Source organism: Nesoenas mayeri (genome assembly GCF_963082525.1).
Source record: "Nesoenas mayeri genome assembly, chromosome: 2".
NCBI classification, from domain to species: Eukaryota; Metazoa; Chordata; class Aves; order Columbiformes; family Columbidae; genus Nesoenas; species Nesoenas mayeri.
In genome coordinates, this window is record NC_137543.1 from 129,141,929 (window position 1) to 129,430,286 (window position 288,358).

Consider the following 288,358-nt stretch of genomic DNA (forward strand, 5'->3'; position numbering starts at 1 on the left):
TGTTTCTCCTTGATTATTCCCTACACTGTCAGGACTCTATTGGGAAATGTACTTAGCAAAGTTCACCAACTTATCTTTCTTGATAGTGCTCTCACAGCAGGGAGAAGTCCAGGATTTATGTTTAATGTTACCTTCCAGCCCACAACAGAGAAGCCTACCTACTCATGGAGGTGGTGTCCTCCTTCTTATTATACAAATTATCTTGAATGGTGTCCCAAAGGACAATAGTGCCATGAAAACTTAATACAGTGGAAATGTAGTGGATCCATGTGAAATGGTGTTCACAGAATCATGGAATGGTTTAGATTGGAAGAGATCTTCGAATGTCACCTAATCCAACCCCCTCTGCTGAGTGCGGGGACATATATGACTGGATGAGGTTACTCAAAGACCTGTCCAACCAGACCTTGAACATTCCAGTCATGGGACATCCACAATTTATTTTGCATGAAATGAAGTGAAAGGAAGAGTTTAACAGAGGGAGATTTCTGTGCCCTTCACAGCCAGCCAGCTGAGGCTCCATTATTTTTTATTTCACAAGCAAAGAACATTCCGATGCATCTAGGCTCCACCCTTACTTTTTTGAATCACATCTGACAAAATGAGGATGAACAACAATACCAGCCTCCAGAAGCCAACATGATGTGGCCCTCTCTTGTCACAAACCCTTTCTGATCTGCTAATACCACATATCTGGCTCCTCTGGAAAGGAAAATACAGGAAAGAAGACGCTTCTTGATGATTATTTCCCACATACAAAGAGTGGACTGTTATTCCCAGGGGTCCTTCCTGGGGACAGAAGCCTGACAGCAGCCATGATGCTCCAGAGGTGAGGGAGATGCTCTGAATTTGCAAATGTAGTAGGGAGTGTTTGCCTGTGCAGTCAAAGGTGAATCTCATAAAAATAACTCCTGCTGTACTGTGTCTGAAGCATACCAAACCCCAGCCTTGGCAGGCAGCGAGGGCTGGGAGCTCCAAAGGTTGATTTATTAAGTTTCTGGACTGGCTGCTTGTTAAGCTGTGGAGCTCTGAGCAATGCTGGCCATGGTGGTGGGCATGAGGGCAGCACTGCCACCCAGCCATCACCACCTCTGCACAGCCTTGCAGTCTTGTCAGGAATGAGAAGGAGCAAAGTTCTCGCTGTAAGCCCACGCCAAGGAACGTGGGGTTAACGCTTGGCTGGCTGCGCTTCGGAGGCATGTCCAGCAGTCGGCAAGTTTCCAGCCTTGGCTTGAGGAATTTATCAACATGAAAACAAACAACTGCCATGTCTTCTCTTTGTTTTGCATTTCTCAGGGCCAGTGCAGCTATTTCTCAACTACGGCAGCTCTGCAACACAGCTATATGTTTGGTGCGACTGGCCTTTTCCTTCTGTCTGTCCTGCCTCTCTTTTTTTTCTGCAGCCCAGAAGGGTCTGAGCAGGTGTAACACAAACCTCCTTGAGGACACCACCTTCCTGATGCACACAAGGCTTGGAGAAAGCCAGGCACAGGTTAGAGGCTGATTCCTTGGCCTGCTAACCTCAAAACCTATTTACGTGAATCTACACCATCACATAAAACTTTCTTTTTTTATCAGCATGAGATTTGGGTTTTTTTAAATTAAAGGTAAAACAAAAGGGGCTTTATCTGCCTTGGGCTGTGCTTTGAGTTTCCGGGTTGCTTCCTCAGCATCTACTGATAGTGTTAAGCCCTGAAATATGAAAACACATTACCAATGCAACGGCTAGCTCTGTGATGGCTACACAACACACACAGAATACTTACACTGCTTTTAAAGGCTTCTTTATGAGGCCAAAGCTTTGCTTTATATTGGAGTAAATCTGAAACAGCATCATTGCCTGCCCAGCACTGGTTGCCTGCCCATAGCTAAGAGCAGGCTTTGTTCCATACCCTGAAAAGATTTGGATTTCAAACTAACTGATGCCTTTATTAAAAAGAAAAAAAAAAAAAAGCTCACAAATATTCCAGGCCAAACTTTAGATGATTGTCCAATGAGACAATAAGCTGTAAGTGCTCTAACCTCACAGTATCACTAAATTATTACGTTCTTGAACAATGCTGTATTGTGGAAACAAAAACCACTAGCTGTAGCCTTCTGTTATCAATCAGCCAGCAGTGCAAGAATGAAGTTATTTAACTCTCAGAGGCACACAGATCGATATCACTGGGTATAGAAGAGAAATGGACACCCAGGCATTGATGTTTAATTAATTACAAATTACTATCTGTTTATAAACGACTGGACTTAAACGATGTAGAAGTGACAGCATATGATGATTGTGAGCATCTTGATTTCCCAAGAACTAAAAGACGCATCTTAGAAAGACCACAGCAAGGCAGGGAAAGCACACACAGCTGAACAATCGCAACTGCCTGGTATTTCTAAAGAAACGGTTCTTGATTTCTAGCTGACGTTGCCAGCTAAAATAAATAGGCTCTGTGCAATTATGGCACATAGTCTGTGTTCTTAAGGCTTGGACCTCAGCCTTTGAAATTAATTCCATTACATTTTAAAGCCTTACTGTATCAAGCCGGGATTGATGTTTAGATATGCATATTTAATTTGCACTTCCCTTTTTACTTTTGCACAAACACTATTTGGCCTCAAATCCTCTCCCCTTTCTGCTTTAGGGTCACCCAGAGAGGCTGGATGACACCAGCAGGCTTTTTTGCTTTTAATTCTGCCGTGGGGAAGGAGTTGGAACAACGTGTCCGCAGAGATACGTGTACGCAGGGGTATGTGCCTGCGCACGGCTACACCTATACACAGGTATGGTGTGGGCACACACAGCTATAGGCACACGCATCTGTGGGCGCACACACACATTTATTCCTAATTACAGACATTAGAAGGATGAACACCGTAGGTGCCGGCGGGCGGGGCCGGGCAGACGATCGCGACAGCGTGTGCGCCGTGCGCGGTCACGGAGCGCCCCCTGCTGCCCGCCCGCGGCCCCTGCGCATGTGTCCCGGACTCAGCCGCCGCCTGGCTGAGAGGAGAAAGCGGACCCCCCTCCACTTGGAGTTCCGCCGCTGTGACACGGCAGAAGGTCCCTGGAGAAGCTGTGACGCGCAGTCAGCACTTGTTGGCCACCCTTGGAGGAAGGAACCAGTCACCAGCTTTGGGATTTAGAGTCTGAATAATTTGGAAATTTTCCAAGGAACTCGAGAGCAGCCCAGTCACCGGAAGCAATGGGGGTTTTGGCGGTGACATATGTTCTGGGGAATCCCACTGGATGCCTGTGGACATCTTCAAATGCTGATTTCTGGGTCTTTATCATTGATGGTGAAGTCATTTTGCTCGATAGTGCCCCAGCGACTGAGGACATATGGGTGTAAGGACAGGTTTCACACCTGCCTTCATGGGGAGCAGCTCTCAAACACCCACCTGACTAGCTAGAAATCTTCCAATACCACACGTTGTTGCTTCAAATTTTGGCCAGCCCTGAACTGGCCAGGCGATTTGACTAGACAGTCACTGTACCTCACTTCCAACCAAACTCTTCTCCTCTCCTCTCCTCTCCTCTACTCTCCTCTCCTCTCCTCTCCTCTCCTCTCCTCTCCTCTCCTCTCCTCTCTCCTCTCCCTCTTCTCAATCTGTATTGCCTGAAATGTGCCCAAGGGAACCCACAGTACTTACAGGGGAAAACAGACAGGGGCACAGGGGGATCTCCCACCCAGAATGGGAAGTCCTGAGCCAAGGATCTCATGCCTAGGAAATCCCTCTGTGCTCCTGGCAGAAACATCTTCTAGTTAGGACTGAAACCTAAAGCCCAGTGTTCCCTGTGAACAACGATCATGCTTTGTGGCCACCCTTCTGCAGGCTGACCCGTGTGCCCCAGTTTCACCAGCAGAGTACATTCCCTTCTATAGCATTAAAGAAGTGCATGACACTGAATATGACACACAGTAAATAGCAGTGTTGTTTGCAATACATAATGATATGAAAGATGTTCACAGGTTTTCTTGTCACTTGCTCTGCTAAAGGGCTACAGCAAGTGAAATGAGTTTGTATGTGCATATTTTGAAAAGCTGAGGTGAAATAATGTCTGCAGCTGAAGTTATGCAGAGATAACTGAGTGAGTGGGGACCTAGTGTTCCCATCCTGAGAGTTCGGGCAGGAGCAATCAGGAGACAAGGCAAACAGGTTGTCTGTATGACCCAGATTAGAAAGGGATCAAGCCATTGTGCTCTCACCTGTTCTTACATGCACAATTTGCTGAACCTGCAGTCAGTGGGCAGGATGAAAAGCTTGTGCCATGATGTGCATTTGCATTAAATTTCCCTCAAACCTGCTCCCCACCTTGCCAAGTGGATGTGGCTTTTGACCCCAAGGGGATCTTTTGGCCACCTCCTGGGCAATACAAAATTCTCTGCTACATATGCAAGGCAAACTGTGACCTGAACCATTTCTAGGATTGCCAGATAGTCTGTATTATAAAGGATATCTCATATTATATTTGCATTAAAAGTCCTACATTAAAAGTTTATGGTAAATGGCCTTCCCTGGATTTTCATTGCATCTGCTGCTTGTCTGGCAACTTGGATCCTGCAAGCCCAGAGATGCAACTATTGCACACAGCAGATAAATAATGTATTTACTGTACAAATTACCTCTCATGCACAATGAGCTGCAAGTCACAGCACAAAAGCAACTCATCTGAGACTGTCCAAGATTTTGATAAGAAAAGTGTACCAGCCCTACCTAGTGTACAGCCCTGTCTCTGCAAAAGTATCTATCCCTCCATGGACTGTGGACTTATAAATCTTGCTTTTATTTCTCTGTTGCAGGAATGAACTGTAGATTTATAAAACATTTAAGACCCGGTGGTTAATGTTTCATCTGTTCATGAATATCCCAAGGGACCAAACTACTGTTTAATCTTCTACAGAAATAACCATGATTTATACAAAAGTTAGCTGAAACATTTTTCTTTTATTAGCAATACCATTGCATGTCAAAACCAAAACATAGATTTATCTTCCGTTCATGCACGCATATAATACATAATGCTTTGTACATTAAGTAAGGAACAAAGAAGTAAATATTGTTCCTGTTGAGTGAAGATCTGCAGATAGATGGCTTTATTTTTGAGGTGATTTGGATCTAGGTCAACATTCAGCAGCCATATGAGTTAATATAGCCCTGAGCATGCTAAAGCTCTGTAGCACTCACTGTCTTTAAAGTGGCTTTGCAAGTCAAAATGAAATGCCTTGGGGGGAAAAAAAGCAGTTTTAGTTACTCTCTCTGGCTGCCAGTGTGCTGCTTGGACTTCCTCATGACATTGGGGACCCTAAAATAGCCAGCTTTTGGAAACTTGGTGTAGAAAAGTATGATTTAAACTGGGAATCCTTATTGCCAATTTAGAGCCTGCTGCATTTGCAGAAGTTCTGAAAAAGTCTAAAAAATGAGACGACAAAGGGGCATGTGTATTATCAGCTCTCACAGACCCCATTTCCCAAGTGTTATGGGGGAAACCTCCTTTCTCCCCAACCTGTGGACTCTGAAAGCAACATGTCCTTCTGCATCATGCCCCATGCCTGGCCATTCACAGCCTGAACACAGACCTTGGGGTCACCCAGCACCTGGAGCCACCCCAGTCCTACCAGCAGAAGAGGCCCCAGGTCCCAGTCTGAGCTCACCCAGCTCCACACGGCCCACAGGAGCAAGCATCAACAAGAAAAGAATTTGGGTTCAACATCTACAGCTAGGACGATGCACACAGGCAGGGGAGGCAGTGATAAATATTTGTGTTGAGTTACTTCTCAAGGGGCATGTTAAAGAGAGAAGTGTGTTTATTACTCCCAGTCAGAAACAACAGTGGGATTCAGGAGTTGAGGTTGAAAGTGCATATCAATAATTCAGAGTAGAATATATTATAGGGATATGGTGTAATTATCAAAAGCAAAACAAAGAAACGAAGAAAAAGTCACTCCAGCTTTTGAATTATATCTGGTCAGAAAATGCTTATCTTTTTCTTTCTTTTTTAAAAAAATTTTATTTGAGAAACAGAAGTCTTTGCTTAGCACCTCAGCACTTTCTTTTTTCAAGCACATCTGAGAACCTCAGGCTTTTCTGCACAGAGACGGTGAGTGGTGAAAAAGAAATTATACTGAGCTAAGAACTGTTTTCTCTGAAGAACAGCAGCTCCGTTAAAAGTCAGGAAGTGTTTAGTTACATGTAGTTACATTTTAACAAGTGGTGAGATACAATAAATATGTTAAAACTTCAGAATGTTGCTAACCTGCTCAAGAAACCAGAACTTGCCTTATGGGGACAGTGTAATAAGCATGGGACTATGAACTGAGAATTTTAGTGTTTCTGAACACATTGCATGGAAAAATTTTCTCTGTTTTCTTTTACATGTTAGCACAGGAAATAAACAGTTGTGGTTCTGAGCAGAGCTTGTACCTGAATAAAATTTGTCTATTTGAGTCCTACCTGATTTAAATGCATATTATTTCACTCCCCTTTCAAGAGCAATGCTAATTCTCAGTATCAGCCAGTGCTGATTGCAAAATTCAAAATCACTGGGTGCAATTTTCACTGACATCAAGAAGATTAAAGATGCCCCTTTGGTTTCAAGCCTTCTTTCATCAATGCTACTGAGGCTGTGCCATCACGAGAGTGGCCTGAGGAAAGGAAGGATGAATCCATGAAGATAAGAGAAAGATGGAAAAGCAACTCTGCTGCCATCACATGACACAGCTTCCCTGGACCAGCTGGTATCAGCAGAGGAATGGGCTTTGCTTTGTCAATGATGCCTTTCTGGTTTTGTTGCTTTTCCTTGTCAGGAAAGAAAGTTGATACTGCCAAGCCATCAGCACATCAGACTTTCTGTGGTTTCACAATACTCCATGAATTCATCTGCTGTGACAGAGTCTCTGAAAACAAGAACCAAGGGCCAGCGTGGATCTCTAAATAAATGAACTTTTATTTTAATCCTGCCCTTGCTTTGCTCTTCTTGGCAGGATCTAAAGCAAGAATTGTTTTCCCTCTACCTTATCTTTTTTCTTCCCCCCCCCCCCCCAACTTTGAGACTATGTTTAGCTATTGATGTTGTACCCTTATTGCTGACAGAATTAATTATTTAGGCTTTATTTTACTGTAATGCTTGGCAATTGTCTGTACTGAAACTCCCAACTGCCATATGAGGTGAAAACAGGTATTAAAATGTTCATTCAGTATGTATTTTTAAAAAATTAATAATTCTAGCAATAAATCACTGTCTTAGTTACAGTTTCTTTTGCCATCTAAATGGCTCTTATAGCCAAACCACAAATCTTAACCACAGAAAGGTAGTGAGATACCTTCTATCTTCTCTCCACTTAAATTTGAGAAGAAACTTATTCTCAATGAGAGTATTAGAGCACTGGAACAGGCTGCCCAGGGGGGTTGTGGAGTCTCCTACTCTGGAGACATTCAAAACCTGCCTGGACACATTCCTGTGTAACCTCATCTAGGTGTTCCCGCTCCAGCAGGGGGATTGGACTAGATGATCTTTTGAGGTCCCTTCCAATCCCTAACATTCTGTGATTCTGTAATTTTAATGTAGTTATGTAGGATACCTGTACTATTAGAAATGTTGGAGTTATTCAGCAGAAGAACATCTCAAAATCCCAAGAACAAAAGCCACATAAAGATGGTCTTCTTCCCCAAAGGTGAGGGTAACCTTTCTTTATATAACCATAATATTAGGCATAAGGGATACAAACTGTAGAAGTCGAGTCTGGTATCACAAGTGTGGTTTTAATCAGGACAGATGAAAACAGACATATATGTGCTCATGAGGTGTAAAAAGGAAAAGACTGCCAAAAAATGAATGATAAATCACTCTTCTGTTGAAGTTTCCTCATATGATCCTCAGGGTCATTTACATAAAAAGCTGATTCTTCTTTTTTTTTTTTCCCTTCTGCCCCCCTCCCCATTCGTAAATTGTTGCAGATGTTGTGTCAAAGATTTGATGTTTCAGGCTCACACAGGACATCTCCTCAGAAAGGAGTGTAGTCCTAGATCCCCTCTTCCTCTAACTGGTGGTTTGGTAGGACCAGATTTCCAGCCCCATTCTCTAGAGTGCCAGGGCAGTGACCTCCCCGTCACAGCCCACTGTGCCAGGGAAGCACTGTGCAGCCTCCTACACACTCATTTGAAGAACAGCAATTAGCAGCAATTCAAAATGGCGTAAAAATGCTGTATCATAATTGAAAAGATACCAAGTTTTAGTTTAGTTAGCTAAAGAGCTATACTTAAAAAAATGAGGTGTTGTTCTACCCACATTTGACAGGCATGATTTGTAGCAGAAAGTGTAAAGTAAATAAAATACTAAGAACCAAATCTAGTCTCAGTTTCTATTTATCTATTTATTCCAACTGCCATAAAAGAGCTCTGATTTTGGCACTGAGAAAAGAGAAAATAAAAAAAAAAAAAAATAAAAATAAAAGGAGGGCGTTCATATTATGATATCCCTATAGATAATAGTAAAAAAAGAATCAGGACCTGAGTAAAAGGCACAGTGATGAGAAGAAATCTCATTCTGAGCAGAAATCTTTCTACTTGGTTACCATGCAATCTAATCCTGACAGTGCACCCAGCTTGAAAAATGACATCCCCATCTCCAAGAATTGAAAGGTGGCAGAAAAAGCAGGCACTCTGTGCTTTGGCCTAAAGCAATTATGAGCTCCTCACAAGCTTGAAGACAAGAATTGATTTTCATTTCTAGATTATCAAGAGTTGGGGGCGTGGAGGTCAGGAAATCTGACCCTATCTTGACCTTGTGGATTGGATTGTTCTCAGACCTGTTCAATATTGAAAAGGATTGTTTGGGATAGGGGGGGAGGGGGAGGGAGAGGAAGGAGAAGAGGAATCCTCTCACATATTTTGTACCCACTGGTATATAAGCGTATTTTTTTTTACCTCACTTTATGATCTTAACAATTTAACACATAGTCAAGTATTTTAAGGTGCCTATTTGAAAGGCATTTGCCCACAAATGACCAAATCTGATAAAGACAACAGAAGGTGTAGACACTGAATCAGGGGAACATAAAAACCATGTAGAAACAAGCACAATCTGGCTTCAGAGGAGATCCAGATTTCTTTAGATCACTCCCGTGCTGTGCTTATACCTATAAACTATCCAACTGACCTACATTTTTTGCTGTTATGGTAATTCAACATTTTTAGAACACTGTCCATTTCAAAAGACTCCACCATTACCTGGCTTCCACAGAAATTCAGGCTTTTAATGAGGTGAGAAATATACAGCTATGCTTTAAATTGCAATACAATGAAACCTTGCTAATTCAACTGAATAGAGACCGTAGTTACTGAAAACTCAAATTACTGTAACATAGGCAGTGTATTTGATTTATTTTCATTTCAATTTTAAACTATTGCTCTTTTTAAAAATAATAATTCTGTAGACACTTTAGATAAACTCATGTATGCCGTTTTTCCACTGGGAAAGACTATTTTGGCTACAGGAAATAATACACAAGTTAAACAATAACTTCAAGGAGTAGGTATCAAAAATATAAACCTTGTAGAGGAACTAGAAGCAGCAGGAGGTCAGGAGTAGCCCAAACACTTATGTAGCCATTCAGATTAATCAGTTCCGGAGTAGTGGAGTCCCGCTCTGTAAATTCTATAGTGTGTGTACAGTCAGCTGTCACTGAAATATTGCCATTTCTGGCAGAAACGCCACACCTGTTTACAAGCCCACATCGATATTAGGAAAAAAATTCTTAATGGAAAGAGTTGTCAGGCAATGGAACCGGCTACCTGGGGAAGTCGTGGAGTCACCTTCCCTGGAGGTGTTTAGAAGGAATTTAGATTAGGTTTTAGGGACATGGCTTAGTGCTACAGTTTAGGTTATGGTTGGACTCAATGATCCTGAGGGTCTCTTCCAACCAAAATGATTCTATGATACAAACCCTGAGAGAATGGGTAAAACCCATGACTTAACCTTTAGCCAATTGTAACTGCAGGACTGCTGCAGCAACATTGAGTTGGTCAGTGAGAACTGTGTTACTGCAACCACTTGGTTTCCCAAAACCTCAGGAAAAATGAGTGGTTTCTGAAAGGGTAATGGAAGGAGGCAAGCAAGGCCATGCATGCATTTCAGCTAGGTGTAGGCATTCAGGGTAGTGCGGCAGTGACAAACACACACAGAAATTATGCTTTTTGTAAGAATCTGGCTGGCCAACATATCACAGTGCCCAATATTTTCACTCCGGTTTTAAATTGATGTGGATCTTCAAAATAAATATCAACAGAAGGCCACTTTGCCTTTGTCCTGATGTATTACTGTCCTAAACCAAGTAAAGATTTGAAATGAAAAGGTCTAAAATGTGCCAAAGTATATTCCCGCTGCTACTAAACCTCTTCAGTCAGCCTTCCAATTTGAAAAGCTAGAGGGAAATTATCTGCAAGCAGACCACATTTAAAATAAAAAATGGATGTGTAAGTGTGATGCTGGTTTTGTAATTATAGTGTCTCGCTTACAGGAGTCTAAAGCAGGAATCTCAGACACAATGGCTGTGCATACATAATGCTATAAAATTAGTGCAGACAGCTGGCAAATCATCAATTAACAATAGTAATGGTTTCAAACTAGAGCTCTAGGGACTTCACAGGAAATAGGAAGTATACTGGTCCTGCTTTCAGTTGTGCCTCTGACCTGGTTTCTTGCCCATAAATAAGAAAGAAACAATCCATGTCTGAGCCACAATATCACACAGGCCCCCACCAGCAGTCCTTGAGATAACGTGCACTCTGGACAGAAAGCTTTCTTCAAGTATGCTCCAGCACCAGACAGCTGCAAGACTGACTCTGCAATGCTACGCATACAGTGCTAGATAATTAAAGCAATCACAAAGACCATTCCAAATAATTAAAAATTAAAAAAAAAAAAAAGAAGCTTTTTGCCCTTTCTGTTGTCGCCTATTTTTTACATATTAGATGATTCATATTGTTTCCTGGATTGTCCCCAGGAGTATCACACAAATACAAGTGCACATAAATGCTAAGCTAATATGTAAATGGGAAATAATCTCAAGATTTATCTATGAACTCCAGCTTCTTTTAGCAAATTAATTCATTGATAGCAGAAGGGTTACTGTCTCTCTGTGAAACATATGAGGAAAAATGTTGGTTCACAGCAGATTTATTTCCACAATAGACCTAACAGGTCCAATAATTATTATAGTTCACCATGTTATTCCTCAGTTTGTGCTGAAGATTGGATTCACTGTTACCACAAAATACATCTGCAGGGAAAAGACAAGGAGAGCAATTTAAAATGCATAATATTTTCTCCTGAGGATGAACTCTTCTATAGCAGCATCTCCATATTCACGAGATGGAAGTGATAATCTGGAAATTAGATACTAGTAAAGCTCTGGGAATCAGGCAAAGAATAGTTACATTATGGCAAAGGAGAGACCAGCTGGCCTCAAAAGTGCACTTCATGCCATCCTTTCTACAGGAAACCCCAGGTTTTTCTGGTTTGAGATGGCAACTCTAGGGGTCCTACCGTCTCAGAGCCAACCTGCGCCTTCCTGGCACCCCTGGCTCCAGGTGAGCTGGGAAGGTGGGGGTGCAAGGGCAGGGGTTTGGGTGGAGAAAAGCAGCAGACACACAGACTCACCCAGGGCTGTGAGGAGGCAACGTGTGGACACCACAAAACCACCCCGTCTCCCCAGAGCTTTGAGTTCTCCCACTCCCTGTGCAGTTGGCACAGCAGTCCCAGAGCACTGTGCTACTTGCTGCATGGGAGCAGGGAATGACATATGCATGGGGACAAACATTTAAGTGGCAAAACTTAATGGAGCCTTTTCTGCCTCTATAAGAGAGTACTTCAAGCATGACACCTGTTCCTGACTTTCTTCATCGGAAGTGTGTCAGTTCCCCTGTGCCTCTACAGTCACTGTGTGTGTTTAGGCTGGTGATGGGGAACAAGATATTCCACTTTGCTGTTGCTTCTTGTGTTGCTATTGAACAAGATATCTGTCGGTAAATTAAAAAAAAAAAAAAAGAAGACATATTTTGGTATTACTGATTGGAGTATTTTGGTGATTGGGTACTGATTGGGTATTTTGGATTACTGATTGGAGAAGGTGCTGAATTACTAAAATAGATAACTCAAAACTGTTTGGCTCTGGAAAAAAGACCGAAGCATTCAGATAGCTATGTATTTAAACTATAGACATGGCTAAGAAAAGTCACCTCGTGTTCAGAGCGAGCGCTAATCTGAGCTAATGCAGCTCATGTCTCTCATTCCTGTCACTCTCCCCTTTACTCTATTTCGCTTTTATTCGTCCTGGTTTGGTGACATGTGATTTAAGCGCAGGACTGAAGCAGCATTTCATTTCAGCCTTGCCGCGGTCCCTCACCCCCCCTGCGGCAGGTTAAAGAATTACTACATCTCGCTCTGAGAGGTGGGAGCCGCCAACCTGCCTCCATTCCTCAGCGCAGCCTCTGTGGGTCGGGCAGGACTCCAAGGGAGACGCTCCTGCTGTCAGATTAACCAGCCTGAGACCTTGTGCACTGATTTTTGAGCTTCTTAACCACTTTATCACACGACACTCCGGTCTTTTTATTCTGTGGCCCGGGAATGTCCAGGATGGCATTCACATTTGTGAGCACCTGGTGTTTGTAAAGCTATGTGCACGCATCGCGTTTGTAGTGTTTGGTTTTGGTTTTAGTTGGTTTTTTGCTTGCTTTTGTTTTCAAGAAGGCAAGGTAAGGTTTATAGAACAGGTTTTAATAACTCCAGGGATGTGACATGGGGTTCATAGTGAACAGTCGGGATACACGAGTGGGACAGACTTCACCACGAGTGAATAATTCAAACAGAATTAGGGACACAAGGAGGGAACTCATTATTGTAACAGTCTAAAGTGAGACAAATCCCTTGGGCTGGTTTGGGACGATTTGCACTTATACCATCAAATTGTAATGTAATTCCAGCTCAGCAGAAATGATGGAGAGGAAGATTTCTCTAACTGGGTTTCAGGAGCTCAGACATGGCTTGGAAAACAAAACAAAAAAAACCCAAACCAAATCCCCACAAAAAATCAACAACGAAAAAACCCACCACAGCCATTCCCCCAACTTAAAACCAAAACCAAACCAACCAACCAAACACAACAACAACAAACCCCACAAAAAACACAACACAAAACCCCTGAAACAACAACAACCAAACAAAACCAACAAAACCCCCCACAAAACAAAGAAGCAAACAAACCAACAACAACAAAACACACAAAACAAACCAACCAAAACAACAACAACACTGAGTTTCTAGTGTCCAAAAGCAGAAACTTTCATGGCACTAAAAATACTCAAAAAAAAAATCAACTGAGCAGTTACTACAGTTTGCTATGTATGAGCTATTTCCTTCCATGTCCAGAAAGCATACTTTTTCCACTTTACTTTGAAAACTTCAGTTTATTCTTGGTATAGGGAAAATTGATTTCCTGATGTATCCATGAATTATTCCTGATATATTTGATTTACATCCACAGGCTGAATATTTCTGGCATGCAGGAGCTCTACACTTTCTGCCTGTGTTTTTGTAACTGTTTCCACACAATACTTTGTATTTCTAGAAATCTTTCAACTCTTGGGGCACTACAAATAAGATCCTTGACCTGCCTCTGTGAAGCAAACTCTGACTTACCATCCACAGACTTGTAAACTGAGACAAGGTCACACACCTGGTCGGTCCCCAGGGTCTAAAGTAGAAACTGAGAGTTATGCTTTGCTATCCTGTCCTTGTCACTAGGCAGTACAGTCCCAGGTGTAAACCATTCTTGAATCTCTTCTGCGATAAGTAGCATTTAGGATCTCCCTATACAGTTAAAAGACCTACGTTTTTTTTTTTTTCTTCCCCTTCCCTTTTTCCTGTGAGTAGCTATCTATATAAAATATTGGCATGAAATAAATAAATGTGGAAGAACATATCTATTTCTCTAGCATACATAGAACAGACATCAGTTGCAAAATATGTTGTGTAGCAGTTGTGCAAGCCACAGTAACTGTAACACTGAGAAAACCAGATCTTATCAGATTCCATGCTCAGTCATTCTTTGGCATCGTATGAAATACAGTGCATAATTCCTTCAGGGCATAATCCAATGTCTGTCAGAGTCACTGACTACAAAGACTACCCTATATTTTAACGGGGAACAGAACTTGAACAAACCAGGGAATATGATGATTTATGATATTCAAAAAGGAATATATATATATAAGCTTCAAGCAAAAATAAAAGTGGTTTATAGATTTAAGTGTTCTGCTTCAGAAAGATGTCAGTCCCAGGTGACTCAAAATAAGGGACAACAAGTAACTTCACAACAGGCAATTATGAAAAACCTTCCACCAAGAATCATGATTTCCATAAATGTAAATCTAGTCCTTGATTTACAAGCTGATGTGTAAACATTTATATCCCTTATACATGTATGTATTACCAGTACTTTGCTTTTTATTACCCATACAACTACATAATCCTTTTAAAAGTACTACTAAGCTATTTCGATCTGTAGCATCTTGTGCCACTGAGTTCTAGACACGTTGATGATTTGTATCTTGAAAGCAGTTTAGAATGCTAAAGACACAATAAAAATAAGATGACACACCAATTGTTCAGCAAAAAACTATTTTTTTTCCCCACTGTGTGCCTGATCCTATATCTTTATCCATCAAAATTCCCTTTGCAATCTGAATAAATCAAATCCCAGAACCTCAGTAGCATAAAAAGCTGTCACTATCACAGATCCTCAACCAGTGGGAAATGTTTCTCCCTGTGCCTGTGTAGGTCAGGTAAAGAACCAAGGTGATGCTGTTGTGTTACCTCTGCCTACACAGGAGGAATCTGAAATACTCTTACATGCACTGCCAATGGGTAATTTGTGTATTTTAAAGTATCTCTAATAACAAGAAGCAGACACTGTTCAGAAAAACACACATTCAAGCTAGTCTTGTGGTGTGACTTTACTACAATCATTCAGATAGATTTATCTCTGGTTTCAGTGGTTCACCATGTCATTTTTGTCAGCAACAATACGACAAACATGCATAAATGCCATACAAAAGTATATAAGTAACTGAACACTGGAAAACAGTGTACAAAAATTTTAACAATGCAGGGGTGGAAAAAAATAGGATATTTCACCTATATTGAAGTAAAATAAATACACGTTTTAAATTTAAAAATAACTTCCCCGAAGGCATGCTGTCAAACACAGAAAGATACAAATTGTAGACTCACTCTTCCCTCTGTCAGGCACTGAGGTAACTTCATACACCAAATACTCTAAAGCAGTGAACTTCAGTGTGGCTGGATTTTCGATACCACATCCTACAACCACATAAGTCTACCTCTAATAATTTTCCACCCAGTCTGACGCTGAAAATGAGTCATACCCAACATGTCATATAGCTCCCTTGATTTTTCATTAGATGGATTTTTCGTTTTTTTGTGTGTTTGTTTGTTTTCATTTCCTCGGTCTTAAGCAGGGACTTTGTTCCTATTTTTTGCAAAAGTTAGGAATAATTTATCCTAGAAGTGGTCCTGACAGATAGCAAGCACTCACTCCTGTAGTGGTCACAGGATCGGAGCCTAAACTTGCCTCTCTGCCAGAAAACCCGGCTTTCAGGGCTTTAACAAAATAGACGGCAAGATTGGGAGAGTTCAGAACAAATATTGCGAAAAGCCTTCATGGCTAGAGAGCAGCACTTTACAAAACACTGTCACCTACAAACTGCAACGTGCTGTACAACAGTGCAGAGAGAAATGTTTGCCGCCGTTCCGAGAGATTTAGACGTAATTTATGCATTTGCTTGGCCAGATCTGTGCTAAGTACCGAAGGCACCGGAACTCTCTTAAATTAAGCTACATTTTTCTCCCGTAGTTTTAAAGTCAGAGATCAGTTGGGGCAAATAGTTCGTGAAATACAGTGAAGAACAAGAGAGGAGACTTTTGAAGTGTGGTATCAATGATAAGGAATAAACTGTAAAAAAAAATATCCTAAAGAGCAACTAACACATATATATACTTTCAGATGTTTTTTATTCTTATACTGTTAGCTAAAAGCACGCACTTTTTAGAAAGGTTCCTTCAAGTCTCCGTTGACCATCACGAGATTTTTGTTTTGAAAGTGACTTCAACGAAAACGCCGAGATAATCGCTTATGGCAAGACGATCACATAAATCACTCCAGATAACGATTTAAATTATGTCGAGGTGACGTTCGGGCATTTAAAAAACACAAAGCTGCCTAGAGCAAATAGTTCCAATACTATTTGCTTCATTTAAAGATCGCAGTGGGAAGGCTGGGGGTACGCTTAAATTGGTGCTTAAACATCCCTTCAAGCGTCTTGGGGACGTCATTTCATTAGTGGAATGTTTTCTATTAACGGTGTGGACACAATTTTCTCTGTGGCACATGAAGCGAGATGGACGCAGATACGGGTGACGCCCCGGGGCCCCGTCCCGGCGGTGCGCACACCCCCCATTTTAAAGCCAGCCCTTCCTGCCCTAACTAATCCCCCCCTTCTTTGCTCAGATCCCCCGCCCCGAACCGTCACTCGCTTCCTGGGAGTGCCGCTAATTGCCCTGCTGCTCATTAGCTGCAAACAAGCGGAGCTGGGACCCGCCTACTCCCAATTCGGGTTCTTTTTCCTTTTTACTTTTTGCACCCCTTTTTGAAGAGCGCGCTGCCCAGCACCGGCTGCCGGGAAACCCCAGAGCGGAACCGGCGGAACCGGCGGCCGCGGGGCGGGCGGCGCTTCACAGCGACCGCTGAAGGGCGGGGCTTGGCCTGTGAGCTCGAGGCTGAGTGGGGGGAAACACAAGCGGCTTCGGAGGGACGTCCTCCGGGGGGCCGGCGGATCAGGCCGCAGCCCGGGCGGGCGGGACGCGGGGGGCGGGACGCGGGGGGCGGGACGCGGGGGGCGGGACGCGGGGGGCGGGACGCGGGGGGCGGGACGCGGGGGGCGGGATGCGTGGGCCCGCCCGACGCGCGCTCCGCCCAGCCGAGGGGCCGGAACGCTTCGCGCTCCGTCATCCGCCCCGCCCCGCCGCGCGGCAGCCCCCTCCCCCCGCCGCCAGCCAATAGCGAGCCGCCCCCGCCCCGTTTGGCGGAGCCGCCCAGAGCCGGCTCCACGCCACCAATCCGCGGGGACGCGGCGCGCACCGCCCACGGTTCATTTGCATCCAGTGCTGCTATTGGCTGGCCAGCGCGGCCAGCGGGAGTGCCTTGGAGAGGCGGGGAGATCGGGGGGCGTGCGAAGGAGCAACCTGAGACCGCGCTCGCTCTCATTGGAGGATCGTCCCGGAGGCGTCACGCTCGGGGCGGGGTTATTGAAATGAGCGTCCGGCACCGCCTCCCGCCCCCCGCGAACCTCCCGAGGTGGAGCCAGGGCGGGGATTTGCATAGGGGCGCCGCTACTTGCATATGCATGAGGAGCGGGGCGGGGAGGCGGGCGGTGTTCGCCGCCGCGGCGGGAGCCACACGCCGTAAATGTCCCGCCGTGGTTTATGGCGGCCCGCGCCCCTCCGGCTCCCCGGGCCCTTCCGCCCCGCCGCGCTAATTGGTGTGATGTGTGGTCCCGGCTGCCCCCTCTCTTTGCTTTCACCCCGGCTCTGTAACCCAAGCCCGCTCCCCTCGCCGTTTTTAATAACGCCGAAAATCTGGGCCAGATGGGAACCATTAGCGACCCCATCCCCTCTTGCTGATCTTTATAATCTTATTAGTTTAATGGGTCACGCAGTGCAGGACCTATTTCCTACGGATCAAAGGGAAAACAAACAGGGTAATATCCCACCGGGCTTCCTCCGCTCTGCCCCCACGGGTGCTGCTGCCGGGCCGCTGCGGCTGCTTGAAACGTCGCCCCTTATTAGCCCGCACCGATTTTAAAAGGCTCCTGGGCTGCTCTCACCCCAAGCGGGGGCTCGTTCACCCAGCGGTGCCCCAGACACCGCACCGCACCGCAGCCTGTCCCGGCGCGGGGTTCCCGGTGGCCCCGGACCAGCACTTGGCACCGTCACCAGCCGGGCGACGGGGTTTTTCCCGCTTCTCCCTGTTTATTGGGGAACGATTTCCTGCCGAGGGACCCATCGGGAAACGATCCCCTTTATCAGATAGACGTGCTAGATATCGCCTGGCATATTACCGAGGGATCGTGTTGCAGTATCCGGTGGTTTGTTTTGTTGTTGTATTATTTTTCGTTAAAAAGCGTGAAAGAGGCATCATATGGAGTGGTTGATGGGGTCGAATCGGATACCCCGTGGCTTTGCCTGGCTGACCCAGGGGCGGTGTTTTCCGCCCAGTGGCAAAACGCTTATTTGTAGTCTGGAGACCCCCTCCCGTAGCCCCTGCAATAACTTTTAACACAATAAATTAGATGTACGCGCACTGTGGTCCATTACGGAGGAGTGTTGTGTGACGGCTGTTGTCAAAGGTTACCCGCCTTCTTGCGGCCGCATAAAGCATTTCTCTAGAGGGTAAATATTTGGACTTATTAGAGGGTCTGGAAGCTGTAGCATACAGCAGGGAATAAAGCTCGGGCCCCCGCCCATGCCGGGGCTGCCTGTTCCCCCAGCCCCTCTCACACACGCCGCCTCCATCGCGCCGCCGCTCCGCGCCCCTCTGCTCGCCGGTACGTGGTGGAAGGCACCGCCACCGACCCCTCAGACTGGCTTCGGGGGATTCGCCAAGGTCCTTCAGAGAAGAGGCTCAAACCAATTTATCAACGTTTCTTGCTATATAAAAATGCATAAATGTACATATGTATACATATATAAGGTACAGGCACACATGCAAAATATTGATCTACAAAATACATATAAAATAGATATGTACGTAAAACCTAGGGAAAACTACGCCTATGGATGGAAAGCTCCTAAATCGGGTTTTTTGACACTCACCGGTGTCCTCTCGCGGGACAAAGGACAGCAGGCGTATGCGTGCGTATACACGCGTGTGGGCAAACAGGGAACGAAATGATTTAATGCCCTTTCGAATCTCTGGGTCTTTATTTTCAAAAGCGATTTCAGGGAGAAAAAAAAAAAAAGAAGATGGAATTTTCTTTTATATCTCATAGAAAATCTATTCTTTCCAGTTGTGAAGTTTGGCTCACAAAATATTTAAGACAGAAGAACAAAACCACTTGTTGAAATACTAGAGGTGATACATAGTTTTCCCGGGTCAGAAACTAGATCTCAGTACGTGTACACGCAAAACCAGACATATACAGATTTATCCATATATATGCCCCCTTTCGTACTACCTGTACTGGTTATCTAGCAAATTGAAAACTGGACGGTAAGTGTAGCCATATGCACACAAGCCACACACATACACAGTAAGCTTTATTTTATTAGAGACTATTAATACACAAGCCCATAAAAATCTACCCCTATTTAAATTTTATGGTAGTGTGTGCTTTAAGTGCGCCTGCTTGCACATGCGAAGGGAATTGTGAACATATGATTGTATATACATATTAAGCCTTTTTCTTTTTTTTTGTATACGTGTATTACAAAATACATATAACACGGATTACTAGAAAACGACTTATTAAAATACCTATTGTAAACGCAAATATCAACTTAAGGGCTACTTAAGAGATAACAGACGGTGTTTTCCCCTGTCTGTACAGCCAGTGGCGACTGTGTGTGTTTTTTACCGTATTTTCTCCTGGAAACAGATGTGTCCTTTATTTCAGGCAAGTTTCTGCGCTCCCCCCACCCCCCTTTTTTTCCCCCCTAACCTGCTAATTCCCCGAATTTATTCGTGCCATAGACAATAAAGCCATAAAGCTGCCTGCAGAAATTTGTTTGCCGTAACGACGTGTTATTTGAGTCCCGGCTTTCGGAACTCTGACACTTGGCCAGATCAAAGAGCCCCCTTAAAAACACCGATTGATTCAGAGCCGGGTGTGCGTGTGGAGGGAACGGCAGGGCAGCCCTGGACGGAAACCGGCGAGGGGAGAGCCCGGAGGCGCCTCCGCGGCTCCCGGGCCCTCGGCTGGCCAGCTCCCCCATTTCCCCGGCGGGGCTCCCCGGGCCCCCGCGCCCCTTTGCCTCGCTGCCAGTACCAGCAACGGGATCGCTTCCCCTCTCCCCGAGGCTGGGGACAGCCGAATTTAGAGGACCTTTCCCCACTCTTCAGCCCCAGCTTGGCCACCTGGTTTTGGGTGGATACCTCTTCGTACCGCCTCTAGCTCGACGCGGTTCTAAAGCACCACGTCTAATTGCCCGGTATTAGTTTTACTACCAGATATCGACTCCTGAAAAGCAGATTTAAATTACGTGTTAGGGAAGTGATACTATAAAGCGGCAGAAAACAGAATCCCTCCTCAAACACGTTTATAGGCTAAAGCTGCAAAGATCACAGGCTTCAGGTTTTTTTGCCTTCGGTTTAAAGCCTGTCCCGGCACGGGAAGTCATTTGATAAACCTTTAAGCTGTATTTCATAATCTTTACTGCTTTATGGAGCTTTCCAAATCTTTAACACGCTGTAACCTTTTCAAGACAGATTGCCAGACAACATTTCGGTGTTAGGTTTACTTAATGTAGTTCTTGCGAGGAAGTGAATTTTCACGGTACCGTATTACCGCCGGGCACCCCTCCGCACCCCGCCCCCTCCCCCGGCCCCGTGGAGACGTCGTCTGCAAAGATTTATTAAACCTGTTGATTTATAATATCTCCCGCACGAATTTTGATCCATCAGATTACAGCCGACGCGGTCTCTGAGGCTGCCAGTGGTGAGGGGCGCTTTGGGTACATATTCCTCCGATTAGCGCTTTCATGGAGGGGAGGGAAATTATGATTTATTGCCGTGTTCATCCGTTTAGGAAGCGAAATTAACCCCAGAATGCCTCCATCCCTTTTGAAGTTCACGGTTTATTTTCCTTACTGTACAGAACGTGGATCAAAGGCTTGAAACGCCCTCTTGTGTTTACTTTATTTGCAAGAAAAAAAGAAGGGAAAAAAAAGGAAAAAGGAAAAAAATCAGAACTGTTTCGGGCAATTCAAGTACCAACTCGCCGTCGCAGTGGAAACGCAACACCCGTCACGAGCGACGGGAAGACCCTGTTTCCAGCCCTCTGTACCCCCCACCCGTGACGAAACGGTCCCTGCCTTGCGATGTCAATCAGCCCCTCTTGGGGGCTGTTCCAGTCTCTCATTTCTGTCGTAAACAAGGGCAGGACGCACTCTCTTTTTTTGTTTTTGGTAAAGACGCATAAAAAACCTCCTGCTAAGCTGGCTGCCTTGCACCCACCTCTGGGGTGGCAAGGCAGCCCGGCGGGTCCTCAGGGGCTGCCAAGGCCACTTTACCGCCCACCCCCCGGCAGAGCAGCCGCTGCCATTTCTGCTCGCCAAAACAGCGGGGCGCGTCTGCGCGGAGCGGGCGGAGCGCGGGGGCCCACGGGACCGTCCAGACCCGCCGTAGCGCTTTTGGTTCTTTCTCCCAGTCGCGTCCCGAAGCGCGTAAATCACCGGCTCCGCTCTGTTCCAGCCCGCCCGCTGATTGGTGCTCGCCACAGGTGACGTCAGAGGACGTGGATGACGGACGGCGCCCGGCCGTGACGCGTGGCGGCTGGCCAGCGCCGGGGCTGCGGGGAGCAGAGCCGGCGCGGTGGGCGGCTGGGTCTGGGGCACCGACGGCTGGTCCCCCCGGGAGGGTCAGCTCGGAGCCCTCTCGCCCAAACGCGCCGCGTCTCGTGTGTGCAACAAGTGAGCGGCTACCGAATGTTTTTACCCCCGCGTCATTTTTCCCGCTGGAGGACCCAAGCTCGGCGCTGCCGCGCACAGAGGAGTTCTCTTCGGCGGGGGGCTGTTAGGAGGCCTCCCCTCCTTGAGTTTCTCCTGCGGGGAGAGGCCGGCGCACGGCGGGGGATCTCCCGCGCCCCCGACTCACATCCCATGCGAAGACGGGGGGTTACGTGCAGTGCCAGCTGCGGCGACAGGGGCCCAGGGCTGTGCCTCTTCCTGCTGCCGGAGGAGCCGGTCACACGGCACCGACACCACACACGCACACGAGGGTGTATTTCAGCACTGGGTTATTCTGCTTCTGTACGAATTTTGCCCGTGGAACCCCTACACGCCTGCCTGGCAGCTGCAGTTACTTGTCACGCGTGGGAATAGAGAGCTGGCCCTCCGCAGAGCATCACACAAGGCTAGGGAGGCGTTAACGAGTGGCGCCGTTATTACGTGCAGTGACTCTGTGTGACCGGCAGACGCTGCTGTGTCTCCCACGGCGCACCCGCGCTGCCGCCCGCCCCTCCGCGGCGCGCCCGGCATGCAAATTCCATCTGATTGACACCCCTGCAGACAGCCAATGGCACGGCACCCGGAGAGTGATTGGCCGGCGAGCCTTTGACGCCAGAGCTGACGCAAGTGAAAACGTTAACCAATCGTGGCTGCATATGCAAATAGAGGGGGGGCACGGAGGGGGGAACTGTAGCGGCGGGGGAGGGCGCCGCCCCGTGGCCGCGCGGGGCGCTGCAGCGGCGCCGAGCGGCCGGGTCCGGTGGCGGCGGCCGCAATGCGGGGACGCGGCTCCGCAGCGGGGCTTTGCACCGGGCTTCTGAGCTCGGGGTTGCCCCACGGGCCGCTGCGGCCTGGCGGGCAGCGGGGGGACCCCGCGGGCAGCCGGGTGCGCCACTTGTCTTTTTAATTTTTTTGAGTTCTAGCACTTTTTCCACGTCTGCCCAGGAACGAAAACTTGTAATTAAGTAGGCAACGAAGCTCACGGGAACCCGGGGAGCTTCCCTATTCCCCTCCGCTCCGAATTTTATATACAGCGAATTTCCTTTCCTTGGACAAAGGAAGCGGCATTTTATTAAAAAGTTACTTAAACACAGAAAACCAGCGCCGCCGCGGGGTTTCTTTCCTTCCTGGAAGGGGCCGGAGCAAAGCGCTTCAGGGGGTTATTTCGGTGACAGCTCGGGAGCGGGCGTCCCCGGCCCGGGCTGAGCACGGTCGAACCGCAACCGCCCGGCGCGGCCGAAGCCACCACTACCGGAGCGGGCTTTGGGGCTGCCCGGGGCCGCCTCGGCTGGCGGCGAGCCCCAAGCCGGAGGCTGCAGTATTGGGGGCACCTCCTGGAGCACCATCACCCCCCGAACAGGCCAAAACCCACCCGTCAGGCAGGCCCGCATCGGGGCCACCCCCGTTAACTCCTGTGAGGGACAGAGAGTGGGGTTCGGCCCCGAGCTCCTTCCCCAGCCCTCTGCGGTAGGGAGCCCGAAGCGGCAGCCCGGTGTGTCTGCGACTTATCGAAGAGCTTCGGATGTGATCAAGGTCCCCATGTATGTGGCCAGGGTCTCCACGCTGGGAGTGCAAAATATACACGCATATACACATACACGGGTACGGGTTTGTATTTCATGCATGTAATTTTACGTGTAAAAAAAAAAAATAAAGTTATCCCCTAAAGAACGTCCCCGAGGCGACGGGCTCAGTTGAGCTGCGGCTTTTCTTCTCCTTCTTGCCCGCAAGCCCCGGGACTGTCACAGCAAGTCCCGTCTCCGCGGCCACGGCTGCTCCCGCCAGCACTTCCAGCCGGCGCTCCCCTCGGGTCCTGCCCCTCTTTTCATCCCACTTTCGCGAGGTTCGCGTTTTTTCCTCCTGGGGAGCTCACAGTCCTTTCGTTCAGCTGTTTAAATTTTGTTTTAGCAGATGAGGCACTCTGAGGCCCCTGCATATAGTTTGCAATTTAAACAACTTTTATCTGGGGTAAGAAAGATCACGCTACACCGCTGCGTGGCATGGCAATAATGCACAAGGGTGTAACGACACTCTGCGTCTGAGTGCACCTCTCAGAGTTGGACTGTGACGGATTACAAATGCTCGTATGTGGAAAAACGCTTGAGTTTAGTGCTCAGCATTTGGAAATAATCTCATGAAAAAAATAATGATAGTTGTATGTAGCAAGGAAAGGATTTTTTTTTTTGGGGGGGGGGGGGTATTCTGCTTTTGTGGCTAGGAAAAAACGAATAAAATCAATGCTGTTTGTTTGATGGTCCACGACAGTTTGTCCTGCAGTGACTCAACACATGAAAAAAGTTTCTTTTTCAAAGACAAGGGTGAAAAAACCACATTTGCAACCACTGACAGAGCAATTTTACCAATGTCTCCGTTTGTAGGGTGTGGCTGGAAAAGAGTGCAGGGCGCCGTGTGTGGAGTTTCCCCCTTCAAAATCCTAAACAGACATTCCAAGAAGGAGGAAACTATCCTGTTTTGTTTTCATTCGAGGTTGTAAAGCAAGACCTGAACAGAGTTAGAAACATAACCAACTGAAAGATCTCCCAGCTGTTTAGCTGCTGCTTCTAAACAAGCCTGATCTCTTTTACTCCTTCTCCCCTTCCAGATCTCACTGGTTCGTGGTTTCTCTCTAAGTAAGGAAGGTTCCCTAGAGAATAGCTCGCTGGAATTCACTCCCTCAAGAAATGACTGCATAATTTGGTGAGAAGTGAAAGGGGCCTTGATTCAGGGACGACTCAGGGAAATAGAGATGGCTTCACAGTCGAGGGGAGATATCTGTTATGGTAACAGGTAGAAACAAATGCCACACTTCAGCTCACAAGCTTCATTACCTAAAGGACTTGGAAAGAATTCCATTTCCATCCCCAAATAACTGGAAATAATTGACCTTGTGCAAAATTGGTCCCTGCTCCTCTCTTTTGCTGGTACATCCAGGGACTGCACCGGGAACCCAGTGGGCCCAGTGGTGATACCCATGTGGTCCCAGATGAACTCCTTAAGAACAATGCTGAACCCAGACCCCGGGCCTTTACACTCATTTTCTCCCCTTCTCTGCTTAATCCTCTGCCGTGGAGCCTCTCCTGGTCCATCTCCAGTATCCCACCTAATTTCTAGCCTGCTCTTGGACAATCATTTCTTTTCGTTTTAGTCAGACTGCTTTGTACCCTCAGAGTTTTGAATACTAAGACGGTGGTTTCCTTGTCTGTTTTGTTTTCATATAAAGTCCAACAATTATGACTTTAAACTGCTTTTACCACATTGTTTGTTTCTGTAGTGTGGGCTGTCTGCCTGAAATGGTGGAAACCTGAAATCTGCCCCCCCCTCCACCCTCGGCTTTCCCCTTGCCACGAAGTTAAGGGACTGCACAAGAATGCTGGCCAGAAAGCAGCCAGATCCATGCCGGAGGCGACAGAGAAGGACAAAGTACAACTCAGCATCTTTCCCACAGTGTCACGTCAACAAATTTGACAAGGGAAAGCTATTCCCCAGTGGGAGCTGTAAAACTAACAACAACAAAAGCAGCAACCAATCGACCAAAAATAAAAAAGGAAAATAAAAAAATAAGCTTTTTAAAAAAGTCCCCACATCTTGGGTTGCAGTCAGTACTGTGACTTGGATTGTTTCCTTCCACAGAGAAGATGTGATTGTTCGGCTTGGGGTGGTGTGTGTATCTGGTAGTAGGCGTTATCCTTTTTATCCTTGATTAGAGGGCATTACACAATGTCACTGAATGTCATCCCCAAATCTTATGAAGTATGTTCCCAGAGCTATGGAAAGCACAGGGGCACTTTGGGGTGTGTGGGAATTTATTGCTCGGAGACACACACAGTAGTTTATCGATACGTATACACATCCCTCTCTATCCGTGCGTGTATATTTATATGTACGTATATATGTGTGTGTATACATATAAATATAAAATGTGTGTGCGTGCGTATGTCCGCGGGTCCCGGGCGGTGCGTGTGTGCGGCCGCCAGGGGGCAGCAGACACCGCGGAGCGGAGCGGCTCCGCCGCGGCGGGGCTGGGTTCCGCCGTGCGCGGCCGGGGGAGCCGTGCGGCCCCTTCCACCCCCGCTCCCGCGGGAACCTGAACCCCGTTTCAACAGCTCTCGCTTTCAGCCGAGGTAAAACAATGAGTTTATTGAATACAACGGGAAAGCAGGTGAAAATTTGGGCTAGTAGAAGTTGAATTCCTGTAACAAAAAACTTGCAATGTTTCCACATTTATGCCCCAATTCTTTTAGCCTTAGCAAGGGAACTAATCATTTTGAGAATATTTCTGTGGCTTGAAAAATACCAGTAGCTGGATTGGGAAGATTTTCACATTAGTTCCTTCACAGAAAATGGGAAGATGATGCTGGAAAATCTGGCTTAGTGTCAGTTAGATGCAGAAGCAATTGTAGGGCTCTTATGAACTCCTAAGAAAATATCTACTTCTAATTCACAAGAAAGCTTTTAAACCAAAGCAGGCAATGGATACACAAACTGGTGCTGGATGCGTAGTACAGTATATTTTCTTTGCCTTTTCAGTTGAATTTTCTAATCAATCCACTTGGTCCAAGCTGGTGTTTCTTTGAGTTCTCTTTAACCTCACTCATGTGATGGAGTTTTGAGGATCCAAATGTCTGCAAAAGACAAATTTGCCCAGTTGCTTTCTGTTGGCACTTTTACCAGCAACCTGCTCATGTGCCTGCTCATAATCTCCCATCAGGGACCACCACCAGATGACTTACTCAACTAACTGCAAGGAAGTGACAAGCTCAAATAGTCAACCTGAGAATAACCAAAACCCACAGAAAAAAAAATTGATCTCAGTGATTTCAACAGAGTTGTATGCCAGAGCATGTTAAAGAGAACCGATTCATTTGTCAGTGATTTCACAGTGTTATTGCAAAACTGTAACTCACTGAACACTCACAAAATAAATTAGTGGAAATTTAAATTGTTTCTTCTAACACTGTAAAAAAACCTTCAATGTTTACATTTGTGTGTGCTGTATAATGTAAATGCTACACTGGAGAGGGTAGATGCATTCCCAACATTATGTTGAGGGGTCTGAGGGGTCCTGGAGCTCAGCACACTCTGTGAATATGTATTGAGTCCATAACCTGTGGCTGAAGGTCCTGATCCCTCCGACTCTGCAATAGCTGCTGGCGACATGGTAACCGCAGTTCCTGTCATGTCGGTGATCGGGAGATAAAAGGCCATTGATCGCAGGGATGCTTGAAGCTGAATAGGAGCACTGCAGCAGTTTCAGAGCCAGAGTCTCTATACATGACATTCAGGACAGATGCTTTCTTCTCTTTTTCAAAATAAAGAAACAAACGAAACAGGAAACACTCAGCAAAGAGGCTCAGATGCTTTCTCATCCTCCTCCTCTGGGCCTTGGTGCATTGCTCTTTGAATGCAGAGGGATCTTGACAAACCTCACTGTGATCATACAGCAAGTGGCTGATAACTCAGATGATGTGATGCACGGGCAAAGAAAGGCAGATGTGCTCTGGCCTTATTCCAAGTGCAGCTGATAAGCAGTTTTGATCGTTTTCCCTATTGGTGGTGATGTGATCTTTCCAAAGCTTTACATATTTTAGTTTGGACATTGCAAGCCTCATTCTCCATCAGCCAGATAAAATGACTACTCTGACATTTTGCCTGTGCTGTCAACTACATACATGAAGTATCAGAAGAGCAGTGTTTTGTTACCCAGAAAAATGAGCCACGCACCCTGCAAAGGTGTGCCCTGTGTGCCAGAGTAGGTACTTGCATGATTGTATCTCCACAAGGATTTTTTTTCTGACATACCCAATAATTACTCATACTCCAGGAAGCACCAAGATATGGCAGTGCTAGCAAAGATTCCTATTACAAGAAATGCTAATGGGAACTGCAGGCTCTAATTTCACTCCAGATCCTGGTGCCTGTAGCTTAGATATCTCAGGATAGGCTTGCACTACGTGAAGTCAGGGGAATGGTACTGACTTAGCCCATTTGAGAAATCTGTCCCACCATTTTCTTTATGTTTGCCAACATAAAGCCTCTCATGGAAGCTTATGCACAGTGTTTGGGTAGTTTTCGCATAAACTCTGGAAAAAAAATTCACGTATTTTTTTGATTATGGAACTGGTCCTGTTGCCATATTTTTACTAGATATGAAGTGGAAATCCAGAGGAAGAGGCAGATCCTTAATTTTGAAAGTTGGAAGCCCCTCTCATCATGATCAGCTGTGGGGTTATAAACAGAAGTTCATTTGGTGTGAAGATTATAGATTTCAGCTCTTGGACACTAAATGTGAATGAATGCTGTGGGTAATGCCAAGGTTTGGAGCTGCAGGAAGGTGCAACAGAGGGGAAAAAAAGTACACTTGAAGTTTTTGTTTTGGAAAACAACTGAAACCATGTGTTATGGGATAATGATTTCCTACAATCGTACCCAGAAAGTTTTCTTTCTCATGAGCCTGAACTTTAGAAATAGTTCTCCCTCAGCTTGCCAGAAGCATCTGTACAGACTACAGTAAGACTTAGATATTTTAGGGAAACACTAAGTATGGAAATCTTCTTGCAATTGTTGCTAATAATAGGATACTACAAACTAGCAAGTTTAGTCCCATGCACTGTGCCTTTATCTCGGCAAGGAATACTTGGTGGCCCAAAGCTGAGAATCCTGCAGGCCCAGTGGATGCATAAAGGAATATAATGCTTTGGATTTCTGCAGGTGGTCCACAAAAATGTGTCTTTCACGTCTTTATGACTGCTTAGATCCCACCAGTGATATCAGATGTCACAAGATTTCCTTCTACCCAGCTCCCACTTTGCACCTATAAGCAAGGAAGAATTAGGATCTGCTTATTGTTGTACCCATAAGGAGCAGCAGGAAACTTCAGAGAAGATTAACAACGATTGAGAGCACATAAAAATTGCTTTACATTAAGTGTAGGAAGCATAGTGTAGGGACTGTTAACATGGATGGGGCTAGGGCATATCACCTCTGTGGACAAGCTGGGGAGCTATGCTTTCCCTGTGGACCAAGAGTGGTGGAGAATGCATTCCCACCATATACCCAAAAGGAGGAAGGGTGAGGTGCTCTGAATGGAAGGGAGATTTCCAGAAGATTCAGAAAATAGAATTTCCATCCTGGAATCTGTCTTCATGGATGTCTAAAAATGCATGGGGGCCTGGGGCAGTACCTGTCTATGTATTAATACAACTCCAATCTTCTGGGTAAGTGATTGTGAAAGCTGTGGCACTTTTTTGCTTGTGTCCTTTTTTCTCCAGCTATTTGTCATCTTTCCTGTCTTCAGTGATATGAATTTTCAGGAATGCCAGCTATGCGTCTCCCACGGGAGGGGTGCAATTGCCCCCTTTGGGCACCTTGCCCAGCACAAGCTGCAAAGCCTCAGAAAGGAGGAGGGCTGAGGAAGGTGCAAAGGTGAAGAGCTGCAGAGAAGAAAGAGTGAATTAGAAAAGAGGCAATTTGGAGATTGCACTACCTCAGGAAGTTTAGCTGAGTGCAAATGTAGTTGACTGATGATTACCAGATAAACAATACTTTTTTTGTGGAATTTTGCACAGATATGTAAATCCTTCCAGTAGAGACCTGCCAGGGAGGGGAAGGAGGTGAGTCATAGGTTAAAGAGACCATTTGTTAATACTTTCAGACTCTGTCTGCAGCTCCCAAACTGCTGTGACAGGGAGGACGGCACAGATATGTGCAAAATTGGGCAACATTTTCCATGTAGCTCAGAACTGCCTTTCACTGGAAAGCAAGATTTTCTTTTCTTTTCTTTTCTTTTCTTTTCTTTTCTTTTCTTTTCTTTTCTTTTCTTTTCTTTTCTTTTCTTTTCTTTTCTTTTCTTTTCTTTTCTTTTCTTTTCTTTTCTTTTCTTTCCTTTCCTTTCCTTTCCTTTCCTTTCCTTTCCTTTCCTCTTTTCTTTTCTTTTCTTTTCTTTTCTTCTCTTCTCTTCTCTTCTCTTCTCTTCTCTTCTCTTCTCTTCTTTCTTTTTTCTTTTTTCTTTTTTCTTTTTTCTTTTCTTTTCTTTTTTCATTTTTTTTCTTTTTTTTCTTTTCTTTTTCTCCTCCTCTCCTCTCCTCTCCTCTCCTCTCCTCTCCTCTCCTCTCCTCTCCTCTCCTCTCCTCTCCTCTCCTCTCCTCTCCTCTCCTCTCCTCTCCTCTCCTCTCTCTCCCTCTTTTTCCTCCTTTTCTTCTTTTTTCCTTCCCTGCATCTGTGAAATTAGTTTCCTGCAAATTACCTTTCTTTCTCTGTCCTGCTTCCAAAGTTGTTGCTTCCAGAAAAGGAGTTGGAAGAGCCTGTCATGGTGCATGGACTGTACCGGCACCCCAGGGACAGGGTGGGCTACTCCATCCTGTGATGGGGTTTCTGCTACCCTCCACTCCGCCAGAAGCCGTCCTCCCTGTCACAGCAGTTTGGGAGCCGCAGACAGAGTCTGAAAGTATTAACAAATGGTCTCTTTAACCTGTGACTCACCTCCTTCCCCTCCCTGGCAGGTCTCTGCTGGAAGGATTTACTTTTTCCCTTGCTATTTTTTTTTTTCAGGCCAATCATCAAGTGCAGCAGTCCCTCAGAGAGTGTTTTATTTCCTAAGCAGGCAAACTTCAGCAATGGTAGGCCTTCAACATCCCTCTGACATAAACTTTCAGGCCTAATATAGGGATATATTCCCAGGCTTATGGGCAGTTCTTCAAATGGGGAAAGGGGAGAGTTTAAAAAACGGTAATAAAGAAAGATTTTTCCTTTAAAATAAGAACTGGCCGATCTGTGGTTTGGACACCCCCACCAGATATGGAACAGAGTGAATGGAAAAGGTTTGTTTGGATTGAGTTTGACTTTCCCTCCTCTTGGAGCTTTTGGCAGGGACTGGGGCCAGGCTGGTCCCCGGCTGGCCCCGCTGCCTCGCCCTCTCCAAGGTGTTGACAGACCGTTTTTCAGCTGCACCAGAGGCCGCAGATCTCACGTCAGGCTTCGAGATACACATCTTGATAAACATGTCTGCCTTCAGCGACTGGCAGCGTCTTTCTGGAAAGGAAAACAAAAAAAGTCTCTACACAAACAGGCGCAGCGGTGTGCGGGGTGTAGCACAACACAGCTCTGGAGGTGTGGCTGAGGTTCTGCCCCCTCTCTGCTGGGCTCTGGCTGATGGGGAACCAGCAGCTTGCTGACAGGGCTCCGGCAGGGGGCCATGGCTTGCCCAGCTGTGGTGGTGGTCCCGCTCCTCTGGCTGTCTTCTGCTAGGATGGAGGAGCTGGCCAGACCTCTGTGGCTGCCCTGCTCATTGCCATGGCTGCCCTGACAGTCAACATGTCTGCCTCATCAGTCAACGTGGCCATCTCATCGGTCAACATGACTGCCTTACCAGTCAACATGGCTGCCTCACTATCCACCATGGCTGCCTCAGCTGACCTATGGCTATTAATATGATTCCTATGGATCTGCTTCCATATAACTGGGCCCTTTAGCCACCATCAGTTTGAAACACCCTCCAGAGACGTCCATTTGCCCTGTCAAGATCACTGATGTCACCCACGGTCTATGGAAATGGACATATGAAGGTCTTGATGAGGCAGCTTGGCAGTTGGGATGGCAGAAACCATCCTTAGTCCCAGGGAAGTGCCCATGCCCGCTCCCTTTTGGTGTTATGTGATGGAGTACTCTGTGTCTGCAAGCTGGCTGGGAGAGGGATCATCTCTCACTGAACACAAGTGCTTTGTGCTGATATTAATACTGATATGAATCCCTGATCCCTTGTGCCCTGAACAAAAGCTGTGAGTCTTGACTGTGGTGATTTTCCTTTATCTCTGTCACAGTCAGCTCCCTGGGGAGTGATGGAGGGAGAATGAGTTTCTCTTAAACAGAAGTAACAGGATTTGGTCAGCCCTAGCCTGGACCCAGGAGGATGGTAAGTTCCCATGTGTGCCTCTTGTAAATGGGACCATTTTTAGCAGGTTAATACAGACCCCAACTAATGTTTTTAGACTGATGCTGTAGCAGGACAATGAGAGCTGCTAAATTCCCTTGCCTGTTTGCTATGAGAGCATAGAGTGGGGAGTGTTTGAAAACCAAGCCAGCTCCTCAGAGCACATGATCATCACCTCTTCTGCCATCTCCCACCTGATCGCTGTTGGAGACTGCTGTAGCAAAGAACTGTTTAAATCTCTGCTCAGTCACCTCTCAGGGCTGCTAAAGAAAGTTGTAGGATGCTTTGGGTGCAGTGGATTCTGGTATAAATCCAGTCTGTAAACACTGTGTCTTCCACTGCAGATGCTCCTGTCAAAGGCTTGATGGCATTCCTGTCTCACAGACAGTACCAGGTCCAACAGCTGCTTGTCTGGAAAATACGGACTGCTTAAGCTATAGGCACTGGATAAGAATCTTGAAAAAAAATCAGTGGAGTTGAGAAAATAAAAATTGAGAGCAGATGTTGAAAGTCCCTTTTTTTCATATTTTATCCCCCCTGAGGGGAGAAGGGGAGGAAAAAAACCTTCTGCACAAATGCAGCTTAGAGAAGGAAATGGCTTCCTGGCAGGGGTCTTCACATTTTGAAACTCCTATGGCTGTCTGCTGTTCCCTGGCTAGTTAGCAGGGTAGGCTGGGGCACAGAAACCGTTTTGCAAATGCATTCCCACCCCTCAGGGCTCAGGGTGTTGAGCAGAGGTGCTGGGGAATTTTCCCTTCCCAGCTGGGTACATGTGGCAAACTTCACTTTGGAAGTGCACATTTGTAAGGTTTCCTCCGGGGCTCATGATTTTCCTCTTTCTGAAGTGGCTGGGGAGCACTAAGCCTGAAGGGCAGGGTGTGTTTGGAATATACTGCTCCTTTTGTATATTCTCCCCTTTCTTAAATCAGAGCTCGATTTAAAATGCTGTGGCTTGAACAATTCAGCGCAAGGGAGAAAAATAACACAGTGGGGGGTAAGAACAGAGTGTGGTTTGATTCTCAGTCATACTAATCAGCTGCCTTTACAACAGACTGCAATATGTTCGAGGGAGTGATTTATCCCTCAGCAATGTAAGGTGACTTTAATAGGAGACTTCATCCTTCCATCCAGAAGCCCTCATCCCTCAAATGTCTTTTATTCCTGTCAAATGTCTTTTCTTCCTATAAATTTCCTTGCACAAACTATACTTTTGAAGCAATGGGATTGTGTGGCTGGAGTCTTGTAAACCATTCATAGCCTGGGCCATAGTTTGGAATAGGAGTATGTGAGGATCAAGGCAATCTGGATACACTGGAATATGAAGACTAATTCGCTCTCCCCATCTACATAATTAGGAAGGTCACTGTGCCTTGTAGGTTTACTTCTATAAGTGGAAAAACATTTCAGCTCTATAATTTTTTTTTTTTTTTTTTTTTTTTTTTTTTTTTTCCAGAGAGCTGGTGTGGCTGTCATGTGTTGTTATCTGTTAAAGAAACAGCACTGGCATCGAACAATAGTCTGGATGCAAATAAGAGAAAGGATGTGTGTCCTGGATTGGTAAATGGACCCTCTGTGTTTGCTGTGACCTCTTCTTCCTCAGCTGATTGTGGATCATAATGATCACTGCCATTTGGACAGTAATAATTAATGAGATAAGTGTAGGTTAGTGGCTTGTGAGCTGCCAAGGGCAAGGTTGCCTGTCCATTTCAACTCAGCCTAAACCATGGGGGCACTTCCTTCCTGAGTCAATAGTGATCCTGTAACACTAACAAAAGACCCCCATTGATCATTGCCCTTTGGTAATTGCTGCCAGTGTGAGCTTGCGTCTCACAACTTGTTGACATCTCTGGACAATTTAACTCAGCCCCTTTAAATGGTCTCTGCAAGAGAAGCAGGCTGAGGTCTATAATAGTGTAGGTCAGGAATGTAAGGACAAATGAGATTCTTCCCCAAAGACTCTAGGGTAAGGTACTAATGGATTTCCAAGCCAGTTCACTTCTATGGTGTTTCAAGAGGTCTCCACATCTAGTGTCAGAGCTGTTTTACTTCTGATTTACCTTACTGGGACACCTAGCTGAAAAAGTGACGTTTCTGTTTCATGGAGATTTGTATGTGTGTGTGCAGAATACCACCTTTGCCTTGAATCAGGCCCAGACCACCATTTTTGGGGGAAATTGTACCCTCCTCTAAGCTGTGAGTTTCCCATATTCAGCAATGTCTTTTTTTCAAAGGTATTCTCAGGATGTTCACTGCAAATTGATTGTCAGGTTATTGATACCTGCTGTGAGCCTAATACTTTGCCTTGGTATTCATGTTCTTGTGTGTACCCTGTCTGTAGACAGACTTTCTGGGCAGGTCTGGAGGAAATGCCTTGTATTCCAGGAACATCCTGAGGAACTGAGGCAGAAGACACCAGAACCTTGGCTTGGAAGAACATTATTGCAAACTGAGATGCTTTGCATGAAACATCCTGGGTACCAAGAAATCACCTGCCAGCTCTATTTTCTTGCTTCCTTGATGCCATAGAGACTTCTGCCCCAAACACAGTGTCCTTAAACAGAAGATAAAGCCTGTTTGTGGTTGGATATGTAAAAATTCTGGAAGACCTTTACATTTTTAAGGAAAAGCTGTCCAGTTAATAAGTATTGACACTGGAGCTGTTTGGTGCTATCACCCTCTGCCCTCTGATACATATCAGAGGTTCTTAGTTCTCTCTTGCTATCATTTCCACAGGGTCTTAATCTTTGTTCCATTCAGGGCCCAACTGGAGCCATTGTAGACTTTGTAGATGTCTGCAACTGAGGCATTTTTATTGTTTTCAGGCCACAGGCATGTCACGTCTGTCATAATTCCTCTCTTCTACTATTATTAATCAGCTAATTGAGGCAAAGGCTATGGTTTGCCCAGCTGATACATTCTTCATTAAAACTGAAAACCAGAGTATTATTTAAAGTGACATTCACCATGAATTGCTGAAAAAAAGATGGAAAATAAATCCAGTGAGAAGAACTCCAGTGACTCCTGCACAGAAGTAGAATGAGGAGGGCAGATTTACTACAACAGCTGCTTCATTCAATGGCTCTTGGGATGGAGAGGGGTGTTTCAGGGAACTACGGCCAAGAAAGAATTGGGCACCCATTCTACACTAGATGTTGTCATGAAGTAACCATAAGGCCATGACATCTTTCCAGCTTGGGGGCTGGAAGATTAGTCACAGAGGAAATTCATTTCTTGCTCAAAGGTTGGGAGCTGGATGTTTTGTGGAAATTTCACATGCTGCATTTTATTTTGGGTTAGCAGGTAATGCAATCCTTTTGTGACTGATGGTTGTCTTGCGTCTGATGTAGGTTCAAGTTTGATGTTCTAGTAACACCAGATGACATTTTACCCTTTACAATATTGTTGAATCGATAAATGCAGACCTTGTTTATTAAGTACAGCTGACATTGTCTTGCCAAGGACTCACGTAAAACAGATCTGGGTAATACTGTGATTCAGTAATGACAGCTTATATTAAAAGAGAAGCATAAGGCTGAAGCTTTACCACAGGATATTGGTTTTCTACAGATTCTAGTAGAGTAAGATCAGTGTCTCATCTTGCCAGAATGGATAACAGAGTAACATACTATGTTCTGCATGGAGATCTTTTGAAGGACACCGAAAAACCAAAGGCTTTTTTTCAGCTGTCAGATATCCTGTAGCAATTTTAGGAAGAGATGCCCCAGCACCTGTGACAAGTATCTGCCATTCCATTCGTCTCACAGGATTGCTCAGTGAACTGGTACGATCTATCTGCCAGATGGAACCCCTTCAAGTTGCATTTAGAGGAGGGCTTGTTGAAGTGTGAAATGTCCTGCCCTGTAATATCTTAGTTGGGGTGTTTCCCAGCTCCATCAAAATGACTGTGAGTTGAACCAGCCCCACGCTGGTTATTCCACTTTTCTGTCCTTTCTACCGAGATTTGGCCCCTCTGTTAAACTGTGCTATTCACCTGCCTTACCCACAGTCAGGATTAGTACTTGACTTCGGTCCCAGAGACCTTCTGGTAGAGACCAGGGTGGACGGAATAAACAGCTGGATCTCAGCCAGACCCTCAAAGCTCTGGCTGATCTGTGAGCATGTTACAGTGGTCCTCTGTAGTAACTTGCACCCCGACAGGGCTGTGGCACATCAGCACTCAGCCACAGCCTTCTGGATCAGCCCTCTGAAAGCTGCTCAACATATGGGAATCTTGAGGCAAATTCATTAGTGAAGATCCAGATACTTTTGCCCTGAAATGGCAGTCAAAAGCAAAATGAGTTCTGTCAGACCATCTTGGTCAAGCTTTCAAATAGCTGATTCCAGGAAAGCTGCTGCCGTGTCAGTCTAGCTCCTCACATCTCTCTGTTGTACTATTCAAAATGGTATAGCTGAGGGTCTGTAAACCATACATGGATTTTTCCCTGTTAAGTATGTAATCACAGAGAAAAACAACACCTCTACTTTCTGTGTCCCAAACAGTGGTTTCTAGTTTTTTTTTTTCTTTTCTTGTCTTGCCTATCTGAATCCTTTTTTCCCCCTCATCTCACTGCCTGCCTCAGTGGTGGCACCACAAGGGTTACTAACAAGATTGGTTTTTGGAAAGACATTTTAACTGGAGGAGAAAATACAGAAAGCAACAAGCACTAGAGTCATTCTCCTGGCTCCTAGTTTCCTTAATGCCTTCAACCTTGAGACAGTGCAAGGTATTATGAGGTGACTCACCGACCTCGTGCAAAACATCTTTCCAGAAAAGAAATCCCTCCTCAAACTCTTTCAGGAATTCTCACCTCCTCCCCAGACCTGTAAGTTATTGCAAGGATTGATTTACTGTACAGTGGAAAGTTTTGCAGATGTCCGGACGTTTCAAAGGGAGCTGAAGCCAAAGATAGAGCTCTGATATCGCCTGGTGTTTGCCAACTCTTTGTACTGTCTGTTCAAACACCCTGTGGTTCTCTTCCAGTCCTGCTTCAGCTCTGAGACCTTGGTCCTGGCAGGTACCGAAAATGTACCTTTTTGAACAGAATACTAGTCTCCACCCTCGGGACAGTGCTCCCTTACTCTAGAGGAGAGCAATCAAGTCCTTACACAAGGCTCTTGAGCAGGAATGGATGTTGGAGGAAAAGGGTGAGGAGAAATAGCATGTGGCTAATTTAAGTAGCAATGCAAATCCAGCAGCTTCTCCCCAGGGCCTTTGGCAATGTAATGCTGATACTGGCCTCAGTGTAGCAACCTTTAAAAAGTCTCCAAAGTGGTATGGACAATTACTGGCCCTTCTTTTATTGCTCCCCCTTTAGCAATGTGCCACTTTTTTAGTCTCTGCCCTTAACAGGCTTGCAGAGGGATTCAGCCCTCTCAGTCTCCCCAGGAAAAGCCCTCCTACACCTGACTCTGGGAGATGATGGGAAGGCAAAAAGCCCTTCTGTAGCCAGTCGCCTGAAAAGCAGAACCTCATCTGGTTGATCAGTTTCAGATTTTAATAATTTTTACTTTTGGCCATTGTTTTCAGTCAGTGGCTAATGCAAGTTTGCTACTCAGCTTGATCTGTTGAGTGTTATTTATTTTTGGGTCTTCTGTGTGGACAGCATTTCTGTCACCAAGTCTGCAGGGGCATTATAGGAGCATGCAACGAAGTCCAAGAATCTCTTGCCACTGTGCTGTCCCAGGACAGGATGGGGGACAAGCTGAGACTCGGTCACTTGGAGCAGAGGCTGCCATGCAGTGTAGAGATAACATGATGCAGAGATAACTGAGTTGTGCTACATGACAGAATATTTGATTCTCCTTGGTGAAATTCCAGACTATGGTCATATCCTGGATCAAAATTTCCTTATTCTAATGGAAGTTATAAATATATAGAGACACATAATCTTTTACTCATATTTTGCATTACTTCATTCACGGAGATTTTTTTCCGAACATTAAAAGAAAATATCACTTCTAAAATGGCACACCATCTGATGATGGCTATTTTAAAAGTAAGCTGGCTGGTTCTTATGGAAGACTGATTTTCTTGGTCTTACAATGAACCTCACTGGGGGGTTGGATGCTACAAGCAGACTATCATTTCCTTAGCAAGGAGGTAGGACATATCTTGGAGACACAGGGTGGGTACTTTTCATAACTAAAAAATTATATAATATTGAGCTTTTTCTATCACCAGAATACCACAAGAAGCATGCAAAAAGAATGGCAGTCCACTCACAAAATACACATTAGCCATCCTTGGAGACAAGAAAGACCTACAAAATGGCCTGTGAGGAGGAGGTTCAGGGTGATGTTTGAAGACCTTCTTAGAAAAATAAGCTTTTGGCCTTTAAGTCCTTCAGCCCATCTTGGTATGATTAGGGCAGCTTGAAATATCAAAGCTAAGGGAAAAAGGAGAAAGGCAGCAGAAGAATTTTGAGAATGGATTTTTGTGTGCCTTTGTATTTTGGTCAAGAGGAAGCATTCAGAAAAGATACAGAAATGCTTATCTGTATAGACTCCACCACAGAAAATGCAATAAATCAAGCAGTTCATGAACTGACTGGGAATTAATTTCTTCCTAATTTAGCCACCCAGCTTCTTTAGATTACCTCAAAAAGCCCAGCCTGTAATTTTGTCAGCTGCCACAGAATGGGCTCAGCTCTACCCTAGCTGGCCCCATGGCCCTCACTCCACTGTTCTCTGACCTTCTGTGCCATCAGTGATGGGTGGATTGTCATCCAAAACTCTGCTCAAGATCATGTTATTGTGAAAGGCCTCAGAATGCAGCCAGGTTCTCAGTGTTTATAAAGCATGGCACCCACTGAAAATACAGAAGGATGGTAGAAAAAAACAGGGATACTGTAGAGACAGTGTTGCATTATTAAATGTATTTATATACACTTGTCTTCAAACCACTGAAGTCTAAATCTCCAGAAATGAGTGACTGGCTTAAAAAGGTCTGTAATGTGAACATCATGCAATTGATTTTCATCAAAGACAATTATCTGGGTAACATTCTTTGGGGTATATGTTTGTTCATGGTGTTTGGTGTCCAGATGGAACTGGATGTCATTAAGCATCAGGGAGTATGAAAAGGAAAGAGTAGAATATGTATTACTCACAGCATGGTGGCTTTTAACCCCTTGATGAAGAGAGCCAGAATTTCCTGAGGCTTAGGAGGCAATTCTGGTGCCAGAGCTAAAGGAGACATGGAGTTCATTTTATTCTGAGTAGGTTTTATGAGTTGATTTCTGGCATTTCACACAGATGAATTCTACCACATTCTCACATGTATAATGGCTTTTTTTCTCCCCAAAAAAGGTAAAGCAGAGATGTGCAATGTGCTTGAAGTCTATAAGTATAGCAAACCAGGACACAAGACAACTGCATTCTTCCTTGAAAATATTTAGTGTATTTCAATATTTTTGTTTTGTTTCCATTTCTTTCCTAGGTGTAGTTCAAAATGTCAACACACAAAACCTTTCCCAGTTTCCAGTTTGGCTATATTAGAGCTTTCTGCATTTTTATGGTGAACTTTGAGACTACACAGGAAACTAGAATTGCCCATACCAACTCCCTGTTACCACCTTCATCCACATTCACTTTAAATGGATCACAGTTTCACAGAAAGCTTCACCTTGGCTCCTGAAGCATGCTGAATTGCAGCAAAATGAATTTGACTTTTTGGCTCTGCAATGAGACCCCAAAGCCCACGCATTTTCTCTTGGTTTCAGCTTTCACAGGGGCAGTTCCATGCAGCTCACGTCCTTTGAGAAGTGCCAGGCTCCAAATGAAAAGGAGCTGGAATTGGTAGTTGAGGTTTCATGAGCAGGCAGGGGGGAAAGAAAGAGTGAAATTCTGCATTACCCAGAGCTTGTGCTGACAGATGAATTAAAATGTAAATCTGGGCTAAGATTTCCAACACCAGGGCATAAAGTAAAACTCTTGGGTTTCTCTTTAGTCTCTTAAATAAATCCTAATTTTAAGAAGCCCTTGCTGCCCAAACATTCCCCTGTAGAAATTTAAACAGGATTTTAGGACCATCCAGTTATAAAAGCCTTGGTCCAGTTTTCCAAATATATGACACCATAAATCATAGCATGCTTCACAGTCTAAAAAGGGAAGGAAACTGCAACTTTAAAGTTGAATGGCATGTTGTTCTCATGTTCAAAGTGTTTGCCAAGTGTGAAGAAAATATTAAAATCTTCAGAAAACCAAAAGCAATACTCACGACAAAACTTTTCAACTGAAACTAGTGGGTGCTGACATGTTCAAGAGGGGAAAAATAAGAAAAAAAGAATGGTCACATTTTCTGGAGTATATCCCTATGCTGCGGATTTTGGGGAGCTCCTTTCTTTTGTGACACAAAAGTCAGGAAAAAAGTGTCCTACTAGGATTTTCGTGCTCTGCAATTGGGTGTGCTCCCTCTCCTGGCCTCCTCATTTTGGGAGTGGAAAGCATATAAATGTTTGAGGTTCATTTAGTGAATTAATGAAACCTGAGCTGAGTAGTCCTGCTGAAGAGTGTTACTTCTCATTCATTCTCTTTGTTTGGTTCAGAAATGCCTTTGGAGATGTGATCCTGGCTGGGTATTCCTAAGCCAGTTGTCTCTGGAGATTTCTGTCTCGCAATCTTCCAGGAAAATGTGAGGCGCACAACAAACAATGTAGGTGCATACTTTGAATGAAGCCAAAATATTTTATGGTCATATTGTTTCTGAAATGTGCTGAGGCAATTTGCTGAATTGAGACCCAAAAGCAGTTTGGGATGCTTTTTGGTTGGCTGGTGAGAAGCTGATTGAAATAAATGAAGGGTTTCTTTTCATATGTTGCCTGGATGGCAATGAGCCCTGCCAAGTGGCTGCTCTGTATCAGGCTTGGAATAATGTTTTCTCATCCCTCGTTCCCCCGGGGTGATTGATCCACCAAACTTTGTTTTGGCAGTGGCTTGCCTATCGTGGAACGTAGAAGAGCATGGGAGAACCTCCAGTGGCTAGGGGTGGGCTTGGTGTTTATTATGAGATATTTTGTAAAGTATTTGCAGTATCCTGAGAATCAGAAACTAAGATTCTTCTTTCTAAAAAAAAAAAAAAAAAAGGAAGGAAATAATGTCAGGAAAATGCATAAATAATTACTTAGATGTCATCTGTTATGAGGCCTTGTGGCAGCAGAAACATGAGATGACACTTTGCAAGAGGAGAGAACCTTGTTTTAACTCAATTAGGCCTATTTCAGCCTTGTCTATAGTTTCCCATGGATTATTTTAGCAAGGGCAACAGTAACCTTACCGGTGCAAGGAATACAGTGTTGCAAAAATGAGGCAGTAAAATAATCTTGCCTTTTTTAAAAGTCAAGAGTATTTTTTAAACCAGGCAGTAGTCACCCGTAATAGCAAAAAGTTTTGGAGAACAGCTCATGCTGAGTTCTGTAAAGTCAACAAATGCTTCTCGTTGAGAGGCTGGAAAGAACTGCAAGTATCTATGCCATGTAATACCCTGGGCTGCAATCTCAACCCTCACCTTTAATCTGAAACAGCCTTGTGATTGGTTGCGTGTGCCAACTGCTGTTGGGCTACCTTAGCCCATGGTGCGAGCCCACCTGTGCGTGAATGGGAGGGAAGAGCCCAGGGTCATGTCATGGGGACTCTGATGCTGGCTCAGTTGGGCAGATGAGTGGAAGAGCGGCTGAAAAGCTGCCTGTGGAAAAGGATCTGGGGATGCTGGTTAACAGCTGGCTGAACATGAGCCAGCAGTGTGCCCAGGTGGCCAAGAAGGCCAACAGCATCCTGACTTGTATCAGGAATAGTGTGGCCAGCAGGACCAGGGAAGCTATTGTTGCCCTGTACTCGGTGCTGGTGAGGCCCCACCTTGAATCCTGTGTTCAGTTTGGGGCCCCTCGCTACAACAAAGACACTGGGGTGCTGGAGAGAGTTCAGAGGAGGCGATGAACCTGGTGAGGGGCCTGGAGCACAAGTCTGATGAGAAGCAGCTGAGGGAACTTGGGCTGTTTAGCCTGGAGAAAAGGAGGCTGAGGGGAGACCTTATCGCTGTTTACAACTACCTGAAAGGAGGTTGTAGCATGGAGGGTGTTGGTCTCTCCTCCCAGGTAACAAGGGATAAGACAAGAGGAAATGGCCTGAAGTTGCACCAGGGAAGGTTTACATTGGATATTAGGAAAAATTTCTTCACCAAAAGGATCATCAAGAACTAGAACAGGCTGCCCAGGGAAGTGGTGGAGTCACCATCTCTGGAGGTGTTTAAAATACATGTAGATGAGGTTCTTAGGGACATGGCTTAGTGCCAGTGTTAGGTTAATGGTTGGACTCAATTATCTTGAGTGTCTCTTCCAATCAAAATGATTCTACGATTCTAGGATTCTATGATTCTGTGATTCTGTGCTTTGAGAGGTGGTAACCAGTAAAACAGAGGGTTTGACACAAGCTCTTCAGCAGTGTGTACAAAGCCAGCCTAGCCACATCCCTGCCAGGAGAGTTGGAGCCTGAGAAAAACCTTTGGAAGCTGAAGAGGAGCTGCTGCTGCCTGAGCCAGGAGGCTGCTCAGCTGCTGTGGGCTGGAAGCTGCTCACTATCCACACGCGGTGGTACCTTTATAATGATTGACTTTACAAGATGCAAAAGCTGACTCTGCTCATGGGTCATCACCTCATATTGGTTAATAAAATCCACGCTCTACCCACAGGCACTGTTGGTCAACGTGCCTCCTTGCTTATGGCTGCATAAAATGATACCATACCGTTTGGCACAGCTGTACATAGGGGAATTACATTTAAATTCGCCCATAAAAGAACCATTACTTTACAGCAATATTAAAAGAAACCATTTATGAGTGTTAAATATTTATTTAAATATAATCCTTACCATGTGTTGGGTAGGAAACAGCAGCAGCCTGTAGCGTAAAAAAGGTATAGTCAGTATGTGTGTCTTCAAAAGCACTTCCATTTCTAGATTTTTCTTGGGGGAGAGAGGTCTATTTTGATGGGGGGAAGTCCAGTCTCTGGCTGGCCAAACCATGCAAGACTCTGTCTCTTTATTTATTTAGTTATTTATTTGGTCATGAAGAGGTATAACATTAGCCATGTTTATGTGTCTGAGCTCTGGCATATGAAGGAACTGAAATGAAAGGACTACTATGTCCTCTCCTGAATATCACCTAATGCAGGGTATATACTGTGGTCAAACAATGTGGAAGTAGCTGTGTTCCCCCGCTTCTTCTGTATCTCCCCATTTTGTGGCCTCCTGGTCGGTATGTTCATACTGTAGTCACCATACCTGCCATGCTCTCTGATTTTTCTCTAGCACTCACATAAGATAGTTTTCTGTGGTGACAACTAGTAGTGCTCTTCTGCTAATACTTCATGATAGGTTGTTTTCAAAAGCCACCTTAAGCTTTCACAAACCTCTTGCCAAGGTTGCTAGACAAGACAAGGCAAGAGCTCACAGCCACTTCTCGAGAGTATGAGCAGGATTCCTCTCAGGCTGATGTCCCACCACTAGTGGGGGCACTGGGAGGGGTGGGGAGAGCACAGCTGGAGCACTTGATATACAGTCAGCACCTGATAAACAAATATATGTGTATATATATGATATGCAGCACCCAATATATATACACATGAACATGTACATGTACTTGTACCTATACTTATACATATACATACATGCAACAGCCCTGAGCAGTACAGCCTACCCTTGCTGTTTAGCCATACTGCTCTTGCAGAAAGATGCAAGCACCCACTGTCACTGGCTTCCTCTTGCTTTCTTCTCCAGTTTCTCTGCCTGCAACCTCGCTGACAATTGTAGCTGGCCAGTGCTTCCTCATTAAAACTGGTTTTCATCAGGAAATTGGTTGTGACCTCAAGGGAAGTTTGTCTGACAGCTTTCTTCTTCTGCTAAAGTGTCAACATTTTTTTCAAGAAAGAGAAGAAGAAATTGGGCAAGACAAAATGTTTGTGGGAGATGTGAGAAACAGTAACTTTTTATAGAAAGGGAGAAACTGATGGATTTTTTTTTTTTTTTAAGATAAAAACTAACCTATGCTCTTTCTTCTTTCTGTTTGTCAAGATTTTCCACAACAAAAATATTTGACCATCTCTTCTTATGGCTGTGAATGCTATTGGAGGCATCTACCCAGAGAGATAGAAGAGGGGAGAGCAAGAAAGATCCTTGCAACTTTTTCCTTTTTACAGCATTGTTTCATGAGAGTGCAGAGCTTTCTTCAGAAAAAACACTGCAAAATACAGCAGCAGCCATATTTATTTTTCAGATGTCCAGGACAACTGGGAAGATCTATTTCTATTGACCCAAATAAATCATATTCCACTAATTCAATTCATATTGAACTGTTTAGAAAACAGGTGCATACAACTCATCCTGTTATCTGTGTAAATATTCAACTAAAAATCTGTGTACAATAAAATGTCATTTTTACTTAGTGAGGCAAATCTTGACAACACACTAACCACATTTTTTTTCCTCAGCAACTTATGTCTGAAGACATTTTCATTCCTTACCAGAGAATAACAACACATGGTATGCAATATGAATAATAACTTATCCCAGATAAAACACAGGGTGAAATGCAAAGAAGAAAAGAAAAATAATTTGTGGTCTGGTGTTTATTCTGTAATGATGCATTTGTGCTGTACCATTTTTCCATACTTCTGTTGTAACATTGTTCTTTGTATTCATATCTTACAAATGTTTACAGGAAATGAAGGGAGCATAGCAGAAAGAGTGAATAGAATTTTCTTCTCTGTATATATAATTAGAATTCAAGCAGGACGTAAACATGCATTAAACAAGAAGGGAGAAAATATTAAATATTGTTAAACCTTATGCAAACTAATACAAAGCGTTTCATAATGCAGTATTGAGAAAAGCATTGGTATCTTTTTGTAGGCTAAATTCTTATGCTGGAATGACCAATTGTTACAAAGTCAGCATAAATCAGTGGCAATCTTTGAATTAGGCCCTAAATTCAGGGTGGCTATGCTGAAATCGGTGCTGGTACTTCAGATTAACACCACGATGACTGAGATCAGAATCTGATCCACAGTCTTAGGTCATATTATTCCTGGAGTAAATCTTCTTAAGTACGTGCCATTTTTTTTGCCTGATTTTGTGGGCTCCCACCAATATTCCAGCCACTCTTCCTTTCGTCTCTGGTTACATGGCAGTTATTCCCATCAACAGGACACAATGGATGTGCTGAAAAGTGGCAGAGTGGAGCAGCGGTTGAAATTGCTCTCACAAATACATCCAGTGCCTTCAGGAAGATTAATCTGAGTGAAGTACCTGAAAAGCTGGAAAAGCTTGTGCATACTTCTGAATGCACATATTCATTTGGAGCTGATTGCTGTTCCTCTGGTGCCCTGTAAATCCTTGAGGAATGCAGCTGAGGTCTGGGATCTTCCGCAAAGGGATTTAGAGAGGTTGTGGACAGAAAAATGGAGGATTTGTCTGACTTTTATAAATCTGACTGTTTTAATATATTTTATAGATAAATTTTTAGTCATACATATATTAATAAAACTATGCAGCTTGAAAGAATCTTCCATGAACCAACCAGTCCTACTAGTCATGGTTGTATTCAGTATTCATGAGCTTTCACTAGAAAATTTGGATCAATAATTTTCAGACTAGAGGTTTGTCCATGACCTTTTTACTACTTATTATTATTTGTGATTGGTTACATAGCCTGTCTTTGCCTCCTTAGTGGGTTGTTGGAACCTTGTAAGTGGGAAAAGAAGATGAGAGAACTGTAAGTGCAAATTATGAATAATGAATTTGTGTGCTCATGCAGACCCAGTGGCTACAAATCCCCATAAAATGGAGCAGCATCGAGAATGCAGCTCACATACAAGATGCACAAGTGGATTTTTTTCACTTTATGCCTCCTGGGTCCTACATAAAATTACCTTGTAGGCTTTTTGGCAGTGTGGGTTAATTTTATCCTTTTCAATCTATGTAGAGTAGTCAGTGTGATTTAAAGGTGAAGGAAATGCAAATGCTCAGCTTTTAGACCCTTATATATCTTTTAGGATCCCAATCTGCCTGAGCTCTCCATGTAGTCAGAAGCATCAGCTGACAAACACATTATAAATACCTTTAGGAAAAATTTTGTGAGTACTGCAACATTGTTGAATCAAATTGTTTCTCATTTTTTGGTATCAAACCAGTTGTTGATGCAGGTCTAAGGACATTTGCTCTGTGGACTGTAGGTTCCATGAATTTAACATAGATGTACAAATGACCATTTAGTTAAAACTTCCACTAGAGTTATATTTCTTGTACTGTGTACTTCTTAATATTTCTGAAGGGTCAGTCTTCCAGTAATGACAGTGAAACAAACCAGAAAGTGCTGCCTAATGAATCTCAGACAGAAGGAGTCTGGTATTTTTTTGGCAAAGTAGAGTGCATTTGGGCATGAACAATGATGATTTGCAAATGTGTTCCTGTTTTAGCAAAACTGTCACTGAGAGAGAGACTTCAGGTTCAGACCAGAAATTCTGGACAAAACATGAGAGAGAGAAGCCAGCACATCCAGTAGCCCAGAGGGCTTTCCTGGAACCTTGGAGAGGTGGGGTGTCCCATATTTCAAGCATTTGGGAAAGGGTGTTTTCTGGTGTCTCCCATGCAGGCAGTTCCACTTCATACAAATGACTGAGGATGTCCTAAAGCAGGAGGCTGAATCTGAGACATTATGATTCTGGGAGAGTACCTGAATCAGTAGGTCATCACTGCATTTCTTGTGAGCATGGGAGGAGGGAGAAGAGGAGAAGTTATCTTCTGCATCAAGTGGAGTGAGGACATTTTTGAATCATTTTACTTTCTCAGAGGATGAGAGAAACATTTTTTACGCATCACCAGTAGTGGAGAGTGACCACATAAGGCAGGCCACGACCTGAAATCTGACACAGATTTGGCTAATCTTATCAATAGCATACTGGTAGAAAGCAAAACATGTTTATGGGAGAAACAGTTCCTCTCCTTCCTGCATTGCAAGGTCCTTCATTGAGACAAAGAGCTGCTTCTGCTCTGTTTTGGACAGAATGGTGGCTTTTCTGCACTGTAATTCTGTGTATTTCTGTATTTCAGGCTACCTCTGATATTTCTTTTGGACAATATAGGTGCTTTGCTATGTTTCTGTAGAGGCTAACTGTAAAGACAGATCTAATTTCTGTGGCCCATTTGACTCTTGCCAAAGGAAAAAATAGTTGCTTTTCTTCTCCTAACTCAGATATAGCTTATAGTTTGGTTTAAAAATCTGACGAAGTGAGAGAAAACATGCTGGTAGAGTTTCTTTTTTTATTTAGAGCTCCGTAGAACTTGGGTTTTCACATAAAGATTTTTTTTTTTTTTTCTGAATTGAATATTTTAAAATTGAGTTTGACTAATGACCTTTCAGAAAAGTCAGGCCATTTGTCATCTTGGATGAGAGACTGTAGTTGGTTGTAGTCAATTTTATTTAGAGATTTTTTTTGTTCCCATGCTGCTTACAGAAACTAGGTCACTTGAATCTCATTCCCTTGAGAAGAAAAAAAATAAACATGCTTTTGATCACTTGCTAATATGACTACCTTCCCAAGATTTAGAGGCTGATCTGCTTGGTACTTATCTTTTCATGTGTACTTTCATGTGTCCTTTGACAGAATGGAAAATGCTCTCTGTACTGACTGCCTTCCAGGATGAGCCCAAAATATAGTGAAGATTTATTGCACAAAATCATTTGCGGAAATGCTTGCTTTCCACAGAGGTACCCAAGATATTTTTCTTCTTGTTCTTATTGTTGCAGATGATTTGCATAATTGTTGTTATCACATCTGATATATCCCACTGCACATCACTTTCTATGTGGTTTGTGCTATTGAAAGAGATGAAATGGTGGAAGCTGGAATTCTGTAGAATATTAAAGTTGTAGCACATGTATTATTTGACCTTGGATTACTGTGATTTTTTTTAGGAAAGGGCCAGCAAGGCTTGGTATGTAGTGGATAAAGCGCTAGCTTTTCTCTGAGTATTTTTATTAGAAATTTGGATCATGGTTCAAATCAAAACTAGAGACCTAAATGAAATGAATCTGTGTTTTTATCTGAGTCCCCCAATGGACAATAATCCAGATCATAAAATACACCACTTAAACTTTGGCAGTCTTCTGTTCTCAGGAAGCTTTATTGCTTTGTATTACCTTAACTCGAAGATAGTCCTTCCAGGACTCAGTTCAAGCTGAGGTTATTCGAAGAACAAAGTTTGTATTTCTAACTAAAGCTGCTCTGCGGATAACTGTAAGCTCTAATAGGGTTGCAAAGCAAACCCACATACTTTTCTGCTGTATCTTAATGAAATGTAGCTGTTTGGCAGGAAGGTGTGTCAGATCATTCCCTCTCTATATCCAACATGGAGCCAGAAGGAGGTGGGGTGACCTGTGGAAAATTATTCTTTGAATCCCTAGAGCCAGAAGCCTTCTGACATCATCACTGATGGATCAGATATTTTAAAGGAATTCAGCTCAATTTGGGATCGATGCCTGCAAAAGGTCACAGTTGACAGCCTGTATTTTTTGATCCTCACACCTCTCCTTCTTACCGGTGTGTCTACAGGTCACAGCGTGGCAGCCTGTCCTGTGCCTGAGGGATGACCTGTGGGGTTTGTGTGCTGCCTCCTGGCAGGGCGGCAGCCCCCGATCCACAGGACCTGCTCTGAGGCCAGCTGGATCGCAGGGATGGGAGCCTAAGTGGCTAGAGCTCTTCTGGATTTACGTGATGTAACTGGAGTCTCACTTTAGCCTTCAGCGTTGTGTGCTGGCTGCATTTGATGTCATGAAAGCAAGCTATTTTTCATGCTTTGATAATAAAAGCAGTGCCTGGATTCAAAGGAAATCTGGCTTGGAATGTTCTGTAGCATCTCAGAGACAAATGTGTTATCAATAGAGACACCTTTTCCTAATGATTGATCTAAGGCATAGTAGTCTTTCCAAAACAAAAGGCATGGATGCACTGTGAATTAAAATCTAACATCTTTCCATGCATACCAGAAATAAGGGAAAGAGGTTCATGTAAATGTCATGGATTATGAATGGATCCCATCCAGGTGAAATTCTTTCTGGTTATTTTAAATGTAACAACAACTGACATTAGTAGCATTTTTTTTACCCTGAAGGTGAAATGCTTTTCAGACTGTATCTTAAAATGAGCTCTCAGTTACACAAGTGTAAATCTGTGCCAAATAACTCCGGTGAGGCCAGTGGAGTTATTGGGGATTTACACGGGTGTAATTCTGAGCAGAGTTTGACCCTTTGTGGATATAGATATGCACTCAATTTATTACACTATTACACCACAAGCAGGTGTGCAGGGACATCCACTAGGGAAGGAAAAATATAAGTCCCAACTACAGGTCACTTCATATGCCTTTCCTCAGGCTTGCTGTATTTCCAAATCAAAACTCACAGGCAGAACAAATCAACTTGAACTACTGGGTAATAACCACTCAAGGACATTTCAGCTTCAGCCCTATGCAAGGCAGAAGGAGGTGTCTCTTCCTTTAGTATCCTCTTTTGCAGTTTCTCTCCTTCCTCAGCTGCAATCGTACCTTGATCAGGGCTGTGATGGCAGGAATTGGGTGGCTCTTTTTATGCCACACTGTCATGGCATCTTGCTATTTACATGTGTAAGTGACTGGCTATAACTGCAGATGCATACACAGGGGGGTGTTGAGCTTGTGATGGTACCTTTGATAATCATTTGTATGCGTGTAACTATCTTGGATGGGTCCTGACTGAGAGAGGTACACACAAAGTCAGAGCTGCAGAGCATGTTTATGGTTTATTATTTGATGTCCATTCTAGGTTGTGTGCTGCCTCAGTGGCTACATAACAGTGTTTCTAGAAGCAAGTGTGGAATGATGGGGTGAATTGTAGGAAAATAACATAAGGAGACCTAACTGTAGTTTGACCAGCATACCTGGGTTAAAATCCCTGGGGCCAAAATGTGTGTAGAAACAGACCAGCAGATCTTTAATGAGCCTAAGGGATCCAGATTCTGCTTTTATGCTTCCATTGAAATGATGGCATCTCCAGCATCTCACTTGAGGTTTAAATGAAAGCAAGATATTTTGTGTTCTAACTCACCATCATTCACATTTTTGGTCATGCTCATTCATGATATGTTTGACTCTTTGCAACTCATGTTCTCTGGCTCTCACATCTGCCCACTATGTGTCAGGAACCTTTCCTTCCTTATAGTTCCACAGTTTCCAGGTCATTACATTTCTGCCTTGAACAGCCATAGACCTCATCCAGCTACTAAAATTACGCAAATTGTGCAAAAAATACCTGAAGATTTCCTTTTCTATGCCTCTTTTAACTCCGGAAGCTAAGTTCAGGTGGCTGAGCCACAGCACTGCCAAATAAATATGGTGAACTTTACTTTGGGTAAATCTTTTCCTTGCCTTCCTACCAGTCTGCAGTCATCACTCAGACTCTTCCTTCTTGAGATCAGCACTCTTTGGGGCAAGGATCTAGCTTTTCAGAGTGCTAGACACCATCATAGCTCTCAAAATAAGGCCAAACTATTGAAGACCCCAAATGTGAATGATAATTACTCTCCAGATCAGTGCTGGCTAGATGGATGTGCAGATGGTGATCAGTTTAGAAGCTTTGATCTGTGACAGTTACAAATGACCTTTTATGCTTTCTGGCTTTGAGAGAAGAACATAATTTACTGAACTGGCTTTTGTGCCCCTGGGGCAACTGGTGATATTTTGCTCATGAGATGATGCGCAAACCTGGGGGAGGACTACATGCTCACACCGGTGGCTGGAAGCCAGAACCCCAAAGTGAATTCCATAGGAATGTCAAAACCCCTGAAGTTTCCTTCCTAAACAACAAAAAAAGGTTTTATTTATTTAGTTGTGCTTCAATATCTTCTTAGCAAGTTTTAGGTTAATAATCACTTTTTCAGGTGATTTCAGGTGAAAAGAAAGAGAAAATATTCATATCTGTACAGAACTGCCTTAGCTATTTTTTGTCCCTGTGGGTGCCCTGTGTACACAGAGCAGATGACATCAACTGTATTGTCAGCTTATTAAGCTAAAAAAGTACTCGAGTGCCCATGGCAACAACTGTCTAATTTGCCCACAAGTCAGGTCAGTCTTGTACCGAGGTGGTTAAAAATTATCAATCCACTGAACTGAAATCTTCTCTAAGTAAACTACAGCCAATTTTTTAGTGTCATGAATTATCCTGTTCTATTTCCTTTAAAGCTTTGTAAGAGGAGGGAGATGCTGTACAAGCTTTTCAGTCTGGGTTTGAACTAATAATCTTCTACCAAATATGCATATTATCTACAAGTGTGGAGCTAGAGCTGATTCTAAAGCAGATATAGATTATTTAAAGTAGTAAAGATATTGTCATTGTTTTTTTAAATGGTTAGTTTTTAAAAATATTAACAAAGCAGTTCAGGATTTTTACCCACCTTCCTTACAACTTGGTAGAGATTCATTGTTTACCATTTAGATTTTCATATTCAGTTTCCACTCTTTTGTCCTTTTCTGCCTCTTGCATTTCCTCTCTTCTCATGTAATTTGGGAGAAGATTGGGGAGAAAAAAAAGGAATAAAGGAAAAAAGGAAGGAATAGGAAAATTAAAGAAAAAAGCAAAGGGAAGGAGGGAAGGAAGGAAGGAGGGAAAGAAGGAGGGAAGGTGGAAAGGCGGGAAGGCAGGAAGGAAGGAAGGAAAAGAAAGAAGGAAGGAAGAAAGGAAGATAAGGAAGAAGGAGGCATGGAAGGAAGGTAAAAATCCTTTTGAGACGCATTTGTGAAAAGCAAGGTGGAGGTGGTGCTTCCACACAGCCAGTCCCAGCTGAGGGGAACTGAGCTGTCACAACTGCCAGCACACAAGCAGAGTGACTTGCGAAGTGTTACAAACAGCCAGGAACTGGGCAGGGTCTTCTAATGACTGCTGGCAGGAGGTAGCTAGTATGAAAAAAAACATCTAAGGTTAGAAACCAAGAGGTGTCAAGGTGTTTCATAAAAATTCTGCTGCCCACGCAGAGAGAGGATGGACTCCTGCCTGTTTTAGGCCAAATCAACATGCGATACTGACGGCTCAGGTATGTGCATAGATTTTTCTAGTCCAGACTAAGGATCTTGCAAAACCGTGACCCATGCCAAAGGTTACAGGCTGGCTGACTTTGGAAAGCAGCTTTCTCGCTACAAAGGTCTGTCCCATGCAGGGCTGCCAAAGGCAGTTTAGTCTTTTGCGGCAGGATTCACTGGAAGAGCAACAAAATGCAAAGATGCTGAAGCCAGGGCACAGCATCAGGCAAGTAAAACCCTTGGGGCCCTCCACAAGCAAGTGAAAGCCAAGATACTAAGGGAGAAGGAGATGTGTCCTCAGAGACAGAGTGGGAAGATAGGAAACGTGCTTTGCTGCCGTGGCTCACTGACAGCTCCTGCGGTGCAATGATGTGGACTCGTCTCCTGCAGACATCTCTCAGGAAGCTCATTTGGAAGTGTCTTGCCAGCCCTCAGCTGTTTCATCCCAACACCTTCATGGCGTGGTTGGCGTGGGGTTGAAGCTAAGACATCAATGGCACACATTAACTAATACACCAATCTGACTTCATGTGTTTGGTTTACAGGTTTCACTACAGATTTTATTAGCCTGTGATTCAAATCCCAACCCTGACACAGTTGCCAGGTTGTCCAGATGCTTACAAATGATAATAAATTAGAAATACTTAGTGCTAAAGCTATTTAGTATCATGTGAGGATAGAGACCTCCAAGCTGGAACACTGTGCCGTGTGTGCTTCTATCTTCATCTCTTTGTAGGATGTTTGACTAAAACTTTATTTATTTTATAGTGGGTTTTTTGTTGTTTATTTATCTATTTATTTATTCATTTTAATCTTAATGGTCTCAGTTTTTGGAGAGAGACTCAGAACCTGGAGCATTTCCCTTCATTTCTGCTTGGACCACTTCATGCTTCTAAGTATAAACATCAGAAGGGTTGCTAGACCCGTTGCATAAGACAGGGTACTGGGGCTGACAGCAGCAGTCTTCAGAAAGTGAGATGCATTAATTCTGCATGTCTGACTGAGCTTTGCTGCAGCCATGCCTACATGTAGTGTATAAACCTCACCCATATGGGAGCGATTTTTAAGGCTTTCGTTAAATACAAGACAAACTCTATACCAGCTGCGTTCACCCATGATTATGGCATTGCTTGGTATAGCTAAAGTTGCTTAAGGAGCTCTGCAGATTTCTCTTCAAAAATATTTCTATCAAGTTTTATATTCAGAAGGGAATAATTTACACCAGATTTCTCCCCCAGCTATCAGACTTGTACAAATTGGGTTGTTCCATACCCTCATTTTGGATCCTTGGGTACACAAGAAATACAGAAAGTGTAAAACTGGGCCTGTGTTGCAAAGGAGTTTTATCAACATATAGTACAGATAGACCACCTCCTCCCCTGAACAGGGTTTTAAAGCTCTACAAGGCAGAGAAGGGGTTAAGCCATGAGCAGCTGGGGAGCAGCTGGTGGGTTGGAAGAAAGAGTGCAGAAATGGGACTTGAAGCAACATTTCTGGGGCACCTCTGAGATGTGAGAGAAAGGAGGTTGTAGTGAGGACAGTGTCTGTCTTTTTTCGCAGGTAACAAGTGAATAGGACAAGAGGAAATGGCCTCACATTGCACCAGAGGAGGTGTAGATTGGAAATTAGGAAAAATTTCCTTGTGGAAAGGGCTGTCAGACATTGGAAGAGGCTGCCCAGGGAAGTAGTGGAGTCACCATCCCCAACGGTATTTAAAAGACGTGTAGATGAGGTTCTTAGGGACACAGTTCAGAGGTGGATTTGGCAGTGCTAGGCTAATGGTTGGACTTGACAACCTTAAAGGTCTTTTCCAACCAAAGCAATTCTATGATTCTGTAATTCCATGTTTGAGGCTGATCCACAGAGTGCAGCCATCAGTGACTGCGAGACAGCCCTGGATGGAGTGAGGGTGGTACTTAGTGGGGCTGAGGTGGGAAATGGTGCTCAGGAACCAAGCTGTGGGGTCTTTGTCAGTGCAGGTGAAATAACAAACCTGAGGGAGCATCTGGCAGAGTGAAGATGACAAAGCTGATGCTTGTTATCATGCAACACCAATGTCTGATTTTTAGGCTTGAGAAAAAGTGCTAGTACACCTATTAGTGTTGAAACCATTTCAGTGCTGATGTATAAGACTTTTGGGATTTAGACAAAACAGTTTGAACTTTGTATTCTTGCATCCACGCATATTCTCTGATCTCTTGGGAAGGACCTGTCTGTTTTCAGGGCATCACTTTCAAAATTTATGTGGCTCCATCGCCACCAGCAGTGGCTCCTAAAAATCTTCTTTTAATGATAGTGATAGTCTGAGTTGCTGTCAGGCTCGTGATCCTGTTGAGGTTTGTAGCCTTTGTCCACAATCCTGTTGTCAGGACCAGGACAGAAGAAATCTCTTAGCCCCACAAAGCCCATTGGAAGCCAGTTAGCAAACCAGATAACCTATAAATCCTCTGGCTAGCTGTAATTTGAGATTTTGCGGTTGTGGTTCTCTAGTGATGTTTGGCTACCTGTAGCATGTGTGAGGTGACACAGGGTCCAGGACTATTTCTGACAAGACTTGTTCTTGGGCAGGTTACTCAGGCTGGAGGGCTTTCTTCAGATTACTTTTTCTACCTTCCCTCACTGCAATGTGCTTTACTTCTGTCTGGTAAATAGGTAGTGTGAGACTACTTGTTTTGAGAGCTACTTTTCCTTCTTGAAAGCTGATTCTTAGGCATTTTGATAACTTAGTCCCTGCTTTGGGGTGTTTCTGGACAAATCTGGCTTCAGTGCCCATCCATGTAAGGAGAAACTTAGGGTTCAGCTGAAGTCTTTCTGCTCCTTACTGCTGCTCTCTCCTTTAGGGGGCACTTGATGTGGAGGTGTCTGCAGTGTAAGTACATCAATATGCACAAAGTGGTACACAGTGTGGAACGCACAAGGTTCTTCAAATAAATGGTGTCTGCAGTCTACTTAGAGGTTAGAAAACAGCTAAGCCTCCAATTCCAGTAAATTGCTCACTGATGTTTCTGTTTTTATCACGTATTTATATATTTTTCAGAAACAGAGATCTTCCTGAAAGCTTTAAAAGAAGGTCTGTCAGTTTATTTCAAGTCATCTGGTGAGTATGTTTTATGGTGAGAAGGTTCATGGGGCTGGGTCTGGTAAACCCAAGTCTGTTTTGAAATGGACAGACGAGTAAAGCCACGTGTATCACAACTCAGGACCATGGTGTTCCTCAAGGATAATGCAGAGCATTACCTCTGGGACTTCTCATGATGTTGAGTGCTGTAAGGGTTGCATTGTTTGGCTATAAATGGCTGGCATTGTGCATTTAAAAAATGCAGAGACACCATTTGAGCTTCCTTAATGAAATATTTGAGTTTTGTTAAACAGAGGATGCTTTCCAAGGAATGCAGAGTGCAGAGGATCTCTTCCAGCCAGGTTGGAGGGCTGTGCTGGGACAGGGCTGGCAGTGCAGGAGACCAGGTGTGAAGATTTGGGGCTCATAAACAACCTTCACCTTCGACTCCAGGCACATCTTGTCAGGAGCAGCAAATATGGAGTCCAGGCTTTAGTCTCACTGTGTGCAAGGGATTTGAATGTGGAGACTGAAGCTGGAATTAAATGCTATGCAAAGCACGTCTCCAGTGTGTAGCAGTAGGAAAATGTTGCTTGGATCATTATGAAATGTGTGTACACTTTCTAAAGGGTTTGGTTGAGAAAGAAACCAGAAGACACCAAACACATGTTTACATAAAGCATTTCCCTGAGTTAGGAGATGTCAGATTTAAATTGTCATTGTTTATATTGCTAAACACGAAAGGAAATAGCCTTTGGTTTAAATTTTTGACAGGCCAAGTTATATAGCCTATCCTGAGGGATTCTTGCAGATCCAGAGGAGCACCAGCTCTCAAGCAGACAGGCTTTTGGGATGACACCAGCTGGGCACTGCATAATGTGGCTGGCCAAGCTGTGCTGCTTTGGATTAGAGCTCGGTGTTGCTGACACCGTGCCTCAGCTCCAGTGGCTGTCACAAATGCAGAGTAGGCAGAGGTCTGTGTATTGGTGTCCTCTCCTCCCGCACAGCCCTTCCTGCCCGGAGGCAGATGTGGGAAGCAAAGCACTTAACCTCCTGAATCTGTATGGGGAGGAAGCAGAAAGTACTTAAGATTGCCCTGCTGAAGGGACGGTTTCCAGGGCCAGATAGGATTACCCAGTTCATGTCCAGCACCTCCTGGAAGCCCTTGTTTACTCTGCTTCTGATTTAAGCTGTGCTGAAGATAAAACCAGACTGTCAATGAACATGCAGTGTTTGTCATACAATTCAGCACTATTTCTTTTGCAGTCCAGCACAGGAAATAACAAATACTTCTGAGTTTTGTTTTTTTTTTTCTTTTCAGAATTGTTGTTAAAATATAACATATTTTACAGATCTGATTTTTTGTGTATGAACATTTTTATTAGGCTTGGTTGTAAAGATTTTCATGTTTTATTCTCTGCCCTGTGCTCTCCAGGTCCTCTTTAAGAGAAGGTGATAGCCCAACCTGTTCATCTGCTCATCTGCCAGGCCACCTGCAACAATTCCTGAACCCACTGGCCAGTTTTAAAGCAGACACACTCTCAGACACAAGCTCGTAAACCTCTGAAAACTGATAGATGTGCAGAGAAGGAAAAACAGCTCAGGGAAGAAAGTCTGTAGGGTGTGTTCAAACATTTAGTCTTGTTCAATGTTCCAGCTCAGCAGGCCTGCACCTGTATGTCCTGCTCAACCACACATGCCTTGTTTGGAGCCAGCCATTTGCTCAGGTTTTAATGAGGAAAAGGAGGGACCTGATGGCACTGCTGCATGGTGGGAAGGGAAGGAAAGTGAAGACAGAATGGTGATGAGAGTGAGGCCAAGGACCTTGAGTTACTGCAGAGCAGGGCCACAGGGTGCAAGCCTGTAAAGAAGTCAGCTTTGTTAGTTTTACTGTGTCTTGTTCCATTTTTACACAGAGAAGGCTGGTGTGTTGTGGCAGGGGGAAGGACTGTAGCAGAAAGACAAGAGAAATTATCAACCCGTAGTTGAAACAGTAATTTTATTTTATTTTTTTTTTTTTTAATCTCTGGAGGAAAAAAAGGTGTCAAAATGAAGATTCTGCTCAATGCAGAATGGTAATTTTTCTGTGAAGGTATCAAAACTTAATTAGCTCCCTTAGAAGCTTTGGTATTCATGTAGGGTAATGAGAAAGCATAAAACATAAACAAAGAATATTGGTAAAAATGCTATTAAAGATTTCTCTTTTCAAGAAGTGACAGATTAACTAACAAAACAATCCATTTTATTGGACAAATTGGTTAGAAAAGTATGGTGTCTGGCTTACCTCCAACACCAATAGCACTATTAACAGCAGCCACAGAATTGATGCCAAATTAAAAGGAGAACAGTCTGAGCTCTGAGTGACAGAAGTGGCCTTCTGCCAGGAAAGGTAAGTATGAATGCACGAGGAACATTTTCTTCTTGTTTTTATATTTACATTTGGCATTAAGAATTCACCAAAGAGCTATTAACATCTGAGGTGGTATAAATCTAAACAGGTAAAGGACAGGACAGATTTGAAAGGCATTTCCCAGCAATTCATCTTAAACACACAGCTACCAAGTATTCACATTCGTTGAGTGCAGCACCACAAAATAAATTACTGTTCCACATTTTTATTAGCATTTCATTAGAAATAAAACCCAAAATGTTTTACAAACCATATTTTTAAAAGTTTCTGAGGGTAGGTTTCAGGCAAGAGAGGGATTTCTTTTTGGTTTGTAAAAGGGCTAGGATTTGATAGCTCTGAGGCATTCACTTTTCTAGCACTGAAGCTCCTGCCCCCTCCTGTTGAGCCCCTTTTTTATTTTCCACATACACCAGAGATCTCAGTAGGGCTCTTTCTTGAGGATGGTGCTAGTGGCTGTGAGGAAAAGAGGTGAAATCCAGCCATGAATAATAAATGTTTAGAAAACAGGTAAGAAATCACTTTTGCCCGATAGCTGAAACTTTACCAGTGTACTTAACACCAGATCTTCAACTGCCAAAAGCTGACTCCTGTGGAGCTACTTTACTTCACTTCACATCAGCTGAGGATCTGACCCCATATGTCTGATTTACTGGTGACTCTAGTGCAGTCTGAGAGCAAATTACGGTGTGTACTAAATGGCTGCTTTCCAGAGGTTCACTGGACCAGTCCAACAGAGAGGCCCAGTCTGCCTCTGATCTCACTTCTTCAAACCAAAGGCTTTGAAAATAGCCATGGATGTGGGAAACGATTATATCGGGATGCATGTATATACTTCTAATCCCCAACAGCCTCTACTCATCATTTCAGTTTAAACATGTTTTCTGGAGTGACCATTCTTACATGGAAATTACTGAATCCAGTTCACGATTCTGGCATTTGCTTTCCAGAGACACCGGAAGATTCCCCACTTTTTACTGTTATTGGACTGGATGTAAAAGAAAACTTTAGGAGATGCTTGTTTTAGGGAGGAGCTGCACTAAATACAGTTCTTCAAAGAAGTGTGCTAAGCGTCTGTCCAGCCATCCACGTATCTGTCCTATCTTCCCAGAAAAACTTTTTAAATAATTTTTTTATGAATATTTTTTTCTGATTGGTATAAAGTTCATTCTGGAACTCTATTACACATGTAGAAATAGTAGAAATTTACAAACAAGGGTAAAGAATATTGGCTCTGACAAACCAAGAAATCTTAGGATATGTTGCTTAAAAACTTTCACTACTATTTGCAGTCACTATATGGGTTTGTTGAAATGTTTCTGTTTCAGATGTTGACAAAAATGCTGTTGAAATCAGAATACTGACAACCTACCCCCCACCAGCAAATGCAAGTTATTTTTGTGAAGATGAGTTGTTCAAAATGCTCTATTTGATACACATGCAACATCACAAATATCAATGGAATAACAGACTGGTGGTCATTGTTTCTATCATAAAGCCTCGAAACGAATTCAACTTATAATGAAAGCTATGAACAACAACAACAACAAAATCAACTCTGAAATCTGTTTAACTAGAGCAACTTCCTTTAACTAAACCCCTATTTAATAAGTAGGCAACTCTACCCTCAATATTTTCTTGTTCTGGGCAGGATCAGAAGTGTTGGTGCCAGAAGTCAACATACCATGAGAGTGTCTGTTTTTTTCTGACTGCATCAGAGAGCAGGAAGTGCAAAGGATCATCCAGGAGAGCTTTCCTTGCACTTTCCAGCCTTCTTGGATGGAAGCATCAGAAAGCTTGGCTAAGACCTGAGTTATACTGGCACTCCCGAACAATTTTCCAGCCTGAGTCCAGTCTCCAAACCATCTGAGGTTCGCCCGTTGCTGATATGTTTAATCTGATCTAATATGTTTTTTATTTAAACAGGGATTAATTGCATTTCTTTGTTCTTTGGTGACTTGATGCTAATCACATGCAGCACACTTCTTAGGATCAGTTACACGAATGTCTGACTTGCTACCTTAGATGATGAAAAACATCTGGGGGAGGAAGTGTAGCAAAGGAGAAAGGAAAAAAAGAGGCAGATGGCTCTATTTAGGGACCTTAGATGTTGTGGTAGGAGCACTTGTAAAATCGTTCTATGGGTTCCTCTCTCTGTCTAGGACTTGTGTTTTTCTGCCTTATGCCTGCAGTTCCGATGTTGCAAGGTTCCTGAAGACTAAAATAACCTCAAACTCTGGCCTTTTGGAGCTAAATCTGGGTAGCTGGCAAGTTTACTCTCAAACCTTATTGATTCTGTTGTGGGAGATTTTCTGCTTATCTTAGGACTGACAATTGTCCCTAAGCACCCCACAACTGTGCAAAGGGCCTATGACATTTTAAGATTAAGGCAAATGCAGAAAAATAAAGTAGGAGAGACTGTAGCTTGAGCATAAACAGAGTGGAAATTGGGGCAAGGGTGGTGCTGTGAAGTCCTCTCCTGCCCTTTAGACTGGGCTGTTCAATGCACAGGTGATGTTTGTGCTATTAAACAGAAACAAAGTGTCCATCAAGTCAGGACACTCACAGATTGGACCACTATTCAGACATATGGAAGAATCAGGCCTTTAATGTTGTCAAGACACCTCAATACAGACCCTAACTGAGCAGTGCTGATGTAACTTCAGCTTTTTGTTGGACCTAGCTTTCTCAGTGGCTACAGGAAATGGCTTTCAATGTTTTTCTGAATATGGATCTGTAATGGTTTTCCAGGGCGTCCACAGAGAGAATTAAAGCCTGTGCGCAACAGATCGGCTTTTTGTATGTTGCCTTAGAAGTGGTTTATCTGTGCCTGAGGGTCCACAGACTGTTGATGGATTACCTTTGTTCTAGAGGAAATCCTGGTCCTAGTAAAGCCAATGACAAATTTATAAGTTTCATAGTAGTCAGAACTGAAACCTCAGAAACTTTTGTAATGTTCAAGGAAAAAACAAAATGTTTCATTTCATGACTGAATGGGAGGCTCAGCAATGTAGACAAATGGTCTTGAAGCAAAGCCAAAAATATCACCTGTGTTTTACAGGACTAAGTAAAGGGACTCCAACAGGCCCATCTCCAAAGACTGGCAAATTAATCCAGGGTTAAACTTAGATTATCTCCATAACAGTGCACAGCATCTGCTCTACTGACTGGGCATGGAGTACTTTTAAGGGATTTTGTGGGAAAATCAAAGTACCCTTCATACAAGTGTCAGCTGAAATACTAACAAAATGTCCAACATTGTGCAGTGTCTAAAATCTAAACCAGGATTGATGAGTTTTCATGATATTTAAAATTAATGTTATTACATGTCTGAAGTCTATCTTACTTGCAAGTGTATTGACTGTCTTACAAAGCCTGAAACAGTCTGGTTGACGTGTCGGATTTCATGCATACCCTTGAGTATGCAACATATTTAAATCAGACTGTGCATGGTTAAGCTTATGTTTTTCCACAAGTTACTTTAGTGGAAAACTAAACTGAGGCTTACCTGCAAAAAGCAGCATTTCAGGATGTCAGCATATTCATACCAACTGCTGCTCTTGCATAGGTCAGCATGAATGAACACTTAGAAAAACTGTCCTAAGGTAAAGATCTGGTATAAAATGTGTTTAACAACATTTGTTTAACTCCCAGAGGAGTTTATGAGGCTTAATTAATACCAGCATATTGGTTTAATATCTTTGGCTGAAAGATGATACAAAACTGTACAGAGGGTGTCTGGTGGCTCTTGCAAGTGCTTCAGAGCTTACGGATGTCTCCAGGCTTTGGGTTGAGCTGCAGAGCAGGATGAAGCACAGATGCATGAGTTGAAGCAGGTATAAGTTTATGACTCTTGTCCTCTGTTCATACTGTGGGTTGTCCTTCATGCTCAAGGCTGACAACACTGAGCTCAGGAGATGAAGACACTGGTCCTGCAGAGTCCCAAGCTGCCTGTATGAAGGAGTACTATGCCAGTTCTCCTCCACACCAGATATCTTTGTAGCTTGGGTTGATGTTGGCATTTTTTGACTGTCAAGAAAGCATAGGTCCAGAGGACTGGCACACTCTCTGCTCATCTGGGGAGACCTACGAGCCCCAGGTCTCCTGGCTCTGAAAGAGCAGCAGGGATGGGGGGATACAGAAAGAGGTCCTGAGATCCCAGGAGCATTTTGCTTCCCTTTGCCTTACCTTCACTATTCCAGAGGGCAACAAAGCTTCACAGCACCCTTTTGCTGCAACCTGCATATGAATGATAACACAGCACACACTGCAGAATTACCATATCAAATATTTGAGAGGACGGTTATCTATGAACTTCGGGGTATTTCACAGTGAATCAGATCCAATGCTTATATGGTCCATCTAAAAGACAGACAAAGCTAGAAATTTAATTGAGACTAGCCAGAGGAAAGGAGAACATCAGACGAAAATAGCTGCAGATGTGAAGTTGCTTATGTTGGAACTTTTCTGGGTTTTTTTCGCTTGAGACTTTTCAATTAGATCTGCAAATTCTTTCTCGGGCATTTGCCTAGAGCATTGCTTTCTCTATGTCAAAGGTTTGGACTACCCAGAGATGATAGATGTACTAGGTCTTGTACAAGCAATAGCTTGGAGTAGATTTAAAAATAAATTAATATCTAGATTAAAACAACAACCATCCCCATCAACTCTGAGCACTGTTAAATGACTGAGAAATTAGGATGGCATGATAGGCCACCTGAACTGGCATTTCTCAACCCATAAAAAACAAGGAGGGAAGTGCTTGATCTGAAAATGTGTACAGATGGTGCTCTATTTTCTTCTCTCTTACAGAACTAATTAAGGAGCTCTTTTTGGCTTATAGTGGCAGGCACTGCATATGAGTGCTTTATAAAACTCATTAAGGACTTTCTACCTCAAGACATCTCCGAAAGCTGACAGAATGCTAAAGAATGGTGCTCGAGAAGGTTGTGATGTTTGACTGAATTTCCATTAAGATAAATTGTGTATAAAATAATTAATTGATTATGTATTCACCCTGGAAATATTTGGAGTCTTGTAGGCAGATTGAGGGGTCATTGGAAGATCATACTGAAATAAACCTTTTAAATGTGCCCATGGGTTTAATTCTGTGGCTTAACAAAAACAAAACTAATGGCCCATGAAGGTTATCCATTTACAGTAGCCACAGATCCATACAGTATCAGAGACAGACCTGAAGGTGTTCCTTGTTCGTATGGACAAGTACTCAACACCCAGAGACCTCTTTCTTTACTTTGGGAGCTTTCAAACACACATCTTATTTGGAAAATTGTTTGTATTTCTGCAGAACACAAGGTTAGCTGCAGATCTATGTTCAGCAATTTTCTTTAACCACAATGTAAACAAGAAATTTCCCTTAATTAGGGGTACAATATGTGGTGGCAGAGAATTTTGCTATCTAGCAAAGTTTCTGAATCCTCAAATTGATACTTGATAAATCCCAACGGATTTCAAACTTTGAATTTATAGGATATGCTGCTCTTTACCGAAGTCTCATAAAATAGACTAATACGTAGCACCTAGGGGAACATGAAAAGCTGCCTAGTTATAAATATTTGAGCTACATTGTAAATTGTACACTAGAGGCAAGAAAGCAGGAACTCCCAACTTCAAGAGATGAGTGAAGCCAGTAAATATGGGGTGGGGGACTGTGTAATGCCAGAGCGTGTTTCTCCCATTCCATGTCCAGTGGGAATGAGATAACTACTGCTTAAAAAAAAGCCCACTCCCTATCACTGTCTCTTCAGCTCCACTCATCATGTTAAACTTTAAGGAATTATTATTCTGAAATTGAAACCCAAACATTTTACTTTGTTTTTCACTTAGTTTAAAAAATATCTTTATTTCTTAGCTTCATTCATGTAAGAAATTGACTGGGGGGTATTCTAACCTAGTGTATCTAAGAGAATAGCCAGGACCCTGTGCAAAGCTTGGTTTTTGTAATTTCTGGGGTATTAATCTGATGTCCTTTCCTATTGTGAAGAGTAAATACTGGTGATTTGTTCCTGATGACGCTGTATATTCCTAGGATAAAAAGTATTTTTGCTTGTGAAGAATGATATGTCAGTCAATGAAAACCACTATTTGGGACTTTCTGCAATGATGAAAGACTTAATGCTTTTTATTTTCCAGAAATGTGGGCAACATTTGAGGGGCTGTGTTCTGCATCAGAGGAGGCAGGATTTGCTCCCTCAGCGCAATGGGAGGTTGTTTTGGAAAAATTTTGGGAGGTCACCTGAGTGTGTTGCGTACTGTCTTGGGGCCTGGTCCAGCTTCTCATATGCTCAATGGAGAGAGTCTCTTCAGTTTTGGAGTGGAAGTCCAAATCACCTAGTTTAAAGATAACAAGGAAACTATTAAGTAAATACACCAAAGCAAAATAAATCAGTTCAGCCTGGAAAATAGTACATTTTTTTCAGTTTTTATGTGCTTTGTAATATTGCTGACAAATGTCTTGTTCTTAACTTCCTTTATTGCCTTTTATTTTGAATTAACAGTCTGGTTAGCTTAGAGATGATGTATGTTTCCTTGTTATTTAGGACATATTTTCTATGTCATATATGGAGTTTTTGGATGTTTTTCCCAATGAGTGTGAAGTTGCCGTCATCTCTGTGTTTTCAGTCTGGTCACAGGATTTTTCAGGCCACACACAGGCCAACTTCTTACTTTTGGCAAGAAACAGACAACTGGGCTCATAAATTATATTCATAAATATTTAGTGTACTCATATGTGTGGCTTTCTAAATAAAGAGGAGGAAAACCAAGACCTGAGAAAACCTAGTAATTCTGGAGGAAGAGTAATTTATTTTGTCAGGAAGAAAAACCTTCTACAAAATCTGTAAAACTATAATTTACGCCTGACATTTAAAATAAATCATGTCTTTGTACAAGTATAATGCAAATAAAACTACTTCCAGAAAATCAGTATGGGCTTTGACCATCAGAAATACTTGAAATATTGAACACTGGAAGTATTCAGCAGTAGTGAACAGCGTAGGAGAGCGTGATTTATTATGCCAGGAGATACACTATCTAATTCTATAGATCCCATTCTCAAGAATGGGCAAGGATATCTTTCTGCACATGACTTTTCTCAGTTAAAAGGAAAAATGGGCTGTGGTAGTAGTGACAGTAGCTTGAGGCTGGTGAGAATAGTGCATGGCCCTTTCCAGCCAGGACACCACCAAGGATAGAAGCTTTCCCAGGCTCCTCCTATGAGCTCAACTTGGCCAGGATCTGCTCACTGTGCTCAGGTCGTCTTTCTAGCCTCCTGCAGAAAACATGATAAGTCTAAGTTTCTATTTTGTGTGTATGTGTGGGGTTTTTTCCCCCAGTTTCTTCTTATGCTGATAAAAAAAAGATGTTTTTTAGGGTCTTCCTGTCCTTTTGTGCAGAAACAGTCTTGAGTTAGCATACCTCTTTTCTGCAGCTTTGCTAACATAATTATTATAGCAAATAGTAATAATATGAACAACACAGAAGCACACAGTTGCTAACAAATTGCTTGCTGTGTTTGGACCAACCTAGCTCCTGAAAAATGCCAAGTGTCATCTAAGAAAGATATAATATCTTTATACAATCATAGAATGGTTTGGATAGGAAGGGACATTTGAAGATCATCTAATCTGGTCCTATTGCCTTAAGCAGGGACAACTTTCACTGATCGAGGTTGCTCAAAGCTCCATCCAACCTGACATTCAGTTCCTCTTGACCTAAGGTCTGGCTTTGGTTCAGCCTTTAAGACAAGGCTTTTACCAGCTCCCCAGAAGTACTAAGCTCTGTACAGTGCTGGTTGTTCAACCTCTACTGTTTTAGTTGCCTTTGTAGCATACTACAAAATTATATAGCTTGGAGACAGGAACGACAATTATGTCCAAGGCAGGTTTGCTCCCTACAGTTTGAATGTCACCTCATTTTTAACTTCAGCCTAGATTTCATAAGGTTTGCAAAGACATCGCTCCTCTCATCTTCTGATTAAAATTCCCCACTTTCTTAATATGATTATATTCCATTTCCTATTTTCTGCCAACCCCTATCCTAATCTGCCCTAAATTGTTTGGTCACCCTCTATCATTTGGATAAAATATTTATGAGGCAAGCTAAAACGGGTCAGGGGAGATGTTTATGTGTGGGACCCTGTCAAATTGCAGGAGTGGAAGAGTTCAGAAGACATATGTTACCAATTTTCACGGCTAGCTGATAGGAGCTCAGTTGCCTGGGGTAAGAGCTGAAACTCATGCATCAACGAAAATTATCACCCCCTGAATCTCTGGCCAGATTTGCACCCTTCATCTGATCCTGTATTATTTTCAGGTGTCCATGTATTTTCCCAGGTATTGGAGAGGAGGCTTTGAGGCATGCCTTTGGAATGTATTTGATAGGGCTATGAAAATGCTTTTTTCTTCACTCCTGACACAGCGTTGATCATTGATGACATGTATTCAAAACATGAAGAAGTTGATCACTGGATTTATAGCAGTGTAAACAAGAACAGGGCAGCCTGCTCTGTCACTACAAAGATAAGGGCTAAGCTGTGAGAACCATGAATAATATTGTTAAGACACATTCAACCCACTCCATGTTAGTCTCAGGGCCTCCTTGTTTTATAGATACAGCCATCAGGAATATGGTTTTTTTCTGGAGAAGAAATGATGTAATCTTCAGGCATGTTACACCCCTCCCCATTCAAGAGAAGCGTATACCTGTCTGTAGGGCCCTGGGGAATACTCTGAAAAGTCTGGCTGGGTGGGAGGAGATGGCACAGGGTACATAGTCTTCATGCTCTGTCCCTGTTTATTATAACAATGGCCACTGCTTATGAACTCCTGCCATGTGGTGGGCTGGTAATTAGCCCAGTTGGTCACAGGGCTGAGGGAAATCCTCAGCTCCTTAACACTACCCTTATGACACATATTTGAAACGTAGCGTAAGAAAGCAAGTGAAATATTTGAAGGCCTGGGGTGAACAAAGCTCTCCAGATATCCCAGTTAGAAAGGGAATCTGGGGGAATCGCTCAAAAGAGGGTTTCCTAGTGGAAGGCAGAGCACTGTGGCGAGGTTGGAGGGAAGAGATGCTGCCACCTTCATGTATATTCTACTCAGGTGAAACTTAAATTGATTCTACTTAATAGTAGTTATGTGTACTGAGCTGTGTAGCATTTAATAAGCTTAAAAGGAGACAAAATCTCTGTGCTATTAATGGATGGAGAATTTACTTCACACCCAAAGAACTTGTAAAGGAAATAAACAAGTGTAGAATTTGGCCTCATTTGTTATGCACCTATTTATTTTTGTTGGAATATTGCTACATAAGTTCTCATTAACTCCCACAAAGCTTCTTGGATCCCTATTCCCTGGCTTCTGAGGTCAGGCTCGGGTAATTCTTTCACAGTGTTTGACAGTGACCAGTGGTACTAGTCAAGAATATGATATCCTCATATCATGTTCCTCTGTGCTGTATTTACTATGTTTATGTTAAAAGCCCACACTTCTGTCTTTAAAACAGTAGACTAGAGAGATGAAGAGTGTGTCTTGGAGTTTCAAATGATACATAATGTTGATTAGTAGTGACCTAGGGGGTCAACCTGAAATTTAGGGCTAGAATTTCTAATAATGGAGGGAAAAATTACTGAAAAGAAAAATCTTAATTTTCCCCTTTTTGGTACAATAATAGCCATTGTCAAATTTCAGAAATATAACACCACGTGGCTGTCTACTAAAGGAAGCTGCTGAAAGCCCTATTAGTAAAGTCGTAGGGAACAGGACTAAACAAATTTGGGGAAGGTACCCTAGGGAACAGTCAGGAGAGTGGTGAGATGATCTGAGGGCTCTTTTGATCTCTGTTATTTCTGATTTTAAACCTTGGTATTACTGCATCCCTGGGGGTGAAACAGGAGAGAAGTAGCAAAATACTTGGAGGTATTGAAGAAGACAAGGAGACATCTGCTAATATGAGAAATAAAAACAAGTATCAGGAGGCTATTGCCCTGGAACAGGTGAATTTATGCTGTAGACCTGTGGGAAGAGCTACCTTTAGGGGTGAATACCCCAAATAATTGCCCAAAGGCCCAGGCCATGGGCAGAGGTTCATACTGCACCAAATTGGGTAGTGCTGAAAGTAATCTAATACGTAGGAAGGGAGAAGGACTCATAGCTTAACCTCTGCCTGAGGTGCCCATAAATCTGATGCTGACTCTGCCTGTGAATGCTGGAGATGGGAGGAGATGGGGAGAAGGCAAGCTTTGTCACACCAGCTCTCCCTATTTCATTCTGATTGTAGCTGGAGCTCCTGACTCTTCAGGACTGACATCACTCTTCTCATTTCATATCCCAAAATGAGGCTACACATTTGATAACCCATACTAGGGTGCACTGGAGGAGGAGGGAACCCATACTAGGGTGCATACTAGGGGAGGGAAGGAATGCTGTATCACTGTATTTTAACTTTCCTTGTATATTCTGTGAATGACCCAGCACAGCTTAACTGGCGAGGCTCACAGAAAGAATAAATCAGCAGAGTGCTATCAGAGCTGCAGTGATTTATATAGCAGAAATACCCGTGTCTGTACTTTCAGTTTGCTTCTGTAATTTATTGATTTTTTGTCCTTTTGACTTGACTCTGCCTTCCTCCAAGGGTATCACACTGCCATTCCCACTTCATAGTATCTAATCACAAAAAATAAAGTCACTTACTCTTTGGGAGTTGTTTGATGTCTAAGAAGTCTTTCATCTCCAGGTTGCTATTTTTGGATAAGAACCAAGGTATTCTGAATGATATTGCAACATAGAGAACAGTTGTATAGTAAAATATATCATTATCAAGAATTACCTGCTCCTAAGGCAGGTAATGAGAGTTTTAGATCACAAAGAGCTAATAGGAGACAATCTTTCCCCGACGAGGGAAAAATCATAGCTTTGGAAGAAGAAGTCCTCAAAGACTTAAATACAGAAATTGACACATAGGAATTGGTTACATTTTGGATGTATTTGTGAAAATCCTTCTGACTGCTAACTGGACAGGGTGGCATGGCTGTGCATCTTAATTAAGTACATAGGCAATCAGCTGAGATTTTTCCCTTTGACACAAATATTTGTCAAAATATCAAAATTATACGTGTTTCATCTGCAACTGAATCCAGAAAGATAAACTGGGACTGGCATGTGACTCAAGCATAATTTTTACCCAGTATGGTAGGAGGAAATAACCTGTCAATATACCGTATTATGAAATGGAATGATTGTTCATACCTATTTTTTTCATCTCAAGTGGATGTAGGTACATGAGAAAGACAAGAAAGGCATGAAAGACACTTCAGGAAGAGACTGTAGACAAGAAAGACTGAAAAAGAGTGACTGGGAGTGAGGGAGAGAGAGTCAATTACTTTGGAAGATGATTGGATGGGTTCAAGCTCCACTTCGTATTAGTCTGAAGTTTTAATAGCTCCCTGGGTCTCCCATGGTGCTCTTTCAGGGTTTATGCTGGTGCAACTGAAGTCAGAGGCCAGGTCATTGTTTCATGTAAATATAACCCCAGTGAAATAAGCAGTGGAATAGAACTTAATTTGATATTCACTTTTAGTCTCACTTGGTTTTTCACATTACAAAAAAATTTTGAAGAGCCAAGTCAGTCATCTGTGAGTTTAGCCCCAACATGCAGCCTCCATGTCACTATTTCCTCATTCAGTAATTAACACAGGACAAAACAGGGACATCTATGTTGTTATTAACAACCAGAGCTGGGCCTGATAGTATCACAGCCCGCATTTGCATCTTACTGTGTCTTTCCACATAACTGAAGAAATAGCCCCAGCGTGATTAATAATCCTTATATTGTTACAGTTGTGGGGAAGTGTCCTGCGATGAGATAAAGATTTTAAGAAAGCATTACCACTACTGGTGTTTGTATGTGAAACAATCATGATATTTAATGAATTTTTTGTCTCCTGGCTATTAGTTGCCACCGTCTTCATATTTAAGTTTGCCTCCTAGATTCAGGAAGGAAATGGTTCAGGACACTTGCCTGAGGTCAGTTTACCATCTGTCAGTTGCATTATGGGGACAAAAACCTGAGAAGAGGTGCCTTTGCAAGCTGCAGTAGCTGTTTTACAAGCAAGTATCTTGGGCAGCTTGAGTTTTTGCACGGTGTCCTCAGTATTCCTCTGCACATGCAGGGCTGAAAGAACAGGCTGAGCACCATTTTCTGCTACTGCAAAACTATTTTGCATACTGCCTATAGAAACAGTAATTCCAGTCTTCCAGTGGACAGATGTTGGAAGTATTTTGAGCTCATGTGTGCTGAAGGAACTGATAGGTTGTGACTCTGATTTGGTGAACCTATCTGATACCATCAGGAAACCATATGTTGTTATTATTAACATTAATAAAAACCAAGAACATTGTTAATACTGTAGATATTATTAATCTAAAGCAATGACAAGGGTAAAAATTCTGTTTTAATATAGAGATGTTACTGATACCTTTATTCATCGCTTAAATCCCCATCCCTTATATTGCAGGATTTCACCTCTCCGCGCTGGATTGTCACAAATTTCACGTGCTTAGGCAGATCCTTTAGTTTGCTATGTCTGCAAGCTCCTCCTGATTCTTAATTACAGCAGTAAAATGTTAGAAACAGTCCTGCTTGTCAAATGTTTTAAATACCAAACTATTTTAAAGCAGCTTGCTTTGTATGAAGATGTTTGTCATGTCACAGAAGCAGGGAACATATGTGATCCATTTTACAAGAGTGAAATCTAAGGATTTACCTAAGGACACAAGAATTTTGTGAGGTAATATTTGTAAATGTCACAGGTGTTGTGGTAATTGTAAATTGGCAGCCTTACACCATCATTCTCTAATTGGCTTTGGATTCTGGTCTCCACACAGTCATCTGAATGTTAATAATTTCATGTCATGCCTGAAAGCAGAAATAAACTACTCTTTCAATTCGGGAAAAACAACCTGAGTGACTGCGCTCATGTGCCTTTCACTGTGATTTGGAGATGAGAACTGGGAGGGTGGTGCTGGGATTCTGGGGGCACCCAATTTCCATACGGGTGGCAATGGATTGTGGTGCATCACAGTTTATTTCCACTGCCAGCAAAAAGACGCCAACTCTTGCAAGAAGTGAAAGCTCAAGGAACATACAAAAGTTATCCTCTTCTGTGAATAAATAAATCATGGCGTATAACTTCCAGCTGTTGTATACTGAGTGGAAAAACGAACTCCTTATATTAATTAAAGTCTGTGATTTAAAAATTCACAGATGTAATTAAATGCAGAGTTAGGACTCCTGTTAAGTCAGCCATAACTCTGTCCCTTATGCATGTGCTATAAAGGGAAGAAGGGAAGTGGAAATGTAAGCATTGGATAAATAGAAATGCTATTTAAAATCCAAGTCCAGAAAGCACATAAATACATGTTTATCTTTAAGACTGTGATTTACCCTATTCAAGTGTAATAAAGTGAATGGAACCATTCATATGCACAAAAGTTAAGCACATGCTTAAGGCTTTCACTGAAGCAAGGATTCTCTGTCCTTTGAGATTTGTAGAGAAATGTACTCTTAAACATAAAAGGAAATTCTGTGTCTATTGTCAGAAGCAGACTTACCTATATTAATTTCTAGATTTTGGGAACTTTGAAACTTTCACCCTTTCTGTATTCTGGTTGAATAATTCTTTTCAGTGTTAATAAAATGATGTCCAGAAATTTACTTGCACAGCTGAATTCATTAATTTCTTGGACCTGTTCCTAACTTCTTTGCATTCCCCCTCAAGTCAACAGAAGTGCCCATATAAGCAGGATTTATGCTTTTATTATTAAAAAAGGCATAAAAATACTACTTTCATCTAGAAAATTCAGACTACACAAACCTGTGGGCAGTTGCCTTTTTGACAGAGTTAATCGTATTTGTAATTGTCAAGGCATTAAACAACGTGTAGCACACCAGGCTTTGTAACACCTGGTTTTAGATGAGAAATGAGGTTCTTCAAACAAGCAGCAATATCTGCAAACACTAAGTAAACTTAAAATGAACAATTATGTTCTCCAGAACTTTACTAAATAAAATGGAGGTCTAAATTCTCTTGCAGTTGCTCACTTTGTTATTGTGAGGAATGTCAACTTCCTTCTACTTGCATTTAATGGGCTTTAATATTGGTACAAACCTGGATTACGAAAAAAAGCAAATTAGTGCCTGCTTCACCACCTGTACAGAATTACCTTTCCATGCAAAATAACTTCTTCTGTCTGTTCATCTTTTATTCGATCTATCTCAAAGGAGGAAATTTAGGAGGAAAATTAACATTGAGAAAGTTAGTTGCTATCCTAGGAACCAACCCAAAAGGTTAGAAGCCAAGATGATATCTGGGTCAAGTCAAATAAGGTATAGTCAGAGCAGGAAGAAAAGAAATGCTTCTTATCACAGACCCACATAAATTTAAAAATGTGAAGGTGTAATTTTTCATGGCATAAAGTATAATTTAGATGTGACATAAGAAAGAAACTGAGTGCAAATCAAAATGATGCAGATGTAGAGCTGAACAGTGTCAAAAAATGACCATTGCTGTCGCTGGCAACCAAGTAGGGGATTTTGTTTTACTCTAATTTGGGGCAAGTGACAAAAAGAGAATTTTTAAGTATGATCAGAAGATCCAGTTAGCATGTCTCAGATCTCATATCCCCAAGAACCTGGGAATTGATGTGACTGGTTGCTCTAAAGAAATCACACAGACCATGAAGCAATGGACACACTTGAAGTATGGGTGTTTAATGAAGGAAAGTAACAATTATTACTAGTTACCTGCAAATGGTCAGCTGAGAAATATGAGAGTGGGCTGTAGGGGGGTTTACAGCACTGCAGGAGAGGGTCCCATGAGAATGGGTATTTGGGGCTCCCTTCAGTGAGCTGATGTGTCTCTCTGGCACACTGTACATAGAGCATGGTACTTGCCATTGCCCCAACAATTTACTGTACTGTGCTGTCTGCTGGAGGCTTCTGCTTTGCATTTTGAGTGCTGTGGCCCAAAGGCTGTCTTTTTATTCATTCATTTGTCATTTTAGACACCAGCTAGTATATGGGGTGCCTATCACACACCATTAACAGCTCTTCATATCATGGCAATGCAAATAATATAGTTCACCCTAATTTTACTCAAAGTACTAGATGTTTTCGCAAGAGCTTTTTGAATAATTTATTAACAAAACAAACAAATAAATAAAAGTTGATTTCATGTTGACTAAAATTTCAGACATGTTTTTCTAATTAAGTAGATTTATTTGCAGCTTGTAAAAAAAGAAATCAAGATTTTCAAACTCTGTAGCTGGCTGCACCTCTAAGGACTTGGGTATATGTCACTGAGAGTTTAAAATTACTGGTAAAGAGTAAACAGTCTTCTGTGACAGATAAATTACATGAAGTTGCCTTGAAATTACTAAATAATTGACAGTCATTACTATCTGAAGTAAATAAAACCTGACATTTACTTGAAGTTTTCTGCCCTCCCTTAGAAAAGTAACACCTATTCCCCCAATGTGTTCAGGAGAAGAATACAAATTTGTTTGCCACTATCACATCCCTGTTTCAGTGCTGACACAGGGAAAGATGAAGCCTTTCAGGCATCCTTTCTCCTGTGCTCAGTTACATCTTCTGTACTCCTTAAATTTCTCACCACAGCTGATGGCTTTCCATTTCAATGACTGTATCAAGACTAAGACGGGTGACAAAGTACAACTCCCCCTTGCCCTCTCCTTGGCCTTGTTCTGCACTTACAGGCGTGCTGATATTTCAGGATTAAAGGAGTAATCTCTGCTCCCAACATTAATCACTTTGGCTTTAGGGAGATTTTTTGCATAATACAGGAAGAAGAGTTGAACAACTGGACCCTAAAAGCAGCCGAGGGACATAAGGAGCTGTGAAAACCGAACATCTATGAATAGGCTTGTTATTCATCGATTCTCATAGCACAGGTCTTTTGCTTGTTCATTGCTTCCTGCTCACTAAATTACGAATACATCCTGTTCTTGTGTCTTCAAATTTAGCAGTGGTGGCCAGTCGAAGGCAGGAAGAATCATCTGTTCTGCTGTTCTTCATCAGGACTCTCACCTTCATGAGCATGTCTCATGGCTGATATTTCACTGTCAAAGTAAATACAAAAGGCAACACTCAAAGTCCACTCCATTACTGGCATTGTTTCCCACAGGAATGAATTCGCCAAAAATGAAATGAATGTAATTGCATTTTATGTTGATTTCCTCCTAATAACTTTTGAGTCCACCAGCCAGTTTCAACTAAATTTGACAGAAGGTACAAGGATCTGAGATTATCAGCTTCCTACAAAGCTGGGGGAGATCAGCATTTGGGTAGAGGAGATAGGCCAAATGAGTGCCCCTGCAGATGGAAAAGCAGAGAGGTTCATTCAGCCTGACAGCAGCCCGCTTGCCACCAAGCATGGGCTACCCATGTTACAGCTTTCTGCTTGGTGACAGTGTCAGAGGGGACATGGGATGGAGACGGGGTAACCCTGAACAGCGAAGGAATACTTATCCAATATACAAGACTCACTCATATATATTTCCAATCAGGAAAGATTTTACATATGAAGAAGCACTGAAATACACAAATTTTGGGAAATACTGAACAAAATTGCAGTTCTGAGCAAGCAGTACAGCTCAAAAGCAAGCAGTGATGATCAGTTGTGGACCACATTGACCTAAAATTGGCCCTGCTTGTGAAGCTCAGATTCCCTTAGATTATTATAGGTGAGGTGAGAAATCCTGAGATAAAAACAGGATACAGAAGTACAATCTAGTATTTTAAAGTACTTACAGACAATTGTGTAAATGGACACATTAACTTCATTTCTCACAGCCTGATTTCCCTGTTTCTGAATATCTGAAGCTTCCAGCAACTTAAAATATTGGTATTCAAATCAGTTCTCTTCAGGTGGCTAGATGAATGTGGATATAATGAATAATTTTAGGTACTTGAATTTGGGTTTGTGATCTAGTTTTCAGAGAAATTCCCAGCTGAAGTCACAGGAATCTGTTCTTTACAAATCAAATAAGGCCAAATTTATGGCTGAAAGTTATCCCTAGCTCTTCATTTTAGAGGGGAAGTAATTAAAATACTGTGAAATTATAGCAAACAGAACATTTCTGGAGAAACAGTGTAGTGTATTGTTCTAATGGAAATTTACTTTCAGTAGCTAAGAAATGATCAGCCATCAATAATTATGGAACTACAACATCACTGAATTAGGGAAATACTCCATGATGAAACAGAAAAAGACAAATGGTCCAGCTCCTACCATCATCATGGCCTCAGTTTTACCACAGTCACCACTTAATTTTGTTGGGACTGTGGGACCCACCAAAACTCCTCCTTCCTTCTGCTGCTCTGTGTGCCCACTGTGGGCATGTTGTAATTAATTGGGCTATTGTTATCTGAGTATCATGGCACTTCAAGCCCATGGGCTGCAGTTGCACTTCAAGTCCAAGGGCTGCAGTTGTGTTAGTGACTATATGAGCTTTTAGGTAGATGTTCCCCATCCTGAAGAACAGATTAGGGCACAGTGTGAAGCCACACTCTTCCTGGCTTCCCTTCAGGAGGCTCAGGTTTGGCATTCAGAGGAGAGAGAAACCCTTCTCCTTTTCTTTAGAGAACATTTTGGACTGAGGCTATGTGTAGGACCCCACCTTAAGTCTCACAACTCATATAAAGTTTGAACAAAAAATAGTAAATTGCTATAAATGCTGTAGGCTCCTATTATCCATAGAAACAAGAAAGCTGAGTGCTTTTGACAGAAGACCTGATAAAAGCATTCCAGAACTATCTGAAAATGAAATGCACTGCACAAAGCCATTTTTTTAAACTAGAAGTGTACATGTTTAAAGTGTACTCAAAACCAGGGAAGTATTGTAGATCTACTTTATTGATCACTGCAGGGACACTAGCATCTGTCTCATTATGAATTCAGTATTAAACAGACATATGAGATATTTGTTTTAAAGTAACCTGTTATAGAGACTATTTAAGGACTTCTAGCCCACCTTTGTTTGGCATAAAGATTTAGCCACTATGATCCTAACCCACAAAGGCGTTTAAATGCATTTTTCTGTTTACTGAATGGAAATTAGAAACCTGTGCAGGAGGAACACCTTTGAGGATCTAGGCCTGTATTTTTATACTATGTGGGTTGGTAGGGTACCTGAATGGACTCATGGATATATGATGTACTTCTATGGGGTATCTCTGCTCACATCAAATTTCATTTCTCATTCACTCCCATCTCAAAGCAGAGGCTTCTTACAAAGAATCTCTCCACATTATCAGACTCTGACATTAATCCTTGGCCCTCAGAGCAGTGAGCAAACTCTTCCACTCCACTGGGAGCTGAAATTCAGATGTACGACGTGGTAAAGGTTTCCCTCACTTCTGATGACCAGGTAAGGCTCTGCCCAACGATTTTACGTAGTACTGTCCCTGTTGGCCCATGTCACTCTGGTTCACTCTTCTTCTCTACCATGCAAGTCCAGAGAGTAATGAGTAGACAGGTCCTTTTGGTGTTTCCAGGTTTAGTTTCTGTGGCACCTCCCGGTGCCCACAGAAAAAGTATCGTGATGCTTCTGCTGTTTTTCAGCCCTAACAGAGACTCTATTCTTTGTCAATGTTTGCTCCATGTTGGTTAAAAATGTGCATGTTGAAATATATTGGAGGCAATCTCAACAGATCTGATCTGGAGATCTCACAATGGATTTACTAGTGCTTCCCATTGCACCAGCACCATCTTCTTGGTATGAGTGCTAGAAGAGTAAATCACAGCATTTCTCTTCCTCATGGTGCAGAAAAGGACACAGAGAAGAGGGAAGCCTGAGTGATCATTGCCCCTCTCCCCTTTCATGCTTCTAATGTTGAAGTCTGGCAGCTCTGGTTTCCATGGTTTTTTGTGTGTGTGTGCTTGGAGACTGTCTTAATTTGCATGGTTCACTGCCAGACGTGAAAGAATAATGCCTGAATGTACAGAGCAAACATAGCTGGAGTATCAGACTACAGCTTGCTGGAGGGGATTGAAATGGTAGCTACTCAAGACATGCAGACCTTTGGCAGGGTTGTAAAATACAAATAATAATAAAAGAGGGGAGACATTCTGACCCTAGCAGCAGCAGGATGCCTTTGCGTGCAAGTCCATCCAGGATCTGACTAACTGTCTCATAAGGTCCACATGGAATGTGTGAAGATTTGCAATAATCCCTTACTGAAACAAGACAGAGAACTTAACAGCCAAAAATGGCTCACGCAGCAGGACCTTGGCAGGGGAACAAGCCCACGCACATTTCCATATGGAGCTGAGCTGTTACCCTTTCATGCAGCTTGACCTTAATGCTAGTGCCTGTACTAATGCCTGCCTAAGACCAAATGACCAACCAACTGACCAACTAGCAGCCAAGAGAAGGAATAGAAAAGATCTGTGACCATCCAAGCTGTTTAGTCTCATGGCCATTCCTTGAGATAGGATTTTAGTCGTAATGCCCCGGTCTTGTCCTGGTGTGGTGCATGACCCAGAGTCACCATTCACAGGATAGTTCTCCCTTATTTCACACTTTCTTTTTCATGGCACGGATGCTCCATTTTTAACAGACTGGTCTCCTGACACTGAAGCAGGAGTCAGCCTGCTGAGATTGAACTCCTGCAAGCATGAGGACAGCAGTTGTGAGCACTGGGACAAGCCTTCAGCATCTTGCTTGTGCCAGCACTGCCAGGCAGGACCAGACTGCATCTTGATTTGTAAGCAATGATTAGTCAGGAAAAATTATCTTAGATCCCTGGGATTTTCACCTGAGTAAGCACAGTGTGCTGTAAAGTCACAAATTAATTTAGCTTAAAGTCAACTGTACTAAGGTTATCTACATTACTCTTACAGGTAAGGACTTGGAGGAACAGAAAGACTAAAGCTTCCTAATATTGGTCCTGCTCCACTGAAGCCTACTGGTCCCTGGTGGTCCATGAGAGGATGGAGAGGACAGCACAAGTGGTGCATCCTGACTGCAGTATGTCCCAGCCCTACTTATTGTCAGACTTCACAGTTACAGCGAGTAGCTTGTTTGTGTTTTGTGCATAACTTGTCTCCTACTATCACCAGGATTAATAATTTATTTCTGCAGCACTTTGGTGGGTGAGGAACGCAGCCTCAGATACTGCACTGGCAGTGTAAACCTCTCTAGAACCTGGCTTCTGTACATATGCATGTGTGTGTGTGCACATATATGTATGCGCAAGAATAACAATCCTATGAACAATTTATTGTTATAGCAAAAGCAGAGAGATTTAGGTGAGACAAGCTTTTGGGGAAAAAAAAAAGAGAGAGAAAAGGTTTATCATTGCTAATTAACTTGAAATATTTCTTAAAACAAAACTGAGTTTACAATTACAAATAGCCAAGGGGCTGTGCAACTTTGGTCTGAAATATTTCAAGTGGAAACAAGAGCAGTTTGAAGCCACGCAGTCTTCATTTTTTGGCACAGAGTTAGTTGTCCTGCAAATACAGCCACACAACCAAGACCATGTTTCCTTTTATAAAGAAGTTTCAGTTTGCGGGGCAAAAGGAAAATATGAATACCGCTCTGGAGCAGCGGTCCTGGGCCCAGTCTCCTATAATAGTCCTAGAAAAACAGGGCAGATGATGTCATGGCAGCTGCTGATTGCCTGACAGACAGTTTCCGCAGCGCAACATGAGGCCCTTTGGTCTCCCTGTCAGGGAGATTGGCAGCTGAATGGCACCAATGAGCGCGGGACTGTATTCCCTCTGGGAATGCTGCCCTCATTGATGGACAGAAAGCAAAGGGAAAGATTGTCTTTGAACCTGAAAAGAATCCTCTTTTTTTCTCCCTAAAGCTCCTGCCCCCGCTCTCCGCAGCTCTTTTTTCATCCCCTTTTTTTAAAGGTGTTTTGTTCTACAGCAGTTACTGAGCTTAATGGAACTGAATGACTTTTCCCCTTCTCAATCTGTCAGTCAAAAGCTCAACTCCAGGGCTGTTAAATGAAGTCCTTTCAGAAGCAGACAGAAGAGGAATGTGTCAGTCATCCAACAGACCCTGTTGTGTTTTAATCTGTCAGAGGGGTGATAGGGGAGAGCAGCCGGGCTCGGCTGGGGCACATTCCCAGCAGCAGTTAAGAGGCCCTGACAAATCCAGGTGCTGGAGCCAGAAAGTCAATCGGTCATAAACACGGGCGAGGTATAGTGCTCTGAGCCCCCAGACGCTCTGCTTTGCAATCGATTGTGAGATGTTTGGGCAAACTTTCAGCAAAGGTCTCGTAGTAAGCATTTCTAGCAGCAAGCCAGCCTTTAAGCAAAGGACGGATCTGTACAAGGCATAGCTTTCAAATTAATATAACTCTTAACTAAAACACTGAAGACAGTAATCCTCTGGATGAAATGCATTTAGGTGGACTATGATTCTAAGCTGTATCTGCTGCATTACCTTAATTTTTTTAGTTTCCCCCATTATATGACATTCCATTAATCTTACCTATTAGGTTAAGACTGATGTGCAATTTGTTCCGGGACTGAACAGTTGGTCCTATTCACTCAAGTGCCAGTGTTTCACTACACATTATGAGAAGTGCCCAGTGTTGCTCTAATGAGAATAATGATCCTCTACTTGCATTTCAAGGGTCTGCTATTTCTATTTAATCTCTTTTTTTTTTTTTTTTTCCTTTTCCCCAAAGAGGGAGTCAATTTAAACAAATAGCTCTGTTCTTATCAGATCTCATAGGGAATGACTCTTGCCTGTTTTTTACAGGGATGGCAAACTGAGGTTCTGCTCACAATGTAGTTCTGTGTTACTGTGGCAGCTGGTCTCCTGATGCACTTGAATATGCTAGTTTTCCATTTGTAATGATGTGGGTTTATATCCTCCGCACCGCTGCTGTGGTTGCCCTCTAGTTTTGTGTGCCCATGGTATGACACCAAGCCCAGCAGAGTTGGTGGAAGAGATCCACTGCTCGGGGTGGGTGAAAATATGTGCAGCATCTTATTTCCCATCCCGCCTGTTCGCTTGTCTGCAAAGTCATAGAAAACCAGTGCACTGTCACAGCTTGTCATTTGCTAGGTTCGACTGAACCTATTGTGTCAGCATTTGCTTAAATGCTGCAGCAAAATACATTCCCTCTGGCTTTTCCCCTTATGCCCCAACAGATTTCCCTTGTATTTGCTCAGAGCAATGAAGCTCTATCTGGTCTGTGGGGCTGTCCCCAGTCCTGGACAAGGACTGTTTTGGAGTTTCAGCTGCTTCTAGAAAGCTGACTTTCAGGAATGATTATAACCTTGGCTATAGAAAGTGTCACTGCTGTAGAAAACTGCCTCTTCTGGTTATCTAACAGGTTAAACTCTGAAATATAGGGCTTGCTTGGACAGAACCCTAAGAACAGCACCTGACTGATATGCTGACAGGAGAGATTTACAATGTCCATAACTTTTACAATAAATATTCGAGTCAGTGGGCATGTCCCAGGGTAAACAGGGTGGTTTTCTTTCACTGAACTAGAACAACAACCAGATCTAACAGTCAGTGGGGTACGGAGCCCTGGCAGGGATCTAAGGTGTGTAAAGAGTCACCTCCTCCAAGACTTGACTTGTTTCCTTTCACAATCAAATGAAAATATCAGAGAAATATATATTTTTAGAACACTACCTAGGTGGCCTTGTGTAATTTAGTTGAGAATTAAGCAGAGAATAACCTGAGTTCATCCTGCTAAGTTGCACAGGACAGTCCTGAAATGGATGGTGAGCTGAAGTCCTTTGCATTTGGCCACAGAAAGCTGTCTGCATTTGTTAGATGAACTGGAGTTATAATATGTTCTCTAGGGACCAAGCTGCTTTACAGAGTAACTGCATTAGTAGGGTGCCTGCTCTGCCCCAAAGGGAAAAAGTTGCAGTGTGGCTGACATGGCCAACACAAGTCCGTATGAGGCGAGCCCATTTCATCCCCGTGGGCTTCTGCTTCATCCGTCACTCAGGGCTAAGCTGCAGGCTGAGGGAGATATGGGAGGGCATGAGTGAATGGAGCCTGTTGTCATGTAGATTATTTATCCTCTATGTGTAGGAGTAATTAGGCCCGGAGGGCAGTCCATCACTGTCCTCGAGCTGCATCAGCAGAGACGGGCTGGCTCCTCTTCCAGTGATGCTTGGAAAAAAAGCTGTGCCGCACACTGGGCCCCGTGTGGAGCACATCGTGATGGTGCATCTTGATGTGGTCAGAAAGGTCACCATCCCCAGTGAAAGGCAAGAGAAGCCTGAGGAGCACTGGCTGACAAAGGCGATGGCCTCTTGTCTTCACATGGACAGAAATGTAATTGCTGAACATAAGATGTCCTTGTTACACAGGGAAGGATCAGACAGCCCTGTTGGGGTTCAGCTGATCTGAGGCAAGGCTTGGCCCTTTATGTGTATTGAAAACCTCTCTGTAAAGAAAGATTCCTTCAACAGCGCCTTAGCTGATAGTTGAAACAAAACCCAGCCACACTGCCTGGGTTAGTCTGCATCACAGGCTGCAAAATGTGGGAAACAGAATTTCTGCACTCTAAGAATGCACTGAGGTCTTCCCAGGCTGGTTAGCATCCTTGGTCTTTTTATTGTTGGGATTTTTTTGCAGTTCCTTAACTCACAATGAACTAAACAGAATTTCCTTTAGATGTAGGTCTGCTGTCCTATGTTTTTAAGTATTTATGGTGTGGACCCAGTCACATGCAGACAAGCAAAGTATCATTCCATTGACAGGAATGCATGATGTATCAGTTTGGATGGCTATCTGTCCTGTTTGCATGCTCAGCCATGGAAAATCATTGGGCTCTATCAGCTTGTCACTCAGCTAAATAAGTTTCAAGCTATATCAACATCTGCTTAAAAGTGGCCAGACTGCCACTGAATTGCGAAGGCTCAGTTCAACTCATATAAATGGAAATTTTTACTGTTGGCATAAAAACATTTACAAGCTGAGACATATATTATAATGGGAATGAAAATAAACCCTTAAAAAATCTGCACCCCATTTGTTCAGGCTGTGCCTGCACGTTCCCATGCTGAGAAGCACTTCTTGCCATTTATTAACTGTGACTTTAACTAGAAAGTGAAGCTGTTCATTCAAATAAACTGCATTCCTGGTTCTCCTACTGGAATAGCTGTCATTTTGCTGAAGGGCTCTGTCTCTGTGACACATGTGCCAGCAGTAACGGCTGCCTGATGTTGCCTGGTCCTTATAAATCTGGTATTCCCCACTCTGTGTTACTGACACTGAATACAAGCCCTAAAGCTTCCCTATGAGTTTCCTGCCTGTTTCAAGAGACACTACAAAATGTTTTTAATAAGGTATTGCTACTTATATTTAAATGTTTGTGCACCGAATTTTTCTTGCACAAAAATCTGTGAACCTGGACAATCAAATAGTCATAATCACATACGCACACCTTTAGACACAGTTGGCCCTGTCTTCACCCAGCACAATCTACAGCTGCACAACCAATTAGTGATGTGTGTGGGTTGAATATGTTATAGGGTGAAGCTACTCAAAATTTGTACATTTATGTCCAGAAGGGTTTATATGTGTGTGTGTGTGTGCCGCTGCTAACCGCGTAGGGGAAAAAGTGCAGGTGTTCCTGTTTGCAAAATAATGCCTACAAAATCAGAGACCAGGTTGAGAGCCCAATGAACAGGAGATCCTTCCTTGATTCATTTCCTTAAGTTAAGCCCTAAAGTGCTCCAAACTTCTTCTGGTTATTGTTAAAGGGTAATGGAAAGTTTCAAAAAAATCCCTCTTGTAAAGAAGCTTATATTACCCCTAAAAAGAAATGTGGGGGGAGGAAAGACCCTCATCTGCGGTATGGTGATTTCAAGCAGTAAGCTTAGAAGTCCTGCTTTTAATCCAGGCATTTAATTTCAAACAGGTGCTACTGCCTGTCCTCTTTGGGATGCGGGGGATAGATGCCACCGGTGGATTCGGGATCCTGTGTGCTCCAGGGAAGGAGCATGTGGCTTTTCCTGCTGTTTGCAGGAGGCAGCTTTGGATCCCCCATAGGTGAAGGAAGAGGTGGGAGCTTGATTTAATGGTATAAAGGGGCAGGAGGCCGGGGACCCAGGGGCCAGGGTTGGGTTTTGGTTTCAGGTAACACATAGGTTGCAAGCGCCACTGCTGTAGGTAGATGCTTCTTGCTTTGGCTTGGGAGCCAAATACTCTTCTTTTGCTGATGTATCCCACTTGGAGGTCTTGCAGACCACGAGGTGGCATCTTCTTCTCTCGAGTGATTTACACTCCCCTCACCTGAGGTCCCTCCGGGGACCTCGAGCTGCTCCTGAACCTGCACAGCCATATTCTTTCAAGATGTTCAAGTCTCTTTTAATTAAGTTTGTCCCAGTTCTTCTGATGCTGCTCTTGACCCTCACTGTTAGATATTATAGCAGGATATTAAACTGGCACCCTCTGTTACACGTTAAGAAAACAGCCGTGAAATCTGAGAGCTTGGTGGACACACCTTCTTCAGCCCCTCTGTAATGGCATCCTTTGAACACTGGACCCCCCTCCACCAGGTCAAGTACAGTGGGATGCGGCAGTCAGACCTTACAGCACCAGCTTCATCTCCTTCACCAGAGCTGGTGGGTTTCCCTTTGCTTTCAGGACAAGTGGCTGTCAAACCTCTGGGGCAACATCCTCATCAGGGCAGTGGGAACAACGGGGGGATCCCAATGTTCTTGGACTGCCTCTGCTGGGGTCTGGGAGCTGGCCTAGCCCACCAAGGGCTCTTTGTCTGTTCCCACACTTTTTTGGGCACAAATAATTATAGGTGCAATTTAAGTGACCTCAGTGTCTAACTACTTGATTTGAAGGCACAATTAAGTACCTAGACATTATAAATAGCCTAAATTGGACCTCTCATTTAATGGTTAGAATAGCAACTGGGGCCAGGCTAGGAAACTTTGACCTTGTACCTTAAAATTAGCTATACTATACATTTAAACTCCTTAACTGGTTGAAACCTTACACATCCTGGCTTCTAGTCAAAACTCTAAATGTCAGGTTTGCTGACTTGGAGTACATGTCTCCTGGAGACTGTTTATTGTGCAACAAAATGCCCTTCTAGAAGAATTAAAATCACCCTGTCTTTTTAGCTATTCAGTCCAATGTAACAAAGCATGGAAGAAACGCTCCATTCCCCAAGACTCAGTGGTGTGGGGTCACTTTGGAGGTGTGATGCACTCACGCAACCCTAATGGGTGCATCATCAGTTCTGGTAGTGCAGTCCAATGAATCTCCTGGATGAGCCAGTTCTTGCTCAGGTGGTCCTGTTAACATTTGCAGGATAATTTGGGCAAGTAACCATGATCAGGGTAAGCAGCTATGCCAGAGAGTACCATGCCTGAGATGCATAGAAATGCAAAGTTTTCTGCACCAATGATCTTGTATTTTGAAAGCTAGCACACTCATTTTCCACCCTTTTATGATTAATGTATCCTTCCTTAACAATCCCCAGCAAAATTGTGAAATCTTTAAAAAATGTTACATCTGTAGATCTCTACCTAATATTTATGAACTTATTTTCTTTCATCCTCTTCCCTGGACCTGGAATTTCCCAGGGGTCCTCAGATCACAGGCTGAAAAACAGTGGGTAGGATATACCTTTTGTACCACCTGGGTCAAACAATGGTGTGGAACTGTTAATACTCCTTTTGAAGGGAGCACCAGGCTGCAGCCCACTCCTCTGCTAGGAGCTGGAGGAATGCAAGAGCAGAAGCAGCATCTGGTCTGTGCTCCCACTGCAGAGCCCTTTCCTTACAGGACAGCAGTGTTGCAGCAATGAGGGACCAGGCAGGACATGGCTCTCTTTTAGACCTGACCTGGGCAGTTTCATTAACAAAATTCAGCAAACATTTTGCAAACACATGTGAGACGGGTTGTGTTTCCTCTTGTTTTCGTCAGCCCTGAGGATACCTAGATGTCAGCTGGGAAATACCTCCATTGGTGGCCTCAGGCCTACAGTAGGTTATTGCTTTGTTACTGGATACACAAAATACCTGAGGCGCATGGGCCCTTGACTTGGGCATGTTGGTCACTAGTTAACAAGATACAATGCCCAGGCAGGTCTTGATGTCTGCCAGGACTTGGTCAGTGCCTTGGCTTTTCAGAAGAAGGACAACTTGGGAGTGACCATGGGCTAGGCAGCATGGTGGGGCAGCCTACACTGTCAGTGTGGTTTTAATTTGACTCCCAACACGCTGTTGAAGAATAAATTGGCCTGCTTTGCTCCTTGCTGCTCAGTCCATGAAGTCAGTCACTCTTTCTTTGCAAAGACCCGTTCTTGCCTCAATAAATAGAGCTTTCCACTGCCATTGTTTATTTTACTAGGAGGGGTTGTCTTCATGTCACCTTTCCCTTTTTTAATTTCAGCCTCTTATGGACTACATGCTGGTTTGCAAAACCTGCCAATCTGAATGAGTAGCCCAGGGAATACAAGTTCCTATGGGATAAATGCTCTAACTTATGACTCATGGATTAGAATAGTAAAATCTGATGCATGAAGGGCCCCGGGCACTAGCATACCACTGATGTTTTAAATTTATCTTCCGCAAACGAGAAAGACGTTTTTCTTCAAGACATACAAAAATATACCAGCTCAGTGCAATCTAAACGAAGTTATGTGGGAACACTGCTCTACACTGTATTGCCAATCTCTTGTGTTTATGTATGATTTTCCATGGGGCATTCCTGTCTGTAAAACTACTCAGAGCGCTTTCCTGTGGACTCCTTTTGACTGGCAGGAATACTAGCAGCCCTAAGTGTCATGTTGTTCATTTGCGCACAGTGTTTTTACAGCTATTCAATAGCATCTGTGAGTCATTTGCTGGCTGAGCCTCGGCCCTTTGGCATGTGTCAGGCAGAGGTCTGGGGCAAGCAGGAAAAAGGAAGGAGGGCTTCAGGTCTGGGGTTGGGCTCCGTGGGAAGAGGCACCCGGCTGGCAGCCGTAGTCTATGGGTGCTGCCTCACTCTGCCCCATTGACGTGATGATTTTGGCCTCAGGGAAGATGTCGAAGAGTTTCGTTCTTAAGTTTCTCTAGGGAAAATAAAGCTAAATGGAACAGTGGACCATAGGATCCCTAATTCTGCCTTGCCACTCCAAGGCTTGTTTAGAGGAGTGACTTGCTCCCCCAGCAGAGTGTAGGTAACTTCTCTTTCAGAGCAAAGCGAAGCAAGGACTGATGCTGTCAGTCGCACATGGATATCTAGTCTGCTCCTGAGCATCAGGGACCTCTTCTGCCCTTCACTGGGGCCAACTGGGAGGTGTGCCTCGCCTGGGTCTGCACATCACTTTGCACACATTTATTTCTAAGGCTTGCATATTGACTTCCACACAGGGGAATCTGCTAGGAAGGCAGTGCTTTTCAAAGCCATCCCACTGATTTCTGTGCCCCAGCTCAAATATTTGGCACTTCCTGAAACACGTGGCACAACTGAAGGTCCTAGATTTACTTAGCAGAAAAAGCTGCCCTTGGCTTAAGGCAAGGTGCTGTCTACGTTTCCTTGCAGCGAGGAAGGGAGAGGGGAAGAGGCAAACCTGGGTTTAGCAGTTAAACACGGAGCTGGTTGAAGCTTGAACGTGCAGCCTACCTGTGGGGCAGAAACCCCTTGAAGGTGTTGGGTGCAGTGTAGCAGGGATGAGCCAAGGCAGGGAGAACCCAAACGTGATGCTCCTGCCCAGACCTGGCAGCCAGGGCTGCAGCTCTGCTTTGGCAGCTGCCAGCAGCAGAGAGCCCCTGGGGTGGTTGCCCTTTAGCTGAGTGAGAACTGATGATTTGTAGTAGTGAAGAAAGAGATTTTTATTTCCTTTCTGTTTTCTGAGTCTCCATGGTTTTTATGCTGGAGGAAAAAAGAAGGGGCTATTTAATTTAGTTGTGAGGGAGACAGTGCCTCTAGTTCTTGATATTTCACATGTGAAGTGAAATGAAGAAAAAGCAGAAAAGTGCAACACTGTGCAACACTCTGCACAGGCACCAATGTTCCTGGAGAAAGGCTGACAAGGCCAAAGAGGTGAAAAAGAACAAAAGGAATTTATAAAAATGTGTGGAGTACAGAAAATATTTTAAAATACTGCAGAACCTCTGGATCATCAAAAATATTCTAAACATTTCCTAAAGGCTGTTTCTTCAACCACTCTTTCTTGTGAAATTTCAGCTGCACCAAAAATAAAATGACAGCCCAGGTTGGTTTTGGATCCAGTTTATGGAACTGATATCTGTGGCAGATGCAGAACTGAATGCTGAAAGTGAAAACACCTTAGATTTGAAATTCCCATTTTTGCCATCTGTACTTGTAAGATTAATGCTACTGTTTTGATTTTGCAATCAAATGCTCTAGAAAAATGCTGGCCACTTTTTCTTTTTAAGACCACAGCTGATGTGAATCCTTGTATTGGTCTTGAAACTGTACTGAAAAGCTGAAAAAGGGCAAAAGGAAATGATGAAACATTCTTATCTTCTCAATTATTTATTCACTGTTTTTTCCTCTTCATTTTCACTCCAGGGATAATAATGAGTTTTACGAATGTAAGGTGTCAGCTATAGGCTCTTCTGTTGAAACCTCTAAATTTATGGCTCCTCTGGGCATTACAGGCACGGATAATGCATAATTTACAAACAGACTTGAAACTTTCATCTTCCTTTTCCCACTCTTTTTCAGAGCTTTTTGTTCATGGAGTGATTTGTTTTGCTGTAGTGGAAACCATATGCTCTTCTAAATCTCAGTGGAGTGTAGAAATTCTGCAACGTTGCCAGATGTTGCCAAAGAAACTTCACCTGTCACAGAATTACACAAACTTCTCCATTCAAACCCATCTTTCTAAGGGGACATTTTTTCCTGCTCTTTGGTAGTGAGTGAAAGGGGACCAAGTCACAGCCAGCTGCTGTAGGTGCAGTCTTGACATCAGAACTCTTGCCCTAGTTCTGGCAGGGCAGGAGCTGGAAGCTTTAGTGAGCCATCTCTCAAGAAGATGAGTCAATAGCTCTTAAATCGTAATCCTGCTTCTGGCATTGACTCTACTGCGTTACTAAGGAATATATGACTTAGTATATCGGATAGAACCAGCCTAGTTTAGAGTTAGTGTGGCCATGGCCACATACTATTCAGGGAAGGGTGAAAGAAACATCACAGCTGAACCGATAAACCAAAAATTACTTCAGCTGAGCTCTCTCTGTTATTTGGCAGTTAGAGTATGACTTGAACTAAAAGTCTGCACATTCTCCCTAAAAACGTGTTGGTAACAGATGATAAAACATCAGATGCTCTTTTTCTTTTAAAAATTCCCTTGTTCTTGTGTGTGTCTGCATAACTGCTTTTCCTTGTGGCAGCAAATCAAAAGTTTTAGGTGCTCTGGGTGCAAGGATGAATTCCTCCTTTCACTGAAAAGTGCAGGATAGTGAGGACAGCCTCCAAACCTGGAAATGCTGAAGGGAGACTGGCAGAGCAGAACTGCACAAAGAGGTGTGGATCCTTATACAGCCGATTTATTCCCAAAGGGAACAGGGCTTGTGTTTCCTAAATACTTTTTGTGGACTCCTTAGCTACAGGCTGTGGATCCCCAGAAGTCTGCTAAAACCCAGTGGTTTGGTAAATACTTCAGTGACTGCCATTTGGGCTATACCTAAAGTGAAGTGTCAGTAATTTGAGAATCGTGTTAACAACATGATTTTGCCTGCACTCCCCAGTGTGATTAAAATGTTATTTCATCTCAGAATTCAGCTGTGAGCTGTGTCTTGAACATTCATGTGACCATGGGGAGCTGTGAACTTCTCAGCTGCATTACCAATGGAGTAATTCCTTCCACACCATCTCTGGGACAACTGGGCGGCTGAGACCTGGACATGGCTCTTTTCATGGGGTTAAGGATGTCCCTCTCTGCCTCTTACTGGTGGCTCTTGGCCAGGTCGTGAGACTGTCCGTCTAGTGAATCCTCAAGCTCTAAACCTGGCCCGGAGACCATATTCACCACATTTTAGTGCCTGGGACTTTGGTGTTGTAGTATTTACTCCCACCCAAGAACCCGAAGCAAGTATGAGGAGGTCCCACAGGTTTATAGCATGTCTTAAATATAATAATTCCCAGCCCATGTGGTCATGCTGCCTACAGTTAGCTCTCTCAGTGAACAGATTGCACCAAATAGGGGAAAACACATGCAGATTTTGTTCATGACTCTAGTATGTCATGGATCTTTCTCAGGCTATTTGAGAGAAACAGAGCAGAAAACTTCCTGAAGGCAGTGCCCAGCCTCATTCTTTCCCTGGAGCATCTCCAGGTCCCCTGGAGCAATCTTCTTCATTTCCCAGGTTCTGGGATAAACTACTGAAAATTACTGAAGACTTTATTTTGCCACAACCCTTCAGTATGTCCAGGCAGACTCCCTCTGGTTTCTTTGTTCAGCCTTCCTTACTCTTCTCCTGCTCCACATGCTTCTCACACACCTTTGCAAACAAAATGCCTCTCCGGGGTTTCAGGTAGCCCAAGCAGCATCCCCTTCAGCATTTTCCACTGAGATTTACCAGATGGCTGCACTTGCTGGTCTGCAGATGTGGGTCTTGGTGGCAGAGCCTCATGCTTTCATAGCAAAAACTCTCGGCTCCACGTTGACTGGTATTGACTGTCAAAACTGACAAAATTTTAGTTTTCTATGTATTTCATTTGTATGTATCTATCTGTTGAAGACCATCTGCTGTGCTGGAGGACCCCCTACTGTATATGAGTGACTGTGATTTGGGCCACTCTGTTGTTTGATTTGTTCTGCTGGCTTCTGTTAAATGTCATTCAAAGCCCAAGGCTTCCAGCGTAAGTGAAATGCAGTGTTCAAACAATATACTGTGGAGTTAAATGGGATGGCTTAAGTGCATACATTCACACATTGTAAATCAATCCCTCAATATTATAGAAAAATATCATTAATAAGGTAGTTGTTTCTTTTCTACTGTGGTATCTATGTCACATAAAGAATCTTGGATTGTTAGTTATTTTCTTTAATTTAAAACCAGGATAAAGTTTGATAGCTTTATTCAGCAGGGCACTATAGCAATACAGCACATCAGCACAAATACACAGCCTGTCACAGTCATTCTTGTATAAAATATGACCCACAGTTTTGAAACATATGGTTACACAAGTTTTAATTTAAGTGGCATCTTCTTTAGTCAGCAAAATGAAGTCTGGCTTGCCTGTGGGATGTGGAGTCAGCACCTTCACCTGCTGAGGTGAAAAGTTTTCCTCATTGACCAGTGTTGGCTTCTGCTGCTGGTATATGGCTGAACAAAAATGTGAATCTTTGCATTTGATGCACACAAGGAAAACCCAAGAGCTTTCGCATTCATTATGTGCAAACTGCTAGAAACGCAGCTTATCACATACCTTGTGGTCACAAATCCTGTGGTCTCACTGCCTGGAACCCCCCCATGTGGTTAACCAGATTCACCCCCATTTAGAAGCACTAAACTTCCCCACTAACACTTGTTTTTGATTTTGCCTCTCAGCCACAATGGGGAAAGCGTCATATCGTTCCATCTTACCAAATGTGTGTATATATATATATATATATATATATGTATGTATGTATAAGTATGTATCTTGTCACAGCCTATTTTACTGATGCATCAGATAGATTTGAAAGCTCCCTTGTTTCTAGAAAGGAAATAATAATTAGCACCTACTCTCACAATAGGGAACTATCATCTCTTCTGGAGGAGAGGAATTAGGCTCATCGTCCCATTCCTGACAGCTGCTGCTGGGAGACATTTCTGGGCTGTCAGAGCCTCTTTATGAGCAGATTCCTTTGTAAGTCTTCATTGCTCAAACCAACAGGCCTACACTTGGCATCTGTTTTTCCATGTGATGATTTTTTTCTCACCTTTCTTGCTGTCTTCTGTATCTAATTCATTCTCTGCTTCTTCTCTCTTCTGGTAATTCTTTTTTTTTTCCCCTACTTTTCCTTGGTCTTTATTTGACAATGAAAAAGATCTTGGGGCAAATGAAATGTGAATCCAGTCTAGATTTTGTATCAGGGTTTCCTAGAGTTTTGACAAAGGATGTATTTTCTTTGGACTGGGTAGAAAGAGTTAATCAAAGCAGGAAAATTGGATGGCCACTGAAAAGACAGATATTTCACTGTAGAGATCTCAAGGCAGAGCAGTGCCTGTAAATATGAGGAGGAATGTATCTATAAAGAGTTCACCCAGGCTTTCCCAACACACTGAAATAGAGTCATCTGACTTTGTTTAAAGGTTTTTTTGATCCAAAGAGCAGGAGAACACTTAACTCATAAAGAGTATCTACAACTCTTTGAACCTTTGACATGGGAAACTGAGGAAATTAAACCAGCTGCTACCAGTTTCTCTGGAGCCAGAAAGATGTAAAGCCTGCAGAAAAAGAAAATGGACTTTTTTCTTCATATTGCTGTTTTCTAAAAAGAAAAAAAAAAAAAAGGAAGCTATTTTTGGGAAAGAAAAATATCTGCGTTTGCATTTCTGCCTGTAATACAATGTGTGGCTGATGAGAGGCTTGTGTTTAAATTTTTATCATAGGGAATGTGATGACTTCTGAGGTCAGAGCAGGGCTGGAAAAGGGCTGGGTGCTTCTGCTGTATTTGTCCTGTCCTGAGCTGTGCCCTGCCAGTGAATTGCACAGTATCTTAAAATGACCTTTCATTCAGGCTGTACGGAGGTACTTTTAGTCAACTGGTAGGAGCAAGTGACCTCTGACCTCCTGATATTCACTGAGTGCATGGAGGCATTTTCTGCTGCTGATGGGTGGTCCCAGTAGACGGTGGTCACAGATGTCTGCTCCTGATAAATCCAGAGTTCAGCTAATGGGAGGGGACCTGCCACTGGCTTCACTGGAGAGTGAAATGTATAAGCTATAGGCAAGTGTTTCTGCTGGTTTTTAAGGTCCATCACTGGCTGTGGAGACTGAAAAGCCTTGATGTTGCCTTGCACTGTTTTGGGAAAGGTTTCAGTGCCTCCCTTAAGTCCTTCCACAGCTGCTCTGCTCCTTTGTTGGGGAACCCAGCTGCACCACGTGCTGACACCTCTGAGGTCCCTTCACCCTGAAAGCTGGGAAATGGGGTCAGTTGCTAGGCATTTGATTTTTCTTTTTGTTCTGGAAGTTGCTTTATGTATCTGGCGGAAAGCAAATTTGACAGTGTCCACCTCATACTGACTTAGCCATGTTAATTTGTAATTAGGACTTTCACTGCAAACCTTCAGCTTGGAGCCTGTTCTCGGAGTAATTTCTGTTTCTTTGGTCACAGCAGCTTTTCAGAGTGGTTAGTTAAACCCACTATGGTTCCTAGCTGGGACAGCTTATTCAACTTCACACAGCCCTCTTGCCCATCCCCTTCTTGCTCACCTCCTTTCTTCTGGTGCCAATAGTTTCTATAAGCTATTGAATGCTACTCAGTGGCAATAAATACTAATAAAGGTATGTCATTTTGCTGCTGGAATAGTGGGGGAAGAGGTGAGCAACGTATATTTTACTTCTTCAGAGGCTTGGCTCCCTTTGGCATGCCTTTTCCTCCCAGAAGAATTGCCAAATTATACTCCAGTTTCTCTTCCCAGATGAACTACATCCCTACATCTGTCTGGCTCTGCTCCAAGCTGCTCCAAGTCAGTAGGAGTTGGGGTAAAAGTTTAACATGCAAATTGAAAATGTCAAATTTTGGATTTATTTATTGCTAGTTTTGTAGAAAGGAGGAAGTAGAAAGACTTTCTGTCAGAACAGCTCACTGTTATTGTTTCGCTTTGAGTAAATGAACCTCTGAATTGCAGTAAAGGGAGTGTCTGGGAGGCTGAGAGGGACAGAAAGGGCAGCGGTGTAGGGATAATCTTAGTTGTGTTGGAAGAGTGTGGTGCTGGGAAACGTGTAGCCTTGGGAGTGCACCTTTAAACAGTTGAACTGTTTGGACACTGGCAATGGGTGGAGGAGAGACAACTGCAGAACTGTAGTGCTGAGACCTTTCCACATGAGTGCTATATATTGCAGTGACTCAGTGTTTCACTCTTTAAATACATAATTTCTGTTTGAAAGGCACAATTCCATGATCATTCATTCAATGAAAACTGAGAACATTTGTTTATGCAAATTTAACACACCCTTTGGGAGACAGTTTCCATGAGGGGCTTTTAGGGTGTCTGAGGTGCTCTGCTGAGAATGCAACACATTTTAATGACATGGAGCAAGATGTTTTCATGTTTTGATATGGGACAAACCAGAATAAGACCAGAAATGCTTGGCTAAAGTTGAGTAACAAATACTAGTGACTCTGTATCAGAGAAACTAACCCAATAAAGTGTGTGAGCAGCTCATCACAGAATCACAGAATCACAGAATGTTAGGAATTGGAAGGGACCTCAGTGCTATCACCCCATATTCATTCTCCCTTAATGCAGAAAAGAATTCATACAAAGGCTCCTGGCAATAGGAATATCATTCATGTGTGAGCACTGGTGTGCAAAGATGTCCAAAGAGCATGGCAGGCAGACTTCAGCTGAGTTTGAGAAATGGAGGAGGTAATGAAATATCCAGAATTGAGCTAAATTATCCATAGCTGCTCGCACTGTGTGTATGTGTTCAGTTTTCTTCTGGATGTGTTGTAAACCTGGAGAAGGGCAACTTTTCTACCACAGCAGTAAAGAAAAAAATGCCATCTGCCACCTAAACCTGAGTGTTAATATATACAGAATAATGCCACAGGCTTAGCTTGGTGATGTAAGGAAGTTCATGTCCTTATTTATGGAAGCTGAAATGTTATCTGAACTGGACCATAAATCACTTGCCACCATTGCCAATTTGGGTTTGGCCAGCACTCTGCCTAGAACAGAGAGGATTTTTAACTACAGAGATGTTATTTTTATATCTAATGCAAACCTGATAGAAAGGTGTTAATAGCAGGCACATACTGGAGCATTTGATGAAAGTTAAAAGAAGTCCCCAGGATGTGTCACTTAAAAATACTTCACAGTTCTAATTGAAATATGGATTATAATACCTGTGATGATTCCATGATGAAAACCTGTATGAAGTCATTACCACAAGAACAGTATTCTTCTAGCTTCCCTCATCCATTTAGAGAAGAATATTCTCATATAAAGGAGATTTTCTCCAAAACAGCAGCAAAGTGATTCATAAGGAGTTGAAGAAAATTTGTTGAAGAAGATAGATGAAGGTTACTTAGAGATGGAACAAGAGACTGGCTAGAGATTCCCAGTGAAAAATAATACTGAGAAAGTTGTCAAGGCTTGTTAAATATGTAAAAATGCAGATCACACTGAACAGAGTAGTATTATATTGGTGTTTCAGGGAAAAATAAGCACTTAGCTATACATAGCTGCTTACTGGACTTGTGAAAATTATTTGAAAAAGTAAAAAAATAAAAGCAGTTTTGCAAAATTGAATATATTTGGGCAAAATTACTTTTAAACTGAAACTTAAACAAGACATTCTATTATGTTTTTAGCATCTTTCAGATTTTGCCGTTTTTTTTTTTCTTTCTTGACTTTTCATGTGTTGAATTAAAGTGGAGCCTGCTCGTAAAGATGCTTATGAACATCTAACTTTAAAATAAGTTCAAGCAACATCATTGATACAGGTGGGTCTCGAAAGGCATTACATGATAGCTGTTGATACTGTTCTTTTAGTTAAAGTGGATCTCCTAGTTAAGGAGCAGTTCCTGGAAAGTCTCTGTGGGGCAAGGTCTATTGAGTTAATCATTGCACTTAACTAAATCTGGATTTGAAATAACCGGGGAAGAATATAATTCTATATTTCTGTGTCTGATTCTGAAGTCCTTACTTGTGGAAGTAACGTGAGTTAAATCAATGAGACTATTCACATGGATAAACATTAATCATTTGAGTAATGAGAAAGGGTTGAAGGGTCATTCTTAAAGTTGCTAGGAAACTTTGCAGCTGCTTCATGTGGCCCAACTACCATTATATTTCCCCAGTTATTTCTTCTAATGCAGTAATGATTAATTCAACTAGGGTGATATTGACCCCATGCCGATTTGTGCTCTGTTCAAGCCCCCTCTAAATGGTGTCTGGAGGGCTGAAGTGGGTGTGAAAGGTGTGCAGGCCAAAGCCTACAGCAGTCCCTCTGCGTGAGGTGGATTCCACCCTCTGCTGGTTTCAGATTTCCTTCCTCAAGAAAATTGTCTTGGCGCCTGAAATGGAGTTTCCAGGCCCCATCCCCCTCTTGACATCCCTGTCTGAGCATACCAGTTATCATCTCACGCTATGGCATGCAGAGCATAGGAGAAGTATTTATAGCAAGCCATAGCTATCAGGAGAGCTTTGCAGTGCTATCTTCAGTTGTTTCATGTATGTCTGTATTAATTACTTCCTTTCCCTGCAAAAGTAAGTCCATATCTTCCAAAATCACATCAGCCTTGAGGCTAGATATTCTCCCAGGTGCTTTTTTCTTTCAGCATCTACAGCCAGCAGGATGCTGTTTCTCTGACAGCTCAGGGACTGTCCCTGCTTGTTCGTGATACCTTTACCAGAAATCTCCACTAGCTTTGACGCTCAATGATCCGGCAACCCATTGCTTCATTTCTGAATTTGCCTTCTGAAGGGACTGTCATGACCGTACCAAAACCATCTGCTTTTCTTGTATCGAGGAGCAGGGCATACTATATGGTTTACATTAATAGTAGATTTTTCAACAGCATAGGAAAATATTTCCAAGCCTCTGATTTTTTTATTTACTGTTATCCTTGCTTTTTATACAGCTGCAGTGCCACATAGGAAGAACTTTGTTCTATTTGTTCACCCTTTCAGGAAGAAACTGACTGTTGGTTCCTTTTCTTGAATATTTCCCTGCTATGAGATTTTTTTTTTTAAAAATACATTATTGTCTTTGCCTGCACCTTGAGAAAAGCCTTAAGAGAAGTGAGAAATTTCGATTTTCAGTTCTGTACTTGCTTTCGAAGCCATGTAGCCGTTCCTGGAGACCCAGTACATATTGCAGTCCTGCATCAAGGTATCTGAGTTCTTACCTTCACTCATCTACTTACAGGCATATTTTTCCTCCAAGTGATGTGTTCAGTGAATAGAGTTCTGTGAGCTTGTATCTGCAAAAGCAAATGAGCTATCTGAAGAAACAAGTTATTAAGCAAAAGGCAAGACAGCACAATGGAAAAGAGGTAGTTCTCTAGTTCAGCTAATTTAAAGGAGATTATGAGTATGAATACTCATGAGAAATTAATTAAATATAAAATCAAGCATCAGAAAAGACATAGCTGAATCTAGAACGAAAAAACAGGTGACAGTTTTCCTCATCTGTCCACTTGGCAGTGATCCATGCATGATAGACCACTTCTGCACAATATCAGCATTTGAAAACAAAACCCAGGCTACAGAGAGCAGATTTGGAGATAATTTGTTTTACAATGAAAGGTGGGGAAACATCAACTCTAGTCTTGTCACATGCAAAATGATTTTCCTATAATTCTGGTTTGATTCACTCAGCTAAATGAACTGTCAAAATACGCTCTAGTTAATTCTACTGTAATAAATATGTGACACCAGAAAATGTAAGCTTATTCCAAGCCTTGCCTGTTTCATGGAGCCACGTGGACTCTGGATCCTTCATTAGTTCTGAGTTTGTCTGCAAAGGTGTTGACCACTGCTCCATGTGTGGAGGAGGCTCACATCCATTGCATGTCTTTCTTCTACATCCTGCTTCAGGAAAGCACTTCAAAGAAGTTCAGCTCTAATTAGGTACTCACACTACATTTGTTTAAGCACATGATCATACAGTTTCTGAATTACGAATGTTTTCCTGAAACAATGTCTGCACATAGGCAGAGATACAAGCACGTAAGTCCTACTTTGGACCAGAAATGGCAAGTTGAGCAAAGCAGGTAAAAATTGCCATAATGTGCCATTTTGAAAAAAAAATCAACAGAAAAGGGGTATTATTTTTCCTACTGCAGCTTAATTTAGTTATCTCCCTTAGTGAGGAAATGCAAAATAGGTTTTAGGTTGTTATGGCAAACTTAGAATACTTAAACTCAATCTCCTGGTTTGGTGTGTCCCCATGTGATTTCAGAGATGTCAAGGTCACCAAGTGTGCATGTTAGAGCTCTCCAAGTAAACTGTCACTGAGCTAATGTGGGGTACCAGTGAAGTCAGCATAACCCAAGAAAACAGACAAATTAGTTAGGCTCTCATTTATTTTTCTTCCATAGGGTGATGGTGTTCACCTGCACATTTGTTGTCTTGTCTTTTTACAAGCAAGGATTTTGTGTCTGGGGTGGAAGAGCAAGTTTTTGATTCTAGTGTGTAGTGTCTATGTTTATACAGAACTCTTTATATGATTTTTCTCTTCAGTGTGCCTTTATATATATATATATATATATATATATATATATATATATATATAATTATTCTCAACATATTTCCTTGTTATCAGTGCAGTCTGGCTTGGCAGACAACCAGTCCAGAATGTATTACTAAAGAAAAGAGCTGTTCAGTGCACAAAAGTGTATGGAAAGACTCTTATTGAAGTCACATAGGACTGGTCATTGGATCATTTGAGCATTAAAACAGAAGAAAAGGAAAAAGGACTATGATAATAAGCATTCTTATCACAGACAGTTTATGTATACTGTCCTGGACAACTTGTTATCCCTTTACCAATGAAAATGGTCACGTCAGAAGAAAAGGGAAAGGAAACCAAAGATACAGTGTGGAAAATTCCCACACTTGATTCGTATTCAGTACCTCAGAAGAAGACAGACTTCTACCAGACTTCTACTTCTACTTGTTTCCAACTCCAGGTGAGTAATTTCTTAACCAAATATGCACTTAGTCTTTCCTGCTCCTTGACGTGATTTTCTTTTGCATTTTTCATGAACAACTGTCTGTCAAGCCAGTATTGCACTCAACAAGTTAGCTGTTTCCAGCAAAAAGTGGGTAACAAGAAAACTTCCCTTCATGAGAAAGAGCTTTTTAAAGAAAGGCCCATCTCACTGGCATAAATCAACAAAAAGCAAGTGTATTCATTTAACTATCCAGAAAGTCTTAATATGTCATCATGTCATGTACAGCATTTGGTTGCTTTAATAGTGTTATCCTTTTCTCCTTTTAGAAAGGAGTTCATTTCAGTGAGCTTGTAAAGTACAATATACTGTATTAGAGGTTTCATTATTCACAGGGACCAAAAGAAAAAAGAAAGATCTTTCCACACATGATTAATACTTCAGCTGAATAGCATGTGCTGGATGTGGGCCATCCATCAGCAATTTAACATCTGTGATCTGGCCATGGTGAGTCATTGTTAACATCATGAACAAATCATGGATGCTCTGTGGTCTTAACATGGTTTATGGGCCTTGAATGAATTGAACGTGTGTTCAGCCTGGAGGTGGAACAGAGATGGTCTAAATTAGAGGCAAAGGAAGTTAGGAAAAGGAGACTTTCCACTTATTTATTTATTAACTAGATGTCTCTGAGGACTGTTTGTGAAAATCTGGCTTTCAGCCCTTCTCTAACAGGGAAAGGTTAGAGGATGGGAAACAGTGGGATTTAACAGAAAATCAGCAATAAAGAATAATAAAACAAAGGAAGGTGATCAAATCCAACACACAGGCACATGCTTTAACGTGTCAAGGCATGCACAGTGTATGATGGTAAGTGTGGTTTTGTTTAGTCCCACCCAGCACCATGAGCTGTGGGTGTCTGTACACCAGTATGGCGGGCAGGCTGCGGGCTCACCCATCACCAGCATCTCCATCCCCAAGAACAAATGCCCTTTTTGCACTGTGCTTGTTCAGTACTGTGGCTCTGAAAGCTCTAACTTGAACAGAGACTTAGTAAGGGACTGAGAGGCAGAAGAAGCTGCCCAGGGAATAACCTGACGATACTCATCTCCTGTGTAGGCTGATGTTCATGTCTATCTGCACTTGTTAATTTGTCAGAAGGGAAACCACTGCCCGACATAGACAAATTTCCCTGTGCCATGATGCCTTCATTCTGGGCATGCTGACAGCAAGTGGCATGTCTCCATGCTGGCTCAAGTCCTGCATTACCCTTGCCCTCTGCCCCAGCCCTGGACACGACCAGAGATGCTCGTGCTGTCAGTCTCCTAGTTTGTGCCTCTGAGGACCTCTGAGACAACCTGCTTGGGGAGAGACCTCATCCCTGAGATAATCTGCCTCCCTGGGTCTGACAGAGGCACAGTTTGTTGGCCATTAAGGAGCATTACAGAGTTCAGCTAATGTTTCAGTCATTTCTACAGAGGAAGGTGAATTTGGCTTGGGAGAGTCTTCTTTCTTTGGTGGCTTAGAGAGTGTTACTGTGACTACCACCAGCTTAGATGTATTCTGTAATACATGCTTAAAGACACTGATTGCTCCTGTAGCTTGATTATATGATAGTTGTGTTGATAATGCAGATAAAGAAATAAATTGGGACATGCCTGGTGCTGTTCTGGGCTGCAGAGCTATACAATTCATAATTTTCAGTCTTTTCCATTCATGAAGAATAAATCTGATCCAATCCAGACTCCTGTTATCATTTTGTCTCTGCCTTTATAGCAGAGCAGTGCAGTTGCTCCGTCAGGGTAAACCCGTCAGGATCACTTTCTAAAAGTTTAGTTGAATGGCAGTTTCTTGAGGGGAACATGAATAACTTTTGTAAATTGCCTTCAAAAGTAGCACAGGATCTTTCAGTCAAATTTAAAAGAACTGTTTACTGTTGCATATGGCAGTCATTATTTGGAATAATAAACCCACTGAGAATCTGAACATGCATGGGCCAACAGATGGGTCATCTTGCTTAGCAATTTAAGCAAGTAATTTATTTCAATCACTAGGACAAAGCACATGAAGATTACTAATTCCCTTCCAGGACACATGCAACAAAGTGCCACAGCTTTCTCAATCTTGCAGCCATTATGGAAATGTACACCTGCTCTTTGGGATTTGGGACCATTTTTGCTTGCTTGCAGCAATCTATGTTTCATATTTCCTACCAAAAACCCCCACGTTTTCTGATTCAAATCAAGAGAAAGTAAGAAATGAATGACTATGAAGTGATATTGCAGTATCGCCTGTATTTGGGCAGTGTTACACAGAAGCGACAAAAACGGAGAAGCACTTATGTTATTTTTAGTAATAATTATGCATACTTTCTTCCTCTGGAATGATTGCAGAATCATCCAGGAAAATATGGAAATATATATTGCAGTTGTCTCTGGTAGCAACAAAACAGAATTTGCTATCTTACGGTTTGCCAGCTGCGTTAGCTACTGAGGTCTCCTGTTCCTCCTCTTTGCAAGTAGATGTTCAGCTCCCAGAACCCACTGGTGATGACTCTGAGAGTCTAAAGTTTGCTGTCACCCCAATGGACCAGGCTGTGCACGCAGCACAAGGACCTCGGTACCACTGTACAAACCTGTTTCTGTTCTTACGGCTGTCATCATCTGGGTGATTCAAGGTCCACAGAGTGTCCCTAAGTGCCTGCTGTGACGGACACGAGGGTGCAGCTCATCTCACCAGTGAAGATAGCTTGTGTAATGTCCAACATGAAAATCTGCTGTGAACCATGCTGGAGCTTTAGTTAGAGAAGAGCAGCAGTGCCATCAAATAACAGAGCGTTACCCCAAGCAGGGGTCCCTCTAGGTGGGACAGCCTTGTTCCAGTGGCAAAGTTTTGCTGCCATGCACAAATTTTACAAGAGAAACAGAGCAGCTTTGGGTATAAACTGACTTTGTGAAAAACAAACCAAAACAAAAAATACCCACAACAAACAAACACCGCATGGGGCTTCATGGTGTAAGCATGCTTAATGGTTTGAGGCTGTGAAACCATGCAACTGGAGGCGTTGCAAAACAACATGAGTGTTATTGACACCCCGTGCCAGAGCTGCTGCACAGTTTCCATGAAAGCTTTCCACCAGTCTCTTCACTGCATGTGTCAGTGGTGGTGATATCATGTCGTTGCACTGATCTAGGTCATAGTCAGCCCAGTGACTGATCAAGTGAGAAGAGTGACAAGAGCTTGGTGGGCTGTGGTGGAGGCTGAGACACACAGGGAGCACGCTGGGTCCCTGTGCAGTGGCAGAGCTACTGTGGCCTCTTCATGAGACCTCTCAGATACATTCAGCTAAACTAGAGTTCATTTAAACATCCTCTCAATTACAAGGAGATCATTGAACATATGTATCTCAATTGTGTGCTCGAGTTGGAAGAAACAGCAAGCTTTTGTAAATACATAGTGTGTTTACCTAAACCTCTGCAGTATGATCGATGTTGTCATATAAAATGTAGTTGCTGGTATTTCATTTTGAGCCATAAAAGCTGAATGAATTATTAAAATGAATTCTAAATTTGCAATATTTACTCATTAGCCAATGCCTTGTGTGAGTAGAAATAAAACTTATCACCAGTAGGTTGTGACAGGGACTTAAAAAATTGTAAGGTAGCTGTGAAGATCCTTCCTCTGGCTGAGAAATCTGTGACTGGTTTTGAGAAAAGCTTATAGGGCACTAAGTGACCTTATGAAGCATTAAGTACCTCCCAAAGACAGAAAGGGAGAAAAATTTTAGCCATGAGAAAAACAAAATAACAATGCATGCCCCAATGCATACTGGTCTCAATGACTACTGCTTGTCAGGAGAACAAAAAAAGTGCTGCCAGGCTTTTAAAAACCAAAATATTTTACTTTGACATTTTCAAAATGAATAATTTTAGATGTACAAATGCACAATAGTTGTTTCATCTAGAAATTATTGAATTGAAAAAGCTTGGAGGCAGCCTTTTTTTTGGCCAAAAGCAGAACAAATTTGTTTCTTTTTCTTTCATCAAGAATGATGAAACAGGACTGGTTTTTGATCTGAAACCATTCCCTCTGAAATTCTTCTGCCTTCCACCCCCGCGCTGCTCCTGAGTCCTTGAGCCTTTCATCAGGCACCCGACCTCTGTTCTCCACTTTGTGTCCCAAACCCGATGGGGTTCCTTGGGCAAATGTCACCAGGCCCCGAGGACAGTGGGGATGGGCCACTAGCATGGGTGACCTGACCAAACCTCTTCAAAGCCAGAATAGAAATTCCTGTTGGGACCCGGTTGGTTTTGAATGTTTTACTGGCTTAGGCCTGTTTTCCCTTTTATCTCTATCATTTCAGCCATGCCACTGTGCTTTCTAAAACTCCTTGGTTACAGCATAAACTGTGTCACTCTGCCCATCACCTTCAGATCCTGCTAATGCTTTCTGTCTGCTTGGAGAGAAAAGTCTTAATGAATTTAGACAAGTGAAAGTTCCAGATGTTTATCAAACTATCAAAATATTCATGAGAAATTTTTCACAACCTGATAAAAGCCTATTTTCTTAGCAAACAGATTATATGTCAGCCAGAGGTGTGAAACCTTAATAGAAAAGAACCATATGCCAGTTCAGGAGAGAGAAAAGAAAAATCATCTCCAAGTGTCACTGCGTGCTTTCTAACTCTCTCAAAAAATTATAAGTATCTAAGAAGAAAATTAAAACAAAGTGTGTTAAAAAAAATAAAGGCAAAATGAAAGTCCAAACATGACATCCAACATACTGACAGATTTTTAGTTACCTCTTTTTTCCTTTAGATAGAAAAATAGGCAATTCACAACTGATAGAGTTTTTCAGACTTACACTGACTAAGTCTTTTCAGGGAGTGGATGAGCTGGGCTTCATTTACTGAAGTGGTGACCATTAATCCCATGAAGGGACCAAGACTCAGATGTTTCCTGCATCTTGTATTATAAATGTTGAAAGACTTGTAAATTGACTCCGCAAAAAAATTCTCTGTGTGAATGTCTTGTTTCATGTTGTGACAGACAGAAAGCATTTCATAGGAATGATGCCTGATAAATCACTTTCCATCCGCAAAGCTCAGAGTGCTCTATGAAGAAGATACCAGGTGCCTTGTTTTACAGGTGGGTTTCCCCACCTGTACCTAAGGTTGTACCTAAGGATATTCTTGTCCATTGCAGCTCTGCTCTGGGAAGCTTTTACTCTAGCTACCATTCACTACAGAAAGGGAATACAGATACTGGAGAGGTGCCTTGAGACACTGAGGTATAGCAGTAAGGAAATCTGTCACCTTTGTCTGACACAACTTTTTATTTGTTTCCTGACCACAGGTTTTTATTTCATTTCTTTCTCTCCCCTCCAGCTCTTCCCTGGTTGCAAGCTTTACACTACCCAAGACAACCATTGTTTGTGTGCTTTTACAGGGGTGTGAAGGCATTGTAGATCTAGCAAAGGAGCCTCTCTGCGCTGTGCTGACTGCTGCGGGTTGGAGGTGGAGTGCGCTCTTGGAAAGCTGAAGGCCAGATGATGTTGCCTCCAAAATTGCTGGGTGCCATATTACAGACCCTGCCTGCCTGGCTGGGCTCCCTCCAATCCTCGCATGGTCTGCATGGTGAGAAGCTGATGGCTTTGCACAGAGTGTGGACATGGTATAACACTCACCAGACTGCAGCTGGTAGTGACTCCAGAAAGCACAGCCCCCTGTGCAAGTACACCCGATAGGAATTAGGGGAATAATGAGTAGACCCACTTGGAGACCACACATGCTGCTTTGATGACTAGTCTCCTGCTAACAGAAAGGCTCTTTGCCAGGGGGCAAATTCCTTGGTACATATTGTTCTGCCATGTTTCAGGGATTAAAGTCACCTGCTGTATTTGAAGCCCTCAGGATGAAAGGCTTACTGGCCTTTGTGGGATGATGGTCCCTCTTACAAAGGGCTGGTGGTCCCTGATCTCTTTTTGCTGAGTTAGACATCAGTTATTGTACAATTTTTCTTATTAATTTTAAACCATGGGTTTACTTTTCAGAAGCTTGCTTTCTTGTTAAGTCTTTTTAGATCTATATTTCAATACATTTTTGGCACGATTGTGTGTTCTGGAGTCCTTCTATTGAGGTGAGCAGCAATAAGCAGTTAAACAAATGCAGGACTACATTGAATTCATAAATACGTGTTCTGAAAAACTTAAGAGTGCAGTCAGACCCACTCACCATGGCCTAAATGACAAACAGTAATGAGCTCTTCAATATCAGAGTAGAATTGCAGCTCATCTTTTGGAAATTAAACATCAGAGAAGGCTTCAGGAAGTATTGCTGATGGTGGCATTCACCATCTGTGCTGCCTTTCTCACCTTTCTGCTCCTGTCTCTGCTCACGTACATGGCGAAGTGCACTGCAGGTGTAGAGCCAGGAGGGACTTTTACTTTCTTCTCTCTGCCATGCTCCCCCAAGAGCTGTCTGTTCCCCTTGTGCACTTCTCTCTGGCCAGGACAGTGAAGAGGAAAAGTTGAAGAAGCAGTAAATCACAGGGAGGAGGCATCTGGCAGTGGAGCTGGTTCACATCGGCAATGTAGAGCTCTGAGCATCTGCAGCCTCCCCCCTGTGCAAGCTTCCCTGCAAGCTCTGGGGACAAGTTTTGAGTATGACAGACAAAAACCTCTCCTCGGTCTAAAATGAGACAGTGTGCATACTATGGAGATGATAAAGGATTGAGAATTGGGTGAGATAGAAGATTTGAAGTAGAAAAGCAAAAGTAAGTCAAGCAGAGTTACACAGGGTGCATGTTGGTCTTCATGAGCTGTGGCAAAATGCACAAGGCAAAGCAGGGGAGAAGATGACCTCATTTTGCAACAGGTTGTAAGGAGTGTGCATATGAAACCAAGCAACAGCAGGGTTACTGCCTTGAGTACAGTTTCATAACAGAAAATGAATGGACCATCGAGTGCAAACAAAAGGTCTTCTTGTTTAGTTGGAGCCTGACACAGGAACATGATCTGGCTTGGTGTTAGAAAGAGTGATATAATTGGTCCTTTGGTGCTCCTTTGGTAGTGAAGCCAACAGAAGGCAGAATATAAGACTTGGAGCAATCATCGTTTCTATGTGGAGTGGCAGTATGTCAGCTGAATGTACTGGTATGCCACAAGCAGGAAGAAAAGACACCTACAATATCTTTAATTATAGCAAGATAAGATGTATCCGTCAATGGGGTAAAAGTATATCTCGTTTTTGATCTCAGTAAAAATATCTCAGTCACCTGGAAAGGCAGAGACTGCATTTTTCTGAGGAAAAGGGAAAAGATGAAGCCTGTCTTTTAATGGTGGCAGAAACTCAGAAATAGGAGCTGGAAGAGCACAAACTTTCCACAACTCAAGTCTGAAGACAAATTCCTTTTGCACTGCGGAAGAGGTGGGTTGGCTTTTGATCTCACAGCTGTAACTAAAACCACCAGATACTGGTCAAGATACAAAAAGGACACATTCCCTTGCTTAAGTATAAGCTCAACGAAAGAAATTCAATGTTTGAAAGGATAATATTCCATTACTTCTGAGTGGACACCTTACTAAAACCAAATATTTTTTTACTTGTGATGCATCAGCAGGGTTCTGGCACTCTCCCTAGGAGAAACACAGAACACTTTTGTTCAGATTTAGCACCTTATATGTGCAAAATAAACTATTTCCACTGCCTACTGGTTGGATTGTGCTTGGCACCTATGGCAACTCACTGGGAAATGCAACAGATGTGTGATGGTATAGAGGTTACTAGAGTCTACCTAGGTAACACTTTTCTTTTGGGAATAAAACAAGAGGGGCATGGTTAGAGGCTGCTAGTAGCTCTGGACTGAGCCACATTTGCTAGATGGAAGCTAAACAACCACCACCTGCCTCATGGAAATAACACACATGAGAGAGCAGGTAACAGGGTGCAATGTCCTGAGAGATCACAATAAGGCTGTGCCCATCATGAACACAGCTTCTGAATAGGCAAAAAGGTGTTACAGAGGTTATAAATCACGCAGAGAAATGCAGGTCTTTAACTACCTGAAGGAGCAATCCAGTATCTATAAGGGTGGGGAGTCAACAGAAAATTTGCAATAGCACTGGCAGTAATGAAGGAGTTAGAGAGACATTAGCTCTGAATGTTTCTGACGATAAGCACGAAATTAAGATGACCCCACTCACTTCCTCCTCAAGGGGACAATGGATATAGGTGGTGTTTCTGGAGCCTAAAACCACTGCTGCTGCTGTTTTAGGGAAGAGCCACCTGGGCACATGGCAGTGCAGGTCTTGTTCTTCTGTCAGTTTACTGCACCTCCCACAGGAGACAAGGAGATCTGTCCTGCTTGTTCTGTTTTGTGGGTCCTGTCTGGGTGTGCTCACTTGCTTTCCAGCAAGTGCTGCCCTATGACAGGCCCATTCTGTCCTGATTGGTGGCAGCTGAGGATCTTGGATCAACCTGATACATTATGAAACAGCTGAAAAAATATCGAGACTTAAGAGCAGTTCCCGTTGCTGCTTTATCTAAGACAAAGGAAACATCTCTTAGGAAAACACAGCAGTATGTGCAGCAGACTGGAGACAATCATTCTTTGACCTACCTGCAAGATGAAAAAGTTGATGAAAGAGCCTTTTGCTCTTCATACAGTAACTGCACACAGGTAATTGAATCTGTTACTCGTACACAAGAGGCTAGGGACAGCCTAGGTATAAACACCTACTTCTGCTCTTGCAAGCTCCTATAAGAAGAAGGCTTATTAAGGAAGCTTACACTTTGTGTAGATACAAGCACCAGGTGTACTTCAGGTCGGGGAGAAGACAACACCACAGAGAAACATTAGGAAGTAACAAGGAGATAAAACTTCATGTGGGAAGCTGGGATTTTCATTGGATGCATTAGGGTGAAAAAGCAGACCATAGAGATGGGAGAGCTGATTGATGTAGGGTCAGAAAATGGTTCTCCAAAGCTGGATCTGGTATCTACATTTTAACTCAATATAAGCACTTTTTTTTTTTTTTTCCCCCTTACCTTTCACTGATAGATATCATATAAGCGGCTGTTCTTTGCATTAACTCTTGGCCAAGAACTGTGACATGTCTTCATGTAATTATTCTTTCTGGAAGTTACTCCATTCTGTTCCTTTGGCTCCAGCAGATACATGTTTAAGCTGTGGTACATAATTTCCAAGATTATGACACTTTATTTTTTTTTTTTTAATTTTTATTTTACTAGAATGGCCCAGGGTTGACCCAGGAATTTCTTTTCAGATACCAAATGCATCCCAGTTTTTAGCTTCAGCCATCAAACTTTAGCTTTCAATATTTGTTCAAGACATACAGTTCTACAAAGCAGAGTGGTGTCCTGTGGTTACCAGGAACAAACAGATCAGTTAAGTGAGAAATAACTGTGATAAACACAATGGAAAAGAAGAAAAAAAAAAGATGCAGGACTTTGCTGGTAACAAACAGCAAAGCTGTTTGTATACTCCAGGTGATCATCAGCAGCACTCAGTTAAAGTTTAATGAAAAACTCATTCATAATGCTAATTTTCTGGCAAAAAAATCTTCACTGAGAAATATGCAAAGTCACTTTTCAGCTAGAAGATGATATATAAGCCAGCAGACACAGGTCCTTTCATGAGTTTTTAAAAATAATCTTTTATATGACAATTTTGTGATTCTGGAAATGCCATTGCCAAATATCTCGATATTTTCATCTGGAGTAGAACAACAAAAACGCAGATTCTATGCTTTTACACTAGAGAAGCTGAGGCATTTCACAAGAAGACCAGATTCACAATTGCTAACAAATTTTCCAATAGCCAAAGCATGTGGCATAGATTATCGTACACAATAAACCCTTCATGCGGATATACCACAGCTGGACACAAATTAACTTTATTTTCTTAAAAGGAATCTGCAATTTGAGCTGAATCGTGGGAAGGAATTCTATAATTTTCCTGACCACCAAACAGCACTTGATTTCTTGTTGTGTAATTCTAGTGAACTGAAACATTTCAATATAAATCATTTCCAATATTCCAGATGTTAAAAATACTTCTCTTCAACATGGTTACAAGTGAGTCTGCCAGGATTCAGTGACAGATTTCTTCCTAGAGAATTTGGGGTTGCTTTTCAAGTTTTACTGGGGAGTGTCTTCTGGGAACCTGTGACTTGACTGTGGAAAAGAGAGTGTGTTTCTTTTCATGGGAGGCTTGGCTGCCTCTTTATCTTCTTTATTTTGAGATACTGTCTGCATTACCTATAGATAGAGACACAACTGACTAATCATTCTGAAAATCTCTAGCAAGGGCCAACTATGTCTTTAAAAAGTAGATGCTGTTTTTTCTATAGAAGTATTTGAAAAAGGACCAAGGTTCACTGCTGGAGAAGGAAGAAGAACTTGAAACAGAAGATTTTGATGGGTGGTATTGTAAGCCTATATGGATTTAGTTGGTCTTGAAAGGTTATGGGAGCCTTGCCATTACATACCAATGAAAGCAGAGTTGTACCCGTTTTGTTTTTGTCATTATGTGCTTGATAAAAATATTTGTCCCTGTTTTATGAGCTGCTAAGATGACCATCAAGAGACATTTCTAAGGGGCTAATTCAAATTGTGATCTACAGTGGTGAAGAAAACAGTGTTGTTCAAATTCAGGGACAAAAATGTTTATGGGCAGATCAAGAGATCTCTCCCTGTCTTATCATTCTATAATTCTATGAAAATAGTTGAGTAGGCAATAGCCAGGATGTTATAGCTTTTCTTTCCAGGGTCTTAGGCAATTGCTTTCTTCCTTCACTCTATGTAAGGATCTTCAAATAAGTCTCAGACACTTATTTTTCCATTGATGTAAAATAAAATGGCACTTGCAAAGCTATAGGTCATTATTGAAGACAATCTTGCAATTCTGCAGAATTTTCTATTTTTAATCAGTATTTTTTTTAGAAGCTGACAGAAGTTATTCAATATTGTTTTAGGCTACTCTGTAAAACTTAAACTGTTTTCCACAACATTCTTTTGAACACTTGAAGTGTTCCCTCTACACCTACTTCTAGATCACTGGTGGACTGTGACCCCGCTAGGCAGCAATGAGGTGTGACTGGATCGCTCTTTCCTGTCCTAGACATTTCTAAATGAAGATTCAGCAACTGATTGAATCAAATAAAATGTATACAAGGACTGCTATTTATTTTCAGCTTTTAACCAAGGGTAACTTATTTTGATATTTCTAAAAATAAGCTTTTCAATTGGAATTATTTATTGCCCCTCTGTGAACAATATAAAAATTTCTCATGAAGGTAGACTTAAACAGAATTTGCTTTGGTTACATTTATATTCTTTTGGTGTTTGTTTTCTACCAACCACATTTTACTCCCAGTGTAACTGATGGCAAGTGAATTAAGTTCACATGCTCAACCATTTGCATCGGAAGTGATGGATTTTATAGGGGACGAGACATCAATAGATCAGGTTTCCTCAAGTCATTTAACAAGGCCCAGGAACACAGGCAATTAAACCAAACATATACAGATCTGACTATATTCTTCTCAGCCAGGAACCAGACACACACATGATTATGCATTGCCAGTCACAAAGGTGCTGACAAAAATTACAATCAACAATGCAGTAACGTATCAAGTACATTTTATATGGGATTGGACATTGTTTATTAACAACCATGAGAGTAGCAGGGTTGTATACAGTAAGAGAAGGAATACATTTGTACTCTGTTCCCAGCTAATAAATTTTATGGTAGCTTTAATATTTTTAGGTATGTTGCTGAAGGGAAGTGTTATGAGACCCAAAAAAGAAAGATTTAAAGTGCTCTAAAATACTATAGTCCTGTTTATTGGAATTTTCTTTTAGCAGGTTGTACACTCTGAAACAGTCAAGCTCACAATTATGCCTCCTTGTAATGTGAATTAAACTCATCTATCTGATCAGGGAAAAGAGATGTTAAATTAGGGCTAGGAATGATTAATTAATACAGGTCACACTCCAGAAATCATTAACAAATTATTTCACTATTTGTCACAAACTGCACTTGAACTGAAGATGGAAAATCAAGCAAACACTATTAGCTGTGATATTGAATTAAAAACCTGAGAAACCTCCATCAGAAATACAGATTAATCTCATTGGAGGCATTATTCATTCTCAGGCACTACTGCTTACTCAGCTGCAGGAAGGGACTGGGATTCCCATGCAGTGGGGATGTGGGTCCCCAACTCCTGCCCCAATAGTGAGAGTTACATATACCTGGCAAATATTAAGAGTTGCACATTGTTAGTATTTCGGCTCTCTAGTTATTAAAGGGGTCTGATGCCATTAAGATTTACACAGAAATGATTTATTTTAGGAGTATCTTTCTCTGCACCTTAATGCCAAACATGTTGGTGTTTTTCTGTATTGTTAGCTCTGTTACAGGTACTTGACCGGTCATTTCACTTCCTATTCATTGTGTGCTCTGCTCTTGGGGTTCAAAAAATGGTAATGTAATCTCTTAAATTTGAACTAATTAAAGTTATAAATGAACTTCTGAAGTTCTTCTGTTGATCTCTGTTTCATGTAAACGTATTTTTGAGCAAAATCTAGATTTGAGTCCTTTTAAATTGTCCTTTGCAAGCCAGCCAGTAAAGTTTACTTTCAAGCTAAGAAAATAACCGTTGTTTTTTTTTCTGGGGCTTGTTGGTTCCAGCCATATGTTTGATTTTTGGAGATATTGCATTGCTTGTCCTTCTGTGAATGGCTGAACCTACTGATCTATTGCCTTTATTTTAAAATTAATCCCATGTATCCCTCAGACTTTGGTAATATAGAAGCCCAGGCTGCAAAGACAGGGATATTTTGGATTCAACCATTAGTTCTTGGAGTTGATGGGCTATAAAAGCCCTCTTCTGGGGTCTCTATCACTGGGAGGTTGATTAGCTGTGGCTTGAGTAGGACTCCTATCATTGTGCCATGATGCTGTTCAAAAATGTTACATCCTTGTATGGAAAATAAATGATGCCATTTTATTTGTTCTTACCTTCTTTTTCTTTTTCTTTTTCTTTTTTTTTTTTTTTGTTAAAGTTCTGGTCTTCCCAGATTGTCCATGTGATCAGAGGCACATAGTAAATAGTTCACATAGCTATGCCTGCTCTTTCTGCTTTTGTATAATTTCAAATAAAAAACGTATGTATGTATATCTGCACATCATATGTGTACATATCAATGGGCTATGCCAGCATGTGTTGTGCACCGTAACTATACTGAAAGAATATTACAGTTGCAAATTCAATCACTCTAAAGTTGGAAGGGCCAGAAAAAACACCCGTACTTTGCTAATGGCTTTCACAGGTATTTGCTGACAGCAGAGGAATGCAGAGGCAGAGGACTCCTTGGGATCCATTTCAGCTTCTGGTGAGACCTGGCCCCATTCCCCTGTTCCCTCCTGACCCAAAGCACCAGCACTCCTCTCTGACTCATCCTGCTTCGTGTCGCCTCTCGTGGTCCCTTGCTCCCTGCTCTCAAATTGCCCGAGCCAAGCTCAGCCATGGCCCCATCTCCCCCCTCTGCCAGCTGCTCTGCTCAGTCCCACCACCTCCATGGGACAATACACCTCTGCCCACCCTTCCCAGCTGGGTCTGGAGGGGGCATCCAGCTCCATGTGGAGCTGCAAAGGTGCAGCAGGCTTAGCGAGGACATATGCTTTTTGCGGTTTTTGCCGCTGATCACTGTCTCTCTCCTGAGCATATATGGTTGGCAATCATCTAAATCTCACAATGTAACAAATTTGCAGGAATTTTCACAAGACATTCAGAAGGCACATCCTAAGAGAGAGGATAGGCCTGACATGCTTAAATCTCCTGCTCCAAAGTTAGGTGGGCAATAGCTTCTCATAGAAAGAATTTTTGGAGGTTTTTAATGTTTCAGTACAAGCTCATTTCAATGGCTTTATTTGCAGGATGGGCAAACTGTTGTGGATAAAACTTATGCATAAACACAAATCTGGACGTGAACCTAGCACAGAAAATTTCAGCATAACTGGTTATATTTTATTGAGAATTTAAGCCGTTGAAAATGGCATCTTATAGAAGGAATTAGTAGATGCCCTTAATAATAGACTTTCTGTCCTATAACAAATACCAAAACAGATTTGTTCCATCTTGAGAAATTCACTCAATTGAGTGAGGATCACTGATAGTCAGTTACAAACAGAAGGGCCTTGGAATTAAAAATAGTAAAATGTATTTTACATTCTTTTTGAGTGAATACTTGCAATGAAACCCATGCTGGATATAGATGTCGGATCTGAGTAACGAAAAAACTCCAACCTTGAAACCCAGTTGGGAGATGGGAATAAAACTTTTTCAGGGCATTGGAAAGAAAATGAACCATCAGAAGGCAATATTTTTAAACAACCTAGAAAAGAACACATCATCCATATATTATATTAAAACACCCAGCTACAGGAACAAAGACATTTCACTCATAACTAAAATTATAAAAATATGTTAATGCTGTATTGATATGAAGAGGCTAAGTATAGTATGCATAAATTATGGTCTACTATTTTGTATTTATAGATCTCTAGTTGTCTTGAGCCCAACATTCCTAATGTTTCCATTTGTAACACCATAAAGCCTATCATTCCGGCATGAGCTTTGGCAGCACTATTTTTCTAAGCTTCGTGTGGTTAGGTATATGAGTAGATTATCCTGTGGATTTGTCAAGATTTGTAGTGGCAACATTTTTTGTGTTTTCTTTGACAGAGGCAATAGCATGGGCAGGCACCAGAAATAAACCAGTGTTCACATCTTAGTAGGCATGCATTAAAAAGTTTTGTTCATCAGCCTGCAGAGTTCACTCATATCTTACTGTTCATGGACTCCAACAATTAATATATTTATGAGGTGGCTCATAGTGCTGCAGTTCCCATGGTTTTCAGGCAGTGGAGCTCTGCAGGTCTTATTTAGCTTTAAAAGTTATTGCTTGCCAAATTCAGACTGGCCCTTTTTCGCCCTTTGTGAAAGGAAAATGCCATGCGAAATTATCTCTTTCTGTGGGTGCCCTTCAACCTCCAAGCACACATCTGTCTCAGGAGATGCCGCTCTGGTACTCCAAAGGGTCTGGTGGAAACACGGGGTGCAAGTAACTGGCTCCAGTTCAGACACTGGACAATGGGAACAAAGGGGCTGCAATGGGGCAGTGTGAATTTCAGCTTTCCAAAAATGTCAGGGAATAGGTAGCTTTTTGACTAATTCCCCTATGATTTAAAGGCACGTACTATGCAGGTTAAATCACCACATGGACAGCAACAATTTGCTGCTTCTTGTCAAAAATGTAAATTTTAGTGTGCAGTCTCAATACTTTTCCTGTTCACTAAAAGGAATATTCTGGTTGTGAAGGCAAAGCAAAATTCAGTCTGGAGGCTGTGCTAGGATAGAAACCAATGAGGGTCCCGGTCTCTCAGACCCTCTCACTCCTTCTATCTTGCTGACAGCTGACAGGCAAGTTTTGCCTTGACAGGTTTTCTGATGCTGGATTTTCCATCCCTCCCTGCCCATTATGTTCCTTGGTAAGCAAAGGGAATAGTGCATTTTACTGCCTCTGAGGGAAGTTAGTACACAAGGTTAGGGACCCAAGCCTCCTACAAGGCCTGCTGAGAAGACCTGGGGCCCACAGACTTGGTTTCCTGAGGTCCAGTCTCTTGAAATGCCTCTGTCTTGAACTGGTCACAGGGAAAACACAGATAGAGCTAAGATATAGATGGAGGGGATTAGGGCCCCAATCCATTTCAGTACTCTAGGATCTTTACTTAGGGTCATTTGTAAAAGTATTTATTTCTTTGTTTTGTTTTGTTTTGTTTTGTTTTGGTTTGGTTTGGTTTGGTTTGGTTTGGTTTGGTTTGGTTGGTTGGTTGGTTGTTTTGGTTTGTTTGGTTGGTTGTTTCCAGTGATATAAAACCCAGTGCGTCCAACCAGCATGGGCTCTGGTTTTCAGTGCTGTACAAAGACCCAGGGAGCCTTTGCCTGGTCCCCAAAATGTTCACAGCTGGAGAGACAGACTGTCCTCTCATTATACATCCAAAACAAGATGAAGAGAAGCTGAAATGGAAGCTGGAAGCTGGAGAAACAGCAGAGTGCTGAACAGGCAGCTGAAGGAAGCAGCACTCACATTCACTCTTGCTTCTGCTGAACCTGACCGCTGGCAAAATAACCATTTCAGATGCTGTAAATGGAAGCAAGAGGGCATGAGGAAAGCATTTAAGGAGGCCAGGAGAAGTTTGTCCTCCTCACCTTTGATATCAAATACTTCTCTGGCACCTCACAGTCATGCACACAGAACAAAGGTGAAAGTATTGCAATCAAGAGTCTTTTAACAAGCACAGTTTGACCTGTATCCAGTTTATCATCTTCCCTTGTGTTTATTAACAGAATGTTATGGTATAGGAAACATATGAGCAGGGGCATGGATTGTCTCCAGTCCTAGAACAAGATGTGTGCTGGTTAGTTGAGGATCCTGTCAGCCATTCACAGGCAGTGCTGCTGGGTGGTGATTTTGCTTTTCTTTCATTGCTCTGGCCACAGCTTCACATTTATTTCATGCCATTGAAGGAGACTCTTTCATATAATAACCTATTCCTGGACTAAACTGATTACTGCTGGATTTGAATGACTGCAATTGTTTTCACCTCAGTTTGTGCTATTAAGTTTAGCAATAATTAAAATCTCTGTTCCTTAGGTTTCCTCCAGATGCCTGCTATTAAGTTAACAAGCCTCCCATCTGGAACAGCACATTGTAACCAGTGGCCATTTACTCTTGTGCTGGGACAGTGGAAGCTCTACTTTATTGCTTTCCCCTATAGCAACAAAGCAGCTGCTGGCGAGGTGGTAATATCAAGTGCTGGGTGGTGACACAAAAATGCCAGCAAGCATTTCTTTTCCTTTTTAGTAAATATTTATTACCAGTAATTGACCTGTAAATAGATAAGGACTGAGAAAGCTGATCGAAGAGCTCTGGGGTAACCAAACTTCTTGAAGATAGTCGACACCTTTTCACATTTTTTTTCCACACTGTATTGCAGCTCTGCAGAGGCATTTGATACCAATCCTGCCCTGCAAAGTGTGTCCCAAAGGTGGATCTGCAGTGAGGGAGAGGAGGTGAAGGTCAGGACTCCTAATCTAAACCTTCCTCCCTGCTACCTACTGGGAATCCCCTCCACTTCTCTTTTGAGGGGAAACAATCTGCAAACAAACTAGGCAAAATCTAACTTCTCATTCTAGATGCAAAATGCTCCTAAGTTTTTGTTGATATTTTTCTTCTCCAAAGAACTAAGCAGTCGTACTTGCAAATTACCTACCTATGAATAAACTCTTCTGCCTGCAAGAATGAGTTGGAATAAAAGAAAAAACAACCCCAAGCCTCTGTCCTCTCCAAACCTTTGTCAAAATGTTTTAATGGCAATTTTGAAGACAACTCTAGTAGTTAGTGATAGATGAAAAGCAACCAGTTCTGCTAAGGAAATTTAGGAAATCACTTCATCATGCCTCTGAGGAAACTATTCTAAAAGATGCCTGGGCAAGGTCTTTCTTTCTAATCCCTTTGTCTCTACTTTGTCTCTATTTTTTTTTTTTTTCCTTTAAAACTTCTTTTCAGCTTTGAAAAGAGAACAAGACTTATGATTTGGAGAAATGGTCCTTTCTTTCAACCACTCTGACTCTTCTCAAAACAACATTGGACATCTTGAGCAAACAGTGAACTTTGAGGAGAGTCATCCTGACTGTTAGAAAGGAACTGGAGATATCCTCTTATCCTGGTTTAACAATGCTGAAGTTGATGCTACCAACTGTATTTACTTCTTAAAGAGAGAATTCACTTTAACAAAATTTTGTATTTCTTATTTTGTATTAAAAACACTAAGTTCATTCTGGAGTCTTGTTACTTTTCCTATCATACTGAAACTGGTGTTCTCTCTGCTGAAGACTATGTTATCCTGAAATTCACAGTCCTGTAATTAATCTGGCATAAGACAAGACACAGAAACTCTCATGTCAGATTTAAGACAAGGCAGATGGAACTCCTTACAACCAAGCAAAGGAGAACCCACTCAGCCTCATGTGCTCATTGAATTTGACATTTCCAGATCTGCCGAGTCTGGTTGCTGAGGGAAGAATTTTCTTGGTGGTGGCTCCATATTTTCCAAATGAATTCCCTGCAAAACATGAGAAAGCACAAACTTGGCCACTTTTAGGAAAGGTTGTTGCAAAATGTGACTCCTTTATACAACCTTTTTCAGCTAACTGATTTTATGTCCCAGGTGAGGCGCAGCAAGAAAGTGTTGAACTTTCTCTTTCTTACTGGAAAGTCAAATGTGTCATCCTGTGGATAGCTCTGACACCATGGAGATGGGCATCAGATAAATAAAACAAAGGGCGTAACAGTGGGCTGAAAATAGAAGAGTAATTTAGCAAAGTATATTATTAGAGTTGCCAGTTTTGTAGCTGACCTCTTCGGAGAAAGAAATCTGTCTTTACATCTGCACAAACTTAAAGATAAATGTCTCATTTAAATTAGATGAAAATCCAAGACTTGTCAAGGTGTGCCATTAAATTAAGACTAAAACAAATTCTGTTGTCAAACGCAAAGCATGTTGCTAAACTTGTTGTAAGTACAAGGCTGATACTAAAGAATAGACAAGGTACAGCAGTCATATGATGTCAGGCTTGGGATGGGAGTTGCAGGAAGGAGGATATAAAGGTATGGAAGAAAAAGTCTCCAGTGAAAGGTTTTCAATTTCTTTAGGAAGATAAGTATGAGGAATTATAGCTTTGGTTTTACTCTCAGTTGCTTTGGGGAAAGATTTGGGTTATTTTTTGGTTTTAATCATACCCAGTGTTCTTTCTTTTCAACATCACATTGGTTGGAAGCTAGACCTGTATGTAGAGAAGCGTCCTGTCAACTACAGCTAATATTCATGGCTGAGGAGACCAATCTCTGTTGTCCTGTGCTGTTGCCGCAGGATTATCATATTGTACCAGCTGGTATTACACACTGGTGAGTTACAGCTCTTTGGTGCATTAACCTTAACTCCAGGACATTTATGAAAACAAGTTTGGATCATTAGATCCTACAAGAGACGTTACCACTATAATCTATTTTATAGCCAGTATTCAACATTTTATTAGAATGCAGAATGATCTATTTGGATCACTCAAAAATGAATCATTTTTGCAATTCAATGTTTGAACTATTAAAACAACATTTCTATAAACAGAGATCTATCTGTCCAATAAATATCACCAAGCATGGAGCTCTATGAACACTCATATATTTCAGTTTTGGGCATAAAAGTTTTAATTGCAATAAAATTGAAATATATATTTCTTGCCTTTTTACTCATGGGATTTTTAAATTGGTTTTTTCCTTCCCTACCCAAATTAAATGTTTGAGGATGAAGAGATGGTAACACTTGGTCTTTGTGGAAGACAAAATATGGGAGGGTAGTCCTGTTTATTTTCTTTTGAAGAAGGTGTGTGTGTAAATGGAGCATATTTAAAAGCATCTGTCACAATATAGACTTCAGAAAGTTTTAAAGGGCTACTTAAAAACATTTTTTGTCTAGATCTTTTTTTCAGACCAATGTTCACACTCTCTATTACATGTGTGTTAGAAAATCCAAGTTGCACGGGGGGACTTTATAACTTGATCTAAGTATAGGCCTTGCCAACTCTTTGCACTGTCCTTCAGCCACCACAGTGTCATTTCTGCATGGACACAACAGCACCCATGGCATGGATGAGGTGCCTCAGGCTAAAAAGCTGCTGTAGCTTTTGTGCCTTCATGCAGAGTCACACAACCCAGAGTATGGAATCAACTGTGCCCTCAGGATAGTCCTCAAGGAACCACATCAGCTTTTTAATAAATAACAACAGTGTGGCTTAACCAAGGAGGCACTTTTATAACTGTAGCTAGTGAAAAGACATTTCATAAGAGTCACTTTTTACACAGAGCATTGTCTTACAAAGTCCTGGACTTCGACTGAGGAATTATACTATTACTGAAATGTTTTGCATCTGAAAGGCAGTGCTGCCAGGTCGCTGATGCCACTCCCACAATCTACTGGCTCTGGTTTATATTTACACCGTTCCTCCTCCTTTATTTCACAGAAGCAGACAAGCTTCAAAACCATGGACTGCATGGGACCGTTTGAATTGGTTTTAGTTACCCGATCATTCTTTCAATCAAAGCTTAGAATAAAGCTGTGCAAACATAAAGAGACTTTTTGGTTCCAAGGTTGGTTTAGGCAAGTAGAAAACTGAATATTAATTCTTGATCTGCAAACTTCCAAGTTTCCAAAATTAACTCTGAAATATTAAGAAATACTGAGAATGTATTTCTACACTGAAATCCATAGGAACTGCAGGTACTTGACAGTGTCACAGGATTTGGCTTGGAATTACATTACAAAAAGCAGAAGGGAAAAATTGAGTCTTTTTCAGAGCTATAGCTGTTGTAATCCTATGATAGAAAGAGCTAGAGTTACAGAGAAAAAGATTGCTGAAAGTCCAGATGTTAAAGTCCCTTTAAAATTCATGCTCTAGTAGCTTCTGCCAGGGCTCTCCTGGAAAGGAGTAAAAGCCTCAGATAAGATGCAAGATTAAAAAAAAAAAAAGATTCTGTTTGAAAATACCAGCAGGAAAACATAAAGAAAACTCAAATTTGTCATTATGTTTACAGAGCTCTCAGTTTCACAAGGTCTTTAATATTCACTGGAAGTTGCTGTCTGACTGCCACTCAGGACCCTAATTTCCATTCATGAGAAAGGGAAGAAATTAGAGTAATTTCAAAAACAAAAATGCTGTTCTGTATTAGGGAGATGCGTGAGTGACAATGCATTCAAGAGGTCATCCAAAGTGGTGGTCAAGGTCTTAAAAGTGAATGTGCCACAAACCTCTGTGAAGGTCACACTCTTCCCGTCCTGTTTCGCAGCTTCAAAGCTGAGAGACTTAAACATCTAAATTCAGGCATACCTGCCTGAAAATGATCTGCTTTCCAGAGGTCCTGATGATCCAGTGATATTTTGCTATGATGACGTCTTTGTCCCTGTGTGCAGCATCTATGTCATATTCACTTGTTCAGGTGTTGCTAGTGCCTACCCACAAGTAGTCTTTTAAAATATTAATACAATGGAATGTCAAAGACTTCCCTGGAGGTGGTTTTCCAAAGGTTTGACAGATTTCACAATTTCATGGCATTTTGCATTGAAGCTACTACCAATTATCAGAGGAAAATAGAAAAAAAACCTGACATCAAAATTAGACACATGGTATCTGAAAACTGGTTAAGTGGACAAGGAAACAAACACATAGTGTTGAGTATATATGCAAAAGGTTAGAGTCACTTATTATATAGCACTGAAGATTTGGAATCCAAAGTTACCTCTGCCTGGAGGATGAAACTTCAGTAACTCACAGTTGGCAACACCCAGTGAGACTAATAACTCACCCCCGGTAGCCATGATAGCTTCATTATTTCATTCCTCAAGCTGTGTATTTCACTGCATTAGGCTGAACACCTCAACACTTGAGATCACATCCTTTCCATTTTAACTTTTTAATTTTTATTTATTCCACCACTTCCCCCACCCCTAACCCACACCCCCAGCAGAGAAAGCATTAGAACCTGAAAACTGGGATAAAAGATGAAAACTTCTGGCTACACATAGCTCAGAAGAGCCTATCTGCCTGGCTGTGAGTGGAAATATGGAAGACAAGGTACCCATTGATGTTATGCTGCTCCTGGAATCCTCATTGGGGACATTTAGGACAGTGCCCTACAGTACAGCACCACATGCTTCTCTTGCCTGGGCTGTGCCTCTTCCTCTGTCTGATTTCCCCACACAGAAAAGCATAAGTTCTTTTTACCTATTTAGCTATAAACTGCAGCTGTAGACTTATTTGATTATTTTATCTAGCAGTACACGTTCCCAATTATACACAGTGTGCTGGAGCCTTGCAGACACTGTGAGTAGGGTTTTTGTTGGTTGTTATCCCTCTTATTTTCTGTTGGTATATATCAATGCTAAAGTACGCTTTCAGAGGGTTTTTTTCCATCTTAGTGTGTATCAAAATCAAATGCTCTCAGTGTAAAATTGCCCTTTGGACACAAAAAGCCAAATTCATGCTGGTTTCTGTGGAGGGAATTCCAATGACTTCAATGGTCCTATGCATGGTGGGGTACAAAATTAACCTGGTTCACTAATGTCAGAAGCAATGTCATTTCAATTTCTACAGAGCTGGTTTTCACCCAGATATTCATCGAGGTGGTATATGTATTTGCATATAGTCCAGATGTATCTGCACACGTTGCTGTTGTTTTACTGTATGATCTTGGGCAAACCCATGCAGATTCTCCACAGTCTTTGTTTCTCTTCTTTTTTACTACACAGGGCTGTGCAGAGAGCAGTTGCTTTACAAATTGTGAATCACTCTGTTGATGGAGGTCATGCAAATTCTTTAGAGAAGTGATAACATTTATATACAACAATGTATCATTTACATTTATTGTATATATTACTGACCAATTTAGTACAGATGTATATAAAAACCACAGATAGTAGTATATCAGACTAAATCCCACAGCAATCCACCAAGCAATACTGCCATCCTTTCAGATGAATGGAAATGTTATCAGTGTAAAACAGTTACATTAATCCCGTATCTTTTACTTGCTTATTTAGAAGATTAAGCAGAAATGGAAGTTTGAGGTTAAATTGCTCTGAAGCTTCAGGTGACTTTGGATCCAACTTTGAAAACTAATTTAAACTTTGCAATTTCCCCTACCTTAACAACTGGTCAAAAGGAAACGCCAGATACATTTCCACGTATCCCCCCATAAACATACAACATATGCATTGTACACCTCAGTGCCAGACAGGCAACTTGCAAGCATTTTTTGATTGTTTATGTGAAGAAATCTTGTCCAATACAATTTTTTTTTCATTTTTGCATTTTGCTTTTGGAACTCCTTGGTGTTTACATTGTCATCCGGAGCATGATATTCCAGAAGAATGATATCATTATTTATACTTTGCCCTCAGAAATCTGTTTAATATAATTGTGACTTTTTTGGTTTAAGGTAAACATTAGCATTTGATGAAAGCTCAGTCCTTTACCTCCTCCCTTGGTAGCTGTTTGTTAAGGTCTGCTACGGAGCAGCAGTCAAATTAAGAAAGTGGTGTTATTTCAACAAAGCCAGAGACCTTCTTTTGCTTGTAAATATTAGTACATCCTGCAAGCACTGGTGAGTGCTGCCAGCCATCCTGTCACTTAAACAGTCTCAAGACTGATGGAGGCCAAGTTTCTGTCAAGATCTGAAACTCAATGCATTAGCTCAGGAGCTCAGTGTAGACATGCATACATTTTCATTTTCACATCTACTCTTTTTATGTCAACAAACTTTATGGGTCCTGGTTTCTGTCACACTCCAAAATAATTAACCCTGAAAGAAACATTTTATTTAATGTTTTAAGAAGGCAGGATTTGGTAACAGAGTAAGAAAAGCCAGATCACGAGCTGACATCATGTAAAACAGCCAAGTGGCAGGACATTTAATAGATGGGTGGCCTAGAAAGCCACAGAAATGTATATGCATAACACCTAAATTTGGGCTATCATGAAGATTCAGATGTGTTACAGACACGGTCTCCCTTCAGAAGAAAACAGGTAGGTTGAAATCATGAAAAAATATGAAGCAACAATAAGTGAGCAGTGATTTGCAAGTCGGTTACTGTGTATACACATGGAGCTGTTGTTAATGTAAGTAATGGTTCATAAATATGCTACTAAGAATTGGTGAATTTAATTAACTTTCTGTGATCAAACTAAGCATGTTTCTTCTGTTGGAAATAGCAAGAAAAAGATGTATAATATAAATTAGGGCTAATTCCCTGTTCTTATGACTCCACTGGTTTCACCTCACACAGTATATTCTCTCCATATTCTACTTACCTTTCAATCCTCACTATCCCCCTAATTTTTCTTCTTCCTTTGCTCTTGGCTTTGTACCTTACACCACATCAAAAAGACTTATTTTTCCCCATCTAGTGATCACTTCATTTCTTCTTTTTGAACTCTGACTCTGAGTCCTTTCTTGTTGATTGCTTCCCTTGTCTTATTAATTGGGAGCTTTCTTTGCTGATTATGCCACAGTACACATTTAGCTAGCTGGAAAAAAACCAACGTTCTAACATATAGGTCCTTCAGGAATAACCCACAAAAACAGCTGGTGGTATATGGGCTCAAAATCAGTTTAATTCCACAGTCTTGATTTTTCATCAAAGTTTTTAAAACTGTGAAAAGGAAAGGCCTGGATTAATCCATACTCTTCCACCAAAAATATTTTTGTACTCAGAAAAATAAAACTATCCAGTTTATGGTGTTTTTTTGTTTGTTTGTTTTATTTAGTTTTGTTTTCAGAATAACAAGCTCCTCACTGTGAGTTTGCCCTGAAAAAAAAAATTAACCATTTTTGAACACACAGCACCCCACCACCCCAGAAAACAGGAGGCTGAATACCTGGTCTGGTTTGAATATCAGTCTATACTGAATGGAGAGAGAGAGAGAGAACATCACTCTAATGCAAAACAATGGCACATTTAGAAGCAAAGGATTTTACCATCAGCAGTTTTAGACCAACTGCTGATGTTCTGAGATTTGCATGAAAGCACACCTGTTTATCTAGTGATATGCCCAGTAAAGCCCTGATGTCTCCAGACTACCAGGAAAGAGTGTCCTTATTTTTTTATGTTTACCATAACATGGAAAAATCATCTTTGTGAGAAATATAATTGGAAAAGCTGGAGAAACAATTGGAAATTGGGAAGGTACTTTTGGTATCTGAAGCCCACTCCTTTCAAAAACCTATCCATATTTGAAATGTATAAAGATGTTTGAAATGTGAAAGATGTATTCTTCTGCTCAGGACATTGGGAGTGACTCATGGAAGTCAGAGAGACCACACTCACCATGTGTGAATGTTGAACATGTGCAGAAGTGGTTGCAGAGTCTGATAAAAAATAGTGCTTTCCCATATATTGGAGAATTCTCCTAGGAACTGTGACTCCCGGTTATCCCTTTTAAATTGCATAATTAACAGTGTGCTTCTAATTACCAACTAATCAAATCAGGCCTTAACACATGTAAACAGGACTATGGGACTTTTAATAAGGTCCTCACTGCACAACTGCTCTTAGAATAGCAATTAGTTTGTTTTCTGCTCCCATTGATAAAAGCAGCAGTAGTGTTTGCATACTCTTCAATTCATAAATGAACTGGAGTTACTGGGAGGTGACCTTTGATGAGGCAAGTGGGAAGGACTTGAAGGCCTCCTCTGAAGAAAAGGCCTCACTTTTACTTTCATGTCATTCTTTGACTTGTCTCATTTCATGGCAAACCCATCTGTGGTACCTTCTGCTTTTATAAAGCCAAAGGAAATATTTGCTGCACTGGTATTATCAATGAAGCAAGAAATTGAGCCAGTCCCATTCATTGAGTGGCTAGAATAGATGTCAAGAGTCACAAAAAATACCCAAATGCTGAGTTTTATCCTACAACAAAGAAATTATAATCTGGGAATATAACTATCACTAGATAGACTTTGGATATTTTCTTCTACAGCTCATGTTTCATGTGACAGTCTGATTTCTTTATATCTGCAAGAAAAAAACCACTTTTTTTTCTTTTCTCTTGTCATATGGAGCTGATCTTCCTTGATTGTGAAAAAAATTTTAACAAGGCTTTCTTTATCAAATCATTCTTACAAAAAAAACCCCTTGAAACAACACTCCCTCCTTCTTCCCTCCTTGGAAAAAAAGATCAACCACCACTAACCTATCCTGTATTCTCCATTTCACAAATGTTTCCTTGTTGTTTTTTTTTCTCATCTTCCTATGACAAATATTCCACAGTAGGCAGATTCCTGACCTGCAGTACAGAATGTTGCTAAAAGAAACATTGCTGTCAGATGCCCACATCAAATCCAATAAGCCATATCCAGCTTCATTTTGACAGTTGCTTTTTTTTCCTAATGCATATTTTAGCCTTGCTTGACCATCAACCATATGGCAGGTTTGTCCTGTGGGTAAGTTTGTTATTAACAGCTTGCAGCTGGAGATACAATAGCTACGTGTAACTGTGACATTGCACTAATTGATCAAGACATCTCGAAAACAAGATGCAGAAAACAGCTTCAGAATAAAGTTTTGGGAGCACTAAGGCAAACAAACACCCCTGTCATGCACAAGGTACCTTAAAAACTGAAAGTGTTCTGCTTGGGGCTTCAGTAAAAGGAATTAATTTCAAACAGACTTCTTTTGACAGAAAAAAAAGACATTATTTAAGCCAAAGTTAAGCCTGCACACCAGAAGCTCAGATAATTAAATCACTGAATCTGCTGGGTGCCTTCAGTCCATACTTTCCCTTCTAATCCTGCTTTCAGAGCAGAGGGTGACTGAGGTTTAAGAACAGCATGTGTAACATTAATCCATCACTTTGCATTAAGGTGAGAGTGCTAGTTTTTTGATGGGAGGGAGAAAAAACAGCTTTATTAGGGATTAGATAGAAGTTAGCTGGCTACTGTTCTGGGGTAACTTGTAAATAAGCTGCAGAATGTGAATTGCTTGCCTTGTATGTGTCTCTGGGTAAATTTATTTCTCAGATATTTTTGCCAAGCTTGATTAAATGATCTTGAAATGAATGAAACAAACCAAGTAAATCCAGTGGTTTAGTGCTGTATCTTTGTAAGCTGAAGCTGTCAAAAAGGTGCTGTCAAGTGTAGAGCACTTGCTAAACAACCCGCAGACTCCAAGGTTTAAAAGAGAAAGCTCTCCAAACTCCTAATTTAATGAAGAGGTTAGTTAAAGCTTATGCAGGAATGAAAAGTGTGCGTGAGGAAGAAAAAGACTTCATGCAATGTATCAGATAACTAGCACTGGGCTTGGACCAGAGTCAAAATTGAAAGTGCTTTGTTGGCATGTCAAGACTGTAAAGCAAATTTTGCAAATCCTGTGTCAGTTGAGCAGATTGGATAAAGCATGAGCAAAACAGTCCCCGGTGCTCTCTTGGTTTAATGCTTGGAGTGAGGTGATCTGTAATCACAGCATGGTGAGTCTTTTGTGAGGAATGTTTCATCTACTATATTTAGGTCTCGCTTCACAAACACTGACAAAATAGACTTCAGTTTGCACTTGGCGATCCACTCTTTGCAGGTTCTGGGCAAAGACGTTGTGCAAGCAGGGCTCATGGTTTGTGCACAAGCTGAGCCCTGTGAGTAGTCATCTGGCTATTTCCATTTGCGGTAGAGTGGGTGCATTTTAGTTGGATGGCATCTTTTTTCTTCCCTCATTGGATGATATAATTCTTATAAATAACTGTAGGTCCAGACTGACCTCATTGGCTGCAGTTATCCTATACAGGTGTGGAAGAGCCTGGAGAGTTTTAGTATGGTCTTAATTGTTCCTGAAATTAAATTTAGGGAAGGGAAATCTCAGTTTGGAAAGGTCATTGCTGACCTTAACAGAGAGGTATAGCATAAGAATGCCTGCATTTGGAAGAAATTTTCAATGCAGTTTATGATTTTTTTAAAAAAATATTTCTGAAGCTTGTCTGGACAGGTGTCTCCTAAAGGAAGGTGAAGTATGGGCATGCCTGGGTTGCACACTGGATGTTCTGGATGTTATATTATCAGAAGAAGCCATGCTGGTCATTCTTATTTATTGATAATAAAAATAATTATTTCTACCTAACAGAAAGTGACTGAGTGATCTAGAGCACTCTGAGAGTTGTGTATCTTTGTTGATTCTAGTCTATGGGTGTTTTGCACCTCTAGGTGCCCCGCTGGGGTCTTGTTCATGTCTGTGCATTAATAAACATCCAAGTCCAGTGGCAGACATATGAGATTTCATATGGAGTTATTTTGTTAACATCTTTGCACACACTTTTTCTCTCTCATAAACTTTCACTAGGTCTTCATCAACTCAGGTGCTGAAAAAGCTTTTTTTTCTTTTTAATACAGGAAAAAATGTTTGACAGAGGGAGATAGATAAATCTCTTACCCATAAGACAACAACCAACAGTTTTAGTAAAAAACAGGGCAAGAAAAGCTCTAATGTATTATTATCCATGGGTGGAATAAAGCACAATAGCAAGCTTTTTTATTTTTATTTTATTTTATTGCACTATTTTCACGTTGGAGAGGTACATTCCTCAAGTTGTGCCATCACCTACTAAAATGCATGATCGAATTTGGATTTTCTGGTGAAAGATTTGCAATGCAAAATTTCATGAAAGCTGAGATTTTGCAGGGCAAAAGTTTAAATCTACCACTGTACTTGCAGGAGTCTGTGAAATACACATGTGTAGCACTGAGGCCTGTTCTAACTCTGTCACAATTTATGAGATAAAGTTGCTTTAACTGAGATATTGGTGGGATCTAGAGGGCTAAGTAAGGATGGTACTGCAAGTGTGCATTATCAAGAAAGCACAGTGCAAGAATATTTCTGCAGACAGAGAACCATCATCAATATATACATATATGTATATGAGATATGAGATCTGCTTTTTATAAAGAAAATAGAAAATGGAGGCAAGAAAGAAAGGGAGCACCCTGGTGCACTGTTGCTTTTGGTCAACGAGGGAAATGTCAATACTCTTGGTGACGGCAGGTGGATTTACAGATATATGTAGATTAAATGTCTGTATGTCTTTTCCTGCATCTAACACAGTCAGGATCAATGGCAGTTGAACATCTTCTGGTCAATGATTCAGGGATGCTTCTGAAGGGGAACAAAACAAGGAATAAGAAGCTTGAACCATGGCTAATTGTTTTAAAGGCTTCCTAGGAAGCTCTGCATGGTCTGTGAAGGGTATCACTAGCTGAGATGTTTAAATTCTGTACCCACCCCTCTGCTCTCTGAACGTGATGTGCCTGTGTCAGCTGAAAAGCAGAGATGTGCCTTATGGAAGGACACTGTCATGTCTGGTTAGATGTAGTCTTTGTTATGGCAGCCAGGCACAAAAGTGAGAGCGGACCTTGCTGTCACAGTTCTATTTAATACAGCCCGTAGTGGGTCTTCGAACACTGTGAGGAGAGCAGAGACTGTCCCCCAGGCCCAGGTTCAGACCCCAGCACTCACTAGCTAATTCTGGCCTTTCTAGCTGTCTCTGAATGATCCTACTAAAGTTTTTGGTGGATTATGTGGTTTAAAGAGATATATTATGTGATTTAAGGGGGAAGATGCAATACTGTAGGTTTCTGTTATGCTGTTCATAAAACACAAAAGCTCCAATGCCAAGCACAAGTCAGGGGTCTGTGGGATGACCCACATCCAAGATATTAATGCCCAACACTCAAGACATTCATTTCCCCACGGGGGATGGGGAGGTTAGAGGGAGCTTCTGCCATCACCTTCCAGTGGCACTTCTCCACACACAGCCCCTGGTATGGGTAGGGAGCTTGAAAATTAGACCGAAGCTACTTAGTTGCTGGAGCCCCAGGCAGAGCTCTACCTCCTCACTTACAGCTGCAGGGTCTTGTCACGGCTGTGTACCCTGCGTAGGAGTTAGAGTGAAGGTGTGCGTGCATACAAAGTCCTATCTTATCGTGCTCAAGGGAAGACCATGCTAATAATTTTTGTAAATCCCGGTGCCATGGAGGTTTTGGTGGGAATTTCAGATGCTGCACCTCTCGCAAGGGTTGGCCCCAGGGTAGCTGGTGTGCGAGTGTACATGGGCTGGCAGCTCCCCCTATAAAATTACCTTTAGTCAGGCGATTGTCAAGTGACAGAGTTTCCAGTAGGTTCAGCAGAAGCTCACGTTCAACTCAGCCTATCTGGTTTGCAGCTGCTTTGGGTTATATTTGATAAGTAGCCATCCAAGTGTCAGGTTTTCGGGGGGGGTAGTGGTGGGGGGATGGAATGACTGTCATCCACAGATGTTTTCCAAGAAAGCTTTTCACTTACTGCTAATATAATTAGTGCCCCTGCTGACTGCAGTTATATATACTAGTGGAGATATTTTCCAAACTGCTTTTAAAATTAAAATACCATTCTTAACTTTTGTCCCTGAAACAATAAGGGGTAAATTTACTCAGACCAAACACCCTAGCTGAACAGAAGATGGTGTGGGAAAACCTTCTCGTGGGGTCAGACATACTCTAAGATTTATGCAGATCTTTGGATTTACTCTCACCTAACTCTTGCAGAATGATGATGAACATCTGCATCTTGGAGGTGTTCCACAGCTGCTAAGGAACACATGTAGCTGGGTCACAGGCACCTGCTGCATGTTGCCCCAACCTCAACCATGCCTGTTGACTGTCTCTGCTGCCTTAGTAACCTCATTGCCAAAGCATGACTGGACAGACATACACATTTTTATCATAATTGTTATTTTATTTTTATTGGTCTATGATATTCATAGTCCTTTCATGTAATGTCTTTCCTCTGTTGACAAGAAAGAACAGAGCATTCACCTAAAGTCTTCTTTCTTTCTGTTTTGGGATGACAAACAATTTATCACATTGATCATCTCCAGCAGCCCTCTAACAGAAACATGCTAACTTCTCTGTAGCTGCCAGTGTCAATAGTGTATTTGTCACAGCTCTGCTCTGAAAGCCTTCAGTGGGATCCAGATGTTCCAGGAAAAGTCATCATGCCTGCAAAGCGTCTGTGGGCTTGAGAGCAGAGTTTGATAGGAAAACAAGGTAGTACAACATCATGACATGGCTTTCAGGATTTCATTTGTTTTTCCTGTGCTCTGTGACAGGCTAGGGGAGTAGCACAGTGCCGGATAACACCCTGGAAACAAACTATCTTTCTGGGACATATTCTACTTTTTCCTTCATTTCTCACTTTTCCTGGAGTGTTGGCTATGGTGACTGCAGTTACTAGAGGCAGGGTTTTGTCAGAAGCACTGCAGTAGTATCTTCTACAGCTTAAATTCCTGTTGCATCTATAAAGCTGTGAAATGTCCACTTAGGAGATTGTACTGGCACAGAAACAGCTGACTACCACTTTATTGAAAAAGACTTTGGCATTGAGTAGAGGATAAATAGGATCTGCAAACTAATGTGGAACCGTCCATAGCGGGACTTTGTTAAACTCTGTAGGATGGCTTTGAAAATGCTGTTGAACAGGTTTTAATAAATTTTATATAAAAATGGAATTGTTTAGCATGACTGAGTACCATGAGGGTTTACACAGAGACCTCTGGATCTTCAGATTGTATCTAACAAATCCAAATATAGTAGCCTATGTGGTTTTGATTTCCGAGAACTGATTGCCTCTTGTGCAAGTTACCCCCGCATTTACAGAACAGAAGCTGTGGGGCAGAGGCCCTACATGTACTGTCATCTAGCACCCAGTCATCAAATAATGGCATCTTCAGAAGCCTGGGGATCTGTTTAAAACTGCCTTTGAGGATCTCTGAGGTGAGAGGGAGCTGATGGTTCCTTCTACCTGCACAAATCCACTGTGCATCAGTACAACTGCACGCAGCATGTTATCAGACATACATAACTTGCTAGCTCCTAGCTTGCTCTTGCTGAGCATCCAGTGAGGTCTAGTTTTATAATGGAAAGAAACTACAAGAAATATCAATCACACACACAAAAATAACTTGATTTGACTTTTTTCCTTTATACATTGTATTACTGTCCACCCCCCACCCCGCTTTATTTCCTCAAGTAAAAATCTCACTAATTAGGTGTGAATGCATTTTGGTTTTTAATAGAACCTCAAAATACAGCTAAGGAGCCTTAATAAAAATATTTTGTCAGCTTCTTTCCACTAAAAGCAGCTTTTGCATTGGCCTTTAAACACCAGAACTGATTTTTAGGGCTTTAGGAAATTGTGCATAAACAGTCTGGCATGATGCTATGTAACATGAAGAAGAGAGGACTTCTCTGTTTAACTGCAAAAATCACAGATAACAATCACACTCTCTATCACTCGAGTGTTACAATAGTATGAAAGATGTGCAGATGCATAGAAAATCAACATCTGCACTTCCATCTCCACTTCTATACATGCACATGCAACAGGTAGACAATGAGTAGTTTAATCCTGCCTAGGTGAGCAATTTGTATTTGGCTACATTGGAAATACCATTTAGGTGTGGGACTGGTGCCAGGAGTTGTGTATAAGTGCTTTCAAGCCCTTTGCAGAGCAGAAAATAGCAACCAAAATAAACTACGCTCATTACGGAGAAGGAGCCATGAGGCAACGTCCTGTCTGCTTGTGGTTAAATCTGCCACTGCTGTTATTGCTAGTATTATTTTTCAGAAAGGCTAAGCATGACTAAAACCCGGGTGTAACAAAGTCAAGATGCACAAGGGCCAACTATGAAATGATCTTTTCAGCTAGAAAAAACAAGTAAAACAAGTAAACCACCTCCAAGTTTTTTGGAGGTTTGAGGCTGGTGTGTGTGGTTTGTTTTTTTTTTTTTTTTTTAGTAAAATTTTTAAAATAAAGGAAATATCCTTCTAATGATTTGATTTACCTTGAAGCATTGACTCTCCATGATATGAAAGGGTCACAAGTTTTTCCTTAAAAAATAAAAATAAAAGTTTGAGCAGTTGAGGGAAAATGACTTTGTGTACAGTCCATTAATTTCTGTGGGCATGCCCATTCCCCTTACACAAACAGAAGAACTTTTATACTGTATCAGAGCAAACCAGACTAGAACTTGCAAGAACAGTGAGTCTTTCAACCGCTTGTGTGACTTAATGTAAAATTGCCTTTAAAAACAAATACACTTCCCGCCCCCTCCTTTTCCTTTGCAGGATTTGAACCATTCTGCCCCTTTTTACATTTCACCACTGTGCTATTATGCATCCCGCCTCCCACCAGCAAGTGACTAATGAAAATCCCAGGCTCTTTCCTTAGCGGTTATCAGATTCATATTTCTTTGGGTCAGACTATTATTCTAAACTTAAAATTCAACGTCAAGCTTTGCTTCTGGGTTTTTTGCTGGCAGTTTTATAGCTTGACCAAACCTCACGTTGGATAGTGTTTTGGTTGGCTGCCATATTTATCCTGGCTGTTAATCAGGATTTTTGCTGTTTTGGAGTAGGAGCAAGGTGGAGGGAGTGGTTATGGTTTCGCTCTGTTAACAGAAGTGGTCATGCTTACTGTCAGGAGCAAGTGTCTGTACTTTGTAACTACAAATTCCTTAATGACGTGTTACATTTCAAAGTAGAGTTGGACTTGGGGGGGAAACTTAAACCGATAAACAATAACAGCCCTCCCCCCCGACCTCTAGTCTCCCACAGGCTGTTTTAAATGATGCTGTTTTAAATTATGCTGTTATGTATTCCCAAATAGTGTTTTTCTGTGCTTTTAATAATAATACAGAAAAAATATTTTCATTTATTTTCTGTATGTGTGGAATTGTTGGATGAATTTCTGACTGGTTGTAGACCAGAGCAATTCCAGGTGTAAGTTTATTAGCCAATGAAGAAAGCAGTGGCATTGATTTAAAGAGAAGTCCTCCAGCTGAACAGAACTACCTGATTTTTGAGGGGAGTGGAGAAAGCCTTTCCTAAATTTCCTGTTCTGCAGTAGCCCACTTTCCCGTGGCTTCTGTGAAGTAGCACTGCACACCTTTTCTTCTGCAGGTATTAACTGAATCAAGACATATTTCTTTAATCATAGTTCCTTTTTCTTTTGACCCCCAAACAAGGCTACCCTGACTAAGTCCTGCGTTTCCCATACATTTCTCCCACAGCTTCTATGGCTTCTCAGCATGGGTCTCTGCACCTCTACTGTGCCAGGGACTGCCAGTGCCAGGGGAAGAGGCAGAGTAGCCAAAAAGGCCAAATATGCAGCTACCTGTCCCCAGGGTACCTCCCTGGTGCACACCCTGGTGCAGAGACCTGTGTGCATTGGGGGATGGCAGACATGCGGGGTTTTTTGTCTATCATGCTACCTTTTCATAGGGCTTCTGTGTGCATCTCCCACAGTGCTGGCTCAGGGGTCCCCAGTAGTGCAGGCAATCGCAGGTTTTGCCATCCTGAGGATGAGGAGCTGGGAGGAAGAAGGGAAGCAGCAGAGCTAGGATGGAGGTCCTGAGGTGGGACAGCCAGGCTGGGCAATCAGGAGAGATGTGGGGGATAATTTCTGTTCCTGGCAGGAGGATGGTCCCGCTCTCCTGTGTTCCTGGCAGTAATCACTTTGCCATCCCTTCCAGTCCCTCTCTGCTCATCCAGCACCTAGCACAAGCAAATCATGTGGGAAAACCAAGGCCATTTTGTTGGGTATCTTGTGCTTTGGCTGTACCTACAACCAGCTCTGGCCCCTGCCAGGATTCAGCACACTTTAGAGCAGGTAGATGCCTCACTGCAGTCACAAGGCTTTTCTTCTGGAGGATCCTCCTAACTCTTTACCATGCCAGGTGCAAAGGTGGATTGGATGCCATCCCAATCCAGTCTTGAATTACATCTTGAGGGTAGTCTGAGAAAAGCAACCAGCTGGTAACCACCAGCTGCATGACCAAGGTCCCAGGACTGTGGGGCAGCGGGTAGTGCTGGCCTCCAAGGGCTCCATGGGGCCAACCACAGTCTCTGCAGGTTGGTGGGAGGAGAAGGTGAGCAGTGGCACAGGGCAGTGGAGGGGAAGGGGGGTCAAGGAAGAGGTGCTCCAGGGAAGCCCAGAGGATTTTGCCATGTGGTTGAGCAGAACCAATATTTCACTTCTGCCCTCATTTCATTTTGCTCTTGCATCAGATGGTGACAAGCAGGCTCTTGCCTGGCCTGCTCATTTGTAAGAGCTCGATAACTGGCACACACCGTGCTTCCCTACTCCTCAGACTGCATTCTAGAAACATCCCATTTTACAGATTAATTTAGAGTCTGTGAATCAACCCTAAGCCTGACCCGAGCTGACCACCCACTCTGAAGGTGTTTATATTTTCAGCCCCAGGCATCTTGGTAATAGCTCTCCGTCAGGCTGTGGCTTGCTTCAGGGGGGCTGCTCTTCATGTAGGATTGACCACCATTTCAGCGATGTCTGTCTTCATTCCCGTGATTTAATCACAAATGGCTGAGCTTCCATCTGTTCAAGCTAGATAATGGCAGAAGGCTGAGACATAAACTCTCTTCCCCTTCTTTCTTCCCAGAATTATTCCTATAAATGGCTTGGTGTTTTAGGAAAGGAAAAGTTTCTCTTGATTAGTGGCCATTTTTGGTTTAATATAAATTAACAAAAGAACCAGGAAGACTCACTGAAACTGGGGTGAAATGCATTTTTCATTTGTATTATCTGTAGCAATTACCGGGGCAATAGAATATTGATTGAAATTTAAAAAAAAAAAAAAAGTATGTTTGCATAGTTAATTGCAGAGACACAGTTATATAAAACCTGTGAAACATTGGTTATATCATATTGAAAATAGTATTGCTTGGAGAGCTTGAAAATTCCAGGGCTTCATCCCTTCACTGCAACAAACAACCCCAGATTTTACTAGCGTATTCCAAGGAATATTTTTCATTTTCATTTGTGTTTGCTTGGCTATGGTAGAATTAAAAATCTCATTTATCCACTGTTATACTTGAAGCCAATTGTTATATTAGGAATCAGCTCCCCGGTATGGAAGTACTTTCTCTAACTGGCATTTAGAAAAGGGCAGATAGCCAGAAATGCAACTTTATTCTTCTGAACTCATCCTGCTAACCTTATAGAGAATTTTGCCTTCGATTCTTTGGACTCGATAGGGTCTTTCACTTGGGAGAGTCAAGGACTGAAGTGAGATCAGACAGCAAGATAAGGAGCCAAACCCTCCTGTCATCTTTCTCTGTGCGAATTTGATGTAACTCCAAGAAGAATTATCAGGCTGCTGATAACATTCATATTCTGACTCCTTCATAAAACCCTGACTCTCTACTTTATTTTAATTATTCTTGATTCCTTAAATGTAAAATCCCTTTTCCAAATGTTCACTTAAGTGGCTACTATTAAGTCTTTATCAGTTCTGAGCATTTCAGCCTCTTGTACGCAGAAATTTCTCGATCTGACAGAATAAGAAATGCATTTACATGGCCTAAGCTCTTAAATTGTCCCTTTCAATTAATGCCCCATCATGGAGCAATCTGGAAACCATTACTCAGTAACTCTTCATTATAATTGCTTGCAGCTGAATATCCAAGCCTTGGTAATATAAGAATAAAAGAAAACTCAGTTAGTAACAAGTGCAATTGATTCCATTCAGAATTCCCCTGGTGCTTTGCCATGTTTGGCCTGCATGAGAGGAAACAAGAGGATTTTTTTCTCTTTTTCTTTTTTTTTCTTTTTTTTTTTTTTTCTTTCAGGGCCAGGAAATGAATTGGCAGACATAAGATGGTCTGTGTGCCGCTTGCCTTCATTTTTCAGCTGGTCCTTGTTAAAAATGAGACGCTAGGGCTCCTTTTTTTTTTTTTTTTTTTGTAAGTAGAGGGCTTTTCTAGTAACAGATAAAACTACAATACCTCAATTTGCTGCATGCTAACAGCAACCAGAAGTGGTCACCTCCTGTGTTTTTCATAATCAGAACTGCAACTTTCTTCAGTTAATTCCACGATTCCTTGCTAGAGGATTGTTTTCCACCTTGATCTCAACTTTTTGAATACTCAAGAAACTCTCAAAGTGAATCTCTCCTGTTTTACTCTCCTCCAACCATCCACCAATACCCAAACAGAAACATGGGGGTCAGCCGGGCCTTTATATACATCCACTTTGTCCACCTCGTGGAGGTGAGTCCAAGGGCCATAAATCAGGAGTGATGGAAATTTCGCACAAGGTAGCACCAGCTTTGGAAGAATTCAACCTTCATATAACATCCTGGCTTTCAGAGACAGAGTACTGACATTTTACCCTGTGCCCGCTTCCAGAGTGGGTTGTTTCCCATCAGCTTACGGGACAGCATCTGGGCTCCTGCAGGCATCCAGACCCTGCAATTCCCCAGCCCCATGATTAGTCCAGAGATGTCAGATCCTAGCAGCCACAGCGAATGCCAGATACCATGAAGACAGGGTAGCTTACTAAGTATGTGAAACAGTAAAGATGATCAGTAACAATTTCTGAGCCTCTAGGCCCTAATGAAGGGGCTCAACAGCGATGTAACATGGTACAGCATGAAGTTCAGCTCTGGTGCTTTACTTTTGTTTGCTGATGATGCTCCAGGTCCAATCAGGACTAGAAGTTTCCAGCAACCAACCCACAAAGCTGTTTTCCCTGCAGGGTCAATAGCATCCAGAAATGATGACACAGTCACTGGTAGGAGATCCCACCTGTTGCTTCAGGCAGGAGCTCCCAGTACCTGGAGCAGATCATACTTGTACCTGTGCTTTGGTGCTTGGGGCTGCTTCTTCCACTGTCACCTCACATTGCTGCAATGCAAATAACATGTACCATTAATAAAGTGTTGAGCTGGTTCTGATCTGTATCCAGGAGGTCTGGATTTCCCAAACAGAGGTGGCTCCCAACAAGTGATGGTGACGTACCTGAAGCAGATGCTATGTCATCAGAGGGATGGAACGTCTCTTCTATGAGGACAGGCTGAGAGAGTTGGCGTTGTTCAGCTTGGAGAAGGCTCCAGGGAGACCTTGTTGTGGCCTTTCAGTACTTAAAAGGGGCCTGTAAGAAAGATGGTGACAGACTTTTCGGCTGGGCATGTTCTGATAGGGCAAGGGGTGATGGTTTTAAAGTAAAGGAGAGGAGATTCAGGCTAGACATGAGGAAGCAATTTTTTACAATGAGGGTGATGAAATACTGGAACAGGTTGCCTGTAGAAGTGGTAGATGCCCCACCCCTGGAGACATTCAACGCCAGGAGGATAGGGGCTCTGAGCAACCTGATCTCATTGAAGATGTCCTTGCCCAGTGCAGAGGGGTAGGGCTAGATGACCTATGAAGGTTCCTTCCAGCCCAAAATATTCTATGTTTCTGTGATTGTATGCACACACCAGGCTGGTGGGTGACGTGCAGCAACACGGACGTATCCCCTCTCAAGCACAGGGAAAGGCTGAAGGTGCTGCACGGTGAGAGCTGATGCTGTGGTACCGTCCAGCAGCAAACACTGCTAACAGATGTCTGTCACCCTCACACTGGCAGCTGCCAGAATTGCTTTAGAGATGGGGGCAGCATCAACAGTAAAGTCAGCCAAATGTTCTCCGTCTGACTCCTCGAAAAGCCACGGAAGAGATGTGTGTAGCTACAAATTCTCACCCCCAGAAAAGCAGATGGAAAGTATCATTTTTTTACAGTTTTTCATTAAACAAATTCTAAACAATAATTTCTACTTTTCTTTTTAAAATCCTTGTGGAGAACCAAAGGGATATTTTTTCACAGCAGGGAAACTGCCATTTCATTCTGGGAAGCTGTTTTTGTAAAGAAGTTGGCAAAATTTCTTTGTAAAATACTGTTTTGTTTTGTTTTGTTTTTACCTTGCTTTGAACAGATGCATTGAAATGAATGATTTTCCTTGAAAGGTAAAAGTACTTTATTTTTCCTTATGGACTTTACTGTTGCTGTAGGCCTGACTGCAGCTTGGTATTGTGATTTCACAAGAGTTTTCTGGATGCTCCTTCAAAAGTGCTGACAGTTAGATAGATGAGCTAGTTTGGGAATCAACTTCCCTGGAAATCCTTTGGACTCTCTGAGGCCCAAAGCTCACCTCAAAAGTTTTCCACCTACACAGCAAGATCAAAAGCTAATTTCTCCTTACAGCTGTATTGTGCTTCTCAGGACTTCACTGGGGTAGGGTATGTACATTTGTACTTGGAAGAAAACCTGGGACCTAGAGGGTCCAACACCATGGCACCACACAGAATATACTCCAGTTGGCACTCTCCATCATTCCCCCATTTCTGTTTTTAAGGAGAGACTGTAAGGTAAACACCGCAATGTGTAAGAGTTAGAGGGTAACTTAACACAAAGGAACCAACCTGTTCCTGGAGGGAGTTTTCCAAGCAAAAGTTCTGACACCTGAGGATGCGCAAACATCAGATGTACTAGGTGAGTCTGACATGGATTACCTGGTCATACACACAAGCTCAAATATGTCTCATTTCCTTTGTGAATTTCACCAAGAAACTAAGAATGATGTACCTGAGCAATGTTTGTAGGACTGGTTTGTAATGAAGTGTAAATCAAACCCATGTCACCTTCTGCACTACAAAAGCTGTTGCCAGATAATTTTTGTTTCCATAAAAGCCGTAGAAGACAGGATTACTCTAGAAATAGTGTCTATAAACAAAAGCAATGTTAGGGTTAACCATAAACAGCAAATCACTCCCAAGACATCGCTGACTGTAATCTTTGGTGGTTTCATACATCATCTTGAGCTGTGCCGGAATAAAATGTTCTCCCTGAGAGTCAGATAGTTTATTATCTGCTCCAGGTGTAGACTGCACAGGGTCTGCCCTTCAGGTACTTGCTTCTTTACACCAAACCTCCCTCTTGTAACCACATTTCTACTGGGGAGGAATAAGTTATTGTCCACCACTGCCATTAGCTCTACAAAAGCAGCCTGTGCTTCCTGACAGCAAAGAGCAGCATTTCCAAGGCAAAAGCCTTGACTGCAAGCCATTGCTGTAGAGGGTCCTTCTGGCCACTCACAGACATGCTGGTGATGTCTCTGACCATTTAATGCCACTTTATACACTCCCCTCTAGCTCATCTGTTAGTTCAACCCATGCAATAACTGCACGTGCAGCTTTTCCAGTACTATCCACTGTCTTGAACAGGCAGCTCGCTTGGATGCTCTCAGCCTTTAATTTTGGTTGTCTTTTTTCTCAGCATTTCACTTATCTATTTATTTTAGCTGTCACTGCCATAGGAGAGTTGAAAGGAAGAAATGAAAATACATTCAGCGGGTGGGCAAGACTGAAGTTACAATCTTAATATCATAGTCTGAGATAAACAAAAAGCTTTGAGGCTCTTCTGTTATTTTTATCACCGCTTTGTCCATGCTGTATCCTTATTGCCTCCTGGGTCTTCAATTATTACGACTCAGCAGAGGTCTCCTGGAGGGAATTTGAAGCTCCATTGAATACCACCAGCTGAACATTGGCCAATATATCTAAAACCTCCAAATTTCTAACAGGTCTTTTGTGACAATGGTGGAACTATCAAAATGACATTACTTTTCTGAACTTAAGGAGACACACTAGGACTTTGGAAGCCTTTGAAGGAGATCAGTCCTGCTGGGGGTTACAGGGACAGTAACAGGGTCTATTTCTCAGATCAGAAACAATAAAAATCCCCTTCCTCATGTTGTTGTGCAGCCTGTTGATCTTGGTCAGAAGTAGCCAGTGCAGAAATACCCCTTATTAGATTGGCCCTTTGGTTTTGAACATATCCACGTGCAGTGACAAACCTTAACTGCAGTAATGAGGCCGTGGAGGAGCTCCATTAACCCAGCTCATCAAGGCCTGAACTTCCTGACAGCGACTTGTCCCTCTCCTCTCTTGCTGTATTATCTGCAAGAGTTTGGACACCACTAGTTTGTTACACAGAAATGATAGATAGTTTGTTTTAAAGTTTGCTTGGGAAGATTCAGTACAGGCTCTGAGCAGAAGCTCAGATGTATCTTGTCTTTCCACTCCCTCCATCTGTCCCCAGTGGTAGGGACTTAGGATATGAGAGGTCATGGCTCAAAACCTTCCTCTTATATTTGTACAAATTATCTTGGAAAGCAATACAGCTTTAATGGATTTGATTATGAGAGACCCTGTAGCTCAGGGTTTACTCTTCTTTCTTAGGTCCTAAACAGGCAGACATGGGCCTGAACTGTACATTCCTATATTTTGCGTGAGAGCCTTATCCACAGTTACTTGCATAGTTATTTCATGTAAATGGACTACCTCCCATTTTCTGCCCAATTTTGCCAATGTCACTGAAATCCCTTTGTGATGCTAGTTCCTCCTTTCTAAATTGCTTTTACTAAAAAAACCCAATCAACAAAAAAAAAAAACCAAACAAACCAACCCAAAAACACACACACACACACACACACAAAAACCAAACACCAAAACAAAGAAAAAAACCTGAAAAAATATTTCTTGGATGCAAAACATCTTTTGATTAGTTGAGGAAGGAAATATTTTCCATTCCAGGTCTAAAAGAAACACATTCTCTCTTTCCAGTTCAGCCACCAAATTAAAAACAATTGATGATTTGCACAGCTCTTGTGAAAACCATGCTCTCTGCAGCAGCTCATGACAATTTCCATGACAATACTGTACATTAATATGCTTTATGGGTACAGCCTCACAGTGCAATGTAGGACACTTTTACAATGATCCCTGACTACATCACATGCAACTGTAGCAAACAATGAATCTAATGCTACACTTGTAAAAGATTTATGATTCAGAGAGCAGAAGATAAATGATTCCAGTCCCTGGATGCTTTAAGAGCAAGTTCCTTTAGCTCATATGGTTAAAATTGATCTTTCCATTGTCTCCTGTATGGAATGACCAAAACTAATGATGTTAGGTAATCAATATGAAAAGCCGTGCATAAAGAATTAAACCAAGAAATAATGGATTGCTGTGTCAAAGGCCTCCAGACAGTAAGAAATCGGTGCTGATTGGACACGTCAAAGAGACATCCAAACCTTTGGGTATTTCACTTCAACCTGTACCCACACCTAGAACAAAGGACCCCCTTTTTATTCAGAAACAAAAACATGAAGGAGAGCAAGCCAAAAATAACACTGCATTATCAGACACATGGCCTCCCTATAACCTGCAACCTTTGAGAGTTATCAGTACTCAGACAACCTGCAAAGGAGCAGAGGGAGGACCTGAAGGCCAAGGAAGGGAATGGAAAGGGAGTAAGAATAAAAATCCTTTGTATATTTTCGGCAGTCCTGGAGTCTGCTCAATACCTCAACCTCTCCAGGATTTCTTAATTTACTTTGTAGAGTCCCTTCAGATTATACATGTGAAAATAAAGTAGAGAAACTCTGAAATCCATTAAATCTGGTTTCCATTGGCTTTGTGGTTTGTGTTTGGAGTCTTTGCTGTCTAATAAACTATGACCCCTTTACCTAGCTGTGGTTGGGGAATTCATAGTAGTGCTCTTCTTGTGGATTCACTAATGTCCAGTACCTGTGAGTTTTTGTGGTCAGGCTCACTTGGCAGCCTGTCTGCCAGCATGTGAACCACTGGGATTAACCTCCTCTATCTGGCTGACTATTCAATTCAATTCACAGAATTTCATATCTTTGAGTCTCCTACTGCTCTGCCAAATATTTTTTTTAAATCCGTCACTAAGTTCATGTGGGAAAGGGAGAGAGAAGGCACTGACACACAGATGCTCTGGTATTGAGCATCATTTCACAGACCTCATTTTCTTAGGAAATCAGAGGACAATTGCTAAGTAGCATGCTTGTCTTTGGGGATTTAAAAATAGCTGTAGTGATGTTCCTTGAACAAGGCTTGAAGAGCCCATTGGTTGGAGCCTGCCTTGCACAGTGCAGCGTTCACCTGTGCAGTAGCCACGGCAGGAGGTAGGAGAGCTCATGAACAGACATGAAAAGCCGTGCATAAAGAATTAAACCAAGAAATAATGGATTGCTGTGTCAAAGGCCTCATGGACAGACAGCCTAGTCTCTGTTTGTTCTCCTTCCCATCTAAAATGATGCTCATTCTGTCTCTGAAATGTGCAAACATGATACTAATCTGCACACTCTGGTTACCACTACATAACTCTTACTGTTTACTGTCCCTAATTTTTTAATACATTGTGTTACTTTTGGGACTTCCATTTGTCTTTTGCTTCTTTTCTATTTTTCACAGCCCTTTCCACACTTCTGAAATACAGATTTTCTGTTGCATCTGTTCAAAGCCATCTAGTGAGGGTTGGTCTGCAAGCAGAGTGAGACTGAAGTTACTGATTGATTCCCTACTTCTCACTCCATCTGGCTGGAGAGAGAAAAATCGGGAAAAAATAAGGGAAAGCTTGCATGTAGAATAATTTTTGAGAGCTTTTCTTTGCTCCTTTGGGTATTAGTGTAGAAAAAAATTTAGTTTCCACTTGAATCTTTCAGGCAGGATTTGTACTGACATCTCCTGTGAGCCTCATCAGTTCCTAACATGCAGACATAACAGCTATAAGCAGAGGCTTGGAGATGACCTGGCATAGTCTCTTTTCTGTCAGAAGGAATATGCATTTCTGTGGATGACAACTTGTTTTCACCCATGCTGAAGAATATACTATTATTTTTCTGAACAGTTATCCCAAGGAGACAGGCTGAGGCCAGTGCCTGGCTCCTGGGGTCTGGATCCCCATGTGCTGCTGGAAGCCCCATGTGTCCTTGAAATTCAAAGACTCACAATATAGAAGAGTTCAGCTTTGCTTCCAGATTGTGAATTCCTAGAATATGAGCTACTTAAAGCTGCTCCAGAAGTTGGGGTAACTAAACTTTCAGGGATTTCAGCCCTAAAGAACCTTACCTAGGGACTCTGGCAATGTCAAGCTCACCACCTCATGCCCACTACTAATTTCAGTAGTTGACATGCAGCTAATGTGCAGACATGGCTTTAAAACTTGGAGGCAGGGAACAAACACATTACAGAAGGTGTACTTATGTGAGGACTAGCTTGCTCCTGGGATGCGCATGTGCATTGTGTAGGAGCAGTGGGAGGCAGGAGAGCAGGAGCAATGCCTCTGGGGCCTCAGCACAAAGAAAGGCTAAAGAACGAGGTATTGAGGACTTTTAGCCTGGGTGCTATGGGCTGTGCTGATCTCTCTGATGTCCTGGGTTTTTCTGCCTTCAAATTGTGGCACTGTCCCCACCGTCCCTCAAATCCATCCCTCACCCATTTACAAGGAGATACTTCAATTCTTCATCTTGTACCTCAATGCTCTTTTATTTCCCTCCATATATCCCATTATATTGATTTTAGTCCCAGTCTTGCTCCATTTAACCCAGTGTTAGAGGTCCAGACCTTAAATATCTGTTCACTTAATGTAGCCAAATGCAGCCAATAGCAATTAAAAGCCTGACCTCTCAACACCCCACCGAATCAACCAGCCAAAGTTAGAGGCTCATCGTCACATGAGAAATCTGAGGTAATTAGACCCCCTTCAGCCTCGGCTTCCCTCTCCCCTGCCCCCTGCCCCAAATACTCTGTAAAATAATACCATGGCACTAAATTAGACCTCATTACCTATTGAGTCACTCGATCCAGACCTCCCTTACATAGTAATGAGTACTGATTTATTGTGATCATTATTTGGGCATTACAGGTCACTAAATAACATGCTCTGCCCACACATGTCTTCTGAGCTAATAAATATCCTTATAGGAAATATTTTTGAGTGAGCAAGCCTTCAGGTTGGTTCAGTAACTTAAGTCACATTAATTTTCTTAATGCATGTAGTGCTTTGATAGGAAAGCCGCAGGGATGAAGGCAGAAAAGAAGGCACAGAAAAATCCCCAAACACAGCTTTTCTCAAGCTGGGGTTTCTTGATGGAAGTTGGGGAAGTGGTGCAGAGAAATGTCAGTGGGGAAGATCAGAAACAACCTTAGAAAATGTATATGTAAAACTCACCAGCCCCCCTAGGGCTTGATGCAAAGCTAAGTGAAGTGATTGAAAGAATCTCATTGGGCTTAATGGACCTTGGACCACATTCAGGTGTGCTTGCAAGTATAAGCGTATGTGCATCACTTGTGCACACACATATACCACTATATACTTCTTAAAAACTTCAAATTAAATTAAAATAATTCAAAAATTTGCTCCAAGAACTAAGCGACATTGGAGGTTTTGGAATTTTATACTGTGTCCCTTGTTAGAGTTGTTGTGCAAAACTGGAGAAGACTCAAACTTGGCAGAGCTGAAATTATATCACTTGCTATATTTATCTAGGTAAAATTTTCAAAGGACCCATCAATTTCATTTAAAAGGTGAAGAAAGAAAGTCCATAGATGTTTCTGAAATATGTAGTTGTATATTTCCAAAAGAGACAATGGAATATTTTAAAAGGAGAAAAAAAAAAAAGAAAAAGGAAGATTTATGATTCAAGAAAGATAAAGAAGAAAGGGATTAAAACCCCACTTTGCTAGCCATCACACAAAATGTTTTATTGGCTTAGTCCTAGCAAATTCAATAATATATTTTCATTATTTATAGAAATAATTCTGGATTAGTTTGCCATAAAGAAATTGGGCTGGACTGTTTTAAAAATTACAGAAATTAGATGAAATCAGGCTCTTTGAATTATCCATGAGCACTGGGTTAATATAATCAATACTTCAGCCATTACAGGTTGATGTTACATCTCGAGACAATTTTCTAACTTAATAAGATTAGAAATAATAAACTGGTATTATTTCTTTGCGAATTGGGGCCTCTGACCTAGTAATTTAATGGCTTCATTATTACAGCCGTGGAATGTAGAAAGACCCAGCACGCTCCCTATTATCACAACTGTGCTTTATCCAAATTATGTGACTCTTTAAAAAGCAAAATAAAAACTTACCAAACAATTTCAAAGGGTTGTGGTGGACATTTTTCACTAGACATGGTATGACATGCCAGATCATGCTTGTGATTTTATTTTCGGTCCATTGCACTGTAATAATATAGCGTGTATACTTTCATATTTAAAAAATAATGAAAAAAGCTTGCTTTACATATTTTTTTAGAAAGGCGATGCTGGGCAAAGATTTCAGTGCTTTGACCTCCTGCTGGTTTTTGGTGGATGCTACTCAGACACGTTTATTTTGCAATAGGGAAGGAAAAATACTCTCTTCATCATTGAAACAGGGGTACAAGACTGTTTTTTCTGCAGTCCCCTTCACCACCGTGGTTGAATGTGAGCCCTGTGGAGGTTGAGATAGACAAGCCTTCTGGTGCCAGGACAATCAGAATTTCACTCTTCCATCAGTTTCTGATTCGGAGGATAGGAGCTTGATAGGGAATTTCCTTTCTCGCGGTAGGCAAGTGTTTTGTCTGTTCACGTATCAGGTCCAGAACAGATTTCCATTTACCATACGCAACTCTGAGCACCAGAGATTACTGATCTCAGCTAATGCCTTGCTGGGATGCAAATAATAGCTGTGGCAAGCCTCATAGGATGAGGCATGGAGCAAATGCACCCAGAGTGTCTTTTCTCTTCCTCCCATTGTGGAGCTTAGGTGAAAAAAGTAACACAGCAGTCTGATAAGAAATGTGTAGGATGCCCACACATACGGTGGTGTGCACAAGGGAAATGCCACCTTAGAGGGCATAAAGGCTTCAAAGAGTCACCCAAGCCAGAGACTAGGGTGCTCAAAGGGGCTGAAACTGATTTTTTGGAGGTGCAGGACCTATGGCAGGGTATAGCTCTTCCTCAACAACAACATTTAGAAGACAAAACCCTTATATTTCCTTCCCTTTTCTCCTTCTTGTGCAAGATACATTTCAATCCTAGCTGCTAGAAAATAATCCTGCTCTAGCATTCAACTGCAGGGCAGAAATGCAGGCAAACAGCATTTATTTTGCTCCTTATCTCTCTCTCTGTACCATTTCTAACTCACAGCGTTTTAGAAAAATAGAAGGGCTTATTCAGAAGGATGCTAATTCAGTTATCTCTACCTGTAAGAGACCCCTGTGTGGTCATTTCCAGATCTCTGGGCTAAACTCATTCACATCCACACATCTGTTACAGCAAATACTTTCTGTAAGCTTTAAAGGAAACATAACCCAGGATGATAAAACATCAAGGAAAACAGGAGACTCAGCCAAACAATCACCCCTCTGAACTTCTACTTGAGAGATGTCTGCTCTTAGATACACTTGCATTTTTGTGCCTCTGCATCCATCTTTAATCAGCAGGTTTGCAAAAGCAAGGGAGCGAGAAAGAGGACACGCTAAATACTGTTTAAGAATGGAGGAGACGTATCTGAACTCCTCTTTGGAAGATAATAGGAAAAAAAAAAGTTATGCCAAAGTTACCCATCTTTCAAAATTAAGGCTGTAGCTTTTCAGTAGTTTATACTGAAATAATATAATTTGGGTTTAATTTTAAGCCTAGTAACTCTAGTCACAAAGCAGCACATATATGCTAATGGATCCCTTGTGCTCCCAGACCACTGCGTTACCCTAACTCCACAAGTCAGAAAGTGGGGTCCTTGTGGGGTTTGCTCAGGGACACCGGGCTTGGAGCCACTGGGGCAGCGGAGCAACACAGCATCCCTGCATCTTGGCACAGAGAGCTGATGCACATGCTTTCCATTTCATCTGCTGGGCTCATTCTGCACCAACCCAGGCCAGCTGGTCTTTGATGTCCTTCACTAACGAAAGGTAGCATGGGTCGGGGCGGGCAGTGGTTTCAGATGCGTAATGAGAAGCTCTTGATTGACAGTGCTTTTCTTAGCGGTATAATCACTTGATTAGTTTTTTTCTTTGCTTTTAACAGAGGAAAAAGTATTTTGCTACTGCAATAAAAGAGCACTTTGATGGTGGAAACACTTTTTTCAGTAGCCAGAAAATCATAAGATATATGTATGTGTAAATATATTTATATATATAGAAAAAATATTTGCTTTCAGCATGGAATTAACCCTAAGATAGGAGGCATTTATACGACCTGTGGTACCACTGTTAGCTTTGTGGAAACACTATTTTCTGTCTCCCAGAAACGTGTTGGCATTTTTTATGACACTCTGTATTTCCAGTCACCCTGGATGCATAACCTGTGCCCATTTAGAAACCTGGTGCTGGAATAAAAAGCCACAGATGCTACCAGCTCAAAGCAGTGACAGGGTATTTTGCCTGCGACGTACACTTTAGGCAGCACATACAATGACCCCTCCTTGAGCAACTGCGACCAGGCTCTGGTTAATGTCTCAGAAACAGCCTGTTAAGACTGTTACTACAAATTAGAGTCTGGATCATTCTAAAACGAAAATAGACTTCTTTCATCTTCCAGATGGCTGTCTGATTGGGAACTGGGCAGGATCACATTTCAGGTTGTGACTTAATGATTCAGGACAATATTTATGGTTATTACCTGACAGAGGGCAGTGAGGAAAATTAAAGCACAGACCCATGCTTCATTTATGACAAAAAACAAATTCATGACAGTTCTGTATATTAGAGGTGGCATCTTTTGCTCGGGGCAAAGTCCGAGCATAGCTCCACATCTGAGCCAGAGCTGCCGGGCTGCTGCGAGCGCCCGGCCGGGCTGGCTTCACCATCCCCGCTTTGATGTATGGGCTATCGTTGGAAACAATCTGGTGCTTCCCTTGGAGGAGGTGTTAGGCAGGCAAGACACAAATAAGAGTGAGAGCTTTCAGAGGGGAAAAATAACGTAATTATACAGTGTATTTGTTTGATGGCTGCAGTTGTCTGAAATATTATTCTTTGGGGCATGTTTTTGACATAATTATTGCCACAGGATAATCCCTTCTGGAGAAAACATGGCGTAATTATGCATGCCAGTTGTAGATATGATTCTGCATGAGATTTTCCCTGCAAATGATGCTCCTTGTGATACCAGCCGGTGGGGGTGCAGGGTGTTTTGAAGCAATGGGCAATGGTGTTTGGCTAAATCAAATTGAAGCCACAGCTTTGTTGGCTCTTTCCTGAAGGAAAGAAATTTATTAGTGTTCCTCTCCTGGTTAATCCTCTGCTTTGCATATGGAGCAGACTGGCACTTTTTTTTATTGTCAGCTGCTAAAAAAATAAATAGCCCTTATGAAAGTGACTGCAACCCACAGCTTTGGACTGCCTGTAAATCAGCTTCGGACAGCAGGATTTCTTAATAAAACAAACAATTCCAAGAGATGAGAGGTAGCTATTGAAAAAAAAAAAAATGGGAAGATGGCTATCCTTCCCATCGCTTAAGCTTATTTTATCCCTAAGCTAAAATAAGCTCTTTAATTTGCAGATAATGATACAAGGAATATTGTTTCAGTTAAGAGTTATTTTAGGGGAGAATATTCTGTCCTCATCTGTTAAATACTAGTCCAAATCAATCCAAATATTTATTATTTAAGAAACCTTTTTCCTGGAGGAGAGGTGCTTCTCAGTTATTCTTTGTGCTAGACCTTCGTCTTTTCCTTTTGGCTCATTTTGCTGTGCCCTTGCCCTGGCAAATGCCACATCCAGAAGCACTCAGCCACGCCATGTCACCCCAGAAAGAGTCCCCAGCTGCCTCCTTCCCCAGCCCAGCTCCGCTCCTTCCTCTGGCAGCGCATCAGCGGACCACCAGGCAAATCTGCTCACTGGTGTTTGCCGCTAGCTATTTTTGATTTATGCTGGGATTTGCAGATTTGACCCAGGGAGAGAAAACCACAGGGTGTGAGGTATTCAAATCCCCTTGCACAGAAATAATAGTCACAGCCTTCCACAGAAAAGGCCAAATTACAAATGTGCAATATGGCTGGGTTCTTGCTTTGTTGCTGCATTTGGAAGGGAGAGAGTTATATAGAGAGTTATATAATGAAGATTTGGTTTGTTTGGTTGATTGTTGTTCGGCTTTTGGTTTTTGTTTGTTTGTTTTTAATAGAATGAGGTGTGCTTTTATCCTGTTTAAAAAAAAAATCATTTAAGCACTGAGACAATGAGGGCGATTTATCTGTTTCCCTCTGAATCTTCAACCATGCCTGTAGTCATAAGGTAGTATATTTGGCCCTCAGCTTTTATGTGCATTTCAACTGGATCAGGTTTACATGGGGAGCTGCATGAGGATGTGAGCAAGGTCCTTGCTGAAACCTCCAACCTCAGCCCAAATCTCCATAAAAGCCCTATGCCAAGCTTCTCAGATACATGACCCCGCCTAGGGGCACATCTTCTAGTGGCTTTGTGATGGGGACTGATCTCCATCACCCCTTCACACCTCTTTTTCACTCTTTGTGCCCCTCTGAGCATGGTCATCCCAGCTGCACCCTGGCTGCATCCCTGGCTCAGCCCAGCCCAGCATCTCCAGCAGTGGCTGCCTCTTGCTTGCAATCCTTTCTGCATCCAGCATCTAACAACAGTCTGGCACTTTAAACACTTTCTTAATTATGTAGTGGTGAGCACCTCACTAAAAATGGGTCTGGGGTATACAGTTAAAGGAAAAATGGATAAACTATCTGATGTTGTCAGTATCTGTAGCTCAATGTGAAATTACACCAGGAACAGGAGACTGTTGTCTGAAAAATCCATTTTCTTGTCACTTTTATGGCTCTGTTAGATAATAAAATCAAGAGAAAGATGACTAGAATAACAATAGTATCTCTTCCTGGGTGAAAAGATAGGGGGAGGAGGAGGAGGAATGCAGAGATGGATGCGTAAAATCTCTTGTCTAAGTAAACAATCTACATACATTTGCATGTAATCATTGATATAAAATGTTGCCTTCATTAACATTAGGAGCTATAGATATATGTTAATCCCCCACCCCTGACTTAGCTTCCTCTTCTGAAATAACGACTGGCGGCTCTTAAACCCATCAAGCAGCCTTAATTCTCCTCATTTGACTGTGTTATTTCAAGTGCCTGAAGATTTACTAAGAACTGGCTGACAGTAATGAGAGCTGAACATCCAGATCCAGAGAAGAATAAGCCCAAATTAGGTTTCATTGGAATAAATAAGGGATGGGTCGCCATATGCTGAGAGAAAGTAGGATGATATTACGAACAAGTTTGGGGGAAACATCTATGGGTCATAGTCTGCCTCCTGCTATGGTGTGGAGTTGACCCAATCTGACCCTTCATCCATAATCCACACTGTGTGGACAGGTTGAGTTTCGCATTGCTCTGCCGTTGGCGAGGGGCCCAAAGACCCCTACTAGACCTCAATTTCATCTCTGTCTCTCACAGGGGGCTGTGGAACTGCCAATTTTGGGGACAGTTAAAGATCGTCAGGTTTGCCCCCAGCTTCTGCTTCCAACCCAGCTGTTCCTCAGATGGTTAGTGGGATACCACCACCCTTTATGTCTTGCAACACATTAGCATAGTTGCTAATATGCCACAAAGCTACCAAAAAAAAAAAAAGCATAAATATAAAAATACATTTTTAATGTGGAGATTTCATGAGATTTCACTAGATAGCTTTCCCTACTAAAACACACTGTTAAAGGTGACATCTCATTTATTTTTGTGAAAAAAAATAACAAAGACCAAAATGAAATAACAAAAGAACAAACAAATATCCCAACATCTCCTCGTGCTTTCTTCCAAAATATGTAGCTTTTACAAATGAGTGGTGCAGCCACTCCAGTATTCTGCTGCTCTTTCGACAAAGGTTTTTGTTTTGCAAAGCTGACTGGTCAGATGATCTAATCAGCCAGATATTCTGCAGTTTGAAAACAACATTCTTTTTTCTTAATTAAAAAAAAAAAATCATTTGAATGTAAGTTTCTAAACAACTACACAACTTTGCAAAATGATTTGTAAAAATAATGAGGTGTCTACAGGAGTCAATCAGGGCAGATGACTTTCACAGAAAAACTTGATGCCTTTCAGATTTTCAAAGACAAATAAGTCAATGACAAAAGCATAGCAGCTGCAAGCACACGAAGGAAATTAGTTATAGCAGACTTGTAATTAAGCACTGGAAACTGATCAAAAACATTATCCTGTTAGTTTATACCACAGTTTCTATCTACTACAAAATCAATTACACAAAAAATAAACTACACACACTCTGAAGCTTTCTCATATGAACTCATCCTATCCAGTTTTTGGGCTGCAAGCTATGTTTGTTTTCTCTATAAAATAAGCAAAGTATATAGCAGGGAAAAACTAAGATTAAAAAGGAAACAGAAAATTCAAAGAGAAGGTTGGCAGAATACTTGACTCTATCAGAACCACACTTTCCTAAAAAAACAATATTTGTGCAATGAGATAAGCACCCAGAGTTTTCTTTTGGTGTACGCGTTTTTCCATTTTCCTTTGCTGAGTGCGTTGAACAAACAGGACAAATTGCCATTAAATGATAGAAATCATTTAACAATAATAAAGCAAAGGAATGTAATAAAAATCTAGAAATTTGAGGGAAATGTATACACAGGAAAAGTTGGGCAAAGGTTTGTCTTTTGAAAATCACATGTTATTCCCATTATGTGTAACATGAGATGGATGGCTGAATAAAATAGAGGCTATGTGAGCTGGGATTTTTCTTAGAAGATTTGGGCCCAGTTTAGCACATGTTTTATGCCAACAGAGCCGTTTCAGTTAAGAAAACAAAAATAGACCCTGGCAGGTTGCAGACACCCGTCTGTTCTTGGCATGAGCAGAGTGCCCCTGCCTTCCCATGCTGGTCCTGCTGCCCCTGTGCAGGGCATCCTTGCTCGGGCTGCTCAGCAACGTCTTTGCTCACCCTGGCTTTATCGATTGGAAGTCAAGGAAAGCTGTGGGATTGATGTGATCAAAAAAGGTTGTATTTCGTAGCAGGGGTGAGAGTAACTCATTTTGAGTAGGTTGGGAAAAGAGGTCTTTCACTGGCATAAGATGTGCTGCACACAAGGTGTGTCTGGTAAAATGTGCCTGAACGTCAGACAAGTATTTGGAAACCCCTGGAAATCACAGCCCTGATGTATTAATATGATGTTTCCAAAGCTCTCAGTGAAGGTTGTCTAACCAAATGGGGTGTTAGGTTTTGCCACCTTCCCCCTGTTCCTCATCATGGCTGCCAGGAGTGACAGCTGCTCCTCAAGGCACTGATGATGTGACCCACTTCAATTCGACCAAAACCTACATCCAAAGGTGAACTGACATGGTGATGCAGAAGCATCCAGAGCCACGAGGCCTTCATGGATCATGAGTGTGCTAAACCTTTCCCCTGGCACTAAGTGACCTGAGCAGTGGTGTTGCAAACAGCCAGTTCTGTTTGAAGTCAGCACCTCTGAAATTTGGGCTATAATTTAAGGGCCTCAGCATGAATATAAAAACCTAACTTTAAGATCTTCACTTTATAACTCTTGGCATGAGATCCTGTGACAAAAAGCAGAGCAGAAGTAAAGAATATTCCTGCTATTACTGTGCCATGTGCAGCAGCAAAATATATCAATATGTGAATACACAGAAACAAGAGGAGGGAGACAGAGATGATGTGCTTTTAATATATCCAAAGCACCAGAAAACCTTTCATGAGCAGGAACAAGACAGAGTTCATGAAAAGGTAAACCCCAGAATAAATTATGAAGCTCATTCCATTAGAGGTATGTATTAAATACCATATGTAGGTATAGGGTTGGTTTTCTATCCCTTTTTGTGCCTTTTTTTTTAGAAGAAATCATTTAGCTAGTGGCAGAAATCTCTTCCTTCTAGGCTATACCCACTTGTGTCATATTTACTAAGGTGAAAGACATCTGCCTTGAACACTATAGTGTGGTTTTTTTTAAAAAAAAAAAGTATATATGAAACAGACATATGGGGCTAGACTCAGTGCAGGGGGAACTTGAGTGAAGTCAGTGCAGTTACACCACCAAATAACTTGTGTCACTATTTTTATTAATGCGTATGTCTGTATTGTACTTGGCTGTTAGTATACCACAAAGGTAAACACATGCACATTCGTTGTGTGTATAGTAGAATCCCACTAACCCAAGCACTTGGGGTTGTATCAGCACTTGGGTAAGCAAAGATGGTGTTATTACAGTGTGACAGTTATTGTATACATATATTCTACTTTTTCCATGAAAAGCGAATATTTGGGGCAGAAGACAGAACAACAAAACAAATACTTTTCAAGTTATGCGTATTAAACAGGAAGACTTGTGTGCAGGCAATGATATGAGCAAGAACCAGCAGTAGGATTGCATTTAGGTAACCATTGTCAGAGAATCCCATCTCCTAGACCTGCCTGGGTCAGTCTCTAATTTCCCATTTTGGGCAATTACTGGTACAAAAAATAAAAACAAAAACAAACAGATGTAGTGTGGTATTTCAATTCAGGGAACAACTGTTGCTCTGTGTGGTGGATGCCTTTTGAGCAACAGCTGGTACATGGCGTATGAGGTGTATGAGGAAGAGGTGCAGGATAGGTTGGCAGGTGGAGATGGGACCTAAGAGGACATGATTAACCCCAAGACTTTCCTGGAAATGTGAAGGAGAAGCTGAACCATTATAAGAATAAAAGTCCTGGACGTATCTTTTGGTTACGTGTCTGTAATCCCTTGCTACTGCAGGCAGATGCATCATGTGGCCTTTCTAAGATTCTTAGGAGAAAAGGATGAACAAAACCAGCATGTTGAGTAGTGGCCTGAATTGGAGTAGTGGTTCAGCCTCAGATGACGGACTTGGTGAGAAGAATGGGAGAGAAAGATGGAGCAGAAAGACAGGAGATGCTTAAATATAATGAAAATACTGGGAGATGGGAGTAATAATTTTGCCTCTTTTCATGGAACCTCTCACCTCTCAACATCAAGATACAAAGGAAAAATATCTGGGACATTTTCTGCTGGAGCTGACTGATGTACTGGCTGTATTTTCCACAGCTCTTCAACATGTCTTGATAATCATATATAAATGGCAGAAGGGCCTTGGGAGTACACAAAGCAGTGTCCAGGCTCTGCAATGTTTAGCCTTACATTTCCTCAGGCCATCCCTCCTGCAGTGGATCCACACTGGACTGCTACCTCCAAAGGCAGCAGACAACAAAGCCCAGGAGAGATCCTGGGACCGATGCATCGCTGGCAACTTCACGCAGTTGCAGGCATATTTTACATCTGCCAAATTTCCCTGGTGCACTTCTTCCAACCTCCTGCTCTGTGCAATATCAGGGAAGTCATGAAAGGTCAAGAAAATGTTCCCAAATCATGTGGAAGTGAGGAATTTAGAGTGAGCCAGATGGAAGAAGAGTTCCTCTGATTTATTATGGACTGTTGGACAGATAAGAGTGTGTAAGAGATAAGGCGGGGAAGATCTCTTAACCCCTTATCTGCCTTTTGGCACCAAGCATATTTCAAGGTAGATAGGTGGCCCCTGAAAAGTTAAGTTTTTGTCAACAGCTGCCACATCCTACATAATCTTCCCACATGCCTCCGTGCTCTCTTGGTCTGGGAATAGGAAACAACTGTTGCTACAGGGAGGCAAATGGTGGTGTTAATCAATCAGAGATCATTCCATAGGGCAAAGGCATCTTATGATTTATTCTCACCAGTCAAGAATCTGCCCCTTGATAATAACAATTGCAATCCAAATTCCCCTGTAAGCAGGAAAGGTCTTTTGGTGCCGGCAAATGTGAATATGGACTTTCGTGTGTGAGGATACCTTGCAAATCTAAGCATTTTGAAAGCTTATCTAGTAATTTACTTTATTTTCTGTGTTTATAAACACACATCTGTTATTTGAGTTACCACTTTTGGGTGAATTTATGATGATGCCCCACCTGCAGGAGCTTTGAGGCTATTTTGTGGAGACTTTACCTTTAAGGTTCCAAGAAGTCACTGGTGATTGTAGTATAAATATTAACCAGGTGGAATCTGCTAGAGGCATCACACGGCATGCAATAATGTGACTTGGAGAATTTTGCTGTCTGATAAAGCTCATGGAAAATATCCTCAATAAATTTATTTATGGCAACAGATTAAACCAGACTCCAAGCAGACTACACTCCGTAGGTTCAAGAAAGAACTTCTAATTTATTAGAGATTACTTTGGTTTTCGCTATCACATTTCAGTCGAGTTTTTACTTTTGATAAGCAATTGGTTCCTTCCTTGGGGAGCATGGGGAGGTAGTTCCTGCCTTGAAATTCTTGGAAGGACAGATAAATCGCTCGAGTTTAAGCTTTTGAAAGGAGCCTTCCTGTAAATACTTCAGGCACTATGCACATGTTTTGAAATTTTAACCACTCTGTTTCTTTGCTGTTGGAAACATGGAACCTTTTTTCAGTTTCTCGCAGTTTTCTTCTGTCTCAACTTTGTGGCGGGTGTGAGAGCTTTCCTGCTTCCCACTCAGTCACATCACTGTCAGCATGGAGAAGGGTCCAGGCTTTTGGGGATGCAAGGGTTCCTGGAGATGTGACAGGGAAGACGGCAGCAGATCTTCTCGCAGCCCTGCCTGCTTTCGTTCCTCGTGTCAGCCAGAGCAAAGTCCATGCAGTGTTTCGCTGAAAGACAGCTTTGGAGAAAGGCACCAGCAAAGTGTGAAAGATTCACTGCCAACAAGCAAGAAGGTCAACATACGTTTTTTCCTTGTTTATTTTTGTCATTCTTTTTCCTTTTTCATCTTGGAGGGAGGAAAATAGGACCGTCTAAGGAGTTTCTTTGCAAAGGTAGAATGTGCTGAAACGCAACTGCAAGGAACCCCTCTGAGAAGAGATATCGGTCTTATATCGAGCTGCCAGCTGAGATTATCTGGAGTAGACGTCCTGAGAGACCAGCAGGAATTCTTTTCCACCAAAGACTGATGGAAGCTTCCCATGCAAATGTTTTAAAAGCTGTAGAGAATTAGAAATAGAAGTCCCGCTTAAGGGGGAGAGAATCCTTTGGGGGGTACTTTGTTTGCTTTGGTTTATATCTCCCTGGGTTGGAATGCAGTACAAAACTGAAGAAATTAAAGTCTTGCAAAGAAATGTAACCTCATACAGAACCGAAGGGCAAGAAGATCAGTTTGCATTCTGGTTTTATAATCAGTTCTGTTTATAGTAGGAAAGAAATATCCCCTTCTTGAATTCAGTGTATGCAGCTTTTCTTAGCTGTTCCCTCTTTAGGTAAACATTAAAGGAAATGTGTCTTCAATAATTTATTATTAAGAGAGCAACTAATGGTAAATGCAGGTATATACCACAGGCATGGCGATGTTATATATGCCAACATATGCAAGAGAGAGGCAGTTTTCTCATGGAGGTTTTTTCCTAATAGCTGCATTCAAGCAAGTGAATCTGTGCAGAAATGGCATTGAGTGAAGGGGAGAAACATGGGGGGTGGTCAAAATGCTGAGCTGCTTCATTGCATTAGACTGTTTTCACACACTTATGTGGCCTTCGGAGATACTGTATATTTTCTTGGAAGGGAGATTACATGGTAATAGAGCTTTTAATTACATTGGACTGAAATATCTTTCATATTTATTTTCTGCTTATGGTGCCAATAATTCTTCAAGGCCACAGTCTGCAGCTAATGGACAGTAAGCTAGAGACGTCTAAAACACCCACCCTTAGCTCTGACATATATGCCCCATGTTTAAGAGATTATTTAATATGTTTTAAATTTAGAAGGAATAGGGACCTGCTTCATCTTTCTTTCCTTTCTCAGTTTAATTCTTTTGTGCCATGAGTCTGTTTAGAGGCAGGGTGGGTATTTTCTGTGTATCTGTGAATTGATCTTCCAACCTCTGGGGGCAAATTTTTCTACCATGAATATGAAATTTGTAGCTGTACCTCAGAAACCATCTTTTTCTTACCACAACCCAGGATCAGAGGTGCAGGCAGGAGGAGGCAAGGCCAAAATTGCATCTGTATTTGAGACCCATTTTTCCAAACATCAGCTTCCACATGAAGGTATTGTTTTTCTATATATTTTATAAAATAAAAGTAGTCTAATATCATCCCTTAAGATTCTTTCCAGCTGTGGGTCAGCGCTGTCAGAAATGCTGTCCTTTGGCAAGGCTACAGCACAAGGCTGTTGGTGTGCTCCTTCTGCAGCTTTTGTGGGTTGCTCTGCCCAAAGTCCCCAGTGAAGACCTCCTGCTCCATCATTGCGATGCTCCTGGACACGAGGTGCTGTGGCAAGGAGAGCTGCTCCCTTGTTGGGCACACAGATACCTGGAGGTGGGGAGGGGGAGCAAAAGCTGAGATGGTGGTGCCCCCTATTTTATGTTATGGTGGGTTGTACTCTCCTTGGTTTCCCCAAACAGGAGGTCCAAGCAGCCTCGCATGTGTGCATGGTGGGGCTTTCCAGGGATGCTTTGGGTAGTGTGAGGTAAAGCCCAAAGGTACAAGAGGCAGAGCTGGCACTTACAAAGCAGCCATGGGGATTCCCTTGGCTACACAAAATATGAAGGACATCTGAGACCACCGACCCATCATCCACAATCCCTGGCTTTAACACTCCAAATCTCAAATGTACAGATGGTTCTTACGGGTCATTAAAAAGGGAGATGTGATTAGTACTGCACTGTTTAATGTATGCAGGCAACCCATTTCAGCTCTAACAGTAAAGAAGAATGGCTCTAGCTACAGACACACACTACAATGGCAAATTGCTCACACCTGCTTATCGTATGTGTAGGGCTCTGAAGAGGCTACATGCTATATAATTACTAGGCATCATCACAATTAATCATTTCCTGCATGGAAACTGAAATACGGTAAATATATTGGTTGCAACTGAATATTATCACCTGGTGCAGACACAGCTTACCTCTCTTTGCTTGTTATGCCAACAAAGAAACATGCATGATGTCGCCACCTCCTTTTCCTCAGCCGGTTTGTGAGGAGCCTGCATCTTTGTTCCTGTGCTCTCATAATGTTCTCCTCTTCCTTGGTGTCACTCTGGGCTGGATTCTGTCCTGGCTCAACTCACCCACGCAACCTAGCCCAGTTCAGTTGGAGTGGAAATGTTTTTTTAGTTTGTTTCATCTTTTTTGAATGTTCAAGGGAAAATACTTGTCTTAGCTGCAGCTGATCTTTTTCTCAGAGGGAGGCAGCCTGCCAAGTATTTGCTCATGTGAATTGCCACTTGGTGATCACCCTGGCAAGCAAAATGTGCTGTCCTGACTCTTATCCAGCCCAGGGCTGGAGGAATCACCTCTTCAAATATTAATCTATCTAGACTCTGTTAATGACACAACTTTCACAGCATCTCCTTGCAATGACATCATGTGAAACCACTGGTATATCTTGGTCTAGATCTGGGCTTAAGCCTGCACTGAGTCCTTCTTATATTCAGCTGGATCTTTTTGCAAAGTCTAAGCAACAATCTCCCCAAAAGTTAGGGGATTGGGGTTATAGGACAAGTTCCATCTTGTGCAGGGAAAATAGGGAAGTTTTCTCAAAAAAGCAATCTATTTTTTTTCTTTTTAAGCTTTGTAAGGTAGACCAGATTATGCAGAGATGTGAGGATTCTGCTTTAGAAAACTGGACCTGGCTTTTACTGCTTTAGATGTGTATGGTCACCTCTGCAGGTCAGTTGTGTTGGAAGAAGAACACCTCTTTACATTCTTAGCCAGGTGTAGCTAAGTGTATGGCTACATGCTAGGTATATGACTACACAAGGGAAAAGCAACTGAGGATTAGAATTCCCAACTCAGTAGCTTGGTAAAATGAATGTAACAGCTTTACCGCTGATCAAAAAAAGTTTTTATATCAGTTTATCCAGGTTAATCAATGAAATTTCACCCCTCAGCTGACGTTTTCAGTGCTCTCAAGGGGGAGTAACACTCTCGCCCATGGAATAGCATTACATTAACTACACTGATACATCTACAGCAGCAATACTTTGTGAATGTCCTCAGCTACACAAATTCTGTTAAATAACACCTGACTGACTGGTTAGCATTTTGAGAAAGGACCACTAGGTTATCATTTTATTCTCGCTTTGGGATTTTCCTACTCTTTTACCATGCTCTCCCCATGGCCACCACACCCCATTGTGATCTGAACCCTGACCTGTGTATATGTGGCTTGCCAGTGTCCAGCTGGGGGGTGGAAATGACCACTGCAGGCAGACAAAAGGAATTATAATTGTACGTTATTTTTTATCAGTTGTGCTTACAAGGCAGTATCAGCAACCCTGGTTTACACTGCAAAAGCTTTGCCAGCAAAAGCAGCAAAGCCCCCCCGTGGAGATACAGCTTATACTGGCAAAAGAATTTTTCTGCTTGCATATTTAGACCACCTCTTGGGATGACTTAATTTACTCTGGCAAAAGGCAGCCTTTTGCTCATTTCATTGTTCACCACATGTTTGGTGGATTTCTCTCCCATCTTCCCCCTCCCCCCGCCTTTTTGCCAGCATAACTAAGCTAGAGTAGGGAGTTTACATCTTGCATCAGCACAGTCCAAACATTTCTTTATAGGCCTGACCTTTCTAATTAGGACTTGTGTTTCTGGGATGTGAGGGAAGATGGACAATATACTCTGAGTTCCCACAGACTTTTAAGGGTCTTCGGCATGCATGAAGCCAGATCTGTCTCAATTACTGCAGGATTTCCCAACGCTAATTAAATTATTTTAGCCTTCAGACAAAATACACACGTTCATCCTCCAGAGCCAGTTCTTATTGTTAGCAGCATATGGAGTTCCCAAAATGTAGGACTAGAAATGTTTCCTATACTTATGGCAAGAGACCCACAGGCAGATGTGTTACCTGCAGTCATCTGCAGGAGCACAGGGAGGAGATTGCAATTGGGTTCAAAACCCACTGAAACAAAAGCCATTTGACTTCAATGCACTTCAGCTAAGGGCTTTGCTGCTTGAAAGAGAAAAAAACCACACCCCTTTCGACACTGTGCTGCTGCGCTAATTCTCCATGGGCTTCACAGGGCAAGAGCTGCTGTACGGCTCTGCTACATTTTGTTCTCACTGCCCTTATTCTGTACAGCTCAGTGAAACACAGTCAGGTGATGAGAAAGATTTTTGCTACACAGAATAAGCCTGGGATGTGACTTTTCACCCTGCTCTGCTGCCTGGTGTGTAGAGTCTTTTACAGAGATGGTAATGAGCTGATGGTAGAGATGAACCTTTTAAACTTAGGAAGCCTGTGCCATAATTGATGGATAAAAATGGAACAATCCAGGAATTTTTAAAACTTTCTGCAGTTTTATATATCCTGTTTTGCTTATATAATTCCTCTGTAATTCCTCTCCCTGTGTTTCCTACCCTCGTGTCATTCTTCCTGACCTGTGAGTGTACAGAAATCTGCCCTTGTTTCTCATTGAAAGAGCAGGAACAGCAAAGAACAGGAGCAGGACCAGGCTAGTCTATCAAACAGGTGAACATCTCCACATATGATAGCGTTTCAGAAGCTAAGTATGTTACTGAGATAATTAGCAGTTTCAATTAGCAGCTTCTTTATTTTCCTGAACAGCATATATATATATATATATACATGAAAACATTTTTTTTTCCTAGTAAGCAGATTTTTTCTCTACCTTCCACACAAGGAGTTATCACAGCAAGGTGACATCTCAGGCACAGTTGTACATTTTCAGCTCAATCCATACAGGGATATGTAAAATGTCTCAAACCCAACTGGAACTGCACTTACTAAAGCTATCACTAAGTTGCTGATGTCTATTGAAATTGTTTTTCCACATTTTCTGACTGTTGGTGAGGGCACACATTAATGCCCAGAAGGCCAATGCACCACAGGACTTAGTGCACCCTGGCAGATTTGATGTGCTTAGCAGTGCTCCCTGACACTGAGAACTGGGATGAAAAGTGGACATCTTTTGCCTTCAAAAAAGCTAACTACATTTTAGGTGCCTTTTCAGAATGGTTCCAAACCTGTGGCCAGGAATTGTTTTTGAAATTGATATTTGGATGGGGATTGCACTCGCAATTTAATAGTACAGGCAGTGGTGTTTCATGACCAGCACTGGTCATGAATGGTGTTTCATGACCAGCATTCATCCAGACATTGTCTGCAAGTCCTCAGTGGGCTTAGGTGTCCTGAGGGACCAACACCCCACACAGCTCTCTGAAGAGTGTGTTATAATGATAAAAACAGCCTGTCTGTCCTCAAAAGTCCTCTTCTGGCTGCCCATTGGGTGAGCCGCATCAGGGATAGACTGGCTTACTCAGGAATAAGAAACATCACAGATAAATACAAGGAGGGTGTGTGCCTGAGTTTGAGCAAGGGGAGGTTTTCTGAAATCCTGCTTTCTTCTGGCTTTCTTTGTGCCTGGGGGACAGCTGGGAAGCCAGGAGAAGTGAGTCAGGACCATCTTGGCTAAGGAACTTTTCAAGGAAAGGGTAGAGCTGCACTGAGACTGTCAGCTCCAGATGCAACGTCTAAGGTGAGCTCCCTGGCCAGAGCTGCCAGGCTGCAAGGATCCCGCTTCTCTTTATGAGATTCGGACCTTACTCACAGATTAAAAGATATATATGTTGTTAGTAGCATGAAATGATGTCACTTGTTAGTAAGGCAGGAGTTAGCTGAGACTAAAACTTGTAAGAACAAAAAAGAAAACATTAATAATATATGTATAGGAAGCATATGTACAAGATAGAAAACATTAAGATGGCAAAGGCATGTGCTTTGTGCTGGGTGGATTTTCTACTTCCTTTGCAAAGGCAGTGCTAAAAATCAGATGAATAAACAGTTCCCATCCAAATATTAGGGATTGTGGGTTTTGAGGTTTTTTAAATGAAATATACATATTTCCATTCTACAATGTTGCAAACCATACAGCATGGCAAAGGGTAAATTTGCTTTAAAGAGGCAATAATCAGTGTTTTTACTGCACAGAAAGTATTGTATTCTAAATATCTCAGTGCAGTTGGATCTGTGTTGACAGTTTTGCAAACAAAGCATCTCCAGAATCTAGCTCAGTTAAATCATATAATTGTATTGTATATTCATATATGTGTGTATATATACATACACATACGTCCATACACACATGTGCACACACATTCTTATAAACATATATATATATGTGGGGAAGATAAGGATCTGGGGAGAGCTTATAGCAGCCTTCTGGTACCTAAAGGGGTCCTGCCAGAAAGATGGAGATGGACTTTTTGCAAGGGAATGTAAATGATAGGACAAGGGGCAATGGCTTTAAACTTAAAGATGGTAGATTTAGATTTAATAAAAGGAAGAAATTCTTCACCCTCAGGGTGGTGAGGCACTCGAACAGACTGCCCAGAGAAGTCGTGGACACCCCTGGAAGTGTTCAAGGCCAGGCTGGATGGGGCTTTGAGCCACCTGGTGTCCCTGACCATGGCAATTGGGTTGGAACTAGATGATTTTTAAGGTCACTTCCAACCCAAATCATTCTATGATATACAAAAAAATATAAATATATATGATACTTCTTCTCGTGTCCACCCATTGACAAGAAGCACACAGGATGAATTGTGTTTGGGCAGGAAGAGCCACACCCTGTATGGACCACAGAAATGTCACCACTTGCCTGTCCAATAGCATCATCCCACTGCAAGACAGACCCCTTTGTTCCAAGCCTACATGAAAAGGCATTCTTTATGGTCCTGTTGTTGAAATTGGGATATGTGTCCTGCTTATTCATGTTCCTCTTCACTTTTTTGTCACCCGTTTAAATTTTAGACAGTGAACGAGTCAGATCTTGGTCCCTAAACTAATCTGTCTTGAGTCAATCAGTACATTTGGACCCTATGTAAATACTAATCTATTACAATCAATATGAAACACTATTAATGAGAGAGCCTAATGTAATAAACTGTAGCTTGTTCCCTTTGTTTACCTATTGGAATAAACTGTTTCTTCTTTAAACAATATTTTGTATTGTTTCAAGAGAATTGTTTCTTGAATTCTTTTTAGTATAGCATGGCTCTGTGACTTTATGGATTAAGGCTAGTGCAGGATGCAATGTCAGTCTTTTGGGAGGTGTCCTGGCAAGAGACCAGGCAGGCAAGGAAGAGAGCTTAGGGGTTCACTCAGTTTAGGAAAGGGCAAAGCCAGGCTTTGGAGAGCTACAGTAACACAGACGTTCACTCATGTAGCATGACAGAGGGAATTTATACGTCGAAGTCTTGTGGTACTCAGGTCTGAGGAAGCTACACAGTGCCTCTTTCTCAGGTCTTGCCTGAAAACACAATGAATAGCACCGAAGAGGTGCTCAGAGGTGTGATAAAGTGATACCACAGAGGAAGAGATGAGACAAAGAGACAGCTGAGCCGGACAGACTGCGTCATGACCTGTGACTCTGCTTTTACCCTCATGCTACCTATACAAGACTGCTAGTGTTGTCAAAACACATGACAGCTCACATTACACCATTTTCCTAACTTGAAGAGAAGGGATGATATTTATCTGCTTTTATATCTACACCAGAAAAAAAGACTGTTCCTGGATCCTGGACCTCAGTAATACACAACTGAGTGCCACACTAGTTTCACACCAAGGTTAACTGCCAGAATGTGCTCCTAGAAAGAAATATAATTTAAGCTGTCATCTCCAGCCATACTGTAAATTATCCATCTGTATGTGGCAGAGGGAAGTGCTTTCATAAGTGTCTGCAGTGTTTCTTAGTAAGGCATCAGCAAAGTCTGGCAAGCATCTACATTAATGTAATTTTAATGTAACTATTTACTGTAATGAAAATCCCTAAAATAATATCATGATAATAGCTCAAAACAGTTAAACACTATTGTAAGCTCTAAGATTTAGAATCATTACTGTAGTATCATTTTTTAAAGATATTATGTCTCCTCTGTGAGATTTTCAGGTTCATATTAAGCTTATAACACATATTAGCCATGACTACTTCATTACACCCATTTATCGAATGACCTCAGACACGTCAGCTGCCAGCTTCACCTTTGCTCAGCTCAGAACAATAGGTTATGTGTTATTTAAGAGAGTGAGAGATTTTTGGAAAATGATGCTGCGCCTCGCAGTAATATTTAAGGCGCATACCTTTTCAGGAGGCATGGATGTGTTTCCCAGCTGTTTTCCTCCTTTCAGAATATCTCCTGGCTGAGAAAGATTTAAAACCCAGCAGATTCGCCGTGCCTAAGCAGGGAGGGAGGAAGGGAGGGAGAGAGGGAAGCGATGCATGGAGATACCATCATGATGGAATCAGAAAGCCCATCTGCACAACGAACTGTTTTTTTCCTGGACTGAAAACTGAGGAATACATTTTGCAAAGAGCATAAGTATTCAGTTTTGTGGCCATTTCACCTCTGCAGGCTTTTGGGACATCTTTCAATTTTCATGAAACATGATATCAGGATCACTGTTGATTCTGTCATCAAGTCTTCCACATACTGACAAAAGTGTTTTCCCTTGTGAAGAAGTTGGGTGATGTGATTTCTCAAATAGTTTTGATTAAGGGATGGATAAGATTCCCATTACAGTTGTTACAAACATGGCATAACTGAAATATGTGAATGACAGAGACAGTCTTCTTTTTGACAATTGTTTTGATTAAAAAAAAAAAAGCCATTTTAACTAAAAAATTCTGTTGTATAGAAGACTTTGAGAGCTCTCTTCTGCAGTAGTTCTGTGTAGGGAAACACAATAGGAAAAAGATGTGGGCAGAGAAACTTGCGGTGATTGATCTGTGGTAGATGGCTGCAAGGAACCTGAAGTGCATCCGGTCCAGTCCTTTCAAAGTGGACAGGGAGCTACCCAAGTGTTTGGACAGACCAGAAAGATAAATCCAACCTCTTGGTTTGTTGTGTCCTTGTCATACTTTAGAGCTTGGATCTTCCAGTAATCCAGGAGACATCACTTCCTATAGTATACACTATAAAGATGCCTCTTTTCACCTACCATATGGATAGGTGAGCTACTCAGCTTTGGGTTTACATTGTTTTCCCCATGGAGCTAATGAGACAACACTCTCTTACTATTGGGAATATCCATGAAAATATGTTTCAATTTATGTAATGGGCCATCTGCCAGTAAAAGAAGCAATATAAAAACACAGAGGTCAGGGGCAGATCTATTATAGAAGGACAGCATATGGCAACGCAACCATTAGATGAGCATCTCATACTCTTGAGAATGCTTTAGGACTGACAAGGGGTTAAGGCAAATGTTGGTTCATTGCTAAATTCAAGACTCAAAACGAAGGAATGCAAATGCCTTGTATGAGCGTGTTTTAAAATAACACTTTTAAACAGCCGTAGGGACTCCATGCAAGAAAGACTGAAAAGTTTTGAATAATGCATGCAAGATAATTTCCAAAATCACCCTTTAACTAGTACCACATTCTTTTCACTGTCTCCATATTCATGATTCACCGTTTGCTAATCCTGATGCATAAGGAATGAAGATAGCCCCTGTGGATAAGACCTAATGGACACCATCCTGGAATAATATACAGAACTCAACATCCAGACATGTGTCTTCAATTTAAAATAATTCAGCAATCATGTTCAACCAGAACCTGATTACACAAAATGGGACTTTTTAACTCCCAGACTTGGATCAAATTTTAAGGCCAGGAGAAAAAAAAAGAAAAAAAAAGTGCTATGTTTATACATTCCAGATACTGTGGCTGAGTTATCTGCACACAAATTTAACTGTTTCTTTGAGCCTCTTATCAGCTCATCTGCAACTATTTTAAATGCTTTTGCTTTACCTGCCCTTTGTAGTTCCTCAGTGAGTTTTCCAGCATTCCAGAATTGTGATGAATGGATTTCCTGGATCTGGAACTTAATTAAAAATGAAGCTGAGTGACCATGCTCCATTACAGTAAATTGTGGCTTTTTTTAAAAACAGCAACTGCTACAGTTTTGTTCTTTTCTTTTTCTTACCATAAAAAGACAAAGGACCCTGACTCAAAAACAATAAAAGCAAGCCTCAATAAGTTGCCAAACAGTGTCTCCCTTTGCAAAAGTGGTGGCTTCACTTTTTCTGTGGTTCCATACTTTCTGTGTCAGCTGCCCTTCATCGTAGTACACAAGAGGCTCTCAGTGTCTCTTCTCATTGTCTGTAATAGAAAAGGAAGATTTGATCCTTCAGACCACCTGGCCCTGAAATGGCCTTAAAGAAAGTCATAGACTGGGTGTTTGCTAATCCTGATGCATAAGGAACAAGATTTGTGTGATGGTTAAATATTTGTGAGAACTATTTTTTACTCACATAAGCCAGCTTTATTGCAGGGGAGAATCATGCTCCGATACAGCGTTTATATAAGGAACAGCACTAAAATCATCAAGGATCCCATAAGGGTCCCCACAGCTCTGATCTCTTATGACTTAAGATGAAATGGCCAAGATAAGGCAGAGGTGCAGAGGTCCCGCGCTTGCCTCTTTTCACTTTATTTTCACTGTTTGATTAGAGCAGAGTGCGTCTTTCTTCCACTCCCTCATGATAAAACCCAGAAAGGCCACCTGGTTTGAGAGTGACTGTCATGATCCATTTTTCACTAACATCAGACCCGTTCCTGTCAGACTTCTTTGTCGTGTTTTTTAAAAATGAGCAAATGGGATGCAGGGAAGAGCTGAGAACACTGCCCCTGCAACTCTACTGCAGGTTTTGTCATTCTTCTGTCTTCAGATGTGTGTACTTCAGTACTGGAGCCCTCAGTACAGGAAAGACATGGACCTGTTGGAGAGGGTCCAAGTGGAGGCCATAAAAATGATCAGGGGGCTGGAACACCTCTCCTATGAGGACAGGCTGAGAGTGTTAGGCTTGTTCAGCCTGGAGAAGAGAAAGCCCTCGGGAAGACCTTATTGTGGCCTTTCAGTACTTAAAAGGGGTAGATGGGGACAGACTTTTTAGCAGGGTCTGTTCTCACAGGGCAAGGGATAATAGTTTTGAACTAAAGGAAGGGAGATGTAGGTCAGACATAAGGAAGAAACTTTTTACAATGAGGGTGGTGAAACACTGGCACAAGTTGCCCAGAGAGATGGTAGATGCCCCATCCCTGGACACATTCCAGGCCAGGCTGGATGGGGCTCTGAGCAACCTGATCTGGTTGAAGATGTTCCTGCTCAGTGCAGGGGGGTTGGGCTAGATGACCTTTGGACATCCCTTTTAACCCAAACTATTAGGTGACTTTATGATTCTGTGATTCTACTTCTGGGACATACCCTAAGGTGCCATCTTTGAGAAAGCTGCCTGTCGATGGGAACTAGGATTGAGAGAAAGGTGTTCACTGCCCAGATGATGGCTACTGCTAAAAACTAGTGCATACGGAGGTCCCCTGTTCCCCAGCCCCTCTTGCAAACTTGCATTTGCAACACTACCTGCTCTGACTCTGAGTTCTTGTAATTACCCTGCATGAGACACTCAGCTTTCATGCACAAAGAGCTAAATTTCTGCTGCTGGCAGGCCTACTGAAAAAGAACATAGGTTAAATATTTTAATTATTTTTTTAATTAATGCAATTTAAAAGCCAGTTTATGAAGACATAAGTCACAGATGTTGAAAGCCAGAGGTTACTAATGCCACTTTTTGTGCTTTATTTTGGAGTCTTTCACTTAAGACATTTCTTGGGAATGTACTTGCTCTGTGTGTGGAAAAACATCATTAAGAACATGATGAGAAGTGCCTTTTGCTCTGTCCCCAAGTGCTCTGCAAGTTGATGATCCCAAGTCAACGACAAGAAAGACAAATCAGTAATCTATTGGCATCTGAAGGGTTTGACTGTAGGACTGTGTGGGAAAATGTTCTCCCCAGTCCTTGTGAAAATATTCACAGGGATTTTGACATTTTTTCCCGGATGTTCCTAAATCAGGACTAAAAGTTAAAATCATTGAAAAAAGTTCTGCAACATGATTATAGACAGAAAAGATACTTTTTTCATTAAGATAGGTGAATAAACCCCATGTTTTATTACTTGCAAATAATTAATTTTAATGTTAATATTTTAAAGACAATTCTCTTTTTCAATACCTTACATTTTCCAGACAAGAAATATTCTTTTGAAACAGAAAATGAATTTATTGTTCAGAAATCACAGGCATGGGATACTTTGACCATTTCCAAACATTTTATTTTCTTTCCCCCTTCCCCAAAACCACTTTTCAACTGGGAGACTGATCCAAATGAAAAATTCTTTCAGGTTTAAGACAGATGTATTTTTTTGAGATCAACCCTTTTATCAAAAAAACCCAGTGGGGAAGAAGCCGATGGTGAGAATGGAATGGCATGGTCTGTTTTGGTGGGGTTTTGTATAAAACCCTCTCAAAAATGAGTTACGCCTCCAGTGCCCTCTGCCCTGCTGACACACGCAGCCCTGAGAACATGACTTGCTTGCCAAATGTCAGGCACGTGGCCCAGTGACAGTGCTGTCCCACATCTTCTCCACATACTGTAATGCTACCCTGAGAGGCTTTGTTCCCACTTCACGAGCTGAAGCCAGAACATGTATTTTAACACAAACGTAACAGATTAAGAACTACAGCTTTCTGACATACTTTGTCCTGTCCTTCTCCCCAGAGGAAGATCCCAGCCAGAGTAACCATCTCACTTATTTCATAGATGTGTGTTAAAGGAAAAACCAACCACCCCCATCATGTTCTTCACCCTCCTATTCATCTCAGCTGCCAAATCCTGATGCAGCCAGCCCTGTTTTTGCATTAGTTCATAGAAACAGCTGATATAAACATTTCTGATGCTAACCTCTCCCAGGTCTCCTCCAAGCTGATTGCTTCTCTCTCAAGCCAATTTCAACTTAGCGCTTCATCACGAGAGCACAGGCCAGCACTCAGCAATTAATGTCACCACGGTCTTTCTGGCCTGGACAGGAGCCTAATGGGTACACAGCAGTGAGATCAAGAGCTAGGGAGGGGGTTGTTTTGACAGTTGGAAATCTCTGGCAAATATATCCCATCCAGAAAACAAATTACTTGCTTCTAGGAAGATACCTACACCACCGAACCATCTGCAAAGGCACAGGTAATATTGTTAGTTATTGCCAGGGAACAGGAGTTGTGTGTGGTGAGCGTTGCCAGGAAATTAGTACCAGAACAAAGTGTCACAGATACAATATGTTATTTGGGCAGGAAACACTTCAAGTTCCAGTTCCAGATCTTTTTTTTTTTTTTTTTTTTCTTTTTCAGGTTGCTTCTTTAAGTCCCTAGGTGTTGCTTGCTGCTATATTCCCATATGGATACCATGACTGTTAGGCTAGATCACTGGAGTCATTTGTCTCATTTTGTCACAGCTAAAAAGTGATGGTGATGATGATGATTCTAACCCCTCTCATAGTAAATGCTGCCATTTACTGAAGGTGAACTTCTGCATCAGCCTGGGAACCTATCTCCAAGCTTTGCACTGCTTCTTTTAAAGGCCTTGTACATAGGCCATGACAAAGCTTCGCTCACCCTGACCTCTCCCTGCTTCTCCTTTGCCAGCCTTACCAAAACCATCAGCCCAGCTCTGCAGGCTTGTTGTGCTTCATTAACCTTTCAGGCACACACACCGTCTTTACAGGAGAGATTGGAGGTAGTTGTTTGCCCAGACATTCTTGTGTGTATAATGGTAGGAGGACATGTCTCTCCCACAGAATCACAGAATGTTAGGGATTGGAATGGACCTTGAAAGATCATCTAGTCCAATCCACCTGTTGGAGCAGGAACACCTAGATCAGGTTACATGGGAACATGCCTAAGTGGGTTTTGAATGTTTCCACAGAAGGAGACTTCACAACCTTCCTGGTCAGCCTGTTCCAGTGTTCTGTCACCATCACCATGAAGAAGTTTCTCCTCATATTTAAGCAGAACCTCCTATGTTCCAGTTTGCACCCTTTGCCCCTTGTCTTATCACTGGCTGTCATTGGCTACCAGCTCAGCTTCACACGACTGCTGCAATAGTTCATCCATACAGGCGGGCTGAGCAGTTGCTTCATTAGTTCAGGTGAAGATTTGAAGCAGCGGATGGACAAGACCAGAAAGAAAGGTCTTTCTTAGTTCCCATGTTTCTCAGGAGAATTTAATTAGATTTTTTTCCTCCTCTGTGATGGTTACCGGCTTTATCTGATTGTTTCCATCTGCTGGCCATTCCTCAAAATTCCACACAGTGATTTCACTCCTCTGCACTCTGCACAATCAGAACAACTGTGGGGGGCCTGGCACAAGGCTCTCTGCCAGAGGGGATGGAGTAAATGGGCTTTGTGTTCATATTGATGTTGTATGGCATTCATGAGAGCTTGCCTGAGAGAGATGGGGTGTGCCACAGTCAAATAGCCCAGCCCTCCTGTGGGAATGGGACTCTGTCTTTTCTGTTGTTACACTGAACATCAGAGGATCTTGGTAGTGCCAGAACTCTGAAATCTCCTTTGATTTGGGCTTGTAGGGCTTGATGGAAATCAAATCAGTTTTGTACTCCTCCACTCCTGTGGGAGCTGAGATGTCCCAGCAGAAAGCAAAAATCATATAAACTGGAAAAGTCTTGTTCAGCAGCAGCCTTTGGCCAAAAAGCAGCCAAAGCACAATACATAGCAAACTTTGACCTTTTGGTTAGACTCCACCATGCCTCTTCATTCACAACAAGCTTTGTTCACTTCTGTAAGACACCAGTCTTTTCAGATCTAACATTCCCCCTCTGGTGGCAACTGATCTGTTTCCAAGTATGTGGGCCCACACACTCATCTCAATAGAAATGCTAAGTCACCCTCAATTCTCCTTTCATACAGCCTGCATGGCATTCATATTCTCTGTTAAAAACCCTAGGCAAGCTCAAGAAAGGCCACCAAGGACTAACAACTTCTGAAGAGAACGCTACTTGCATATCTAGGGCTTCATCAAAGAAGATTGTTTCTTTGATGGAGTGTTTAAAGCTGTCTTACCACCATGAAACAGTCGTTTAAGGACATTAAGAACAGATTAGTTAAAAAGCAACATTTTTTTCAGTTTCAGAGTGAAGCAAGGCTACAGAAAAAGGCAGTGCCTTTTATTAGACCATGGGAAAAAAAATACCTGACAAATTTTCAGGCATCTGATGTTCCTCAACCATTCCTGGCAAAGAGGGATCAAAGAGTTAAAAAAATGTTTTAAGGCAGAGGACCCTGGCAGAACAATATCCGGGTTTGAACCAGCCTGTGTTAAGTAGGATAGGGAAGACGCTAATGAAAAACAGCCTTTTGCATCCCTAGATTTTCAGCTGATATCCTTTGTCCTCCTCAGCTGTGTTTCAAGCTAGTGTCTGGTGTTAAAATAGCATGTTGTTCTCTTGTTCCCACACAAGTGGAGCACAACTGTACTTCAGCTGCTGGTTGCCTCTGATCTACCTGGTTCTTAGACACTGTCCTCCCTCCAAAAGAATAGGAGCATGAAAAATGTTTCAGATTTTCCATTTCTGAGAAGAGGTCAGAGATCTGTATGATCAAGTGTTCCTTCTGCTTCAGAGCCCTCACTGGGTTGCTGGTATCTTCTGTCTCAATATCTATATAAAACCCCAGATGGCTGAGTCCCTCTCATCATTGGCCACGCAGCAGATGGAAACATCATTCTTTCTCAGTTCCTAGCTGAGGGAGATCCATACCTGGGAGAAGCCACAGCTGAAATGCAGGACTCAGGTGAAGATGCTCAGAAGAATTGTGTTTCTAGCAACATTCTCCATTCTCAAAGGCTATTGTTCCCATGTTCTAAATGTCTCTGTTCTTCCTCCTCATGATTAGATGCAAGAAAGAGAAAGGTGTTCCAAAGTGTTCTGAATTCTCATTTTTACTACAGGACAAACATGAAGAGTTCTGGGCAAATGTTAAAGTGAATTACAGAGCAATCTTTTGTAAGGGTGTGCATCTGACCCAGAAAAAAGAGGGGCCCTGCCTTGAGAAAACTTTGTACTAGGCGGTGTTTGGGGGCCAGTTAATGGTACTTGCAGTATATGTCTGGAGAAGGCCTGAGCAGAGAATGACTGGTTGAGGGATAGCCCTCTATAGGTCCCAAGTGGGTCCAACCCCAGAGGGGTCTAGGTGGGATGGCTAAAAGTGGTCTATTTATGGTCTGTTTATAGGATGTATGGCAGCAGGAGATGCCCAGGGGAGTGAAGCTGTACAGAGAGTTGTCCTGGGGACTCATGAGATAAGATGTGGCTCAGAATATGGGTATGCCACTCAGAGATACGCGGTTCCATAGAAGCTGCAGTGCTGAGAAAGCTAGGAAAGGACACAAGGGGTGGGTTGTTGCTGCTGCCAGGGATAGAGGAGTGATGAGCTTACTGGTATTTGCGTGTGGAGAAGGAAGTGCATTTCAGTGTCAGGAGGAATCCTGGCAAGTCATCCCCTCTCCTCTGAAGCAAACTTTTCTCCATAACATCTGAGACAGTGAATATTTTATGAAGAGTTAAGGTCACCTCTGAAGTTTTGACCTCATTCCCTTTGAAACTGGTTAAGATTAAGTGATTTGGCTGAACCTAGCAGATGGTGCAGTAAACTGGACAGGCCTCTCCACCCCCTCAACCTCACAGACAAGGAACATGCTGTACTGGAAGCGGAGCAGGAACCACAGTCCTTCGCTGTTTGTGACTCTTGATACAGAGACAAACCAAACAGTCCCAAGACTCCTTCATGTAGAGCAGGGATGTCAAAATCCTTCTCACCAGGGGCCACATCAGCCTTGTTGTTGCCTTCAAAGGGCTGAAAGTAATTACATTTGTACAGTCCTAAAATTACATTTGGCCCCTTGAAGGCAACTGCGAGGCTGATGTGGCCCCCAGTCAAAAGGAATTTGACACTCCTGATGTAGAGGTAGATACGAGCCCTCTTGGACATCCACTGCACTGAAATGAACTCTGGTGTGGAAATCTCATGCAGTCAGAACAGGCTTGCTTTTGGGGAGGAGGGGGAAGAGGGTGGTACTTAAAGTTTTGAGCAGGCACTGAACTGGAAATTGCAATTGTTTTGTTCTCCTGTTTAAAAGTGATGTTAGGAAACAGCAACCTTACATCTGCTTTAAGAGCAGATGCAATGAACAGGAAGAAGAACAAAAAAGTAAAACAGCACAGAAAAAAACAGCATTAAAACAACAGCCCTGACATGGGCAGTGTGCTGGCCCAAGGTGATCGCAGAGTCCAGACTGCAGGAACAGCAGGAACTTGTTAATCTGAATGCGTGTGTTAGTGGTGGGGCAAGTAATGACACCTTCGAAGTCACTCAACAGCTACTTTATAGTGCTCAAAAGTTCACACTTGAGGGACTACTAGGACCAGGTAAAAAGGCAGCACCCTGCCCAAAGGCATTACCAAAAAAAAAAAAAGGGCCACATGTAGAAGAGGAGTAGCATCCTGCCCAGTGCAGGACTGATACCTCTCAAAGAGCTTTGGAGCAGGCTACAGACATTTCCCTCAGAACTACTTCCATTCAGAAGGATGGCTATGGGAGCTACCCATGCTTTTCCTTCACATAAGAAGAGAGGTGTCTGAAAACCACCCAGGGTATCCTCTAGTTTCACAGAAGTTCAAAGGAAAACCTAAAGCTTTCAAATAATGTAGACTTGAAGCATCTTTGCTCTGGAGAAGTCCAGCATATGGTTGAAACGCCAGCAGTTGCGGTGCAGCATCACCCAGGGAACTGACTCCAGAGCCCTGGAGATCCTGAAATGAATAGGAGTTTGGCATTTCTGCAGAGGAAAGAAAAAAGGCAAAGACCTGATATGGAGAACAAGAAATCAGTTCAGAAATAGTCATATGAAAACAGGTAGTGTAAGCTTCATGACAGCAGTTGTGTACCTTCCTTCCTTTGAGCACAGTCTTTCCAGTGACTGGTGCAATTTTTGGATCAGGCACGTGCTTGCCACCTGAGTTAAGGTTTCTATTTTTGAGCATAGTACAGTTCAGTCAACCTATCTTGCCAGAAAAAAAGCCCCATGTTTTGTCAATGCAAGCTTCAATCTACAGAAATAAAAATGTCTTAATATATTAACTGATTAATATGAACAGAAAGTGATGTCTCTAATGGGCTCATAAGACATATCTGCTGCTTCCTTTCTTGGTGCTGGCACTTGGACTGGGGAGAAGGATTCATTTCTACCTGTCTGAAGACTTTTTCTTTTCAGGGTTTTGGTTTTCAACTGGATCAGCAGGTCAGTCTGGCACTGCACCTAACCCTGTGATGACTGGTATCCACACAAGAGAGCTGGTGTCAATAGCAGGGAGGAAGCAGACTCAAACTGATTGAGTATGCAGTTCTCACAGCACACAAAGTAAAACATTCAAAATGCATGAATGAAGTGGTCTTCCATTTGGAAATCATCCCTACAGTGCCACAAGACTAGAACTTGACAGGTACCATATTATGGACTCTGTCCATTAACTTCTTGTTTGTCACCTCTTGGTGTGCATGATTATATCAAGCTTTCTCAGTGCACAGGAACTTTTCAGGGAAATCCTCAAAGAAAAAAGAAAAGAGAATGGCTTAGATACTCAGATCTGGCAAACTTTCACATTACAAAAGTGATATTGATCTAAAAAACCTGATGTTATTATCTAAGTAGTTTCCAATTGTTCCTGGAACTATTATAGCATAAAGACCATTGCCAGTTCCTTAGAGAAGGAAACTCATTAGAGTTGCAAGAATTAGCTGAAATTGAAATTCTCTGACATGTTCATGAAGGAAAAAAAGGTCTGTTTCATTGCAAACAATTCAGATTTTAAGAGATTATGTCAGGTTGTAAATGTCTGCACAGTTGAGAGAATGGCTTTTCTGGTAATAATGTATTTCTAATTTTCACATAATAAGCCCCAAGAATTGATGACTAAAAAGACATTATAGTAATAAGGAAGGCTCTTTTACAACATTAGTACAGAATTTTGAAGTTGTTTGAGAAATTAAGTGCAAGAAATTTGCATGTGAAAACCTGGAGCAATGAGAAAATGATGTAAGAACTGTTGGGTGTGCTACTCCTCTATTGGGTGTCAGGAATTGTCCACATCGCTTCTTTCACAGGGGCAGAAGGACACCTGGCAGGAGCCTTTTGTGAAGGCTTCTCTGGAGGTGCCTGCTGCAATTGTAAAACGTCTGTGGTCACACACATACTGGCACCACAGCCAAAAGTGAATCTGGAAATGTCAGTGCCAACCATAAAGACTTTTTGCCCCTGGAGATCCATAACATCCTTAGCCACAGTGGAGCACAAGGTGTGAGAGCTACCAGGACCAGCCACAAGAAGTCATAAAATGATTTGAGGCAAGAATGTGGCAGTTCTATTCATCTCTGATGTTGAGAGGCAAATCACTGACTTGGCAATTCACCATAGAGAGCACTGTCTTACTTGGGGTGAATTTTCTGATTTCCAACTGTCATGTGCGCTACGTCTCAGAGAAGGTCCATCAGCAGCAGAAACTGCTTGGCAACCACAGCTGGTCCTTAGCATACAATTCACTGATAGGAGCTGTTAGACAGCATCCATATGGTGTTCAAATGAGACATCCCTCCATCCACACTGGGAGAGAGATAGCTTCTGAAGATCCTCCCTGGACCATGTGGTGGAATTTAAACCCTAAATAATTCAATGCTGTGATTATTTTTCTCACTTCTGTTCAGTCCCCTACATTTTATTAGTCATGACACAACATTTATGACCCCTCTGAAATCCCAGTTAAGAATTGCAATAAGAAACGACTACATGCTAGTGCTGGTGATTTGTCTTTCCTTGTAAAAGTAGAAATATTTTAATGACCTAGACAATATGCATATGTAATATGGTCTACTTCTAAGTGAAATCAAACACAAATCCAAATGCAAGCCAGTACCGCCAGTAGGTTTCAGTGCTTCTCTCAGCTTTAAAGAGGATCTGGAAGGAGCAGCTTTGTTTTACCATTTGCCGGTTCTGTGCTGTCCTTGGGGCCATGATACATGGCTAAGCATCGTGTTATGATATAACAACACAAATATAATTTAATACTTTGGTGTCAAATGGCTAAGATTTATGGTCAAGGAGGCTAAATGTTCACAAAGGATTACTCCAGAGATGCGGTCCTATTGGATTAAGAAAGAAAAACTGGCTAACGCAACATTTTAGACAACACATCTCTGGGCGGCTGGATTGCTTTTTGCACTGTATTAATATTTCCTTGTTACATTTCCAGAAACTCTCTTTCTAATTATAGTTTCCTGGGTTCACTCCACACAAATTAAAAGCACATTACTATTTTGTAACTGCATACAGTGTATGAATTGTGTGCTGCTGTTTAAACAAGGGGCTGTGGGGTGAGCCAGATGCGGCTCTTTTCATCTTAGTGTCACTGCAAATGTTTGTATGAGCAGCTTGCAAGGGCTCTGACTTACAAGAAGATTGAATCTATGATGAGTGGGCAGATGCTTTTTACTTTAAAAAAAGAAAAAAAAACAACAAAAACACTTGCTAAAACCTTTCCCAACAGTAAACTGGAGGCCAAGGGGGAACCGAATGAGGATTTGTGAGGCACCACAAACTGATCTGAGAATTGCATGTCACAGATCTGATCAAGGGCAAGGCCCCTTCCAGTTGCAGTGCCTGGAGTAGCCCAAAACTTTGAAAAAATAAACTGTAATTCTTAAGAAAAAGACTGTTTACAGATTTTCACAGTGTCCCTAGTGAGGTGTCATCTCATGTAGTAGATGTCCTGGTTCCTTGCCTTCCTTTGGTGTGGTGAACACTTGGCCCTCTGCCCCAACAAGTGACAGCTCTCTAGCTCTGCTGTGGCTGCAAATGTCTCACTGACAAAGCCTCTTGAGATGGAGCAAGCAGCTCTGCTGAAAGAGCAGCTTTCACTAACAGCACCGAAACCATTTAGAACTGGTAAAAACCTGGGCTGCTGAGAAAATGGGTTCTGTTGCCACCATGGCAGCTGATCACCTTGTGCTGCAATGTTGATTGCAGCAAGAGTCCCGCCTTGCTGTCAGACCCTGAGGAACATACCTGTCTCATCGATTTACTCTATACTCTTTATACTCTAAACCAAATCCATTCTTCCAAGGCTGGTGGAGGCTTGTTCCATGAAGGAGTATGCCATGTACTGCCGGCACTGCATCCATGCACGTCCAGCCAGCAATGGCCTTCAAACAGAATACTGGGGCAGCATGAGACGTGCAGAAGTGCCAGCTGTCTCTGATACAGTGGGCTGGGAAAGGACTTTTCCGCAGAAGCCCCTTGCAGTTTTCCCGGCTCAGTATTAAGGAAGTGAGAGTTACACCCAGCATTGCTCCCTGTTACCCCACAGCTGTTTCTTTTGTTCAGCTTGCCCCAGTGGAGTCAAGCCACACATTTTTAGGGTAAGGTCATCTGCAATTATGCTGAAGAGGCCCAGACACTTATGAAATCATGACAATAGCATTGTATACAAGATATCCCTTGTGCCATGTGGTTGAGATTTGTGTCAACACTTTTCTTGCCAGGTGAAGTTAGGGTTGTTTTAGTTTTTCCTGTGTGGTTTGTTTGTGGTTTTTGTTTGTTGTGGTTTTGTTTGTTTGTTTATTTGGTTGTTTTGTTTTGTTTTGTTGTGTTTTGTTTTTTCCTGTGGTTTAGTGACTAAATCCTGTCCACAAATCTCTTTGCACTGAAACAAGAATGACAGTATTTTCAACAGATTTTTGGGCAAGAAGCAGACTGACATGCTATTTGAAGAAGGCCCCGACGTTCCCAGAGCTTTTCCACCACTAAAAGCCACAGCTTCTTGGGTTTCCTTCCCCTCGTCTTTCCCATTTTCCTTATCTACCTTGTTCTGGTGGCCAGAGTTCAATTTCCAATCCAGCTGTGATACGCCTTCATGACACTGGTCAGTCGCTTGCCATCCTCTCTTTCCCTGTCAGCAAAACAGAGATGCCACTTACACATGAGAGGTTCAGGAAGACAAATGCCACACAGGGACATGAGGCAGTTGGCTCCTGCAACACAGGGGGACCCATAAACACTCGATCGCATCCTACTCGCTTATCTCTATACTCCCCGTCTCTCGACATATTGCTTTGTCCTCCCACTCATCAGTGAGCCCTGAGTCCCAAAGGGCCTTCACCTTCCTGAAATCTCTCCCTTCCTCTACCTCTTCCCTTCCTCCAACCCCTGAAGAAGCTCCACAATAGATCTACACCTTAATCTGTAAGCAAGGGAGGAAATAATTCACCTACCCACCTTCGCAAAGCCTTTTGAGACCCTTGCTTGATCAATTCTATTTCAAAAAGGCCAAGTGATTTTGGGGGCAAAAAGGGAAAGAGGAAGGCAGGGTTTATTTTGCATTTATTAATTCCAGCCCAAGCAAGAAGCTCGCTGGTGGGGAAAGGAACCAAACGGAGCTTCCTTCCCATGCTGATGTAATTATTGTGTTTATATTTGCAAAGATAATAGAAGGTTTGGAACACAAATTGGCCTGAGGCTTGAGCCAGCCTTAATATATTTTTTTGAATCTAACTCCTAATCAGTTAGTCTGTACCTCAGTGGTCCTGTCTTGCCTATGCTGATTTACTGGTCAGTTTTACTACCAGTGTTGTAATACATATATAACAAGGGTTGTCATTGCTTGTCAGCATTTGAGGTGAGCTGTTTCCCAACAGAACTTAAGCAACAGATAATACCTGTTTTTTTTTCCAACAGATGTTTTACCCAAATGTAATTAATGAAAAGGATGGAATGGAGCCAGGGTCCATAAAGTCTGCACCACTGATGTAAAATCAAGATTTGCCTGGTTCAGTCGGTGGACTGAAACAGTTGTGGTGACAGGCCATGCCTCCCCTGCCCAGGAGGAACGTGGCAGCCTGAGGGTCCCAAGACATCCCTCAGGCTCCCAGGAGACGGTGCTTCTCTTGTGAAAGTGTGTCAGGATCAACCTGTCTCAGACACGCCCTGGGCACACCTCGCCTGCATCAAAGGAATTGGGCGGATGGCTTTGGGACATTGAGGGGCTTCAGGATCTCCACTAACGAGACAGTGGGGAAATAACTGCGGGTGCACGGGTAGGAAGTGGCACAACAATAGCCCCCCCGGCACCGCCTGCGCCATGTGTCTGCCGGGCTGGGACTTCTATAGCCACGGCAAAGGAAACGGCAAATAAGCATATAAAACAGAGGGAAATCAAACAACAACAGCAAAAAAAAACCTTCCAAGCCCCAAAGTTGTTTATTTTATCACCGGTTTGCCGCCCGCGCCGCGCTCCGCCGCGCCCCCCGGTGCCGGGCCGGGCCGGGCCGCACCGCCGCCGCGCCGCCTCCAGGGGGCGCTGGGTCCCCGCGGCCGCCGCCGCCCACCAGCCGGCCGCCAGGGGGCAGCGATCGGCCGCCTCTAATTAATTCAGTTTAATCTTTGCAGCTGTCGTGGCTCTGGGTTTCTCAAAGAGACGGCGACGAGGTTTTGATATTAATTTGAGGTGAAGCTGGGAAGCGTTGTCATTCTGATTGTATGGCAGGAATTAAGCGGGATTGCTGTATTTTAATTATGGGGGTATGAGAGAAGTAAATATAACATGTTTGCAAATGGGAAAGAAAAATCACTGCAGGTAAAGCCTGGATAAAAAGCCTGGTAAAAGCCTGGATAGATCAGGGATCTAGCCCAGACATCAGGATGTATGCTGTGTGTGTAACACCTGCATAGACCCTGAAACACACTCTGGAGGAAGAAACAGTTTGGGAAATCCACAGGCCAGGCTGACAGGCATGGGGACTCCTGGCTTGAAGGTCCTGGGAGAGATCCTGCTGGAGCTTCTCTGAATGGTCCTCTGCTTAAAGGGCAAAGGAAAGTTTTGGTCCTCAGACCAGAGAAAATGCTGCATTTGCAGATGAAGAAATGTTTCATAAGCATGGAAACAATGCAAACGGATTACACCAAATGTGCTGCAAAGGGTGATGAGAGATTAAAAAGTACAAGTGAAAGGCAGTGAGATATAGTCACCAGAAGCCAACGCTGGATGAGGACATGCTGATGACCAGCGTGACCGCAGGCAGAGTGGCTGGAGACATTCTGCTTTCACCTGCGGGCAGGACTGCTGAGCACAGGGCCAGAACTCTGCTTTGCAACTTTGAAATCATAAAGGTTCCATTTAGAGACACCATTGCTTAGAGGACTTGTCTTCCTACATGGTATTTCTGTGGTAAAAATATCTGATCTTTGAGAAAGATTTCCTACAATTAAAGGGCAGCTGATCTGCCCAGGGAAAGGAGCAAAACCATAGCGAGAGCTCTGCTGAAATACCTAAAAGCTGTATTCAGAGAGAAAGGGCAACACAGCTTAGGGTCTGGGGAGTGAAACCAGACCACCAGTTCACCATTTGGGCACCAGGTGGACGTACAGCCTCACCACAGGCAGGATGGAGACAGACCAGCTTTGGCTGAGGGCTGTTGTATGTGAGGTGAGAGAAGCAGCACAATTGTGAACCCCATCATGGCTCTTCCTTCAGGAAAAAAAAAACAAAAAAAACAAAAAAACAAAACAGCAACCAAACAATCAAAAAAAAAACCAACCAAAAAATCCCCAGTGACTCAGGCAGTGACAAGACAGACAAGACAGACATCCACTGGAAAGCAGAAGCTCTGCACCATGACTTTCATGAGACATTAGGCAGGGTAGAGGGCTGCCCAACATCCAGCCCCCAGGGACTCAGAGGCCACTTGTGTGCCAGCTGGACCAGGATCAGCTGCAGTGTAATACCAGCACCTTTGATGAGCTGGAACTGGCCGGGCTCTGGAGGAGAAGGATTGTTACATCCTCCAGCACTTGTGTGGGGTGTTGAAACAGCACAATTGTGTGAAGCGAGCTGTGGGTTAGGTGGCCTCACTCTAACGCACTGAGCATAGTGGTGAAATAAATCCTCTGCCGGTTCCTGTCTTGTCACAGGAGACCAACTGGGCTTGCTCTACCCATGGCATGTAGAAGGCACAAGCAGGACCCTAGCAGGACCAGTATCAGCTGTCTTTCATGGGTGAAAATCATATCACTGGAGAAAGAGAAACCGAACCAAGAGGCAAGCTGGGCTTCTAATGCCAATCTATGGCTGCTGCTAAGGAGCAAGAGGCCAGTTGCACACTACATGCAGCAGAGGAGACTGAGAGCAGTTCATCTGGGAATTGGCAACCTCTGCTGAGCTCCATCCTCCTTCTGAAACACACTCAGGCTCATTCAGGAAATGCCTTGATCGGTGGAAGTGTCCAGATGCTCTGCACATGCAGCAGAGTACTGCAAAGCCATAGGGCAGCTGCCACATGGCGGGGTCAGTCAGAGGCCCCCAGGTAGGCAGCTGAAAGCATAAAGATTGCTTAAGCCCAGTGTGTACCCCAAGACTCTGTGGAGCAACATAAGGTGAGGAGTGATACTGGAAATGGAACTCTAGCAGCCTTACTGTTGTGAAGCCATCAGCATGTAGCATTTGCAAGTAGAGATGACATGAATACAGAAAGAAGAAATGTCTGGGCTAAGAATGACCCATTCCCTGTGCTTCTTTGATGGGAACATTTTTGCAGTTTGCCTTGGGCTGTTAGTGAAATGTGACCTCTGACAACAAGCAGTGTGGTGAATAAGCCATTGTGGACTGCATTCGACATTACACCGGAATGAGGGAAAATGACATTGCTTATTGTGTCTACTGAGGCTTCACAAATCTCTTATGCAATAAAAGACACAATCTATCAACATACCTCAAAGCCCTTCTCAGAGATAGTGCTAGACAGTTAAATCAGGCATCAAACACAACACGGTACTGGATTCAGTGAAATGCATTGTACTTTTGGACTGGGGCAACCATCAGCTGCAAATGCAGCAGCAGATGAGTCAGTCCTGTTTGCTGAGGGATGGAAACAGAAGATGAGGGGTTTTTTTGAAAGTGCTAAGCAATTTCAGAGTTACTGTCATGGGAGGGATCATCTCATTGAACTCCACATCCAGACAGTGGGCTCCTATTTTAAACAGTGAAGTTGTACGCAATATTGTCAATGAACTGTAGGTCATTATTTGCTCTGTCTTAAAGTGCTTCCCTAAACAAGCTCAGTTTGTTTCAAAATTATTTATTTCCAGTGGCCGTGCAAGGATCTGCAAGGGACTAGTTCATCTGTATACATGTGTGCTACAGTTGTCTAAATGTCAGAGAGAAGGATCTTCTCCTATATGGTGTGTCTATACTTCTCACATGGGGAAAAGGTAGACAAAAAGATGATTCATTGGCATGATTGCCCAAAGAAGGCCAGATTTAGGACAGTGTGTGCAGAGTCAACAGAAGAACACAAAATGAGCCACTTGACTGAATCACGGGATATGAACTTGATCCTGAATAAACATCATACTGTTAGCCATACTAATTTTTTATTCAATTTCCAAGCAAGAATGGTGTTGTCCGAGGGACATGCAAGAAAGGACTGAGAATAAAACATTGACAAAGACTGGTTGACATGACTCTGCTCAGACAACGGATCACAGAATTTCTCAGCAGAACTCGAAACCAGTTCAGCTTTGAATGGAAATTTGAACACAGGCTACCTGTAAAGCAATGGGAAGCTAGAAGTCAGGAGAGGCAAGATACTGTTAATCAGTATAAAACAAGCAGGAAGGCAGCTCTGCCTGACAGTGTGGGAACACTGCAGTGGAGCCCCAGAGATCAGATAGCAAATGAGCACAAAGATGAATGAGTCAGAGAACTTCAAATATTTCCCTGAAAAGAAAGTCCAGGTTTGTGGTCCAGCTGAGTAATGCCAGGCAGTGCAGAGAAACACTTAGGAAATGCTTGCACAGAACTCAAAAGAGGCACACATTTAGGCTTACATGTACAACTGCCTAGAGCAAGATTCAACAATCAAATCAGGACTCAAAACAGGGGCCACAAACAGTCTAGGCTGCAATATCACTGATGAAGTTCACAGGCTTAGAGCAACGGTGAAAGGCAAACCAAGAAAGTAGAAAATAACAGAACCAGGTGGCCAACACACTGGGCCAAAGTCAGAGTGAGGAGTAATGAGTACAGCCCTTTAGTACTGTCTGTTGAGGCTTAGAAAGGTGAAACATCACCAACAGGGTGTTGCTCAACAGCCCCAAAATGTACAGCAGAGGCATACTCTTACTGCCTTGAACTACAAGTTAAAGCAACACCAGCTCAAGTTTTTAAGTGCCAGTTTGATCCTTTACATGTCAGCCAACAAGCAAGGACCATGTCCACCCCTGAGCCAGCTGAGGTTCCTGGCCAAAGCACAGGGAAAGCAGGCTGTGCTGCTCAAAAGGATTTATGCTCCTGCAAACACAGCATAGCTCTATACATCCCTTTTCTGTTACACATTTATATGTCTTGGCTGAAACACAAGAGTTTCTTCTGTAAAGATGTGGGGTTTTGGTCGGAATTCACATATTTAGTTGAAAAAATGCTGAAAGTGCTGATCCTGATATTCAGTTCTCTCCATTTCTTGCTGATGACAGTCACATGTCAGCATCAGTTCAAAGGACAGCCAAATCCTGAGAACTATTCACACCAATGGAAGATGAGAGGCCTTCTCCTTTTCTATCCATTTCTACCTGCCTGTCCTGTTCTTGACCACATCACTCCATCACTCTGTCATGCAGGTTTAGGTCCAGTGAGCACCACCACCAGCACATGGCGAGTGATGGGATCACATGTCCAAGAATGGGACCTGTGAGTAAGAAAAGTGCAAATCTCTTCTGGTCAAAGCAAGTTACATCAGCTCACAGCCTCTCCTGAGGCTATACAAACCTCTAACGCAGACTGGTTGGCCAAAGCCCCAACTAGCAAAGCATATAAACCTAAGCAGAGAAATCATCCTTCTTCCCTTCAAAGTTCCTATGCTTTAAGTTCAGCATGTGTACTCAGCTCTGCTGGATAAAGAAGTAAATTAGCAAAGCATGGGGTTTGGATTACTAGTCTCAGTAGTAGCAGAGGACTCAGTGCCACAAGGGATCATTCAGACCTCTTTTCTTCAGAGATGTTTCCAATTCAGGCTTCGATGTGTAAAGTCCTTTTGTAGTGAGGTCCTTCTGTGGGTGTGAGTTATATTGTGGTCTGTAAAGAGCTTTGGGTTCTTTTTAAGACACTGCGAGACAATCTGTGAATTCCTTTACTTGCATTTGTCTGCAGTTACTCACGTGCATAAGACCCACTATAGCTGAAGGCTTGCCAATACTAATGTGGGATTTACAGTCCCCAGCCCTTTATGAAGGCCTTCTGGAGGCTGCAAAATGTTAAGCATTCTCAGCAGTTCTGGAGAAAAATGGCATTTTATAGGATTACCAAAACCAGGTGTTCTTCACTTTGAAATCCCTGTCGCTTTTCTGCAGATTGATCTGTACTCAAGGGAAGCAGCAAGACCGTCCCACACCACAGTTTTTGAGATGAACACTTCTAAGGTTAAAATCAGCAGTGCGCACAGTGCTGGCTTTAGCCTAAGAGCTCTGTTGGATTAAGGGATGGAAACAAAGAACTCCTTGGAAATGCCACGGGTGACAATTGTCTGTGGTGGGTTCATTCATCCCGGGGTGGTACTGCACGTGGGAAGTGAGTGCTGGCTTACAATGCCACAGCTGCTTTCCCGACCCACACGCTGTTCATGTGTGGGTCCTCTTCAAGCACAACAAAGAAAAAGGCTGCTGCATCAGTTGTCTGTTTCTCCATTGAAAATGGCTACAAAGCATTAAAGCCTGGCTGGGTGAGAAGGCTCACTGAAGCCAGTGTGAGGGTGTCAAGAGACACAACTGTTTAAAGGAACTGGTTGGGCAGAGGAAAGGTATTTGCAGATTGTTCTCTATCCGACAGGGCAACATTAAAAGTGTTACACAATCAAAACCGTGTATGGGCAAGGTTTGTTGAGAATGAGTGACTGAGAGGTTTATTTAATGCATAATTCAGTGATTATGTTATTATTACCATTTTTCTTCTTACTCCTTGTCCTTTGCACTTTTACATATGTGTTTTATTTAAAATTCCAGGAATTATTTATGCAATTTCTGTCAAATGAACTCTTGAAGGCTTCCTGGACTAGTGATGAAATACCAGGGAATTTACTCTTCTGCTCCTGGTTAAGCTGATTATGACTGAGTTGAATCATCACACACGCTACATTTGGTCCTACATTTACATACACCAAAAAATACATACCTACATGTACACAGACCCAGTTTCTGCAGCTGCATGTGAAAACTGTCACTAAATGAGTTTCTTGGAGCAGCAAGTGACTCTCTTCTGTGTTTGGCAATGATATAATATATTTAAGGATATTTCACTGTAAATGATTGTTCTGAATAGTGCCAGCTTGCGCTGAAAGTAATGTATGAGTAGTGAAAAAAAACAGTAGTATCATGAAGATAGCATATGATCACATTCACACTTTTCTTTGTTGTCTCTGATCTGTAGCATTTGGCCTAAGACTGTAGGCCCTCTTTGTATATGATTCAGGTACTAGTTTCAGGGCATGTTTTGTACACATTTTGCTGCAATCTGAGGCTCACTGTAGGGATGATTTGATGAGCTTATCAGCTCTGATCACCTGCACAATGGTGTTGCCACACAAAGAGGCTCTCTCTTGAATTTATTTCATGGTTATTTTCCCTTCTTCTGTACTGTGAGCTCTGAAAATAAGAATAAATGGAATTCCCAGTTCCCAAAGTCAAAGACAGTGTGAATTGATATTGCCCACTGAAATGCAGTGGGACTAAATCAATAACATCTGCAATAAGGCATAATGAAGACAAAATTATATCTCAGCTTTCCTGAACAGCTGCAAATCTATTTTTAATGATCGCCATTTTTGGCAGTCAGCTAAACAACTTTTAAAATGTCCTCGAAAATGGATTGTTAAGTACATCAGCAATGCAGAACACTGAAATGCCATTAATTGCAGCTTCTTCTGTGTGGTCTGTAGTACTTGGCACAAAAACACCCTCACTGTACAGCTAGACTTGAAAACATATGCAGCACCCTAGTGTAGTTAGAAAAAAAAAAAGAAAAGAAGTGACTTTAAATAGGTGAGTCAAAGAATAATGCTGTGTGATTCCTACCACTCATTTTATTTTTTTTGGTAGAATTTTTAGAGAAACTCTGTTTTCACAGGTTTGCCCTATCATTCAGTGATACCAATCTGTATGATGACAGCTTTGCACACTGATAACCAAGCTCCTGGGCTTGGTCTTCCATGCTCTCAGCATAGCTTCTTGGTCTGAAAAGGCTGAAAGGGTCAGCTTTCTCCCAACATTGATGGAGTTCATCACAGCGAGATTCAACATGGCATTTGAAACCTCAGTGTGATGTATATTTTTCTTAAAATGCAAAGTATACAGTGACAGTGGAGGTGGTGAAAGAGGGTGGTGGACTGAGAGGTATATTTGGTTATTCTTTGTACTAAGTCACAGAGGTCATGCTCATCTAGGGTGAACAATGACTCCTGGCAAGGCAGAAAACAGGGAAAAAGGGCTTCCCATGGGATCTGCTCATGGTGATGCTATGCAATGTGAATCAATGAGGTTACTATGGGGCTGTGATTGTTACTCATCTTGTACAGTGATTTAAACAACACTGACCTCCCAATATGCTGGCCTTTGCTGTTCCTTATACCCAGCAATGAAATGGAGTTCATGTGTACCGGTTCTGTCTGGTAAAAAAATTAATCCATGCTGCTGTTCACACCTCATCCCGTTGTTCCACAAGCTGCATCCTTCTTCCCTAATGAATGTACAGTCCAGATACAGGTCCCCATGTGGCTCTTTGGAAGCCTTCAGGTGACTTCTCAGGACAAATGCAGTTTCTTCAGTTGGCTTTGTTCCCTGGAAAAGGTTGGTGGTGAGGGCTGACACTACACCACACTCACGGCAGCAGGGTTGGTGTGATGGAAAATGCTAGTTTCAAAATGAACTCATAAACTGTCACCAGAACCATTCAGCAAAACCTCGCTTGTCTAAATCTACTGGTGACCTGGTCCTCTGTTTTAAAATATTTAGCAAGTACCCAGACACTGGAAATACACATCTAACCTCAGACTTCCTTCCCATAACATTTGGGAGTTGTCCTTACGCCATCCATGTCTACCTTTCCTCTCTGCTCAGTTGACCCAGCACCTATCTTATGGAATTTTAGTGCATCCCTTGCACTGGTGTACTATTAAGCACTTTTGTGTTGAAGTCAGTTCCACATTCTGTTGACCATAGTGGACTTATGGTCTTCCTATTTTCCTTGAGGGAATGGTGTTTGGTTTCAGATTGTTAAAGTCAAAAAACCTGGTCAGCAGGTCATCTACTTGTACTTGCAGAATGCTGACTTTTCTCTAGAGAATGAATCTGGTCCTGATTTTAATCAGTTTCTGATTCCTGTTTCTTCCCACCGCTCCAGTGTCATTCTAGGCACATTTGGAGAAGTGCATTTCAGAGCACAGGGAGTATGGTGCTTCTGAAATGACTCCTCAGTGGAAAAAGTACTGCTTGTTTGTCTTCCATGTTTATCTTAAAAATCACAGCAGAATAAAAATATTCTTTTCAGGGTGGGAGGGAACATTAATCTCCGCAGCCTGTTACTCTGAATCCTTGATGCCTTTGTCTCCTCTATCTCTAGTTATCTAACAGCTCTATTTGTATTCTTGGAAGGCAGTTGTTATGGTCTAAGTTGATTAAGCAGGTAAAGGAGAGACGACACAGTGCTGTGTTTCGAGGATTTTACTTTTGCTCACATTAAATGCAAATTTTCCACTCTTCGTCTAAGCAAAAATAGCATAAGCATATATAGCAGTTGTTTCTGAGTGGCAAAACACCATAGCTTCCCACAAATGGGATATTTTTCATAAGTATTTAACAACTGATCTGGTTACCCAGCAGTTGAACCATTCTGTCTGTCTTCCTAAGGCGTTCCTTCAGGACAGCTAGATGGGATTATTTGTTTGCTCCGTGGAGTACATAAATGATATTCCATGCCCCCCCTCCACTCACCCCCACGTGAATCTGAATCTCAGTTTGCTTTCATATTTTATTTTCTATTTGCTAGTAGCAGGTTACTCACTGTGTCTCTCCATTTCACAATGAGTAGATGTGACGCTGCCATTTGTGATAACTTCAGTCTTTTTACAGGAAATTAAAAACATGCCTTGAAATTTCTGCACGAACATTCAAACATACCACTGGAAGAAGAACACATTTTGTATCAGGAGAATGATAAGTGGATTGTTTGGAAGGAGAGGGAAATAAAACTGTTTAAAGACATCAGGCTGCATATATGATCTCTCACAGAGGAGCGTTACAAGGTGTAGTCCATGAATCAGAGGAGCATCCCATTGGCACTGGGGAATTTTAATGAAGAGAATGAAATTCTCATCATGTCTAAACCAGAAATTAACATGCATCACTTTTTTCTTCCCATGGCTCTTACTGCCAGCTTCAGCTATTTTGAAATATTTGGGGCCAAAGCAGGAGCAAACCTCTAGAGGGAAGAAAGCTATTAACATCGCCAATAGTTCACAACACAGCTTTGTTTCTTGAAAGGCACAGGCACAGCAGGAGGGGCTTCGCACAGCTACACGATGGCTGCACGACTTTGAAATAATGGCCCCTGGGGCCCTGAGCCTAAAAACCATTTCTCATGTGACTGAGAGACCCCTGGGTTGTGTCAGAGCTCCTTGTGAGAGGTAGGGCTGGCTGGGCACCGTCCCCATCCCCAGCACTGGGGGCCACTGTGGTCGGTAGGAAGCCTCAGGGACCCAACCAGAATTTGGACCAGGCTGAGAAACAGCATTTTACTACATGAGCTATGCAGTCCAAGTGGATTTTTACTCATGGCCAGGCCCGCGGTCATGCTCTCTGCTGAAGATACATCGCCCTTCATTATTTTTTGACAAAATGGTCTCCAACAGACTTTTACCTGCTGCACCCATGTTCAGGGCAGCTGAGAGGAGACAAGGGTTTTAGCTAAATGCAAGAGCACACAATTACAAAGAAAGAGTGGTTAAAAAAGGAACTCCCATTTAGTTCTTGTTCCAAAATTTCTAACAATCTTATGAACAAATCTGAGGTGACAAAGGTGAACATTAGCGCCAGCACAGTTAGCTATTTCATATGAGAATTTGCACTTCAAGATCTGAGACTTGCAACCAGTCTCCAGTAATGCATGTACTCTATTTTGACACAGCAGAGCAGTTTATTTCCTCAGTGCAGATAGTTATAAAAGGCACAGCTTATGCGTACACAATATTTGTATGTTAACTGCTGTGATTTTTCCCCCAGATTTGCCCTTGTAAGCAAAATACATGAATGTCCCATTCATCAGGACAAAATTAGCAACAATAATATACTGCCCATTGCAAGTTAGTAAATAAAGAGGAGCCAGAAGTATGACATGGCCATTGCACATGGAAATTGATATGTAAATAGTTCACAAAAAACATCTGAAGAGAAATATGTGGAATTATAGGATCATAATATTCTGTGTAGAAAACGCTTTCCTCTGTGTATTTCCATTTCACACTGTTATGCAGAGGAGGTGTGAAACACTTGACTTAGTTCCTATTCCCCATCAAATGCTACAATGTCATAAATTACTTTTTCTCACCCAAATCTAAAAAATAAATAAATCTATTTTAAATTAAGGCTTTATTTTAACTTAAAAGTCATCTCAGACTTTACACCTGCTCTTCAGTCCAGCTTCTAGTTTCGGTTATTCCATATAATTATTTCCTTCAGTTTTTAAATATTTCCTTTTTCTGCATGAGAGACCTGCATAATCAGTAAGGGAAACTAACGGAATATATGGGCGAGAGAAAATTATTAGAGGTAAAGTGGTGTCAAGTTAACACATGGTGCAAGCAGAATAACAGAAACTCATTGTTCAGCTGCAGTGGGAATATGATTGTGTGAGGTAAGCTATGAATTTCGACTCTGTTCAGGAAAAAACCATGATTTTTAAATCTAAGTGTTGCTTTTAATTTGGTATACTCAAAATTTTCCTTACAGGAAAGTAAGCCAACCTTTGATTGAACTGTGTTTATGTACTTGGGTTTTGCTTAAATTGTGGAGTCCGTGTTGGCAAACAAGACATATTTGTCCTTTTACAGTGGTTTAATTTAGGACAACCACTGAGATTTCATGTCAAAATAACATGTTAGTAACATGTCATCAAAACACCTGGTGTAGGTGGAACAGCCATGTAATCAAACCCTTCATGATTTACAGCAAAATTAAAATAAAATAATTGCTGCCTAATGCTGCCAAGAGGGAGGTTAAATGTGATCTACATAAAAGGTTGTGTGTTGTTAAATAAGAATAATAATTAAAAAACAGCCCAGGATATCTGTGTTCCTTCATGTTTCTACTGGTAACCCTGTGGTTAAGTCAAGTAATGATTGATTTTGAGAGAATTATAGCTATTATAAACTGTAATCAGCAGAGGATGAGAATAATTACGCAGAGAAAGGGGAAAAAAAGCTGAAACATGGCTGAGCAATATTCTGATTGATGGCAAAGTCATTTCCTGGCTGTTAATGACTGATTTCTCAACAGTCAGCACAAGCGCTAACCCTGTGGGGGAAAAGGGAAAGGAATGGTTGTGTTATGAAGAAAACTACTGTCCTCAACTTATCATTTTCATTAGGAATGGGTGAATAGGATCGGAAAAAAAAAGTGCTGACTGTCATTCAAGACAATTTCTGTGTGACAAGACTGCAGCTTGTGGTGAGTGTATTTGGAAGGGCTGCAAGTTGTGCTCTCGATTTGCCCTGGAAGCGCCTCGTTACACTTCATCCCTTTCAAGCTCCTGCATCCCCAAACCCCACCAAAGCACCCTGGGGAGGGATGTTTTTATGCTATTACAAGGCAGGAACAGAGCAGAATGGTGCATACAGCACAAATCCTGCCTCAGTGAAAGATTCAGATGGTCGATATGATATGAAAAGCTTTCCGTTAACAAAAGCTCAGTTGATCCACCTTTGGCACTTCAGTATTCTCAGATGAAGCAAGTACCAGTCCTTCTTGTTTCAGGCTGGTGAGATGTGACCCCTCGTGCCCTGTCTGTGAGCTTCCCTCCTTGATAGCTTACATCTGCTTTCCTCCCGTCCTCAGACTTCTCTTGTTTTGCTCTCAGGAGAAAGGCATGTCCCCACCAGAAAGGCTAATTACCTTCCCCTCGCCACATTTCCGTGTGCATGCACATGTGCTGGTGATCTGCACACAGACCACAGTGAGCAAGCACCGTGGGGGGTGAGATGCTGAGCAAGAAAAACAATCGCTCTGATCTTACATGGGTCTCTGAAGGAATGTCTGATGGGGATGCGTGTCTGTTTTCAAGTCCTAAAATAATTTTAATTTCTATTTTATGCTACATGAGGTCATGGAGTGGACAAGCCTACAGAACACTGGGCTCCAGTTGACAGCCATGTGCTCTCTAAACTGTGACACTTCCAAAGAAGAGACTAATTTATCTTATCAGCCTCAACTATAAAATAGGGTAAGGGATGGAAATAGATTAGAAACCATAAAACTGAGGGAAGCAAGACAGCTGCCATCCAGGAAGGGACAGACGCTGCCCTGCAGGGTCCTGCTGACTTTGAATAAACTTGTGGGTCGTTTACTGCTGGCTCCATGAACTGTATCCTGTTATGGGAACTCTCCCACCAGGTTTGAGCATACAGAGAAGCTCCAGAAACACACTTTTTCAGATCCCCCCTTTCTCTCTTGCTGCAAAGATGGTATAAGTATCGGATTTCAAGAACTGGCCACATACCAAAGTGTACCGCTTGCCTACAAACCTGCGCCAAATGTTTCTACTGGTAGTTTTCCCTCTGCCCAAGAAATTATGCTTATATAATGTCTAGCACTTCCGGCTGGTTTCAAAGCATCATGGAAAAACTTGGGTGGTGGATTTTCATTTAATCACAAAAAACCAAGTTGTCCAGTGTTTATATTCCCAAATCTAAACTGTGTAATACTAGCTTGATATGAGTGCTGTTTTACTGATTTTAGTGGAGTTATACCAATTGGTGGAAACAGATGGAGTGAAGAATGCAGTTAGCAGCTGTATCTCTTCCCAAAAGCAGGTCAAACGCATCTCAGCAGCCAACAGTACCAGAAAAGAAGGGAAATCAGCAGAACAAACATTAGAAACATTAAGTGTCTGTAATTCAGACTTGATAGCATTGGGATTCTTCATTAGGGACAGTAAAAGAGACAAATAAACAGGCAGAGACAAAAGATGAACTACTTACAAGCAGTGTATACAGTGGAGTAATAAATCCTACTGACTCACTTGGAGGCTCAGTGAAGAGATTAATGCTTTCCTCTTCTTTAACTCCTCAGGCAGTGCCTCTGAAGTCTCCACTCTGCCACAGGACCCTGCAGAATATTGTCCAAAGCTGGGACAGAAGGTCCTCTATGTTCCGCCAAGCTAATTTACTAGCAACTTAAATCTCTGTTTAACAAACTCTCCTTTTTGGAGATGTTGCCAAGGATGAATGCAATAGGACGCAGATTTTTTTTTTTTTTTTTTCTGTGCTCATTTTGTGGATTTGATCTCAGGGTAAAACAATGAGCAATGTGTGGGCCACAGACAACTTAGTGAACCCTGTGCTTTCAATAACTTTTTCAGTAGGCAGAAGGAAGCATGTAGGCTAGGATTAGCATGCAGCAGTTTGCCTCCTGACTATGTATTGGTCCAGAGGTTTTCTTTGTTATTGTGGAACACGTTTGTAGCAAGTGTTGCCAGAGATACTTTGAGAAAATCTTGCCTAACTGCAAGAACATGAATAGTCCCATTGGTTTCAGTTACTATGTTTAATAATGAGCATGTGCTTAAATTTCTTGATGAACCTGAGGAGTCAGGAGGGGTGAAAGGTGTCAGGCTGATACTGCTGTAGATTGCAGTTTTCTGGTTGCAGGGAAGGCCAGGCAACATGGGTGCCCATTTCCCCTGCCATCGCTGGTAGCTACAGCATGGGACAGAGCTGGGTTCACCTGGACTCTCACTTCATACCCTCCCTTCGCCTGATCCAGGCACAATCATTTCTCTTTACCATTTCCTTGTCCCACTTGTAAAACGAGTATTCTGATATGGCCTGTGCCTAGGAACCTGAAATTAGATTGCGATGCCCTTTCCTCCTCGTTCCCCTGCTGGGACACGAGGACCTCGTCCCAGTGCTGTGTTCCCACTCACACCTCCGATGTGACCACAGTGTGCACCGAGGAGCAGAGCTACAGCTGAGGAGGCACAGGAGGGGTATAGGGGGAAGAAAAATTAGGTTTTGGTGGCACTGCAGAGGGACACTGCTGTAAGCCCACTGCTTTTCAGTGAAGGCCTCAGGACAGCTGACATCCAGCACAGCTAATGCTGACAGGCAGCAATTTCCACCAGAGGAGTCTTCTTAGTTATAATCCTTTCCCTGCTTTTGGCCTGGACTGGACACCTTCCCCAAGTCACATCCCTCATCATGTTTCCAGAAGATGACCAGCAAGACATCTCCCTCTCTCCTCCAGCCACCTCCAGAGTCCCTGGATTACCAGATGGGCTTCTTGGGACTGAACAGGTCTCACTGTATCTGGAAACGTGGTTTGTTCAGTCTACTCAGAAAGTCATACACACACTCAGACATCCAACCAAGGGCACGAGAACCTAAGTTTAGACCTCTTCTTCCCCGCTTCCTGCTTTGAAAACAGTGGCTTCATGTTGGGAAAGTTTTAGGTAAGATTTGGGTGGAAAATATTTTGCAAAACAACCCCATGGTCTGATTCCAGCCAAAGGTGCCTCTGGAAGCCAGAGGGTAGCTGATGTTGCCAGGTAAGCTGTCAGGCATTGCCACCTACCATGGTATTTTGTTATCCAGCTACTTTTTGACTGAAAACTGGATCAAGACCCAGGCACGAAAGACCTATCTCTTTCCTGGGAAAGGGTAGCTTAGTACTTGTTATCAAGAAAAGAGCAGCAAGCTTGCTGGGTTTTGTTTTCTTCTTTTTCCTCCTTTTTGAAAGGAAACTGTGAGTCATGGTTCCAACAGTCTGAAACATAACAACACTGATGGCCAGATTAACAAACAGGCTTGCAGAAGGCCATGCGGAGTGGGGGTGGACCGACAGCCAAATACCCTTGCCTGAGCAAAGACAGCTAGTGGAACTTTGTCATCCAACTTTGTCAGATGCCAAATGTATTCACTGAGTAAATGAGGCAGCTGGGTTGTTCCTTTTCAGGAAATGGCACAGGAAAAAGGTTCCTACAGTGGGTGACATGCAGAGAAGCTGTCATGGGTGAGCATACTGCAGCTCTGCATCAAAGCCCAGCTTGCCAGAAATGTAAATTCACCCCATGCATTCCACTACTGCTTGGATCTTCCTCCAGCTTGACCTGCTCTTCTCTTGCTCTCTGAGCAAGTTTCTTGCCAAGGTTTTCTCAAGAGTGCTATCAGACAACAAACATCAGTTTGTTCTCTTACACAGGGGGTTTTTCTCCCCTAAAAATCCTTTTATGTCATGAGTGCAGCTTCCCACTGGTACTTGCGCTTCAAGAATAGACATGGAAAAATGAAGTTAGAAGATAACACACAGTGCAGTGTAATGAAGGCACCAGCATGGGGACATTTTTGCATTTTTTAAAAAGTGCCACATAAATTCTGTTCCATAAAAGTGACAAGAAACCAATGCAAAGAGAAGGGAAGAAAGTTTCAGCATGAGTCACTGCTCTATACATTCTGAAAACTACAATAAAAATAAGCAGCTCCTCCAAAGGTGTATCTTCTTGGCAGCACACATCTTAGTAAGTAGTCTACAGCACAAGGCTGGGAGACAAGTTACCCATCTTTTGTTTAGAGAGATCACTAACGCAGCAGGCAGGCTATGGATGCCAGCCACAGGGTCAGTGGAATCATGAGCACCCATCCCATCCCATCCCATCCCATCCCATCCCATCCCATCCCATCCCATCCCATCCCATCCCCATCCCACCCTTCCATACTGGAAATTTGCTGTCTCACCTGCCATGCTCAGAGGTCAAGATTTTACCTGACAGTTTTTTCATGATCTAGAACACCTCATGGGACCCAGCCCAGCTTTGCCCAGTTGACCACAAGTAATATGCATGAGCCCTGCTACAGTTCACAAGTCCACAGGAAATCTCAGTGAAGCACCCTGCTCACGGGATTCCACTTCACCTTGAAGCCTTCATCCCCCAAGAATCATAGAAGGTTTTAAAGATATTATACTGAAAAGAAGCTTGGTTCTGCTGTTTTAAGGTCTCTGGAGAATTTGCTTTTGCTCACATCCTTTAGTTACAGAGAAGTCAGAGTGCCATGTTTGCAGTTTTAATTTTGGATGGCTAAGGGCAGGATTCTTACAAAAATATTTCTTACAGGTATGTTTGCACAACGAAAACATTGGATATGGCCAAAAGCAGCAGGGAAACTGCTCCTTTGTACAGCTTTGTACTTCTTTCTTTTTCGTGTTGAAGTGACAAAACACATAATAAGTTACATCTGACTTGGTGAAATTTTACATGTACAAGAGTTGGCTGGGAAATGCACTTTATCTGAACTTTGTGGCCAATGGCCAAGTTAAATAAACCCAATTAATATTAATTTCCCTTACCCCTTCCATCCCTTCCCTGGTAAACAGAACCACCTCTGGGATTTCTAGTGGTAAGTTACCCTTGCAGTGTCTGGTTTAACTTGGCTTCTATATCGACAAGATGTTTTTCCACTTTGAGTCTTTTTTCTGTTTCTTTGTAAATTTATAAAACTTCAGAAGCCTCAATGAATCCCTCTAACTTTTCTTTTGTAATCGTATTTTGATGTCTTTCAGTTTAGGCTTAGGCATAAAAACAATATAATCTAGCTTGTGGGATGTGACTTAAATGGTAAATACTTGTTATGTTTAAGAGCCTTGGGGTAGTGTGTGGCCTGAATGAATATGAAGCATTTAGCAAACAAATCTGTGTTGCAAAGTAGAAAGAATAATTTATTAGCCACACAACAACAACAAAATGAAACCGTGCTACAGCCATATCTCAGCGTTAGCTCTGGTACCTTCCAAGAGTGTTTTTACCAAAGAGAGTTCTAACTTCAGGGGGTTTATGAACAGTTGTTCTCTAGGATGGGTGCTATGAAAATAGGCTGAAGTTTGTACTAATTATAGTCTGTGTGATGTTACTATCAAAATAGTTGGGCAAACAGTCACAGATGTGAACTTCCTGCACTATTCCTCCCGTTTTTCTCACAGAAATGTTGTACCCTGAGACTTCAGACTCTCTTTTGTCTCTGTGCACTGGGAATAGAACCTGGCTTGCCTGATTGGGAAAGCAGCTTGTGTGTTAGCAAATGTACTTTCAGAATGGAGTTCGCAGTTTAGTAACACGGATCAAGTTTATTCAGCTGTCTGTTCAGGTCTGGCTGAGCTTGGGAGCCATAGGGCTTCCAGTGCCTACACTCATCTCTGGGGCCACTTTGCCAAGGTCAGCCACTGTTACTGTAGCTGGAGTCAGGGGACAACGTGCAAGAGAATATTCTTGATGTTAATGCAAGATGTTAATGCAACATTCTTGATAAAAAAAAACGTGTGTGTGGTGGGGGGGGTGGAATATGAAGAGGCAAAGCTGATAGAGAGAGGAGAGAGGTGAAACTCATTCAGAAACCTCTCAGACTTGTTGGTTCATGTGACCAATGCAGCTGTGGCCAGCATGTGCCAGTATGTGGTGATGTGCTCTGAATAAACTTAGTCTCCATTGGGACACAGGAATGGTTGCAAGGACACACCAAAGTCTGCCCTGTCTGGTGGTCTGGCTCTGAGCATGGCCAAGAGCCACGCGTGAGGACAGGGCAGACAAACCGTGGTCTTCTGAAGAGTGTTGCCCAGCACCCCACAGTCTGCACAGGCTCCTGGCTGTAGACAAAATGAAACTTTTGGTTTTCTTACGTAGCTTCTTCTTCCAGATTGTTAGTTAATTGCAATGGCATAAACTAGAGTGTGAGTCTGATCAGAGTTTTCTTCTCAAGGGGAGACACTGGTGACTTTGTTTAGCCTTGCTGTTTGTGATTGAAATAAATAACAAACCAAATTCATGTGCCAGAGCCCTGTGGCAAAATATCTGCAGAGCTTTAAAAATGCACCACAGAAAATGGAAAGCTTCTGCCACATACGGAGCACTCCCTCAAGCCGTTGGCTGTTTCGGATCGAGTTACAGATACGTTTCATGGATAAAAGGGAGAACTACATTGCTATTATATATAGGATGACTGCATTTTCCACTGAGGGAATTTATACTTTACCTAACAGCTGTGACATGAAGCCCTTTTGCAAACCACCCTGTCCAAACATGGAAAGGCTTTTTTACAGGAGGACAGAACTTCTGCAGAAGCTGTCAAGAACTGACATGCTTTTGCCTCAAGTCAGAGAGTAATGTATTGACTCTCAATGTGATAAGGATGGACTTTTGCCCAGAATGGGAAAATTGGTCCTGAATGAAAATAGCTCTTCAGAAGTGGCTCTTCATTAATGATATGACTATTATTTTATTTTAATGTAATTAGGGTTATGTTCTTAAATAATAATTGTCATCATTATACTTTCCTTAAATCAGCATAGTATTACATCTAGTGATCTTAATAATGAAGCAAATAGTTGTGAATCTCACCTGTCACATATAGCGCCTTCTGTTTCTACGTAATTTGGTTGTGCTTGGAACAGAAATTGTCCTTGAGGTGCCTCAGAAATATACTGTCTTGATCATAACAATTACCTGAGACTGAAAAGCCATCTGGTTAAAATCATGTCTTCTTATGTGCTTTATGTACCTTCTTTAAAACATATTCCTCCTTCCCCCCTGAAAAATTAGAACAACTGACATGTTTAAGCATTTTTCTGGTCATACAATTTAACAAATTGCTTTTTAATAGCTGCACTGGGCAGTGAACTATTTGAGTTGAGCCTGTGGTGACCATTTTCATGCAGTGTTGGGATGTTGGCTAATGAATCTCTGTTCCGAGGACCTTGGGAGCCAGGGAAGAGGTCACCACACAGACCCAGAGGGTATGCTGCGAGGTGTATTTTAATGTCTTGAGGGAGAGAGCAGCATAGCAGGATGCTGTGGAAAAGCTGACATTCTTTTCTTGAGAAATAAGGATACCACAAGTGATAAAAGAAAAAAACAGTGTCCCCTCTCCCTCTCTACTAATGTAGTAATGCCTCAAGGAACAGCCTAACCTACAATTTAATTTCAGTCACTCATGCATTTTTTATCCATGACATCATCCTCAAGTGATTAGAAAATTATAACTAGGATGTGAACTCAAGCAGAAGTTTATGGACTTTTCACTGTGTCATAAGGAACAAGAAATGAGGTGACTCATGTCATCTTTCAACAAGCCTCCCAATGGGCATTTGTGTCCTGTGCTGCACTTTGGATGGTCATCTTTCAAGCCACTCCACAGCACATCAAGTGGAAAGCAGACTACAGCTGGCATGTGAGAGTTAGTCTGGATGGGAAGGAGGGCAAAGGGATGACATATCTGTGTGACAAGACTGGTGAGGTGCCATAGCAGCCCAAGCAGCACAGATCAATGATTGGTTGACCTGCAAGGAAACTAGCTTTGTTATAAATCCACCATTAACTTCCCCTTCAAAAAATATGTCCATTAGCCTTCTTCCAAAATAAAAGAAGAATAAAAAAAAAAAAAAAAAAGTCATTCTAATTTTTCCAGAGAAAACAAGTTGGGAAAACATTCAAAATTCCCACACTTTTATGCTGTGATAATGTCTGTGCTTCCCACAGTGGGCTTGGAGATCCACTTTCTCAGTGTGGCACTGTCAGCAGAGGATGACTCCAACCAGTTTGAGAAATGTCTGATCAGGTTTTTATCATAACTCACTGTCTTGTAAGTATGTTTAAATTCTGTTTTAGCAGAGTCTATCCTCTAGCAGAAGTACAGAGATTTGTGCATTTATCCTCCACAGAAGTCATAACGTTTCTGGAGTTTACAGACAGGAGTTACAAATACGTCCCTGTAAGCCTCACTCGCTGCAAAGTTCAGTGTCATCTGGCAGCAGAAGACATTAATCACTACAGAGAAGGGCAGGCTAATGTTTCTAAGCCAGGCAGGGCTCATATCTGCTTCCCAAATAGCTTACCCTAACAGTTCTTTTTATTGAGATTTATTCCCCATATTTTGCTAGTTTGGGGATATAGTCCATTTATATTTATCTTGTACTGTAAAGCTAATAATTGACATTGTTATTGTAGTTATTTTATGAGCCAATTTCTTAGTACCCGAGGGTGTTTTTATTACTCCCCTTTTGGCCTTTCCTTTAGAGTACCAAAAGTACACAGGCTGGCAGGGCCGAAATGTTGTACACACTTTATAAAGAAATTCATTGGCTGATTAGTATTATTTATTTGTTTATATCACTTTTGTGTTTTCTATTACTCCAGTTCTGGATAGAAAGCTAACCATCCCTGCAAGTTGGAGGATAGCCTGAAGGAAGCTTTAATTCCATTTCATGCTCTCCATATCCCCTGTATGAAATGGAGAATAGCCAAAATGTCCCATCCCACTGATATTTGGCAACAGGGACGTTACACAGAGGGTTATGAGGGAGCAATGTTGGCCATTGCACCCACTCTTATCCCCCTATGGAAATTTTCCATGCTGCAAATATTTGCCTGAGAAAAATTCCACCCAGTGGAGCAGAGTAAATTTGGCAATGGAGAACGGGGAGAGGAAGGGTTAGATGATGCTCTATTTCTTACTCTTTGCATTAAATTTAGCATTACCTAATGCCTGCAAAATGTGTTATCCATAATTCTGGGTTGATAATAAGCTGTCAGAGAACTTAATGGCTTTTCTGTCAGGCTGAATCTTGAATAGATATGTATGAGCATTTTTATCTTCAACTTGTTATGGAAGATGACTTATTTACAGGAGGAAATTTTCATCCAGAAAATTAGCAACCTTCACTGGCAATGAGGCAAAATGGCACAAAATTAGTTTCCCATTTCAGTTTTGAAGGTGAGTCTTTGGGTTGATGGCATCCATCCTGCTAAAATTACTCTGAATTTGTCTTAAAACACACGATCCAGTGGAGACTGATACATACCTTCATTATTGCCAGTTAGTGTGGGATAGTGTGAAAGATGAGCCGACTGCCTGCATCCTGAGGCTTCTCCAGCAGGTGAATTGATGCTGCCAGTCAGAAGACACTCCAGATTTCAGGGCCAGCAGGGGCCACTATATAATTCAGCCTGATTTCTTGAGTAACAGTCCATAACTTTTGCTCTATTACCTGTGTCTTCATAACATCTCCCTTTTCACAGATGGGTGATTAGGCAAGAAGAAGGAAAACCAAAGGGAAGCGGATGTGAAGTCCCCTTATATCAGTTGCAAAGCCCAGTGGAGCAGCACATCTGGTAAATCTATCTAGGTGTCTTTAATTCTCAAACAGACACTGTTAGTCTGGGATGAAAATGATTTACCTGGAGGGTATTGAGACCCTGTCAATGCTGAAGTGTCAATATGGCTGTCAGTGTCGGCGTTTGGGAGGCCACCTCCCCTGGACGTGAAATTGGCCCTATCCTGGCGACAGGACCTGGGAGAAGGTTCCCTCTGTAGCCTGTGATAATTTAGGGAACCTCTATATGTCGCATGAATGGACTCTCACTGCTGTTTTTATCATTCCATGTATTGAGAATAATATTTGTATGGTTCCTTACATTTTGTGACATATGAGACAAACGGTGATTGTCACAGATGTCCTTCATAGGACCATGTCTCAGTCTCTTGAACAGCCATGGCTGTCTGAGGGGTAGCACTGTAAACCAGAGTGCCCCTGAGACTGAAGCTGGGAAACCAGCCTCCATCTATGGAGCACGTGTTGGGCTGTTGGTGGCTGATACAAACTCTCCCACTATTCAGACATGAGATTAGTCAGCCAAGGAGTGAGCCTCGTAGATCTCTAGAGACATTTTGAGCCTGAAGGACCAAAGAAGAACTGAAGAACTTGTGGATCCAGTCTGATGTCTAGCAGGAGTTTGATCAGTTTCATCTCATGATGACAATCCATCATTACTGGGAAACTTTGACTCTGCTACTGTTTCCAGGAAATGATGGTTGCCTTTGATGGGATTTCATCTGGAGTCATTCACCCCTTAGATAAAGTCACAACATCCAACTAACTTCATTTTTAAACATGACCGTTTCTTTCCTCCAACAGATTTGTATTTATCAGTTTATACATTTCCTCGAACTAATTATTCTTAGACAAGAACATAAAACTGGCTTTAATGAGAGCGACAGGGCACCTCCTGAACTGCCAAAAGAAAGTATTTTCCTTCAGGTTTTATTTGGGTACTGGGGAAATATTTGTTTCCTAATGTGATTTGAAATTACTAAATTTCTTCAGTGATTTTAAATTACTCTGCAATAAACAGTGCATAATCTCTATTCTTGCCTAGAAGGAGGCCTTCTGTTCTCATTCTCATAATCTGGATTCGCTTTTTTTTTCAAAGGTATCAGTAAGAAGAAATAAATGTTTCAGAGTATCTCAGAATATCATGATAGAAGGTGCCCATCTTTCAGGCACAGGCTATAAATCCGAGGTGATACGATGACATGCTTTCCAGGGAAATCACCCTCTTTCCATTCATATCTTGCAATAAAATCACTAAGTTTTCCCCTATGAATTTTGTTGTGCCTAGGCAACCACTCCACCACTGTGTGATAGCTAGATGACAAGTGGGAGACATTGTGAACTCCGTTAATTTGCTGAAGCACAGATGCCCAGGACCATTTGAAATGCCCTGCAGAAAATGAGATGTCCACACAAGGATGGCAGATACAGCATAGGACCTGTGGGAGACCCATGATCTTCTTGAGGATAGGTTGGATACCCTGGAATGTCTCAAATGAAAAAAGTTGACTGTATTTGTGCAATAAACTCAACCCACTTTGTACGGAAACTAAACCAGTCTCCTTCTCCTCTCTAAGCACTCATCCACAGTCCCATGAGCCCTAAGAATGCCTTGAAAATGAAGATGACTGTAATAGTGGAGTTCATCAGCTCCACCTCGTGATGGCATTTTTAACATCTGGACCCATAACTGCAAGTGACTAGTGACAAGGAGACAACGGTTAAGCATAATATCAACATTTTGTTAACCGTGTTTGCAAAAGCAACCAGCCCCCTTCACCCCTTGCCCTCGCCGCTGGAGCAGGAACTCCCCGGTGCTACGGCAGCCTGCACAGGGAGGGAAATCTCCTCGCCATGCAGGGAACGCAGCATCAGCCTTCTCCACCCCCTGAGCTCCCCGAGGGCAACCTGGGGGCAGGCACGGCCTCTTGGGCTCCCACTGCTCATGTGGTTGCTGCGGCTTTTCCCCGGCCGCTTGCTGAAGTAGCCGGTGCAGACATGCCTGGGGAAGCACCGATGTCTGCAAATTTCCCCCTCCCATCCCGACATTCCCTGTTTATGTTTTTGCTGGGTGTTGTTGACGCTCACAAAATATCTGTGCTGTTTCTGAGCTGAGGATTTTCTCCTGTTGGTGTAACTGCATGTGGGAAACGTGATGCTTGGATGGGGTGACACACGCGACGCCCACCTGAAGCTGTTATGGCATGGGGTTGCCTTGACACTATGTCATTCCAGCAGGCAAAGGCACTGGCAGGGCCACATATTCAAAAATCAGGTCTAGTTCTGCACAGAGAGAGGTGGTTGGAAGATAAAAATCTGCTCCCTGTCCAAACACACATCTTTGTCTCTATTTGCACTACGCAATGCATGTGTATAGAAATGCACAGTCTGGTATGTGTGTTTGTACAGAACAACCTTTTATTGTTTTGAATATCCTCATCGGAGCATAAGAAACCACTTGTCCCATGTAAGGAAACTAAGCAGACTTTCAGTCTGGCTTATGCATGGCCATGGCAGGAACAGCTGTCTCAAAAGATGTTTTTGCAGGATGCTGTTGATTTTTAGTCAACTAGAGGTCTAACCATGTAAAACCCAGTGCCAGAAGAGACATTCCTGCCTTGACACCAACAGATTGGACTGGAGAGGATGCAGCCATTATAGGGAGGAGGCTGTGCAGCTGTTTCAACTACTACACGCAATGGTGTGGCACACTGGCTTGTGCTCTTCACCCTGCCTTTCTCCCGAGTACAGCACATTTATGTGTGTGCAGGTGCACACTTCCTGGATAATGTTAGGGGATAATGAAGATAAGATGAACTGACATACAACAGGAATAATGAGAAAGTATTAAAACTTACTAGTATTGTCCTTGACTTTCGTTAGTTTAAGTTTACACTTTCACCTTTTCCAGTCAGTCAAATTGCTGAGGTAATTAATATATTGGAAAAACATTTGGGTTTGATGTAATGCTGTGATTTTTAGCCTTAATGCACAGTCTTGGCTCGTCTAACTATTTGTCTGGGGTCTTGTGAATCTCTATAGCAGATTGACGTTGCTTCAAAGCCATCTGGAAGAAGATCTACCCACTCTTTTTTTTCCTCCTGCTCTTTTAATTGGAACTGCTGGCCGGCCCTGTGTATGAGAGCAGTACAAAGGCTGAGAAAACAGAGAGGTCTTACACTAAACCATTTGAAAGGGCAGCAGGAGACGTCATCCATTTTGTGTATAGATATGTTTAGATAGATGTGGTAAGCCATGAGAAGTGGATGCCTTGACAGGTTACTTTTCAAAGACTGCTGATTTGCAGTGACCTCTGACTGCTCTCAAAACAGCTGAATTCTGCACACTCTGGCAATCTGAGATAGAAACTGTTTTGAAGTCGGCTGGGTGTAAAGAGTCTATTGCTGCCCTGGGTGTCTCAATATCACAAGGAAAAGCAGATCGGGGGTAAAGGATGCTGTAGATGGAAACTCCCTTGTCTGATTTTTCAGGGGACAACTTGCTCTGTTTTCAGGACAACGCCTGGGTGAAAACCACGTACCTAAATACTCAAATGTTGTCAGTGTCCCCAAGCCAGACACTGCCTCCAGGATATGTATAAAAACTCCCTGTTCCCCCCTGCATGATGCTTTCCTGTTCTGTGGGAGCTTCATATAAATGTATTTTAAATGCACAGCATGTTGTGTACCTTGTAGTCACCGTGACTGTGTAAGGAGAAGTAGAATAACCACCCTTTTCTGTCAAACTATCTTGTTGATTAAAATACTCAAGTTTGAAAAATTCTTTCTGACCATTGACAACCAATGATAGGACAAGGGGTAATGGGTACAAATTGGAACACAAAAGGTTCCACTTAAATTTGAGAAGAAACTTCTTCTCAGTGCGGGTAACAGAGCACTGGAACAGGCTGCCCAGGGAGGTTGTGGAGTCTCCTTCTCTGGAAACATTCAAGACCTGCCCGGACACCTTCCTGTGTAACCTCATCTAGGTGTTCCTGCTCCGGCAGGGGGATTGGACTAGATGATCTTTCGAGGTCCTTTCCAATCCCTAACATTCTGTGATTCTGTGATTCTGTGTACTGGAAGTCCATTGCCTTCCTGTCAAACATGTGGAAGCTCCTGTAAGCCTGAAAGTTTTCTATTTTTTTCTTTTTTCTTTTTTTTTTTTTTAAATATATATATATTTAATGTTGGTTTGATTTGTTTTCAATGTTAACAGATGGTGTAATACAAGATATTCCCCCTTTTAATAAAGTTTGACTCTCTTCTGGGCTACCATATATTTTTTTCATTTTGTGCCCATGAGGCTGCATGATGCTGATGATACCTAGAAAGGAACTTATCTCAACTCTCTGACCAGTCTCCTCAGCGGCCATCCCAGTTCACCCACCAGCACAGACAGGGAATGTGTACACAAGACTCTGTCTGTGGGCACATGCATGAAGGATCCCAATTTCCCTTTCTCCCTGCCATACACAGACAGTTTTAAGGGATCCTAAAGATCTGCTCCCAGATGTTCATGTGGAGGTTACATACAAATCTCCTACATTTAAAGTATTTATATTCCCTTGAAAACGCTGCAGATTTTCATTGATCTATGCTTGCAGCAGGCATGAGACTAGAGAGGACAGACCAGCTGTCCTGTGGTACAAGGGAAAGCAGAGGAGGAGCAGGAGGATAGGGTCCGTGGACCACAGCCACCAAGGCAGTGGCAGGTTAGTAAGAGCCCCCAGAGGCCCTCCAATCCCAGCCAAGTAATTCAAATGCAGGACTCTTTCCTACTTCTTGCTCGGAACAGACAGAGTTGGGCAGGGGTGTAGCTGCCAAACCCAATGAGGCTGCACGAAACATGTGCCAAGCGAGACATTTTTCCAGGGCTTGATAAAGTGGGCAGATTTGCGCAGATTTTCAGGAAATGTCTGTCCGAGAGATGGGGGCAGGTCTTAGGCATGTGGTCCTGAGTGTCATCCTGCTGAAACTTCTCAGCAGAGTGGCTGAAAGGTTTTCTTTTTTAACATAGGCAAAAGTTGTCTTGTCAATTAGCCTCTCCCTTGTCTAGGCATATCTGGATCATTTAAATGAAATTTACAGAAAATAATCACTCTGAGATACCAATCCAGAGTAGAAAATTCCAGCTGAACCAAATTGATTCGGTTTAGTTCAAAGCCCCATGTTCTAGGAAGTTAAAGTAGCAAAGTATGATGCTAATTTTCTAAGGGTGTTCCTACTCGTCTGCTTTAATGAAAGTCTCATGTGTTTTAAAGCTTGAAGCATAACATTCGCAGAGCTAATAAAGTAATTCTTGATTTTGAATCATTAACAACAGGAGACATTGCTGTGGTTTCCGACGAGCGCATGATCAAACTTTACTTAGCACTTACAATGCCTTTTGTGGGTAGGGCTGATTTCCTTCTCCATAATAAAAGTAATTAGCTGGCTGTTGTTTCATATTCAACAATCTTGTCATGGAATGCAGTCAGACTGACTCAGGGTATCTACAAGCAATTGTTGTCAACACATGCTATTTTTTCCTCTTAGTTGTCATGCTTTTGGAAGGATATAACTGAGGATGGCAGATTTCATTATTGGAGAAAAGAAGATACACCTTCCCTCACACCCCTGAATTCTAAAATGTAGTTAAAAAAAAAAAAAGACAGAAAAAAGACAGAGAAGTTGAATGTCCTGTTAAAACCCAGAAACCATATGAAATGGAGAACTGTGTATGATTTTTATTCAGTGTTATGATTTTTAAAGACATCTCATAAGGTTGGTGGTCTTATTGCTTTCTGCATGATTTGTATTGGCACTACCGCTGTATATTAATTTCATATGTTAAAAGTTTCACAGAAATATGCTTAAGTGCCCAAAAGCACCAAGCAGGCATAGTGGTTGTTACCAAAACATCATAAACAGGTCTCAGATGATTAAAGGCCCCCCTTGTAACTGGGAAAATCTTGTCTCTGTAGTTGTCACTGGTGTCTGGCTCAAATAAATGATACCCTGACACTTTATGTTCAGATGTGGATCCTGAACTGGTGTAATTCAATACAATCCCATTGACTTTGCCAGTTATTCCAAGCTGTGATTTTGGCACACATAATGCACATTTCTAGAAACAGAAATGTATTTTCTTCTGCCATGAGATGAGAGTCATTTAGAGCCCTGTTTCCACAATACTTTGATCTTGACTCAAGATAATTGAATTGAATGTAAAATCCTGGTTAAGCATATTATTATTTCCCCCTCTTGTTAGCATAGAAATTATATCAGTATTGGATTTTAAAGTTAGAGCAAAGATAGTTTTAGGCAAACAATACTACATTGGAAATTTTGTTTGGCTTAAATTTCTTCACCATTAATTTAGGAGGAAATACATGTTATTTTCAAAACCTTTTTTTGCACCCTAAATTCAGATCAGATTTAGGAATTCTCTACATTTATGAAGAACTTAGTTCAAAGATTTGAGTGGATTTACATCTGAATGAGGGTCACTTTCATTCTGCTTCTGACACTCAGATTGAGTTTTACAATTGCAAAGAAAAAGAAAAAAAAATCAGTTTTGACCTTTGAAGGGTGACTTGATTAAGCATTTTGAAAGCAGCTGTTTTTATGACCTGAAGAGTATACATGAAACACTGAGATTTGAGCTGCTTTCTATAGACAAAAAAGAAAAAATATCTTTATGGCTTTTAAAATATTTCTTTTTTTTCTTGCAGTGATTTATCATATTATAAAAGTATCATCAACATATAATCTTCACATTCTCCAGTGTATAACAAACATACGTGCTTGTTATTATGAACTGAACGAACATGGACATTCACAGCCACGATGGTCCACAGAAAGAAACATATGGAGATATGCAGGACTTGTTAATTTGTTCTCAAAAGGATACAGATAAAAGCAGATGCTAAGGGGTAGTAAATTATATTTTCTGTACATTTTCTTCAGTCGGATTTTTTAACCCTCCTAGTTGACAGAGAATTTCCTTTGCAGTGTTATTTATTGCCAGTGATGTTGCTAGGCTCCCTGGGAGGGCAAAATGGAAAACTTTGTGAAGTATATTTGGAGAGTGCTCTTTTAAACCAGATGATTTGCGAGTAAGTCTTGGAGAGCTGGGAGTATACTTTAGACATGTGAGCTGTCTTGTAGTGGGCCTTTATACAGTGAATGAAAGACCCTGGAAAATGTTGCTTATATAGGAAATGTTTACCAAGTTATATTTGAATTTCTCACCAGTATGTGGGCTATAATCTTCTCAGCACAAAGTAAGACCTTCTGTTAATTTTGACTGGTAATTTTGGGTTTTCCTCTTCTGGGAGCTTAATTATTAGAGAGCACTGACACCTGTCTTCACAAAACTAGATTCTTACAATGTGTCTTGAGCCACACACCAAAACATTGGAGGCCTCAGAAATTTTTAGGGCATGAAGAAGGTGAAGTGAGAAACCTGGCGCAGGGGGCAGCATGGAGAGTGGAGGCAGGGGACTAACCCACCCTAAGCTCCCCTTCCAGCCGTCATCATCTAACCTGTGCAGAAATGTCCCTGAGAGGCTGAGCTCCAGGGTGGTCTTGTGTTTGTTCAATGACTGTTCTTGACAGCTTGTGCCCACACACTTCCCTACAGCACTGGAGTGAATGTGTTTCAGAATCAGCCTCATCAGGGAAAGATCCAAAGCAGCATTATCACCTGTTGAAGATCTGCTGCAGGATCCACCATTCCTTTCACATTTTACCATGCGTGCACATGGGGTGCTCCCCACTGCTGCACCCCATGTCAGGCTACGGTGTCATCATGCGACCTGTCACAACAGGCTGCTGTGACATGGCACCGTCCGTCTTGTTGTACTCATGTTGGGAGTTTTTGACTCCCACTTGCCCAGCTAATTCAACAACCTGGATTTTTGGAGGTTGAATTTTTATCACATTTTGGTTTTGTATTTGAGACATGCAGTAAATCCTGCCTTAACACAGTGGTAGTGAGTCGATGTTGTTTGTTTGTCAGTTTGCCTTTTAGCTTCGCAATCATTACTCTTTCCTAACAAAATGTCGCTTTTAAATACGTGATCAGGCATCCTCCCATATACATGCACACAAGTAGCCCTGCACACACTGTAATTTTTAACATGAAGTGATCAATTGCATTCGAGTGCCTGCAGTCAGCATCTAATGGAAACTGGCAAAATATATTTTATGCACCAGTGGCTGCAGCAGTGAGATCAAATACACTCCAGCAAATCTGAATGAAGGTGCTGTATGCGTGTGTTTGAATGGAAAGGACAGGTAAACGCAAGGAAATGGGAAAGCAAAACCCAGACCTGGCCTGCCCCAAGGGGAAAAGGTCCTGACTTTGTCATGTATGAATCAAGTCCTTTTAGAGTAGTGTTGGTTTTAAAATAGATCAACTTGTTAGGCTTAACCAAAGCTTGAAAGATTATGTCGTAGAGGCAGCCTTTTTGTGTTGTGAAATCTATGCACCTCTCATGAGTAAAGTAAACCTACTTTTTCAGTGCTAGGAACTGCCAAGCTGGTGGGCAGCTATTTCAGAGAGAAACTGAGGAATACCACAGCTGATGGAACAGCAGAAACTTGGGTAGTTTTGTGTATAAAATATGCCCCAAATCCCAGCCCCACACAGGGTCATAACAGATTTGCTACTGTCATTTTATCAGACATTCTAGCTGTCAGGGTACTCCTCCAGCTTGTTGGGCAGCCAGGACACAGACCTGAACCTGTTCTGAAAATACAACCAATGCAGTCTAATGCAACATGTTGATATTCTTTTTGCCAGTGGGAAAGCAGTGGGCAGGCTTTACACTTGGCTAAGGAGAGGGCACATTTTAGTCTATTTCTGATCCGTTTTCAAAGTTGTACCTGAAAAAAAAATCACACGTTTAAATATAATAAACCAAATATAACATCCAGCTTGGGCGGTCAGATGAACGTGTTGAATAACTGGTGGGTAGGTAATATGTTGTAAGGTCATTCGATTGTATGAAAATAATAGGGACCTCTAGATAACCTAATCCAAGCTCCTGCTCAAAGTGCCCAAATAAACCGAATATCAGTATTAACCTGAAAGGTCAACCAGAGATAGTGATGAGATGGAAAAACTATCTGTGGTTCTAGACTTACAGCAGACTTGCAAATTGGGCCTGTGAGTAGTTAAGAATAGTCATGACTAGCACTTGGAAATTACTCTTCGAAGGGGACATTTCCACTGGTTTTCTTTTCTTTTTTTTTTTTTTTTCTTTTTTTTTTTTTTTTCCTTTTTTTAAAGAAGTGCAGAGTACATGAGTAAACAGTGGAATCAGTTGAGTCTTACAGATGCCATCTGTCAGTAAGAGGCAAGGAGCACACCAGGAGGGGACAGGGATAGCTAAGTCTGAGTTGCTTTGACTGACTCTATTTTTGGTGGAGAAAGAGAGCCGCTTCCAAAGGGCAAATCTCTTATGTCAAAGATTGGTTCCTACAAGAGATCAACCAAACTGATACCTGGAGTTGCTTCTCTGCCTCTCCAATGGCCGCTGAGGGCATTTAAATGATTAGTTCAGAGGTGACATCTATCTTTCATGGGGCTGAAGCTCAGAGGATGAATCCTGCCTTTCCATGTTCAAAGAAACATTGAAGAAACTTGTGCCTTTCTCAGTGCTGTTGTGGCTGAGAATGAGATAGTGGACTTTTGAGCAGTTCTCCCAGAAATGTGCAAAGCTGCAAAAATTCAGAACCTATTTGGGAGTCCTCAGCCATCAATAACATAGGCAATAGTGAAATAACAGCAGGACGTTTTACTTTTAAATGCTTCTCATAAAAATGAGAGGAGCAGATTGTTTATATTAACCTTTCTGGGAAATGCAATCAAATTGTCCTTGAAAAATGTTAAAGAAGAAAAACATAAGCGTGACTTTCAATAGCCCTTAACAATCTGTGAACCGGCCCGTTGCTAACTGTCACACACAATGTACATTTTGTTTAGTGATTTCTGTTCCACTGCCACTCTCTATGAAAATGTTTAAAAGAATAATTCAAGCTGCATGATCCCAGGTGCATAAACATGCGCTCCTCAAGCCAGTGGAGAAACTGCCGAGCCTAGCAGGATCGGCAGACCCACGGGTCAATTCAGGGACTAAGAAAATCATTTCCTATTTCCCTTCATGGATTTGGAGCATGCTGGGAGCAGCCAGTCTAGAAAAATAGAAAGAAGCTGTGTCTTCTGCAGCAAAAACAGAACTGGGAAATGAAAGATGCCTCCAACGCTGGCCAATTCTGTCAAAGCAGGATGGGGAAATGTGGGGTCCCTGCTGGCCGAGGCTCCTGGCAGCCTTTTCTACCACACTACCTGCTCTGAGGAGCTGTGTCCTGCCTTGCCAAGAGCCTGGTCCCGTCCTGGCAGAGGTGGTCAATACCTCACACTGAGTGAAGCTGGAAGGCTCCATGTCTGAAGGTTCTGCACCTTTAGCTCCCTGCTAAGCACTTTTTTTGAGCTCTTGAATTGCTTTTCAGAGGTCTTCAAAGGCACCTGCTTTTTCATTGACCAAGCAAATAGGCTTAAGTGGGATTTCAAGCCCTAGAGTATGGCTCTGTGCCTTCATGGGAACATGTGGTTCTCCATGGACTGAGGCCCTTTTGCTGTGCCTTCCCTCCTATGATGTGAGAAGTTAGTGACTGAACAGGTCCCAGTTCACCTTTCTTAATACTATTCAGACAAGGTTATGGACCATCTTGCAGCACCTAAAATAGGCCAAAATGCAATTGTTGATATTTGTTGTGCCGTATGATGTATGATTCCTAATATTCCTGATCGTTTCCTCTTTACTTTTCTCTTTTGTTCACAGCCACGCTTCTTGCTCCTGGTCTTGCTTGGCTGAAACACAGCAACAATTGGAGTGGTCCCCTGGCGTGGGGCAGAAGGGAAGAGCATCAACCCTGTAGTGCTACACCTTCAACAAGCTTGGGCAGTCTCCAGCTGGTGACAACATCTTGGCCAGCCCATGGGGTAGATGGGATGGATCACTCCAGGCAGCTCTGTCCTTTTTTCTGCATGAAGAGGCTCAGATAGGTCTATGGGAATTTGTTCGGTTCTGCCTTCCTGTTTTACTCAAAGAAAGCACAAGGGTTCCAGTTTGTCTTGCAACATCCTTTCTCTAAATCCAGCTCTCAAGCATTAATTCACTACCAGCTACACCAGCCTAACTAAATATGAGCACTTCTTATCTTGTTTAGGATTGAACACTGAAGTTCACCACCCACCTCTTGTTTCTGGTTTAAAACCAGTTCCTGTCTGCCACAGCATCACAAGGGGAGCAAACGCTGTCTCGTGAATGACAATTCTCTTTCCTTTTTTTTCTGCTTCTCCCTCTTTCTTCCTCAACAATCTCTAGCACTTCTCCTTTTGTTCTTTGTGGAGAGGTAGTTAACTTGAAGATGATGGTGGGCTTCCCTGAGGATTCTTAATTCAGTATTTTGCAAAGGTTTTGTGTGGTGCTAGGCATACCCTATGACAGATCAGCTTTATTTTTCCTTTTAATGTCCGGCAAAATGAGTTTTGAATGGTAGAAAAAAGATGTCAAAGTACAATACTATGTGTTAATTGTATTGTGTTAATTGTATTGAATACAGTAGCAAAGATGGCATGGAAGGAGAAGAGAAAATAAAGTGAAATAAGAACACTTTATGAACCAAAGTAAAATGCTTCAATTTCAAAAACTGCACATTGTAAAGGTCTTCAGTTTTCCTTTGGTCCTGACAGTTGTTGGCCCATCTCCTTGCAGTTTGGCATCTAACCCTGATTCAAACAGGGCATAACCTCTTTGGAAGGCAGACACTCTCAGGAGAAGGGAAGAAGTGCTGTGGTCTTTTATGAAAGCCTGCACCACTGAGAGGCCACAGTACCGCACGATTTCCTGTGTGTAGTATATGACTTACTCGAAGTCAGACAAAATAGTTTCTTGTATGAATTAACAGGATAGTTTTGGTTTCTACAGTATCCATGCTTTCGTGATCTTTGTATAATAAAACACTGCTTTAGTAGACTTACGTGCTGTAGCATATTAGCAGGGGTAAAATGAAACACCTTTGAAGAACCTGACTTATTTCAGATCACCAAACAGAAAGTAGAGAAAGGAAGGTTTATCTGTTGTTTCTGTTGCCCTCATCTGGTTTACAGTGGCAAAGTATTAACACTGGAAAAGCTGCATGAAAAATATCAAAAATTTCCCCACAAAAATATTAGGTTGGTACAAAAGTAATTGTGGTTTTGGACTGTGAATTTTAAATCATTACAACTAGGCTCAAACACATCTTTATTAATCAAAATGGGAGCCATTACAATCAACACATTTTTGCCAAAGAGAAATAAGTTTGTTTATTCCTGTAGCGTAAAAATCTGTGCTCTGGGATTTGACAAACTCTTGGAAAACATGTTGTGCATCCTGCTCAAATATCCTCATGTTTGACTGTTAAGGGAAAAATCCAAACCCAGAAATTTATGGCTTGGATCCTCCTATCTGAAAACACTCAGGGTTGTGATGATGGGTGAAGTGCAGGGGGGTTATATCTGTACTGTCCTTTAAGAATATGGTACCCTGTTAGTCTCCATCTTCCATGGTGAAATGGGGAGGCTCAGTGAGAACAAGTGGGCAGGCAGATCATGAAACACATGAATAAGTAGATAATGCAGCCCACATACAAGGAGTTCGCCAAACTACAAACGTTCTGACAGTCAAAGAGGCATTCCATGGCAGAAACATTGCTTTCTTTGCTTGTTGACAACATCTGATTTTTTTTTTTTTTCAGTTTTAATTAATGAATAGGCAAAATCCAAAGAGAGTAAACCCCTTCTGCAAAATATTCTCTTTACTTACTGCTTGATGAAACCAAGAAGCTTTGGATTTTGATCCACATTCTTAATACAAAAAAAAAAGGAAAGAAAAAGAACCCATTTTTGAGAATTAATACCTCAATGATTCTGTTCAATATTCACAGCCTTCTTTCAGTTCTGGGGTGGACCACAAATGCTCAAGCAGCCAAAGAATCAGCAAAATTTTTCTTAAAAGCAAAGAAAACACAGATGCTTGGGCATGGAGAAAACCATTCAATTTATCTTAGAAAGAGATTTGTGACCCTGAAAGATATTTGAGGATTTGTTTTTAACAACTCATTCTGCACTATTTAACAGCAATGGAAGCTCTGTTTTGTTGCATACCCTATTACACCTATCCAAAGTGACCCTAACACTGTTAATATACTTCAGTGATCATATTTTTCACAGTTGAAAACCACTATTGACTACCAGTGAATTGCAGACTGTTGCCCTTATCCCTGGTAGTCCCTGTACAGCCGTCACACATAGCAGTCACCTGCACCACGATGCTTTTTGTGTGTGTGATTGAAACAAATGTGTGGCAGGAGGTGCATTAGGGTAATACGAACACAATCTCTTCAAGATTAACAACAATATTCGTGACTTCCACACTTAGTCCTTAATGATTTACAATGATTTTGATTTATCTCCTACCAGTATGCTCACTTTGGGGTTTCTGGCTATGTTTTCAGGACATAAAATTCTGTGGAAAAGAAGCGTCAAGTTTTTCTCTCACTCATTTAGGTCACAGAGTGGAGCTGAGAGAGAAAAATCAGTAGCTTTCAAATGCTATTACCTGGCTAATGACAGCTCTCATCGCATGACAGTTCTGAAACTGATAAGACATTCCAAACATCCACAGAAAAGGCGAAGAGGTTTTTTAGTGCCCCAGCTCTGTCTCTGCAGCTTGCACATGTTTTCAAACATAATTTCATGCCTGCTTTCTGACAGCTCATTAAACAAAGGCCTCTTGGTACATATAGTGCCCATCTTCCTGCTGAGATTGTAACGTATTTATGGCATTTGCAGATTGCTGGCTGTTTGCTCTTCTACTTCACAGTGTCCCGCCTGCCAAATGCTTATCAGTCTAGCGAAGGTGACAGTTTTTCCCATTTGTGTAGGTAGCAATGGTCTCGTGTTTGACCCTCCGAGGCAAGAAGCAATATGATTAGAAGAAGCTCCTGCAAGCCATAGATAAAAGCAATCACACAGAGAGAGACAGCGAGGAAGAGCTCAAGGGAGGAGGCTGATGTTGTGGAAGCTGATAGCTTGCATTCATGGAAAGTGCTGGCAGTTCGTTAGCTAGACAGCTGGTAACATCCAGATCTTGTGGGATTTCAGCTTCAGACAAAGCAAACAAGGATTCAGGAGTGTTGAGAAGCTATCTGGAGCGGTGTACAAGGGCAATCAGAGCTACTCACTTCTAATTATCTGCCTCTCTCCTGCCACTAAACTATCATTATATACACTGGAACCAATAAAGTTTAGTGAATTTAGCACCTTCTATTTTCTTTAAAAGCTGGTGCCAAAATCCCGCTTTGCTTCCTAACAGAACAGATGAAGACATCTTTAAGCCAGCCGCTACCATTCATCCATCTGTCCTTGGAGGGTGGCAGGGGACCAGGAGCAGGTTTTTGCTTATACCACCACTGGCAGCTGAAGTATCTGTTCCACTTCACCAAAGTAACAAAAGGACTAATTGGTTTTTCTTTTTAAGAGAATTTTCTTCTTCTTTTTTTTCTTTTTTTTTTTTTTTAAACTTCTTGTCAAGCCTATCGCTTAGTCAGTATTAAAAGAAAATGCAGTGGCAGCTCTGTTCAGCTGCCAAAACGTAATCAACACAAAGGAGCTTTCGAGTAGCTGTCAGACAGGATTATTATATTGATCCTAACTATGTGCATGTTCCAGGAAAAGGAGCATCTCTTTAACTAAAAGTCAGAGGGTGACAGATAATGAAAGACAAATATTTTACAGATCGAAGGATGGTTCTGTCCTCACATTAGGAGAGCTGCCTAATTACAGCTGAGAGAAGCAGCACCTGTGCATGTTCTGTGCGTGTTAGCTGCTATCTAACCTTGCACTCTGGGCTTCTTGTCTCTCACAAATGAGCAGATACAGAGCGAGTCCCAGCACGAACATAAGGGTTTGAGAAACCTCCATTCCATGAGGGAGTGATGTATGTGATTTAATAGGCAGTTCTTCCTTCTTTAAATTAGCAGTGAATCAAGAATGTTGGGACTTTACTTTCAGGGGGGTGACTTTGGGATCAGAGATGAACTCATTGCTCTGTATATTTCTGGTAGTTAGTGATTATATGACATTATTTATAATGCCAATGAAGTGGAATCCTGGGTCTGGGTCCCAAATGGAGAGATAGGTAACAGTCCGTGTTTCAGTACAGATAAAATGAAACAGGCTGGGATTCATCAGACTAAATGCATCCTATGGTGGACATCTGAAGTCAGAGAGATGAATCATAGCCTGAGTTTCTAAATGTTGTCCCAGTTCTCTCCAAGTCTAAAGTTAGATAAGATGAATCCCACCCACAAGCACTTGAAGTCCAGGATTGCAACACAGGAATCAAATAAGTGACAAGAACCTTTCACTTCTGAGGGCATGTAACCCAAAGTTGAGTCCATAGTAAGATAAGAAACTCCTATAAAATAAAATACCACATTTGCTTGTATATTCTGTCACCAGTCATGGCTGGAAGAGAGTAATACCAGTCGTCTGACAACAGGTGTGCATGATGGATACAACACAGGTTTTGAAGGGCTAAATCTGAAATGTGCTAATCTGGATTTCGTCTTCTTTTAACTTTAGTTTCAATTGTCTGGGGCCTTTTTTATACAATACAACTGCCATTTTATGTTCTGTGTAAATGGCCCCGTGAATGGATCTCTGTGCACTACTGCCATAACTACCATGAGCGACTGCAATCCTTTGAGCATCCCCCAGGACAACCCAACCATCTCTCCTTACTGCCTGGCTGCATAACCCCATCTGCTTGGGCTCCAGCTCCTGTCACAGAGTGGTGGTCTCTTTTGCCTAGATATTACCATCAGAGTCATAAGACATACTATTAGCAAATAAATTCTGCCCTGAGTTACATCCCTCCTCAAGCCAGAGTGTAACTTGGGTCAGAACCTGCATTCAATCTTTTAATCTTGGGTATTCCAGACAATATTTTCAGTCTCATGGGTCCCCAGGAAAGTCACTTAGCCTCTCTGTGACTCATTGTCCCCATCTCTAGTGTTGCAATTATGGTTTCCACCTACTGTGCAAGAAATGGGAAAGATTTGTTGCTCAAGTATCGCAGAGAGACAGGAAGAATGTCCTGAAGAAGCGCTGTGACAACGGCACTGCTAAATGCTGTGCAAAAATGAGTGACATGCTTTGGCTCACAAGGGATGCTAAAATTACACACTTATTATTGAAGACGCTGCATCTTGCAGAATTTTCTGCACCTAAAGACTGGGGCACATCACAAAACACAGGTTTTTTTGTAAGACCAAGTAGGGAGGGTATATTTTAAATAATTGGCCCTGGATCCTTCCTAGAGCCCTGTTAGTTGTCGCTGAACTGATGGTAAAGAAAATATGTTATTTTAGTGTATGTTTTTCCCTGTGTAATGAGCTACCACATAGGCCAATTTTGTTCTCTGTAATACATCAAAGCAATGGGAGTGCATTAAGAACCAAATGAGGGTCTTGGCCTCTCATCTAAGTTTTATCTCCCCCAATAATAATGAAGCTGGGTAACTTCCTAGAAAATAACAAATTGATATAAACAGCACTGCTTTGCCAGCTACTGTCAGTGCTGATGGATAGTACTACAGCCTGAATGGGTTGTCCACATAGCTATTTGTCAGCACTGTCTGTGAGGAGCGCTGTGATAACATACTGTGCTAAATTCACTCTCGTGTCTACAAAGGAATAAAAAATGGCTCATTTGAGTCAATAGATGTCACATAGAGTAAACAACAACAAAACCAGGACGCAGTTATATTGCAGCCTCGCCAAAAAGATACCCTTAACGCTGCATGGGCTGCTACTGATTTAGGTGCCTGGGAAGCTGGGTATACGCTAGTAAAGTTAGTTCACTGTTGGTTTGTTATCTTTCTGTCAGAAGAGTCAAATACGTTTACTGCTTGCACACACACACAGAAACTGCTTTTGTATTAATTGCCTACAATTCTATTATTACTTGCAAAGACCGTTGCAAAACTGACAATGATTATTCCTCTCCTTGTAATCTCATTTATTTCAAAGGGTAAATTTGCTGAGGTGTAGACATTTCCTAAAAAATAGAGACATGTAGAAATATGCTTAAATACTGTGGTTCAGAGCTGTTAACTGAACCCTGTTCCTTGCATAACTGATCAATATGGATAAAGTGCCACACTGGAGCTGTGCAAAAACCCAGATGGTTCTGCTTATATGTGGCTGGTGCTCCCCACATCACATCTCTTGGTATACCTTGGGCTTCCTTTGAAAAAAAGACCTTTAAGCTCTAAAACATGTCCATTGCAATACTGAATTACATAATGTTGGATGTCAGACAAGAATGCTCATCACACACTGTCAGTACTGCTGGCAGTTGTCAACCTCTTGAAGCACAGCGACATGTGGCTGTTTCTAATGAAAAACAAGGTGACCCCAGCAGATGCAAGGGAGGACACCAGTTCCTTCTTCCCCTCACTCTTTCCTTTCAGCCGGCCAGTGAGTTCCTCTTCAGAAAAATCAGGAGTAGCTGTTACAGCTGATGGTGAAACATCTAACAGGCTCTCTGAGGAATACTTACAGGACAACACTTCCTCGTGTGTTCACTGTCTGTCTGTCATGGCAGAAACCTCAGTGTGGACAAGAAGGTCAGATGGGATGTTTTGTGCATCTTCAGGAAGCAAAGGCTGTTCTGCTTGTTTTAGAAGATGGTACATTGCACGAGATTACCAAGGCAGGATGAATAACTCTTCTTTTTCTGTAATGCTTCCAACCCTTCTTCTTCATAATGCTGCCAAAGGCTTGTAGGTTGCTGTTCCTCCCATCCAGAGCCATTTTTGCTTCTGGTATCATAGCGTGTCCTTTTCCCTGAGCATCTGTGATGGGTCATCACACCATGACTATATCTTCTGAGCATGATAAAAGGAAAGAACTTAGTTAGGATATCCCCTATGTATATTTAGTGCCCAAAGGCTGCTACAGCTTTCACTCGGGCTATGTGAGTGAGCACTCTCATCCAAAACTTCATAGCCTACTGAGCCCACAGAATGCTGCAGCTGCTCGGAAAAAGAGGTGCCCAAGGACCAAGTACAGAGAAGTGGATGATCTGGCTGGGACTGAGAAATCATCCTCATTTCCCCCATTGCTATTTCTACCTAGAAGTCCAAGTGTGATTGATGTTATGTCCTCAGACAGTTGTCATGTCAATTCTAACAAAGAATAAATGATCCAGACTTTTATTTTTTTACAGAGGCTGGAAGGACAATAAATTACGGATTTGATAATAAGTTTCTCAGCGCTACCTGGATAGTATATTTGCTCCCAGAATTAGTCTAATTCAGTTGTCAAGAACAAGGCATACCACACATGGTTCATAGAGCCCCCAAAGGCTGTCACACTGGGTATCATGCTATCTTAATTGGGGGAGTTGAAGTGAAAGGCTGAAACTCGATCAGTGGTCGGATTAGGAGACTATGTGAGGAGAAACAAAGAAATGACCCAGAGTAAAATGGATACCTCAGTACTAGAAAGGTTATAGCTTGACCACACACATTCTTTAATAATGCATTTCGAACATAAACAGAGCCACAGGCACTTGGCATAGAAGACAGCTTCTCTTTTTTGCAGGTCATCAATATACTATGTTTACATTGTCAGGCTGGTCTCAACAGTGTTAAATTATAAATTAGACTCAGTGCAAGTAGAGATTTAAATACTGATCTCTACACGACAGCAGCCAGGACACGGGCTAAGCAATTAATCCCTTTCAGGTAAAGATTTTAATAGGAAGCTTGGGAAAAGCTGGACTCTGGAAAAGTTTCAAAGAAAAGTTTTTAAAGGTGTTTTTGTTCTAGATGGAGCATCACTTGGGAACAATTTCAGTTAAGCGCCATTTCATAAAGATGTCCTTGGAGTATCTTGCATTCAGTACAGAGTAAAACTACAACTGTCTCCTAAGGATGATCATCTGCGGCATACAATATTGACATATTAAAATGCCAGTGACAGTGATAGTGACAGGGGAAGGTTATTCTAGCTTTTTAGATTAACAAATGATGACAGTCTTCAAAATATCCAGCTGGAAAACAAAGCAATTGCTTTGGGAATGCAAAGAAGCTCAGACATCAAAAACATCTGGAGAAACCACAAATATTTTCTGTTTGTATTGTGACCTGTAGATGACAGCAGAAGTCCCTTACTCTCCCTTTCCAGTAAGCTGGTAGAAAATTTAACTTAAAAAATTCCTGAAAACTTACTGTAATATTGGAATTTTGTTGATAATTTAAAATAAAATCCACTAAATACTATCTCTATAGCCTTATACTAATATTATTATATATTTTATAATATTATTAAAAATTGCCAGGCATCCACTTGCCACCCAGCGATGGCACCACGTGGCCAATGCTGCATAGCTGACCTTCTGTCACCCCTATGTCTGCTTGATGGTCTAATCTTGTGATGCACCGAGATGTATAATTTCGGCAGCGTTGCTTGCTGAGGCCTTTTCCCCTTCTGTAGCCTGGCAGGGAGCGGGCCCAAGGGCAGGCTCAGCCTGCTGGAATGGCCACACAGCCTGTGCATGAGGTCACTTGTAAACTGCTGTTTCCCTTAGTGTGAGCGTGATATGGATGGTGAAAAGAAACGAGCCTTCAAGTCATCTCAGCTTGGATGGATGTGCTGAGCCCGTTGTGGAAGAAACCTGAAGTGGGCCTCAGAGGCCTCTATTTATTCTTCATAAAGAAGAGCTGTATCTGTGTAAATCTGCTTATCTCTGCTTCTTCAGTTCCTTGATCACAGAATTTTATTTTACTTCTTCCATGTGATGGCAAGAGCTGTCTCATACCTGCTGGTACCAAAGATGAAAACTGTCTAAACCTCAGCACAGAGGCAAATAGGTGTGAACAATGTTTAACGTGTGCTCCAGGCTTCAGGGTCCCTTCACAGATCACTTGTTTAATCATACAGCATTTCTAGACATTGAGCCATCAGTATTTGAAGGGCAAGACCGGTTTTCTTTTTAAGACTGTGGCTCTACCTACTTACACCTGGCACCTGCTAAGACAGGAAAGCAAATCATAAACGTCCAAGCCTCTAGCTTTGAAGTCAGACTAAAAGCTGGAAAAACCTAATCCAAGCCAAGAGATACGGCTTGGAGATATTTTCCGGAGGCAAGGCTGTCTGGCAGGAGGATGCTGAAATGACTATTGATTGTTAATACTTATTTGCATCCTAATGGGACAGAGGGTCCAGTCAGGATTGGGGTCCATCCTATTATCTGATAGGCACAAACATGTTAAATCATACTTCTTATGCCAAGTTGATTACAGATATTTTATAAATTTTAAAAATTCATTTATGCATTTTATAGTGTGCCAGCCAAATCAAAGGAGGCAAAGCTGATGTAGGAGAGGAGTATAAGTGCACATCTGACTATTACCTTGAATTCCTGCGTGTTTCTTAATCTATTTTACTTGGTGAATCACAAAAATGTGAAGTTCTTGAAAGAACTGGGAAATTCGTTGATCTCTATCAGAACTTAGCTTGTTCTATATATTTTCCCGAGATGTGACTATTCTTTTTTTTTCACAGTTAACCAATGATACTGCAATTATAACATGTTTTATGATACTTGAGAAACAGTCCCTCTTTCCCCCTTCCTCCCATCCAAATCAACAAACTAGTCAGTGAAATTTTAAACAAAGAAACAAACCCCTCTGTACTTCCTGTGGTCGCTATCCTCTGTCTGACAGGGGTTCGGATCAGTTGTGTTTGCTTCTCTTTTATCTTACCCATGACTGATACTGCAGCTGATTGAAAGGGTTTCTGGTGTGTACAGGAGATGAGGAACACAGAGCTGTTGGCAATCAGAATTTTTGACCCTGAATTCATGTCAACATTTTTGGGGGGGAAGTTGTATTTGAATTTGCAATCAAGGTAATTGTGGTCATTCTGTCTGTAAAGGAAGAGCTCAAAGGTGAACCCATTTTCCCAGATGATGTTCTCCTTCCTGCCTAGGAAGTTGATTTATTCACTTGTGGCTAGAGCAAGGGTAATTGCCAGCCAGCAGGCAGTGTGGATAATCAGGGATTTTGGGCTCCGGCCTGAATTTGCACACTGAGCTAACATACGGGTACAGATGTAGCCTTTACTCACAGGTCAGTAGCAATTTAATTTTAAATGGCTCAAATAGCTGCAACCATACTGATTTGCAGGGAATTGTATCTGCTTAGTCCTTGTGAAAACCTGTCTTAAATAATCTGAATAACGTCTCAGTGATTAATTTCCAAGCATGCGATTTTGCCACCCACACACATGAAGAAGTAGATTTTTGGGCACACAAAACTGTACATGCTTGAGGGAAGCTGGACTGCAATCCCCATGGAAATTGTGCCTGCAGTAACAAGGTGGGCAAGATCTCCCAGCTACTCAAATTGCTATTGATCCAGCTGGGAATCTGATCAAATGTATTTGTCTTTATTACCGACATAGTGAACGGCTTGGATGGGGAGCTGATTTCATTTGCTGCTATTCACACTGGGGCAAATCTTAGAGTCCCCAAAATGCAAGTGAATTATATGTGTTCAAAGCATGTGGCCCTCTTGGAGTTTAGCTGACTGACCAATTTGTTTCAATGCTTTATAAAAGAGTTCAAATTAATGTCCAGTGAATATAGGGATTACTACTTACCCCCAAATCAGTAAACACTAGTATTATGCTACACAGAGCAGCAGCAAAATTTATTACCCTGTGGTGAGAAGCATTCAGCTTCTTCCATGCAAAATAATTAAGACCAATGCAAAACCAGATGAGTCCCATGTCGTTAATTTCTAAGTGTAACATTACAGACACCACAGTGAGATTAGAGCTAGAAAACAAACTACAGCTTCAAGAGCTTTGCAGAAACTTGATGAAGGAAACACATTCTTACTTTCAAAAACAGAACCTACCAAGCTTATGAGTCTGGCAAGATCTTAATAAAAAATCAGTGGGCAGCTGTGGCTGGGACCTAAATGTCACAAACACTTCCCCCTACCACGCATTGTTATTTAGTGGTGTCCATGAAGTGAGATGTCAGCACGGGGCCAGCTTCCCAGAGGTCATAATAGTCACTGTATTTGAGCTGTATCAAGGGAAGATGGACTAGTAAAATCTCCTTTCCACTTTGCAGATAGGTCACTGGTGTGATTTATACAAATGCCAGTGCAAGACAAATATTTTACTCCCCTAGAAGTAGATATGGTTTGAACTTGGAAGGAATTAGGTATGCCTCCTGCCCTAGAAATTTGGTAAAATCCTGTAAAGTGAACATCAGCCTCAGTGAAAGTGTTAAAGCAGTAGAAACTGGTCCACCTTCCAGAAACTGAGCCCTGGAAACCTTCCATCAGCTGGGTTGTCCTATAATGACCACTACAGGTGGATTAAACACCTGCTGCTTGTCTCACCTCTATTTCTGGTAACCTCTGCAAGCATGGCCATGACTTTAAGCCTGTTGCAGTGACCTTCACTTTATTGCACCCCTTGTACCAGCTTTCAGGTAAGCCCATATTGTTCAAGCACTTCTTTACTTTCGATTTCTTGTTTTTCAGGTTGCTGCCAATGGCTATGAGATGAAGAGTGAGCCTTGATATTCCTTTGCTTACATCCGGCTAAGTTGCACCTTTCTTGCAGCCGTGATTTACAGGGGCTTCCCAGAGAGCCCATTAGCCCCGTTCCCTTTGCACCTGGAGAGGTCATGGTGCACCCTCCCACCCAACTGAGCTCCTCTCCGAATCACTCCCACCACCAACTCCAGAGACCAGAGTGCCTCCATCTCCTTTAACTATGTATTAGTTATAGCCTCCACTGTAGAAATACAATGAATTTGGCATGAAATGACAAAACAGAGTTGTTTATCACTCTATAAACCCTGGAGGGCCAAATGGTTTTGACACTCAGGCAGCAGAGTGATTACAAATGGAGCCTCTGGGCTGCAGCAGTCCCAGGGCTGCTGCTCTCTCGCAGCAGCAATACATCCTCTGCTGGATCTTTGCTTGCCAGCTCATTGCAAGGCTCTTTCTGCTGTTCATTTTAGTGCAGTACGTGGGTTCCAGCTTTCTCTCCCCTGTGTCCCTCCATAAAGCCTGGAAACAAGAGAAGAAAACATCGGCAGGCAATGATACATCTGGCTGTCGGAGCCCAGAGTGGCACGCCATGAAATAGCTGTCATGCCATGGCGAGGGGTCTTGGGCATGCAGATTTCTAAAATGAGCGTAGCATTTGTAATCCCAGTCTCTTTTTTCATTAATATGACCTTTGTTTGTAAATCCAGCACAGAAAGCTTTGATTCCTTCTGGGAAGTGGAGCTATGGCTTTACTCCAAAAACCTTGGTCAGTGGGTAAGACTTGGCCTTTTGACTATTATTGCCAAAACTGACTAATTCTATTCTTGAAATATAATATGTGCAACAAATAATTTAGCTGCAAAAACATTTTTTTTTTTCTCTGTGGGCGAAACCAGTGTCTTTAATTTGCACCAAATCATGTTTCACATTAAAGCAAATAAGCTAATACCTGTTCTTTATCATAGCAAGGGGGAGGGAGGGAAATGTCCTTATAAAGTCCTGCACAGTCATTAAAATCAGGAAAGCAATTCCTCTAGCAAATCTCCTTGTTCCTTCAGTTGTATTTCCTGTCACACTTGTGCTATTTGTTTATGCATTAGGCGCTCTTGTTAAGAAAATGGCAAGTGGGTTAATGGAGAGTTCTCAAATACTTCTCTTGTGTGGCTGAGGTCCCCTTGGGATCGATTTAATTGTTCCTACAATGAAAGCCGTACCGTCTTAAGGTTCTCTAGCTCAGATAAACATCTTTAATCACTTTCATGTTGAAATAAAAGGAGCTTGGGAATGTGAAACTTTAGTACACTTTGATTCCTGAAAAGAGAACTTAGGGACACATTGCAGATACATATATAAATCATCTTGCTAACATTGGAGGAAGGGTTTCCTATAAGGCTTTCAGGATGCTTTAATGTAAGTAGCTCCTATTATTGCAGCTAATATATTTTGCACATGTGAGCTGCTCTTTGGATGCCAGGAATGCAGCTGTACAACTTCAGCTTCACCCTGAAGTTGAAACTGGTCATTATCGAATGTGTTGTCACGTATCAGTTTGAAGACAAATTCTGAAGTTTAACTTAAAATTGGAGGCCTGCCAAGCAGTAGATTCAAGGCATGGTCTGTTCTCCTTTCCTCATGCAGATGGGACTCCCACCAACATTAATGGAGAAAATAATAAATATCTTAACAAACTCATAACGAGGTAGGCTGGTATCAAGCTTAATTATCTACGTTCATGCCAAGGAAACCCTGTGCCAGCAGGTGCTCCTGGTAAGAATTTACCTGAAATGAACCAGCACAGAAAGCAGAAGGTCTCTTTTTTCTTTTTATTTTTCTTTTTTTTTAATGATAAGTATTTAATTCACCCCTGTAGTTAATTAGTAGGCATGGCAAAAGAGCTGTACTCTCTGCTGCACACCTCATTTCTCCTACTTGTACACAAATGATGCTATGAACACTGGAAACCAGCATCCCAGTTTGCCTTGGAAGCTCTACAGTGCAGCTGAGAAGAGGTGCTGCTGTTGCTGGGTACCTGCCTTCTCCACACCTGAGCAGCAGCCGCTGGAACACGGCAGCTCTGCAGTGTGTAACTTCATGGAACAAGCAATAAAGGAGCAGGTTTGATTGTGGGTCTTTACAGTGGAAGGAAATACAAGTTCTGGCGAACAGTGTCCAGGACCCCTGATGGCGCCAGCAGCTTTTCCAGAGTGTGCTATTGATAGAGAGTATGATGCTGATCCTTCGCTATTCATTACTCCAATGAAAGTTTACTAATTTCAGCACAGGACATGCTGAAAATGTCTTTTCTCCCATTAAATGGAGCCAAAACCTGACTCTTCAGCAGAAAAGTCACATAGTACAGGCAGAAACAGGTCCTGTCTCCTTTACTTTCAGTGCCACATCATTTTCTTTAAGTTGACGAGCAACATTAATCCATTTTAGATGTTATTCTCATCCTGCAATAAAATAGGGCTGGTTTATTTCAACATAGTGGAAAGAGTAATCACAGCCCTTCTCACACCTTCAGAAGGTTTTGTGGTTTTGTTGTCTCTGATTATTTCTGCACATCCAACATTCTCAGGAATTTTACTGCTCCTTTTCATTAAACTTATTTTTACTATATTCCTTATATAACAAAAATGTCTGCAGGCAAATAAACACAAAAGCAGAACCCAGCAGCAACTAAAAAGTCTTAAGAAGTTCACATTCAAGCAGTTTTGCTCTACTGCTTCAACAGTCCTTTTTTTTGTTTTGTTTAATATCTGCTATATTTTCAAGCCACAAAGAAGAATTGTTTTAAGGGACTTATCACGCAGAGCATAAACAGTTGCTACTTCAAACTCATTTTTAAGGTTTCCCTTTCCTTGGGAATTTCTGTTGAAATAATTTTAATGATTGAATCCTGCTTGCTTCAGGACACAAGGGGGGGTGTTACCCAGAGGGGAAAAAAAAAAAGCAGTGCATCGTCTACAGCATGACAAAGAAAATTAGTCACATAGGTATCATTCACTTGTTTCCTTTCATGGCCTCTAATCCTCTATTTACATGGAGTATATCCATCACACACATCCCAATATTTTCTTGCAGGCTAAAACAAACCTGGGCATTGTAGCAGACCCAAATAAATCAGCTCTCTGGTGTGGCCTCTTGCCTAGTAGATATTTACAAATTTAATGTTCTTCCACCTTTGAGTCCCAAACCAGAAACCTGTCCTTTTGGTTAGTTTAATGATCATAGCTACTTTCCCCAGGGCTGTCCCTGCTGAATTACTGAAAATTTCAGTTTAATATATTTTACTTATTACGGTCAGCTGATAATACTACTGATCCTTCTGTTTTAGTGGGCAATATTCCAGGTTTCTCATTGAGATAAACTGCCCAGTCTTTGACCCCATAGTTTATCCACTTCAGAACCAGATTATTGTCTCGTAAAACCATTGAGACGGTGCAGTTAATACTTGCTATTATTTTAGAGGCCAGAACCATAATTTTCATCATAAAGATTTAAGTCCTTTTTACATGCTTAAAGTTTTCAAACTATGGGTCATATCCTGCCATCGATTTTTACGCAAAACTTCCAGTGTTTTTTGCAGTAATTGGGTTCTTTCCTCTTGCGATTTCACACCACAGGATCAGAATGATGCAATCACATTCCTAATACAAATTTATGAACTTTGTATCATTGGATTGGTGCTATAAAACAAAATCATTTTCAGTCCAAAGGGCATGTGTGTGTATATTTGACAGACCTGTGCATCATTTGGCAAGCAACCATTTTTCTTAATATCAGCCAGCGAAACAAAGTTATACGTGAGTGATGTTGCTATTATTGAACTGATGGTAAGCCCAAGTGCTGTGCCGTTCCCTCCCTGAAATCATTTGATACAACAGTGGCATTCCTGTTCAAACACCACAAATCAAAAGGCACAGACTCAACTTCAAAGGGGAATGGAAATGTCCAGATGAAAGTTGAGATGAAAGTCCAGATGGAAAGACAAGTGTGCCTTGGTTTGGCTCATCAGATAAGTGGGGAACCAGGTGCATGTTTCAATTTTCCCCCATCACAAAAATAAAATCTTTATTCTTTTTTTGGGGAGTGAGGTTCTGTGGATGTGCAGAACCATGACCCCATCTATAAAAGGTCTCTCTTATTTCAGTGCTCAAATCAAACAAAAATTTATGAGAACTAAATATCATTTTTTTCTACTTTTATATTATACCAATTGCATACCCACTTTTATGTTTGTTTCCTGTTCCACTTATAGCAACAAAAATAGAGCAGATGTGTGGAATGGCAGATAATTACACACGTGAAGATGAAAGAGGAGGGAAAATCAAGGGTCCATGTGAGAGTCCACTGTGACTGAACATCGCCTGCTCCCTCAGGGCAGAGCCTGGACCAGTGAGATGGCATATAAACACTGTATAAATACAGTATAAACCTCATCTGAGTGCTCCCCTGCTTCTCCTGCAGCTCTGTGCAGGGGGAGCCTCCCTGGGATCCTGCTGCTGACCGGCTTGGAACAAGGGGCCAAAATAACATCTAAACAGCATCACAGAACAGAGGAGCCTTAACCCTTCTTGCTTTGCTCTGAGATACCACCAGTGAGGAGAGGGAAGCCACCACAGATCTCTCAGATGCATGTGCCACCAGACAGCCCTTCCTACAGAGGGTGACTTTCCCCTGGTAAAGAGACACTGCCAAATGCTAAAACCAGAGAACTACAAGCTACTGTGACATAACTTCACAGCTAAACTACTTTTCTTATTTCTGAGATTTCTGAAAAAAAATGCGCTGCTTTTTCAGTAAAGCATCAGACCACAGAAAAGAGGTTTGGGATTTTGCAGAAAGTGAAAAAGAAATGAAGCAAAATTGTCTTTACTGATAAGAAAAACAACAACAACAAAGCCAAAACCCAACATATTTCCAGAGAGCTACAAGAAATCTGTTATTCTTCAGTTGTGTTCTTAACACAAGAATATTGCATTCTTAAAAAATGAGTTTTGAAAAAAAGCAGTGTGATTCTACACATCTTTTGAGCTCTTGGGGATGCTCTTTATTTTAGCTACTATAACTATCATCTGTCACCCTCAGTTATGTGAAGAAGGGAACCAAAATTCCCTGTAAGACAAAAGAAAGAGGCAAAATGGTCACTAAAATTATTCTATTTTCTCTTAGTAGGATTTAACCCAAATCCTGATGAAGTCCCACTAGCAACAAGCACATCCAGGCACTGGGGTCTGTTTGAATGCGTTCACCTCTTCCAGATTCTGCCTTCTGAAGACTGGGTGTGCCCAACAATTTGGATGGCTCTACCCATAGCTGGTCATTCCAGAGGGAGCTTATTCCTTGTAGCTTGCATACCTCTGTTAGTGTGGGATAAATTATCTCCTGGACATACCCACTGCCTGTAAAAGAAGTTAAAATGTCTAGTCCAGATAAGACATAAGTAGATTAGATGCTATTTTAAAAATAAAATCAAGTAAGATGAATTCCATACCAGTTCTGTAATCAATATCTCTCCTCCTAAAATTATATCTAAAATAGAATTACCCTATGCAAGAGAAAAGACTTATTGACCTGAGAGGTTTTTATAAATTCCAAGGCCATCACAGTGTTTACAGCAAGAAACTTACAGTCTGTGTCTCTCACAGTGATTTCTCCTGGGGTAATATTGTTTTTCCTCAGTGCAGGGTATCGATAAAAGCTTAAAGAGCTAGTCTACCTGGTTTCTAGTGTTATTTCATGGTCAGTAATAGATTGCAATTTATACTTCATCTCTCATTTTGTGTTTCAAGTCACTCATCCACAGACATTTGCTGCTGAGTTGTCAATGATTCAGAATCCGTAACACCACTTTTCACAACCTGACCCGTCCTAAACGGATTGTAACTGATGGTTTTAACATTCTGATCAAGTAAAATTTTCCCTCTAGTTTTATGAAGGCCATCTTGAAGTTGAATATATACTCATAAAAGATAATTTCCAGTTCCTTCTGTTATTTCCTAGACCCCTGGCATTAGTGTACAAGCAATTAAATAATTTATTCTCTTAATGTCCCCAGGTGTCTTGATTAATTTTGTTCTTGACATATTAATTTTTGTGCAAAATGAGTGTTCATTTGTCCCCTCTTTTTGTTCTCTCCTTTTCTTCTTAATTTAGTGCTCTCCTGTTCAGGTTAAGTAGACTGCACCTGGGGAAGATTGCTTCTGCTGCTGCGGAGGTGGAAGCCATCCAAACTGTACTGGCCTCTTCTTACTCAAGTGGGGCTCCAAAGCCAAGTGCTCCTTCTCTGCACCCTTCGTATATGCAGTGGTTGACTTTATGATCTTCGTTGACTTCTTTTGTTCGAAGAGTAGAAAGGATCTCCAATAAAATAACCTGGGCATTTGTCTCACAAGGACTGTCACAGGCTAGGCATCAAGCTGCTGGTTTTTACTGTGTGGTAGTCATTCTCGTCCCTCAGACTGAGGGAGGAAATTCAGAGCCATTTTCAAGAAAGCTGACATTGCTGTTCAGTCTAAAGCACGATGCTAGATATCCTTCCCTCTCAGAGCTCACCACGCACTTGGAGCAGACTGATTTTGACTCAGCTATTTCTGCAGCTACCAGCTGGCAAGCTGGCTCTTTCTTTTTGGTTCTGCTTTGGTTTAGAGTGGTGCAAACCGAGAGTCCTTCAGCTGAAATCTGTGTAGTTACTGCAGTGCACAAGGTCATGAGAAAAAGCAAGACATTGCTCCTCCAAGTTGTTTTTCCCGGATTTGTTACTGCAGGACAGTGGGTTGGTGTAGCTTCTCGTGAGTGCACACGGCAGTTTGCCCCAGCAGAGAGGCAGGCTGCCACGCTGATGCATGCTACCCGGGCTGCTCCTCCTCGTGCAGGAATGGACCCATCTGGAGCACGCAAGACCAGATTTTAGTCACATTCACTGCAAAGCAGGTTCCAGACTTTTCAGCTGTGCCAAGCCTGAACGTGAGCCATCTCCAACAAAGGAGAAGAGGAGAAGTATGAACTCACCTGGGCTGAGCACCCAGCATGAGGCAGGGGGGCCCAGGCTTCCTGCTGCTGCCTCCGGCTGGGTCGGGAGGTGATGGGGACATCATTAGCAGAGTGCCAGGAGGTGCCCATTCCCTCTCTCCTCTCCATCAGCTGCTGCTCCCTCACACACCCCAAATGCTCCCTTGGCAGCGATGGCAGCAGCAGAGCTGCCAGCCCAGGTCTTCAGCCCTCTGGCAGAGGTGATGGTGGCGATGGGACAGGGGCTCATTTCCTCCCACAGCCGAGCAACTGCTTACCCTGGCTCTGGCTAGACCTGGCCTGGGTCTTACAACTATAAATATAGCTTTCTAAAGAGTGCTGGCCAAAGCTTCTTCCTTTTGAAACCTCTCTTAATGCCATGTGGTTATTTTGAAAGTCATGCTTCACTCTGCGGTCCCTTTGGTTCACAACAGCAAGCTGGGGTTCAATTTTTAAGAGATCCTCCCTCAAAATAAATAAACGTCCATGACCCTGTCTCAGTCCCCTGTGTAGCACTCTCAGAGACTGGATTTGTACCTCTGGTCCCAAGCAGCAAGTTAAGCAAATGGGTTTAACAGAGAGATGGGGGAAAAAGGAGGGGATGATAACATCAGTTTGGGAAGTCTGGACATGCCAGGACAAACAGCCTTTGGAAAGCCTCAGCCTGGGTAAAGCTTCCCTGCCGCTGGGAGGCTCACGGAGGAAGCTGGCCCCCGACCTCCCTTCTCCAGCCGCTCTCCCCACCGCTCACTGCCGCAGACGATTCCCACCAGTGGGAGGGATGCTCTGCGCCACAGAAGAGGCTGTCTGGTCTCTGGGACTATCCGAAATCGAGGCAGGCATTGTTCTGCTGCTGGGAAGGGAGGTCCCAGCCGCTGTTTCTGCTCAATGCGCTCATCGCCCATCACTAGCAGTGTTTTTCCCTCTCACTGAGCTTGCCGATGGCTCCTCTCCCAGCTCTGCCTGTTGCGAGTTGTTCCCTCTTGCCGCGTTTGTCATTAACCTCTCCCACTTGCCATGACCCCACAAACTACTGCAGATAACCACGTTCGCTGCTGTTTTATCAGGCAATTTATTGGTTGTTGCATACTTTAGCCTCTGCCTTTGCTTTCATCTTTTTATTTTTTTTCATCTTCCAGCAAGCCCTGCAGCATTTCAGTAGTTTCAGAAGATGAGATGACATGATGAACCCAAATGGAGACTCTCCCTGCCTTGAAGAAAAGAAACCAAATCCCTTGAGGCCCCTCTCCATCCAACATTCCTTCCCCTGGTGCCACTGGCTTTGGATGATCCTTCAAATGGGAGTAGCACTAAATCCAAATGTGCCAAGCTGCATTGTTTGGGGGGAACCACATCTTCAGCTGATGGAGGCTGGCAGGGCTCTAGTTGTTTCAGCCGAGGATTTCTCCCAGCAAGCATCTTGAAGATGAAAAATACTGTAAATGAAATGGATGGAAGGTCATCAGCATGGTAACATCTTAGCAGAGAAATGGAGTGATGAACACTTTGCTGCTTGAAAGATGTTCATCAGATAGTTTGGTCTCCTAAAAGTCTAGAACAAAATGAAGATCAAAAGGTCAAAAATAAAAAGAACTATGTCATTCCCCTGTAATCAGAAAGGATATTTATAGATTAGAATATTTTCTTAATCATGGCTCCAGCTGATGCCAAAAAAAAAAGTAATGTGATGGGAAGTTAATGCTGGAAAAATAATTAACTCCAAGAATACATGGTTGTAAAAATAAATTTCAGCCTGCTGTCATTTAAATTTCATTTTATTTCAGGCATAGATAAACAAGGTCAGCTCCCTAAGCTCTGATTCTGGTTTCTCGGTCTGAGACAATCTCCATTACAAATATTTCCCTGCATTTTAGGCTTGTAAATCATTTATTTTGACAATGGGAGAGAATGGACAGCTCAGGTGATTAAGTGACACTGAGTCTTTCAGCTTTGTGGGAAAATACATTGCTGATGACCAGAGTGAGGCTTCAATACCTACATTATTAACCTTTTACGAAAGAGAAGTTTAGGGTCCATTTCAGCCTTGAGATAGCTAAAAATTCAAAGTATCAACTTTGACCCTATCCAGCAGTCCAGGCAAGCACATGGTCTTGAAGTCTATTTGGGATGGCTTGTTTTTGATCAAAGGTGGGAGTGAATTTTGGAGATAGAGAAGACAGAAACCTCCCCTCCCTTTGACTTCCCTGACAATGACGTCACTACTGTAGGATCGCAATAGAAATAAAGGTGTTCCGTAATGAAAGTCAGTGGACTTTTATCATTACCTGCATTTTTTTTTTAGACTTTGTTCCCCGTATTTCCAAATTCCCCAGGACAACTAAAGCTATGTTACACTTGGGATTTAATGTTAGAGGAAACAATGAAAATCAGATGTGATACTTCCAAATCTGTGGGCTAAAGGGTAGTGGGGGATTTGCATTGTGAGAGCTAAAAGAACATGGGAACGAAGAGAACACGGGCAGATTGGGGCTGGGGGCCAAGGCTCTGTTATTTCCATGAGTTTCTCTGCTGTCCAAAGGAGACCTTGCATTCTGTCATGTTGAATTCTACATACATGTATACACAAGCAAATTATTTACACATAAGTAAATTAATTAATGCACCATGTCCATTGTGGGGGAGGTGGTGAGGAAGCTAAGTAAAGTCCTGCATATATGAAAGTCCATATTCTACATCTGTGCCATTACCAGCTGGAAGCTGACTATCTCCTTTAGTTTTTGAATTGACTGCAAAATGCCCTCCAAATTTTCCCTCAGGCCTTTTGAGAAAGAATTCTGAGAGAAAAGGTTTTGTCTTTGAAAAGCCTTAATGTTCTTTTTTGACTAGTAAGAAGCAGAGTGAATGAAAGGGCGCAAAATTCTTGCTCCTGAAGTGGTCCATTTAGTTCAATTCCCAGCCCCTCCATCCCTTTAGTGATTTGTTGTTTAGAAAGGCATCTTTCAGCTGCTGCAGATGTGCTGCTCTGTCAATTATCAGGCCTAAATGGTAGGGCTTACGCACTTTTGTCTCCAGCAAATTCTACTAGAAACTTCTTTCCCTCTTCCTTAATGGCTTCCTAATGTATCTTAGTGAAAGATGGATATCCCATACTTTCTTTTAAACACCTCATTCCTTAGATATTTTATCTTGACAGTTCTGCCTTCCACAGCTGGCAATCTCCCAAACACAGAAGCACGTTTTTGTCTCTCACAGGCCTACCATGACTAAATGTTATCCTGGCAATTTTATACTTGAGGTTATCATAGTGTGGCACTGCAACTGCTACTGTCAGCTTCTGCTGTTGAGCACAGGAGTGGCAGTAGAACTGAAAGATTTATAGTGTTGTAGTTGAGCCTTTAACTCAGTATCAAATTAGGACACATTAAAAATCTCACCTCAGGTTGGCTTACCAACATGGAGCAATGTCGGTCCTGTGCCAAGGCAGATGTTCCATATGGGGCTCCCTGTTCAAGTGCACACCACATCTATGCCCTTGGGTTCTTGCAGAGATGTCGGTAACCCCCACATTTATCTGCGTCCTGAGAGAAACTAGTTGCCGTTCCTGATTCACACAAAGCAGTAAAGAGATGCTTCAACAAAGATATGCACCATGGCTAGAATCTATACGAGCAGCACATATCTGTGCTTATTCTATGCAGCTGAATTTGCTTTGATTTTGCAAAAAAAAAAAAAATAAATAGGAGAGGGGGATGAAAATCTCCTCTCAGTTCCAGTTACTGGAATTTTATGCAGAGCAATTTCTGCACATGCTTTTCTAAAATGTGTAACTAAAGAAATGCATGCCAGCACACACAGTGTTGTGCCAACCTGATTCCCAGTGTAACCTTATTGCTGACATGTGAAGACTGAACATTTTAACTCGAGATTCAGTAGGTATTTGAAGAATAGCTTGGGTTTTTGGAGATGTTACCTTATTTTTTTTTTTTTCCCCAAAGTGATTATGATAAAATCAATATTTTTTTTTTAGTATTTTAAGGATGATATATGGTACTTGTTGAAGCTTAGACTTTGCTTTTTCTCCCTCATAGCAGTTTCTCCTGTGTAGCACTTCAAACTGAATTCTAATCTATATTTTTAAGTAAACCAAACAGAAATGCAAAATGTGCTTATTAGCAGTGTTATAAATGCACATTCGAAAAGCCTATACTGGATGGGGGAAAAAAAAAGCAAATCTTTGCAGCTACAAAAATGTAATTCAGACCCATAATGGGTCTGCTGGCCCATAATGAAAGGTATGAGTCTATGAGGGAGACATTGAGATCAGTGCTGCTCAGGGAGATGTGCTTCAGCTCTGAAATGCTGACATTTCAGAAAAACTTCATTTTTCCTCATCACTGCCAAGTTTTAAAGTTTTCAATTTTGGCTTTCATCAAGAAAGCAAATCATCATCCCTTTTTTAAAAGGCCAGCATTTCTGAAAAAGACCTCAGGATTGTGAGCGTTCCACCGGACAAAATACCAGAAATGTCTCAAGTTTATCTGTCCATGCCTCTGTTGTTGAGAGGAGGGTAACACAGCCAGCTAGCACCTATATGTCTATACTGGTAGCCTACGCTATCTATAATAGTATGTTCATAATTAAATTGACTTTCAGTCATCCTGTGGCCACACTGTCTGACAAAGGTGACTAGTTTCATACACATATACTAGCTGGTTACATTACCAGGTTTAATATAAGCACGTCACACTTCTTCCGTGTCACACCTGCCTGCAATTTGATACAAGTTTAAGGCAGTGCAAAGGCTTGTCTTCCACCACAAAGAACATATACAACTTTTACATGCAGCTGATCCACTGGAAAAATTAAACAACATATTTGTGTATTTATGTATATGTGAGAGAAAAAAAAGCTATTTCCCCTCTGAAGGAATGAGAAATAGCCCACCCAGCTAAAGGAAATTAAAAATGTAATATATTTTTGAGCCTGTGCTGTGTTACCTGTAGCTGGGTGTTTCAGGAAGCTTATTTACTTATATAATCCTAAATCTCAAGCTTGAATCATACAATGCACATGTGTTTTAGGTGTTACTTAAGAACAAACATTACACTGACTTGAAGTCAGGTACAAAGATAAGGGAAAACTATTTCTGCTTTTGCAATATTCAGCATTTTCATGGAAGAGCATGGCTGCAAATGACAGAGTCCAGTTTCGCCTGTCCTCGCACTGGCCGTACCATTAAGGGCTGGGCTGCAGACCCCAGTTTGCATGGCAGAGCAATGGGAAAGCATGCCAAGCAGTTTGGTTTAAAAAAGCTGAATTACAAGCTGCTTGTGGAGAAACACCTCCCCCACCTTGCCAGAAAAAAGGAATTCAGCAGCCTGGGGATGGGGAACGGATCAATTGCCAGAAATTAGGCTGCCAACTCGCTTCCCCATGTTCTTTCTCATTATTGCTCAAATAACCATTTGTACTCACACCAGATGCTTGTTAATCAAGGCCAATTAGTCTATTTTGCTCAGAAAATTTCCAACCGGCAAGACAAATAGTTCAAATAGCACAGAGGTCAACCAAAGCAGGAGCACGGGTGACAGTTTCATGTGAGTTTAGCCAAATAGAAAGCAGACGTGGCAAGGGCACGCACGTACCATTCCCACGTGTATTGTGCCGTGTATTTACCCCAGGGTAACGAGTTCTACTTGCTCTGGTCAGACAGAGTTCAGACAGCAATTCAGCCACTTCAGGTGTTTGTCTGCATGTTGATTTAGACTAATAACCTATGCTGATTTCCTAATCTAAGTTGCCCAAAATGTCAAGGTAAATAAGGCTTAAACGAGATCTTCAGAGGTAGTTTCTTAGGCAGGTACGCGGAGAACCAGGCACTGCAGCGAGCCGTCCATCTCCATCTTGCCCAGGGATTTCTCTCTCCCTGCTTTGCAATCCCATGGCAACCATCCAACAATCTGACAGCTTTAAATCTTCTCCTGCATATGTCAAAGCGGGTTGAGAAGCCAGCAGGCTTGCTGTACTGCTCAGGTTTTCTAGGATTTGGTTTTTTAAGTGACATCTGGTAACAGAAAGTAATGTGATCAGGCGATATCATTTTGCAGATCCATCATGGCAAGAGGAGGCAAGAAAACACAACAAGAATCCCCTGAAATCTGGTGAAAGGTTTGGGATGTGCAAAAATCTGCACTGTGTCCCAAAAGTTCTTATTTCCTAAATACTCTTTCTTTCTGGAGACCTGGATATGAGAGAAGTAAGGCCAGGGGTTCACTACAGAGTTTTTTATTTCCTACCTGTTATAAGTCTCTGGTACTGAAAAGTTTCTGGTGGGGGGAGCTTTGCAAACACAGACATAAAACACATCATTATTCCTGTTTTTATTTGAAATTGCCTGTAATAAAAGTAATTTTCTCAGAATTTGTCAGTGAGTTTCAATTTCATACACTCACAATATATTCATGCTTGAAAATTACTTCTGGCTGATAAAAGGATGTTAATACCTTATTTTATCACACTGCATTTTCTATTACATTAAATCAATAGAGCCATATATGACAATCTCAGTTAATACCAATATAACTCACAGGTACTTAGTTATTTCTTTTGGTTGATGTAAGCTCATTAATGCACCTCTGTTTTGGCCTAAGGCCCCCTCCCTCGCTTCGCAGAGAGACTGAAGCCAGTGTTTATGTCTGTGTACTCTCAGGCCCTTATTTTCAGCACAACAAAAAATTCTTTCCTAAGCAGACCAGGACCACCCAAAGTAATTTCATTCAAGCACTGAGCTGTCTTCAAACATCAGTGGCCTTTCAAGATAAAAGGTCAGCATGTTAATTCACCACAGCCCAGATCCCAAATCTTTCTCCTTCTAGAAATGAAAGGCATTTTTAAGAAGACCTCCTGTGCATGAAGTTGTTTGCATTTTTGTCCAACAGGATTGTTTGGACAGGGTTGTCAGAGGCTTTCTGAGCACGCAGACCACAAAATGAAGATGTGTTTCCCTGCTGCTCACCGGGGCTGCCAGGGTTTTGCTCCTGCTCCAGTGCACAGCTGGGTGCTCCCAGGGACGTATAGTTACCCGGGTGACCTGTCACCCCACACATCTCGGGCACTGCTGCCCCACCAGCAGCTCCTGATGGGGTGGGAAGGTGTGAAGAACAACCTGGGAGGTGTTTCAGGGGACCATCACCGAGGGACACCCGTGGCCAGCTGCTGCAGGAGCAACCTCAACAGGGTGCTGTGATGGAGAGTAGGGGGCCATGGGTTGTGTGTCACCATCCTCACTCTGTCCTCATTGGGGTGCCCCAGGAAAGTGGTCCCATGTCAGAGGTGCTGGTGATGCTGTGGGGCACAGGCTGGGAGGGGAGCACCTTGTCCTTTTCCGTACCTGCGCCCCCCAAACCCTGCACCCAGGGACAGGCAGAGGCAAAACTGAACAGACAGAGATGAGCAAAAATGTATTGTGTCTATGATGCAGATGCATCTGTTCATTCAAGGCAAAGGAATGAATATTCAAAAGTGGCTGATAAAGGGGTTGGCCCCACCACACATGCACAAACCAGTATTTATGAACGGACTCACTGCAGGGAGGCTGGTGGTAAAGCGACTCTGGTATCCCATTATGGTTGCAAACTGAAGAATTTGCAGATTAGTTCCTGAAATACAGCTTGTAAAGCATCGATATTCATGTATATAATAACTCTGTTAGAGATAAAAGTAGAGTCCATATGTTGCAAGAAGTAAATAATCCTTTCCAAAATGCAACAATATGTATTGATGTAAAACATGAACGGTTGAGTGCTCATTGAAGATGACTTTAGAAGATTTATTTTAAGATGCATTTTTTCCACCAGACTTTGCGTGCCACAGCATTAAATCTTAAATTGCTTTGTGTATTGCAGCATGCTTGTATTTTCACTGTATTTCCTTTTCTTGGGGGAGATTCCAGCTGTACAAACCACTTACATGTAATTGAGAGTGTATCATCATATGCTTCCCAGAAACTGGAAATACAAATTCATGCTTCAGCATCACAAGACATGTGCCCTATTGAACTTTTTGCTGAATTCCCTTCTTACAGAATAGATGTAATTTCGGACCCCAGTTTTCAAAAAGCTGATAATTTAGTTGTTTGTAGAATTAATAAGCTCATAAAAGATAGCACATACAAAAAGATGTACTAGTTTCCAAATCCATACCAAGACCCATATGATTGAAAACAACTACTGTATAATTTTCTAGATTTTTCATTTGAGAACAGCAGTTTGATTACTTTTCCATGAAATATACTTAAAGTTTATTCACAGAATTGGAAATTAATGTAATCTCAGTGAGAGAGAAAGGGAGAGAGAAAAAGTGAATTACAGCCAAACTCCCTTAAAGGCTGGAAGACTGTAATTTAATCTTGTAATCTGATAAACCAAGACAAATGAGGCAGTTGGCAAACAGGTATTTTAATCACAATACCTCTAGAAAACCACACAAATAACAAACATATGCTAGACCTGAAAGACACATTCATTTCAAAGTGCTGATTTAAGAAAAGCTAGTCTACATGTGACCAACTGAATTACGTCCATATTTCTGTCTCGTATGTTTGTAGTATTTTCAATTTCAAATCAAGAACATTGCTTTTAAAAATGGCAGAGGCAATATCCTGGCATAGTCACAACAGAAAGACAGTCTCTATTACATGCCAGAGTCATTAACCTAATAATTTTTTCATGGTTGTAAGTTAACCCCTGCAAGATTTGCTTTCAGCAGCTGCTACACATTAAAACTTTCCTTGAATTTGACTAACTCTTTGAACAGTTTCATCTTGTAACAGGCAAATTTCTACATCTAGCTTGTAGTCAGCATTTTATGAAATGGTTCCTATTGTTATGAAAATGTTTCTCTGCCTTTTTGTTTGGTGCTTTTCTTTCTAAACCCGGCTGTTGCTGTCTTTGCATTTTTCCATTCAAAGGTCAGGTCAAAGGTACTGAATGGTTGACCATGGCTATGTAGAGTGCAAGTGAACCCAAGAATGGCCTTTCTGATTGATCATCTATTTAAACAGTGAGAGTGTTATGCCTTTGGATTAAAATGTAACCCAGGGCACTGGAAAACTGGAGCTACTGGCTGTTTGTGAAATATGCATAGAGAACTTTCTATTGCTTGCAGCGTTTGATGTGGATCTGAAATTCCATGTGAGCCTTCCAGGTCTTCTTCCCATAACCTCTGCAAATGTCTTTCCCTTTGCTTCACGTCTCATTATAAAACGATGTCTTTAATACAGTGTATTGGGAAGGAGTTACTGTATCTGCACAAAGAACAACTTAAATGTGAAACTCTCTTTTCAACACTACCTCCTAATTTAAGGCAATTAAGAAACAAAACAAAGCAAAACAAAACAAAGGAAACCTCAAGTCTTTCTTTTAACCAGGGCTTTACTGAAGAGATTGACCTGAATCTGGTTTGAGAGCTTACTACATTTTTGTAGTCATGGCATAATAGTCATTTTAGAAACTTGTCCTTGTCAAAAATAAATCTATTCTACATTTTATGCATGTGACAGTAGCTGCTCTTAATTTTTGCTCTTGAGGTTTAATGTAGTACATTGCAGCAATGTAAAAGAAAGAGAAAATCTGATATAACCTGAGAACATCAAGCAGAATAAAGATCACTGCTAATGTTCACTTCCACCTTCTGCTGTATCATTACTTCTGCAGTTAAACAGTTATAAAATAGCATCTGTGACACCAGTACCTGTGCTTGTGCATTACAATATCTCTTAATGAGACCTACTTTGATGTAGCAACTGCTGTTTTGAACAGTTTCTTTTACTTTTGAAGACAGAATGAAGTCATTATGAGCAGAGAGAGCATCATTTTCAAATTATTAATTTCAAAAGCTAAAAATGTCTCCAGCCAATTCAAAGCAGCTGGGTCTAGGACTCAGTGAGCTAACAGGGCATTTTTCACAGGCTTTCTGCCGACATTTCATTGTAACAGCCAAGATGACAACCCTACAAGCCATCTACTGAATATTAAAACAAAACAGGTTGGATCCTGGGAGAGTAAGGGGGCACCTGCATCTCTTGTTGAAATCAAACCAGGAAAAAATATCAAGTCTTTGACACTTTTGTCCTGTTCTCTAAATCCCATTTTTAGCAGTATGGAGATTCCAGGTTGTGGGTTCCTGATTTCTCTGCTGAGAGTATTGCTATGCCACAGTAGCTGTCTAGGATTGCAGGTCTCTATACCCTGTCAAAAATAACTCTGGTGGCCCTGTCCATTGCATTGCAAAGTCCTTATGATGATGCAAAAAGGCACAACATCTCATTCTGGTTTAGCAATATTTCCCAGCAAACAAGAGGCTGTATACAATGCAAAGCATCAGAGGGTTAGGCTGTCTATGTTTGTGAACAGTGGAAGCATCTCTGAATGACAACTCTCCTGCTTGAGCAGGTCAGGACCACATCGTGGAGTGGTATCCACAAGTCACTTGCTTCCAGTCACCTCCTATCAGCCAATTACTCATTTTCCAAACAAGTTCTTTCATCAAAGAGCATGTACTGTCTATTGGTCCATGTGACAATTAGGAGCCAGGATCACCCATGGGTCCAGGACTGAGCTCTTGGTGCTTCAGGGATATAAGTGATATCATTATGACATTAAAAAAAAAAAAAACCTTTTCACTCCACAAAGTCTTCGGATTAAAAACTAGTTGTGAATTTGGTGTTCATTAATTTTAGATCTGAACAGGTTCACTGTGACTTGACCTTTGATTTTATCTCCATTGCTGCAGCTGGAGGCAAAGAAGCAATGTAGCTTTTATTAGAAGACCATAATCTCAGAGAAAAGGACATTGTGAGCTGCAGTCTATGTCTATCTAGTAATCTGAAGTTGAAAAAGTCTATGAGTATTAAGTGGTGCAGCCTGTGAGTGGTACAGTAAATAGTGCATATTATGCAACACAATTATTTATCTGACATTCTTCTGAACAAAACATGGCATAATTCAAAAACAGCTTAATGTTATTAGTGGCTTATGGAAAAGGGCGAAGAAAAGTCTTTCTCAGCTTCCTCAAGGCAGACTGACTCCTAGTATTAGCGCCTCATTTGCCCTGGCTAAAGATGAATTACCCCATTACACTACACCTCCTCTGCCCTCTGGCAGTGGATTAAGTAACTTCAGTCAGGGTACGGCAGGAGTTATTTCTGTGTGCTTTTACACTGCAACTCGAACAACGTCCTTCTTATGCAGGCTCTGTAGGCGCGTGTGTAGTTATTAGGGTAGGTCGTGGCCCCATTATGCTGGATGATATACATGTGCATCATTAGAGACAACCCCAACTGTGACTGCATCGCAGCCCTACCTGCGCCGAGGAGTGTAACAGTTCAGGCAGCCGAATGTGTTCCCCAGATGTGCTCCCCAGGACCAGACGCTGCAGAAAAGTCCCATTCAGGCCACGAGGCGACTAATGGCATGGTTTCACTTCAGCATGTGTTTAAACGCTTTCCTGGGCAAGGGCCAGAACGATTTGTGTCCTGCCGGACTGACTTCTTAAACCCACAGGACTCCAAAGACATTTGCAAAGGTTCTGTAGAGGTAAATCAAACCCCTAGACTTGGATACAAAGGGAGCTCCATTTTCCTCACACCGTCCAGATGAATCCCATGGAAGAAACAGAAATCTACGGGATTTTCCACTGATGGCGTTTTGCCCAGCTCAGCCCTTCCGTGGCTGTCAGAGCTGCGGTTAAAGCTGGACCCCAAAACTTTGGCAGACTGTCATTCCCTCAGAATGTGCAGTTTCATCAAATACGAAATGTTTTGCAAAATGGATCTGATTTGGCCAAAATAAGGTCTTGGAAGAGAAACAGGAAATAGTTTTCCTCTAAGTTTTCAATATTTTAAATGAGCTTTTTGATGTCTCAATTTAAAAAAAAAAAAAAAAAAAGTCTTTTTTTTTTTCAGTGTGAGCTTTCAGTTATAAATATCACTATTCAAAAGTCAGAATGTCCATTCTATGATAAATATAGCCACTTTCAGCTAAGAAGCTGAATCTCTTTCAGCATGAAGGTTACAGTAATTCAATATACCTATGGAAAATCAGGTAGGGTTTCATTTAGTTATAATTTAAACTTTTTGTTACATATATTCAGAGGCCCGGTACACTTCAGAGAATGCATTCCCCGAGGCAGCTGACTCCCGTTTCCCTCTCATCTCCGTCTGGAGGAAACTCTCTCAGGCAGAGACCCTGGCAGCCCTGATGGCTCTAGCAGAAGCCAAGGACTTAACAGTGACCAGATACTCAGCTGCAGAGCTGAACCAGCTTCCCCGGGGTTTCTAAAAGGAGAACAAGCTCCCTGAGGGTTCCCATTCCAGACTGAAGGAAGCTGCAGAGCACAGAAACTCTGTAATTCTCTGACTGGAGTCAGTTTGGAAAGTAACGTGTCCCTAGGGGAATGGGAAGACTCAATATCCCACCAGCCATGACAATAAACTGTTGGGAAATGAGGCAAGTAGAGCCCATAGTGATGAGGTCCTTTCCCAGTGATACCTGTCTGGGACATCGCTTGATTTCATGAGCCAGTGATTCCTCACAAACATTCATCTGCTCCACAAAATTCTCGTCCAGTGCTAAAAACATCTTGAGGAAAGAATTAAAAATATTAACCTACTTGAAAACATTATTTTGTTTTGCTTTTCTCTTATTTCAAAGACAACTCACGCATTCAGGGGTGGGAGAGGAGGGAATTCCAATTGGAGCAGAAGATAAAGGTCAGTCTCAAAATCCTTTGCCAAATGGAACCGCTGCCCTGAACACAGCTTTAATCACAGTAGGACAATGTTCTTCTCTATTGTACCTTAGTGGGAGATCTATGTTGGCTCAAACAAAACAGATTCTCCTCAAAGAATGAAATGAGATGACAATGTAGATATTGTCTTTGAACGACCTCCAAAAGCAAATCAGGAAGTGCATACCAAACTTGATTTGAAATGTACTTATTGTACTGACTGGGAAAAAATAATCAGATGAAATATCCTGATTATACAATTCAACAACACAGAGTGAAATGAGAAATAGGAAATATATGCAAACATCCCTATTCACAGGTTTATACGGTCTTTTCAATTTTCATCAAGCACAGAAGACAATGAATAGCAGGGGATTTGAAGTGTACTAAAATATTTCTCAAATCTAGAAGCAGTGAAATGTTATGAAAGCCCAGTTTAACAGAGTAAGAATTGCTTTTCAATTTTCAAATTGATGTGTATAATTTTTTTTTTGCAGTTTTCTAATCATCTTTCCATGATTATCTTTATTTTTAACTAGCTTTTTGATGTCAGACATTTGATTATTTTCTTTCTATCGAAATATTTTCACACTATTAGCTTTATCCTTATCCTTTTATATCTGAAGTTTTTTAAACAGTGGTCTTTAATGGCTACTGTTGCTGCATACTTCACTTTTTCAAAGCCTGACTAGATCTGGGCACTGATCTAATGGTTCAATAGTGTCTTCTGTTGACTTTTTATTTCCCTCAGGGGAAAAAGAAACTCTGCCTTTGGGAACATAAGGGCAGTTCATCAGAGCTGTGAGCTCAAGCTTGATCCAGAAACTTTAAGAACAAAACCACACTTTGTGAAATACATCTGTAGAAGTGTGAAGCTTTTTTCTTTGTCTACTATTCTTTTTTTTGGACCCAAGGAATTATTTCCTAATTTAAGTGAGTACTAGTACCATCTCTGCTTTGCAGACCTTATTAATGTTTATAAATATATAAAGGGTGAGTGCCACGAGGATGGGGCCAGGCTCTTCTCGGTGGCAAACAATGATAGGACAAGGGGTAATGGGTTCAAGCTGGAACACAACAGGTTCCACTTAAATTTGAGAAAAAACTTCTTCTCAGTGAGGGTGACAGACACTGGAACAGGCTGCCCAGGGGAGTTGTGGAGTCTCCTTCTCTGGAGACATTCAAAACCCACCTGGACATGTTCCTGTGTAACCTCACCTAGGCGTTCCTGCTCCAGCAGGGGGATTGGACTAGATGATCTTTTGAGGTCCCTTCCAATCCCAAACATACTGTGATACTGTGATACTGTGATACTTTGTGACCGACTGTCGTTTTATCACTGTTTTGTTTTCATTTTTGGATCAATTATATCACCACATTTCAGAAGAGCACAGCCTATTTTCAGGTGTTAAGCCTTCGTTTCCCCTAATGACTCAGGTGTGAGAATAGACAGGGCAAAGGGCTATTTCCCTTAACAACTCAGGGCTATAAGAATAATAAGGGTGATTATAATGATGAGGCAAACTAAATAAAACCAGTCTCCCAAATGAAAATATAAATGAAAGTGCCAATAGTTGTATTTTAATTAGCAGGAGGGCACAAAATGCTAAATAGTTTCATTGCCAGAATGCAATAGGAAATTGCTATCTTCTGGCTGTTGCTCCAGGTTCCCCTGAAATCAAACCTGACCTCAAGGTGCTGTCTGATGAGGTCCTTGCATTGTCCCAGGTTTCACAAGTGGGATCAGAATAAGCCTGAATGACAGCCAGGGATGTCCCTGTCCACATGTGCCCACCAGCAGCCCAGTGCTTGGCTGCCTAGGCAGAGTGGATTCAGGGCTGCGCTGGCCTGTGGTGCTCTCAGCTGCTCCAACAGTCACAACACTTGCAGTTAAACCCCAGAGCTCCTGGTAGAACCTGCCTCCCAGGTGTGTCTCCCTAAAGATGCCGACACCTGGACACCCCTCTCTGGATGCACAGGCAGACCCCACCTCCCTGCCCCCTGGAGCCAGCACGTGCGTCCTCCCGTGCAGCTTTGAGTCCAAGCCACAGGAAGGAGCAAGGACATAATGCAAGTCCTGCATATGAGCTGCTTGCAATAAAGTAGGTCCAAGAATTGCAATTAGTCCTGCAAGGCCCCGTGACAACGTTACTCTTGAGCAGCAGCATCTGGCCCCATCTCTGGTGACTGTTGCCACAGGGGTGCTCTGGAAAATAAGGGTTTATATATAGACGGAAAGCCACATAAATGCATCTCCCTTGTATCTTTCCTATGTATCGGTAGAGTACTTTATTCTGGAACACTCCCGTACAAACAGTTATTTTACAAACTCTGAAACCTAATGGTTACAGTGGAGATCTGGCCATTCACAGAGGTAGGGAAGTCACAAGATTTGGGATGGGTATTTTGTACATGACTGTATCTTCACAAAGCATGTTTCTTTTGTGCTTTACTCTCTGGGGGATATGGTGGACAAAACGTTTTGCTATAGTTGCAAACATACCTATCTGAGCTTTGCTTCAGACTTGAGTCACTCCCACATGGCCTGGCTCTAAAGAGGCACCTGGTTAGTCAAGCTGTAAAGTCAAATGTGCCTTAACATGATGCTCACCTCATCAATCCAATGTGACCCATTGGATTGCAGACATGCTGATGTGCCAGTAGAAAGATAAATATCAAGACAGAAGACAAAACACTGTTACTACTTCATGAATTCATGCTTTCTATGGTCATTTACAAGTCGAATAAAGCATCACACCAAGGAATCTACATTTAAAAAAGAAATACTTCAGCAGCTGAAAGCTCAGCCTCAGACAGTATGGTGGGGAGGGATAACTGAATCTGTTTCTCCACAGTAGAAAAAAATGCCTGAAGAGCAGGATTACCAGCAGGTTGTCGATGTCCATACCAGTTGGTCTGAGTCAGATAGAGAGCATAGGCTGAGTCTGAGGAGAGCAGACCTCCAGACCTCACATGCAGAAGACAAGCACATCCAAGTCCTTTCAATGCCATGTTCCCCTCCTTGCCCCCATACTCTTTCAACATTCATTCCTGATGAGGAGGACACGACTCAGTGACACAGCTACTACCTGAAGCAGAAGTAATATAGTGCTCATACATTATTCTGTATTGATTTTCTTGCCTATCAGCAGCATTGGCAATATTTCTGCTACCAGGATAGATTTTATGTTACCTCTGTCCTGTTCACTGGCAGTATATATTCCTGTGTTTTCTCTACTGTGGCACCTTATTGGATTAGTCTTTTGTACAGTGAATTGGTCAAGGCCTTTTGGAGCCCCAGGCTTCTAATATCTCTCCTAAAGAAGACCATACACAGGTCATGCTAGACTCACATAACTCTGAACGCATGAGATCTACAGCAGAAAAAACCCCATGAACTAGTACTCAAACCCTTGGAATTTAAATATGCATTTGCTAATTTTAAATGCTACTCAGATCAATGATGAGCTGAATATTTCCTAAAGCCTGATCAGGCAGGTTCAGGGTTAAAAGCTGCAGCCAGCAGAAGTTGTGCAGGCTGGCAATTTATTTCCAGTTGAGATTCCTGTGTAAGGGAAAAGGCTGGTAGGCAAATAGGGATTGGTGTGTTTGGAAAAAGGAGGACATTTCTGTTCCCAGGAGCTGGTGATTAGCCTAATATCTCTCTTTGGACTCATGGTTGAGCTGAGTCTGCCAGAAAAAGGGGAAGACAGTTTGAGCAAATTATTTCTCCCAAAACCCACCTCAGAAACCTTGGGGAATATTTTTCTGAGCTATGCAACAATATTATAATGCTCTTGGGAGGCTAGAGATTGGTTGAATAGGTTGCTCACATGTTAACTAAGAGGATGAAGATGTTTTGTCTGAAAGACTCTCTAGAGAGGGAAGGCAAGAAAATTACTTGTCAAACAACTGCCAAAGATGGTGGGCGTGATTTCAGCTGTTAGACTATGCCATGACAGGGAAAATGATCTCTGAGAAGCTGGTGCCCGCTGCCATGGCTGCAGGGTGTCCCTGTGTGCCTGCAATACAACCTCTCCCCTGGCAGCTCTTCACTGATGCCCAGGGATGCATTTCCCAGTCCTCACAGCCTCGTTTGACCCTGCAACTTTCTTCAGCAGCAGCTGAAAAAAGGAAGAAGAAACACTGGGGCACCTGATTGGTTACTCTTCCAGAGAGATGCCCTTTCCATGCTGCCCTTGGGAAAGCCTCATTTCGCTGTAGGGTGGGCCAAGGGCCTCCTTTCACCCATTTGTGTGTCTTAGGCCCTCATGGGCACTCGTTGCTCCAGTCCATGAATGCCCAGAGTCATTGAATAGACTTACCTACTAGAGGCTTCCTAGTAAATGCCAGAGTTAACAAACATCTAGATTACAAAAGAGATACAGACATGGCAAATCTAGTGATGGCTAACACTTGCAGACTGCTGCAAACTTCTTTTATTCCTGTACCTTGAATCAACACTTATATCTGTTAAGCATACCAAGAGTCAAGATAAAGTGCCAGGAAACGTGCTCTATGGCTATGGGCTAGTCTTGCTGTCCATTTTTCCTCTGTGATAGAGGGATAATACCCATCAGGTTCAGCCTTGAATTCACTTGCATTGAATGTCAAGCACCTCATCACTTCAACTGCTGAGAGTTAAACACATTGGAGCTAAGAAATAAGGCGATACAGATCATGGGAAGAGTTGCTGAGGTCAAAGAAATACCTCTGTACATATATATATATAAATATATATATATTTCTGGTGAACATCTACTTACTGTGTGCTTCAGTCTAGACTCTTCTACTTGTGCTTCTGCAGATGCAGAGTTAGGATCTCTCCAAAATTATCTGGAAGAGATAGAAATGAGCTCACTGCAGGGCTCACTGCAAGATGGGAGAGCACTTCCCTACCATATAGAATAATAGAGGAAGGACCACAGGTGGCAGGGATGTGGTGGATTCCCCAATATCAGACACTTTTAAGATACAGCTAAAGACCATGCTGGGACATCTTGTCTAGACTATTCTTTCTAGAACCAGATGATCCTTGTGGTCCCTTCCAACCTGGTATTCTATGATTCTATGATGAAAGTGTTCAAAATTTCTGTCACTAGACCTTCTCCTGTTTCAGCTGGCACAGATTATGCCATAAGTGAGCAACAATGAGTTTATAATCCAGAGCTGCCATCCACAGGTAGTGTCCTACACTGGCACTTGTAAATCCCTGCAGTTCTCAGATATAAGGCTTTATTCTCTTTATATCAAGACTGAAAATTTTCATAGGTGTTTAATTTTGAATATAGTTATCTCAGTCATCTTCTCAGAGTAACTTATCCACTACGTTATCATCCCACGAAAAGCCCACACTGACATAAGCATCTCATAAGCACTCCTGTAGCTCACTAAATGTCCGTCCAGTGCAGAAACATTCAGGAGACAAGCCCAAAGCTGTAACTGGTCTATATAAAGTTGTTGCCATTGCTATTCAGAGAAAACTGGTAAAGCTGACGTGTTTTCAAGTCATCCTGACTGACAGGAAAACTTCATGGGATAATGTTCCAAACACAGAATTGAATTCTGTGTTGTCCTAAAGACTGCTCAGTCACATCAGATGGACAAAAGAAGTTATTGCAATAACTGGCAATTTATATCTGTCCAGAGTGATATTTGCTGTCTCATGGCAGCAAGACACTCAAGTGCTTCCCAAACATGTAAAACAGCTTTTCTCATCTGTGAAAGTCAGGTGTGAGAATGGTAAAATGTTTCATGCATTGTAGTGCAGCATTAATGAGATGTAGTGGTAGATTCAGGCACAGTCTCACGGAAATAAATGGCATGAGGTTGTCAGTCCCATTACTTTCAAACCAGCTGACTTGTCAGAAAAGGTGGCTCCTAGGAGCTGTTTGGTTGTTTAATGTCTTTCTCCCTTCTCCCTATTACTGTGAACCAAAATAAAAAGATTTAATATACATTTTTGTAGCCTATTTTTGAAAAAATGCTGTGCTGTACCAAGGTGGAAAACCTGAATTTTACAGGAACTCTGTTGTTTTTGTGCATTGTTTCTGCAAGTCTCAGAGCTGCTCCTGAAAAAGGAGAAACAAAGAAAAATAAACAAGCAAACAAAAAGAATGGATCTCCAGAGGTGAAGTGGAGCTGAACACAGAAATAGAAATACTTTCAAGTCAGACACAGACTCAAGACCCTGGGGCTCAAACTGCACACCAGGTCACTTGCCAGAACATCAAGGAGTTGCTTAATGAACTGAGACTTCAGTAAGTATCCTCAAAGAAAAGGAAATCACAGAGGATATTTTGTTGTTGTTGCTGTTGCAGTTTCTGAGAATCAGAGAGTCATCACATACATACATGTTACAGACTTGCAATGGTCTCACCGAAGTCAAATACTTATGTGCCTGGAGTTGAAACACCGCTTTTCTGCCTTGGTGGATTAAGGCCAGTGAGCTCCAAACCTTCCAAAACAATCTTGAAACAGTTTCCTCCTCTAATTTGTCTCCCTTGGCAGGAGAAAACGTTCTCATAGGTTGTCACCTCTGCTTAGCAAAGGCTCTTTTCATGGATAATATGATGTTAAAGAAGAGATGAGTTGTCCCAGGAATACCTCAATGCATTAAAGCTAATATGATGAGAGGAGACAGCCGTAATCCAAAGAGAGACACAATCACCTCCACCCACACTCTAGTGGCAAAAGAATATAGTGTGTGTGTGTGTGTGTGTTAAGGCACATTAGGCGGTGAGTCATTTCTAGCAGAGAAATACATTTATTATTTTTGATCTGCAAGGGGCCTTCCAGGTCCACAGAAAAAAACCTGCACTGGTATTACTTAAGTTTGTAGACAGGGCAAAAGGGCAAATAAGATTTTCTACAAATAGGCTAAGATGAAGGACTTAATCTGCAATATTGCACACAGGAAAGGGATTCCCATACTTATGCAAACATGCTTAATTAGGTAATAGCAACATTTAGGATTAGGTATTTCTAGACCACAGGAAAGGTGGAGAAAAATTATTCCAACAACACTGAAAATAATTTTGAAGAAATACCACTGAAAAGGGCTCCAACCCATCCCAAGGCTGTCAGCCCAATACTGCCCACGTTTGCTTTCCACTACAGCATCAAGTGGCTGGCAAAATACAGCATGAAATCTGCCATGGGAGTGGAGTCACTGCATGTCGGTGTTGGTGGGTTACTTGTCCATCCTCCCTGCCTCCCAACCACCCATCACAGACAGGTTTCCACTACAAACTATCATAGCTATTAATAAAAGACCTGCCTGTTCGCCTGATGCCGTTACCAGAAGCAGCATCACAACTGCAGTGTAAAATGTAATAATTCTGTTCTCACCTCTGAAAGGGCTTTTCATATTAACATGTCAGAGCCTTGCTCTCTTTGGGATTGTACTGTCAAGAAGTATCCTCTGGCTGTCTAGTGGAAAGCCAGGGGTTTCTGAAGGAGCCGTCACCACTATAGCCAGGGTTTGGTGAGACGGGAACTCTCTATTCCAGCTCCTCAAAATGCCACTTTTGAAGCAGCCCCTCTGACCTCACCTGATGTAGCAATTCTGCAGAACATAAAAGATGTGGTGTCCTGAATACTGTACACAGAAATTTGTTAATAACTGGACTAGGCCCCATTCACTGAGGTTAGCCTGCCACCAGATTCACTTTTAGGGAAGTCACTCTCGATGTGAATTGCTTCCACTGAATTGGTCAAGAAAAGGGGGAATGATGGTTCTGCTCTGTGCTTGTCTGGGGTGCTGATCATTGAAAAAAAAATTTAAAAAAAAAATTAAAAAATTTCCCACTGCCTAGTTTGGCTTTTCTCATGCTGTTCATTTCATGTCTTTGGTGTGCACGTGTAAGCTAAATATGTTAGTCTGTTACTTCTCAAGCAATGAGAACTGTGCCAGATGTGTGGCAGAGCAAAAAGCTCAGAAATACTACCCAGAGGAGCACATGATTTTATGGTGGCGTTGCACACACTGTGTATATCTTTTCATGGGCTTTTCATTATTTCTCCTATCTACCCTGCTACAAATTTCCTTTCCTGAGCCTCAGCCCTTAAAAAAATTGAGATGCACAATTAAGAAGTCACAGGCAAAAAACCCAACTCAAATGGAAATCCAGTGTCTCAGCTGTAGGTGCTTGTAACAACGTAAGAAAATATTTTTCAGCCAGCAAAATCTACATTTTTTTCATCTTCAGCACTTTCCTTGCATGTGAGTTCCCTTAATGAATTCACAGTTTTGAAAAAGAGACTTATCTTTTTCTCTGGTTGGATGGACCTACCTCCGGAGCCAACTAAACAAAAAGGTTCAGATAACCAAACCAGGTTTTCTCTTTCTGCTTTCTAATGGCCTTGGCCTGAAGTGCTCGGAGGGAAAATAAAAATCTGCCAAGTGATGGTGTCAAACCAGGGAAACAAGCAAAGCAACAGGCTGTACAGCAAGCCATTCAGTAGCAGTCCGGAGGCACAGCAGCCCCCTCAGTGAAGAGCAGCTGTCCGTCCCCTCGAAACTCTCACTGAGCCTCTGCTGGGCTCTCGTGTCTGTGTCCATCAGGTACTCCTGGTAAAAAATGTAAATCTGCAAAGCATATTCTCTTTTTACCACCCAAACATAAGTGGGGCAAGCTTATTCCAAACATATTTATTATCAATTTTTCTTGATTGAAGTTTCTTATGTTTTAATAGATTCAACTTGATTCCACTCTTCCTTCCACTTGCTCAAAAGCAAGTGTGTCATCAAAGGCCCTGAAGTTTCAAAGCCTGGTGCAAGTAAAATGGGATCCAAGCCTGTGTTCCCCTGGGATAAAATCCCAATTCTACTGATGTCAGGACTTCGAGATGCGGGATTTACCATGTGGTTAATTTAATCCCCGCTTCTTTCACTGATGTAAATCCTGATTTATGCATATATAGAGGTGCTTATTCCACCTCTGGATATTTTTTTTCTTCTGGGATGCTGTCCATAAGAAGACACTTAAGGAGATGAAAGAGGAAAGCAAAGAGGAAGTAATATAGTTGAGAGATTTTCTTTAGCTTTTTATCAGCAGATAAAAGTAGAATCCCCATTGGAACCAGCAACACTTATTGGCAAAAAATGTCAATTGAACATTATAATCACTAGTACTCTGTTAAAAAATAATAAAACTAACAGATATACTGCATAATAAGTTTACATCAACAGCAAACAATGTTACCCTCTGCCCTGTCAATCAAAGTGCATGCTGAAATTCTTCACTGAACTTGAACTGCAGAAAAAAATGGATACAGGAGCATTATGGTGGCCTGGGTTATAAATTACAGGCAGTGCATGTATTGCTATGAAAACCATATCATTCCTTAAAATGAATTCAACCTTCCTGACATACCCCTTTTCTTCAAAATTTCATCTCTTTATATGACCACTTCTTGGACCACTGGGCCAGAATTCATATGCCTAAAGATCTGTAGCATGTTTAAAAAGATGAGAAACTACAAATACTTTGACGAATTTTCTCTCAAGCCTGGCCATTTCTATAGCGTTTCATGCATTCTGATCAGACCTCTCAGCTTTTATGAATTCGCCCTTGGTGGAGGCTGCAAGGGCTGGCAACCCAACGCTAGTGGTTTTGCAAGAGGGTGGAATCCAGTGATGGCTCTTGTGGTGGCCAATGCCAAAGCCTTGTCTGCTTCTGGCCCGAGATGGAGAACCAGGGAGGGGAGGGCTCTGGGGACAGCTCATAAGATCAAGGTAAACCAGATCTTTCCATGTGTGGAAATATTTTTCCTGGTTCTTGAACAAAGTGGAAACATTTGTGCGCAAGCGAAATTCTGTGCAAAATGGAGGTCCGATAAAATGTTACTTCGGGTCAATCAAGACTTTCCATTGTTATGAAACCAAAGCATTTTGGTCCAAGTTTGCCCTTTGAAAGTTTGTCGATGTGTTTTTTGTGTGAAAATAATAACAATGAATTGCATGTGGGAAAAAATCATTTCCAAATGAAAACTGAAAAGATTCCATTCCAGAAATACTCACATGGGCCACTTCAACCTTATGGGAATGCTTTGTTTTGGGACAAGAAGTTCTGGAAAGAAAATGCTGCCAGAACTGACAATTTTTTTCAAAACACTGTGAATAAGAGAAAAAAAATGGCACTTTTCACTTAGAAGAAACTTTGATTATAAAACAAATAGTTTGTCTGTATTTTGCTGAGCACCAGCATCAGGATCTGAGCCTGAGCATCAGGAGACAATCCTCAGGTGGTGTTGGCTGCTGCTAAGCTGACACTGAGTGAGGATCCTGGTACTTGCTGTTAGTTAAATATCATTTCTGTTCAAGTCAGGAACCTCATGTGGGATTAATACTATATTAATACCTTGGTGGATGTAGTTCAGAAGTCCAATCTAAGCTTGAGCCTATATCATTTTAGGCCTGGAGGCATTCTGACAATTGGGTACAAACACCTAAGTGACACATGGATTTTATTTTCATTGGCTGTTTTCAGGAACAGAGATCCCTGCCTTGCAGGAGGCAGCTTTCTTTCCCTGTAGGGACCATGCTGAAGGCCATACTCTGCCTATGAAAGAGTACGTCATGGTCTGAAAAAGAAGGTCTCTTTCCCCGTGCCTCACTATATCGATATTTATTTGTTCTCTATTTACTGGCCAGAGCTGTCTAGGGGAAAGTGGTGAAGCATTATCCATGGCAGTGCAACCCCCAGATAGACCATTGGATTAAGATAAATTTCCTAATTTAAGAATTATTTTGATGGGGTGGGAAAGGGCAGCTCAGTTTTGTCACCTTTGCCAGTGGCCCCCCGGCATGCACGACTGCTCCCATTGTAGAGCAGGGCCCTGCCCATCAGCGCAGACATCAGCTCTCAGCCATTACTGCAGGCAGAGCAGCTGCAGGAGCTTACCGACCCCCCGCCCCCTTATGCTTACACCGCCGGGCCATTTTAATTGCAACTCACAGCTTAAAGTCTTCATTAAGTTCCCTCTGAGCCCTGCCTCCTCTGTAAGATCAGCCCTGTGTCGCCCTGACCGGCAGAGCAGCGAGGAACATCTGCAGTTCAAACGTGATGCATATGCAACAGCGGTCTCAAGGATTAAAGGTCAACAGACTCCTCTGACACCCAGAACTGTCTCTCCCTTGCAGGGTGTCAGGTGTCTTTCACATCCCATTGTTGGAAACTCTATCCTTCCTGCCACACTTTTTGCCCAAATGCTGCAAGGCTGGCCCGGCGACGGGGCGAGCTGGCCAGAGCTGCCCTCGCTCAGCGGCTGCCCATGGGTGTGCGGGGCTGCCGTGGGCAATCAGCAGATCCTTCCCTCGGCTTCTCATCACAAAGCCCAGGGAGAGGATGACTGCAACAGCTGCAGCGCTGGCTTGCTCATGACAAATGGTCCTGTCACTCTGCGTATTGATTAGCAATGTTATGACATTTCCCTTCAAAAACACAGATGTGGCACGGGCAGTGACAGGAGCACCGCTCTGGGAGGAACAGAATGTTTGCTGTTGTTCCCATTTTCCTCCCTGCATCTGTTCATATCCATGGTGATGGTTTCATGCACTGACTGTTTTATCAAGAAGCAGTGTGAGCAGGTGAAACCTTTGCCTGGGTTAAAGGAAAATATGTCTTGTTGCATCAAGAGAGTGAGGGTACAGATGACGAGCCTGGTTGTCCCCCACCCTGTACCAGTGTGCAGGGAGACGGCTGGGGACTCAGTCAAACTGGCCAAGAGAGGGTGAAGGTGTGGTTAATCTTTGTGTGATTTCAGGTTCCTTTTGTGAGGTCTTTGGGTCAAATTTTTATCTCGAGATTCATGACAAAATAAAACCCAATAATGCCTATGAAGTTTCAGTGGTACATCTGCATCCAGCAGGTCATACCAGGAGCACTGGGTCTTTGTAGACCACTCTGCTTCACCTCTGTGCACAGCGCCTCACCCAGCTGATCTTGTTTGGGTACCAATCTCCACACAGAGCCATATATGAACCCGTGAGCTGTGTCAGTGGGTATTGCTAATGGGTTTGTTGATTGTGTGCCTGGAGGCATCTCAGCATGCTCCTCAAAGGCCAAGCTAAAGCCTGTCTGTGAAATATCCATTTCTTGACAGGGGGTGTTATCCATGTGAATGGGTTTCACAGCCCTCCAGGGAAACCAACCTTTCACCCCCTGGAGCCCACAAAGTGGATGTTTGCACATCAGCAGAACTGTTCTCATGCAGGTGAGACCTAACTGCACTCCACCTCCATGGAAATCCTTCCCCCTGCAATAGAGAATGGTGATCTAATATCACCAGGTTGTAGAAGCTTGCAAAGGGTAGCTAAGGATGGAGGACACCAGGATCGATCTTTGGCATGAAGAGGAGTGTCTCTGACAGAGAGGGTCTAAGCTAACAGAGCTTCTAAGCATCTGATTGAAAAGGGATGTTTTGAGGAAGGGATGTGCCTGAGGAAGGGTCTTCTAGGGGCTGGAAAGCAGTGAGAGGGGATCCGAAAACCTCAGGACACCAGGTCTCAGATGGGCTGTTCTATGTACAGTCAAACTGTGCATTTCTGGGCACTTGTGAGCTGTGGGTATCTCCACATATCTCTGCTCCGTGCTCAGATTTTCACCGTAAAGGCATGTCCTGGCCACACTGCTCTGACCACACCAGAGAGAGATCCCAGCTGGTTTAGCAAGAAGCAATGGATTCCTCAATAAGGGCATATTTATAGGGCAAAAGATAAGTTCAGGAGGTTGTCTCTATTTTCACTTGGCAAGAAGCAGAGAGTTTCTTCCCCAAGCACACAAAATATGCCCAGTTTAGTCTTAAAATGGCTTAAAGTCTTTCTTATTAGTCTGAAGCATTTAATTCAGCTTTCAGTGAATCTTTTGTGTGCTTCACAGGGAAGCTAGTTAGAGAAAAAGTGCTTACCTATTAGTCCTAAAGGTTGTTCCTTAGAGTTGAATTACGGTACCATGTATGGTTTGCATTAAGAGTCTTGGAAATTCCTGACAAACTGACTCTACACACAGCAGTTAATGAGCTTGTTGTTGCATTTAAGGGATCTCTGTATTTTTTTTGTGTGTCAGAAAAAGCAATGCCAATATATCCAATATAATTTCTTTCCTTGACCAAAGTCTCTCGCATTGCTAATACAGCTAAAATGGCTTGATCCACAAACTTGATTTACATGAACTTGAAGCAAAGCACATTAGCATGATTGTGCAGGCATTACTGTACAGAGCATGTGGGTAATGAGAAGCATATTTGTGAATGTCTCTTGTACAGCTTTCAGCATATTTTACAGCCAAAAAAAGATATAGTCTAAAGGGAAAAAAGAAAAATACAACAAAAACATGGTTTTGACCCCCCAGGCAACATGATGTAGATTAATATGAGTTAAATGGAATGTGACCAATTTGTAAGGCATTTGGTTTGCATCTTGAGAAATTGAAGGCAAGATCATTTTTCCTTGCAATCAGAGTAAGCCTTAGGCTACAAGCTCTTGTAGTCTCTACAACTGCCACAGGCCTCCTCTTTTAATATACTAATGAGTCCTAGAATATTTCTTACAACTTTCAAAGTCGAGTGATATGATAGATTTGCCAGTAGGATGATACTTCTGCTGCCTTTCCCTGGGAAAAGCCTCCATTAGTTGTAATGTGGCCTTATAGCTTCTGGGAGTTTCATCAATTTTTGTGCAATATTTTGCCCACAGCTGTTTATTTATTCAAGAAAAGAGATGCAGTAATCTACATCCTATACAGTATGCAGGGATTATACAGCAAGAAAAGTATTTTTCTGCCCAAGGTTCATAACGGTTTCTGAAAAAGGTTGTTCCAGGCTCGCAAAAGGCCAGTAAATTGTGGGCTTACATTTTTTCTTTATATCAGAAATTTTTGCTTATAAAATAAAAAAAAAATTCTCAAAATTATGCAGTTCTTAGTGTTTTATTAATGACCATAAAAATCTCTTTGCTGTTTGAGATTTAGGGATGAAAAGCTTTAAGTGCTTTACCAAGCAGGTTGTAAGACATATTTTCAGTGAAGCAGCTGGTCCAGAGAGAGAGTATCTGAGGTCACACAGAACTCAGGAGAAAACTTCAAATACAGCCCAGGAGGTCCATATCCATGAAGCAAGTTGGACTTCCTATAAAATTAATCTCCTTTATCACATCACACCACCTTCCCATGCCAGCAAACAGCTAAAACACCATCTCAATCTCAGTCTCAATCTCAATCTCAATCTCAATCTCTTCGCAGCTATAATTCAGGAAAAGATTTGCCTTTGCTTTTCAAATGACATGCAGAAAGTGCTCCAAAGGCACAAATCCAGCAACTAATTCAAATATGACCTTCAGCCTTGTATGCTTAAAAAAAAACCAAACAAACCCAAAACACCACCTATGATATGTTTGGCAGTATTCCACTTGGGTGTGTGGACAATATCATTCAGGAACATTTGGTAGCTATAACAACAAGATGTTCTGTAATTGCAAAGCTCATTTGTTTGGATAGGGGACAAGCAGGGACAAATAGAGGTTGTTTTACATTTATTTATTTATTTATTTATTTAAGAATTAAGATTAAAGGACTAAAAGATGGGCATTTGGGCAATTATAGAACCATAGAATAATTTTGGTTGGAAAAGACCCTCAAAATCATGGAGTCCAACAATCAACCTAACACTGTCACTAAAACATGTCCCTAAGAACCTCATCTATGCATCTGGTAAACACCTCCAGGGATGGTGACTCCACCACTTCCCTGGGCAGCCTGTTCCAATGCCTGACAACCCTTTCTGTGAATAAATTTTTCCTAATATACAACCTAACCTCCCCTGGAGCAACCTGAGGTCATTTCCTCTTGTCCTATCACTTTGTTACCTGGGAGAAGAGACCAACACCCTCCATGACACAACTTCCCTTCGGGTAGTTGTAGAGGACAATAAGGTCTCCCCGGAGCCTCTTCTTCTCCAGGCTAAACAGCCCCAGTTCCCTCATCTGCTCCTCACAAGATGTGTGCTCCAGACCCTTCACTATAGCTTCAAGTGCAGAGGTATTGGGCAAAGCTCTCTCAGGACCTCTTTGTGCCTCCATATCACAGAATCACAGAATGGCTGGGGTTGGAAGGGACCTCTGGAGATCATTTAGTCCAACCCACCTGCTAAAGCAAGTACACCTAGAATAGATTGCACAGGAATGTCTCCAGGAGGGTTTTGAATGTCTCCAGAGAAGGAGACACCCCAGTCTCTCTGGGCAGCCTGTTCCAGTGTTCTGTCACCCTCAAAAGAAGCTTTTCCTCACATTCAGATGCCAGCATCCCTGGTGCTGGTGGAGGCAGTGATGCAATCCTGCAACTGCCAACTCAGAGCAGAGAAGCAGCAGCCATGAATGGCTCCTCCTGCCCACCAGTGAGCAGTAACTGTGCCCAGGAAGCTGTGCCTTAGTCCTGGCCCCAGGTCCTGACTGGATGCCATTTCTTTTGCAGAGCTTTGCATCACAAAATACAGAAATCTATCCTTGGTTTTGCAGGCAGTGGAGGGGGCTATTTCCTGTGATGCTTTGAGTCATGTCTGTTGAAGAGAGAGATGTCAGACTGTGCTCTCATCTAATGACTCCTTGTTAAATGCTCAATGCACAAAGAGGGCTAAGCATTTTGACTGTTCACTGCTATTGTCACTTCCTCTACTGTGCTAATGGTTATGGTATGTTAGACCTCACAAGCATATCAAGCCAGCCTTAGTTCCCCCCTCTTTTAAACTACTGGAGTTTTAGTGGGGTTATAGGTGGTTTGGAGGGGAGAGGGAAGGCAGATCTGCAACAGACACCTGTCCACAAAGAAAACAGGAGAACTGAGTCTTCATCCTCTTTAACAACTTCCGTTCTCCAAGAAGAATTTTGTTAGTTTAAATAAGGTTTCTAGGAAATGGACATATTCACAGGATCACAGATAAGTTTGGGTTGAAAGGGACTGCTGAATGTCTCCTAGTCCAATCTCCTGTCATCTCCACAGTTAGATCAGGTTGATCAGGGCCTTGTCCAGGTGGGCTTTGAAAACTTGTGAAGAAAAAGATCCAGGACTTAAATAGACAAACCTCTAGATAGTGCTTTGTTTTGTTTTGGGGTTTTTTTGTGATGGGCAACTCAAGAAGATTCACGCAATGGTACGTAGTGCCACAGGCTGCTCTACTGACTGCTCTCTCATTTGTATTTGGTCTTCCTGAAAGCATCCCTGTTGGAGCAGTGTATCTGCACTGAATTCGCAGGGTCACAGCCCTTTATGTCATGGCTGGATCCAGCCTTTCCCATCCAACATGGTAATTCAAACCTTTGTTTTCGAGACTTACCGTCCTTTTCACCTCACCACACTTCAGGACACAGCCTCCAGTTAGTTCTTCAGGGTAGCAGCCCTGCCCTGTGTCCATCGGCCTGGGGAGGATGGCAGGCTGCTCATCGAGGACATCGGTTAGGCAGGAATTTTCTTTTCCCTCCTGCTCTCCAGCCTGAGATAATTGCACAACTGATGGGCAATCTCTCCTCTAAGTTCAGCAACAAAGCCTTGGAGCTTGTAGGAATAATTGAGCCACAATTAGCGCTGGTGTGAAGCCAGGGCCTCCCACGGATGAGTCTGCCTGGTCCAGTGCAGAAGCTACAATCTCTTTAATGATGGGAGGTTTGACTAAATTAAAGTTGACCCTCAGGCTTCTGGCAGCCAAATTCCAGCAGTAACCTTCCCTCCTACCCATTCCTCTAGAAAAAAATCCTACCAACAACAAACTACAAGTGAGAGGGGGAGGAAACCTCTATGTTGTTAACCTTTACAGGACAGCGGATGTGTCCAAATCAGACAAAAAACATGATGTCTCCCGCTGAAGTGCCATAAATAGTGCTATCTCCCAGTGTGATCTTTGAGAGAATCTGTTTTGGGGAAAGAACAGAAGAGGAGTCCTAAAAAAAGTGCGTGAAAAATGATGAAAGTTGCTTTGAAGTGAGTCTAAGAGCTGCAGTGCTTTCAGCAGCTTCCCCCTGGAAGCCCTTGAAATTCTATCTGCAATAAAAGGTACCAAAAGAAAACAGCTGGAAGGAGCTGTTAAAGTGGAAACAATATGCAGTTCAGAAGAGATAAACAGGATGGGCACAGAGCAGAATGAAAAAGAAGGTATGGATCTATTACGTGATGGGAACAGCCCTTCCGTCCTGGACTGAGACCAGGGAAATAATGCTGGCTTTAGGAAAATGGGCTGGAAGAAAACAAATTCAGCACTTAATTTTCATGGGAATGTTCACTATGCTTTGCACTAGAGGACAGGGGTGTCAGATCTGGTCCCCTCATTCCTCACTGAATAGGCCTCAGCTTGCAGGGAACAGATTAAGATTTAGGGTTGCCAGGTTGAATGGCCTAAGCAGAAGCCAGTTTTCTGTACTAATATTTCTCTGGTACCTGAGACAAAAGCAGCTGGAACGGGAGCCCCTTTCCAGTTTCAGGCCTGTGAGGTGCTCCTCGTGCTAGCTGGGCAGTAACGCTCTGCTGCCAGCTGGAGAGAATGGGTCCAGCCTTTGTGAGACTACGAAGCAACGCCAAGGCTGTGGCCAAATCTAAAGCCTGGGACCAAAATATAAAGCCGGCTTTTGCCCTCACTGATACCTCGGTCTTTGGAGAGAGAAACTGATGAAAGACTAACATTGGAGTTGGAACAGGGTCCATCTCCTTATGCAATGCAAAGAAAAATTGTGTTGAATGAGTGTGTGTGGACTTTAAGCTGTTCTGATTCAGAGATGTAAATTGCTGTTATTCCCAAAGAAGTTCTGTAGATCTCTGCTGAAGGGACTGAGAGCAGAATATGGCCATGGGAGGATGGTGAGGAATCTACCTACAACCACATCTGTAAAAAAAAATCTCCCATGCTCTGATCTGCTATTGGGTCTGCCCATGCCATTCCTGATGGAAAGTCTCTGCCTGGAGACCTCTGCTCACAGGGGAAGGAATATTAATCAAAACTTTGATCTGTCTTTACAGATGCACTTCAGATCAAAAGCACTTCTAGGGGTAAACAGTAAACCAAAGATGTGGTGGGGGTGGAGCAGAGAGGAGCTGAATCATACTTTCCATCTGCTTCCATTTCTGATCTATACGATTCTCATTCTGCTCAAAGCCATGCAGCAGCTCCAGTGTAATTGTGTAACCATTAGATTGTCACAGCTCCATGGATTTTCCATGCATATGTATTTTCAAGGAATACCAAACTACAGAGAACTGCCCTCCAGTTAGTTTTAGAAAAGGTGTGGGAAAGTTCATATCAAGTAATTGTGCAGATGACTTAAGACATTGTACGAAGTACATGCATCATGGTATACTTACAGTTCCCTTCAGAAGTCAGCTTGTGCAGGGCCATGACGAAGAGAGGAAAGAATAGACAGGATTTACATTTTCTAGATATATGTTAAATCCCCTTCATTTGGGAAGGATCTGGCACCTTGCTGAAGGCTAAAGGATAACCCATAAGCAGGCAGAGAATTGCTTCTGCTATATAAGTACCATTTTACCCTGTGGGCAACTCGTCCACCTTCAGAAAGGTTCCAGATACTCAAAATGCTTTGAGAGTTTAAATACTACTGAGAACCTGGGTCTAAAATGCCTGTTCAGAAAAGGACTCAGGCACTCACATAGTTCCTGCAGCTTCAAGTGCTTTGATACATCGGAGGCTGCAAAACTCTTTCTTCCTTGCACCAGTTTTATCCTAGTTTGCAACAGATTTAGCTCCCCATAAAAATCCAGCAGGCATCCCTCTGCTTTCTTCTATAGATGTGGGATTGGGTGTTAAAGAAGAGAAAATGAGTCTAATCCATACACACAGATATGGTTGAACTTGCTTATTAGGAACAGAGCTTGGGATGGATGAAAATGAAGTGCTAAATATGTCCAAGAGTCAGGGAAAATGAAGATGCTACCAGCAGTGGAAAGGTGACTATGATATATGTAGGAGTGCTAGACTCTATACAATGCAATTCCATTTTCTCTTACAGTTAAATCCTCTTGAATTTAATAAAATCTTCAACCTCTTCTAAAGGTCTTTGAGCAACTAAATGAAATTGTGAATTACAATCTGACCATGCAGTTCTAGATCTAGAAAAGTCATAGAGAGTCTATCTCCCATTATGTTCTGTACCTTTTATAAGAAGATGACTTAAGATAGGCTTCATAAGAGCATTGAGTTTCATTCTTTTTAAATTCTTCACAATTCCTGTAAGTTTTTCACTGAGCAATTGGCAATAATATATTTCTACCTGAACGCAGGCAGCTAGCAATTGATCTGTACACTGAAAATATTTCATTTTCATCATGAATGTATGGTCTGGATAGAGTAACTGCATATACTTTTGTTTGTACAAATATTTAATAATTAAATTTCTTAAGCTCTTTGCATCAGGTTATTTGATATTAGAACACCCCATGAATTAAATATATCAACTTTGGATTACCTTTCACACTTCTGGAGTATTATTCCATATTTTCTTTGGTATAAGTGCTAATTTGATTTGCATTTTAATGTTCTAATGTAATTGAATATGTGCCTGATTTTGTGCTATAAGGACATATAAATTATTTGTGTTTACAACAATGCACATGAATCCTAAACTAGAAACCTGCCATACCAAGATGAAAACAAGGTCCTTAACCCAGTCTTCTCTGTACACATCTGCCTTGTTCCTTCTCAACTACCTCCAAACAAAATAATTAACTTGTTAATCCTCTAACTTCCACTTCATATTTGTTTTACTGAGTTTTGTGTTTCTGCTAGCATACTTCTCCACAACAATGCAAGCCAAACTGAATATGATTTGTAAAAAGATCCAATGATATTACAATGCAGTGAGTACCATTCTCCATCCCCTCTTTCAGCTCAGTGCAAGATCTGGTTTGTACAGGAGATTGTCTTCACTACCAATGTTGGTCCAGCATCTGATGCCCTTGGGACCTGGCTGTACATGGGATTTTCCATCCTTTTTATATACAGAATCAACAATACATGTGAGGAATTGAATGCTTCGTTCCAAAGTGTGATTTATTTTTTTTTTTATTTTTTTTTTTTTTTTTATGTTTCCCATTTGTCTTCCTGGATGTTTGGCTTACCAAATATTGTTACCTCATTTAATTTGAAATTTGAGCCTGTGAGGATTCCTTTGGCACTCTGCAGAAATAAAATAAGAGTTTCACATGCTCAGCAAATTCTGAACATCTTTTGAGACAAAACATAATTTTCCATCTTCCTGACGTTTTATTCAGGACTCAGTCTCCATAACCTATTGAAGCTGCTGTTGCTGAAAACCACAGGAACTATGTGATGCTGTTCCGAGTTAGCCACATCCCGCTCACCCAGTGACAGCTCTTTGTTTTCTGTCATCTGTCACTGGGAAGGTTACCCGCAGCGCCTGAGGATGGGATCGAAGAGATCCGCGCTGTCTGTGCTGGAGCTCAGTCCTGCGCTGCTCCCACGCACCTTCCCGGGAGCACCAGCTCTCCAGCTGCTGCAAAACCAGCTTCGCGGGCAAAAGACTGCGAGATGGGTTTTGCCAGGATCAGGAATGATGGCATTGTGGCAAAAAAGCTCTGGGAGAGCAAAAGGGGAGAATAAGGACTCAGAATCTCATTACACCCCCATCATCACTTTCCTTCCCTTGATCAGACTTAATTTGATGAAGTAATGGAGGTAATAAATGCCAAAGCTCAAGCCACCCGAGGAATAACTGAGTGCATGTAAAATGATGGATTCGAAGCAGCATGTAGCATTTCTTAAAGCAACACGTTTCCCTTTAAATCATCGCTTAACTCCCGAAGCAACATCAATATATGCTGTCTGTCTCCTCAGAAGTGCCCTCTGGCAGGGAACAGGCTCTGTGTGCAGTGTCTTTGTCTAATTGCATTTTGGCAGAGCACAGTGAGGAGAAAATAGAGAAAATGAACTAGTTAATTCCATGGTCAAAACCTGTCTATGGCTGGGAAGCAGAGGAGAGTCGAGTCCTTCTTGCTTTGCTGAACTGTCCTGCATAAGACGTGAAACGCCGCCATCCTGTAACTCTAAGTGAGTATAAAGGGGCAGGTCTGAGTTAGCTGCTCACATTCATGCACATTCCTTGCTGACAGCTGATGTGACTGTATCATTCCACAGATATACTTGGTTGGCTTTCCCACACAGGCTATTTGTTGATATATGTAAAACAGGGAGTGGCAGGAAAGTATTACAGAACACAGGTATTTTTGACGATTAGCCAGAAGCATTTCTTGCAAGTTGAAGCTTTGCATGAATGTCCTTGGCCAATATCTGACAAGGCTTTTCTATATCTGTGTATTTTAAATGCTTTCAACTCAAGAAGACAAACACATTAAAAATTGTCATGCAGAGCATCCCACCTTCCATCTCACAACAGGAGCCTGGGTTTGCCTGTCTTACTTCTCAATTATAGCATCAGCTTTTGCTTTTCTTTATGTCTTACCTCATAAAACATGCCCTATCCACTGTGAGAGGCTAAAGGAGCTGGGAAAGGTGGCTGCCCCTCTATACTGTGCTCCGGGAGGAGATTTAAGGAAAGGCACAGTCTCTTTTAGGAGGCTGTTGATGTTGCTGCTGCTCAGGGGAGGCAAGGGAAGACTTTAGGAGACAAAAATCTGCCTTGTGCAGGCAAAGTGCCTGCGTTCCGTACTAGAATAAAGACTGTGTCCTAAGACAAAGTTTTGCAGTCGGTACTGTTTAGCAAACATGCTTAATACTGCAGAAAAATATGGAATGTCAATCATTTCTATACTGGTGATAAAAAAGCCCTATTCTTTGTCTCTCTGTAACAAAGACTTGTGGGTAGGTGAGCCCGGACCCTGGTTTCAAAAAGCATCTACCCATCCTTTTAAAATCAGTGGGAGCACTCTTGAAAAACAAAGGTAGAACATAAAGCCAGCTTTATTTTTCACAATTTCCTGTACACTGACCATGTTAAATCAGAGCTGGCGAATGACAGTCACATCAGGAGTATCCTCACAAGGGATCCAGCACAGCGCTAATGTGACCCTGAGTCTTGCAGCAGTGCTGCAAGCGTTAGTTTGCTGAGGCGAGGAGGAAGGGGGAGTGTGGTCCAGAGAGGGAAGATGGATTATCTCATAGCTGACCCATTCTTTGGTCATCTCCGTGGCACCACATCCTTTGCCACACGAGTCATAAAATTTCCTACACTAACTATTTTGACAGTGGCTTAATAAAGCTCAGAAGGGAATGAAGAAACACATCCAGAAGTGTCAAAATAATGTAGCATACTGTGTTTGCACTAATGTTATAATATAGTGGATTATCACTAGTTATACCAACACAAAAGTAAAACCAAAGGGATTTTTTTTTTTCACGGAATCAAATATATTTTGCCTTTGCAAAGTGCGTTCACATATCTTGAGAAAGAGTCCTTATTGTTAACCTAAGAAGGAATGATCTCCTTGGAAATGAGCATGATTGCTATGAAAATCTCTGGCAGGAATACAGGCAAGAAAAATACATCCTATTATCAAAGTGCTCTGGAAATACATGACTGAAATAATGGTTTTAATTTATTTTGAACAATTTCTCATCTGGTAACATTTTTCCATACTATTTTAATGGCTCTGGCACTCTCACTGCATTCTAAAATTAACCTTCACCTTACATGAACTAAGGAAATTTCGTAACTACATCCGCATGCAACATTGTATAGGATTGTTAGTTGCTGGTTCTAATGGTATTAATCTCAAATATATTTCAATTTTCTTTAAAAAGCAACATAATGGAAGATGAAATGATATGGCATGCAATAATAATAAATATTAAACAGTATGTCTACATAAAAGTAGTAGTCAGAAGCTCCCCTGATGCTGGCATGCAGCTGTGTCAGACGTTTTAGGAGCATGCCGTATGAGAGCAAGCCCTCGCAGCAAAAGGCTCTGGGCTGCTATAGCTGATGGTGTATGAAATAGGAGGGGGATTAAAGGTGCTGTGAAATGAAGTGACCTGACCAAGGCACGCTTTCTGGTGCCAGAGGTGCAGCAGATAAAACACAGGGCTCGATGCTCCCTGATGGGTAATCCATCCATGAATGACACTGTCTCTGTGTTTCACGCAGTCCTTCTTGTACCAGGATGCAATAAACCATATAAGAGGCAGGAGGGTTTGAATCCAGGCACCCCCAAAGTCAGCCCAGGGCAGTTCATGAGACCCATTTTGCCTCTCTGCAGTGGGATTTGGGGCCAAGACTTGCCGGAGCTGACAATGGATCGCAGGGAGGGTGGTGGCCTTTGCTCCAGATCCAAGTGCCTTTAGTCAACAAGGCAACACCCAAGAAAATGCACCCAATGCAACATAGTGAGAGCAGGGCAGAGTGCCTGTTGTGCTGAGCAGGACATTGCAAGATCTGGTTTCTCCTGGCCCTCAGCAACAGCAAAATATTCGCAAATTGGCCATGACGCCTTTGAAATGAAGGGCACTTTTCTGGGCTGAAGGGACTGGGGAAGCTCCAGGAATCCAAGCAGAGAGGAGTTGTGGAGCCTGGTCAGGATCAGGGCCAGGCAGGAGATGTTTCTGTCTGACCAGCTGGTGGGCTCATGAGATTTGAGGTGGAAAGAAAACAGCCTGATGGCTTTGGCTGCTTCATCAGGCTGTGGAAAAATATAGTCTAGAAATAAGTGGAGAGAAGCCACCCTAAGGGATGGCATTTTCAAAGTTAATATGCAGTTTATCCTCTGTGTCCCCAGATATCTACAAGATGATGGTAGCTTACTTGGTGTTTTTTTGCTTCTTTCTTTGTGCTTTTAATTGGCACTAATATCTGTTCATTTTTATACACATGGCAGGGAGCCTGAGGGGCAGGTAGATAACTTTCAGATAATCTGTCCTATAAACTCACTGGAAATTACCCAGTACTCCTTTGCCCAATTATTTGATTCTCCAAATGTTGATACTAAAGGAAGACATGAAAGTGGCTCCGGGGCAGGCTTAACCTTTCCAGTCCAAGAGCTCCAAAATAGATTTTTCAAGCCAAATACCCAAGCTTTATTAAGAGAAATGTACTGCAGTTTGGGTTTCCCTACGTGGCTGCTGGATCCCCAGCTGCTCAGCACTGGTTTCCGAGGGGAGTGCTAATTAGTGCTAATTGCATGGGCGTTTATGATTATGTACACGTGCATGTAATGTGGACCTGTGCTTCCTCCTCAGACCATCACTCACGTCACACATGCCATAGGACCATCCAACAGCTATGAGGTGACCTGGAGATGAAAAGCTCACATCCCATATCCACTCCCTGGAGCCGGCTGGGCCCATCCCCTAAATGACTATATAAATCCTAATAACAGCTAAAGATGATGTCAGGAGGTACCCCAGGCTTTCCTGCTGCCCCCAGGCAGCTGCCACAGTGGTGCGATATCTCAGCTGGTCCTCTGGAAAATCCCATGATACGGTGTTTGCTTCCACCCCATCTGACCGCAGAGGATGTGCCTCTTGGGACAGGGGTGGAGGGACAGCAGCTGAACGGATGGCTCCCCATCCTCTGGTCCCAATGAAAAGGAAAGGGCCTTCCAAACTGAAAGGAAGGGAAAATGTCTCAGCTTTCCTCGCTGCCCCACAACAGTCACTGCCAGTCCCAGTGGGTGGCTGGTACAGCCCTTGCTGGCAGGACACTGGGGTTTCAGGGCTCCTGGCACACCAAGAGTGTGAGAGCCGGGTGCTCTCAAGTTCTTGCTCACCTGCACCCTGCTCCTCACCACTCAGCCCTAATAAAAGTCATTTTTGCTCCTCTGTTTGATTTGCAAGTATTTAAAATGCAACACCTAATAAAAAGCCTGTGCCCAGCTAAGCAGGACCTTTGGACCATGTGGAGAGTCTGCTTTCACCTGTGTTGTCTTAGGGATTTAATCTCTTTTCGGTTCACTAGGAACATCTGCAGTTAACTTGCCATAGTGGGAGCAGACCCCGTAGCTCACAGTGGTATGTGTGCTGCACATTTACAAGCAGAGACAGGTAGCTGGGCTTTTTAAGACTAAAACTGAGGGAATTCACAGTGAGAGTAGCCTATTTACCATTTTCTTATAGTTGTTTTCTAGAATTACAGCCAGAAATAAAACTACTTTGCTGAAAGATTTCCCTTCAAAAACATCCTCATATGGTACATTTTAAAACACAATTCATATTATATTTTCATGGGTCTTAGCACTTCTGCATAAATAAAAAAGAGCCAAATTATAGCATCCTCTTTGCACCAAAAATATTTTAAAACTGCTATTGGGGAAAGTTCTGATGCAGTATCGATGTTGTAATTTCAGAATATAAAATAAATTGCTTACCACTGTGTACTGCATGTATTTCGTTAAAGAATTGCTAGTAAAAGAAGAGGTAAGTAGTAATTTTTCTGGAAGACAGAGAGAACATCATACCCTGAAGAGTCCAAACTTTTGCCTGGGAAAGACTTGCAGGAAGTTGTGCACACTGATTTATATTCTTCAGTCCACAAAGACGAGATCTGGGATGTGATGGCAGAGGCATTTGGGGACTTTATCTCTGCTGCTTTTGATTCTTCTCTGCAGAGCTTTGAAGCAAAACTTGCACAGCACTGTTCTGTCACCGGTAATGAAGTAGCTCCACCATCTGGGTTTTTTTAGAATTGCCTTTCTTCCTTCATTGCATTGGATTATATACATGTCTTTTGTTTTGCTTCGCTTTTTTTTATAGGTAAGACCACACATTAGAAATAACAGTCTTATAAGCTAAAGCTGTAAATACAGGTGAGTGATAACATTCAGCTTGTCTTTGTGGGCCATCCAGCAAGAACTTCTGTCTCTGAACTAAGAGACAGAAGTTCAACTTCTAACTTCAACAAACTAACTTTGTTTTACAAGTATCCCATCATACTCTGTTGTGTAAGAACTTTAGAAGCCACTGTCCCAAGAGATAACAGTGAAGTGGAAGAGAGGAGTTATTCTAAAATATTTTTCTGAGATATATTGTATTTATTTAATTCTATTAAGATCAAGTGGAGTTATTCCTGAAATACATGGGTATGAAAAAATGCAGATCCAGAGCAGAAAAGTCTGAGACTTTGGTGAAAGAATTAACAAAGTCAGTGTCTCATATCTGTCTCTTGTTTTTATTGCTAAGATGCTCAGCCCTAGCTCCTTTCATGCTGGTTTTGAGTTTAAATCCAGAATGTAAGCATAAATTTCAAGCAGTGGGAAATTCAACCCAGCTGAAATCAGCCTGGAAGCAGAAAATTATAATCAAACCTGAACCTTGCCCACAGTGTGGCTTTTTCCAGTCGCTCTCATGTTAGTTTAGTTTGGGCTCATATTATGCCCCCAAGTCTTTATTTTTTCACATTCCTCCCTATTTCCCTGAATCCCTTAGCTATGAATTACTTGATAAGAATTAACTGTGAATCCACACCCCCCATGATTTAATGCAGATGAGCAAACTGATTGAAGACAGGAACTTTTTGGATCTCTTTGGGAGCTCTAAGGGCTCATGCCGCCACTGCTTTCCCCAGGGCTCTGCGCCCGGGCTGCCCCGAGAATTGAGCAAGGCAGGACTAGGTGGTGAGGGCATCCCTTCTGTCACCTGTGTCCTGAGATCAGCCCCTGCACAATTTAGGGTTAAGTGGCTTGGTCCCTTCAATCAGCATGGGCATCGCTTTGCAGGACACTGATGTACAACAGGTCACCAGCAGCCACCAGTTTAGGCAGGACGAAATGTGTCTGAGGAGCCTCAGAGCTCTGTGAGCTACACAGGGAGAGAGGGAGAGACATGGTGGTGCCCTGGGTGGACTGAGGGTATTTTTATTTTTCCCAATGGTTCTAGTTTTAAGTTCCACCGTACATAGAAAATGTTTATTTCTCTAGAACATGTGGCTTGAAAAGAGCATATCTAGATCTACAGAGAACTGGTGTTTGTTTTTCCTGTTCATGAACTTACTGGCAGCATCTAAAATTCCATGCAGAGCCCAAATCTCTTTTATAAGTGTTTTACTGTGTATAGGAGGAGATTTGGCATCAGAGCAAAGAGATCAAAGAGGGCAATAGCCATTCCTGACATCATGCCACAAACAGAGTAGACTCTGTCACTCCCTTTCTTACACAGGAGATGTTACAGAAACATATGGGCACTCATGGTTCTGTTATTTTGTTATTTCTGTTCCTCCTCCAGCCTTACCCCCAGCCTCTCTAGAAACCCCTGCACTTTACTTGGTGTTGTCTTTTGTGGCACTTTTCAGGAGGAGAAAAAAAGCAATCCCCAAAAAAAAAAAAAAAAAAAAGAAGAGTAATCTCATTTATGGAAATTGTACAAAACCAACACTATTCTCAATAAGATCACTTTGGAGTTTTGAGGGACCATAGACTTTTCTTTTTGCTGGTGAGGAGATGGGTTTTACCCTGTGGACCATGAGCAGTTGTTCCATTGCCTCCAGTCATACAAATAAACTGTCATGGGGTCCATGACCTCAGCGTTGTCTCAATGATCATCTCACTGCTTTGATTAACTGAAGGACCAGTAAGTTTATGTCCCAAAATCAATGAAACCCAAGTCAATGAGAGAAAGTGTCCAACAGCAAGCAGTGCACCTTCATGCCTCTTGGTTAGCAACACCCTCAGCACTGCACGACATCAGGACAGCAGACCCCTGCTTTCATTCAACATCCACGCTTGCTCCATCAAGGTAGCAGCTTTTTTTTGGTGGAACAGAAAACAGGAGTCCAGGAAGCATCTCCTGTGTGTGCCACTCTATACTTCCCTAAACATTTTTTCTACTCATTAGTTTTGTCAGACTGGTCTTGATCGCTGGGTTATGTTGAGTCGGCATCCAGCCCAGGACCCTGTCCCAAAGCATGGGCTGCAGAAGCTCGCAGAGCCCAAATCCCGGAGGAGGGGCAAGTGATCCCAGCCCACCGTTCCTTTGCCCCAGCTACTGGCCAGCGGGGAATCAGACACTTACCCAAACCGGGGCTGCACCTACATCACCTGTATTCAAAAGCCACCATCAGATCTATTCTTCAGATGTCTGTTTAGTGCTGGTTTGAACCTGTCTATAGTCTGGCCTCCACAACAGCTCATAGTTATGAGTTTCATGGTTTAACTATTTGTTCTGTTAAAAAGTAGTTATTTTATTTGGTTTTAATCTCCTGCCTCTCAATCTATCATAGTTTAAAAAAATAGAACAAAACCTCCCTCCGTCCCCCAGTTCTTATCCCTCTCATGATGCCAAGTTGAAGTAAAGGGGTTTGATTTGAGATGAGATCAGGCTTCCAGAAGGACCTTTTAAACCTTCCTAATTTAATTTATTTAAGCCCAGTGAAATGAGCTATGTAAAAATACATTAAAAGTCTCAGCCTTTATAGGACCAAAATTACTAGAAGCTTCTGCTCGTTGAAAATTCCTCTATTACATATTTGGCAGCGAAGTGGCTGCATAGACAGATGACATGCCATTAGAATCCATATAAGTAACCGCTAGGGAAAGCACCTGCTGCAGTACAGAAGATGTTGTTAGAAATGCAAAGATCTGATTGAAAAGCAATTTATATTCCAAGCAAACGCATAATAAGAGAAGACATACTACCCAGTGTAGAGCTTCCTGCAGAGGCAAGTGACACACAATAGAAAACAGTTAATCTTATATTTGAAAATACACAATGCTTAGCTAAAACACAGATAATTCAGCTTAATGAAAAAGGAGTTTGTCCTCTTGGTCACAGAGTCTAGCAATCTAGAGAAATTCTCTAAATTAAGAAATAGAGAGGGGTGTGCTGAGTCTAATCCAGGAACGAGGTAATGCTATTCCAGTGGCTGCACCTGCCTATTTTTGAGTAAAATGAACACATGTGACGAGATTCTGGTTTTGTTTCAGGATAAATTCTATTGCTTCCTTGCCCTAGATGCCCCTGTTTCTGAGAGGAATGGGAACATAGAGAGCAAAAGTTGGAGCATTCTGTTGTTATACCAGTAGAACAAATGAAGTTAAGTCAGCCTGTGCTTTCTGCCCTATTTCTTTGCACTGATGAGATATTGCTCCCCTGCATGTTAACAGAAAGTGTCCTATTAAAGCTGGCGGGAGACTGAGTCAGACCCTGGAGTTACATACACAGAAGTGAGACAGTGATGAAGAAAAGAGGTAAGATTCCCTGCTTTGCACCGCTCAACTCACAGGCAACACAGGGCAAAGCTCAAGCTGGAAAAGGACAGAGCAGAAAGTCTTACGAACATTGACAAGTTGAGCATCTTCTTTCTCCTGGTAGGAGAGAAAGAACTGACAGCAGTGTTTAGGGATAGACCTCAGGGAAAACAAACAACTCAAGTGATCCTGGTAAGACTATGGGACTTCCCTGCAAGAAGTATGGATTGTCAATGGCTCTCTTTGTCCACGGTCCTGCTCAGGTAGCATTCTGCATCTGGCCAAGGTATGTGGTCGTGCTAACCTATGATGAAACTATATTTCAATGTGAGGGACAACTCTGGAGTGTGGTGGAAGCAGGAACAGACACGACAATGGAAATATTCAAGCAGAGGCAGTTTGTTGATGAACTCTGCACTGCACCTGTCACCTAAGGCTTGAAGAAACTGAGAAATTTCATGTGCAAGTATGTTCAGTTTTTTGTCCTCACAAATCTACCTTTCACTTCTTAGTCTGTGTGTGTTCATGTAGTTTAGAAGCGTAGTCTCATGGCCAGTGTTTTATTTGCTCTCCCTGTCACTGAGTCCCTGAAGGGTGAAACCACCAATCCTGTCAGTGTGGAGCTCCGGGAAAGGCTGCAGGAGCTCAACAGGGCATATGTGATGTCACCTGTGGTCCTGGGACCTACATCAGCTGGACTGTACCCTACAAAATCATACTGGCACTGGTATTTCTCCCTTGGGAACTGGAAAGTCACATACAGAACCAGGTCTGGGTGGCGGCTGGGGGCAGCAGAACCGAAGGGTTTCTCTCATCACATCCTCTGGCATCTCTCTGGTGCTTGTCTGCAGGGGATTCACCTGGGCTGTGGCTAATATTGGATTTTTCCTTTCCAAGGTCTGATGCACAGCTCATTACAGTCATTTCAGTGGTCGCTAGTGAGGTCTTGAATATCTGCTCAGAACTGAGATGCCAAATAGGTGACTAAGGGCTCTTTACCTCTGAGCACTTTTGCAAACAGAAGCAAGAAAAATACTTCGAAAATGATAACAGCATGAATCTGACTGCAATCTGCACATCAGATAGGAACACAAAGAGCATTTCGTCTCCTTTGTGATTAAAAGTGAGCTTGACACATGGGAAACAACCAGATCACACAGACAAAGGAACACTGGAAATAATAACCTTTAAAGAAGCACATCTGAAAAAAATAACTCTTCCAATGTTTAAATCTGCCTAGTGAGTACAGATGCCAAGTGCATTTCAGGAATAGCTCAGCAGTGACTGAGTGCAACATTTAATTAAGTGATTATATAATCAACCCCCTGTTTTATGAAGCAATAATTCAATTCCCAAGTGGGTAAGCTACGAGGCCGAAGGCCGGGAATTTTATCACAATGAGGGAATCTGATTATTGCTGAGGAAAACATAAGGACAATGATGTTATTTTTAAAATACTAGTTTAATTAATATAAAATTAATGTGTTCGTTTTTTTTTTTTTTTTTAATTCATAGCAATGCATAGCCTGCCAGAAAGATTTTCCATGTAGAAGTGGTGGTTATTTATGGTCACACAGAATGTGCGGGAAGTTAATGATGTCACACAGTCAATTTATTGGGGATAAAATTACTAGAGTCATTTTATCACGGAATGATATAGTTCTCTTCTTGGAGCATAAGTAGACAAGAGACCCCACTTATGCTGTAAAAGAGAGAGCAGACAAGGTACCTTCATTGCTGGAAAGCTTTACACTGGATTTTTAATAATAATTCAACTAAAACAGAGGTTCTAGCCCCATTGAACCGTGACTTTGCATATACACAACGTACGATCAGAGAGATCTGGTCAGTAGTTAGTGAAAGTACATCTAGTATCAACAATACATATGTAGTTATTCCAGCCACATGACTTGCTCAGAGAAGGAAGTAGCACCTTGTACAAAGAGGGTACCAGAAGGAGATAGGGAATGAATTGCATTCATTTATATGTGTCTGGGTTTTGTTTGTAGTTCTGCTGAGATTATTTTATTACAGATTTCAGCAAATCAGTGTAGGAATAAGCACAGAAGGCATTCTTGAAAGAGATTCAGAGTAATCTGGATGGAAGAATAATTTGCTCAATATGAAGCATCAGAACCACAGGGAAAGCAAAAGGAGAAAAGAGCAGAAGGAGCATGAATTCAGGAAAGCAACTGGATACAGGGACAGGACAAAGAAAAAATGAAGAGATGCAGTGATCAGTGAGATTAATATATGCAGAGTGCTGTCTTCAGAGCTGAGTGAATAATGACTTTAGGAGGGTGTGAAAGCTCCATTTTGCCTCTGCTATTGCATTTGCAGAGAGTCAGAAAATCCATGTGCAGAATCAGCATTTCTGAGAGGCACCTGAGAAGATGTCCCACCTGCTTTAAGATGGATGAAAAGAAAGAAAACTAAAAACCAAAGGAGCCTGAACATTGAATTTAGCCTACTGCAGTAAATTCTACTTTTACTGTGGCACTAGGATATTAGGGGCTGTATTACATGCTGGGTTCCCAGGATGGACAGTTCAATGGACTGCATACCACGTAATCATTGATTCGGTGCCTTGAAATAGAGCTTATACAGAAAGCTGCTGGGGAAAATAGCACTAATATAGACTGAGACTGGTTACTAAAATGAGGAGGAAAACTATTAGGTTGCAATCATTTTATAGGAAAGTGTCCTTAAGTGAGGGAAAAGGAGTTTATGTGCCATGTAGAAGAATCCCTGCAGAACAGTTTCAGCTTATTAGTACTAAATTGACCGCAGCAAATGAGTGCCACTATTGTCAATGACCTGGCATTTTATAAGCACACTGGGGCTCAGTTTTAAACTGCTTTACACACATAAAGAATGTGAGATGGAAGATGAAAGCAACGAAATCCACCCAGCAGTCGCAGCTTCACACACTGCTGCAGAAGAGCATTCTCAAGGGTGCGCGCATAAATACAATGAGATTGGCTTTGCTTCTGGAGTTTGACTATTGGCACTGAAATATGAGGCTTGAATAGAGCAGTGATAGCCCTTAACACGGGAATCACTAAGGCTATGCACAAGTTGCTCAGCGATGGGGAATTTAACCCTTCTGAAAGAGAGGAGACATTGAAGGCATTTAAAAGCGGGAAAGTAATAACATGAATCGGAATGGAGGAATGACCTGGTGAATGGGACAGGTCCCTTGCATCACAGCATGACCCAGGATTTTTCTGCACTGTGTCCCAGCTGAACCTTCCTTTATACCAGGGACATCGCAACTCGGATCACCCCAGATTTTGTCATGCTGCAACAGAATAACTGTCCTGCAGTTATGGCCTGTGGTGAGTGCTCTACAAGCTTCTTTACTGCAAGAGCAGTGAACCTGCTGGGTAGGTCATGAGGTGTGATGATCCTACAGCCCTTGGTCAAAAAAGCCCACGTGATCTTGTCCCTCCCTGTCTATCTGTAGTGCTGTATCTACATGCCCATCCTCAGCCAGAGAGGTGGCTGGGCAGCACGGTTCTTCATCAGGTGAAGAACGGCCACCATATCACAATCCAGATGAAAAACAAAGTAATTTATTTTCTACATAACGCATTGCAGCATTCTCTGGTGAGGCTTTCTGGGTTGTGTCAATAATCACAGCACAATCTCCTTCATCTAAGGCCCGTTGCCAATGTTGATTAAACTCTGCTCAGTGAATCTAGACTTGAAGTTTTGACATTCATAGGATTTCAGATGTCAAACTGGCAATCACACAGCCAAAGCAGAATTGGTAAGAGGCCACAGGCAACAAAGAACAGATTCTGATGCCAGTTTCCAAGTGTTAACAAATATTAACCTACCAAGACAAATATTAACCTACCATCCAGAATATCAAAGCAAAGCTGTTGATACACCAACACCAGATACCGAAGAGCACCAATACTTATGCTCTTCTTTGAGTTCATTACACTTCTGTACTTTCCTTCTCAAAACTTTTACAAAAGCTCTGAATTTTTAACTCAGATTTTAAAATGCACCGATCTTCCCAGATATGACATCTAACAATGTTAATGACGGCTGGTTTCAGAACTCCCAGTAGAATTCGTATGCAATTAATGTTCTCCTCCTCTGAACAGAAACCTAGAGGTTTGCAAAACACACCATATGTTTGTCACTTTGCCAATGAATCAAGATGTTTTTGCAGCCTTCTGAGTTTCAATAATTAATGGTAATGTCTAAAATCTAAATCACAGTTCAGGGGCTCAGAACAGAACTTTTGCCATGTCCCATGTTGTTCAGCATCACTAGAGTGAGACATTTCAGGTGAGAAATTAAACATTGTACTAGCTCCCATTTTTCCCTTAGTTCTCTGATCTCCCACCCTATCACCATTAGACCTTATGAGATATCAGGCTGGATCTCTGCAAAAGGTTTATTTATTATGCTAAGTAATGCTGTTACCTGCAGCCCAGGCTTTGGTGTCAAACACCCAAATGTTCAATACTCCAATGTAATCTACCTTGGTTGGCTTGGTCTTAGTGACTAAATCATGTTTAATGGTCTACAGGTCTGAAAATATACATTATTCTCATCAAGTAGCTTATTATTTACTTTAGCAGACTATTAGCAACCAACTAACATAACAAAGCTTAGCAAACAAAATAAATATATTAGGTCTTAAAATCATGTTCACAAGCAGGAGGGCTAATTTTTATGAGCCATGTTTTTTCAATTGTTATTTTAAAATGTGACTGCTTGAAAGACTCATCGAGAAGAGAGTACTTAAGGTTAATACCTCACATGCTTATTTCCTTCACCCTTAGGTAATTCTTCTGAGACCTCTGCTTCCACACTTGTGCATGAGCACTCCTGCCTTAGCTGTGACTTTATGAGTAGGTTTCTTTTCCTTAAGGTGATGATTTTCCTTTTGCTAGGCTACTGAGTCTTTTCCTTTTTCCTGATTCACAGTTGATCTGACCTATTTCAGTCTTTTTCCCCAGACAGATCTAAATTTGCAGTTCGAGATGTCTGATAAAGGAGCAGGAAATTCCTAAACTATCTATAATATGCTAGACTGCTTCCCCCCTTTTGCCCCTCCAGAGCAGAATTACTGCAGGAAGCATTCTAATAATAATGATAATGTTACCAGCACTTCTGCTTCAGAATTATAAACATCACTTGAAATGGATTATTTTTTAATTTGGCTAGTATCCTGCTCATTTTAATATTATTCATAAGATGGCTAATTTGCACGATTGATGAATTTAATTTATATCTAGCTTGCCATATAGGTCAGCAGTTCCCAGGATCTGCATATTTTTAATAAAGCTGTTGATTTTTCTCAAGTGCACCACAAAAGTGTTGGTGCCGTGTCGACAGGAGAGAACATGTGCTTTAGGACGTATTAGTTGTAAAAATACTTTCCAACACTTCCCATCCACAGAACATGGAGTACATTAGAAACATTCAAAATAATTCCTTCAATAATTCCGGTCTGACAGAGACATGGAATATATCAGTAGCATTTGGGCCACTATCATCCTTTCAATTTCTGGAGTAAAAACACTCCCTAACAGCACTGCAGCCTGATGTGCACAACAACATAAACTGGAACTGCCAGGAGATTTTCTGGATAACAGTGAGGTTTAAACCCTATCATGAGGACTTCAGCACAACACTAACTGATCACAGGCATTTCATTATGTTGTCTCTCTTTCCTTTTAAAGATGATACTGTCAGGAGCAGCAATAAAACCTTCTGGTTTAAGCCATCTCTGAATATTTCTGGGTTTCTAATTAAATGACTACTTGCTTGCAGTGCGTTATTTATTAAATTGATGTGGCAGCACTAACGGAGTGCCCAGTACAAAACAACAACAGAAGTGTTAATGCCAAGTATGGCTTGTGCCAATATGGCTTATTATAGTTTGAAGATGGCAGCAGAAATACCACTCCAGATAACATACAAATCCTATTAAGACTCAATATGAGATAATATTTTTTGAGATATAACCATGACTGTGGGAATCGCAAAGGTTTTCTTTAAAGATTGTCTGTTTTGAAACAGCTACATCCAATCCACCTCCACATGGTCATTTTAACACGATTTTAATCCAAAAAGTTTTTATTTTCTTTGTGACAATCCAGTTCTCAGCTCCACAAAAATACTCATGAAAAATATCTCCCTTCCCCTGAGAAAAGTATGGGTTTGGAAAAAAAAGAACAAACAACATTAACCAATCAACCAACAACAACACAAACAAAACCCACACCAAAAACAATCAAACAAACAAAACCCAACAAAAACCTCAAAACAACAACAACAACCAAACACACCAAGTACCCGAAATTATTTTTGCAATGTTGGTGCAGTGACTCCTGGTGGCTGCAGGATGAGTATCCTGTAACCACAGGCTCCCATGTCCCATTAGGAAGCTCTCAGCTGCTTGCCCCATTTCTGCCTCAAAGATCCCCTTCCTGGGCTTCTGCAATGCAGTGGGTCCCCCAGACTGGAGACCTTGCTGTCCTTGGCACTCCCAGGCCCTTGGGCAAAGGTAAGGGCATGGAGAACTGACACTAAAAGCCCGCAGGGAAGAGCTGGGCAGAAAAATTCTGACAAAACAAATTTTCCCTCGAAAATTGCCTGTTCAAGAAAAGGGATGGTGATTTTCAATCACCTTGCAGGGGCTCCAGCAGAGCCCCGTCTGCTTTCCTGCCAGCTCACCCCCTGCCGTCCTCTCTCTGCTAAACTTAGCAATCATCAAACCCTGGGGTCTGAAAAAGCTTCAGGTTTCCCAAATGGGGACCATGAGCTCCAAAACCCTCATGGCTGCAGGTCATCAACCAGGACTCCCAGGGCTGCCAGAGTCCAAGGGCAGAACTAGGTCCCCCAGTAGGAAGCAGGGGAAGAGGTGCCTTGTGGATATCAGAGCTTGAACTCCCCTGGTGATGTTTCCTCTGAAAGCCTTGAACTGAGACATTTTTGATAGTTTTATAATTGTTTCCTTTAAGAAAATCCCTGCTGAGGGGAATTTCATAAGCTGTTTGAGGGATTTTTTGGTCTGAATTTCCCAGAGAATGGACAGTCTAGCTTTAGTCTGGATGCAAACAGGAAAATATTTTCCAAAGTTTTTATTTTTTTTTTTTTTTAATTTTAAACCAAATCAAAGTTTATAATGTCAACTTCTATAATTATTCTCTTTCAATCAAAGCTGAAAATTTCCATGGAGGCAGAGAGGGAACAAATACAGCTGAACAAGAAGACAAGAAGTCTGAGAATTTCTCCTGTATGGAGAAATCTTCTATTGCTGTACAGCTGCCATCAGGACTTTAAGGTCATCCTTTTCTCATCCCCTATGCATGAGAACCACCCATAGCATTAGCAGTAAGACAACAATAGCTACACCAGGATGTTTGCCTGCCACAACAACCCCACAAGGCCCTGGGCAGACACAACCATAAGCCTACTTTTAATTTATACTTAGGTGTGATACAGACCTTCAGCTAGCTAGAAAAGAAGTGAAAAGAAGTTAGAAGAGAAGTGAAAAGGAGAAAAGTTGGAAGTGAATTGCAGAAATAGCTTAAACATACTTTGTTTTGCCTTGCTTAACATCAGCAAGGCATGGGTTGACTGGTCCACAAGATCCATCCAACCCACATACTCTGAATTTTGCAAACAAGATCCACTCAAAATATTTCCTGTATGCACTTGTTGGTGTTTGAGAGTTGTCAGGGCTCCCAAATTCACTAGTACAGCTCAGCAACTCAAACAAGTACCGAGGAAGAACTGGAAGAATTTAGTTTACAACCCTTACTGATTCCAGACGTCTGATGAAGGCACAAAAATGGGCAAAGGCAGGCAGCTTTCAACATGGTCACGCTGACAGGAATAGAAAACTTGTTTTCTGCAGCTGAAAGGGTCAAAGAAATTCTGTCACCCTGCAAAATGCTCTTATACATGCCAAGTGCAAGAACCTTTTTAGTAATGGCATGCATAGGACTGGAGCAAGAGTTTGGAATGTAACTCTGTCCCTAGTGCAGTAAGACCCGGACACTGTGCCACTGTTGTGCAGTGCTGCCAATTGTCAACAAAACGGCCATGACACTGGAGAGGCTCCTGGGTGAGGGGAGACCAAGTTCTCCCCAGGAAAGGCACTGAAGCAACCTACCATCCGTTCCTCCATGGGAGCAGCCTGATGCTCATGGGGCAGCAATAACAGCAGGCAAGGGGGAGAAGGAGGAGAAGGAGGAGGAGGCCCTCCAGAGCATCCTCCAGCAGCATGACTGCTGCCATGGTAACAGCAGCTATGTGAGAGAGGAGGAGAGAGGCACCAGCTGTGGCTGGGTGATTGTTTTTTCCCTTATTTTCAGCAGAACTGCTCAAACACAGCACTGTGTTGCTGGGTTAGAAGGACAGAAGGGCAGATGCCCCTTTGCCAGCAGTGCTGTCCAGGCAGCTCTGGCCACCAGCTGCACGTACCAGTAACACCACTCTGAGCACAGGACACTCCCAGTCCCCACAAGTTCCTGAGCTCCATTGTACTGTTTTAACTCATTTAACACAATTCTTTCTTGCTTCCTGTAGACATGAGTTAAAAAGAATCACTGAAGTGCCCCTGCGGCTGTGATCTGCAGACTACGGGCATGGTCTCCTCTCAGCTGCACCAGCAACAACTCTTGTAGCTTCATCCCCACAACAGATTTATTTTCTTATAACCAAACCCTTCTGCCCTGTAGCTTCTTGGATCAAACTCAGCCCCTGGCATGACACTTCTAATCCTGGTGTGATCACCTGGGTGTTCAGGGTGCAAGTCTAAGCCAGGCTCCATCCATCTCAAAGACACTACAGAAGGTGAGTTATCCATAGATAAGGAGACAACTCATGTTCTGGAAATGCAATTCCCTAGCCTCAGATAGGAAAAATTGCCCTCCGAGGGCAACACAGAGACACTACTCAACCAAATTAAAGTGCAATATCCAAAGCCTAATGTCTGATGAAGTGACTCTCATCTGCAGAGTAATGTTGCCTACAGACCTACTGTGTCTCATTCATCTCACACAATTTCCTCCTATTCCTTGCTCCCTGCAGCTGAGTCAATGGCTCACATTTTCAGAGCTGCGCTACAGCATCTCATCTGCTTGGGGCCCCCATGCCAGACACAGCTAAAGATGGTTCTGCCTCCTCATTGAGAGACGCCAGCTTCAAAATACAATGTGTTTCTCATAGACAGAAATTATCTGAGCAATGTGATTAGCAATTGTACCTACAGTGCACATTCTGAACTCCAGTTATTGTGCGTGATTACCCAGAGAGCCTTCTGAAACTCAGCCCATTTCAGTACATTTACCAATTATCATGCAAGGATGGGTAAGAAACAATTCGCTGTTTAAAATCAGCAAATGAAATCAAGACAACTTTCATCTTTATGAGTTTAATTTGATTTTCCTGTACTCCAGATGAACCCCCACCCCCCAAACCAGAAGTCACAAGTGATTAATATATATATATTCTACTGAAAGTCACCAAGGGCACTAAATTAAATCTGTAGTGCTCTCTCTCACTCACCCGCACACATAAATGGTCTGGAAGCCTGTGCAAGGCTTCCTATTGAAGTGAGATTGCCAGCCAGCCTAAAAGCTATTAGCACTGGTTAGAGAGTCACAGAATGATTTAGCAGAATTTTAAATGATTGCTGCAGCAGCATGCTCCATGCTGGAGACTGGATGCCATTCTTGGAAATACATTTGGAAAAAGCCTATGATTTTAAAGTTATTTGACAGACCTCTTGGTGGTGGGGTTTTTTTTAGGACCCAAATGCAGGTACATGCACACTATCTTCTTAAAATTTAGCATGAAACTTCCTGGTTTAAATACTGATCATGTGTAATGCAAATGATGTTCGTTTCAACCCTTCCTCTCAGCTATCTCTGCCAGCAGTTGCTGTGCAAATGAATGTTTTCAGAAGGGTCACAGGTCTGCTAACACATCAAAGGGCAATTCCAGGAGCGAGTGATGGTTGTATATCATGTATATTGCACTGACTTGCAGCCTGGGTCTACCAAAAGTGCACGCTACTACAAGTCTATTATATTGAGACACAGAAATCCTGAAATCCCCCAGCTCCTTCAGCATTGCCTTTTCTGATACCGAAAAATAAAGCATCTAGCAGCACATATACTCTTCTGTTCACAAAGACAATTTATAAAGGATCTTTCTTATCACCCCACTGGGAATAAAAAAATCTTGTCAGCATAGAAACTGGAGTCATATGTAGATCTTGAGCCTTGAAATTCTTATTTTTGCCATTGAAGGCCAAGCAGGGGGTGAGGATGTAAGAAAACGGACACGTCATCTTTCAGATGCCTGCACAGAATAAATGCCATCTTTAAATTGAATCAGCCATTTGTAGTTTCCTGTCCAAAGTGGCAGATTGCACTAAAGGCTACGAGAAAATATGATTTTACAAATCCTATCAACTTCGGTTGTCATCTTGAAAAGGACTTTACCTCATCAGGCCACATAGGTTAAGAAGAAACCTTTTTGCTTTTGAATGACTATGGAACTGTCTGCATGGGGAGATGTCATGTACTGATAAGGATAATGGCTGAAACATTGTAGCAAAGCCAGTTCATCCAGCCACAGGAGAAGACACATTTAGTATAGGGTGAATTGTGGCTTACCTATCAATGACAAGCTAAGGAGCCACAGACCAGGCCAGCTGGCCAATACAGGAGGTGGGGGACGTGCCAGAGGGCACACAGCTCCACCTTCTGATACACCCAGCACGGCACAATGGGAAAAGCTGAGACCCTTCAACATGGCCTGAGACTTGTCAATATTTCACAACCACCACTTCCCCCCAGACTTTTCTCTCTTTCACAACAACACCTCCACAAAAGACCAAAAGTTACGCAAGCGGGCAACCCAGAGGGCTATAAAGGCCCACCTTGTGCAAGCACTGGCGGTGCCCACCCACCATCCTGAGGACTGCTCTGCCCACCGGTCTCACCACATGAACTGAACAAGACACCAGAGGACACCGCACATCGCTGGATTCGAGACTGCAAACTCCATCACACATAAAGCGGAGCCACAAAGATGGTGAAATCTTTCTCTTTTCTTTCTCATACTTCTGCCGTTTTGCTTTCCCTTTTATATGTAACATAGTAACATAAGATTTACAGCCCTGCGTATGCCGCAAACTTTTTATGTTTACCAATCGAACCTACAATAATGTAAATCCTTCTGCCACCGAATCATATACTGTTTGGGCCAAGCTGCAAAATAAAAGCCTTTTGTTTGTGGACCTTAAGTACTGTGTGTATTGTTTTCCAACCAAAGGGGACCCACAAACCTGAGTCACTTCTCCCCCCCAACTCATACCTGAGGGCAGGTTGTGATATGAAAGCGCTTTTATTTTCCTGCAGGTACACAATCCAACATGAATGGCAACCTCCAGTAGGATACTCTCTCAGCAGCTTGTTCTAGCCATTGCACTGCTAAAAGTTTTCTCTTCCTACGATTCAGTTTGGACAAATTTGAATCTGGGAATATACAGCAACAGGAAAAATTCAGTATCACTTGGAAGACTTACGCCTGCAGGAGGAATTCAGGTAGGAGTGAAAGAGACCTTGCGTACTATAGAAAAACATTTTTCTCCTTCTCATTTGCCCTTGTGAGAAGACTTACACAGAACACTTACCTATTTAGCTTGGCATTTCCTTGCCTAGTTTTAGGTCTAAATAAACGGTCAGGATTTGAAACCATAATCTCTAGTGATCAAGAACTGCAATAGCTCGGTCACAGAGAAAGGTTAATAATGATTCCTCAGACTCCGTAAGCCTCAGGCACTTAGTAAGGGCAAGTGGTTTTCCTGAGTGTCCCTCCATCTCAATCCTGCCAGCCAGTAAGATCTTACGCCACAAAACACAAACCTCATAATGATGAGTACTGAGGTTGTTACTCAGATCAGAACGGGTATTTTTCAGATGTCTAGCCCAGTTATTCCATGTGACATTTATTTTTGTACCACCCTAATTCCTATCAGAACACATCACTGTCCAATGCTGAGGCCAATTTCATGGTCTTCTGCTGGTCTTTTTGGTGCCAGCACATCCTCAGACTGCCTTCCACTCCTCCCTACTGTTGTGACACCCACCTCAGCCTCATTTCCCCATTTTGTCTTTCTATGTTGACGCTGGCCTTGCCTGCATGTAATCCACCAGGGATGATTAAAGACTGGCAGAGAAATGGTTTTGCAGGTTTGTTGTGGGAGGAATAAGAGGACTGGTTTTTCAAAACCGTTGTGTTTGGTTTGTTTTTTTGTTTTCTGGCTTTTTTTAATAGCCTTATATGGAGCCCACAGAACTTGGATTTGCAGATAGCTTCTTCCCTTTTTTGGCATGAAAAACAATGTAAGCTAGTCATCAAAACAAATGAGCTGGGAGAGCATTTTCCTTGTGAAGCCCAACGTCAGAGGGATGCTATGAGGCATCAACACATTATTATGAAGTTCTTGGTAAAAGCCATATAAAAGACACTGCAAGCTGGAGTTCATTCCAGTCATCTCCATCATTGCAGTCAACTGAAAGACTTCCAAGACCAGGAAGTCTTTGGACCAGGCCCTTAAAAAACACTAAGCATGGGAATACATAATTCCCCAATAAATCCCCAATCTCTCAGAGGCTTTTGTTGTTGTTGTTGTCTGGGAGGGAGAAGCTGGAGAATGCTATGGTGAGTTGTGATGTTATCTAAATCTTCCCTATCTGGTAGCATTGCTTTTCACAGTGAGCAGGATTGCACCAGAGCTTCCCCTTACCAGCTCACCCACCAAGCACAGTGAGCTGCCTCCTCGGAGGCCTCCCTGCTCTTTGTCAAGACTGGAGAAGTTGACCACATCCCAAAACCAAGTACCTGCTCTTCACTTCAAATGTCAATGAAAGCCCTGGCACCTCATCACTTGTCAGAGTCATTCAAATTCAATCAAATACCTCCATAAAATTTCCTGCATGTTTCTTTTCCCATTTTGGCTGCCCTGAGCAAGAGTGGATGGAGCTGGAGGAGCTAGAGGAAGGGTGCAAGCTTCCCTGGTCCAGCACTGCTGCACACCCACCCACCCACAGTGAGCAGCAGACCAGCTGCCCCAGGGCTTTTCCCTGTCCCAGTTGTGCCTCAGAGTTGACTCTGGTTTGGTTCCAAATTCACATTTTCTGGCTTGGCCAAGTCATTTCTTCCTTCTACTTGTTATTCTCTCCTCCTTTTCTTGATTCCATGCCACAGGGTTTTTTGTCTCATGGCCAAAGGCAACTACACAGACTCTTCTAATCCCATGACAGGGGGAATGTAATAGCCATCCCAGGAATCCGTCTGACATTCATCTGAATATTTCCTTGCTAAAGCACACAAATAAGGCTTTGAAGGAGCTGATGTGAATAGGAGTCCACGTTTTTTAATTTCATGCAATAATGAGAGTTCTGTTTTACATTCCTGCAACTGTAGACGTGTGCCAGCTTTAGGTGGGCCTGACCTAAAAGACAGAAAGGGGAAAAAAAGTCTGTCAAATATATTTTCAAGATGTAAGGATCAAATCTCCATAAGTAAATTTACTAGCATTTGGAAACAGGGCATAATCAGGGTTACAGTGTCCTAAAGAAAAGAACATACTTGCTTTCTGCAAACTTGAGTGGAAACAGCAAATCCCAGTACAGGGTCCAAGGTCCAGTAGGCAGATGGGTAGAGGAAGAAATGTGAGGACAGGTATGTAACACAGAACACTTGGGGGAAAAACAAAGCAAATAAACAAACGAGCAAAGTCAAACAAATAAAACTGCCCAAAGAAATAAACAAAAAACAGAAGGGGCGGGGGGGAGAGGGGAACAAAAAAACCCACACCCAAACTAAAACAAAAATAATAAAACCCAACCCAACCAAAACAACAACAACAAAAAAACACAATCCCCCCTCAACACAACAAAAAAATCCCAAACAACAACTTGCAAGAACAAAACATCTCCAAGCTCAAATGAAGTACTGATTTTGTAATCAGTTATAGGGAGGCCAATCTCTTCCTCTTTCTGTACTTATATATATACACATACATATATATACATGATATATACATACACACACTCTAGACTACAAAAAGCTGTAGGAAAGTACTGACTGTGTTTAAACTGGTGTAGATTTGTGTATCCTTTGACTGGAGACTGAATTCTGCTTGTGCTGAAATAATCATTTAAGTCTGTGAAACATGCAGGTACCATTTTCATGTGTGTTCATTAGTCCTACCCACCCAGCTTTTACTGCTGAGCATGACAGGATATGGTCTGGAATATCCCTTTGGTATGCTGGGGTCAGCTCTCCCGGCTGTGTCTCCTCTCAGCCACTTGTGCACCCCCAGCCTCCTCACTGGTGGGGTGATGTGAGAAGCAGGAAAGGCCTTGATGCTGTGTAAGCACCGCTCACCAGTAGCTAAAACATCTCTGTGTATCAACACTTCTTTTCATCACAAATCAAAATCATAGTACCATACAAGCTACTGTGAAGAAAACTAACTGTATCCCATCCAAAACCAGTACACCATGGCTCCTGAGCTAATACTTTCTTTGCTTGGGTTGGTTTTTTTTTGGAGGGGTGGGTGCGTAACTGCTTTTGGGTGATGATTTTTTCCACCAGTCATACGTTCTTTTAGTTTTTATGTAACTTTTTCCCTTGATGCACATGTTTCTGTAGTCATCCAGTAATACAAATTGGAGATGTCACAGCACTTTCACGACTGAAATTGTATAAGGAAAAGCAAAACAGTAGCTTACCTACTCATTGCTCTTAAAAGTTTAAGTCAGCCATTGAAACTTGCATCCAGTTTGGCACTGGCTATTATCATCAGCTGCTACCTCCAGCTTGTTAATACTGCATGCAACTGCTTGCCTTGCTGGTTCCACTGTTTTGACAGACACAGCGGGATACCAGCCAGCTCTGCTGCGAGCACATAAGGGAGGAATGAGGAAGGGATCAACCAGAAATGCTTTCCACCTCCACCAATAGTTTTATGCCTCTCCTGAATCCCAGTGGGAAGCACAGTCCCTGCTTCACTGCCTGGCACCAGCACCGCAGCTGTCCCGCGCCGGGAGAAGCGAGTCCCACACTGTTTTTCTAGAGAGGTAGATGTGAGACGGAGCAATTAAAGGATCTACCACCTTCCACTTTCCCACTGGGCCACGCATCACCCAGCAGAGCTGATGGGAAACCCTGAGAGGCTACGGAGGGTTTCAGACTGGCATTCAGTTCATCATTTATTCATTTCAGCAGCAGCCTGTGGGTGTTACAAAGCAAATGTATTTTATGGAGCCTCAGGAAAAGCTTCAACAGGTATAATATCTATGAACTGATCAACCTGCCAGAATGCTGTTTCTTTTTCAGACCCTGACCTCTCCTCTCAGAAGCCTCCTTTTGAAAATATCTTTCTTATTTTCCACAGCCTCCTGCAAATACCAAGTCAGTTTATTTATTTATTTATTTTTACCAGAGCAGTAGCAACTGCAAGAATTTCAGCTATCAGATCATTTTCTACAAACAATGTGGTAGAGCTGTCAAGAAGAACAGATGTGTGGTAGGGTTGAAGAAAAGGCCAGCCACCTACTGCAAGAAATATTTAGGTTCTTTCCCATGAGTAATGACTGAAGTCTCCTTGACACTTTACAGGCAGTGCCGTTCACAAGAAACTATGTGCATACCGAATGGAGCAAAAGGCTTCAGAGGGCTGATCGGAGAATCGCACAGCCACAGGAACTGCTGTCTACTTTTGTCTCACGCACACACACCAACACACAAAGTGAGGCTGGAAAGGATACCTGAAAACTTGCTGCTGCTGCTGCCAGGTTCATTAACTAAAACACATCTCCCTTGGGGAAAAAAAAGAAAAAAGAAAAAAGAAAAAAGAAAAAAGAAAAAAAAAGAACAGAAATGTCATTTGCTGACATTGTCATTCCCTGCTGCCCTGCTGCCCAGTAAATAAACAACATCTATTTGTCACCATGGAAACATCTTCCATGGTCCAAAGTACGCAAAGGAGAGGTATTTGAAAAACTCAGGAGTCTGAGGAAATGAGAAAGTATCCAACCTAGAATTTCATGTTCTGTCTCTCCTGTAAGTATTCACACTTTTGATTCACACTCTAAGGTACAAGCATACTTTTTTTTTAGAAATGGCAGGATGTATCTTAGAGACAAAGCTTAAACATTTGCTTAACATGCTGCCTCTACTATGCCTGGTGCTTTCTCCCTCTCCACTGCCAGGGAGAGATTTGTAAATACACCTTATTTGTACATCTAAAAGGCACTTTTTTTCTCCAGGGACATTTGTTCTTCTTATCTTATGCATCAAAGTTAGAAAGACATAGCTACAAGTGACATAAACAACATATTGATTTACATCAACAAAGTTCTTCTCCTGCTCACATTGCGTACACAGACATCTGGAGATGTGACAGACATGTCTGCTCCTTCCCTGGGGACTGTGGTGCCGCTGACAAGGACCTGCCCACCCTGCCTTACTCAGGGTGGCACTTGCCTCTAAGGTGGCACCATGCTGGCATCCCTAATCCTCACAGAGACATGCCTTTCTTTCATTCTCATAATATAAAAGTTAGTTAGGACCTGGACACCTCCTTTTACACTTCCCTTGTAACAGCTGCAGCATGATCAAGGTGAAAACAGTCTGTTCTCCTGGAGTTTCTTATCATAAGGGTTACGCTAACCTGCAGGCATTGGAAGAACACCAAGATGCATGTGAAAATACATTCTTGATTCTAAGTATCTAAAGAGCTACAGACTTGGGAAGGTGTATCCTCCTGATAACCCATACCATCTCCCGGGACAAAGCAAACTGGGAGAGAAAACATAAGCATTTATGAGTACCTCTAGACAGAGCAACTTCTTCCTTGTCAGCTATTCTAGCCATGTGCCATCCGTCTACTGCTTTATAGGAAGCCACCACCACACCGCGGATCATGACCTTTACCAAATGTGTGTGCAAGAAGTGCCTTGCACGTTTGATCTGGAAGCATTTGTGGTCCCCTGCAAAGGAGAAAGCCCAGCTGAGGACATTGGCAGTCAACCAGCAGCCCGACTGCAAACAGCATTTGCGTTTCTACCTGCAGTCCAGCTCCATAAGCCAATGGAGATGTGAGGTCTGAGATCCTGGGGCTGCATGGGTATGAACAGAAAGCAGGAAACCAGCTTTAAAAAGAAAGTGGGGAGCAAAGAGGGATTTGAGACCTTGAGAGGGCATTTGAGACCTAGAAGGGTATTATGGTGGGATCACTGCATGAAAACACAGTCACTGTGTTTCAAGTGTGGATAGAGCAGAAGTTAACAGCTAGAAAAGGAGTGACATTAAACTCAGCTGCACTGTCTAAGAAACATCTTATGGTATGCAACAGGAATGGTATCCAGAAATTACATGCAAAATATCAGGTTTTGTTTGATTTATTTGTGATTTTTGTTTACAGTCTTGTGCCTGACTTAAAGTCTGACTTTAATTCTTAAGTAAAGCAAATAGGTGTATTTCAGACTAAATCCTAAAGAGTCACATCTCCAAATTAAGGTCTGCTAGCATGGGTAGGAGAGAGGAAATCAATGAAATCTCTTAAATACTTTTGCCTAATTTTTTTTGTGTGTTTCCCTCTGGAAAAAGTAGAGGTGTGTACACCTCATGTGTAGAAACCAATACCTTAACTGGATGTGCCCAAAACCATTCTGATGCAGGCAAGAACCACAAAGGAATTCACCTGAATTCCAGAATGCTGGGAATGGTCTTTGGAAAAGACTTAGAAGGTTTTGACAGGTAAAAAATCATCAGCTTAAGTATACTAAGTCAATTTTCTTCCTTCATAAAATCTCACAGCTTTTTACGTCCTTCCACAGAAATACAGTTGAACCACACACAACCTCAGATCTCAGATTTTCTGTTCAATTAACGGGTTTATTTTGGTGAGAACCACTTTTCTTCAGTGGAGCAGCTCCTGGTTTTCACCAGTGTCACAGAGAGAACCGATTCCTGCAAAACTTCTCCTTGTTAGTCTTGATTTCTCTCCAGCCAAAGAAGTGTCATTAACATTACAAAGTGCCAGTGAACAGGAAGCCTGTCTCACTTCTGCAACTTTCTTCTGAGCATCACAGAGGCAATATCTGTTTTGGGGTTGTTTTTGGTGTTTTGTTTGTTTGATTTGTTGTATTGGCGGTTTTTGGGGGGTTTTTTTGTTTGTTTGGTTGTTTGTCTTGTGGGTTTGTTTTGTTTTGTTTTAGCAGCTTATCACTTGTCCTTGAGACTGCAAGAACTCTTCTTAAACGTGACACACACACCCCCACGCCCCTCTCCCCTAGCAAAACTATTTTTCCTTTATCATTTTTCAACAGGCTTCTGGTGCCAGTCCCTCACACCCAGGGATCACCTCCCTTTCTGAGATTCAGCCCAAACTGTGCTCCTGCAAACAAGCCAGAGCAAAGCAGAAGTTAGTTTGGAGGACTCAGCATGTGGAGTTTGGGTTCATTCTCAGCTTTAGCATTTATGTATTTCTGCCTTCCTGCATTTCTTTGAGGTTTTTTTGAGATGCTTCCTTTCGCTCTCATCTCCCTGACATCGTACACTCTCCATTAATGCATCTCTGCCTTCTTCTCACAGATGGATATCTCTAAACTGCTTTTATTTCTGCTGTGCTGCTCCTCCTCTCTTCCTTTAGCAGTATAATTTCTCCTTCTCATGCCAAGTGACTTTTGCTTTTTCACCCACCCTCTTCTTCCTAGACTTGCAACTCTGCTCATACCCATGTACAACTGTGTAACTATCCCTCATCT